Source organism: Chiloscyllium plagiosum, unplaced genomic scaffold (genome assembly GCF_037043375.1).
Source record: "Chiloscyllium plagiosum isolate Xiang-an unplaced genomic scaffold, Cpla_swu_hap1 HiC_scaffold_21, whole genome shotgun sequence".
In the NCBI taxonomy this organism is placed as follows: Eukaryota; Metazoa; Chordata; class Chondrichthyes; order Orectolobiformes; family Hemiscylliidae; genus Chiloscyllium; species Chiloscyllium plagiosum.
Genome location: NW_028270159.1, coordinates 30,995,914 through 31,284,271, shown reverse-complemented (window position 1 = coordinate 31,284,271; position 288,358 = coordinate 30,995,914). Strand labels below are relative to the sequence as shown.

Sequence of the window (288,358 nt, the reverse complement as noted above, 5' to 3'; positions counted from 1 at the left end):
ACTAATTTCTCCACCCAGAGGGTTGTTAATCTATGGAATTCCTTGCCCAGTGAAGTAGTTGGCATTACTTCAGTAATCACTTATAAAGCTAAGATAGATACTTTTTTAAAAAAATAAAGGAATTAAGATATACAGTGAGAGCGTGGGTAAGTGGAGCTGAGTCCACGAAAAGTTTAGCCATGATCTTAGTGAGTGGCGGAGCAGGCTCGAAGGGCCGGACAGCCTATCCCTGCTCCTTGGTAAAAACAATGACTGCAGATGCTGGAAACCAGATTCTGGATCAGTGGTGCTGGAAGAGCACAGCAATTCAGGCAGCATCCGAGGACAGGCAAAATCGACGTTTCGGGCAAAAGCCCTTCATCAGGAATAAAGGCAGAGAGCCTGAAGCGTGGAGTGATAAGCTAGAGGAGGGTGGGGGTGGGGAGAGAGTGGGATAGAGTACAATAGGTCAGTGGGGAAGGAGATGAAGGTGATAGGTCAGGGAGGAGAGGGTGGAGTGGATAGGTGGAAAAGGAGCTGGGCAGGTTGGACAAGTCCGGACAGGTCAGGGGATCGAGTTGCTGGAGGTTAGAAGCTAGGATGAGGTGGGGGAAGGGGAAATGAGGAAACTGTTGAAATCCACATTGATGCCCTGGGGTTGAAGTGTTCCGAGGCGGAAGATGAGGCGTTCTTCCTCCAGGCGTCTGGTGGTGAGGGAGCGGCGGTGGAGGAGGCCCAGCACCTCCATATCCTCGGCAGAGTGGGAGGGGGAGTTGAAATGTTGAGCCACTGGGCGATTTGGTTGATTGGTGCGGGTGTCTCGGAGGTGTTCCCTAAAGCGCTCTGCTAGGAGGCGCCCAGTCTCCCCAATGTAGAGGAGACCGCATCGGGAGCAACGGATACAATAGATGATATTAGTGGATGTGCAGGTAAAACTTTGATGGATGTGGAAAGCTCCTTTGGGGCCTTGGATAGAGGTGAGGGAGGAGGTGTGGGCGCAGGTTTTACAGTTCCTGCGGTGGCAGGGGAAAGTGCCAGGATGGGAGGGTGGGTCGTAGGGGGGCGTGGACCTGACCAGGTAGTCACGGAGGGAACGGTCTTTGCGGAAGGCGGAGAGGGGTGGGGAGGGAAATATATCCCTGGTGGTGGGGTCTGTTTGGAGGTGGCGGAAATGTCGGCGGATGATTTGGTTTATGCGAAGGTTGGTAGGGTGGAAGGTGAGCACCAGGGGCGTTCTGTCCTTGTTGCGGTTGGAGGGGTTGGGTCTGAGGGCGGAGGTGCGGGACCACCAGACCATACAGAACCTCATCACCTCAGGAGATCTCCCACCTACAGCTTCCAACCTCATAGTCCGGGAACCCCGCACTGCCCGGTTCTACCTCCTTCCCAAGATCCACAAGCCTGACCACCCTGGCCGACCCATTGTCTCAGCATGCTCCTGCCCCACTGAACTCATCTCTACCTACCTCGACACTGTCCTATCCCCCCTAGTCCAGGAACTCCCCACATACGTTCGAGACACCACCCACGCCCTCCACCTCCTCCAAGACTTCCATTTCCCTGGCCCTCAACGCCTCATCTTCACCATGGATATCCAATCCCTCTACACCTCCATCCGCCATGACCAGGGCCTCCAAGCCCTCCGTTTTTTCCTCTCCAGACGTTCCCAACAGTACCCCTCCACCGACACTCTCATTCGTTTGGCCGAACCGGTCCTCACCCTTAACAATTTCTCCTTTGAATCCTCCCACTTCCTCCAGACCAAAGGGGTAGCCATGGGCACACGTATGGGCCCCAGCTATGCCTGTCTCTTTGTTGGCTACGTAGAGCAGTTGATCTTCCGTAATTACACCGGCACCACTCCCCACCTCTTCCTCTGCTACATTGATGACTGCATTGGCGCCACCTCGTGCTCCCGCGAGGAGGTTGAGCAATTCATCAACTTCACCAACACATTCCACCCTGACCTTAAATTTACCTGGACCATCTCTGACACCTCCCTCCCCTTCCTGGACCTCTCCATCTCCATCAGTGACGACCGACTTGACACTGACATTTTCTACAAACCCACCGACTCCCACAGCTACCTGGATTACACCTCTTCCCACCCTACCTCTTGCAAAAATGCCATCCCGTATTCCCAATTCCTCCGCCTCCGCCGTATCTGCTCCCAGGAGGAGCGGTTCCACCATAGAACACACCAGATGGCCTCCTTCTTTAGAGACCGCAATTTCCCTTCCCATGTGGTTAAAGATGCCCTCCAACGCATCTCATCCACATCCCGCACCTCCGTCCTCAGACCCAACCCCTCCAACCGCAACAAGGACAGAACGCCCCTGGTGCTCACCTTCCACCCTACCAACCTTCGCATAAACCAAATCATCCGCCGACATTTCCGCCACCTCCAAACAGACCCCACCACCAGGGATATATTTCCCTCCCCACCCCTCTCTGCCTTCCGCAAAGACCGTTCCCTCCGTGACTACCTGTCAGGTCCACGCCCCCCTACGACCCACCCTCCCATCCTGGCACTTTCCCCTGCCACCGCAGGAACTGTAAAACCTGCGCCCACACCTCCTCCCTCGCCTCTATCCAAGGCCCCAAAGGAGCTTTCCACATCCATCAAAGTTTTACCTGCACATCCACTAATATCATCTATTGTATCCGTTGCTCCCGATGCGGTCTCCTCTACATTGGGGAGACTGGGCGCCTCCTAGCAGTGCGCTTTAGGGAACATCTCCGAGACACCCGCACCAATCAACCAAATCGCCCAGTGGCTCAACATTTCAACTCCCCCTCCCACTCTGCCGAGGATATGGAGGTGCTGGGCCTCCACCGCCGCTCCCTCACCACCAGACGCCTGGAGGAAGAACGCCTCATCTTCCGCCTCGGAACCCTTCAACCCCAGGGCATCAATGTGGATTTCAACAGTTTCCTCATTTCCCCTTCCCCCACCTCATCCTAGCTTCTAACCTCCAGCAACTCGATCCCCTGACCTGTCCGGACTTGTCCGACCTGCCCAGCTCCTTTTCCACTCCACTCTCTCCTCCCTGACCTATCACCTTCATCTCCTTCCCCACTGACCTATTGTACTCTATGCCACTCTCTCCCCACCCCCACCCTCCTCTAGCTTATCTCTCCACGCTTCAGGCTCTCTGCCTTTATTCCTGATGAAGGGCTTTTGCCCGAAACGTCGATTTTTGCCTGTCCTCGGATGCTGCCTGAATTGCTGTGCTCTTCCAGCACCACTGATCCAGAATCCACTATCCCTGCTCCTTGTTCTAATGTTCTTATGAGGTTGCATTTAGTCTGCCTCCTTTCTTGGAGCTTCCTTTTTGATTTTTAATTGCTCTCCAAACCAAATGACAGCAATGTGTAAACATTTTCTAAGGTAGAAGTTTCTGCCTCCAGATCTGAAACATGTTTGAGGTGTATAAGATTAAAGGGCATGAGTAGGGGGAATAGAGAGCAGCTGTTTCCTTTGGTTGAGAAGGGGGACATTGTTTTAGGATAAGGGCAGGAGATTCAGAGGGGATTTGAGAAAAAAAACATGTTGGGTGTTGGGAATGTTGAAAGCACTGCCTGGGAAGGTATGGAGGCCAGAAACCTTACAACATTTAAAACTATATTTGAATGAGGGCTTGAAATATGATAACACACAAGAACATGGGGTAAAGTGCAGGAAATTGGGGTTAACAGTGGTAGTTATGTCAGTGCAGACTCGATCTGCTAAAGGGCTTTTTCTGCACTATATAACTCCATTAGGATTAGTCGGAGTTGAGGTCAGGCAGTAGCAGGTCAGAGATATATCTGAATTAAATCTTTCCCTATCTGCAGCCAACTTGGTTTATAGTCCTCCAGCTAGGATCGATAAACGTAACAGAAGTCACACCTGCTGCGTGCATTCCTGGCAAGTACACATGTCAAGTCTTTCCCCTGGCAGTGGGTGCAGCCAAAGGTTGCCCTGCGCAAGAATTCATTGCCCCTGCACTCTTTCTACTCTCCCACCCAAACTCTCCAACTCATAACGGTGGCCTGGCTGCTCTCCTGTATTTTTAAATTTTTTTTAAAAGGAAATTGTTAAATTAACACTTTAATTTTGAGCACCTTCCTCATTTACTTGCCATTTCATCGCAGATGCATTATCCGTGGTTAAACAAGAAAATGAAAGTTAATATCAATCTCAATGCAATCACGTCTAATTCTTTGAAGATTAGTGATAGGTCAGGCAGTTGAACTGATTTTAAAAGCTAGCAAAGTGGGACTGGAAGAATTGATAAGGAGGATGAAATCGGAGTATGAGAAAAAAAGCTAGCTATATAAAAACACATAGCAATAGTTTTATAATTATTTCTTAAAACATAACTATAGCAAGTTCTAGCCAGTGAGTGAGTTTAGGGAATTCATAATGTAAACAAGATGCAGGATCTTATAGCGCCCTGAATGACATAGGTAATCATGAAAATGTGACGAGAAATCTGGGACAATCACAGTAGAAGTCCAGTGAGACCTTTCTCGAAGTCAGGAACATGAAATCGCTTTTTGCAATATTGTTCTGAACTTTGATATGAGATTCTCAATGTGGGTGCCTATTGTTTGTCATCAGTCTCATCAACTCAAAATATCACCTCTAATACACAGGTTCTTATTCTACTACAACCTGGATAGAACCTGGATGCTGAGAATTACTGATATGAAAGTCAGAGTGAGTACTGAGTGACTCACCACTTGCTCCTCCAGACTGCCACCCACCTGGCAGCATATCTCAGGGTAAGCTTAAGGAATGTGCATCATGCACCCCACATCCATGGATGCTTGCATCAGACACATGTCTGCCTTGGTGCATCATCATGGCACATGTCTGATCTACTTGCGGTATCCTTCTGCACTGTAGTGCTGTATTTTGTGGTGCACTGGCAACTGTTATTACAATGCTGATGCCAAGGCACTCTGCATGCAGGTGCAAGCACCAAGCTCACTGGACCAGGATGCAACTCAGGCCTGCTCACTTTCCTCCTTAGTGCTTGCTCACTTGGCATCTACCTGGATGCTCACAGCATCACTGCCATGGCCTGCTTTGCCTTGCATTGCAGTGCTGCCCCTGGCACAGCTTAAAGGCTTGCCTTGCTACTTTGCATAGACACAAAGCCAGTCTGCTGGTCATGCCTGTTAACAGTCATCAGTATTGTTCCCTGTAATTTCTAACCAGCTGAGCAGGTTTCCAAAATCAGTGTTTGGTGTGCTGATACTGATCACATGCACAGAACATTAAGTGGCACATTTGCATACAATCTCACACCTACAGCCTGTGTTACAAACACATGTATGTGCTTCAACGCATTGGCCATGTCTCAAAGTCAGAGGGGGAGTAGCCTGAAATGTAGCCGATGGGCACTGTTGGCAGTTAGGGAGTCCTGGTTTAGTCTGCTAAGGACAGCATCCATGCACAGCCTGGAGCCTTGGCCACATTCAGTCACCGTGTTTGGGGCAGTCATGCTCAGCGGCAGTAGCTCAATACAGCACAGGGAATGGACCACAGTCAGTCCTGCAGTGTACTCAATCCAGGGATTAGCAATAAATCAGTCAAGGTACTGCATAGAGATCAGTCAGGGGTATGGTCAGCCTTCAATCAGGGCCATGCTTCCAAATTGATCAATGGAGTGGTGTTGATGACTAGATCAGCCCTGACAGGGAAGCAAACAGTGAATTACTTGGACTATTTGGACTTTTTCTGTATTGTCTATTCAATGAAATTGCTACTTTGTTGTTATACACAATGTTGGGCCGAACATTACGCAAAATTAAATGAATCAGTTCTGCTTACCCTTGATCCATATCTCTGCATTTCTTGCATATTGGTATGCTTATCTAAAAGTCCCTTAGACATCTCTTTCATATTTGCCTCCATAACTATCCCAGACAGTGTGTTCTAGACGCCAAATATTTGCACAGAGCATAGTATATTCATTTGATTTCTTTGTTGATCATACAGAAAGGAACAGAAGGTTTATTTAATAATTGATTTATCATTAGGTATTGCAAAGCAAATTTCAGTTAATACTAATTATTTAAGATGCTAAGGGAGCATTTATAAATTAAAGCTTAAAAATTATAAGTGATTACTTCATAAAAGACAATTTGTGGAAATTTATAAGCAACTGTCAAAATAGGAGCACTGTCAAAATGAGCAGTAGAGTAGAATCAACAAGATGATCATAACGATGTCGAGATCATCTTGCCGCAACATCCATCCCTTTCCTCAAGCAGCATGGCAATGTTCTCACCTGGCAGCAGTCAGTTCCCAATTGACACTCTTTATTGCTTCTTAAAAAACTTGTTAGCAGCCAAACTCGACACAGGTTGTGATGTTACTGAGTGTGCCAAATAAAGTAGTGATTCAGAAAACTCACCATGGAAATCCGTATTGATACTTGGCAGGTTCAGCTTGCTACTTGCTCCAAATGACCTCAATGTTTCCCACTACCAAAGAGCAAAGCAGTGATCCACAAGCACCATCAACACGCACCCTCTTTCAGGGAGCCATTGTTGCCACCCTGGCATATATGCAATGCACAGCATTAGGCCCTTTAATATTGCATGTGTGAAGCAGGGCATATTGGCAACTAGCAGTATAAAGCTGCATCGGGTACAGTAGTTGCACAGGGAAAGGCTGTATCATGCTGCCCATCAGAGCTGCTCCCTTGATGTCTGGGCACACACACTTGCTTGGTGCCCATCAGTATCTCCAAAATGCAAACCATGTCCTGCCGTGTCTCGGGCTGGCAGTCTATGCTATTACACAACCAGGCATGTGATAATGCTGTGCAGCAGTGCAGAGTCCAGGGCATTATCTCATAAAGAAGTGAGCAATATCATGCTACTACCTGTGTCACGTGGTAGCAGTATTTTGTCAAACTCAATTTGCAAACTTGTCAAGCAGCGAGACATGCCTGAAAGTCTTCAGGGATTGGTTGCACCCCACTCTAAGGAGGCTCCTATCAGCCCATGGGATCCTGAGTGGTTAGTCAAGGGCAGCCTCCAGTACCATCCCAGGTATTGGCCAAGGGCAGGTGTCCAGTCAGGGTGACTTTATACAGTGAATCGGTGCCGATATGTCCTTTTTCTATGTAGGTGGCTGGTTGAGAGGGAGGTCTGCCACACTCAGGGTCTGAATAGGTGGCAGCTGAGGCTGGTTGGTCAAGTCACCTGAGAGGTAGGGCACACTCTTCCCTTCATCCCAGTTCACAGAAGATAAGGAGAAGTGGGTGTGGGGATTAGTGAACAAAGAATAAAGAAAATTACAGCTTAGGAACAGGCCCTCCAGCCCTCTAAGCCTGCGCTGATCCAGATCCTCTATCTAAACCTGTCGCCTAATTTCTAAGGGTCTGTATCCCTTTGCTCCCTGCCCATTTATGTATCTGTCCAGACACATCTTCAATGACGCTGCAATGCCCACTTCTACCACCTCCGCTGGCAATGCATTCATGGCACCCACCACTCTCTCCATGAAGAACTTTCCACGCATACCTCCCCTAAACTTTTCCCCTCTCACTTTGAACTCATGAACCCTCGTAATTGAGTCCCCCACTCTGGGGGGGGAAAAAGGTAAGTGAGGCAGATATAGGTTCATTTACCCAGCTTGGGTAATGACCTGTGAAGGTACGAAGCCTGGGTGTTAATGGTATGGGCACTTGGGTGGAGAGGTACTGTTCAGGGTCACACCGACATGTTAACACTGAGGCAGAAAGCTGATGACTCATTAAAGTAATGACTCATTAATCTGACTAAAGATTTGATCTTGGACTTTTGCAATCATAAAATATGCTAGAAGTTCCTACCAGGGAATTGCAGCCCATGTGATTTTCTATCTCTTTGCATGCAAGATAACAGACAAAGCTGAGTGATTTCCCGATACGTACTGATATCAGAAGCAGAAATTCGACTCCAACCTACTTTCAGACAGGAATGTAAAACCAGGAACTGCTGATGACAGGGTTTCCTGATCGTGCAAAATGTGCTAAAGATTGGGTCAGCAGAGACGGCTGGTGAATACGGGCTAGGCCGTTTTTCTTTTGATCTGGGCAGGTAAATTCTTAGGTAAGGAGTTATTAATTGCAATTAACCTTTAAAATTAAATTCAAAACCACTTCAGGAGTATGTTTTGTGATGTAATCCTTTTGTCATAAAATGCATGCCCTCCTACCTAATTCCACTGGAACTTGTTGAGTTTCTCTTTAAATTACTATAAATTAAATGCAGAATTAATTCAAGAAAAACCGTTTTCATTTTTATATCCTATCTTTTACTTAGAAACATTGGGATTTATCTTTGCAGTAGTACAAAATGGGCAAAAGTAAATGGTGACTCATTTTGCATTCTGCCTGACGTTCTTTTTCATTATGTTTTGGTAACACTAGACTTTTGCCTTAAACACCTGCTACTTTATGTTTGAGGGTACGAGCAGCAAAATAGACTTTGCTGTAAAGGGAAAAATCAATCCTTATGAATTATAGTGTATGACAGCAATATGACTTATCCTGCAGTATGTAGCCAAACTCATTTCTTATAAACAGAAGGCAATGCCACAAAACAACTGCAGAGAAGGTTAAAGAGTCAAACAGTAACTTGACAGAATTAGAATTTTCAGTTATTTTGGCCTTGTATTTATGAAGTGTGGTGCATGAAAGCAAAAATAGACCATGTTTCTCTACACCAAGAGCTGATTTTTGTCTGCACTCCCCAGTACAATAGCATTACTAAAGAGACTTGACTCAGAGGAATTTAAAAGCTGTATAAATGGCTGGTAAATGCCATCAGAAGTTGCATATAATGCAGATGAAACTAACGGTAGGTCCGGGTGTTCTATGTTGAGTCATTGGATTTAGTATATGCAGAGTATTGTTAATCCAGAAATAATTTAATATTTTAGTTCAGTATTGACTTCAATTATATGTGGAATGGAACAGTATTTTTTTTACCATAGGAAGACTACATTTGTGTTTAAAAGTTATAATTCTTGAAATTTCTTGAACTTTATCTCCTATTTGTAGATTTGACCTACGTAGTTTAATGAAAGTTATTTATTTATAATCTGTGTGATGATGGAAGTGATTAACTCTATACAATAAAAAACTTCAAATTAAGTGTGATGTCTATAAAAGAGAAACTCAATGTCCAATAGAGTATTATAATTTGTATGTTAGGAAAACAACAATTTGGTAGGCTCGTAGTGAGAAGTAAATGGTTTCAAAAAATGCTGACCTTAAATTTTCAGCCTTGCTTCTTTATTTCTGCAGATGAATTCCAGCCAATGACATCACTAGTCTTTCAGCTAGACTCCAGTATCGGTATAAAGGGTCATTTCTCTGAACAAGCAAACATATTTTCACATTATTTCACAGAAATTTTCCTAATACTGTCAGAAAAACAGCAGTACATTTTTTTCTGAAATGACAGGTTGAACCAATTAATAGAAACACTGATTTAAATATTGTTGGTAAACAAAACAGTTTTTCAGTAATACATTTCTTGAGTTTATTACATTAAATTTTACAGTACCGTCCTGTATACCTCTGCACTACATCTGAATACCCTGCATTCACTTATTCTCCTTAATATCTTAAAATTACTTCCAGATCAGTGATAAGTGGTATCATATTACGCCATAAAATTGTAGTTGTAACATTGCTAACTATAATATATGATATTCTTGATGTGTTATTATATCCTCTGGATATTACTATCTTTAGAAGTACAACATAAGAATGCTTGCAAAGATTCAGTATGTATTTTAATACAGTCAACTCTATCAAATCACCAGGTGCATTGTTATCCATACGTCTATTATAAATGATATAATAGAGCATTTGCAAGATAGTGACAAAATCGGATAGTCAGCATGGAATTATAAAGGAGAAGTTGTGCTGGAAAAATCTGCTGGAAATATTTAAGGATATAACTAGTAGAGTGGAAAAGGGAGAGTCAGCGGATGTGATTTACTTGAATTTTTAGAACACTTTTAATAAGGTCCCACAATGTCAAACTAAAGCACATGGTATTGAAGATTGCGTACTGAAATGGATTGAGAACTGATTGGCAGACAGGGAACAGATTAGAAGAAATGGGTCTTTTTCCGAGTCGCAGGCAGTGACTAGTGGCATACAGCAAGGATTAGTGCCTGCACCCCAACTATTCACAACATATGTTCATAGATTTAGATGAGAAAACCACATGTCATATTTGTAAGTTTGCAGATGACACACAGCTGGGTGGGAGTGTACACTGTAAAGAGGATGCAGAGAAAGTACAGTGTCATATGGACAAGTTAAGTAAGTAGGCAAATCTATTGCTGATGTAAAATGTTGATAAATGTGAGGTTGTCCATTTAGTAGCACAAACAGACATTAATATTTGAATTAGATAGATTGGGAAAGCAGGAGGTACACCAGTCACTGAAAGTAATCACAAAGATGCAGCGGGCAATGAAGAAGGCAAATGGTCTGTTGGCCTTCATGGTGAGAGGATTCAACAGTTTCCAGTTGCCTGCCATTTCATCAAACTACCGTGCTCCCTGGTCAAAATTTCCATCTCTGACCTGCTGCAGTGCTCCAGTGTGGCTCAGCGCAAATTGGAAGAACAACATCTCAATTTCCGATTGCAATAACAGGACAACTAATGTAACAATCTCTGAAGCTACTGTAGGAAAGAAATTGAATTTAACAAAGGCTGAAATGGTTTGATGAGATTGGAGCAAAGTGGAACTATTGTGTAGCAGTAGGTGTATTAATTCTGTGATTTTAAATTTCAAGTGGTATTAAAAATCAGTTTAAACAGCGTAAGCATAAATTGAGGACTTCTCCACAAATTATTTGCTTTGTGTTCAAACATTATAACAGAAACTAGCAAGTTAATTTTACAGTGAGCTTTTCATTAGGTCAGTAATCTTGCTAATAAATATATCCTCTGCTCTAATTTTGAGAATTCTTCAATAGAATTGAAGTATTCCGTAAACATTCAACTTTAAAATTAAAATGGGAAATGCTAGAGCATGCTCAGCAGGTGACACACCATATGTAAAGCAAGAAACAGGGCTAATATTTCAAGTTGATTTTTTTTATTGCTATGCTTTTCAATAATTTGTTTTTATTTCAAATTTCCAACTTGGTATTAGGTTTTATTTTCATTTTTTTATTTACAACAGTATGCCTTATGTGATTTTTAGTGTAAAATTTATGGTTAAGAGCTGGTTATTTAAATATTTATTTATTTCACAAAGCTTCCAAGTAATTCCTTGTTTTTCATTTTTTGGCAATCAGTTTATACTCATCTGTTTCCCTGTTTCCCAAATCAATAGCATGGTGGACTTTGTAATTTTAGTCAGAATTCAAGTACATTGTAGTCATCTAAGAAAGTGTGCGTATTAAATGAAAAGAATGGTTTACAGTGATTGGGAGTAAGGACCAGCAGATTGTGAAAGGTATTTCAGTTGTTGACCTATCTACTTGTATTTATGTAATTCCATTCATAATGGACCTTTATGTTTGCCAAATATATAATGTTTTCAAAGAAAAATAGAAAATTATCTTATCTGTCAGTATGCAGCTTCACTATGTTTGTTCATAGTAGCGTGATTCTTTTGCCTGCCAATAGACAATAATAACTGACTAAGCCCTTAATGTTTTAAATCATAAGTACATGGTGGCATACACAAAAATGTCAGCATGTTGGGGAACTAACTGAAAAATAAACTCACTGCAGTATATTTAAAGGGAAACTTTCTGAGGAGAAAGCTGACTGCATGTTGTAGTCAAATTGCATTGCACACTATGAATTTTATTTGCTTTTTCAGGATTCTGTTGCAACTGAGATTGGAGGACACATTGTTTCCTTTTCTAGCCCCACTCCTCCATTTTTATAACAATGAATAAGAAATGTTTGAAGGGATATGGGGCAAGCATAGGCAGGTGGGCTAGTTTAGTTTGGGATTATGGTCGGCATGGATTCGATAGACTGAAGAGTCTCTTTCTATGTTGTATGACTCTGATTCTGTGGTTCTTTAAGTGATGATTCAACCAGGTTAGTGGTATAACAAGTTACACAGGTCTCACGTTTTGTCAGGTTCAGTATTAATAAAAAGTCAGCCAAGTTTCTTTAGTCAACAAGTAATTAATGGCTCATTACGAAGTAACACTCGTTTGAAGTTGTATAGATTATTGACTAGCAGTTTGGATTGTGTAACTATCTATTCTTTTTACAATAAAATATGATGTTGATTTAACATTTTAGAGAAATATCCCACGAGCCTCTCAATCTTCTTGAACCAGAAATGTATCTATCTTCAGATCACATGCATCAATTGTTACCTTGAAGGACTTAGTGAAATTGTGGCAGCCAGCACTGCATTGTTGATTAAAATGGGTTGCAATCTCTCAAAAGATTCCTGGCATTCCTGTGACTAATTGCTGTGGTTTTCTATTGTAACAAGTGAACTGTAATGTAGTTTGATACAAACGTGAGGTAGAAACCCCACATCCCCCCCAAAAAATCAGGATTTCTAGTTTGGTCTTGGGGCAGGGAACTACATCAATACTTGTAATCATGCTGTTCTTGATGGCACATGTTCCTGATCCATTATATGCCTTAGGTAGGTTACCTGTGCTTTTGCAAACTCGCTTTTGGCAAGATTTACCTGTTACCAATTGATAATTGTAATTTTTAAAAAAGGGTTCCACCTGATCCATGTGTTCCCAGTACAGCTACACAGTTGGGAACACCACTACTTGGTTCTCTATTCTCTGGAAAGTGCCCAAAGTTTTTTTTTTAGCCTAAATAGCATAACTTAACATTGTCTTGTGGCTTTCCAAAATGTGTTCGATTTCTGTTTTCACATTGATTTGTTTTTCAAGACCTAGACGATAAAGATGCTTGCTGTTTTATGGAAGGGGATGTTCCTATATCCATAATATGAATGGCTAAATTGGTGCAATATAATTTGTACCTACAACATTCATTAAAAGCTTTGAGTAGCCTTGTTAGATCTGCTTACAGTTCTGCAACTAAATGAGAGAGCATGGTATCTAAACTGACTAATAATTTGGCGTTAGGTAACTTAGAAGGTTCAACTTTAGAAATATCCAGGCTTCCCTCTGCCTCATGCTTGCTATCCCAATAATTTTCCACTGTCCTCACTGTCTGGTAAGCCTGTGCTCATTTATCCTCCTCCCAGTGATTGTATTGTTTTGCTATGTTGATGTGACACAGACAGCTCTTGTATTGGCAGTCTGGTACATCAATCAAATAATTCACCTCACCAATTCTCTTGACTTTTCTGTAATCTGAGGTACATTACAAGCTCTTGCGAGCTGTTCCCAGAACATGCTCATGTAATCTAACAGAGATATGTCCTTTTTCTTCATGAAATCTTCCTCCATTAGGTTCAAAGGACTTCTTACCTTGCATAAGCTATTTTAAAGCAATCAAAACAGGTGAGTGAATCCTGGATAACAAACGAGAGAATCCCCAGCTCTTTGTCCCAGTAATTGGAACCTTCAGGCAGTATGTCCTGATTGTTGTCTAGAGAGTATGGTGGCACCATTCTAAAGCCCTTTATGACTGGAGATGATAGCTTCTTTTAAAAGCCTGTTTTGTAAATGCTTATTTTAAAAGCTCGATCTATAGTTAGATGACTCCTCTTTTAAAGAGTTGATCTTTTATTTAGATCACCTCTCCACAACAATTCTAATGAAATTATTTTAAATGTGATAGATTTTTGAAATGTATAAACTGAAAGATTACAATCAATGTTGTGAAAAATGGAACTTGCTTACTGGATTTATTTTCTTTTTTAGTAATGGGTCTTAAATTCTTTTATAGCGTTGTCCCATATGATGATGAATAATACTACAAATATTATCACCACCTGCATTTACAAGTCAGAGATTACTGTAAACAAATTACTACCAGTCAATTAGTATAATTGTTATAAATTAATAAATTATGTGAAGTGCTTTATCATGAAAGTCACTTTAACATATTGAAGGTATAGCTAACTGTCTATTAAATGTATTGCTAGTAGTCGAATGACCTTCAAAACTAATCATTTTGGAACTTGAATTACCAAACATTGGCTTTTGAAGAAAGGCTAGAGAACAAATTTCAAAAGCTTTAATGATATTAGGATGATGTTGAGTGATTTTTGTTGAGAAGGTTGCTGTTTGTGTTTGTGTGCGGAAGACTAGCATCCAAGATTGAGTAGAGGTTAATACACTTAGGTCAGAGAGATTGCATTGATGGAGAGAGAAAATGCATTACAATGTAATGTTACATCAATTTGTGAAGAAAAGAAATCTGATTGCATTTTGAAACCAGCTAATTACTTCATCTATATTGTATTGAAAATAGAAAAGGTCAAGGCTAATGGCTTCCATCAAGACACAGAAGTTCTGATGTCTAACACCTGTTAGAAAGCGTGAAAGAAAAATACAAATTGAGAGGAAGAATGATGGGCAGTTTTTTCCTTATTTTGATTTTTTTTTAAAACAAACAAAACCTCTTGAGGAAAACAAAGAAAGCAAGGATAAGCGGAGGCATACTGCTTAAAGCTGAAGTGGTTGCTTGCCTAGTTGGATGAGGAAGCTGCAGTAATATCCATTATTCAAGCATAGCATATCTTATAAATCTTAACTTTTAAATCTTTAATTAGTTGGTTTGATGGTGATGTTTCCATCATTTTTGTTAACGTTTGTCCTGAAGTCACTCTGAGGAATACAAGTGCATAAAGTGCAATTCTTCTTTCTGTAACGTTATCAAACGTGTAACCTCTTTGAAATAAATGCATTAACGCATCCGTTAAATTAACTGAGCTTTCAATGCATGTTGTAAATGTTTATACAGGGATGACCCAAGCCATAATCTCAAAGTAATTGTTATTGTTAGGAATTGAAAAATCTATTGCTATCACTTCAGGGATATTTACTATTTAGTACATAAAATGGAAAAAAATGACTTGATATTGGTCACATTTTAGTAAATGAAGATTGAACTAAACAGCACTTAATTATTTATAAATCATTATGACTTTCTCAGAAAGCAATTTCTTTTGGGACTTGCTTAACAGTCAGGGCTAATATTAGATAAATGTGGCACATAAAGAGGTGTGAAAAATGTCTTGGGGAGTGACTGTGTTTCATAGGCAGCTTCTAGCTTTACATATTGACATGTAATTTGATAAATGGCTGGCGATCTGACAGACCCGGAAGCATTGCCTTGAAGCGGTTACTGATGTGTTGGTATGTTACTGCTTATCTCCTCCCTTCAGTCATTGTTATTATTTATCCTTATGTACACATCAGAGTAGTGGGTTGTTAATTTTTCACAATGGAAAACGGTTAACTGCATTGTCACAGGGCACCTTGTGAATTTCATTATTTCTGGTCTAGTATGCTTTCATTTCAAGAACACCTCATACTGCTTTGCCTTTCCTGATGCATGTTCCTAAGGTATGTACTACTATGCTTTGATGACTTTTAAACTACTGAAGTGAACTTGTATTCTACTACTTATTTACTGTGTGTTTACCTAAGGGTGGTTGTATATTGCATATTGCCATTTCCAAACCAAATTTAAAAATGCAATGAATGTTTAGCTGATTCTTGTTTTTGCTACTCTGTTGACATTGTATGTACAAGTTTTCTGCTTGCAAGTAGACTTCTGTCTTTAGATTTCAATCAGCAGTTTAATAAGTTAAAAGCAGATTTGGTTATTAGGGATTCTATTTTGTTCAGCCCAGCCTAGTTTTTATATGCATTCAGATTTCTGCTCAAGAGGCAGAGCCAGGTCTTGCTGCATGTCAGAGACAGTGGTTTGGTTTTAAGGGCGGTTCAACTCCAGTAATGGAACATTTTGCCTTCCATCCACAACGTTTCTCAAATAGCTGCCTTTGAAGTTTTTGATGACTAGCCATCAAAACATTTGGTGATTTTTTTTGTTGCATTGTTAATTGAAAATACTGTTCTTCCATTAAACTGATAGAACTTGAATGGATTAATTTCAATGAGATTAATGTGTTGGAAGATGGAAAATTCAGATAAACTTGTAATTTTAATTCTTCTAAAGCATTTAGTTATTCCCAGAGCTAGCCATGTGATAATGAAGAACAGTTTGCTACCCTTTGCTAACCATTAAAATTTTGTTATTTTTTTTGTTTAGAAAGTTATTGAAAACAGATATAGCCTATTTATATTTGTCCAGAATTGCATGAGATATACTGCTGTGCATTCAAGTGGTTTTAGCAGTAACACTTAAATACTTATTAGTGTCAAACAACAAAAAATATTTTGAAATATTAATCAAATTACATTGGAACTTTATGACTGAAACACTAGATGCTTTTTCTGAAAATTTGTAATCTTTACATGACTCTCCCTCGAACCAAAACAGATAACAGTTGACTCGATTACACTATGAACGATTTGAATTTTGTTAAGCTGCGGTTATCTAGCAAGTCATTAAAATTGAAAACTAGACATGTGTTTCTTTGCTTAATGTTTTCAGAGCAATGATATTGTTTCAACATATGCAATGTACATTTCCTATTTGCACGTGCATCACCAATCTTCAAAACCAGCAGCCTCAAAAATATAATATCTTCAGTTGAGTTTCAGTGCAAGTAATTAATTGATAGAATGCAAAGGAAAATTAATGTTTATGTTTTGCTGCCAACTTGTGACCAGGTAATAAAAAAATGTTATTCACTGAAAAGGGAATAGCCAATTGTCACTCCCGACTTGGAGTTCTTCTCTTAACAATCAATTGATAGATTTCAATATACCTGTGTAACAGTAAAAAGGTACAAAAATAATATGATGAATTAAGTAAAGAAACATAACTTAAGTTTCAAATGTCTAAATTATCTCAATTCAACTATCATGCTTTACAACAACCAATCTCTTTACTGCTAGCCTGCAAGACTTTGTTTTAGTAATTTTGTTTATTATCCTGTGAATGTAATAACAAGTCAGTTTATTTCTAATTTCACAATGGTATGACAGCTCTGAGGAAAACGGTACTCTAGCTTTTTTTTAGAACTTTTGATGTGGACTGGTTATTTGTAAAGTTAAATTGTGTTTGCGTAATTCTGGTGAATTTTACTAGTGTTCATAAATTTATTTTTAAATAACTAGCCTACTACTTTACAAAAATTGACATTTGAAAACAATGGCAAACTCTTCCAGTTGCTTACAGGATGCCAGATCGAGGAGGGTGCAGCTTTAGCACAGAGACTGTCAGGCTAGTACACTCTAGCCTCAAGCCCCCAGAGGATATGCATCAAAGTCCTCATGTCACTCGCCTTCACCTTAGCTAGGTATGTTGTGCAGTGGTAGGTAAACAGAGAAGACATTTCTTGAAGGCACAAAGGTGACATGAGTATTCATTGTATATATTTCATCTGTACTTCTGTAAATATGCATTCACTTGCAATATTGTAACATTACACCATTGGATGTTGGCATGGTTGTGTGAAGTAAAAGAATTGACCATCAGAAGGTACTGCAAGTATTCCATCTTGAACCTTTATAGTATCTTACATCATCAGTAATGTGTGTACCTGAAATTGTTTGGATGACATAGTGAAGCTTATATCTAGCACTTGAGGATCGCAATTAATGCTTACAAAATTGATTTCAATGACAGTGACCTTATTTGCTACATATGCTGGGTTTAAGATTGTGCCATTGTGGACTTTGGACATAATTTATGTGAGTAATGGAAAAAATGTGTCCTGACTATAAAGATGTTTGGAAATAAAGACCTTTCCAGAGGTCCTGAGTGGCTTCCAGAAATGATCCATTTATATAATAGTTTAGGGCTGCTGTTAATTTCAATGCAGCAAGCATGATATTGCCTGTCAGTCCTTGCGGCCATATGTGGTTGTCTAGTAGCAGATGTAGAAAACAACATCTTGGGATATGTTGAGAAGCCTTCCACATTGCCCCTCAGCTTCCATGTTACCCATAAACACAAGGCAGTTAGAAGAGTGACAGTTGATTAGCTCCATTGTGTTGTAGGTTTCAGGAAATCTGTGAAGAGAGTATTTTGATGCACAGAAGGATGAGATAAAAAATTAAGAAAAGAAAATTAGAACATGGGAGTAAACTGATCAGAAACATAAAATGAACTATAACAGCTTCTACAGATATATAAAATGGAAAAGATTAGTTCAAACAAATGTGGTACCATTACAAGTTGAGTCAAGAGAATTTATAATGGGGGATAAGGAAATGGCAGAAAAACCAAATAAATATTTCTGGCAGAATCTTATATGGATCTGAACAAGTATGCTATGGTGAAAATGTGACAGAATTGCATAAGCCCAGTGTGGCCTATCTTGCTATCAAAAGAAACTCACTGCAACTGTTAGGCAAGTCATGGTGTCAGGAAAGATTCTCATTGGGCAGCGTGAGTTCTGTATTAATGGCGATTATTGCTTGTTAATGACCTTATTAACTTTAAATTTCACCTTATTAATATGTAGCTCTCGAGTCATAAAGCAAGGAAATAGGCCCTTCGGCCCAACCCATCCATGCCGACCAGGTTTGGAATTTTGATATAGAGGTCTTTATTTTATGTATGCAGCGCAAGCTGTACCATGCATATACAGTAGCAAATTGTTCAGGTCGTAAGTTTACTCACTGAGCTGGTAGATTTGTTCTCAGATGTTTCATCACCAAGCTAGATAACAACATTAGTGAGGCTGCAGTGAAGCGCTGGTGTTCTGTCCAGTTTTCTATTTGTGTCTTGGTGGGTGATATCATTTCGTGCTCTTTTTCTCAGAGGTTGGTAAGTGGGATCCAAATTGATGTGTTCATTGATGGAGTTTGGGTTTGAATGCCAGGCCTCTAGGAGTTCTCATGTGTGTCTCTTTTTAGCCTGTCTTGGATGGATGTGCTGTCCCAGTCAAAGTGGTGTTCTCCTCGTCTGTACGTAAGGATATTAGTGATAATGGACCATATCTTTTGGTGGCTAGTTGGTGTTTGAGTCTCCTGGTGGCTAGTTTTCTGCCTGTCCGTCCGAGGTAGTGTTTGATAATGTCCTTGTATGGTAATTTGTAAATGACATTTGTTTTGCTGTTTACTCATAGGGTTGTTTAGGTTCACCAGTAGTTGTTCATCTACCTAAAGGGCCCTATACCAACAACCAGCAAAACGAATGTCATTTACAAAATACCATGCAAGGACTGCAACAAACACTACATCAGACAGACAGGCAGAAAACTAGCCACCTGGATGCTCCAACTTCAACTAGCCACCAAAAGATGTGACCCACTACCACTAATATCCTTATGTACAGACGAGGGGGATACCACTTCGACTGGGACAACACATCCATCCTGGGACAGGCTAAACAAAGACATGCACAGGAATTCCTAGAGACCTAGCATTAAAACCAGAACTCCATCAATAAACACATCGATTTGGACCCCATTTACCAACTTCTGAGAAAAAGAAACAGAAATGATATCACCCACCTTAAGAGACTGAGACACGCACATAGAAAGTGGGACAGAACACCACACTTCACTGGAGGCTCAATGATGTTATCTAACATGGTGACAAAACGTCTGAAAACAAACCTGCCAGCTCAGTGAGCAAACTTACAACATGAACCTCAACATGAACTACAAATCTTCTCAAACATTCCAAGTAAGAAGTGTAACTATGGTAGGATTATTGAAACTTTGATTTCCCCAACCACCTGCAACTTCTTAGATTGCTCAAAAAAGGCAACATTGTGCTTAAGGGCAAATATGTACAGCACAAGGTGATAGGAAATCACCTCCACACCCATATGCAGCCTATGAGATCTTGGATTGTCAATCATGGCAAGTAGGTGAGACTATTAAGGTCCCCGTGATTGTTTCTGCTTCACAGCATTGACTGTACTCGATGTATAATGACTAGTGATATGATCAAGAGTGCTTATAACTAGGATTTGTATCCAACACAGTTGAACATTATATGTTTCATTGCAGGATACTATTTTTAAAGATTACTTTCATCTGTATCGTAAGCATACCTAATAAATGCAATTGCACATTAAAGGGCTTCACATCTTTTACAATGCTTCAGACAAAAACAAGACACTTAACTCAATCTGGGTGTCCATTTCCATTGCTTATTTATGATTTACATCCAAGGGATGCAATGCAGTTCACACTTGGCATACTTTCCACCTATTCACTCCACCCTCCTTTCCAACCTATCACCTTCACCCCACCTTCATCTACCTATCGCATTGTCAGCTACCTTCCCCACCCCCAGCACCAGCCCCCTCCCATTTATGTCTCACCCCCCCAGACCCACAAGCCTCATTTCTGATGAAGAGCATATGTCCGAAATGTCAATTCTCCTGCCCTTCGGATGCTGCCTGACCAGCTGTGCTTTTCCAGCACCACACCCTCGACTCTGATTCCAGCATCTGCAGTCCTCACTTACTGTGGAAAAAGTAACATGTTCAGTGTAGTAATCAAAGGGCCCATCCTCCATACCTCCAGATTCCTTTCTTCCTTGTAATTCATGTCCATCCTATCAGTTGTGACCTTCCATTATATTCTCAACCAATGTCTTCATTCCCAATTTTATTCCGAGCTCCTACCCTACAATTTAGCAATGCCAACTACCTCAACATTTTTAATCACATTATAACAATCCCTCCGCCCCTCCAGCCTGACCTTCATTGAGCTGACGTCCAGGGCTGACAGTGGCCCTGCTCCCTGACTGACCTACAGGCAACCCTGACTGGTAAATGACAGGGTTGTGCAGCTCCATGACTGACTTACAACCAGAACAAGGATTCAGAGTATTTGACATGAAGGATGACCATGGCCCAGTTCCCTGACTACAGTGATTGGAACCCTGACCCTGACTGCCCCAAATGTTTGGTTGACCATGTCCAAACTCCTGGGTTAAGAACAGAAACTGCCCTTGACTTGCTGTGCCGGGACCTTTGCCTGAAGGTTGGCTCCCTTGCCTTGACCGAAGACTACGCCACTTAGAATTGGAGACATTTCCATTTGGCTGAAGGATGCTCGATGAGTTTGTCATATAAGCTACTGACATTGTGGGTGTGACATTGAAGCGGCACAATGCCATATAGTAATATGTCCAGTCGTCTTGACTGATCACTGCTGGCAGCCATGACAAGCTGCCTAACTTTGTGCCTGTGATAAATAGCAAAGTGACACAAATCAGGTGGGTCTTTATATTTTAAGTGAGGTAACAAGACACAAATAGAGTCATACAGCATGAAAGCAGACCCTTTGGTCCAACTTGTCCATGCCTTCCAGACATCCCAGTCTGACCTAATGCCATTTGCTAGCATTTGGCATAGATAAATAAATAATAGGTAAACAGCAGCAAAAACAAAAGCACAGGTACAGGCGATTGTTAAGAGTTTGTGAGTCCATTCAGTATCCTAACAACAGTAGAAACTGTTTTGAAACCATCTGGTACGTAGGAATTATCACCTGCAGTAGAACTGCAGCAGTAAGATGAAGTCCTTGCAGTTTTTGCCACAATACTGTGTAGAAATATTTTTAACATTAGGCACGTGTGCAGCTTAAATAAGGCAAATCATTCCAGTTTTGCTTAGAGGTGGCACTGCAGAAAGCATAGGAGTTGAACTTCATTCCAGATGGTCACAACAGATGAAAACCAAACTTTAGGATCATTCCCTCTGTGACAACCTAGTCCAGTCTTCCTTCGCTCTCAGCAGCTTTCCCAGCCATTGCAGAAGGTGTAAATCTTGCCTATTTACTTCTTCCCTCCTCACCATCCAAGGTGCAAAACGCACCTTCCAGGTGAAACAGTGCGTTGCCTGCATTTACTCAATCTTCTCTACTGTATTCTGTATTGTATTCTCTACTCCCATGTGGTCTCGTCAACATTGAGGAAACAAAGCACAGGTTGAGTGACAACTTTCCAAAACACCTACTTTCTGTCTGTAAAAAAGACCTGATTTTCCAATTGCCTGGTGCACTGTGCAATCTGGAAGAACAGCACCTTATTTTGCAGTTGGGAAGTCTGCACCCTTCTGAACTTAATATCAATTTCAGCAATTTTAGGGCTTGAGGCATTTTCTCCCTTGTCTTTACCCCAACCTCACACATCAAACCTTGTCATCACATGGGCTGCTGTCACACATAACCTATTGTCAGTTAGTAATAGTCCCCTTTATTAGCTGTTCATTACCTCAGACTGACCTTTGCCCACTCCACCATCAATGGTTTTTCTTCTCTGTTTGGCCTCTATCTGTACCTATCGTTTACTCCTCCTCCTTCCTCCACTCCAACTTCTGCATAAATACCCACATTTTCCTATCTACCATCAGATCTGAAGTAGAGTCATTGGACCTGAAAGATTTACTCTGCTTTCTGTCCATCAATGCTGGCAGACTTGCTGAGATTTTCCAGCACTTTCTGATTTTGTTTCTGATTTCCAGCATTCACAGTTTATTCAGTTTTTTGTTTATGTTCTGAATTCTGGGTTTATGTCCAATGTGCTATTTTTGTCTGGTGAATGAAGATGCCTGTAAAACTTTCCTGGCATATGGGACTTAACCCATCAGTTGGCATAATTATGGCAACACGAGCATTCAACGTATGGAATATCACTTAACTTCTTCATACAACCATCCGAGGGAACAATATGACCTGATGGTCACAGCTAATATTGATTGCCAGTTTTTGTTTGAGTGTGTATCAGAATTTTTTGAACTCTTTGGTATTTTGCTAGATTATTATGCATGTGTAGGAGATTACATTTTCCTCTGCAGGCAGTATCTTAATCCTGGCTGTACTGGGTGCTTTTTTTTTACCCCAGATTGAATTGTTTCTGTTGCATTTTGATCTTGATTCTTCATTATCCATCTTGGTAATTGTGCAGTAGGCTTGCCTTTTATAAAATCAAATCTGTTAATGAGCCTAATTATATATTTTTTTCTCCAACATGTTAAGTAAGGGAAAAGAGACATTAGGCAAAATTATTCAACCGATGGTCAATAAGTCAAAAGCTTGATATGGAACCTGTCCTCTTTTATTGCATTTTATTAGTGAAGTGTACCAAATAGTAACACTCAAAACTGTCCCAGTAGTGGCACAGTCTAATAGTCTTTGAGGTTAAGTTAATTAATTGAGTTCTCCTGTGTTCCATGACCGAGGGAAATATGTAAATTATTTACTACTTCATTATTGTGTGTATGGAGTTGAAATTGCTGGCTTGTTTCATAACCCCACTTAAGTTAGTCAGTTTATGCTAGACGCACAAGTTTCCCAGAAGTCAGGACATTATTGAACACATGTTGTAACAAACACAATGTTGCATGTGTAAATGACCATTGAGTCTCCAAATCTGATGACCCTGTCTAAAGTCTGCATTGTCAATCTTAGAACCTCGTTAAGCTTAATCATTTATTAGCATCATAGCATTGACTTATTTGTGAGGGCATTAACAGCATAGGGTAGTATTGCACTCTACCCTGTGGCTGGATTCATAGGTGAGTGGAGCCAATAAAATTGAGAATAATGCCATGGACACCTTTTCTGGCATCTTGCCACTAATTAATGGCCACTTGACAGCCTCTTCCAGCCTTACCTGTACTTTTTCTGCAGCAAGTGGAGAAAAAGCCAGGTTTGAAGCCGAAAAGGTGTCATTGTTAAGGCTGTTGGCAGGAAAAGGGTTACCTTTTTGTTTGGGGCTTTTGGACTCATTGGAGGTCCCCGTACATTCACTCTCCATATCTTCTCTCCCATCCATTCACACCTCACACATCCCAGTCTGTCCACCTGAATCCCCACTCCATTGGATCCTCCTCACTGGGTCTAACAATGTAACTTCAACTTGGCACTCCATCTAGCTCCAGTGACCAGTTCCATTGTGTCCTTCTGCAGTCCCAACAGCAGCCACTGCTCCCAGTGGCACCAGTGGGAAGAGAGAGCTACTAGCCCTTCAGTTGACTGGCACTGCTGTGAATTGAGACTTCTACCCTGACATGATCAGAAGTCTCACCCACAGCCAAGTAATGTCCTTCTGCACATTAAAAGGCTTTATGGCAGGCCCCCACCACAGGGTGGATTTCTTGCTGGGTTGAGTTGTGGTGGAAGTCCTAGCAACACGCAAAATCTTGCCATTGAGATGTTGGCGCTACCAGATCTTCATCTGGATGACTTACAGCAAGGTAATTGGGAGCTATTATAATTCATTAACTATATGCTGGGATTTTTGCCACCATGTTAATAATACCAGCTTGAATATTCTGCAACAAAAGTAAGAAACGAATTTGTTTAGTCCATCAAATGCACTAATATGTTATTTTGGAGTGTACTGACTTGTGTCATATTGAATAGTATGAACAGAAACAGCAATGAGATTTTTTTGGTGGAGTTAATTCAAGGTGTATGGATATTGGAAATACCATACTCTTCTTTATTCCATGGGATCTTCGGATATTTAGATTAGATTACTTAGTGTGGAAACAGGCCCTTCGGCCCAACAAGCCCACACCGACCCGCCGAAGCGCAACCCACCCATTCCCCTACATTTACCCCTTTTACCTAACACTACGGGCAATTTAGCATGGCCAATTCACCTGACCTGCACATCTTTGGATTGTGGGAGGAAACCGGAGCACCCGGAGGAAACCCACGCAGACACGGGGAGAATGTGCAAACTCCACACAGTCAGTCGCCTGAGTCGGGAATTGAGCCCGGGTCTCTGGCGCTGTGAGGCAGCAGTGCTAACCACCGTGCTGCCCACATATGTACATGTGCTACAGTCCAGTGGACCAAACCAGCGTAATATCTATTTCATTACATCATTGTATTTTGCAGTCTCAGTCTAAATTTCATTGCCAATTCTTCATTGGAGATTTTTTAACCTTCCAATTTATAAATGTTCATCTACATAAATTAAAACAAGCAGATGAACGTGTTAAAGACATAATAAATTTTGAGGTACATTTTGAATCCATGGAATATTTAAATAATGAATATTAATCAATGCTAAACTATTGATTCAAACTTAACAACAGTGCCAGAATCAATCATTTCAGCTCTGAAAAAGTTAAGTTGGAAACTTCAAAGTACGATAATTAAGACAATACTGAAGGAATGCTTTTTGTTAAGTTATTCAGTGCATCTAATAAGATAAATAATAACACTTGCTAGTCCACCTGAGTATTATTCTTTAAATATGTATTTAAATATAGTATGTAAATCAACCCCTCCTGCTGTGCAATGTTGTATTAGATATTTCCTTCAAACTCATGGTCATGAAACTGCAGCAGACAAATACTTGGCAAGAACTTTAAAGGTTAGATTCAAAATCTCAAACAGGGCCATTCTGTCTGGGTGGCGAAGGCACATGTCTTTGTTTTCTGTCTTGCATTGTTTTAAATTACTTGAAATTAAATACATTTAATCACAGATTTTTTCAATGCAGCGTTGAGGGGAGAGGACAGAGATGAGCAGGCTTTAAAAATAGTGTAGCTGGCCAATGAGCTAGTTTTATGATGCCACCTTTGCCATCAGTGATTCTCCTCAGGATTGGAAAGGCAGACTTTAGGAGCCTGTTCAAATTTTGAATGAATCTGATTTATTAGATTGTCACCTTGTTAAGGGATAATTGCAATTTTGGTGGAGGCAAATGGGTCGCAAGCTGGATACAGCCTAGGGCACAAAGGTGGTAATGTAGCTACATGTTATTTATGATTGTACCAGGATATTAGGTAGGCCCATGAAAGGAGATATGGTTGAGAGGTGCTCGCAGCCATTGGGTTATAGGTATACCGGATACAAGGAGAGTGGTCAGGCAATGCAGAGAGTCTTGACTCTCCAGGCTGAGCATTAATCTAAAAGGTTGAATATTCTACCAGAGAGAAAATCTCATACATTCAAAGTCCTAAGTCCTGCTGGCCCATATGACTTGAATAGAATCTTCCATTCTCAGCCAATGATCACAGATTGTCTCTGTAAATTCTGACATGTGAATACATCTGTGATATGTCTGTAAAGTCTGTTTTCCTCTAATTCCTGAAGCTCTGCATCTATGTGCAGCTGATGATAGCTGTCTTCCATCACCCAAGGTGGACTGCTCACAGCTAGCTCTATCTCTCTTGTCTTGTCCTGCTCACTAGTGCTTTATCACTCTATTTAAGCTTGTGAAAGATCTCACTTATGTGAGTATATTTGCTCTATTGGAATGATGTCACAGTGCAGGGTCTGTTACCTTGGTTCTTTGGGATGTCCCCAATGCCATGATAGGACTGGGTATTCCCCCTCTATATTAGAACCTGAGAAGAAGGAAACCTTACAAACAGAAGCCCCTATGTGCTGTAGATTCCCAATGCAGCTGGGTCTGCAATGCACTTCACCCCTTCATCCACAGATAGCAACATCATCATCTTTGCTCCAGATCTGCTCATCTCCCCATCTCAAACTTGCTTGTGTGGATTGCTCTGTGGGATCACGTGAGCAGTTTTCATGCCTGCCTTTCCATAGCAGTGGCAATGGAAAGATAGGGTGGGCCTCCTCTAGTTAAAGCCTACTTTTGACACTATGTCCCTTTTTCATGCAAGGTCAAAAGAGAAAGATGGGGTTGAAACAATGCTGGTCTTTCTGAACAATTCCAATGACTAATACGCATGAAGGAGCATGTCTCAGTTTGGCAAGTCCACAACAACTACTAGGATTATGAGCCATATCTAATCAGAAAGTATTCTGGGCACACGTTACTTGTATGTTCAGGAACAGCATGCACCTTTCGGTACCTTTGGTGGAAGTTAATTACCCAGAAGCCTTGCACTCATTGTTCCTCAATGCAGGTCATTGAAACTTTCATGGCACTGGTGTCAATATCTTTGGACCACAGTTTTGCTGCTGACTGTTTCAGATAGCTCCAACTATGCTTAACCACTCCCTCACAGCCCCTAAAGAGGACTTTGAAGTCTATCAGCAGAGAATTGAGGGAAAGCTCTGCCCTGGTTTGGCTAAGCCTCTTCCAAATGGCAGCTACGGTAATAGCTGCATGATGCCCTTCAGCCCACACTTGCAGAGTCTCACATCCACATCTGCCAATTGACTGTTCAATCCATTCGTCCACTAACTAGCAGCTCCACCTCCAGAAAAATCACAGTTTGTGACTGCTTACCAGCTCCATCTCTTGGCAGAATTTGAATCAATCTTCGCTGTACTCGCTATTTGCGGCAAATTTTAAAACCACCAGCAGCACAGTTTTAAACTTTCCTTGATAATTGCAAACTTTAATTCCTGGTAGAGTTACAGTTATTCATCCTGGTATCCTTTCCATGATTCTCATTTCTTTAATGAGATTAGATTCCCTCCAGTGTGGAAACAGGCCCTTCGGGCCAACCGACCCTCTGAAGAGTGACCCTTCCAAACCCATTTCCCCTCTAACTAATGCACTTAACACTGTGGGCAATTAGCATGGCCCATTCACCTGACTTGCACATCTTTGGACTGTGGGTGGAAACCGGAGCACCCAGAGGAAACCCACGCAGACACAGGGAGAATGTGCAAACTCCACACAGTCACCCGAGGCTAGAATCGAACCTGGGACCCTGGTGCTGTGAGGCAGCGGTGCTGTGAGGCAGCAGTGCTAACCACTGAGCCACCATGCCGTTCATGGTGTGCCTAGGACTGCTGCCACAGTTGAAAGTGGATTAACCAAGATTCATTCAAATTGAGGATAATTTTTTTATTTTATGCTAAATTCCATATATGTATAATTTGAATTTCGCTCCATCATCAAGGTGCAACTTAAAACCAAATCTTTGACATTAGTTAAATGAAGGAAAATATGGAAAGTGCACACCTTTAATTTGAGGTTTTTAATGAAACAAAGATCAACAAAATAATCTGTCCCCACCACACTGGGCACAGTGGGTATACTTTTTTCTGCTCAGGGAGGATAAGCTTGGAGCAGTAGGGAGTTGTGTTCTGCTTACATCAATTAAATGTTAATTGGATGTTAACCATGTGTTCACTTGATAAAACACTGGTCTCTTTCTCTTAAAATTATGATGGTGTCTCCATTCTGCTAACTGATACAGGTATCTCATTGGACATCACAGTCCAGAAATCTAAATTTATACTTCCACCCACCAGGGGTGCCTGTAGTTTAACCTGACATACAAGCTTCCTATTCAGAGGCAAGAACGATAATGCAGAACCAAGGCTGTCTGTTTTCATAAGCCCATTGCTATAAACAAACAACAAATTCTAGAACTTCACAGTTTTGATTTGAGGTTATGATAGGTGTTTTTTACTTTTTAAAAGGTTACTTTTAGAGGGATGGCAGTGAAGGCAGTGCAATGTTCCTCTTGCAACATGTTTGAGGTGAGGGATGCCACGGTCGTCCCTGCTGATTACACTTGCAGGAAGTGCACCCATCTCCAGCTCCTCCAAGACCGTGTTAGGGAACTGGAGCTGGAGTTGGATAAACTTAGGATCATTCGGGAGGCAGAGGGGGTAGGGAAGTAGTAACTCCAAAGATTGCAGAGAGATGGTTGACAGTGAGGGGGACTGGGAGGAAGCAGCCAGTGCAGGGACCCCCTGCGGCCGTTCCCCTCAAGAACAAGTATACCGTTTTGGATACTTGTGGGGGGGGACGACTTACCAGGGGTAAGCAATGGGGTTCAGGCCTCTGGCACGGAGCCTATCCCCGTTGCTCAGAAGGGAAGGGTGGAGAAGAGCAGAGCGATAGTTATTGGGGACTCGATAGTTCGGGGCACAGATAGGCAGTTTTGTGGGGGCGAGAGAGACTCACATTTGGTATGTTGCCTCCCAGGTGCAAGGATACGTGATGTCTCTGATCGTGTTTTCCGGGTCCTTAAGGGGGAGGGGGAGCACCCCGAAGTCGTGGTCCACATTGGCACCAATGACATAGGTAGGAGGAGGGCTGAGGATGTTAGGCAGGCTTTCAGGGAGCTAGGTTGGAAGCTCAGAGTTAGAACAAACAGAGTTGTTGTCTCTGGTTTGTTACTGGTGCCACGTGATAGAGAGTCGAGGAATAGGGAGAGAGAACAGTTAAATGGGTGGCTACAGGGATGGTGCAGGAGGGAGGGATTCGGTATCTGGATAACTGGGGTTCTTTCTGGGGAAGGTGGGACCTCTATAAACAGGATGGTCTACACCTGAACCTGAGGGGCACCCCCAGTATCCTTGGGGGGAGGTTTGCTAGTGCTCTTGCGGGGGGGGGGGGGTTAAACTAACTCTGCAGGGGCATGGGAACCTAGACTTTAGCTTTAGGGTGCAGGACCTGGAGTGGAGGAAGGTTAGGAACATGTCATCAATCTCAAAGGAGGGTGCCTGTAAACAGGAAACTGTCTTGAAGTGTGTATACTTCAATGCAAGAAGTATACGAAATAAGGTAGGCGAACTTGCAGCGTGGGTTGGTACTGGGATTTCGATGTTGTGGCTATTATGGACACATGGGTAGAACAGTGACAGGATTAACTGTTGCAGGTACCAGGGTTTAAATGTTTTAGTAGGGTCAGAGGTGGGGGTAAAAGAGGGGGAGGTGTGGCATTGCTTGTCAAAGCTAGTACTACAGCGGTGGAAAGGACGATGGATGAAGACTCGCCATCTGAGGTAGTTTGGGCTGAGGTTAGGAATAGGAAAGGTGAGGTCACCCTGTTAGGAGTTTTCTACAGGCCTCCTAATAGTTCTAGAGACATAGAAGAAAGGATTGCGAGGATGATTCAGGAGAAGACTGAAAGTAATAGGGTGGTTGTTATGGGGGACTTTAACTTTCCAGATATTGACTGGGAAAGCTATAGCTCGAGTTCGTTAGATGGGTCGGTGTTTGTCCAATGTGTGCAGGAGGGTTTCCTGACACAATATGTAGACAGGCCAACAAGAGGTGAGGCCATACTGGATTTGGTTCTGGGTAACGAACCAGGCCAGGTGTTAGAATTGGAGGTAGGTGAGCACTTTGGGGACAGTGACCACAATTCTAGTGATAGAGAGAGATAAGTGGCACTGCAGGGCAAGAGTTATAGCTGGGGGCAGGGAAATTATGATGCGGTGAGGCACGACCTAGGATGCGTGGCTTGGAAAAGTAGGCTTCAAGGCCTACTTTTGATATGTGGAGCTTGTTCAAGGAGCAACTATTGAGTGTCCTTGATAAGTATGTACCTGTCAGACAGGGAGAAAAGGGTCATGTGAGGGAGCCGTGGTTTAATAAGGAATTGGAATCCCTTGTTAAATGGAAGAGGGCGACCTATTAAAGATGAGGCGTGAAGGTTCAATTGGGACGATTGAGAGTTATAAGGTAGCCAGGAAGGATCTGAAGAGAGAGCTAAGAGCAGCAAGGAGGGGACATGAAAAGTCCTTAGTTGGTAGGATTAGGGAAAACCCTAAGGCTTTCTATAGGTATGTCAGGAATAAAAGAATGACTAGGGTAGGAATAAGTCCAGTCAAGGATAGTAGTGGGAAGTTGCGTGTGGAGGCTGAAGAGATTGGGGAGACACTGAATGAATACTTTTCATCAGTATTCACTCAGGACAGGACATTGTTGCCGATGTGAACATTGAGTCACAATTAATTAGAACTTTGAGGTATATAGGAAAGAGGTGTTGGAAATTCTGGAAAGGGTGAAAATAGATAAGTCCCCTGGGCCTGATGGCATTTATCCTAGGATTCTCTGGGAAGCAAGGGAGGAGATTGCAGAGCCATTGGCCTTGATTTTTATGTCCTCGTTGTCTACAGGAATATTGCCAGTAGACTGGAGGATAGCAAATGTGGTTCCCTTGTTCAAGAAGGGGAGTAGGGATAACCCTAGTAACTATAGGCCGGTGAGTCTCACTTCTGTTGTGGGCAAAGTCTTAGAGAGAATTGTAAGGGATAGGATTTATGAACATCTGGATAGGAATAATGTGATCAAGGATAGTCAGCATGGTTTTGTGAAGGGCAGGTCGTGCCTCACAAACCTTATTGAATTCTTTGAGAAGGTGACTAAGGAGGTAGACGAGGGTAAAGCGATAGATGTGGTGTATATGGATTTTAGTAAGGCAGTTGATAAGGTTCCCCATGGTAGGCTACTGCAAAAAATACGGAGGTATGGCATTGAGGGTGAGTTGGAGGTTTGGATTAGGAATTGGCTGGCTGGAAGAAGACAGAGGGTAGTAGTTGATGGTAAAGGTTCATCTTGGAGTGCAGTTACTAGCGGTGTTCCGCAAGGATCTGTTTTGGGACCATTGCTGTTTGTCATTTTTATAAATGACCTGGAGGAGGGGCTAGAAGGTTGGCTGAGCAAGTTTGCGGATGATACGAAAGTCGGTGGAGTTTTTGACAGTGAGGAAGGATGTGTCCGGTTACAGCGGGATATAGATAAGTTGCAGAGCTGGGCAGAAAGGTGGCAAATGGAGTTCAATGTAGGTAAGTGTGAGGTGATTCACTTTGGTAAGAGTAACAAAAAGACGGGGTACTGGGCTAATGGTCGGATACTTGGGGGGTAATGTGGATGAGCAGAGGGATCTTGGTGTCCATGTACACAGATCTCTGCGGTGTACATAGTGCGGTGAAGAAGGCATATGGCGCACTGGCTTTTATTGGTAGAGGAATTGAGTTCCGGAGCCCTGAGATCATGTTGCAGTTGTATAAGACTCTGGTGCGGCCGCATCTGGAGTATTGTGTGCAGTTTTGGTCGCCATACTATAGGAAGGATGTGGAGGCACTGGAACGGGTGCAGAGGAGGTTTACCAGGATGTTGCCTGGTATGGTAGGAAGATCGTATGAGGAAAGGCTGAGGCACTTGGGGCTGTTTTAATTGGAGAAAAGAAGGTTTAGGGGTGACTTGATAGAGGTATACAAGATGATTAGGGGTTTCGATAGGGTTGACCATGAGAACCTTTTTCCACGTATAGAGTCAGCTATTATGAGGAGGCATAGCTTTAAATTAAGGGGTGGTAGGTATAGGACAGATGTTAGGGGTAGATTCTTTACTCAGCGAGTCGTGATTTCATGGAATGCCCTGCCAGTAGCAGTGGTGGACTCTCCCTCTTTATGGGCATTTAACGGGCATTGGATAGGCATATGGAGGATAGTGGGCTAGTGTGGGTTAGGTGGGCTTGGATCGGCGCAACATCGAGGGCCAAAGGGCCTGTACTGCGCTGTATTTTTCTATGTTCTATGTTTCTATGTTCTATGTGTGGTAGATCTACAAAATGGAGCACATACCATCCCCTCTGCCCTGCTAACCAAAACATTACCAACAGAGTTTAGCTGTAAATATGATGTTGACAGTCGTGTCAGAACATACATTGTAATTATCTCATTTTTGATAATTTTATTGCAAAATAAAAATATAGAATTCACAAGATGCTAGTTTATCAATTGTATGACTTTATGCACTGTCAGATGATACACTACAGTGATGATGTCATGAGCACATCAGTTTAAGGTGTCCTGGCGTACTGACCATAAAGACACAAATTAAGAACCGTAGCAGTTTAAGGAATTTTATTTGATAAATGGCCTGACAAAACTGCTATTTTTTGGGGGGGAAAAGAAGTTAACTGATTCGCTCGTAGAAGGTAATCATACAGATTACCTTCTATAACTCCGCTGCCTCTATTCCACAGTAAGCTGCATTTTACCAACTCTCTGGGGACAAGCTAGAAAATTAAATGGCATGCAAGACAGTTGTCAAAGAGAGGAGGTTGTTTGGAGTGTTCATCAAGTTCCCACAATGTTGCCAGAAATGAAATACATGGAGGGTTATCTATCTACCCAGAGACCAATCAATCCATTTCAGGGTATCTTTCCATCGATAGTGGTATTTTAACAGTGACACATGACCCCTCCACGACATGGGATGCCCTCCAGATGAATCCTGTCAGCCTTCCTGTGCCGTCATGGTTGGGGGTGGCTGCTATTTGGGCAATATGATTCACTGAGTGAACGACAGCTGCCTCCTTGGCTGCTTCTCTCCTTGTTTTCAACAATCTCTCCCATCATCATTGTACTCCCCTCCCCTGATAAGGCCTTCCTGACTAGTCCTCACGCTCCCAGAACCTGCTTATCCAGTTGGGAGAGGGGCATGTTTTCATAGTATCATCTCTCCTTGAGACCGTCCTAGTAGTAGCTGGTTCTCCTAATGGCACTGCTGAATTGCTGGATTTGCTGGCAACTTCTGGGGATAGGTGCCCATCCTTTAAAGGAACAGAAGGCCTGATGACAGCTGTTTAGGTGAAGGCAGATTTGCCCATGGCTGTTGAGCCTGTCATCATTGCTTCATTCACATCAATATAGTTAACTCAGTATCTCCAGAGCATCCCATGATGGATTTCAAGTTGTGTCCTACCAGTGATGTCATTCCCAAACATAACTTTAGTATAAACATTTGAATTCTGTACTGAAACAGAGTCAATGCTCAAAGGGCCAAATTTAACTTTGAGATAAAATCTGAAAGCAAGCTGCTTAGTATCTCAGAAGATCTTGATTTTTGACATAATATGCACTTCTGGGATTATGGATCCTGCCTTTGAATTTCAAGTTTTAACATTAAAAATCCCAACTGTCACAACTTTACAGGGTCCAGTTTTTCATGGGAATCTAAGTTAAGTTTTATCATATAAATGTATGAAATTTATATATTTTTTCAAAATGTGTATCTGCAGCAACCTACCGTCAACAAATTCCTGATTCACAAACTAAAACTGCCTCAATCTTGACTCTGGATCCTATAGTCAGGGGTTTATTTAGATTTGAAAGAAAAATAAGTTGAGATCATTTCGTTCAAACAAAGCTTAGTTCTGTAATCTAAACATTATTAGGTTTTGAATTTTTAGATGTTGATGAATCTGCATTTAAAGTACTTCAGTTTTTAAAAGCTGAATATGTGAGATTAGAAAGTTGGTTAGCATATTAATGGAGGAGGATTTAACACATTCCGAGGTGTTTCTCGTGCACTATTTTAGCAGAGGTGTTAACGTATTTAGAATGAACTGTTTTGTTCATATAGAAAGTGGACAAACTAGGCTTTGCAAAATGTAAGTAAGGTAAATCATTAAACATTATTGGTTGTGTGTTGCTAACCAGATCATTGCCTAATTATATATCAGTTCCCACTGAAATGACCAATACTAAAGTCATTGATACAAGATTGATGTGGAGCAAGTGTGAAGTATTAACAGACCCATTGAGTTAAAAATCGTATTTGGCACACATTAATGTAACCCTGCTTGGGAAAGTGCAGTGATTTAATCAGCTGGCTAATTATGAACCAACCATCCACGCCCCAACCAACCTTTCTTTCCACCCCCCCCCCCCCCCCCCCCCCCCCCTCAAAAATTTCCTTTGGAATTAATGGACATATACTTATCATTGGATGTGTGCATCACATTCCACCTGATGGCTAAAGTTAAAATTAGCATTCTAAAGTCTGCATTTCTGAATTTATTCACTTTTGTATAATGTGTAATATATCTGTCAATCAGGCTGACTTCCAATTGGGACACGACAAGTACAAATGCACATGTCACAGAATTAAAACTTTGACATGCAGGGGAACCCGGACTTTCAGGTTTCCCTCGGAAACTGTATTCCCTGTTTATGAAACCTGCCATTGTAAATACTTGGGTGTTTGAATTTTTGCTTATAACTTCAGTCAACATCACTAATTTTTTTTATTATTAGCACTGAGAACAGATTTATCTTCTGTAAATAAGTAAAAAAAATATGTTTTATAATTGAACATGTAATTGATATATCAATGAATTCTTCCCCATTTCAGATTAAACCACGATAATTTAAATCAATGTATTCCATTTTTCTCTTTTTTTTTTCCCCCTCTGAATAGATGCTTGACCCAAAATCAGATGAACAGTCGAAAATGCTGTCTGAGGAACAGCTTCCAATTAGTAGTGCCCAGCTAACTGGTAAAGAAAATGGTGAAAATGAGAACATCTCGGAAAAAGAACAAGTTCCTGAAGGAGAAAATGATTCTGTAGAAGGGGTGAAAGAAAATATTGAAAATCCAAGTGCCATAGAGTCACAGAATCCTCGAATGCCATTCAATATACCTGAGGTCAGACTTGACAGAAGCTTCAGCCAAAGTGCAGATGAACTACCAATCTTACAGATCGATGGTGATGATAATGATGAGGAGGAAGAGGAGGAGGAAGAAGATGATGATGATGATAGTGATGATTGTTATTTGGACAGTTGCACTTCTAAACGACGGAGTATGATTGAAACATCAGATTGTGAGAAACATAGTACACTTTCTGTTCAGAACTCACTACGACGTCGAACCCATAGTGAGGGCAGCCTTCAGCAGGAAGCTAAGGCACAATGTTTTAAATCTGACAATGCACTCAACTGTGTAGGGTGTGATGGTCAGAAGGCAAAGACCAACTGGGCTCCTCCCTCTCCAACAACTCTCAAAAAGGAGCTAGCTATTGTGAAAAATGGTGGTTCTATGCATCAATTGTGCCTCATCTTCTCTGGGCGTAAAGTGAGTACTCATTTCTTTTTATTTCTCAGTTCAATGCTGGTCTTACTTACTAGTAAAAACATTTGCATGTGTATTTGTTTATATAGAGGTACTAAAAAAGAGAAGAAATTCTAACGCTTATGCTATAATATGGTGTTCACCAGAAGTCATCATTGGCCCGCTACACAATAGGGTGGAGCCTAAAAGAAGAAATAATGGGAAGTTGTCAGAAAGGAACAGTAACAATCACGGGAGATTTTAATCTACATATAGACTAAAAAGTCAAATGGGAAAGTTTGTTTGGATGAGTTCATCAAATGTTTTTGATACAGTTTCTTAGGACAACACATTCTGGAGCTGACCAGAGAATGTGCTATGCTAGACCTGGTATTGTGTAATGAGATAGGTAATAAATGTTCTCATGGTGAAAAAAGCCTCTAGCTAGCAGCAACTATGATAAGATTGAATTTTGCATTTAGGAAGAGGAGAGTTTTTAAAAAAATTTTAAGGGGCAGCTATGAGATCAGACACTACTAAAGTGATCTTGCAAATTAGATTAAAGCATAGGTCAATAGAGATGTATTGTCAGATACTTAAAGATAAAATAAACAGACTAGATACATTCCAACGTGTAAGAAAAAATCCAGTAGACCGATCCATTATCTGTGGTTAACTAGAAGGGTTAAAGACTATCAAACGTAAAGAAAAGACAATGACACAAAGACAGGTGGTCAAATGATTGACCAGGATATAGAAAAAAGTAGAGTAAATAAATAGGAGGGAAAAATAGAGTACTGGATAAAGCTATCCAAAAAGCTAGATAGTAAGTGTTTCTATAAATAATTTTTTAAAAGCCTTATACAAAAGTGAGTGGGGAATTGAGAATGGAAAATAAAAAGATGGCTGCTGAATTAAATGGTTAGTTTGCATCAGTTTTTAGAGCTCAGAATGTGCATAATGTCTAAGAATCAGCTATAAATCAGATCAGGGAAAGAAATGAGGCACTCAGAAAAATTATCACCAGAAATGTAATACTGAGTAAATTCTTGGCGTTGTGGACTGTCAAGCTTTGAAGTCCTGAATCAAAATGGTTTTATAAAAGGGAAATCATACTTAACCAATGTTTTTGTAGTTCTTTGGGTAAGTAATATAGTGTAGATCAAGGGGAAGCATTGGATGTACTGTAGTTAGACTTCCAGAATTCAGTTGATACAGTGCTATATCAAAGGTTATTGTGGAAAATAAAATCTCAGTATAGTAAGTAACATATTGGTCTTGGTAGAACATTTGCTAGCTAACAGGAAGCAAAAATGTGGATGTAATGAGTGGTTTGCTGCAGGGATTGATGTTGGGACTTCAACTTTTAACAATTTATATAAATCATTTGGATGTAGGAACAGAAGGTATAATTGGCAAATTTGTTGATGACACAGAGAAAGAAAAGAATATCGTCTGAAAATGATACAAAGACTCCATATATAAATATAGATGGGTTAAGTAAATGAACAAAGATCTGACAAATGAAGTAAAACATGGAAAACTGTCCATTGTGGTAAGAGGAATAAAGAAAAGGAGGTGTATTACCTAAATGGTGAGAGATTGCAGAGCTCTGAAATGCAGAGACATCTTGGGTGCCTTAGTGCATGACTTGCAAAAGGCTAGTACTCAGATACAGCAAGTAAATAGGAAAAGTAATAGAATGTTATCATTTATTATGAGGGGAATTGAATACAAACGTAGGGAGTGTTATGCCTTCACTTATAAATTGCACTAGAAAGGCTGAGGTTTTGGAGGTGGTTTTCATTAAAGAGAAGGCGGTTAAGAGATGACTTAATAGAGGCATACAAGATGTTGAGAGGATTAGATAAGGTGGGCAGTGAGAGCCTTTTTCCTCGGATGGTGATGGCTAGCATGAGGGGTAATAAATATAGGACCGATGTTAGAGGTAGGTTCTTTACTCAGAGTAGTAAAAGTGTGGAATGCCCTGCCTGCAACCATAGTAGACTCGTCAGCTTTCAGGACATTTAAATGGTCATTGGATAAACAAGTGGATGATAATGTTGGATTGATGGGCTTCAGATTGGTGTCACGGGGAGGTGCAACATAGAGGGCTGAAGGGCCTGTACTGCGATCTAATGGTCTATGTTTTATTTCCATTAATATCGCAAAAAATGCATTTCTGATAGAACGAACCCCAACTTCCTACCATCTGCATATTTCTGACCGGTAGATGATACATCTACAATCATTGAAACTGCAGCTATGTGTAAGGATTTCTTTTCATACATTAGTATAATTCATACCATACGCACATTTGCACCTGAGATGGAGCACTCTGATGCTTTTCCTTTCCTCAACGTGCTGGTTGATACATCAGCTTTGCAGTGTTATCTACCTTAAGCCCACATGTGGTAGTCAATATACATGCACTCAAAAATTGGCCTTATCAATAACTTGTAACTATTTGCTCATCCTTTTAAGCTTGAAGCAAAAATATGGCTCACCAAATTTATCCTGTGGGGTAGTGGGTATTCTGAACTGATTATTGTTTGTTGTGTATTGTACTGACTCACAAATGGACCCATAGGCTGCCACTTTTGGAACTGAGAAGCATCTGGTCTATTGCACATTAATCTGGAAAGATATAGTGCCAAAAAAGAAATAAAACAACAGGTTAAGCAAGTCATTCATGCAGTTATACAGTGGTGACAAGACTGGTATTTTCAAATCTATCAGCAAGTTGCTCAGTTGGTTGGATGATTGGTTAGCATTGCAACAGCATGGATTCAACTTCTGCATCAACTAATGTTACTATACAGGACTCTTTCTCATGTGCTCCCCTTGTCTGAGGCATGGTGATGCTCAGGTTAAACTGCCACCATTGTCTAACGAGAGAGAACTGGTCTATGGTTCTGATAGGACTATAGTGACTTTCTACAATTCACAAATGTCTCTATCATAGAAGAGAACATTACAGCGCAGTACAGGCCTTTCAGCCCTCGATGTTGCGCTGACCTGTGAAACCAATCTGAGGCCCATCTAACCTACACTGTTCCGTTATCATCCATATGTTAATTCAATGACCATTCAAATGCCCTTAAAGTTGGCGAGTCTACTACTGTTGCAGGCAGGCTGTTCTATGCCCCTACTACTGTCTGAGTAACGAAACTACCTCTGACATCTGACCTATATCTATCGCCCCTCAATTTAAAGCTATATCTCCTCATTCTAGCCATCACCATCTGTGGAAAAAGGCTCTCACTGTCCACCCTATCCAATACTCTTAGCATCTTGTATGCCTGTATTAAGTCACCTCTTAACCTCTTTCTCTATCATGAAAACAGCCTCAAATCCCTCAGCCTTTCCTCATAAGACCTTACTTCCATACCAGGCAACATTCTGGTAAATCTCCTCTGCACCCTTTCCAATGCTTCCACATCCTTCCTATAATGTGGCGACCAGAACTACGCAATACTCCAAGTGCAGCCTCACCTGAGTTTTGTACACATGCAACATGACCCCATGGCTCCAAAACTCAATCCCTCTACCAATAAAACCTAACACACTGTACACTTTCTTAATAACCCTATCAACCTGAGTGGCAACTTTCAAGGATCAATGCATGTGGACACCAAGATTTCTCTGCTCATCCACACTACCAAGAATCTTACCATTCGGCCAGTACTCTGTATTCGCTACTCCTTCCAAAGTGGATCACTTCATATTTTTCCGCATTGAAATCATTTGCCACTTCTGCAGCTTATTTATGTCCCTCTGTAACCTGCAACATCCTTTTCGCACTGTCCACAACGCCACCGACTTTAGTGTCATCTGCAAATTTACTAATCCATCCTTCTATGCCCTCATCCAGGCCATTTATAGAATTGACAAACAACAGTGGCCCCAAAATGGATCCTTGCAGTACACTACTAGTTACTGAATTCCAGAATGAACATTTCCCATCAACCACCACCCTCTGTCGTCTTTCAGCTAGCTAATATCTGATCCAAATCACTAATTCATCCTCGATCCATGCGCCTGTATTTTCTGCAATAGCCTACCGTAGAGAACCTTATAAAATGCTTTACTGAAATCCATATACACCACATCAACCGCTTTACCCTCCTCCACCTGTTTGGTCACCTTCTTAGGGAACTCATTAAGGTTTGTGAGGCACGATCTATCCTTCACAAAACTGTGTTGACTATCCCTAATCAAATTATTCATTTCTAGATGATTATATCCTTTCCAAAACTCTGCCCAAAACGGAAGTAAGGCTCACTGGTCTATAATTACCAGGATTGTCACTACTTTCCTTCTGAAAGAGTTGCTAAACTATATTTTATCCCTATTTATGAGCAGTTTTTATTTTGATGGCATTTGTTAAGGGAATACTGTTTGGCAAAATACTGGGAGATGTCTTCATCTTCTTTAAGCAATACCATGAGATCTTTAACATTCACCAGGTTGGACAGAGAGGACTTTGGTTTATAATTCCTTTGAAGTAAAGTATCTCCAAGTGTGACGTGGCTTTGGTCGTTGATGGTTATATCATTCCAGTTTATGTGCTTATAAAACTAAATCTGCTACCATCACAATACATAATTACACGAAGAGATAAATTTTTCTATGGTCCTATAATCCTGCCCAACTAGCTACCTGACGAAGGAGTGGCGCTCTGAAAACTTGTTCATCCAAATAAACCTGTCAGACTATAACCAGGTGTTGTGTGATTTTTAACTTTGTCCACCCCAATCCAACGCCGGCATCTCTGCATTAAGTCACAGGAACAAGGAAATCCTTGGTTTTAGTTACTTGCACTGTTTTTTTTCTTTCAGTAGCATCTTAGAAAGTGTTCAAAAGTTTATAGTTTACCTTAAAAATTCATGGTTATTTTCAAAGGAATACATTAGACCTAAAAATGCCTTTACTATGTTGTCAGTCCTCAGTGCTGATCTATCACTGGACAGAATTTTCTCATTGTGAATGATTTTACTGTCAGTCACACAATATTTTGCTGTGTTAATGTATATTCTGCTCCAAACTGTAATATACAAATGATCAAGGAACAAGAATTGGCCACTCAGTCCTTTGTATGTATCTTAAGCTACTGATCCAAAATTCTTGTTTTGTGCTCACCAGGCAGCAGCCATTCCCAAACAGTGTCTTCGTTAAAGTGCCTATAAAATAGCACAAAACGAAATGTTTTGATCAGTAGCATACATATCAAAGATGATATTGTTTTGACTTGGGATGGGGTTTTGTGACTCATGATGAAAGGATGTGTTCATGATTTCATTTCAATGCAAACATCTCGCTTTTCACAACAAACAACAAAATACATTTGCATGCACTATTTGTAATTGCACAGATGCTTCCAGACCTGCTAAGTTTCAGCAGCAATTTCTGTCTTTGCTTCAGATCTCCAGCAAACATCATTATTTGTTTTATTTTAGCAATGGACTGGTTGTTGTATGTCAGCATAGCTTTTGCACTTGGTACTCATTACAAGCTATGGACTAGCTGATGTGGTCCTTGATTTCATTGCTTCAGGTACATCCGTTACCACCTTTAGCATCTGTCCTCTAGACTCAGTGAGAATTATTTTATTCCCTTTGAACAATGTGCCATCTTGGGCCGTTAATTCTAAGTGTGAGTTGTATCTTTCTGAGTAATTCATTTGATTTGAGCAAGGCACTTATCTGTTACATTCAATATCTACTGAGTTGATGACTTCGAGTTGCTGACATGAGCTGCTGTTTCATATTGAATCTTGAGGATGTCTTTGTCATAGCATTCTCTACTTTCTTCATCAGGACGTTGCTCTTGACAACCTCTGCATCCCTTGCTTGTATGTTGTGTCCATAAAAACAGAGCAGCATTCTTTGAAAACATTTTGGAAAACATATGGAAAATGTTTTGAAATGGTTTGTGATAAAAATGTTTACAAGCAAAGACAATAATCAGATATTCTTCCTCAATCTGAGCATAGGCTATTTCATTTGTGTTAATGCCTGGAATGCAAATACAATTAGTTATCCTTGCAACATTAGAGTTGCTCTAAGTCTGTTCACTCTGTCATCCCATTACAGGTTGACTTTATCATTTACAATGTAGATTTCAGCACTGCTGTTGACATCACTAGTTGTTTAACTTCTGTGAACGGTACATCTTTGTTCTGTGCTCCACATTACACATCTTTGGCATGAGTATACGTAATGGTTCAAATTGGGCAAAATGTTTCTGAACAGTTGACAAATCCATTAATGTTTTGTACTGTTGTTGCATTGCTGCTGCAGCTATTACATTTTTGGAATCTGGGTAAAGACTTTTTGTTATCAATGTGTTTTATTTCAGGGATATTTAAGTGTAAACTTCCCTTATTCAGCTTCAGGTTCAGGTTCTGTGCAGCGGTCTCACTGGGTTTTCTTTGTGTTCAAAAATGGCTTCTTCCATACCCTGTTTCCATATTCATAATGTAGTAGGTTGTCCACTATAGCTTCCATTCAAGGGACATCAGTATTTCTAGTTGTCTATGTTGATGTACTTCTGGAGCCTTAGATATGTCAAATAGCATATGCGTGCCTGAAGGGTGTCCAGACTGTAATTGCTGATGTTTTCGTTCAGCTTCACTTGCCTGTGAGCATCTGGAGTAGTGAGGCATTGGGCCAATTGGCCCATTGGGTCTGCCCTGCTATTCAGTCATGGCTGATAGATTTCGATCCTTTTGGTTGATGGACGCACTCAACCTTCCAGGTTGTTTCGCTGTTACCGTGCTGCCAATGGATTCTCTAGGAGTTCTCATTTCCCTGATTACTCACTTGCATTCCAGCTCTTCTGTCTTGTCTTTCAATTTGACCATGAGTACAGCTAGAACTTTCTTCACTAGATGCTGAATTAATCTTGCCTCTCAACTGCTTCAGAATGATATTCTCCTGGAAGATATTCTAACCCTGTAAAGACATCATTGCACTCCTCTGGGGTCTGTTCAGCCAATGGTATAATGTGAACCATCACAGATCACTTTTGCCATATCGAGGGTTACCATTCCAAACTTTAGAGATGCTTCACCTGAAGTGAGTGGCTGTTGCTTGCTGTCTATGATCTGGACTCAAGATGCTTATTCAGTTATTGTAGTGAGTTTGCAGAGTCAACTGCCCTTACAGCAGTAGTGTGCCAACATATCATCTCAATCTTACTTTCAGGATTTTTGGATTGGTATGTTAAACCATTTCACACAGGTCTGTGAAGGTCGTGATGTAGCCAGGTGCACATGTGTCTTTCTGACACTTTATATTAATCTCATGTTTTCCATCTGCCATCCTCATTCCAATGATCACAAACCACATTCATCTAAAACCAGCCAGTTGCATGGTGCAAACTGAAACATCAACATCTTCAGCTGATACGTCTTCAGTAGTCCTCTGTAATTACTTAATGTGCTTCCTTCTCGCCTTACACTTGTGTGTAAATTCCTATTCTTGTGGTGAGAGCACTGTTTTCCTCATGCCAGGCATGTTTTCTCCTTTGCATGATGTTCTCCAAAGTATTTGTAACTTGTTCTTTATCTGTAATTGTTCTGCTCTTTGGGCCTGGATTATCTCTGAGCATAATGCAATATCTAGGAGAAAGTGAGGACTGCAGATGCTGGAGATCAGAGGTGAAAAGTTTGGCACTGAAAAAGCACAGCAGGTCAGGCAGCATCCAAGGAGCAGGAGAATTGACGTTTTGGGCATAAATCCTTCTTCAGAAATGCAATATCTGCAGTGTTCTGCAATGGATATGTTCTCACTGTTGATTGGCAAACTCAGTGCTCTGCACATATCAGTTGCTTCTTGAGAAAACATTTCTCTTTTCTCAGGGAGAGGAACACACACCCAGCTCATGGACTGAGCCAGGCTGCATCTCCAGGTGCTTCGCTTGCTTTCATAACCCTCACAGCATCCCTGTCTTCTATTGGCTTGCCTTTCCATTTTGCACTTTGCCCTCTCAGGCAGTGGAACCAGATTGTGTTTCTGCTGTCTTGCCATGACATTTAACGTGCGCACACAGCTAGGAATTTTGCCATGATTGCCAGCAGGCCTCTGTCAAATCAAGTAGGGTAGCCTTCACTCTGGGGAATCCCAGCACTGTAAGTCAAGGGCAGCCTTCTACACTAGTACTGTCCTCCCTTTACTGAGGTGTGGTGACCCTCAGGATAAACCACCAACAGTAATCTCTCTCTGATGAGAGAGCAGTCCTTTTTAGATGGGCACTGACAGAATCAGAAAATGCTGGTGAAATTCAGGAATTGGCAGCATTGGTGAAGTGAATTAATGTTTCAAGTCCAATATAACTCTGAATGTTTCCAGGTCTGCTGTGCTTCTCCAGTACCTTGTTCTTATTTCAGCTTTTCAGCATCTGCACTTTTCAGATTTTAAATTGCACTGACAAACTTACACCACTAGATGGGGACTGGAACTTGAGTTCAGGAAGGAATGATGCCAGGAGAAAAATCGCCAGGACCTGTGAGAGAGTGGGAGGCAAGGATGTGGGGCAGAGGTTGGGGTTGGGAGGTGTGGGTGCAGGTGCTGGGCGGAGGAGATGTCAGGTAGCAAGGGTGGGAAGCAACACCACAGTTGGGTGGTAAAGCTCAAATGGCAAGGGAGAAGCAAAGCTCAGGAGCCACCATCAGAAGAAAGCCAGTAGAGAAGGTCAGGACCAGAAATCAGGACAGGAAGCAAAGCTGAGGACCACAGCTAAACAAAAGAGAGAGAGAGAGAGGGTGTGAGTAGAGCACTGGGAAAGGTCATCTGACCAAGTAAGCCACAGAACAAGAAATCGGCCAATGTTAAAGTGAAACTGACAACATGAAATGATTAAATGATACTATTTTATTAACAATGTTAAAATGAAACAACATGAAGTGAGTCAACTACCACGTAAGGAAAATCCTAGAATGTTCTGTGCAGAGAGAGAGAAGGGGGCAGAGAGAAAGAGAGTGTATCAAAATAAATACTAATGGATTTTACAATAGTTTTGCAACCAGTGATTATTGAATATACAATGAAAAATTAAATTTTAACTCCTGTTTCAAAAATTCATAGGACTTGTTTTCTGGTTCTTTCATAATCTTGCATGCTTAATGAAATGCCTTCAGCATTCAAACATATTCAACTGTGTTGCAAAAATGATAGAGAATCAATATGATGCACTCAGGATGGTAGATACCCCACAATAGTGCACATAATATCACTGTTGCAAAGTTTTATTTGTGTAAGTTGATATGGTGAGCCATATGGAAACTCTACTGTTGAAGCTTAAGCCCCAAAACCACAAGGTTGCCTGTGCCATTTCAGCAACTTCCTTTCAGCCCACATACAGAATGATACATTGGAAGGTTTGATAAAGAAGTCAACATCTGATTCACCAATGGTCAAAACACAAATGTTGAAGCAAGATGCTGTGAAGTGAATTCCATTTTGTTAATGAAAGTTGTCTTTTGCTGTTTGTTGCATCCATGAGGCTGCTGTTTTGCACAGATATCTGTCAGCACACGTTTACACCATACTGTAGGATGTATAGTTCTATTTATGCTCATTAGTTGAGGTCACAAGGATTGTCTGCCACAGCCTACACATTTTTAATCCTCCCACAGAACCAATCATATTTTCCACCCAGCATTCTACTTTTTCATTGTTACTCTTTCTGCTATGATGTTTTGCTGCTATTTCGAACTATTCTTCATTTATTGGATTGTACTTCGTATCATTTGGACTTTGTATTGCCTCTTCCCTTTTAAATTTTTCGCATTTGTTTTTACAAAATGACCTTTCACAAAATTACTGGTTATGAAAACATTAATTGATAAACAAGCAATGATATTTTGGTCAAATATAAAACCAGGATAGCATGTGGGGGCGGGGGGATTAAATTTGTAACTTTCTACATTGGCATAAAATTGCCAATGCAGGACTGTCTCTGTTCAATTTAGAAAACACTTGGGGTGGAATCTCATGGGAACTATGTGAAAAATGTGGAAGAATCACAAGAGAAGTACAGTGAGGTCTTTCTCAACATCAGGAGTGATTAGTTGCATTTTCCAACAGAGTTTCAAACATTGAGCCAAGATTCTTGTTAAGGAGGGCAAGCTGCCTGTCAGTTTTGTGAACTGCAGATCTTGCCTTTTTAATATGCCACTTCCTTTTCTTCCCTGCCATGAAGGAACTAGACGTGACTATTCCTGATATGAAAGTCAGAGCAGGGATCTGGTGACTCCAGCTCACCTTTCAATCTCCAGAATTTCATCTTGGACCAGCACCAGCATCTTGGCAGGTTCCAGAGGCAGAATTCATGCACATCCCGTGTCCATAGATTTTGGTGTTGGAGATTTGCCACCTTGGGATCATCATGGCATCTCCAATCCACGTGAACCATACTGCTGCACAGCAATGCCAGCAGCTATCATTGTAATGAATTGATCCATGCTTCCTCTCAGAGCTGCTGACTGCTTCTGTTTGCACTCACTCACTCTTGAGTCTACCTGGATACTAACAGCTTCTCTTACTCACCTTTTTGTTTTGCATTTTTCCACCTCAGCCAAAACTATCACCTTCATTATATAGCAGTCTTGCTTGCCTTTTAGCACAGGCACCATGCTGTTAAGCTTGCCTTGGTTGTCAGGAGTTTTCAGTCATTTCAAGAGAAACACCTTACAGTCAGGGAAGTAAGTCCAGGACAGCCTCTAATGCCTGTCCCAGCCATTTGGCATAATTAGTCAGATGCTTGGGGTAATATCGGGCAGAATCCTAAACTCATAAAAGATGAGGAGCTGAATGACAGTCAACCTACTCTTTGTGCCATATTGTGAGCTGCTTTCTTCTGGAGAGAGAGAAAAGGAGACAAAAGTGGGTCACATCGCTGTTAATGTTGATGCAAGTTGGAGAAAGGTGATAAGAAGATGTCTGGATAGTGAGTAGGAACTGCAAAGGCCATGCAGGATTAGCAGTATGGGGTTAGAGGATGAGACCAAGTGACAGAAGATGTTGCATATAATAGTGCAAGTGGTAGAGTATGAGCCTTAGTAAGGGGTGGATACAGCAGAGAGAGAACATAGTGGCACGTAACCGTGATGAAGTGGAGAAGGCCTTTGACATGCTTATACTATTGGGCATTCCATCAAATGGCTGAGCCTGACTAAGTGTCATTGCCTTCTCTTCTAGTCCTGGAAAGAAGGGTGGCATTCCTCTGCACCAGTGCATTCACCAAGATGTCCAGGTGTCTACGCAAAGCAGTGTGCCAATTTCCCATTATCTGGCAAGTCCACAGCTAATGTCATGAACTGAGCAGGGCTGCTCCAGACTGATAGAGTGTGTGTAGATGTGGAATAGCATCTTAAAGAGAGCCTTAGTGCCAGTGATGTCAATCCAATGATATCTGGGCAGTAGTGAGTTCTTCTGAGAATGACAAGTGTGAGAATCAAGCTTTCAGATGGGAGGAGCAGGGGAGGTAATTGATGAAGTGAGTTTGGGATGATAATGTGAGAAAGCCTAGTAGTCTTGTAAAGAAAAACACTCCATGAAACTCAAAGAATTGTAACTCAGCCAAACAATTTAATATTCAGCCCTCAATTTTTATGTTCCAGGAACTTGAAAATAGCATAACTCTGTAACGGGTGCCAAATCATCACATCAAATATCTACCTAAGTGGCAACTAGAAAAGCTACCCCCAGTGATTATAGTTTGTATCCTCATCTCACGTACTGTTTTGAATTCTCTAGAGGATGAAAATATAGATGAGTGATCTTGACATCTTTCAAGCCCCTGTTGTTTATTAGAACAATGTCGGTGGTTGAAATAGGTAATACTGACATTTGGTAAACGTCCATTTGTGAAATAGTTCTACTCCACCTTCTAGCATGTTAACAAATAAGAGCTTCTAAACATATTGATAGTAAAGGCATATTCACTCAATGAATGTGGGAAATATATCAGTCATGGGAGCACAATTGGTAGATAAAAAAAGACAGAAGACTAGCAAATTTATCTTCACTCTCCTGGTGGTTGAATGATACAACAATAATAGAACTGCCAGCTCATCATGATGGAAAGCCTTGAGAAACACAGGTTCAGAATCATCTCTTTCTCTCAATCATGCTATACTTGCCTTAAATGACTCTTATACAAAATCCCAAAGTATTTTTTTTTAAATAATCTGATATTTATGTTCACTGTCTACAAATAAATTAATGCCTTTCTAACACTGGAAACTATGATTGCATCTTGTATAATCTACTTCAGTTTAATGCACCTGGGTAAAATGTTCTAAACTCCAAGGGTTATTCTGAGGTAATATTATCTTCCCTTTTTTGTTTGGTCTGCACCAAAGGTTTCAAATGGCAGTCTGTTGGCAGGCATTACTAATATCTTGAATGCATATGTATGTCCACGCCCTGCTGCTTCCCACCCTATTTGCGACAGAATCACTGCATTCTTTACTTGCCCTGGTTCAGATCAGCATGTCACCCAAAATCAGTAACACCCTTACAAAATAATACTGAAGTCAGCAACACGATGTAATCTCTTCTGTTCATTTTTTTTTGTATATTATGCATAAAGTATTACAGAGAAATTTTATTCCGTGAAAAATGCTGCAATATCATTGAAAAGTCTCCGGTATGCTATCACAATATTTGTCTGTTTTCTTTAAACCCAATGACAAAACTTATGTGCCTTATTCATAAATTGAAACCAGGTGACTGATTTTTCTATAGCTGTCCACACAGAAAATGCTATTTATATCAGAAGCATGCTGTAAATTTTGGCAGGGTCAAAAATTCAATTTCTCCTCCCTTTGTTTGAGTACAGATTGTTGGACTTGATTGATGCAGTTAACATCTGGAGCAAACTGATTCCTGAGCTTATGCTAAATTTATTAATCATTAACCTTTTTACAAAAAAAATTGTAATTCAGGGAAATGCTGAATGCAGAAGTTTAATATGTTTTAATTATTGCATGGTAAGAAAATTAGCAAAAACATGCTTGCGATGAGGGGGAGTGGTTGCCTTCAAAGTAAGCTGAATAATTTGGCTGAGAAATCAAAAGCATTTTGAAGATTTTCATCATCTGGTACAGGCAAATTTTCAGGCCAAAATCTCTCTAATGGTTTGCATGCCTTGTTACAAGGGATCTGAAATTTCACAGGAAGAGGATACCTCCACTTCACTTCAAGCTGGCATTGCGTCCCTCTCCCTTCTCTACCTCACATCTGCCTCCATATCATGTGAGTAACTCTGGCATAGTTGGCATTAGAATCATAGAATCCCTACAGTGTGAAAACAGGCCATTTGGCCCAAGTCAACACCGACCCCCTGAAGAGTATTCCATCCAGACCCATTCTCCTACTGTATTACTCTACATTTCCCATGTCTAGTGCACCTAACCTACATATCCCTGAACACTATGGGCAATTTAGCATGGCCAATTCACCTAACCTGCACAGCTTTGGACGTGAGAGGAAACACATGCAAACTCCATACACTCGCTTGAGACTGGAATCAAATCCGGGTCTCTCGTGCTGTGAGGCAGTAGTGCTAATCCTTGAGCCACCATCCGATCATAATCCAGTTCCTGATGAAATTGAGATCTGTCAATTTTTCGAATGTCAGTTTCCCCTTGAATTGGCAATCATAAATGGAATAAGTTGTCTGGACCAGCTTTAATAAGCTTTTAGCAAGGTACAGAAACAACGTTTCTGTTTCACCTACAGGACTAGTCCCCACTTGGGCCTAAACAGCACAGGTTTCCATTTAAAATGTATAAATTTACCGTGGTAAGATTTCAGATGGAACTAGTCAGTAGGCGACAGCACTGTCCAGCTAGGCAGTGCAGTGGCCTACATAAATAGTTGATGGTTTGATCTGATATAACCCTTAGTTAATTAGTCCCCTTGGGTTAAGCTGCCATGAAGTTTGGGACTGCATGACTGCTACCTTAAATATTAGTGAGGTGTATCTCAGTCTCTGTCTTAGCTAAGAGTGGCTATTACCTGAATCTTGAGAGTTTAAACAAACTGTTTCATTTGTGCATGATTATATTTAAAACATTGTTCTCTGTAATACAACTCTCTTGTGCAAGTTATTTAATCCTCTTCTCAGAATCTTGATAACATTGTTGCTGATGTCAGTATCACATCATCTTGTGTATCATGATGTCATTAACATATCCCATGCTCATTGTGCTACTTTAGGATTCTTATGTTTTTTTTATTGCCTCAAGTGCCTAATTAAATCATGGTACAGTTTCCCAAGACAGCAATGAAGACAGGCAATTGTCTATAATACAGTTATTAAAAATAATTAATGGTGTGGATGAGTTCTGAATGGTCATCTGATCTTAATTCTAAAATGTCATTTGAATTAAGTTATTACTGAAATACATTTGTCATGTGGTATCCTGCTTACTTGAGTTTAACTTCTTTTTCACAGTTATGCAAATATAACTCAGTTGACCTATGAGCTGATGGACTTGACCATGTTGATTGCCTTGATTCTTAAATTCTAGAAAGTTTGCAAATTCTCTTATAAGTTCTGTAGCTGAACACAGCAATTGAGCCATTAGGTCTGAAGGGTTGAAACCATCTAATATAGTTTGTTGAAAGTGACACAAAATATTCATGATAATATTTTAGCTAAGGAAGATATGTAGAGGATGATTACATTGACTATTACATCTGTTTCCATCTGAAGTATTTCAGAAAAGATAAATGACAAGTTGAATTTGTTATATTTAATGAGTCCTTCCATTTCTGTAACAAAACGATTTAATAGCACACTTGTAAGGGTAAACTCTAAGTATTACGTCCAAAGTGGAAAGTGTGCAGAGCAGTATGGATTCATTTCAAGAATATTATTTAGATTGTCATGAAATTCTATATGTGTGCATATTTCAAACACATGTTCTGGTACATATTTGCATATGCAAAAGGAACAACTCCACATCCAGGTGTGACTAAAATCTGCTTTTTTGTGTTTTTATTCAGTATGGCAAGCAATGTACTTTCAAAGTATGTCTGCTGCCTGCACATCATTTTTGGCCTTGCCCAGAAGTATTGATACAAACAGAAGAAAAGGAACATATTGTTTGTCTGCATAGAGTTAATGATGGATTGGAACAGTATCAATTTGCTGTGAAAATATTGTTTGCACATATTGAAGTAATGCATGTTTTAAAAAATAAAGTACAGCAGATGTTTAGGATTAGGTAGTGCTGTTGAATAACATTGAATTTTTATTTTTGTCATTTGATTTCATGAACAGGAGGATCCTGTTCCTTTGCCTGCTGACTCTTAGGATCCTGCTCGAGCAGTTGAAAGTAAGGCCTAGGTTTTCGTAGGCTCAGGAAAAACATAATTTGTATATTTTGCCACTTTTCAAAGTGTCAAACTGACCCATTTATGACTGCCTGAGATTTTTCTCTTTTCACATAAAGTTTACATTCACAGAACATTTTTGTGACCCTTGATAGAGAGAAAAAATTGAGTGCAGAGGCAGGCTGGGTAAAAGTTGGCCTGTATTCTCTGAGACCACCAGCAACCCAGTTCCCAACTTGTCCCTCCTCGTGAACCTCATCTGTCACCCATCTCCTGTCCCCAGGTTACCCTATTCCTCTTCAGACCTCCCTCTCAATTCATGTTCCTTTCATGCCCCTCAGATCACCTGTAACCACTCACCACTCCGTACAGTCCTCCAAATCCATGAAAAGCAACAGGGATTCTCTCAGCTGCAGTTTTTGAAAAAATCCTATGGCAATCACATGAAAATCTCATTTAAACACAATGATATTGACACTGCAAAATAACTTCTCCATTGAAAAACAGGTACTTATTTAAGTAGCACCTAAGTTGCCCAAAACAAACAGCCATCTACTGTAAAAATTTAATGCAAAATATATTACAACCTGGTAGCACTGTAAATTATTCTCTTGATCAGCTGACTCAATGGATCATTCAATTTTAGAACTCAGTCAAGCATTCGTAATAAATGTTGAGTTGAATTTTACCAGAAATTGTCTAAGTGTCAATTTTGTTGAGTTTGTGGAAAATTTCTCTCTACCTATGCATCATGCCACTGGGGCACTCACTTTCTCACATCACCCATCTTGCCCCACACAGGGAAATTTTGGCACTGCCAGGACCTTCCTGGGTTCCTGGCAATGGTGCTGTCTCTGAATCCCAGTTGCGTACCAGGTTAAGTGCTGGAAGCTTGGAGCTGTTTTGAACGTCCTGTCAATTGTCCCAGTCATGTCGAACAGAGGGACATTGGAACCCTTTTTTTGCTAAAATAGACCTGGACAGGGGCTGCATGTGGCCACTCTTTGGAGCATGCTCTGAGCCATTGATGACTGACATTTAAGGGACCAGAGGGGCAAACTCATCAGATTACTGGTCTGACTTTCATGTGAGGAATTATTGCCATTTATTTTCAACCCAGGAGGTGAAAGAATGAGAAACTTTATTAATTAAATTTGCTATTTTATATAATGAGATGTTAATGTATGCAAATCGGCCTCTCACTTGGTTGGAAAAGTGGGATTATTGCTGTCAGGTATTTCTTTATTGCCCATCCCTCATAATTTTCTCAACTTTTCATCAAGGCTCATGTCATTTGCAGCTGGGAAAATTCAGCCATTATTTTCCAAATTCCAAAGGCTATAATGGAAAGAATAGATGTTATCTTCGGCCTATCAAAGTAGTATTTATGAAAGGGAGAATATGCTTGGAAATGTTCTTACTTCTCAAAAGCAGATGATTTTTTTTCCTCCCATAGTAAGAGCTATCTTTGCATTTAAATTCTAGTAACAAACATTGCAAGGAAGTTTTCTAATGCACTTTCCATATTGGTTCACTGATGTCCTTCAGGGAAGGAAATCTTTTTTTGCTTTTTGGTCTGGTCTACATGTGACTCCAAATCTGCAGTAATGTGTTAGCTCCTAAAGACCTTCTGAAGTGTTTTAGTAGCCATATAGGTCAAGGAGCAATGAAGAATGAGCAACAAATTCTAATCTTGCTGGTAATAACCATGCTGCACAATAGAATAAGTAAATGATGCCTCTTTCTCAAATGGAAAAAAAGTACTGTAATGTATGTTAACACTTACAAATTGGTTAATGTAATTGTCAACGTACCCTTGCAGGACTGTATTTAAAAATAACATGTGGAAGTGTGAAAACATTTAGCTTTCAGAGGTTTTTTTTTTAATCCTCCATTCTCCCCTAAGTGGTTACAAAGAAAGCTTACAAATCCATTTAAACACCTAGAAATAATGTATGGGAGGGAATGTAATTTTCCTGTGGTCCTTGCAATGTGGACTCTGACCTTGGAAGAGGTGTATGTCTGTTTTGCACCCAAGGTCGTTGCATCCTGTGAGAAAGGATGAAAGTGCATCACATGAAAATACTATGGTGTCTGGAATGCAGAGCAAAAGTACTTTCCAAATCAAAAACAAAATCCGTGTTTTGAGATCTAATTTACATCAGCAATGGAAGACAAAAATCTGGTCTAAGTTTCTAATTTGGGAGGAACTAGCAATTTACTTTAGCCTGCTTCTTGAATGCTTTAGATTTTTAAATGTTCTGTTTTCATTTCTATCGTTTATAATTTGGAAGGGTATTAGGATTGTTGTTATTGTGGAACTTGAAAGATGCTGCTTAGCATCCAACCTGTGGAATAAATTGTGGCCTGGCTGTTTTACTGACAGATGTTTATGTGGTGAGGTCATGATGCACTGAGAATGCTATGGAGGAAGGGAATGCCTGAATCATTAGAGATAACTTTGTAACATGTGCCTTTTCTAGAAAAATAACGAAGAATATTTTCTTTCAATTGAGTAGTAAAATATAGTTTTGTGAATCATTGGCACATGGAATCAACTGTATGTTTTAATGTACATTTCTAACCTCTGTAGTTTTGGAATTGAAAATACTTTTGAATATTTGACATGTTCAGAAATTCCTAGTCCTAAAATGTATAGTTCGTACATTTTTAGTTTGTGGTTGAGCAGTGTAACTGTACAAAGTAGGTTTTTTCTTGTGAACTTTCAAATCATGGTCTCACGTGGCATTGCTTCTGTATGTAGCAATTATTTTTAAAGACCTGTTGTTAGCCAGAATTAGCTTAGACTGAGAAGTTGGAATACCTATTCCCTAAATTCAACTATATTTCTGATTTTCCTCTGATTAGATCGTGTGTCATTTAAGAAAGCTTTTGCAAAAGTTTTGATTAACAGAAATAAACTGCCATTTCCTTGCATTTTTATATTTTAAAGAAGGAATGTTTACAGCTTTGGAATTTAAACAGTCTCCCTGTGGTATCATCAACGTTGTCATACTTCTGCCTTGCCTGACAAGACCCATTGTAGTGAGAACAGCGATATGAATCACATTGGTCTTCCAATTTCAAAACCTGCTGAATCTCACTTCCTACTCTAGACTTTTGTTCCAGCTGGTTTTGATCCTTCCTCTCCTTTGACCATGGTTATACGTGATAAATTCTAATTATTTTTTCACCGAGAAGCCAATATTTCTGCCATTATTCCTTTATCCTTCTATCGACTGATTTATTGAAATCTGACCACATAATCTCTGCTGTCTTGAATCTTCAAGCCTTGCTCAATACTTTCGCAGAAGCATTCTGAAGAATTGGTCTCAACCTTAACCTGAAGTCCTTTACCAGTCTGTACCTGGTCATGTTCTGGTCCATTTCTGCTTTAAGATCAACAGAAAAGTCCTCCCAAACATGGGATATTTCTCATACCTAGGAAGCTACCTCTTGTCTCAGGCTGATATTGATGTGGAGATTCAGCATTGCACCTAATCTGCGAACGCTGCCTTCGGACACCAAAGGATGAGAATCTCCAACAAATGTGACCTCTGTGCTGACATCAACATCCTTATGTATGAAGCAGTCATCTTTCTGACTCTTCTATATGGCTCCAAAATTTGGACTATATGTAGATGCCACCTCAAGACCCCTGAGAATTACCATTGATGCAGATAGATTCTCGGCATCACCTGGGAGGAGAGGCATACAAACATCAAAATCCTTGAAGCAGCTGATTGCACCAGCATCGAAGTCTCAGTCACCTGAAACTAACTCTACTGGGCTAGGGGAAGGGACTGGGAGGACTAGGCTGATAGGTGGAAATGGAAACCAGAGAGAGAGAGGCTTGCTCAGTCAGTTTTGCCAAAACACACTTTGCTGAGGGTTTTAAAATCTGGCACAGACTCTGTTCTCTCCATTAAAATGTAAGATGTTGTGGCGACAGGCACAGTGAACAACTGCTCACACTAGTTAAAAGTAAATGTGGCACTGCTGTTGCCTCTTAAATTAAAGATTAGTTGTCTCACTGTAGTAAAGAAGGGTGGTCAGGCTTGAGATTGAAGACCATATTTCAGGATGTAAAATGTTGATGGCTTCCAGTTAAGGCATTGGAGTCAACAGGTCCTTAGTACCTTGATGCTTTTGAGAACCTTGCTAGTGTTAGATTTCAAGTAAGGACCAGCCTGCTCTTTAACTTTTCATAGCTGAAAATGTGTTGCTGGAAAAGCGCAGCAGGTCAGGCAGCATCCAAGGAACAGGAGAATCGATGTTTCGAGCATAAGCCCTTCTTCAGGAATCTTTAACTTTTCATGCCTACTGAAGTGCCAGGCTTTGAAAACAGTCATTGTCCACTTGCACATAAATTGTTATTGGGACAAAGCTAGATGACAAACGTTTATTGCAGGTGAAGTTAGTGGAATATTCATAATATTTAAGATTCAGATCAGTGTGCTCAATTATTATACCGTTCTCAGCCAGGACCAAAAAATTCAATAGTCCTTTGCCTCTTCAAAAAATGACTGCGTCTGACATAATAGTTTTTTATGTACATAATTCTTCTTCTGTAGTCAGGTACCAGTCTCCTGAAAGGATGCCTCCTCGCAGAGCGCTTCAGGGAACATCTCTGGGGCACCTGCACCAATCAAGCCCACTGCCCCGTGGCCCAACAATTCAACTCCCCATCCCACTCTGCCGAGGACATGCAGGTCCTGGGCCTCCTCCACCACCGCTCCCTCACCATCCGACGGCTGGAGGAAGAACACCTCATCTTCTGCCTTGGAACACTTCAACCCCAGGGCATCAATGTGGACTTCACCAGTTTCCTCAATTCCCCTCCCCCTTCCCCCCCCCCCCCCCCCCCCCCCAACCCCCCATCTTACCCCAGTTCCAACCTTCCAGCTCCGCACTGTCCTCATGAGCTGTCCTACCTGCCAATCTCCCTTCCCACCTATCCACTCCACCCTCTCCTCTGACTGATCACCTCCATCCTCACCCCCATTCACCTATTGTACTCTTTTCTACCTTCTCCCCAGCTCTCTTCACCACCCCCCCCCCCTCCAATTTATCTCTCCACCCTGGAGGCTCCCTGCCTCCATTCCTGATGAAGGGCTTTTGCCCAAAACGTCAATTTTCCTGCTCCTCGGATGCTGTCTGACCTGCTGTGCTTTTCCAGCACCACTGATCTAAATCCTTATTTCAAGGGATTTGAAGTGTGAGAGTAGGGTCATCTTACTGCAACTGTACAAGATGCTGGGGAGACCACATCTGGTGATTTGGGAGAAGTTTTATAGTGTTGTAGAGTCATACAACATAGAAACAGACTCTTCAGTCCAACTTGTACATGACAACCAATTTTTCCAAGCTAAAGCAATCCTATTTGCCTGCATTTGGCGTATATCCCTCTAAACCTTTCCTATTCATGTACCTATCCAAATGTCTTTTGAACGTTGTAACTGTATCTGCAAAAAGTACTTTCTCTGGCAGTTCATTCTACATAGGAATTACCCTCTATATGAAAAGGTTGGCTTTTTAGGGTTCAGGTACATAGTTCTTTAAAATTGCATCACAGGTAGACAGAGTGTTTTGTGTTTAGCACACATGCCTTCATTGCTCAGATCTTTGAGTTTCGGAGTTGGGATGTCACGTTGAAGTTGTACAGGATGTTATGGTGAGGCCACTCTGGAGTACAGTGTACAGTTATAGACACCTTGCTATAGGAAGGATATTATTAAATTGGAAAGGATTCAGAAAAGATTTACCAGGATGTTGCTGGGACTGGAGACTTTGAAGTATAAGGATAAGCTGGATGGGTTGGGACTTTTTTCACTGAAGCATAGGAGGTTGAGGGGTGATCTTATTGAAGTTTATAAAATCATGAGGGGCATAGATAAGATGAAAAGCGAAAATCTCCTCCCTAGAATAGGGGAGTTCAAAACTAGGGGGCGTATTTTTAATGTGAGAGGAGAGTTTCAGTCGTCTTTATTTTAACAAAGATATTATTTCATTGGAGTCATTTAAGCAAAGCTTCACGAGATAACTCCACGTATTCAGAGATTATCGTATGAGCAAAGAATTAAACAGGTTAGGACTCTAGTCGTTACAGTTTAGAAGAATAAGAGGTGATCTCATTGAAACAGATAGGATCCTGAAGGGACTTGACAATGTTGAGAGGGTGTATCCCTTCATGGGAGAGTCTCTGAGCAAACAGCATAATCTCAGAATAAAGAGGTGCCCATTTAAGACCTGATAAGGAGGAATTGCTTCTCACAGAAGATTGAGAGTCTTTTAAACCTCTTGCTATAGAGCAGTGTTCGGGCAGAGTCCTTGTGTGTATTTAAGGCTGGGATAGATAGATTCTTAATCAGTTGGGAAATAAAGGGGTCCAGAGAAAGGGCAGGACAATAGATGTGAGGGTTGTCAGATCAGCCAATATCCTTTGAATGGCTTGAGGGATTGGCCTACTCCTGTTCCTATTTCTTATGGTCTTATATTCATGTAGCCCAAGGGTCGTTATGAGGAAATATTCTGGTTTGGGTACTGTTGTTTGCACTTGAGGGAACCTGACCCCCAGAAAGAGCTTTGCCTCTTATCCAGCCTCTTATCCACTGTACTTCAACCAGAAAAGTGATAAAGACAGTTGCTCTTACATGGAATCTGGCATGTTCATGATATGTCTAAGCACACACATTATCTAATATTGTAGGTTTCTTTGAAATGGCTGGAAAGGATTGCTTAATAAGAAGATTTCTTCATGCAATGGTAACCTTCACATCAGCAGAAGAATTGTCCTTTTCCACAGTCTTGCAGTTCATTAGATAAGCTGAATGACAAAAATTAATTTCCACAGCATATTGTTGTCTAAGTGTGTGTGTGTGCGCATTTATGTACACAAGGATCTGTAAACCCAGTACCTGGTTAGTAACAGGTGTGGCCAGTTGCCTCAGGAATGATTTGCTCATGGCACCTATGAACTCCTGACATAAATAGTGCAAGTTCAGAAAACCCATAAGAATATATGTGTTGTTCAGTTATGTTATGACCACATGAGTAGATGCAGGATGGCTTCCCTCTTTTCCACATTTGACCGCAAGTCTATCTTGAAAATCATATACTTGCCAATTCCATAAGTAATTTAAATGCTCTGACATGGATAGGTTTTGTTATAAGCTGCTGAAAAAGAAATTGTATTTATCATTCTTGCCACCCAATCTAATTAAAAGTAATAAAAATAAAACACTCCGGCTCTGTCATACATGTGTTCAAGTGTTTGCATATTCATACACAAAGTGGGGATAGGCAAAGTGATTTTGAAAGTCAATGGTGTATGAATCTTGATGACTTGGAACATTTCATACTGGGCCTGGAGGTCTCAGGATTCAGCATTGAGACAATTTAGACTTGTTAGTGGATGATTTTTGTAACAACTTCTGGAGACAGATGTTCCTTGTTTGGATCTTCGAACACTGATGTATAGATGGCCTAGTGACATACACAGCTTGAAGTTGCAGGATGGGTGAAGACTGGCAGTGCACATGCTCAGGGGTCCTGCTTCTTCGGCAGCTCTCCTTCATCTATCCTGTGGCCTAGGGAAAAGTAGTGTCTTAAATCAACAAAGGGTTAGTTGGCTCATCACATGATCCCCTCTCACCAACTTCTCCCTGGGAGCAAGTCAACCTTTCTTGTGTGATTACGCGGTTGTCAGCTCATTACATACGGATATGCAATATTGTGGTGTGGTGGACAGGAAGTTGACAGCTGTGCCATTATCTTACTGGGTTGGAGGTCAACTCTATATTTAAAGGGCAGCCAGACAGTCATTTATTCTGTACAAGTCCGATACATCATTCGGGCTCTTGAAGTGAACACCTCCAGCTAAATATTTTGGCTCCAGCTAAATATTTTGGCTCCACCTTCGCCTTCCCTAGTAAGCTTGCCTCCCTTCCTGACACAGATTTCCATAGGTCATATGAAGTTACATCTTTGGCCATACATTTTTCTACTGTTTGCCAGCCTCCTTGACCTAAGTCCATTTCACTTCAATGTTTCTCCCTTTGCTATCTTCTGTAGCCCTTGCAACTTGGACTACCATTACCCAATCTTAATCATGGTGTTTTGAAAGAGGATAAAGCAGTGGATATTCACCTTAAAGTCCAGGAAGATGACAACCTCACCTGCTGCATGCCAGTTCTTGCAGCTACAAATCTGATGGTGCATATTGCTCGCTCATAAGAACCAAACTGAGAAGGGATACTTGATTCTGGTGAGCTGGCCTTTTACTGAGCATATACGATATGAAGATGTATGCAAAAAGGATACCCCTGCTTATTGACCTGCAGCTCAATCTATTTTTAACATTCCAAGATTTGATTGCAAATTTTCATCCTATCTTCAGGTATCTAATTTTGGCTTCTCACCCAATTAAGATCCCCCACTCCCTTGCTTCCCATTCCCAGAAACAGTATGACATTCACCTGGAGGCATAGGATTGGTATCATATTATTATACTTTAACTGAGACCTGTGAATTCTAATTTTTCCATCTTTCCCCTATCCACTGTTTCATTATTTTAGAAATTCATGTTAGATCATGGCAGCACAGTGGTTAGCACTGCTGCCTCACAGGTGGGTTTAATTCCCACCTCAGGCAACTGTGTGTAGTTTGCACATTCTCCCCGTGTCTGCGTGGGTTTCCTCCGGGTGCTCCGGTTTCCTCCCACAATCCAAAAACGTGCAGGTTAGGTGAATTGGCCATGCTAAATTGCCCATAATGTTAGGTGAAGGGGTAAATGTAGGGGAATGGGTCTGGGTGAGTTGCTCTTCAGTGGGTTGGTGTGGACTTGTTGGGCTGAAGGGCCTGTTTCCACACTAAGTAATTAAAAAAAAAAATCATACATCATAGTGTCATGCAGCATGGAAACAGACCCTTTGGTCCAACTAAGCCATGCCAAACATAATCCCAAACTAAACTAGTCTCAACTGCCTGCTCCTGGCCCATATCCCTCCAAATCTTTCCTATTCGTGTACATATCCAATTGTCTTTTAAACGTTGTAACAACAACTACAGCTACCACTCCCTCAGGATGTTCATTCCACATGAGAACCACTCTGCATAAAAAAAACTGCCTTTCAATCTGATCTACTTCCTCAACTTACTTACCCCGTGCTAACTCCATGTTTCTTAACTTGAATCAGATGCAAGAGGGTTGAGTGATCCAATAACTAACAAATCAGATCAAAGTTTCTACCACATCTAGTTACGAATGATGTGCAATGCAATTCTGGCAAACTTAAAAACCTGCTTTTACACTTAGTATCAAGCCCATTGAAGCAGCACTTCACCAACAAAGCCTTGGAAAAGGCAGTATTCTTCTGTCCAGGATTTAAATAGAGCCATTCAAACACGTTCACTAAAATGGAAGAGGAATGTGTTAGAAATACGTTAAACATTTTTGTGCTAATCCGTCAGCAATTTCGTCCAGTCTTTGTTACATGGTACACCATAGCTTCACTTCAACTGCATTACAAATACAGAATAAAAGTATGTTGCCTTGCGACCTCAGGCCCACTCTTTCAGGCCTGATGCTTTGTCAAACATTCCAACCAGGAAAGGTAAACTAAGTTAAGTACCTTGAAAAACATATCTATTATAGGAAAGCTTACCTAATTTCAAACTTTAAATGCCTTTTTAATGAAAGCATGTAAAACTTAAGTTTAGATCTTTTATCAAAAAAAGTTCAACCTTTTTACAATTGTAATCAAAAATTTCAAATCTTTTGTATACAAGTAATTAAAGTCCCTCAGAACATCCATAAAGAGACTTTTATAACCGATTGTCCTGTACATACACACACAATCACAAAGCTGACAGTTGTCTGGAAGAAATACATTGATTTACCCTTGGAAAACAAATTACTTCAGATTCTTAGATATGCTGATTTTATTTTCTTCTACTGAGTTGATCTATTCTACATTTGACCCTGTAAAATCAGGCTGAGACCATTTGAATGCAAGCTATTCATGATACAAAAAAAGTGTCAATAATATGTGGGATATCTGGTCAGCGTGGACAGGTTGGACCGAAGGGTCTGTTTCCATGCTGTACATCTCTATGACTCTAAGTAGAGCAATATAGAGAGCAGTCATGGCAGTGAATTTGAACAAGAATCCATAAACAAAAATATAACTGAATATCATTTCTTCACTGGAGTTCAATATTGAAATAATTAATGTTTTTTAAAAAGTGTTGTTTTAAAATAAAGTTTTTTTTAACAAAATTCCTGTTCAAAAAAAAAATGGTGTGACAAACTGCTATTTTGTGGTTATGACATAAAATCCAATATTCTTGTAAAACAATAAACTTAATAACTACAGAAATCGTGAATATTTTAATTTTGTTCTTTAATTTATTTTAGTCTTATTTCCCCAAAGCCTCTATGCTTTGAACATTTACATAAATGTGTATGTGTTCCTTTACTAAGAGAAAAAGACCCAAATCTTGAATCAACCACCACCCTCCAACAGGAAATATGCAAGAGTGGCTTAATTGAGTAAGCCTACAGATTTCACACTATGCAGGACATGATATATTGCCACATTTAACCAATCTTTCTTTCTGTATTTCCAGCAATGAAACCTTACTCTAAGTGGCACAGGCAGTAGAATTTGATGTGAAAGATTTTGTTTTCGTTTGTACATTCTAGTTAGTATGATATATTTACACTTTGTTTGACTGATAGGTTTCCTTTTGAAGAAGGTTATAGTACAGCTCAGCTGATGCTTGAATTTTGAAATGGAAAAGAAAAATCAAAGCCAAAGTAGAAATTCATGGGGGTGGGGTGGTGGCTTGTGCCACACCTCCATAAGTAGAGACCGCTGGAAACCAACGTGTCTGTTGAAGCCCATATCACAGCCATAACATGTGGTGGGCTAAGTTGGATCATTTTTTGCTCTTGTGCCTCTCACTCAGACAGGCCCACGTCCAGGATCTCTAGTAGTTGCAGACCAGTTTGACTCCCAACAGGGCTAGAGCTTAGTTGATGCTGCAAGACGTTTGAGGAGGGCCAAAAATGCCACAGAAAAGCAAGTGTTGTGAGTTTTACACTGGGGAGGATCAAGTTCTGTTAGGCATGGTGGAATGGCGTCTTTGGTGGGGGGGGGGGGGTGGAGGATGGTGTTGGACAGTGTCGGACAGTGTCCTCACAAAGGACACCCCTGAATTGAGGCACAATCCTTTCGCTTCTCACCTTTTTTCACACAGATCTCAGTGGGTGGGAAGATGACAGACTGGACAACTAAACTGTTACTTGCCCATCTGGTGGTATATGTAATATCCAGCCCATAAATATAGTGAGTTCTTGTAGGTAAGGATCAAATGCAACCTCTACTTACTTACATGAGAAAGGCAGCCATATGAGAGATTATTTGAAACAAAAACTGAAATTGCTGGAAAAACTCAGCAGGTCTGGTAGCATCTGTAGAGAGAAATCAGTTCTAAGATGGATCACTGGACCTGAAATATTAATACTGATTTCTGTTCACACATGCTGCCAGACCTGCTGAAATTGCAGCAATTTCTGTTTTTGTTTCTGATTGCCAGCATCCATAGTTATAGAGTCATAGAGATGTACAGTTTGGAAACAAACCCTTCAATCCAACGTGTCCATGCCAAACCAGGTATCTGAAATCTATCTAGTCCCATTCGTGAGCACTTGGCCTATCTCCCTTTAAACCCTTCCTATTCATGTACCCGTCCAGATGCCTTTTAAATGTTGCAAGTGTAGCAGCCTCCACCACTTCCTCTGGCAGCTCATTCCATACACACACCACCCTCTGTGTGAAACAGTTGCCCCTTAAGTATCTTTTTTATCTTTACCCTCTCACCTTAAACCTATGCCCTCTAGCTTTGGACTCCCATTCTCTGCCCCCCCCCCCCCAACCCAGGGAAAAGACTTTGTCTGTATACTGTAGACGGGACCCACATGATTTTATAAACCTCTAGAAGGTCACTTCCCAGCCTCTTGACGCTCCAGGGGAAACAGCCCCAGCCTCTTCAGCCTCTCCCTATAGTTCAAACCCTCCAACCCTGACAATATCCTTAAATCTTTTCTGAACCCTTTTAAATTCCACAATATCCTTCTGATAAGGGGGAGCCCAGAATTGCATACAATATTCCAAAAATGGCCTAACCAATATTCTGTATAGCCGCAACATGACCTCCCAATTCCTAGACTCATGCTCTGACCAGTAAAGGAAAGAATACTAAATAAGTATAACCTTGCTGTTCTTTTTCTTAGTAAATCTGTAGTAGAGTGGGTTCTTCTTTGATTTTATCTTTTATTGAGATCTGTCTCAATTAATTTTTAAAAATATAAAACATAAGTACTAAGTTAGCCTGGAGCAGTGTTTTTTTAGACCAGGAAGACTGTGCTACATTCTGAATCTGTAGATAGTTAAGATGCAAAGATGGTCCTTAGTAGAGTGATGTACTGATCCTGTCAGATGTGAGGGATTAGGGAGAGTTTCCATGTTAGGGACGATTAAGTCTGCAATAAGTGTGTTTGGTTGTGAATCCTATCAGATAGAATGAGTCTGTTGGAGTAGCAATTAGAAGCAGTGAGGAAAATACAGGAGCTAGGAGTGTGATGGATGGTAGTTACAGGAAGGGAGAAAAACCGCAGATACAGTCAGGTAGATAGGTTACCTCCAGGAAAGGTAGGCGAGGAAGGCAGGTGGTGCAGGAGACTCCTGTGGCTATTCCCATCACGGACAAGGGCCATCTCAGACAAGGATGCTGTTTTGGAAAATGTAGGGGGTGATGGGTTTTCAGGGGAATGTAGCACGAATACACAAGTTTCTGGTACCGAGACTGGTTCTAATGTAACGAGGAGTTCATTCAGGTTTTTTGAAGTTGTGATTGTATGAAACACCGACACAATAAAAGCTACTCTGGCTGTTAGATTGAGGTTTGTTGCTTTAGGACCAATAGGCATTATGGTGTCGATATTGTTTCAACTTCATTTGCTCCAGAAAATATCCTCAGAAAATACAAACAGATGAGCTGCTCTGAGCCGCTGTCAGTGTCACTCAATATGATCACCAGTACTTTTAAATGTTTGTTCTTTTTTAAAAGTACATTAAATGTTTGTTTTCACTTGGTAATCCTTTGTGACACACTTCTAAGGAATATAAAAAACATCAGTTTCAGATTGCAAAGAAAGCAGTTTTCAAAATAAAAGCAAAAATTGCCATGCATCGATAGAAATAAAGGACCAAATTAGGTAGTGGGAAGTTAACCTGGCACCAACAACAAATAAAATACACTACCACAAATAAATATTCTTAAAAAGGAAAACTGATATTTGGTTGTCAAAATATGGTTATAAAATCTGACTTCAAGTTTGATAAATCTTTTATAATGAAGATTGAATAATCGGTGACAATGGGAGGTTTTTTTTAATTCAACCGAAGCATATTTCATTCAACAGACATTTACAAAGAAGAATTATAAATCATGTATTGAAGAGCTTCCTAAACTGCATACATACAAAGCCTCTTTTTATAATGCCAGGAAATTGGGTGAGACAGACTGTGTGCTTTAATGCAACTTCCAGAAATTGCACTAGCTCTCAAAATTCCCAGCCCAGAAGAAAAGTAATCTTGTTCTCAATTCAGTCATTGGAAGACAGACATATGGTCAGGTATTTTAGTCACAAATAGTCCTTCATTCACCAGGAGAAAAATTTACAAACTCTCAATCTGGCGTGAAATATTCAATTTGTTATACACACTGAAATAAACATCAGAATTTCATAATATTAATTTATGCTCATGGTTGCTATTGTTTGTCTACTTTCGGATTACTCTGAAGTACTGTCTTCATGTAGTTCATAAACATTACATTGTGAAGTATAGACCAAGAATTGATCAAATTTGTTAACAGTGGTTGATGTTAATATTAAAGTTAAATCTTGGATTTTTTAATCAGTTTTTGCACAGTTAAAGCTTGAAGCTTCTTCAACTACTTGTTGCATATATTTTTGTATTACCTGTTACAGTTATCACTTCATGTGTGCATGTGAGCTGCGCAACAACAGTATATGAGTGATTCATGTCAGGAATTCAATGTAAAACACTAAACTCTAATCTTATTCCGTTATCTGAAAATTATCATTAAGTACTTTGTATCAGTTCTGTTTTTGAAATATGGTCATTGTTAGTAGGCAAGCACAGTTCATGCATAGCAAAACTCCACAATTAAAGTCACCATAGTCGTCCTCTCTCTTTAGAAAGAGATGACTGGTGGAGGTTTAACCTGAGGGTCACCACACGTTCATGGTAACCTCAGCTGGTGTGGGAATTAAATCCATACTGTTAATGTCACTCTGCATCATGAACCATCTGTCCAGCCAACTGAGCTAATAGCAGTGAGGTGAACATCCGGCTGACCTGATTTTGATTGTATTAGTTGAAGTAGGATTACTTGTTCTTATGTTCAACAATAACTAACCTGTTTTCAGATTTTGCAAAAGGTAATCAGATTTCAGCACCTATAGTTAAGAAGTTGGTTGGAGGTTTGGTGAGACCTCACATACTCTACCTTCTTAACTACCATATCAGTTGAAAAGCAAGACTGTTGATTCAGGATCACAGTGTCTGCAGCTTGCACTTTTGATGGCGTTATCAGGATAAGGGTGAGGTGATGTGGAACATGCACATGGGAAAAGTACATTGAGTGCTGAATTGTCTTGTAATAGTGCAGTGGTCTTGGCCACTTCTGCCCCTATAAATGCAGTGGCCATCTCCTCCAGAGGGTTAGGAGATGCATGTAAGCCTGTCTCCCTCTAGTTCTCTTCTGTTTCCTCCTCTTATATGGAATCGTATTTTCTGAAAAAGGAGAGGAGCATCAATGTATATGCTATTGTTGATGCCTTGTCATATCAAACTAATTTTAATTATATTGAACGTATAAGATGTGGTTGCAGGGTTGGAGCATTGGCAAGCGCATAAGGTGAATTATATCAATGTTAGACACAAGCTGATTGGTAGGCCTTTGGCGTAATGAATGTATAAAAGAGGTCCCGTGAGTAAGAGACGTTTAAAGATTCATTCACTGACCTTGGACACTTGTATAAGGTCATTAAAAGCTTTACAGTACTACAGCAAGCCCCTGATAGGTATATTTTTGGAATTCATTTCCCTGACCACCTGCTGCTATTCCCTTTCCAGAACATACCTCTTAGACCTCCTGGCTCCCTGCATAAAATATGAAGTTTGTCCTTTTGTGCAAGTTAGCTGAAGGTGTTATTATCTATGCATATACCCTTGTAAAAGTGCAGCTCGTCAGCAGCACATCTTGCACTGGGCAGCATGCCACAATCACTGTGAGTAACACAATTGTGACTAAGCGCAGAGTGATTGTACATCATGATTCTCACACCACCAACAGACCAATTTTGAGTCTATAGTCCCTAATTTCTAAATTCTCAATTCAAATATCTGGTTGAACACGGTAGCTGGTGGGATCTATGTAAAAATGAGGTGGTACGAACCGCTGCCATTAGGACAGTACTTCCTCCATCCACCACCGCCAACAAAATCCAATATCTTCTAGTTTCAGCTTTCAACTGGCTCAACAATGGATTATACATATGGTCATTTTAATTCACCTATATAATCTGTTGTGGTTCTGTTCGCCGAGCTGGGAATTTGTGTTGCAGACATTTCGTCCCCTGTTTAGGTGACATCCTCAGTGCTAGGGAGCCTCCTGTGAAGCGCTTCTGTGATCTTTCCTCCGGCATTTGTAGTGGTTTGAATCTGCCGCTTCCAGTTGTCAGTTCCAGCTGTCCACTGCAGTGGTCGGTATATTGGGTCCAGGTCGATGTGCTTATTGATTGAATCTGTGGATGAGTGCCATGTCTCTAGGAATTCCCTGGCTGTTCTCTGTTTGGCTTATCCTATAATAGTAGTGTTGTCCAGTCGAATTCACGTTGCTTGTCATCTGCATGTGTGGCTACTAAGGATAGCTGGTCATGTCGTTTTGTGGCTAGTTGGTCTTCATGGATGCGGATCGTTAGCTGCCTTCCTGTTTGTCCTATGTAGTGTTTTGTGCAGTCCTTGCATGGGATTTTGTACACTACATTGGTTTTGCTCATACTAGGTATTGGGTCCTTTGTCCTGGTGAGTTGTTGTCTGAGAGTGTCTGTTGCTTTGTGTGCTGTTGAGTCCTAGTGGTCGCAGTAGTCTGGCTGTCAGTTCGGAAATGCTCTTGATGTATGGTAGTGTGGCTAGTCCTTTGGGTTGCGGCATGTCCTCATTCCATTGTCTTTCCCTTAGACATCTGTTGATGAAATTGCGTGGGTATCCGTTTTTGGCGAATACATGGTATAGGTGTTCTTCTTCCTCTTTTTGCAGTTCTGGTGTACTGCAGTGTGTTGTGGCCCTTTTGAATAGTGTCTTGATGCAACTTCTTTTGTGTGTGTTGGGGTAGTTGCAACAGATCCACATCCATGAACACCAACTAGCCACGAAACGACACAACCAGCTATCCTTAGTAGCCACACACGCAGATGACAAGCAACATGAATTCGACTGGGACAACACTACTATTATAGGACAAGCCAAACGGAGAACAACCAGGGAATCCTAGAGACATGGCACTCATCCACAGATTCAATCAATAAGCACATCGATCTGGACCCAATATACCAACCATTGCAGCGGACAGCTGGAACTGACAACCGGAAGTGGCAGATTCAAACCACTACAAATGCCGGAGGAAAGATCACAGAAGCGCTTCACAGGAGGCTCCCAAGCACTAAGGATGTCACCTTAACAGGGGACGAAATGTCTGCAACACAAATTCCCAGCTCGGCGAACAGAACCACAACAGCGAGCACCCGAGCGACAAATCTTCTCACAAACTTTGAACCTATATAATCTGCATGATTAATTGAGAATATCCCAAGATGGCTGACATTTTACTCTTAGTTGTAGAAGATTTGCTTAGCAGTCAGTTAACATAAATGTAATGCTAATTCAGTGTTCCATTTCTAATTTTGAGAAACACATTTTCTTTATATTTTGCCTTGTATAAATGCAAAATGATGGCAAATAATGGAATTTTTGAGGAAAGTTTTTTTCCTCTGTAGTGGTGGAAGTAAAATTGATTTCTTTTAAAAGGCTATTGAACTTTTAATTAGGTTTCTGTAACTTAATTTGACAAAAATTATGTTGATTATTTTCAATAAGATTAATTATCTGTGTTACAGAACAAAATCATTAAAATTAAAGTTTAAAATTCTTGAAGTTGCACTAATGAATGAAATTGGAGCAGCCCACTGTAAGACAGCCAATGGTGTGCAATCTAATACATTGCTGTTTGAATGTTTGGAACAAGTTAGAATGGGAGTGGTTGCTCCATTTTTAGAGGTAGAAAAACATACAACTTGATAACAAAACCAAACTGCTTGAATTTTTACAAGGATCTAAGTACTTAAAAATCCATTAACTCAATTATTCAAATCATGTTTCTAAATCTGTGAACAAAACTGATTTTTATCTAACATCCTTGAATCATAATGCTACCTTGAGTCTAAATGTGACCAAGAAAAGCTTAAAGCAATCAATAATAAACCTGGAATAAGTTTAAAAGCTGATAAGAAAATTTGGTAATAATGTAGATTGTCTTTATTCTGTTTCCTCACCAGCTGTATGGAGCAGATTCTGACTTTGATGAAACTGATGATGGCTCCAAAAAGAAAAAGACAAAGAATTTGTAAGTTTGATCATCTTATCTATGCCAATTATTCTGTAAAGATTGCTGTAATAAAATGTTCCAAAATTCTTTGTTAGTTTGGGAACAAAATTTTATTTTTGTTCTCATTTCAATTTTACAACTTTAATTTCCTGATAAGATGGGGACCAATAATCATTGGAATTTGGTTAATTAAATTAGTTTACCTTTTCCTGTGCTCGTTCTGCTCCAAAACGATGACAATACAAATCTTTAAGTTGAAGGAATATACTTTCTACTTGATGTTTCAGTTAGGTTTATAAATGCCAGATAATTGGTCTGTTAAAAGACTACAGAAGAAATGTATTTTTCACTAATACTTAGGCTTTTGTACTTCAATGTATTCTGATTGTTTAAAGAAGAACAGCCAACCCGTACAATAGTAAATATCACATTACTGCTCAAAGTAAATACATCTTTGGAAGTGATGTTTAGCTTCATTCTAAGCACTGATGGTCGGAAGGTTCAGACTGGGGGCAGGAAGAATGAAATCTGATCCCTGTCACATTAACCCCTGCCCAACTGTATTGCTTTAAAGGGTACAACTGTTTCCAGTGAGTAGGAATAAGGGACATGCACTAGTAGTTTGAAACAAATGCAAAAATAGAATTACAGCTTGAATATATTTTCATGTTAATATGTATGGCTGTAGTAATGGAAATACACACGTTTGATTTTGCATAACTTTGAATTTGGAAACTTCCCATTTCAGATATTGACCTGTTAAAAATATAAACCTACATAATACAATGCATTTTAATAATCTAGGTTAAAACAAATAATATTCCATAGTAATTATTGGATAATAAGCCAGTATTACAATGTTCCATTTTTCATTCATTTTTATTATAAAGTACTTGATATAAAATAAATATTCAAATCAAGGTGAAAACAAATTAAATCATTGCCTTACTATCTTGAGAGTAGAATGTAAATTTTGTTTTTCAAAAGATTTTATTTAAGAGTTTGAGAAACAGCAGCCCCTGTGTCTTTTTCTTAGTTTTCAATATATCATGAAATATTAATACTTACCAGAAGGTGGAACCATGACCACACAGCTAGGATCGAGCATTTGTAGTGAGTGCAAAATATCTATTGTTTACCTTTGCTCATGCTCTAAGTAGATTAGAAATAAAGTAGTTAAAGCGTAAGATAGTGTCCCGGTGTATACAGTTAATGTACAATGGGAATGGTTGTCTTATGCTTTCAGGGGAAATAATTAAAATTCTTCCCCCCCCCCCCCCCCCCCCCCACATGAAGCATTTTATTCAGTGTTGTAGCCTGATTGGTTCATGAGTTGGCGTTTATCCAGCCCACACTTACTACTTAATCTGCCTTCCTGGGAGAGCATCAATATAACGATCTGACTCAAAACACTGCAGATCTGCACCACCACATATAGAGTTATCCAAATGCTACACACAATGGTTGATTTTTCAGAAAAATATCTGGAAAGGTAGGAGATATTAGATCTTAAGAAAACTTTATTTCAATAGTAAATTAGATGTGGGAGCTTAGTTATTTTTTGATAAATTTCCAGTATTTGTTGTCTTTTATTTCTGATTTCTGAAATGTCAGGGAAGGAGCACAGTTTGTAATATTTTAGGTTTTAAATCTTTACAACTATTACGGAATTATTAAGATTAAACATCTGTTTTACAGTTTAATATTTCTTAGGAATTTTATGATTAGTTAATCCTCGCAGAGGGAAGTGCAATTAAATTCTATTGAATACAGAAACAAAAGTTTAGTTTTCTTATTTTGAGCTTTAATGCAATGGTCATGGAACAAATATATGTTTGCATATATTTTACTTAATGGTGTAATTTGAATTGCAAGGAGCTCATTCGATTTATAAATGTATTAAATTACAGCTGATCTGTTGTTGAAGGAACATGTCCCAGCAGAACTTTGAAAAGCATGCAATAGAATGTACAGTGCCAATCATTCCTGTCCCATCAAGTCTGACTTATTGGCAATTGCAGATTACAATTTTGTTATCTATTAATATTGTTTCTTATCTATTGGGTTTGCAGTCATTCATATTTATGCAATTTCTAGTTATATTTGCTTGTTTTGAATGCTCTAATGCCAATGTCCTTATTCTAGAAGCCTAAGGCAAATCATCTGTTTATCATAAAGCATTTTTGATAGAGCTCTGAAGTTTTAGCAATTATGTTTTTAAATGATTAAACTGATGGAGGTTGGTTCGACTTTTTTTAATGAGAACGATATGATCCATGCATTATGGAAATTAAATATGTCATTTATATTAAAAAAAGGATGACAATCCAATAAAAAGATTTGAGATGAGAATTCAATACATAGCTTAGATGTGTATTTCTATCATGTATGTAATGAGCTAACAAGGTTAAAATGACTGATTACTTGATCAGATGCTTTACTGGGCCATATTGAATACAAACAAAATGTTGTTAAAGAAATACTGTTCATAAAAATGGAGAAAGCAGCACATCAAGAAATGTGTGTTGGATGTCTTGTCAGTTTTTAGAAAATTTTCTGTGCAACTGGAATTATAGCACCAACGCTTTCATTTGTTGCCACACACACCACCAACTATAGTATAATAAGCATTAAAATACAGTACAATGCTGTGATCTATCAGGTAGTAATGCTACATTATCCACATAAGGAAAATTGAATCTTTCTCAACAACATAGCAAAAAAAAATATGGTTTGTTTTACCAAAAGCATTAATTGGTTAAAAAAAAGTTAAAGGATTATCAGAAGATTTTCCATATTATCAGATAACTTTATTCATAAGCTGTTTAATTCATTCATCAGTTCAGCACATTCTGTCATCTTTGCCCAAATAAGTTTTCAGAAGGTGATGCTCTTTGATTCTATTTTACCATTCTTTTAAACCTTCCCTTCAAAAATCATTTTCTTTCATTTATTTGCTCAAGAAACAGAAAAAAAATCAAAGAGTTCTGTTCTTGTACCTATAGTTCGCAATTTTGTAAATTGTCAACAGAATTTATAGTCAAAAGAATTTTGAAAATGATCTTTTTTTTGCTTGAACAATACAGGCAGGTTTTGCAATTGATTTGCTAACCTCCCGCCAAAAAAGCCATTTGATTTGTTGCTATAGTAACCAGTTAAAGGAGTAGATAAATAGGCACCATTTGTTTCCTGTTTTAACATTTCAGTTGTTAGTGTGCTTTATTCACCAGAAGTAGGCAGGCAGACACTGACACAACTCTGAGTCAACTCGATTCTCCTTTCAAAAACGTGGGCATACAGGGTAGTCACTCCCACTTCCTGAATGCAAATACCATGAACCAGACAGCAACTTCAGTGTATAACAGGAATTCATGCTGCTCACTGCACAGTCCAGATGCTAGTTCCTCTGCAGGCCGGGGGATTGTAAAGGTTAGATTTTTATGGGTCACAAGTTTGTCTGAAGATCCTGAAACTATAGGAACAAAATAGAAGTTGCTGTAATATTCAGGAGACTGTTCAGATTGCTATTATTACTTGTTAATGAAGCCATCGCAAATCAAATGCAGTTAAGGGAAGGGAAAATATTTTCAAAACTAATCTGAACAAGTCGACTCTGAAAGATGCCATTTTTCAGAGATCTGTCAAAACCACTACCACATGAGTTTCATTCAGAAATGCTTTTGAGTTTGCTTCAGCGTACAAGTCCTGGTGGGGGCTTGCATCGACGGCACACCATGAAAGAGTAAGTTGAGTATGAACTTAGTTAATTTTAGAAGATAGAGGAAAGAAGCAAATATGTATGTATTAAAATGTTTGTCTTATCATTGGTGTACAAGCTCCAGCAGATTATTGCATAAGATTTCAGGAATACAAATTTTTTTTACTATTAGTAAATGAGAATGTTTTATTTCAGCAGTCATGCATGTTTCTTTGGGCAGTGTATTCAATCTAATAAATATTTTTTGTACTTAATTACTCAGTCAAGAATATATAATTTTCAAATAAACATTTTTCAATAACTGCTTAGAACTTACCTGTGTTTTTATTCTCTTTTCCAATAGGGCCAAAGATATGAAAAACCGCTTGGGATTTCTACGTCGACGGAATGAATCTGGTGGAGGCAGCAATGCTGCAAAACTCGATAAAGTCATTAAAACTGTGAAGTAGGTCTCAAACTTTGATTATTCATTTGAACTTAACTTTGTTTTCGTCAAACTGTTGAGGCTTGTAAAATGTAATCATTTTGAATTTCAGTTTTATGCATCGTTTCAAAGACCAAATAATGAAGTGAAAGAATGTTCTTTATAGTAAATCGATAATGGTGATGCACAGTTGCTATACTTTACTAAGCTAAAGCACTTTTCAAAGTTAAACATGAAGAATAATGATTACATTTATTTCCCAGTGATCATTCTGCATCACTTCACTAGTGAAGGAAACCTATTGAGTCACTTGATTGAAAGAATTATAACTCAGCCTTACTGTTAATATTTTTGAGTTTAAGTATCCAGTGTTGGACTTTGTGAGTACTAAATGTGTGTTAAAGTAACCTTGCTGGAGAAATAGATTGAGTGTGCTGTCTGAAAGCTGAATATGTGCAGACAGCTTATACATAGAATATACAAAGGCAGCTCTGTGGCCCACCTAGGAAAATGTGGTTCTGCACATGACAACATCTTGTTAGGAGTACTGGAAACATGCCTAGGAAAATCTGCATTTGCCTGCAAACCTCCACAAGAGATTTATTTATCTATTAGCTGTCTTATAGATGCCAACAAGACAGTGTTGTAGTCATGCTCTCTGATGCACAAAATCCTACAACATTGCCACAGATTTGAAAGATAGAAGGAAAAATAAGCACGCATATTTGTGTGAACTAAGGTTTCTGTTACTGTAAATCCCTTTGGAGATGAATCGGTCCAACTAAATCTAGAGCAGTATTGGTAACTCATGAGTTCGTTTAAAGATGAGGTGATGACTGACTATGCTGAAAAGTAAGTTTGCATAATGTGTCATAATGTAGGTGTTGATCAATTAGCTAGAGGTAGGAAGACACCACCTCAGTACGAGCCAACCAGATGATGAAGACTTGCTGTAATTGAATTGTTAAAATAAGTTAAAAGGCTTTGGAAATGTGTTTATTAACAAACTGCTGTACCTTTGCCTGCAGACCCTCATCAGAGGAAGCTCTAAAATGGGGAGAATCATTGGACAAACTTCTTATCCACAAATGTAAGCACTTGCTTATATATTTTCAGTTGTATATTGTACAGATATTGACATTGACTGTTAATCATTTAAGTAATTATTTCTAAGTTCAAAAACATTTAATTAGATGTGAAGTAATATGTAAGTTTATTAATAAGGGACTTATTCACGTCTAATATGCTAAAAATAAAACTGTGATATAATCATTAGTGGTAGTATTTTGAATAAACTGAAAATTAACTATTTTTGTAGTACTTAGATTCTCTGGCCTGCCCTGTGTTTCAAAATTTACTTGTGGTTATTTTGTGTTAACATTTTATACCTCTTTCCTACTTTCATACATCATAACTACTTCAGTTTATTAAAAATATTATGAGGAAAGTTCCATTGTTTGGGGTGTAACAAATAATTTAAATAAATTGTACATAAAGCAACTTAATTCAACATATATTGATATATCCATCTTTATCATCTTTGTTACATATATATGATCATACAATAAGCCTATCAACAATAAAATGTCAAACAGATGATTGGTAATAGACAAAACCTGAAGCCCAATTTTCTTCTTTGTACTAATGAAAAGACCATGCCACATATATTATTACCTTGTTCTTGTGTTTAGTCTGATGCATAATCTATATTTCATGTGTCACCAATTTGTTTTGCAGATGGATTAGCAGCTTTTCGAGCCTTTTTACGCACTGAATTCAGTGAAGAGAATCTTGAATTCTGGTTGGCATGTGAGGATTACAAAAAAGCCAAGTCACAATCTAAAATGACTTCAAAGGCCAAAAAGATTTTTGGAGAATATATTGCCATTCAATCCTGTAAAGAGGTAAGCAATGCTCTTCAGCATTTTTAATTAAATATGCTTCAAATAATAACAAATCTGAATACATTTCAGTGAAATGTTTGGGCGTTCAATATTAAAAATAATACTTTCTGGGACTTCTTTTAAAGGTTAACTTGGACTCCTATACAAGAGAACACACCAAGGAAAATCTTCAGAAAGTGTCACGGTCCTGCTTTGATCTTGCTCAAAAAAGGATATATGGTTTAATGGAAAAGGACTCTTATCCTCGATTCCTGAGATCAGACCTATACTTGGATTTGATAAATCAGAAGAAACAAAGTGCTGCATCATAGGTGCATGCATCTAATTTCCTGACAGGGACTTGGGACAAATTAATTGCTGTGTTTACATCATTGGAAAGAGAGGATCATCATTGCTGTTTATCTCAGCAACTTTGAAACCCACTTAAGTGGACTGAATCAGAACTCTGTATCAGAAGTTAGGTGCTTGTGAGATGAACAGGTTTGGACAATTTGGAAGAAAACAATCAGGTACTGTTTTACAGCAGGGTTTTGCTAAGAATTTCAGTTCCTCTCTGAGATTGGTATGTTGTTTTTGGAGTACATCCTTTTATGTATTTGTTGTGTAACAACAGCATAAGGACCTCCAGAACCATGGCAGCGAAACAGTTACCTTTACACTTCCAGTGTGCCAAAATACCCACCTTTCATTTTCTGGAGCAATGTATCTTTCCACAGCAGCATCAAGAGCCCCTTTTTGTGGGGTGTAGTAATAATTATGATCAAAGACAATCATAAAGGACCAGATCACCATTAAAAGCTGTGCTTTCAAGAACCAGAGAGTTCCTATCCATCCTCAAAGACTGAGCTTGCAAATTCTGCCTCTTCCAAGCTTTGTGAAAATTGAGACTGTGACAAGTATATTGGAAGAAACTACTTTGAAGAGGCATTTCTGTTGATGATATCATGGCACTTTCCACTTTCTTTTATGAACCTGTGTTCTTAGGTGGTACCAAGTGTGCATGCAACAGAAATGTATGAAATAGCTTTGTTATATGCTGATGAGGATTGAGCTATTTATTAGTATACCCAGATGCTTGATGCATTTCTAATAGGTAATATTCCTTGTTTTTCTTTCATTTGTTGAAGTGCAATATTTCAAGGTATGCTCTTTACCTTACATTAATTGTCATTGTAATATTTCCTGGAGTCTGTACAAATTATGTTGAAATCTGAAAGTTAATTTCCAGTTAATGTTTAACTTTAACTGTACATACCCCGGCAGCAGGCAGCTGGGGATTTTCCAGCTGTATATATAGTTCCTTACAAATTTTGAGTTTAATAATCCTAATATGAGACAGTAGATTAATGAACATGTAAATATGAATTGTCTCTTCAGTGCTACAAATGTTACAAGGGAGATAAAGTGGGAATGGTTTCGTTTAGTCTGGATGCTTGTAAAGGAATTCAAGGACAATGTATTTTTGTCAATTTTCATTGTTTACAGTGCAGTTTCTCCATAAAACAAAAAAGGAAGAAAAAAGATCTTTTTATGGTAAATAAACAATTGTTAACGAGCATTGTTATTCATTCTCAATTTATTCCCATTTATGTCTGAGTCTTATTTCTATTGACTAAATTAATCAATTAATTAATATCACTTGGTTCACTAGTCATTATATTAGACAATGTTCTCATGATACAAAAACCTACATTTATCCCATTTATAATGTGTTGTATCTCAGCAATTTATGTTTGGAAAGATCATGGGCCTTGGGTGTCCCTGCGCGTTTATTTATCCATCCTTCATTCTTTTGAGAATGTTGGTGAGTCACCTTCTATTTGATGGAGCTAGCCATTTCATAGTGCAGTTAAGAATCAACCATGTTTTCGTAGGGCAGGATTCTACCATAGGCTTCATGAGGAAAGGCTAGTGTCCTTCTCTAAAGTACATTAGTTTATACAGAAGACACCCAGCCCTAGCTCACCAATGCTTCCTCTTGACCTATCCACTGTCTTTGATTTGATAAGCTACTTGTTTAAACATCCAGTGTTAGATATGCAGAAATTTTCCCAATTTAATTATTGAGAAGTCACTGTATTCAGTGCCCTCCATAAACTTTGTTCCATAGTCATCAACTCCATCCTTTTTCCTGCCAATGACTGAGACTGGGCACACTTTTTGCAAGAGGCTTCTTATTTAATCCTGAGTTGCACTTCTGATTTCCATCGCAAAGTTTGGGTATATTGTGCCTGCACCACTGCCTGACTTCACCCTTGCCTCAGGTCATCTGCCATTGGATGCATAGATAAGGATACTTGCCTTTATTATTCGAGACATTAAAACAAGAGCAAGGAGGTTATGATGCAGCCATTTAGAGTATTAGTTCAGTCACAGCTGGAGTATTGTGTGCAGTTCTGGTCATCACGCTATAGGAAGGTTGTGATTGTGCAGAGCAGCTTCATCAGGATGTTTCCTGGGCTGGAGCGATTCAGCTATGAAGAAGGACTAGATAGGCTGGAGTTATTTTCCTTAGAGCAGAGAAGACTGAGGGGAAACCTGATTGAGATGTGCAAAGTTAGGAATGGCGTTGATAGAAAGAAACGTTTCCTCTTAGATGTGTCAATAGCCAGGGGTCACAGTTTAAAGGAACGAAGCAGGAAGTTTATAAGGGTCTAAGGGATAGAAAATTCACCCAGAGGGTTGTGCATATTTGAAACTCACTGTTCAAAAGGGTGGTAGGACATGAACCATCAAGACATTTAAAAAATATTGAGCACTTGAAGCATCATAGAATACCAAGCTGTAGGCTAAATGCTGGAAAATTGAATTAGAATTAGTAGATGCTTGATCATCAGCACAGGCACAATGGACCAAAAGAGTATGCAGAAAAATTCTGATGGTGAAACCATAATCCAAGGCTCTGTTATGTCTAGACTTGATAATTCCTATACAATGCTGGTAGCCCTCCTAGTTTGAACAACCCCTTATCTAACTAGAAACCTGCTTAAAACACGCCCATACTCGAACCACACCTAGACCTGTTCACTCGTTGCCATTGTATTTGCTGATCTGCATCAGCTGCTTGTTCAGCAATTACTCGATTTTAGAATTCTCTTACTCAAAGTTTGGGAGAAGATTTATAGCTTGGGTGCTTGTTGTTGTGGTTCTGTTCGCCGAGCTGGGAATTTGTGTTGCAGACGTTTCGTCCCCTGTCTAGGTGACATCCTCAGTGCTTGGGAGCCTCCTGTGAAGCACTTCTGTAATGTTTCCTCCGGCATTTATAGTGGATACAAACATCACAGAAGCGCTTCACAGGAGGCTCCCAAGTACTGAGGATGTCACCTAGACAGGGGACGAAATGTCTGCAACACACATTCCCAGCTCGGCGAACAGAACCACAATAATTCTCTTGCTTTTTTTCAAATCCCTCAATGGAGTAATCCTTCCCTTTCTCGGTAACCTCTTCCAACTACGCTGGCTTCTGAAATCTCTATACTCTTCCAGTTCAGGCCTTTTGCAAATGACTGATTTTGACCACTCTTCTATTAGTTGTCTTGCTTTCAGCTCTCTGGACACTAAGCTCCAGAATTTTCTTCCTAAATTCTATTGTCTCTGTTTTAAAGGTACTCCTTAAAACCTAACTGTTTCACCAAACTTCAGCTCGCCTGTCCTAACATATCCTTGTGTAGGGTCAATTTAAAGATGTAAAGACTTCTCTGAAGCACCTTGAGATAAAAATAAAGTGCTGGAGAAATTCAGCCAATCTCAAAGAACAGTAATGTTAGATTCTAAATATAAACACTGTTTTTTCTCCCACGGATGCTGCCAGACCTGCAGATCTCCAACATCCACAATATTTTACCTTTATTCAAGCACCTTGCATGCCTTACTGCTGTCAAAGTCACTTTTCGTGTGCTCAAATCTTCTCGAGAGATATAGACAAATCATCTGTCCAGTATTTCCACTGATGTTTTACATTTAGATCGAATGAACCACTTTATGTAGAGTCGTAGACATGTGTAGCATGGAAACAGACCCTTCGATCCAACTCATCCATTCTGACCAAATATCCTAAATAAATCTAGTCCCATTTACTTGCACATGGCCCATATCCCTCCACACCCGTCCTACTCATGTACGCACCCAGACCCCTTTTTATGTTGTAATTGTACCAGCCTCCACCACTTCCTCTAGCAACTCATTCCATACACTCACCACCCTTTTAAAAAGATGCCCCTTAAGTGCTTTTAAATTTTTCCCCTCTCACTTTAAACCTATGCCCTCTAGTTCTGGACTACCCTACTTTGGGGAAAAGATCTTGACTAATCACCCTTTCCATGCCCCTCAAGATTTTCTAACCTTAAGGTCAACCTGCAGCCTCCAATGCTCCAGCCTCTCCCTCCATCATCCTTGTAGGCCTTTACTGAATCCTTTCAAGTTTCACAACATCTTTTCTATAGCAAGGAGACCAGACTTGAGTGCAGTATTCCATAAGCAGCCTAACCAATGTCCTGTATGGCCGCAACTTGACCTCCCAACTACTACACTGGATGCACTGATCAACAAAGGCAAGGGTACTAAATACCACCTTCACTACCCTGTGTACCTGCAATTCCCTTTCAAGGAACTATGAACTTGCACCCAAGGTCTCTCTGTTTGATATCACTCCTCAGGACCTTGCCATTAAGCGTATAAGTCCTGTCCTGATTTGCCTTGCCAAAACGCAGTGCCTCTCATTGATCTAAATTAAACTCCATCTGCCACTTCTCGGCCCATTGGCCCATCTGTCCAAGGTCCTGTTGTACTCTGAGGTAATCTTCTTTGCTGTCCACTACACCTCCAATTTTGGTGTCATCTGCAAACTTAATAATTCACATCCAAATCATTTATGTAAATGATGAAAAGCAGCAGACCCAGTACTGATCCTTGCAGCACGCTGCTGATCACTGACCTCCATTCTGAAAAGTACTTGAACTGTAAGAACTGCGCTGTTCTTAATTATGTCCACAAAGTCATTGAAGATGAGGGCCAAACAAAATGCTCTGACAGGCTGTCTGTAAAAGGTGAAAATCCATCTATTTTGGTAAATGCCATTGATATTTTCTGATATTTTTAAATAGGAAGCACAGGAGTACAATTTAAACCTTCCACCAAAATCTTCAAAAAGCCTATGTAAGTTAACAATAATTATTTATTCCAATTTGAATCCTTAATGTGCATTTATTATACAGCTATTATGGAATGCAGTTGGAAATGTTGGCAACCTGTACCACATGCCAGAGGAGTTACATCCCCTTGTGAAAGAAGAAACTAAGGGATTTTCTTTCATGAAAAGGGTCACGATGGCCATAACAACAGTGAAATTTAATTAACATTTTAACTACAAGACTCCTTGCAACCCATGCAGACTATTTAAATGCAGATAGCTGCACCAACAATTAGCTCAGTACCAAACTACGTATGCTGCTACCTCATCATGCCACCCTAACTACTAAATGCACAGCAATTTTCCCATCATATAAAAGGCATACTTGTTACCCATAGAAAAGCTTAAGTTCACCAGTGACTAAAGAATGTCTGCATAGCTGGCAGGATGTTGACGTATATGAAGCAAAGTACAATCATTTTTTGCCACATAGGCAAAAAACTGCCACAAGCTCACAGTCAGAAAAGACAGTAAAACAGTTTGAAGACAATGGCCTCAAAATCCAACATGGTAAAGCCAGTCACTTTGAAATGTATTGTCTACACAGAAAATTATGAATAGAAATTAAGTTCAGGTACGTAGCTCATTCATTAGCAAGTACATGTAAGTAAACAATAACAAAAAAGAAATGCACAATAATCGCAAAAATCGAGTTTTAAAGTATTTATTCAAACTGTTCCCATGTAAGTAGAATAATTAGCCAGTGAATCCATGTAGATGTTACATCCTGAGTATATAAATGTACCGACCTTAGTAGAAAATGATTCCTGCACTGCTCTTCATGTTTCTTACTTGAAGTATGCAGAATCAACTCTGTGTCCAAACCTGTCTTTTTTTTAACCTCAATGCTTTAGTTAATAACGTCTTACACATATACACCTTCCACACTGTATCTGGCTCCCACCAGCACTATTTAAAAAGATCATCACATTCTTGCATGTTTGTTGTTGATTAAATTCTGTAAGTTCTGTCTGAGTTTGGGGAAGGGGGTCCAGTGTTTTATAGATTTGGTAAAATTGACAAGGAGAGCTGCTGCTCATGGAGAAGGGTCGGGTTCTATAGTTGCCAGGCCCCTGGGGCTGGAATAACCCAGGCAGTTGGAGCAGAGGTAGCAAAGTTGTCAGCGGAGGGCAGACGGGCAGAGAGCTCTCAGCAGAGGCCTTTGCCATGTCGGATTTTCTAGGAGCGCATCTTCTGTCTCCATCTCAGCAGAACTAGTGTATTTGGTGATTGCAATTCAATCCTGCCTCTTGGAGTCACATCTACAGCTTCAGGGCAGGGCAAGGACAGGACTGTCAGTGATTGTGAAGGTGAACATGGTCATGAATTTCTTTGCATGCTGATCCTTCCAAACTGTAACAGACAAGTTCGTCAACATTCAGTTGTTTGCTTGTCCCATACTCTATCCAGGAGAAAGAATTTGCTTGTTTTCTCACTGAACAGGGAGATGATGTCCCCAGTCATGTTGGTCTTTTTCATTGTCCAAAGTCTGACTGACTATCATCACCTTAGTTCAATAAGAAAATCAGTGGTTCCTGAGAATAAAACATCAGGCTCCAACTGTTCAGCAGTTCCACACCTTAACTTCCCTCAGATCATTATTGCATCTTCTTGACCACAATCTTGAAATAAAAGTGACCAGGAAGAAACCATTCAGCTGTCTTTATCCAACAAAATTCCAATGTTCCGCACAATACTAAACTAATCACTCTGCTGCACTCGTTCAGTGTCCAGCTTGCAGGTGGTGCCTGAGCTGTTTCTCATCAGTGGTGTTATCATTGTGGCCGCAGCAGGGTAGATGAAGAGCTGTCAACTGTTAGTAAATTAAACTGCAGATGACCTTGCAGCTTGCCCTTAATCAGCTCCAGATTTTTGAGATTTGGATTTAGTGTGGGTGGTAGTTGTCATTCTAGGACAGGAGACTGAGCAAGGGTTCATCCTCCTCACTACCTTTGCTAGTGCCCTGAGATGTGTTAGGGATGTCTTCAGCTACCTCAATCGCTATGAGAGCCTGGAGACCCCTTTAAGGCATTATATCAACAGCCATGTTGGCAACAATCTGAGAAAGCTGAGATTTCACGACGACATTAAAGATTAGTAGATTAACTGGAATTTTGAAATCAAAATAGAAAATGTTGCCAATATTCTATCTCAGGCTCCACCCATGGAGAAACAGATTAAATTTTTCAGACAGATTACCTTTCACCAGAAAGTGATCAGGTGACCTCTGTCTGAACTTACACTGTAGCCTAAGATGTTGGCTGAATTATACTTCAGCAATTGCAAGTTTCCAGGGAATCCAGGCTTGATCTACTCAATCTTCTGCACAGGACAATTGCATATGATTTCATTTCAGGGACCTGCCTAATGAACCTTTGTTACATTCTCTCCTGGGTAAATGTGCCCCTCATTCGATGAGGAGACCAAAACAGCACACGACAATCTAGGTGTGGCCTTTCCAAGAATGTCCTGTATGATAGTGGCACAATGTTACATTTCAGTCACTTTGTAGCAAAGCCAACATTCCGTTTGCCTTCCCCATTTCAGTTTGCTCCTGCCACCTATTGTAGTATCTTGTCCTGCAAAAGAGAAGGGAATGTGTCAGTGACTATAATGTGTTTGGGTGGTGTTCCTGGCCAGGCTGTGAGATATGGGTGTATGGCTCCAACGATGCAGGTATGGCAAAGGCAGAAGGAAGTGAAGATTAGTGTTTTTTGGTGCTATTTGAACATTGTTGGCAAGGACATTTGTTGCCTATCACCACTTTATCTTGAACTGAATGGATTGCTAGGACTTTTCAGAGGGCAGTCAAGAGTCAAACACATTGCTGTGGATCATGGAGTGACATGTAGACCAGAGCAGATAAAGTAAATGGACCTTGTCCCTTCGAGGACATTAGTGAACAATGTGGGTTTTCAGAACAATTGATGACAGCTATCATAGTCACCATTTCTGAGACTAGCTTTTCAATTCCAGCTTTTAAATTTTTCTAATCAACATCTTTAGAGATGTTACGACACTCCTCTTGAGTAGGTAGGATTTGACCCCATGCCTCTTGGCTCAGAGTAGGACCATTAATTTCCAATTTTAGATTTTTCCATAGGAAAGGGTAATGTAAAGTCACCATAATCCCAGACAGGTGCTCTCTCATTAGAGAGAAAGGGAGAGAGAGAGAGACAACTAGTGGTGAGTTTAACCTAAGGGTCACCTTAAGTCAGATGAGGGGCAAGCTTGAGAAGACAGGACCTTCATGGTAACCTCAGCCAGTGTGAGAATTGAACCCACACTGTTAGCTTCACTCTGTATTGCAAACCAACCATCTGGCCAACTGAGCTAATCAAACCCCAAATTCCAGGTATTAATCATTTTAATTTAAATACCAAGAGTTGCCATGATGAGATTTGAACCAATATCCCCAAAGACAGACTGTTATCTTGAGCCTCTTGATTAATTGTGATATTTCCATTACTCACCTCCCTCATGAAGTGAACAGAGCGTGAGGCCAGTGGTCCATGTGGTAGGGGATGATAATATGAAGAATCCATTCACTGAAAGTGACTATTCATGAGACCATTTAACTTATTTTAAACTGTATCCAAGTCTTTGCGTGTCAGACTGCTGGCATTGATCACTTTAAGCATTTGTTCCCACTGCCATCTTGGTCTTTGTCTGTTGATTTAATTGAGGAAATGAGAGACTAATTTTTCCTATCCACCTTTTAAGTACATTAGAGATAAAAGTGTTTATAAGCCATCTGACCCTATAAGCCTGCACCACCATTCAACAAAAACATAGCCATGATTCAACTTTAACTTTTCCTTCCCACATCACCCCACAGCTCCTAACTTCCTTAATACAAAAAAATCAATTGACCTTGGTCTTAGATTTAGTAACAATTGAGCATTGATGGCACTCTGACATCAAGAATTCCAAAGAGCCACAACCTTTTGAGTAGTGTCTATTAGCCTCTTACATAGCTCAGGTATTTCTAAGTGTCAGTAAAGAAGAGAATTTCTCTGTATTTGAACATATTTAATTTTCACAGTGAAGGTTTCAAATGTGTGGGATGAACTTACAGGTAAATGTATAAATTATCAAATATTTTGAAACTTTACATTGGGCCAAAATGAATAATTGGAGTTCAGTCAAACCGTTTTAAGGTGTACTTTTAAATTGTATGACAGCACAGGCAGCAGAGTTTTGAACAAACTACAGCTTGCATAGGATGGAGAATATTGGAAGAATTGAACTTGGAGATGAGGAACTGGCGTTGGACCTGGAGGGAGTAATGTTATGGAATTGGAAACAGGTGACGTTAATAAGGGTTAGGATTTGTGGTTTGAAAGTTAACTCCCATTCAAACAAGTCATTCAAATTGTACAATTTTTGGTTTACTTTGTGCAGTCATTAAAGAAAGGATTTAGGAGATCAGTATGAAGTTTCAGTTGGGAGTCAAGAAATAATGATTTTGTTCAACTGAAGTTCAATCCATAACTTATTGCAGAAATGCCAGGAACAGGTGAGTTAAGCATTGTTACAGATCTTTATACCTTGGAGTCATTGACATTCATGTGGAGAGATAGCAGCTAGATGGAGACTACTTAGGAGCCAAAAGGTCAGGAATATGCAGGTACAGGAAAAGAAACCATTAGAGGAGTTATGAGTTCATCTTGAAATGTAAAATATCTTAAAAACTACATGAAAAAATAAGGTTGTTGGAAATAAGAATATTTTAACAACTTGAAAATGAGGAACACTCAATTTGTTTCAAAGCAATTTCACTCTTGATGATCAATTGTTGATTGTTATAAACACAACTTTTTCATTTTGTTTCTCATCATCTTTAAGATATACACATTTTTGTGATAAAATTGCTTCCTTTCTAAACGACTTAATGGAAAAAGAATGTGTCGAGCTGGTTTGTACTGAAACAAACTAAGGAAAGATGTGCTTAGCTTCACCTTTTTATGGTTATAATGAGGTAACAATGCTTTTAAGTTCCACAATCACAAGGTGTGACTAATACATGTGAACAGAGTTTCCAGGATGACACATTTCCTGAGCTTGTGCTCTCTGACCCTCCAACTGATGCAATTAAAGCTAAAAGCACAAATATGGGAAGAGTATTCGACTCATGTTATATGACTATAAAAGATCCTTTAGATCCTGTAGAGATACTAAGTAAATAATATAACATAAAATCTTCAACAAAGATACATTATAAGTGATTGACATAATGAGTCATAGAGTCAGGGAGTCCTAGTCATACAGCATGGAAACCGATCCTTTGGTCCACCTAGTCCACACCTGCTATGTTCCCAAATTAAACTAGTCCCACCTACCTGTACTTGGCCCATAATACCTCAAAATCTTTCCTATTCATAAACTTAACTAGATATATTTTAAATGTTGTAACTGTACCTGCATCTACCTCTTTCTCTGGCAGCTCATTCCAAACATGAACCACTTCCTGTGTAAAAAAAGTTGCCTCTCATGTCCTTTTTAAATCTTTACCCTCTCACCTTAAAATTTTGAACTTCCCACCCTATAGGGAAAAGACCCTTATCATTCACCTTATCTATACCCCTCATGATTTTATAAACATCAATAAGGTCACCTCTCAACTGCCTATTTTCAGGTGAAAAAAGTCCCAATCTTTCCAGTCTATTTTTATATCACAAACCCTCCATTCCCAGTAACATCCTAATAAATCTTTTCTGAACCTTCTCCAGTTTAATAATATCCCTCCTATAACAGGATGACTAGAACTGTACACAGTACTGCAAAAGAGACCTCACCAACATCCTGTATAGCCTCAAAATGACATTCCAACTCCTATACTCAAAGGTCTGAGCAATGAAGGCAAGCGTGCTATTTGCATTCCAACCTCATAGTTTGGGTGCCCCACACCGCCCGATTCTATCTCCTTCCCAAGATCCACAAGCCTGACCACCCCGGCGACCTATTGTCTCAGCCTGCTCCTGCCCCACCGAACTCATTTCCACCTACTTTGATACTGTCCTATCCCCCCTGTGTCAGGAAATCCCCACATACATTCGGGACACCACCCATGCCCCCCCCACCTCCTCCAAGACTTCCGTTTCCCTGGCCCCCAATGCTTCATCTTCACCATTGACAGCCAATCCCTCTACACCTCCATCCACCATGACCAGGGCCTCCAAGCCCCCCATTTCTTCCTCTCCCGACATTCCCACCAGTACCGTTCCACTGACACTCTCATTCTTTGGCTAAACTGGTCTTCACCCTTAACAATTTCTCCTTCAAATCCTCCCACATCCTCCAGATGAAAGGGGTAGCTATGCCTGTCTCTTTGTTGGCGACGTAGAAAAGTCCATCTTCCATAGTTATACCGGCACCACTCCCCACCTCTTCCTCTGCTACATTGATGACTGCATCGGCGCCACCTTGTTCTCCAACGAGGAGGTTGAACAGTTCATCAACTTCACCAACAAATTCCACCCCGACCTTAAATTCACCTGACCCATCTCTGATACCTCCCTCCCCTTCCTGGACCTCTCCATCTCCATCAATGACGGCCATCTCAATACTGACATTTTTTACAAACCCACCAACTCCCACAGCTACCTGGATTACACCTCTTCCCACCCTACCTCCTGCAAAAATGCCATCCCGTATTCCCAGTTCCTCCGCCTCCACGTATCTGCTTCCAGGAGGACTAGTTCCACCACAGACCGCACCACATGGCCTCCTTCTTTAAAGACTGTAATTTCCCTTCCCATGTGGTTGAAGATGCCCTCCAATGCATCTCATCCACATCCAGCACCTCCGCCCTCAAAACCCACCCCTCCAACCGCAATAAGGACAGAACGCCCCGGTCCTCACCTTCCATCCTACTGACCTTCGCATAAACCACATCATCCAATGACATTTCTGCCATCTATAAATGGACCCCAACACCAGGGATATATTTCCCTCCCCACCCCATCCACTTTCCAAAAAGACCATTCCCTCCGTGACTACCTGGTCAGGTCCACGCCCCCAACAACCCACCCTCCCGTCCTGGCACCTTCCCCTGCCACCGCAGGAATTGCAAAACCTGCGCCCACCCCTCTCCCCTCACCCCTCACCTCCATCCAAGGCCCCAAAGGAGCCTTCCACATCCATCAAAAGTTTCACCTGCACTTCCACAAATGTCATTTATTATATCCCAATGCGGTCTCCTTTACATTGGGGAGAATGGACGCCTTCTCGCAGTGCATTTTAGGGAACATCTCTGGGGCACCCACATCAATCAACCCCACCGCTCCGTGGCCAAACATTTCAACTCCCCCTCCCACTCTGCCGAAGACATGCAGGTCCTGGGCCTCCTTCACCGCCGCTCCCTCACCACCCGACGCCTGGAGGAAGAATGCCTCATTTTCCGCCTCGGAACACTTCAACCCCAGGGCATCAATGAGGACTTCACCAGTTTTCTCATTTCCAGTCCCCGCACCTTACCCCAGTTCCAACCTTCCAGCTCAGCACCATCCTCATGCCCTGTCCTACTTGGCAATCTCCCTTCCCACCTATCAGCTCCACCCTCCCCTCTGACCTATCACCTTTACCCCCACCTCCATCCACCTATTGCACTCTCAGCTACCTTCTCCCCAGCCCCACCCCACTCCCATTTATCTCTCCACCCCCGTGGCTCCTAGCCTCATTCCTGAGGAATGGCTCCTGCCCGAAACATCTATTTTCCTGCTCCTCGGATGCTGCCTGGCCTGCTGTGCTCTTCTAGCACCATTCTAATCTTGTCTGTTCTTTACCACCTTGTCTACCTGTGATGCAAAATTCAAAATACTTTGTACCTGAACCTCTAGGTCTTTCTATTCCACTACCCAGGGCTCTACCATTAATTGTATAAGTCTATTTTTGTTTGATTTACAAAATTCAATACCTCATATTTATCCAAATTAAACTCCCATCTGCTATTCCTCAGCCCTTCGACCCAATTTATCAAGATCTCCTTATAATCTTAGATAACCTTCACAGTCCACTATACCATCAATTTTGGTGTCTTTTGCAAACTTACTAACTTAACCACAAAGTATATTATAATCAATATTCACAGTAAGCTAGGTAGTTCCTATACAGCCCGCAAAACAGGTCACCTCTTTCAGTTGCAACATTTTACAGGTGCCATACATTAAAGTTAATCATCCATACACTCCAAATAAAACTAAATGAAAATTTGGTGATCATTGTAGTTGAGTATCATATAGGTAGGACATTATTCCAGAAAGATAATATAGCCATAAGCAAACTATTCTAAAGTAAGCACTGCTGTATGGACGGAATAATTTTGATACAACTGGTTTCTTTAAGCATGAAGCAATTGCCAAATGGAAAAACTATATATACACCTTCCGTAGTTTTTTATTCCATGGGGCGTTGGCATATTTGGCTAAGTCAGCATGTATGGCCTATCTATGTTTGCTCAGAGGGCAGTATTGAGTCAACCACATTGCTGTGGGTCTGGAGTCACATGTAGGCCAGACTGGATAAGGATGGCAGGTTCTCCTTCCCTAAAGGACATGAGTGAACTAGATGGAATTTTTATGACAATTGACAGGTTTCTATCGGATTATCTTTTTTTAAAATTGTGATTATCATTGATTCAATTTTCACCATCTGCCACACAGTAAAGTTCAAATCCTTGTTCCCACCACATTGGCCCAAGCTTTTTCATTGCTCACCCAGTGACATTACCATTCACCAACACCTTCTCATTGGTATAACCTTTGCTTTCATTTCATTCTCCCAGTGTCTCTAACTCTTCACTGGGAGTTGCAATTAGGATTTGCACAGCTCTGCAGTAGTTGTCACATAGCATCCAAGATGGGATAAACCTTGGAGTTGTTCCTTTCTAAGGCAGGGAAAAATTGGTTTAGAGCACTTGAATTTACTGCACAGACTTACACTGATAGAAGGGTGTCAATCAAAAAACAAGCATTGATGCAAAGCCCACCAGCCTATTACACAGGCTGAAGCCAGGTACATTCAGGATGTTCAGTCTCTTGGCCTTAAAATAGTGCAGACTTGAAGATAGAATGCTACACAATTATTAGACATCGACAGAAACCTTCAGAAAATGTTATTCAGTGGCCTGATATATGTACAGTGTACTTCAGTTTGTTGTTTAATCATATTAACATACTAACCCCAAAGGAAAACTCTTCCATTCTCAGGAGGAGATTGTTGTAACATATTCATTTTTGATTGTTTTCCCTGTGTATTGACCTTTGTAAACTGAATAAAGAAAGTTTGCAATGTACATTATCAAGCACATTCATCATCTCTATTCACTTGTAGCTGAAACAGATGTCACACTGCAACAGGCAATTTCATTTCAAATCAACTTCTACATAATTAACTGACCCTACACCTGTATTAACTATCTATATTCACAAAGGTAATCTCATCAGCTACACATGCAGAAACCACTAAAAGAGGGATGAAATGCTTCTGAAAATATTTCTATTTAAGTTAGCCAGTGCAGCTCGTTTCAAATATTCAGGTGATTTGGGTATCTGCTAACTTTTTCTTCCTTCTTTGTCTAATTCATTGTTATTAATTCACTAAGGAAAGGAACAATGGAATTATAAAGACATGGTTCAAATTTTCCACATGACTCAACTTGGTATACCCGTACACTGCTGATAGGAAAACAGCTCAATTTTCTTGAACCATTGCTTTCATATGGGGTGAAAAATAATCACAGAATTGTTACAGTGCAGAAGGAGACCATTCAGCCCATTGTGTCTATGCATTCTGAGTATTTTGACTTCGTGCCGAACTCCAGATGTTTGCCCATAACCCTGAGTTCATGACATCATGCGTTCCACTTTCCTTCACATCCACCTCAGAAACAGATAGAACACACATCTCCTGGTGTCTGTTGGAAATCTAAATACTGATAGAATATTCTCATTGTAACTTTTTATAGTGGCAAAACATTAAAGTGAATTACAGAAGAAACTCAATTATCGGAAGGATACGGGCGCAGGGTTTTTTTTGGTTAATGGAATTCCGGATAATCAAACACCGGATAATATAGTTTAGCCGAGCATCAGGACCTTGCGATCTTGCTGGAAAATCCAATATTTGGATAATCGAATGCTGGATAATTGAGGTTCCTCCGTATTGTGGTTTTAAATTGTCATGCTTTAAAAAGCTGTTTTGCTGCTTTGCCTATCTGGTCTTTGTTTAGAACAACATTACTCAAACACTCGTTTACATTCTTGCCACCTCAAAACCGGACTTCTTCAGTGTTCTTTCCAGTTTCTGGTGATCTACCCTTTCAAAAAACTGCAATATGCAGCCAAATCCGATCATGCACATGGTGTTGTTTCCTTATTGCTCCTGTCCACAGAATTTTCACTGTATCTCGGTACATGTGACAATATTAAATCAAATCAAATCCCTGTTCCAAATTATAGCTCTACTGTCATCACATTGTTTTCAAAATTCTTGACGAAGTATTTAGCTGTTGGTGATCATATGGTAAAAGAGCAATATATAATCACATTATAGACATCTCCCAATATCCCTGTCCATGGAGATGTGTAACATGCAAGTGATCTCCTTTTTTTACACTAACATTAAATTATCCTCATTGTCATTGTATACAAATTCACCTCTAGCTTCTCCCCCTCCTATCTCTGCAAACTCCTGACATCTGCTTGCCAGCAGAAATCCTTCCTTTGCCTGGTCCACTGATTCTGCTCCATTATTGGTGGTGGAACAGTTACCTTGACTCTGCTCCAGCAATCTCTCTCTCTCACTGCACCTTACAGCATTTCTCCCAATTTGTATAAACATCTGCAAAATCTATTTCTTGACGAATGCTTTCAAGCACCTGCCATAATTTGTCTGTAAATGCTTATTAGTGTCCATTATTTTTTGTATGGGGTGCCCTGTCAGAGTCATGACAATAGTGTTGCTTTTTATCTGCAAGTTGCCGATGCTGGCGTGGTATCCTGTTTTGTATTCACATGCTGTGAAATACATAAGATTAAAAAGATTTTATGATGACAGATTCCAATAATAGCACACCTTTCATTGGAATGCAGCTCCCAGATCAGCTTGCTCACAGGTAAAGGTACTCATCTCATGATGGGAACAGGGTTCACTTTGCTTGTTTTCTTAACACTCGCTTTGCGATTATTTGAATGCTCACAGCATCTCCGCCTTGCCTCGCCTTGCCTTGTCACCCTATTCAGAACTTACAGTCTCACAGTATTGTGTCTTGAGTTGTGTTTTCTCACAGGCACACACAGTGAGGCAATGTGCAATCAGTCAGACAGGTGCACATGCTGCTGCACACCACTGTGTTACATCACTGGCACACTTGCACCAAGTTCCGACAAACACACTATATTCAGCAAGTTAACAGCTATGTCTCAAAGTCGATGGGGAGTAGTCCTTAGTCAGTCCAGGGAAATGTCATCGGTTGGGGGTCCCAGCACAGTGTGTCAAGGACAGTATCTCATGTTGAACATAGAACATAGAACGTAGAACATTACAGCGCAGTACAGGCCCCTCGATCCTCGATGTCACGCTGACCTGTGGAACCAATCTGAAGCACATCATCCTACACTATTCCATTTTCATCTATGTTTATCCAATGACCATTTAAATGCCATTAAAGTTGGCGTGTCGACTACAGTTGCAGGCAAGGCATTCCACACCCTTACTACTCTCTGAATAAAAAACCTATCTCTGACATCTATCCTACATTTATCATCCCTCAATTTAAAGCTTTGTCCCCTCGTGCTAACCATCACCATCCAAGGAAAAAGGCTCTCACTGTCCATCCTATCAAACCCTCTGATTATCTTATATTAGACCTCATACATTAGATCTCATGTACACAATGCAAATGTAAAATGGCCGCCACTATACCCCAGAGAGAATTTTTCTCTGCTTGAACACGTAGCTTTATCTGTGATTGTGTGAGGCCCTTGACAGGGCAATTGCACTAATCAGGTACCTGCACTGCACAGGTTAAAGGCATCTGTAATCATAGTGCCCGACATGGGAAATGGAAGCAATGGTCAACCCTGTGGGATACACCCAGTTATCATAACCAGACCAGGTGAAGCTTAATGCAAGGTTGACCAGCAAGGTGGAAACCATCGTCACACAAGATGGAAGGCAAAAGGAACTATTTTATCCACAAATTTCACATGTCTAACCTTGCAGTCACATAGTCTTAAAAATTAGTAACAATTCTACTGCTGATTCGGGAGTGTCCGGTATTCACTTTCAATGAAATGCCAAATGTAATCGATTCATAATATTTCGATGCCCTTAACAATAAATAATTGCAACAATGCATCACTTTGCATTTTGTCTCTTTGCAGGCTCCTGAATCATGCTAATTACGAATTTTATTTTTCCCCAAAAGAGTCAGAAGGTTACAATACCAAATAGAGCCTTTGTGACAAGGAGAGATTGTTGTGACTTTTTAAGAACAGCAGAAATCGGAGTCATTGTGGAGTTAAAGCCAAGAGCATTCCTGTCTTCGCTAATTCGAGAGGAAGGTATAAATGAGTAAACAGCAGTATCATGACAGGAGAAACTGCCAACAGATAGTTCATCTATGTTCACTTCAGATCTGAGTACTTGTGTCACACCAAAAAAGGCATGTTTGATTGGGAAGGGCTTGGTCAGAAGCTTTAATTAATGGATATGAGGGTTCCTCTCAGCTTCAGACTCAAATCGAGTAGTGCTATATCTTACACCATGTTAGGTAGTGAGGACTTACTCATATGAATAAAGAGCAGAGTTACCCCAGTAGATTGAATTAGTGTGGAGCTGTAATCCTGTCTGAGACCACAAGCAATATTCTATTATTTGGGTATATTAGAAAAATGTGTCGCAGGGGTGCAGAATGAACAGGAACCACATGTGACATCAGCAGTGTGCATTATAACTAAATTAACTGTCTGGTGAGAGCAGACAAGATATTCCAAAGGACCCATAGGTCAGTCAGGAATGCTCTTGCTGTGGTATACCATTCTCTCCAGGAAGATTGTCAGAAATAGTCCACCATCTTAAGTGCAGTACAAGTGCTAGTGAAGGTCACCCTGTCTGTTAGTGGAAAGAGCAGTTGCTAGGAGTCATCTCCAAAGTCAGCAATTTTCTTACTTAATGGCAGCATCTTCTCTGCACTATAGAGAATGACACACTTGAAAATGCATTAGCCATTAAATAGATTTTATTGAGCTATGGCAGTAAACTCCATTGATTTTATTCCCCAACTATCCAGCTCAGCGAGCAAACCTACATCCATTAGCATCACCTTCCAAAACACTAAGCCCTGGAATTCAATTCAAAATCTCTTGGTCTCACATTTCTCCTTTACAATGCTGCTGACAATGTACCTTTTTGACCTCATAATCTCCTGAAGATGCATGGTGCCAATGTTAAACTTTTGTGAAGCACTTATGATGTTTTCTATAATAAAGGTGCTTTACTAATGCACTTGTAGTTTGTGATGCATATTTTATGATATTCTTCCGTTTCGCTTAAGTTTGCCCTCTCTGTGTTGTTAATTTCTTTGTCACTGCTCCCCATGTGCTCTACACTAAGTGCTCTGCAGGTTGAGAGAGCATTGGGACAAGAGTGTGCAGTCAATATATGGATTGCAGAAAGCCCACGAATTGGAGGTAACCCTAATGATTTTCTATTAGTGCTGAGGTTGTGAATGCAACTGCAATGTTTTCTGAATCATTGTGCTTCACAGGTTCTGTAGTCAATGACAAGGAATGCAACCAATGTCAAGGTTAACTGACTGCCCCTGTGCAGCTCAAGTAGTCACTTGCACAGAATATTCTTTATGTTGCCCACTGACCTGTGAGAACATGCAAAAATATTCTCTGCAATCTACAAGCTGTGCTGCTGTTTTGCATTACTATTCATACCAGCATTGATCATAAAGCCAGCTTTCACTTTGTCAGGGACATACATGAACAAATTTTACAGCCTTCTTGCTTATTTGGTCCCAAATCAACACACTGTGTGTATATGACACTCTGTTTGGAAGGTCAAAGCAGAGTTTTGTTTTAATATTAAGTTTTCTCCACAAGAATCTGCAGTTGGATTAAAAGCAGAAAATGCTTGGAAATACATAGCTAATCTGACAGCATCTGTGGAGAGAACAGGGTCTTAGACTCTTCCTCCTCTGACAAAGGGTTGTCATTAAAGTAAAACATTAACAACATTTCTGAAGCTCTTGTTGAAGGGTGACAGCATTGATATGAACAACTTGAGTAGAGTTTGCTGCAATCCAATCAAAATGGCGATACCGTGTCCACCAAGGCTGCATTACCCTTCGAATCACAATGTCTTAATGATGAGGTAGAGTGATGCAGAGAAGGAGAGCAAAAGAAGCAAACGCTACACTTTGGAATGCATGACCTCATGGGACTTTCTGTCCTCTATGCCCAAGAATCTGTGGGTTGGGAATCAGCTCATCAGTCACATGAAGAAACCCATGGCCCTAAGTAGACATCATCCTTGAATCAAGGGACACCAGGCGTTGATGCTGTCAACAACACAACATCAGCAAAACCTGGTGATGGAGAGCTTTGGAAACTTAAGGACCTAATTTGACCTTCTGGAAGTGGAAGTGTTTTCATTGACTGAAAATCTTATTTACACCAAAGTCACTTATTCCTCAGAAACTTGCCATTCTTCATATTTCTCCTAATACTCATGTTCTGACTTGCAAAAGCCTCCATTCATATTGGATTCAACCTTATTTACATGTAAATAAATCAATAATAATTACTTACACCATGTCTCCAGAAACCTTGACAGATGACTCACTGGAATTAGTTTTCTGTAGATGAATGTTAAAAATTAGCACCTTTCATGTGCAGGAATTATTTTTCATATTTATTAATTGGTTCAGAACATTTCTGCTAAAACACTAATTATTCAATTTAGAAAGCGATTGCTGATAAATGTGAAATGCTGCAGGCAGGGATTATTGAGTCATTTTAAGTTTGAGGTAAAAGGAAGACATTTAATCCTACTTAAATCTGTATGAATATAGGAACTGTTTGGATTGAGAAAGATATTCCGCACAACAGGTTTTATGAGGAACAAAGTCTTTTTGATTTTCCTTCTTAAACATTTTAATTCTATTGCTGATTCTTCCCAAGCTAATAGCAGACAAAAGGGAACCTTTTTTCAATATCACTTTACCAGTTGGATCATTCACTAAATTCCTGTGAGAATTAGAAACTGAAACAAATTTTTAAACCCATCTGTTACAGTATCATAGAGAGACCCGGGGCTAGATCGTCAATTGCTGGTGGGTTCAGAACCTTGTCCCGTGTATGGTTACTGTCTGCCTCTTTGTTTTAGGTCATTTAAATTTAAAGATTAGATTAAACTCCCTACAGTGTGGAAACAGGCCATTTGACCCAACAGGTCCACGTCAACCCTCCAAGGAATAACCCACCCAGACCCGGGGAGAACGTGTAAACTCCATACAGACAGTCGCCCGAGGCTGGAATTGAACTTGGGACCTTGGTGCTGTGAGGCAGCAGTGCTAACCACTGAACCACCACAAATTGCACACCATCTGTTTGAGCTCAGAATTTAGGTATTTTTCTGGCCCCTCAGGACACCTGTGCTGGTTCTCACTGGGTGCAGGTGCTTAAAAGAGGTGGCAGAAAACTCAGCACTTACCCCCAGCATTCCAGCTGAGGGGTGAGGTGGGGTGGGGTGGGAGACTGGCAGTTGGAGAGGTGGGAGAGTTGAGGGGTGAGGGTGGGAGAGTGATGACAGAGTGGGTAGGAGGGTGGGAGGGGGCTGATGGGGTGAAAGAGAGGAGGGGCAAGAGAGTGGGAGAGGGATGGGCGTGAGAATAGGAAGGGGGCTGACAGGGTAAGAGTGGGAGAGGAGTGAGGGTGGGAGCGGGGCAGGGGGAGGATGGAAGGGTTTTGGGGGGCAAGACTGCGAGGGGGGAATGAGGGTGGAAGAGCAGCGCAGGTGAGAGTGGGAGAGTGATATGAGGGAGTGAGGGGCGAGGTGGCAGAGGGATGGAGGGTGGAAGTTGAAGGGGAGTGAGGGGGGTGAAGGGAGAGGTGAGAGTGGAAAAGGGGCGGGGTGAGAGTGGGTGGGGTTGAGGCAGGTGAGATGGGGTGGGGGGGGCATGAAAGTGGGAGGGGGCTGACAGGTGACAATGGGAGAGAGGTGAGGGTGGGAACAGGGCAGGAGATGGGGTGGGGGGATGAGTGCGAGGAAGGTGAGGGTGAAAGAGGGGCTTTGGGTGAGCATGGGAGGGGAAGAGAGGGAGCGAGGAGTAAGTGTGGGAGAGGGATGGGAGAGGGGTGGGGGCTGGAAGAGGGGTAGGAGTGAGGGTGGGAGAGAGTTGGGGGGTGAGGGTGGAAGAGAGGTGGGTGGTGAGAGTGGGAGGGGGAGGAATGCGAGGTTGGGGGAGGCGGGAGTGGTTGAATGTGGGAGGGTGGGAGAGAGATTGGGAAAGGGGGGAGGGAGGTGAGAGTAGTATGGAGTTGAAAGTTGGGTGTAGTGGGGGGAGGGGAGGTGGGAGCTGGGAACCAAGGCGTAAGAGCCTTCCTGAACTCCAGGTGTTAGTTGCTGGAGGAAGCCAATGAGGAGCTGGCAGCTTTATGGCTGTTTTTAGAATGTTTACTTCATCTCGAAGATTTATAAAGTAACAGCAGATGGTCTAAATAGAACAGATTCACTAAGCTGCTGCTACAAACTAAAGTCTGTTAGGAGGTTGAATGTTCCCAGCTAGGAACAAACAGCCGTAATAATGTGAAGTTTGGGGCCACTGAGATTGGTAGATTATGGTAAATATTTGGTTGGCCTTTTGTGTTGTTGTTCACTTATAGTGTTTGAATGGAAAACCCACAAATTGAAATGAAGACAAAAAGATACAGGGGTCCCCCACTTTGCAAATGTCCAATATTACAAACACAGTTCCACATTGGTGTAATTTTAAAGGCTCTATATTGTCCTGCATTCTGATGTGTGTACAAATTGACTTGCAGACAGGCACAGGAATGGAACCTGTTCTCTACCCGGGGACTACCTGTATGCTAAAACAGACTGCAAACTGCAAGGCCAAATTACACATAACAACAAGATTAGGCGTTAAGAGCCCTTGAGCTCTTGGCTGGAAAGTCTAATTTGCTCCAACTGAAACTGCTTCATTATGTTAACTGATCTGGACAGGTTGTTCGGACTGGAGACTGGCCGGAATGCTTTTGTGCTGTACCTCTTATATATTAAAAAAAACTTTCACTCACTTTGTTACAGGAATTTTCAGCAGATGTTGTAATTGAGATAGACAATGATGTGATGATGACCTTTCAGTCTGAAGGACAACTTCATCCAGTGCAAGTATTACTGAGAATAAAGCAACTTGGACATTGTTCAACTTCTTCTGATGCTACTCTAAGCTGTGTAAATAGAAATATGCACATTTTCAAAGATGTTTATGATCAACTGGAGCAGTAGTAACAATTAGCATTAGCAGGAGATTTATTACATTTTTTCAAATAATAACTCTAGAAAATTCAAATGTGTGGACAAAATACTAAAGTAATTTAAAGCTTATGATAAATGACATTAATTTTTACTTTTTAAATAAATGTTACTGACTAAAAAGGCAAACATTAAAACTCAAGCCAAGAACTTTATCCCGAACATTTTGATGATGAAGAATTTAGCTTCAAATTTTGCTTGCATTGTGAATGCTTAAAAGGAATTGATGTATTGATTGCACATCAGGTTAGTTAGTGAACTTTTGAAAAGTTACTCAATAAATTACAGCTACGTAAAGTTTGCTGATCGATTATAGAAAGTACCCAAAGGAATTCTTGCTGAATCCATCATCTCCGAGAAAGAGTGTGTAGTAAACTGTGTCTATCACAATAACATCAGCTCTATTCCCTACTTCAAGCACAAAAATTCTTGGTGTAACAGTAAGCCACTGTTTACATCATATGCATATTCCGATAATTGTATTCTTGAGTGGCACTGTAGAGCTGAGACTTAATGTACTTGTTTAGCAGTGATGTAAGTGTTATGAACAAAAGTAGTTAAGTCCCAATTTCTACTTATTGAAGACTGCATTTTTTGAAATGTTTAAACCTAAATAATCTCCATGATCCCTTAAATCATGTCATAAAATAATGTTATTGTACAATTATAAAGCTTGGGCTCAAGGTCAGTCAGATTGCAGCAATTGGTTGGCAAAATCATTAAAACATTGTTATTTATTGTGATTTGAAATTATCGTGCACAGAAAATGTTAGAGTATATTGTGCAGATTTAATATTTTTCAGACATAGTTGAAATAAATTTGCACAAAGCTGCCAATTGTTCTATGTTGTTCTATTTTTGCTAAGAATTATCTTAGTACAAACGTGTCCTCCAGTTATAAATGATATTGAGAACTCATCATTTGTGTACGGATATTATGATAAAGGCAAAGAATAATTAATCTTCTAATAAGCTGCGGTGGAAAGGTATTCCTTCAGAAATAAAGGAATGTTAGCCAGTATAATGCCATAGTGTACCTCATGGTTACTGATACAAATAGGTCCATTGAGCTTCAGAATGTTTATATTCTGAGGCTCTGATTTATGTTTGTAGAAATAATTTGTTTTGGCCAGAAAGACACATAAAAGTGCAAGTTTTTCCTAGAAAATTTCTCTACTTCTGCAGAAAAGCTCAATGGAATTGGCAGGATAAGTCACATTTCTCTCTCTCCCTCTATTTTGCTCGATTACAAATGCAATCTAGTAAACATGCAATTCTAAAGTGAGGATGAGGCAATGCAGCTGTTGCACCACAGAAGTGCTTGACCCATGGAGAATTCTTCATTCTGAATTTCTCATAATTGTCTTGAAAAAGCATTAATGTAACTTCAGGGTTTTCAAACTGGAGAACATATAATATCAAACTTTCGAAGGTGCAAATACCCTGATGATATTTTGAGATTAACCAACCGATTATTGCTATGTTTCACCTGACTGGAGCAGGATTTTCCAATTGAGTTGCATGGTGAAATTGTTCTTGATTAATCCAATACGAAATGTTTGCAGAATGATTTGTTGTCAATTGAAATAAAAGTATTTTCTCACTCACTTTTGGTGATTTCCATTTTATCTACGTAAATAATTGAAGTAAATGAGCCGATTTCTTGGATTCCCATGAAATAAATCTTATTCTTTGTTGGCAGAGAGTATAACACTCCAGACAACTTCTGTGGCTGCAACCATCCTGATGCAGATCTGATTATAGACCAACAGCATGCTCATTATTTTTAAAATGTGTTACAACAAATTTCTAATTAAAGAGGTTTCCTTTCTAGAAGATTGAAGTAACGAACCAGAGCATGAGAACAAGGATGTAAGAGCAGATGAAAGTTGCATTAACCAGAAAGCAAATTTATTCCCTGTGATGGAATATATTTGTGATGAAGAAAATCAACTTTGGATGACAACTGTTCACAATGAAATGTTATTTTGGTTTTAAAGGGTAAACCAAAAGAAAGACGTATGTTGACTTGAAATAGTTTTTAAAACAACACAGAAGTGTTGACCTTTAATTACTTCAGAGCATGAGGTGCAATGTTCTTTATGTCATTTGTTGCTGTATTAGAGCAACTCAGGAGAAACATCAAAATGTCATCCCTGCAAACAGAACCTTCCCATTCTCAATGGGCCCCTCAGAGTTAACAATGCGGAGCCAGTGCAGATATATGCTCTTGCCAGAGTAAGCTTGCTTATGTTGTGAGTAATTGACTTACTTGGACATGATTCTCAAGTCTGTCATGAATTATATTTGATGCCAATTGAAATGGTGGTAGATCTGCTATTAGCCTCAGGGCTGCTGGTTTAGTGCCAGTGGTTAAACCTGGATTCCCAGTCTGGATTCCATTGGGTATTTTTAGGTACCATTTCTTCTGTCTTGGCTGATTTTGTGTGGGAGCGATGGAAAATGTTAGTGAAGCCAGTTGGATTTCAGCACGAGTGAGCAGCAAGCTGGAGTGAGAAAAGAAAAAGGGAAATCACAACAGGAGAAAGAGGAGGTGCCGAGGTACAAGACTGGAGCAATAAAGAAAGGAGGCAAATAAACAAAACTCAAGAATAAGATAAAATAAATAGCCAATGTATTTAACTGTAGATATAGAAAATATTGTGTTGTTTACAGTGCTCGCTTACGCATTGTCTTGCAATATTATGATTTAATTCAAAGTATTAGAAGTGCAATCCATTTGTACCTTAAAAATCATAGAATATGAATCAATCTTTAAAAGTTTGCAGGTTTAACTTGTGCAGCATTTCTTTCCTGAATTCCCTCTTTTCTGACAGTATGCTGTTTGATCTTTCAAATTGGTTGTGTTGTCCTTTCCTCTTGTTGTAAAATAGCTGTCCAATCTACTGAATCCTCTTCCTACAATGAATCACGCTGTGCTCTTGCTGACTTGTGCATTATCTGAAACTTGTGTTGGGCTCAGGAACATCCTTGATGACAGATTTGGAGAGAGGTGACCATTATCACGTCTTATTGATCTCTTTGCAGTGTTCGCAAAGTAATTTGGATAAGTCACCTCTTTGAGCTCCTTTTCCTGATATTCTGACCTTTACTTCCTTCATCATTGTCAAAGTTAAAGGTCACACAACATCAGGTTGTCGTCCAACATGTTTATTTGAAAGTACTAGCTTTTAGAGCAATGCTCCTTCATCAGGAAGGAACTAAGGGACTATAACCTTGTGTTGTGTAATCGTTAGCTTTGTCCACCCCAGTCCAACACCGCCACCTCCATGTCATGACCATCACTGTGAGGCCAGATAGGCTCTCTCACCAAAATATTGCTGGTATGTTAATCCTTATCGCTGAAAACATTATTGAATCTCAAATATCATAAGATCACAGCAATACATTGATTTTTTAATAGAATATATATAGATTGCTGTATGTGAGTGATGTGATGTGTTGGGTGTGAAGGGTTCCCTTTGGTTTTTACAAGTTTTGCCATTTGGATGTACAATAGTAACTTTAGTTGTGCTTATATGAACTTACTATGGTGAAGCTGCATTTATAGATATTTTCCTCAGCTTATGTCACTGTGTGATACCTGTTTAATGTGTTGTTCTCTTGGCATGTATAAAATAAATTATTTGATAACAGAGATTCTAAAAAGATCAATGGGTGGGATTGTATAGGAGCTCAAATAATGTGGAAATGATGGGTTTAGTGGCAGAATTATGGGAGAATACTGGTGCTGCCTATCTGGGAGCAACTCACTGCATTCTTTATACACCTACTTGGTGATGTGGTGAGATTCTCACTCGGGAGCAGATTTAAGGGGATCATTGCTTATTAACAATCTTACTGACTGCACTTCTCGCCTCATTAATAAGCAATTTCCAAACTCGCCTGGAATTCTCGTTGTGGAAGTCAGAGTGGGTGTGAAAAGTCTCCATGTTGGCACAATCCATAGACACCAGCCACAGGAGCACCATTCATCCAAGGCTATTGGCATCTGATAATTGCCAACTCCTCATGGCACGTCTCTGATCCACTCACAAGCCGCTTCAAAAGCAGGGCACACTGGCAATTAGCATTGAATGGCGTTCAGGGGCAGACTTCCAGCTCCTGGTCACATACTGGGGCTGCTTGCTTACTCTCTGAACACTCACTGACGTAACACATACCCACATACTCACAGCACCCAAGCACTGCCTTGGTTTTCTGTGCTGTGCCTATCTGCAGGTTGGTGCTTCAACCAGAGCCTAAAGGCAGTAAGTCCTGCCCTATTGATGTGCTCTTCAGTGGAGACACACAGCCTCCTTCTCAGTAGGGATCTGTCTGAGTGTGCAGGGATATCTTGCTGCATGGTTAGCAATCTAACATCAACCAGCTGTCTGTGTGGTAAACACACTACATTTATTCGCTCAGTTGGTTTGTTAGGAAGAGGGTGAGGGCTAGACCTTAGTTCACTTGGCCTCCACAATGCAAACCAAGCGACGACAAAGATGGTTCTCACCTATTGTGACTGGGTGTCAATCAGGTCCTACCAGCTCACAGCAGCCGGGCAGCTAAGCTCAGTCTGAGGAGTCAGTTTAGACTTGAAATGTTACTGCTGTGTTTTTCTCACTCCACAGATGCTGCTAGACCTGCTCAGTCTTTCCAGCATTTTCTCTTTTTAATTCATATTTCCAGCATTCACAATATTTTGCTTTTAGTTAATGACACAAGTTTGGTAAGATGTGGCGAGACATTACGCTAGCAAGAGGTCCATCAGAAAACTCCAAGAAACTGACATTTTCGGCAAAAGAATGCAAAATTCAGTCCAATGTTTCAATCATGGTTTCTCATCTTCAATCCTGTCAAAGCAATCCATTTGCCATAAGTTATGTGCATCAGGACAACGCACAAAAAAATAAGAGAGAATTTAATTGAGTCAACAAAATGTCAGTTCAGGAAACGGCAGTGGGGTAAATCATGCCCTTTGTCCCTGATGTCCTATATGGCAGTGAAAAGTGATTCACAGAAGTATGGCACATAATTTCAGATTTCTTGATTTCTAAGAAAAGTCTTTTGCAAGAGAGACCGTCATCATTATTGGATTCAAGTAAGTCATTTTGGCAGCAATTATCCTCGAGCCTTTCAGTGCTATTTCTACAATCCTCCCATTTCTGGGATATTTTGTGAAATGGATAATCAGGGATCTTAGCCATTTTTAAATATCTCTATAGAGTGAATTGTCTGGATTGTGATCATAAGGATGAGTAAGTGCATCAATACTTTACCTGATGTCCTGAATCTGTTTCGATAAAACCAGATGAAAATCTAAAGTGAAAACAGATTATTGTCTCTGCAGCATGCAAGTGTGATCTGGTCATGTGACATGAGAGAATTTGATTGAATTTCAAAACTCCATAGAGTAACTCTATCCAAAAAGAATTATGTCCTACAAATTCTCCTGAAGTATTGTGTGACATTTCTTCTTCAAAGTATTATAGACTGTTTTTGGCCCTGAGCCTTACCCCACAGTTAACTATGACACTGGTCTGGTTCCACTTGTGTCAATGATGTGGCTCACCAGAGATGTCAAAGCTCAGAAATAGGCTCTTTTCACACATTTTAAAGTTTTAAATATTGTGGTCACTTCACTCACAGTCCCAGTGTTAAGGATTTAAACCCATTTATCCTAAAAGGAACATAAAGATAAGACCTAGTTTGGAGGACCGAATTGTTACTTTCCGATAATACTTACTTTCTCTGTGTGACAGTTGTAGCATTGACTCGGTAAGAACCGAAGGAGAAGGAGAGGGAGTAGGATCTGGCCCATCGAGCCTGCTCCTCCATTCAATAAGATCGTGGCTGATCTTTTCATGGACTCAGCTCCACTCACCCGCTCACTCTTAATTCCTTTACTGTTCAAAAATCTCTCTATCTTTGCCATAAAAACATTCAATGGAGTAGCCTCAACTTCTTCATTGGGCAGGTAAAAGGTGTATCTCAGTTTGGGGATCCGATCTGTCATGATTCAAGAGACATATAATTTAATTTCAATATGAACATTTTGCCAACAATCACTGGTTCAGCATTGGCTTCCATTCATAATGACACATTGTCCTGCTATCCTTCCCCACCTTGCACCCCTAAACATCTATGTAATGAATATTGATTCTTCTAAATATAACATTAATGTTTTTGATTGTTGTGTCAAAAAAGTTAAACTTCCAAGTCATAGTTGAGTTAGTTCAGAATGTTTGAAATGACACTTGAAATCTGAATTTGTTCAGAAAAAGTATTATCTTAAAATTGTGCTATTTACAAATTGGAATAAAAATTTGTGTAATTCATTATTTTTAATAAAGTCTTGCTGGTATTTCTTGTTCCTTGTCAATGTGTAATGATGATCGTCTGAGTTCCTCAGAGTTTTTCCTTTGTGGAAGTCTGCCTCTACTTCTACTTGTTATAGTAGAACAACAAACATAATTGGAGTGTTAAACCTGACATGAAGGAACGCTACAAGTTAAACATTTTTGTCTGCCTTTTGTAAGATGTACTGCAACAGTTCACCAAGAAAGTACCTTCCAAACCAGGAACCTCTTCCATCTAGAAGGGCAAAGGCAGCAGAAATATGGGAACCTTGTTACCTGAAAGTTCCCCACCAAGCTGCGCACCATCCTGATTGGGAAATATATCGCCGGTCACAGGGTCAAAATTCTGGAACACCCTCTCTAACAACATTGTGGATCTATCTATAGTACATGGACTGGATTGGTTCAAGAAGCAAGCTCATCACCCCCTTCTCTAGGGCAATTAGAGATTGACATGCACACAAATCTTGTGCAAGGATTTAAAGAAAAGGTAACAGGACAGAGTTTGTGATAACCTTGTCATAATTTTGAAACAGAAAGAAACCAGTTAAAATAGATGAGTATTTGATGTTGAAATTGACTACAGCAATTGGGGAGGTATTTTATTTGCCATAATTCTTAAAAGCACAAAAAGACAACAATGCTTGAATAAATTTTGGTGCTTGAATGCCATAGTTATAAGGTCTTGGAATTGGACAGCACAGAAACAGACTCTTCAGTCCAACTTGTCCATACTGAGCAGGTGTCCTAAATTAATCTAATGCCATTTGCCAGCATTTAAACTGCAATTTGGATGCTGATGAAATTAATGCAACTTCCTAGCTTTTAGTTGTGCTGTTATTTTGAATTGATTAATAGGATGGGGCTATCATTGGCAAAGTTTGCATTTGTTGTCCCATCCTAATTGACATTAAGAAGGTGGTGATGAGACACCTTTTGAATTGCTGCTGTCCACATGATTTGCAGTGTTATTAAAAAGGGAGTTCCAGAGGTTTGACTGAACAATATTGAAGGAATAATGATATTATATCTTAAAGATAAGATAGTGTATGCCTTGAGGTCAAACCCAATGCTTCCATTGTCCTTATCCTTCTAGGCCATCAGTTTTGCATTTGGAAGAGCTGGTCAAGAAACCATGGTGAGTTGCTACAGTGTGTTGTGTAAATGACACACCACTGTTTCCATGGTACCAATAGTACAGAGAGTGATTATTTTTCAGGTAGTAAATGGGGTGCTGGTCAGGCAGGCTTTTGGCGTGGCACGTGCTAATAATTCCTGTGTGTTATTGGAATTACATTGTACTAGATAATTGGACTGTATTTAATCGTATTCCTGATTTGTCACTTGTACATGGTGAAACTTGTTGCTGAAATGGGAGCTGCAGCATTCCCATAATCTGATCTGCCATGATGTATATGGGACCAAACCAGTTTCATTTCTGGTTAATTGTAACGTCCAGCTTGGTGGTGGTGGGAGATTCGGTGAGATCAAGGCTATTGAATGTCAATTTTTGTTTTGCCACTTATTATTCCAATCCTGGATGTTATCTAAACCTTCATGTGGCCATGTACTGCTTTAATATCTAGAAAGTCATGAACGGTATTTGAACACAATGCAATCGTCAGTGAATGTCACCACTTCTTTATTTTTTCATGAGTTGCAGGCGTCAGTGTGTGATCTCGTGAGTGGGTAAATTAGAGAGGAACTTGTTTAAAAAGCAGAAACTTTCTATTTTCAAAATGACAGCACAATTGTCTTAAAATGTAAATGTTCAACATTCTCACTTAAAATTCAAATACTAGTGTCTATGTGTGGCCTGGTCTCTCAGAACATCTAAAAAAATGGAATTTTAGAGCCACAGTAGCTTAAACAGAATTCGCACAACAGGGAAGCCATCCATCCACTTTGATTTCTAATTTGGACAAGTGGTTTCAGTGAACTCGTCTGACCTCTAATTGACCAGATTGTAAATAGAATGCCTTTGGAATCAGACAAAAGCCAGATTCCAAGCTGAAGTGTTTTGGGAACAGTTCAGGAAGCTGAATTCTTGTTCAATAGCCACTTCTTCTCTCCTCCTCTGTTCTAATTATAGTTAAAAGTCTGAGCAGAGGCTTCAGATTGTTCCTTTATGTGTAGTGAGGAAGTATGGGTAAAACTAATTTCCTGAGTGATGTTATCATATAACTGTGTTAGCTAGGAATGCCTGCAATACCTTTTAAAAATAATGACTGGTCTAATGCATTTTCCATCTGATTACACTTTCTGCATTTAACTTTGGCAACAAATACAATTGGGGACCTTTGTAGGTTTCAGCTCATGATGTCAAGTTTTCTGATGTCTCCATGTGAAGTTGAAGCCTGACATGGTCCTTTGATATTGCTCTGGGCTCAGTTGATCATCTGATCTTTAACTCACTTTACGGGCAGTCTTGACTGAGTTTCCATTAGTTCGTTTAACTAATCATATTGGAAACTTTCCACCATCATAATTAAATTTCATTGGATACAAGCAGGCTCCTTGAGTACTGCTAATGTCCTTAATTGTTTATACTTCCTCCTGGATTAAATTTGTGTTGTTAACCATAGTTATGATGTCACCCTCTATTTTCTTTTATTCATTCATAGGATGAGGGCATCATTGGCTAGGCCAGCATTTATTGCCTATCCCTAACTGTTAAGAGTCAACCATGTTGTTGTGGATCTGGAGTCACGTGTAGGCCAGACCAGGTAAGGATAGCAGTTTCCTTCCCTAAATGACTTTAGTGAACCAGATGGATTTTTCCAACAATCGACAATGCATTCATGGTCACTGTTAGACTCTTAATTCCAGATATTTGTTGAGTTCTAATTCCACCATCTGCCATGGTGGGATTCGAAACCAGGTCCTCAGAATACTACCTGGGTCTCTGGATTAACAGTCCAGTGATAATATCACTCGGCCATTGCCTCCCCTTATTCTCACATAATTAAAGTGTCAGTTTAGGAATGCTAACCTTCTGCATTTTGGCAGCTCAATTCAACAGCTGCTTATAGCAAGAAGTCCCGTTTAGTCTGAAATGTAACCTTTTCAATCTCGTCATCCCTGTATGTTAATTAATATTTACAACTGGGCATTGACTGAGAACATTAGCACAAGGCTCATTCACCTTCCACTACTCCACCCTCCATAGCAAGGGACAAAGATGCTCAGAGATCTTAGGGGACAAGACTGATGCCTGCTGTAGTAGTGGCTGGTGAAGCTGTTCCATACATAGACACTGTACACAAGAAATATTTCAATACGCTGCCCAGGCAGCTGATGGGAGAAGATCATTGGGATGATTAGTGTACTTTTTATTTTGGCCTTTTTCTCAAAGAGCACCTCTTGACATTTCTCAAGTTCTATTCTTTGGTTTTTGAGGGCTATGGCTTGGTTTTCAGAGCCTTTTTTTTTAGTCTCACCTCCAAGAGATGACACAATCACTTGGAACAATACCTTTTGTACTCCTGCTGATATATGGGGGATTCAGAACAGAAGCAGAATTAAAAGAATCCAGCAATATCTCCAATAAACATCACTGCTCCATTAAACCTAAAGCCACAATACATGAGGAATGTATTTATTTCCTTGGCATGGTCATATTGAAAGAGGCATGAGACAATAGGCATACATTAGTAATGTTTTTTAAAGTATTTACACAATAGCCTAAACCCACAGATTGGTGAGGGGACAGTTTCGTGGTTGTACATTTGTCTTTTATGCAGTCATTAAAGACAAATGTCAGGTTCTTTAACACACAGTTAGGCAACATTGTAGACAAAGTAGATGATAGCTTAAAATTACAAACAGATATTAATCGATGACTGAATGGGCAAAACTGTTGCAGATGGAGTTCAATGTAAGCAAGTGCGAGCTTATCCTTTTGGACCAAGAAAGGATAAATACCATTTTCTTGATGGTATTATGTTAAGTGCAGTGGATGCCAAAAGAGACTTGGGTGTACAGATCTTTAAAATGCCACAGATAGGTCCAAAAAAAATCCAGAAAGTTAATGGTTTGCTGGCCTTTATATCTAGAGAATTGGAGTACAAGGATGCAGAAGTTATGCTGCAGTTGCACAAAACCGTGCTTAGACTCCATTTGGAGTACTGGGAGCAGATTTAGGTACCACACCTCAGGAAGGATCTATTGGCCTTAGAGCAAGTACAAGGTAGGTTTACAAGAATGGTCCCTGACTTCAAGAGTTATGAAATGAGGGAGAGATTTTACTAAATTAAGCATATTTGCTCTTGAATTTAGAAAGTTAAGGAGTGGTCTGATCAAAGTCTTCAATTTATTAAGAGGAAAAGACAGGATAGGTAAAGATAAACTATTTCCATTGGTTGGGGATTTTAGAACTAGGAAGCATGTTCTAACGATTGGGACCATACCATTCAGGAGACATATTGGGAAACACTTCTGCAAACAAAGAGTGGGAGTTGCTTAGGACTCTCTTCCAGAAATGGTAGTGGATGCTAATTATTTTTAAATCCGAGACTGAGAGTTTTTGTTCAGTAAGGGATATGGGCCAAAGGCAGGTAAGTGGAATTAGGCCACAGATCAGCTATGATGTCATTGAATGGTTGAATAGGCTGGAAGGAGTGAGTGGTCTACTTTAGACGTAAATACAAAGCTTTATGAAATAAAACTACACAATATTAAATTATACAATTGACACTGTGTTCATTACAATACCTTGCATTACATTTTCTTTCTGTACAGAAGATCCTGAACTCCCACAGCTTTAATATAGAGATTCCACATTAATGTGCAAGAGCATGTTACCTCAGTTTTCCCATTCCCACTCAGCTGGATATTTCTTTGTTGAAATCTTTAAAACTATTCTTGCCTTTTGCATCCACACTCCCCTCTCTTTCAGACCCTGTGCCTCTTTATAGTCCTTCTCCCCTCCAGATTATAGCCCCTTTCTCTCCCCCACTTTGCAGCGCTCTCCTGCCAGTTTACATCCCTTGTCTCCTTCCAGTTTCGAGCTCCCATTTTTCCTTGTTTGCATCCCCTCTCTCCCCTAGCTTGCCTCTCCTCTTGCATCCCATTTTATAAACTCACTTACCCTGCAGCGTCCCATTCACCCTCCCAGAGAGCTGGCCTCTCTCCTCAATGAGGTCATGTATTATTTCCTTCACCACCCGCCACAGACCCGGTTTAGGAGCTAGGCCCTTTAGGACCCAACCAGCTCAATCGGTAGTGCTGCTGCCGAGCCACTCTTGGTGTTGGACATTGGAATCCCTCACCCAGAGTACATTCTGTGCTGTTTTTCAACTTTGGGGTGCTAGTGCTTATATATGGTTGATTTACCTGGCTTTAATCAAATTGTATTTTTATAGTTGCGAATACAAATCAGGAAGCTGAATTTCTGAGCGTTCTTTACATGCATTGCGCCATATCAATTGAATGAAGTATTTTCTTCCACCAAAGTTGTTAGGAAGTTTTTTTAGTGGGAGATTTACTTGCTTACTTAACACAGGATGTAATTTCCACTTCTTGTCTAATACATTGACCTAGGTTGAAAATGTGTTGCTGGAAAAGCGCAGCAGGTCAGGCAGCATCCAGGGAACAGGAGAATCGATGTTTCGGGCATAAGCCCTTCTTCAGGAATGAAGAAGGGCTTATGCCCGAAACGTCGATTCTCCTGTTCCCTGGATGCTGCCTGACCCGCTGCGCTTTTCCAGCAACACATTTTCAGCTCTGATCTCCAGCATCTGCAGACCTCACTTTCTCCTCATTGACCTAGGTTCCCAAGCAATGCAATCCTATACCACATATGTTGTTAGAACAGCATTAATGAATTGATGCGATTAATCAGTTTAGAGAATGGAACTTGATTATTAATAGCTCAGCTTGGAATTGAGTCACAGCTTTTGATTGTCAAAATAAATAAGTGGGTTAAAAGGAAGAAAATAAAGTATTATCAAATAGCACTGTATTTGCTCACATTAAAAAATCCTGTTTGGGTGGAGCCCCAACAGAACAGAACTTGCTCTCCCCACCTCCACCTCTCTGAAATCATCTTAAACCCAACTCATTTCCCAGGATTGCGGGTTATTTTGAAAGCACATCGGTTCCCAGAAGAATTTCTGCCACCACTCTCTCAAATATGCTTGAGTTTTTTGAGGAAGTAAGAAAGGTAATTGATAAAGTATGGCAGTGGATGTTCATCTACATGGACTTCAGTAAAGCATCTGACAAGGTCCCTCGTGATAGGTTAGACCAGAAGATTAAGTTCACATGGGACCCTTAGTGAATTGGTAAATTGGATCAAAATTGGCTTTGTCATGGAAGACAGGGGTTAGTTGTGGAGGGACGTTTTTCTGACTGAAGGTCTGTGACCAGTGGTGTTCCACAAGGATCAATGTTGGGACCTTTGTTGTTTGATATATAAATGATTTGGATGAAAATATAGGGGGTCTGACTAGTAAGATTTGCAGACAACTGGTAGAAGGAAATGGTAGAAGGAGTTTAATTTGGGTAAGTGTAAGATGATACATTTTGGGTGGTCAAATGCAAGAGGAAAGTATACAGTAAGTGGCAAGATCCTTAGGAGCATTGATAGACAGAGGGACCTTGGCATCCATAGCTCCCTGAAAGTGGAACACAAGTGGATAAGGTGGTAAGGAAGGCATACAGGATACTTCCCTTCGACAGACAGTACATTTAGTATAAAATTTGACAAGTCATGTTACTGCTGCATAAACTTTTGTTCAGCCACTAGGGGTATTGTGTGCCGTTCTGAAGACTATATTGTAGGAAGAATGTCCAGACTTATGGAGAGGATGCGAGAGGTTTACCAGAGTGTTGCCTGCATTAAAGTGTATTAGTTATAAGGAGAAGTTGGACAAACATGGATTGTTTTCACTAGAGTATCAGAGGCTGAGGGGCGACCTGATAAAAGTACTGTATATGAAATTATGAAAGGCATGGATAGTGTGGATAGTCGGAATCTTTTCCTTGGATGAAAATGTCAAATACCATGGGGTAAGTTTAAAAGAGATGTGCGAGGCAAGTCTTTATGCAGAGAGTGGTAGGAACATGCCACTGCAGGGAGCTGGTAGAAGCAGATATGTTAGTGACATTTGAGAGGTGTTTTAGACAAACACATGAACAGGCAGGGAACAGACGGATAAGGACCATGTGCAGGCAGATGGGGTTAGTTTAGAATGGCACCATGGTTGGCACAGACATGGTGGACTGAAGGGCGTGTTCCTGTACTGTTCTACATTCTATATAGTGGAGAATTCCTTAATACCCCCACACACAGTCTCAGAAGGTTTACAGTGGAGTCTTCACTGTAGCATCAGAAAAATGGCTGAGCATTCAAAGGGGCAGAAGTGTCCCAAAAATTGGTGTAGGAACCAGAAACCTTGGCAGGCACTAAATCTTACAAAGGGATTGAAGTGGGAGTGTATAAGGAGGGAGAAGGTCCCCTAGAATCAGAAATCACCCTACTGTGTGGATACTGGCCAATTGGCCCAACATGTCCACACAGACATACGGAAAGTACCTCACGCAGACCCATTCCCCTACCAAGCTATATTTAGATTACTTGGATTACTTGCAGTGTGGAAACAGGCCCTTCGGCCCAACAAGTCCACACCGCCCCGCCGAAGCGCAACCCACCCATACCCCTACATTTACCCCTTATCTAACATTAGGAGGAATTTAGCATGGCCAATTCACCTAACCTGCACATTTTTGGACTGTGGGAGGAAACCGGAGCACCCGGAGGAAACCCACGCAGACACGGGGAGAACGTGCAAACTCCACACAGTCAGTCGCCTGAGGCGGGAATTGAACCCGGGTCTCTGGTGCTGTGAGGCAGCAGTGCTAACCACTGTGCCACCGTGCCGCCTACATAAACCTTCATCTGTCTACTGGGGAATTCATAACCACTTACTAAGTTTTATTGGACCTACCAACACTGTCCACATGGAATTGGGGAAGATACCAGGAAAAGCAACCAGGAACTATATGAATGTGGTGAAAAGGTTAAACAACTACATTAATGGCAAGGAGGGAAAGCCAAGTTGGGCAGTGAGCTGATGATTTCCTTTAATTCTGACCTGATTTTCCAACTTCCTCCTCAGAGATGGGAATTGGACACAAGATCTGGTACAGCTTCCCTGGCTTGACTTTTGAAATCAGGGTCTGGATCAGTGGTGCTGGAAGAGCACAGCAATTCAGGCAGCATCCGAGGAGCTTATCAGGGGACATGCTTAACTGGAGCCTGATAGGCCTTTTCTCACCTATTCTGAATGAGCCGATGCAAAATGAGCAGAAATACGTCCACCATGAAATAATCAATCCAATCATGTATATTTACATTGAAAGCCAAGTGGGAAGTTCGAAAATAATATGATTTCTACTCCAAAAGATGAAAATTAAATCTAAATATCAAGTTACCAAGTTCAGTTTTGTTTCTTTGTGATTGCACATTGACTGAGAGACTAAACCCAACAAAGTTTTGTTCATCTTTTCATTGCTGATTTCCTCCCTCGTGTCCAATCTGAGGAACGTATTCATGGTTTCAGAAGTTTCAAACACAGAAAATGCAATCTATCAATGATCTTGGATTTTTCTTTTGGTCAGCATGTCTCTTGTTCCTGTAGAAATCTAGTAGAATAAGATTGAGATACAGTAATCACCTTGGAGCAACAATGGCTTGTATTTATAATGCACCTTTTTTCATAATAATATATTTTTATTAAGAAAAAATAGATTTTTAAATATTACTACAAATACAAAACAATGCAATTCAAAACAGTACAAAAATAGTACAAAACCAAACCCAAATAATAAAAAAATTCCCCAACCCACCCTCCTATATGAATGTATAAACATATATAGAGAAGTATAAAATTTAAAAAAAAAACCTAAACTAGCTATTTAACTAACTAAATAAATACCTAACAACAAACAAATAAATAGTAATAATTCAGCCCAGCCAAACAAAACACTCATACATTCACAGTTCCTTCTCCCTGGATATTGGACTCATGAAACACAATTGTTACGGCTATATAAAAGCCCTTGTTAGTGTGGCAGATAAATCTGTGTCCAGGTATTTCAAAAATGGTTGCCATGTCTCGTAAAAATTCTCAGTTTTGTGGTGTACCATATTTGTGAGAAAGTCCAAGGGAATATGCTCCATAACAATCTTCCGCTAACCCAACAGGCCTACGGAGGGGGTGGGGAGGTTTCTGATATCCAACCTAGCAAGATATTCTTCCTTGCACAGAATGTAAGAATATTGAAAAGTTTTGCCTTATGCGAGTCTGCAGGAAATACAATGGATAGGCCCAAAAGGAGAGAAATAGGGTCCTTCTCCACCCTACACCTAAAATCCTCTCCAATGCACCCACTACAGCCCTCCAATATGTTTGAAGCCTGTCACAAGACCAAAGACAATGGGTAAGAGTACCCATGCAGACCTTGCACTTGGGACATGCTGAAGATACCCCTGGTTTAAATTTTGACAAACTGTCTGGAGCTAAGTGGACCCTGTGGAGAATCTTCAGCTGTAAAGCATGGTCCTATTGCAAATTGATATCTTCCTTGCATTCTCCCAAATATCCTCCCATGCCTCTGAAGAACCTTCAACACCCAGCTCTCTTTCCCACATCTTGCAGAGTTGATCAGATTCATCTGAGGTGGCACCCCCCAATTGGTGATATAAAGTACTGACAGAGAGTGTACTCTTAGCCCTTAGTACCCCTCTTTCTATATCAGATTTGTAGCATCAGTCAAAAATGTGGTCTTTTTTTGAATAAAATCCCTAACTTGAAAAAAATAAAGAGGTAACTCATACTTCCGTACTAACTGATCGAAGGACATCATTACATCTCCCTCAAATAAATCACCCATGCAAGATATACCCCTAGCTGCCCAACGTTTAAATCCTGAATCTATCATACCTGGTTGAAAATTCGGCATACCCACTAAAGGTGTTAACAAAGATGTTTTGCCAATATTACCTTCCCTCTGCCGAATTTCCCTCCATGCTTCAACAGTATTGATGACTATTGGGTTATGGCAATATTCCCTAACTGTCCTCACCTTGTCCAAAAACAGCAAACTGGTAAGGGGGCACCTTGCCTGGGAGGCTTTGATATCTAGCCATATTGAAAGAGGGTCCCCACAAACCCAATCACTTACGTAGGTCAAAAGTGAGCTGAATTGGTCATTTTTAATGTCCGGAAGGTCTACTCCCCACAAACTGTGAGGCAACTGCGGTTTGGCTAATTTAATGAGGTGCCGTGTATGGTGCCAGATAAAGGAGCTGAACCAACTGTTCAGTCTCCTGAGTGTTTGTTTATTGAAAATCAGGGGGAGCATCCGTATAGGGTATAGCAAACGAGGGAGAATATTCATCTTAATAAGCGCTATCCGACCCAACCATGAGACTGGAAGTGCCTCCCATCTTTGGAGATCTTGTTTAATTTTTTCAAATAATTGAGTAAAATTGGCTTTGAACAGCCAATCCAGAACTGGAGTAATGAATATGCCCAAATACACAAACCTCCCCCCCCGTGACCACCTAGATGGGAATCTATAGTCACTCTCAAGGGCCAATTCTTTCGTAAGACCACACATAGGCATAGCCTCTGATTTAGCAAAATTAATTTTATACCCTGAAAAAGCGCCAAATGCGTGAATGCATTGTATCAGGCAAGGCACTGAAACTGCTGGATTTGTCAAGAAAATTAGAACATCATCTGCATATAGCGAGATCTTATGTAATTTTGACCCCACTTCTGGAGCTGATATATTGAGATCCCCACGAATGGCCTCTGCCAACGGTTCAATCACCATCGTAAAAAGTAATGGTGAAAGGGGACAGCCCTGCCGGCTGCCCCTAGAAATATTAAAATTGTTTGATCGTACCCCATTGGTAATGACTGCAGTGAGAGGTACACTGTAGAGAACCTTTACCCATCTTATGAAAACTTCACCCAGACCAAACCGGTCTAGAGTATAGAAAAGGTACGGCCACTCAACTTGGTCAAATGCCTTCTCTGCATCTAAAGAAATCACCAATCCCTGTATTGACTGCTGTTGGCATGCTTGAATTACGTTAAGCAGCCTCCTAACGTTATTGGAGGATCTGCGACCCTTTATGAAGCCCGTCTGATCCTCTTTAATAATAGAGGGTAACACAGTCTCCAGCCTTAACGCAAGAGCCTTAGAGAGGATCTTAAAGTCCACATTTAAGAGCGAGATGGGCCTTTATGAAGCACAGTCTTCCGGATCCTTCCCTTTTTTAAGGATAAGTGAAATATTGGCCTCTCTCAGAGATGGTGGGAGACAAACATGACTGTATGAATCATTAAACATATTCAGCATCGGGCCTGACAGTATACTTATAAATTCCTTATAGAATTCACTGGGAAGTCCATCAGGACCGGGTGCCTTTCCATTCTGAAGCTGCCTCACAGCTTCCTGCACTTCTTGCTCTGATAATGGGGCATTGAGAACGGACTGTTGTTCGGGAGTCACACCCGGGAGCTTCAGATCTCTAAAAAAGGATTCCATTTTGGTCTGTCCTTCCTCACAATTCTCAGACTGATATAACTTAGAGTAGAATCTCTGGAACGCCACATTAATCTTTTTAGAATCACATGTTAGGTTCCCAGACCCTTCCCTAATCGCTGTAATGGTTTGTGGGGCACTTCTCTTTCTGGCAAGGTATGCTAAGTATTTGCCTGGCTTGTCACCATGCTCGTATAACCTTTGCTTTGCAAAAGCCAGCTCCTTCTTTGCAGTCTGTGTGAGCACGGAATTTAGTGCAGACCGCAGTGCCGTAATCCTCTGTAGTTTGACCAACGAGGGCCTGTCAAAGTAGGCCTTCTCGGCTGCCTTCAACCGTGCTTCAAGGAGACGTTGCTGCTCACCCTTCTGCCACTTCCTACTTGTGGGATATGAAATAACTAACCCTCTGGCATAAGCTTTGGCAGTTTCCCAGAGAACAGATGAGCTATCAACTGAGCCTATGTTGATGTCTAGGAATGCCCGAAATTCCCTAGAGAAATTTGCCAGGATTTGGTGTTGGAGAGACTGTTAGGTCTGAAGGTTGATAAGTCTCCAGGGCCTGATGGTCTACATCCCAGGGTACTGAAGGAGGTGGCTCGGGAAATTGTGGATGCGTTGGTCATTATTTTCCAGAGTTCGATAGATTCGGGGTCGGTTCCTGAGGATTGGAGGGTGGCTAATGTTATACCATTTTTTTAAGAAAGATGGGAGAGAGAAAGCAGGAAATTATAGACCAGTTAGTCTGACCTCAGTGGTGGGAAAGATGCTGGAGTCTATTATAAAGGATGAAATTACTGCATATCTGGATAGTAGTAACAGGATAGGACAGAGTCAGCATGGATTTATAAAGGGGAAATCATGCTTGACTAATCTTGAATTTTTTGAGGATGTAACTCTGAAGATGGACGAGGGAGATCCAGTAGATGTAGTGTACCTGGACTTTCAGAAAGCTTTTGGTAAAGTCCCACACAGGAGGTTAGTGAGTAAAATTAGGACGCATGGTATTGGGGGCAAAGTACTAGATTGGATTGAAAATTGGTTGGCTGATAGGAAACAAAGGGTAGTGATAAACGGCTCCATTTCGGAATGGCAGGCAGTGACCAGTGGGGTACCGCAGGGATCTGTGCTGTGACCGCAGCTTTTTACAATATATGTTAATGATGTAGAAGATGGTATCAGCAATAACATTAGCAAATTTGCTGATGATACAAAGCTGGGTGGCAGGGTGAAATGTGATGAGGATGTTAGAAGATTACAGGGTGACCTGGACAAGTTAGGTGAGTGGGCAGATGCATGGCAGATGCAGTTTAATGTGGATAAATGTATGGTTATCCACTTTGGTGGCAAGAACAGGAAGGCAGATTACTACCTCAATGAAATCAATTTAGGTAAAGGGGCAGTACAGAGAGATCTGGGTGTTTTTGTACACCAGTCAATGAAGGCAAGCATGCAGGTACAGCAGGTAGTGAAGAAAGCTAATAGCATGCTGGCCTTCATAACAAGAGGAATTGAGTATAGAAGCAAAGAGGTGCTTCTGCAGCTGTACAGGGCCCTGGTGAGACCACACCTGGAGTACTGTGTGCAGTTCTGGTCTCCAAATTTGAGAAAGACATTCTGGCTATTGAGGGAATGCAGCGTAGGTTCACGAGGTCAATTCCTGGAATGGCAGGATTACCTTACGCTGAAAGACTGAAGCGACTGGGCTTGTATACCCTTGAGTTTAGAAGACTGAGAGGGGATCTGATTGATGATGCTGCCTGACCTGCTGTGCTGTTCCAGCAATAAAGTTTCAACTTTGATCTCCAGCATCTGCAGACCTCACTTTCTCCACATATAAGATTATGAAAGGATTGGACACTCTTGCAGCAGGAAACATGATTCCGCTGATGGGTGAGTGCCGAACCAGAGGACACAGCTTAAAAATACGGGGTAGACCATTTAGGACAGAGATGAGGAGAAACTTCTTCACCCAGAGAGTGGTGGCTGTGTGGAATGCTCTGCCCCAGAGGGCAGTGGAGGCCCAGTTTCTGGATTCATTTAAGAAAGAGTTGGATAGAGCTCTCAAAGATAGTGAAATCAAGGGTTATGGAGATAAGGCAGGAAGAGGATACTGATTAGGAATGATCAGCCATGATCATATTGAATGGCGGTGCAGGCTCGAAGGGCTGAATGGCCTACTCCTGCACCTATTGTCTATTGTCTATTAAATACTCCACAAGCTTGCTGTCCATGAGAATAAAGGGGTCCATTCGCCAGTACCTTGAATCCACTGTAACATCATTAATTTTAAACATGAGGTTCACTGGAGCATGATCAGAGAGGCAATATTACCAATCATACAGGATGCCACCAGATCTAGGGTTACTGCAGGGGTCAGAAAAAAATCAATCCTCATGTGACATCTATGCGGATTGGAGAAAAACGTGAAATCTCTACCTGTAGGGTGGAGACACCTCCAGACGTCCACCAATCCTAATTCCCCACACAAACCCAATAACTGTTTAGTTTGTGCAGAGGGTATCAAGGGACCTTTAGGTAACCTGTCTACTGTGGGGTCCATGAGGCAGTTAAAATCTCCCCCTATAATGCTTTGCCGAGACTTGAGACTTATCAGTTTAGAAAAAGCATCTACCAAGAATTTAAGAGGATGAGCTGGGGGACAATAAACATTTAAAATGCCATATTCTTCCCCATTTATCAAGGCTTTCAGAATTACAAACCTCCCGTATGTGTCTTTAACACATTCCAACAATTTAAATGAGAGAGTTTTCCTAACCAATATAGCCACTCCCCTACTTCTGGTATTAAATGATGAAAAATAAACTCGGTCAAAGCCATTCTGCTGTAATTTCAAATGCTCCTTGTCATCCAAATGTGTCTCCTGTAACAAAGCAATATCCACCTTTTCCTTTCTAAGACTCAAGAGTACCTTCTTCCTCTTAATTGGTGAGTGACTTCCCTTGATATTCCAGGTACCCCATTTAATCAAATCATTAGCCATAAACTGCAATTACATTTAAATTCCAGAGAGGAGGAACCCAAACCACAAATTGCTGAGCCTTAGTGTCGCATGATCCACCAAATATAAAAACTACATAAACTAAAACCACGACATTTAACAAACATACAAAATTATTAAAAATAAAAAACAACAAAAACCAGCAAACAAACCAATATATAAAGTGCCAATAGTGCTGAGTAGGGGAACTCACCCCCTGCCCGGAGGGGGAAAGTACCCATTCCGAACTGCCCATAAATAGGCATCTAACCATCTCACTTCTCCCAGCTAGAGCCGCATTGCAAGCACAAGCTAAAAAGAATAAACACCCCATAGAATATCAATATGAATAAAAAAACATTCTTTTATAAAAAAAGGGGGAATAAATACCCCACCCACCCTTTGGTATGTCCTAACTTAGAAATTTAAAATGTACATCTTAACCACCGTCAGACATAGTTTGAACCAAATTATTATCAATAGAGGTAAAAAAAGGGGAAAAACAAAGCTCCAACTGGATTTCCACCATTTCTTTTACAGAACGATAAACGTATACCCAAGCAACGATATTTATACATACTACAATTGTTTAAATTAGGTTATTTGTCCTCAAAGTCTCTTGCCTTCTCCGATGTGTCAAAGAGATGCATGGATCCATCTAAGGTGATCCGAAGCACTGCCGGGTATCTCGGGGAGTACTGAATCCCATCTCCTTCAGTCTTCTCTTGACACCGTCATACGATTTTCGTTTCTGGATCACCGCCGCTGAAAAGTCCTGAAAAAACATGATCTTAGGCCCCTCGTAAATTAGGGCCTTTGGATCCTTCCCCTGGAGTCTGGAAGCCTCCATGACTCTCTCCTTATCCCAGTAATGATGGAACCGCACCAGGAAAGGACGAGGGCGTTGACCCAGACCCGAGCTCCATGCTGCAACCCGGTGAGGCCTCTCTATCTTCAATCCTCTCATGCCAGTCTCCAAGTCAAGGAATTTCGGAAGCCAATCTTCAACAAATTCCGCAGGCCGCTCACCTTCCTTACCATCAGTCAGATGATGATCCGAATGTTTTTTCTCCCGCCCCTGTTTTCAAGATCATCCACTTGGTCACGCAAATTACGAACCTATGTCTTCTGGGCTTGGATCTCTTCCTTGAATGAACTGGCATCAGCTTCCATCACTGTGACCCTGTGCTCTACCTCATCCTTCCTCTTCTCCAGGTCTCTCAGCTGCTGCTCATGCTTCTGCAGCATGAGAGAGATAAGCCAACTTCTCTTCAATCTGTTTCCCCAACATCTCGTGAGATTTCAAGAGCTGGTTCACCAGGTCCTGGAGAGTAATCTGCTCAGAGGCTGCTGCAGGCTGAGCTGCAGGCCCGGCCTCAGCTGCTCCTCCTCCCTTTTTAGGCATTTCTGGACAGCTGAAAATACAGGTAAGTCAATTTTTAAATGTTTCTTGGGGCTCCACAATCTTTCCAACACCCCAAGAAATCCTGATGACCTGGGTTGGGTGGGTTAAAGGACCGTCCTGCTCCTGCTGCGATGCGAAGCTCTGCAGTGTGATCTTCTCAGATCGCCGCCATCTTAGATCCCCCCCTATAATGCACCTTTAATAAAATCTCTGACGGTGCTTCAGATGTAAATCAAAGATTAGACGCTGACCTAAAAGAGTAGGGTCAAATAGGGATCATAAAAAAACAAACTGTAAATGGAGCCAGGAAACATAGGTGAGGTTTTAAAATGAGTACTTTGCATCTCTGTTCACTATGGAGGAGAAATATGTAGGTTTAGAAATCAGGGAAGAGAACTGTGATGTACTTGAACAAATTACAATTGAGAGGGAGGCGGTATTAGCAGTTCTAGCAGGCTGGAAACTCAAACTCCCATGCCTGATGAGATGTATGCCAGGCTGCTGTGGGAGGCAAGGGAGGAGATTGTAGCGGCAATGATAATAAATTTGAGATCCTCTCTGGACACAGGAAAGGTACCAGGGGACTGGAGGACAGCTCAGGTGCCATCATTATTCAAGAAGGTTGGTAGATATAAACAAAGGAGCGATAGGTCAGTGAATCTAACATCAGTGGTAGAGAAATATTTTGAAACCATTCAGAGAGATTGTATTAATCAGGTTGTAAGTTTGCTCACTGAGCTGGCAGATTTGTTCTCAGACGTTTTGTCACTATGCTAGGTAACATTATCAGTGAGCCTCCGATGAAGCGCTGGTGTTCTGTCCCACTTGCTATGTGTGTGTCTTGGTCTGTTGTGGTGGATGATGTCATTTCCGGTTCTTTTTCTGAGAGCTTGGTAAATAGGGTCCAAATCGATGTATTTGATAATGGGATTCCAGTTTGAATGCCTCTCCACTTGGAGAGGTAAGGATTAATAGAGGATTGTCAACATGGTTTTGCCTGGGGAGATCATGTCTGACAAGTTTGACTTAAATTTTCAGGGAGGTGACTAGATGTGTAGATGAAGGTAGTGCAGTTAATGTTGTCTATGTGACCTTTGCAAAGGCTTTTGACAATGTGTCACATGAGAAATTAGTCGAGATGGTGAGTCTCATGGAATCCCTGGCAATTTGACAAATTAAACCTGAGACTGGTTCAGTGGCAGGAAGCAGATGGTGATGGTCAAGGATTGTTTTTTGTGACTGAAAGCCTGTGTCCAGTGACATCACATAGGTTTTAATGCTGGGCCCCTTGCTGTTTCTTGTGTTCCTTAATGATCTAGACATGAATGTAGGAGGTTTGATTAGTAAGTTTTCAGATGACACAAAAATTGCTTATGTAGTAAAGAGTAAGGTGGAAAGCCTTAGACTCTAGGATAACATAGACGGGCTGAACAGTGGCAAATGGAATTCAATCCTGAAAGTGTGAAGTGATGCACTTGGGGAGCACTAACAAAGCAAGGGAGTATATGATTAATGGTACGACCATAGGAAGAATAAAGGATCAGAGGGTCTTGGTGTATAGATCCTTGAAGTTGACAGGTAGATAAAGTGGTTAAGAAGCTATATGGGATACTTGCCTTTATTAGTCAAGGCATTGAATACAAGAGGAAGAAGGTTATAATAAACCTATTTACATTGTTATTTATGACACAGCTGGAGAACTGTGTGCCGTTCCTGTCACTACACTATAGGAAGGATATAATTGCTCTAAAAAGGATACAGACATGATTCACCAGGACGCTGCCTGGGCTAGAGAATTTCAGCTATAACAAGAGATTAATTTGGTAGTCCTTGGAGCAGAAAAGGCAGAGGGGATGATCTGATTGAGACATATAAGTGAGGAAATGTCCAGACAGGATAGTTAAGGAGAAACCTTCCCCTTAGTAAAGGGGGTCAGTAACCAGGAGACATAAAATTAAGGTGGGGAGCAGGGATTTTGAGGGGATTTAGGAAGGCATTTTTCACCCAAAGATTGCTGGGCATCTGAAACTCTCTGCCTGAAAGGGTGGTAAAAGCAGGAACTAAAGCAACATTTAGAAATGTTTGGATGAACACTTGAAATGCCATAGCATAGAAGATTGTGAGCCAAGTGTTGGAAAATAGGACTACATTGGATGGTTGCTTGATGACGGTGTGGATATGACGGTTTGGAAAGGCATCATATAAAACTGTATGACTCTCACCAAAAGCCTGCGTCATGGTAGGTTTTAAGGAAAGAGAGAGACGTAGTTTAGGAAGAGGGGCCAGAGTTTAAGACCTTAGCAAATGAAGGCATGGTCACCAATTGTAGAAAAACTAAACCTGTGCAGAGTTGTAGTGCTAGAGGGGCAAGGCAATTGGCAAGATTTGAAACCAAAACAAGATTGAACACTTTAAAATCGGAAGAATAGCTTAACTTGGAAGAATGTAGGTCAGTGAGCACAAGGGTGAATGTAATGTGATTGATATGAGTTAAAACATCAGCAGTAGAGTTTTAGATAACATTAAGTGTACAAAAGATAGAATTTGAAGCTGACCAGAGTGTGTCAAGTTATCCTCGAGGCATAAGTAAGGCTTTTAGAAACAGACAGCTGAAGTGATGGGGAGCCTGTGATAGTATAGAGCTGGAAATACGTGGTCATTATGATAGCAAGGAGAGACTGTTGACAGGGAGATATGCAGAGTTGGGGCTTAGGGAACATAGTTTTAAGTGGGCTACAAAGGTTGTGATTTGACAATCCCAGTATTTAATTGGACGAAATTTCTGATCATCTAGTGCTAGATATTAGACAAATCTGAAAATTTAGAGTCATGGCTCAAAAGTAACGGCGCTAAGAGTGTTTTACCCCCTGGACAATGGTGGACAGGCTTTGGAGGAGGATGGGATAGTCAACTACGTCAAAGGCTGCAGACTGGTTGAATAAGGTGTGGAAAGGAATGTTACCTTTGTCACAGTTACAAAGGACATTATTTGTATCTTTGACAGCCATTTTGATACAATGGCAAGAGTGCAAGTTTGATTGGAGAGATTCAGGCAAGATGGGCATGAATATTTGAGGTGGCAACACATTCAAGTTGTGGAAAGAAAAGGGAGTTGGAGATGGGGCACTACTTTACAAAGGAGGAGGGGTCCAACAGTGCCAAACTAAGTTTTTGTAATTTGATAAGCAATGTTAAAGTGGTTGCAGTGAGAACACAGATCAGAAATCACTTTATATCACAAGAGGTGCGATTTTCTCCTCCCTCAGCATTGTTTAATAAGAAAGGAATTGACATGACAATAAGCAGTTTTAGACACAGTTTCAGTTCACAAGCTTACTTAAGCTATTTTTAGACTCAGTTAAATAATTATACTAAATGGAACTATAATGAACATAGAAATGATTGTCATTTACTCAAAGACATAGTTACTTTTTAAGATTTCCTTCCAGAACTCCAGGCCGTAAAATTAATTCCATCTGTTTTGTGAAGTCACAAGGCACCACACTATCAAATTCAGTGAAGTAATAGTCAGAAATATGTAAAATAGAGAGGCCTTCAGAAAATCTGAAGAGAAAATAATGGAGACAGCCAGCCTGCCTGCATAGCAACAGTGTTACCTCACTAGCCTGGACTTCAATCAAAACTCCTTCAATGCCTAATTTTACTATTTATAACTCTCTTTGACTTTAAACAGAGCTAAACTCGACATTACAGCCTCTCACTTCATATAGCAATGGAAATAATCAGCTAAGAATATTCACAACCATCTGGTCAACACCTGGAACATTTAATCAAAAATAACAACTGAAATACAAAAGCCATTTTTCAAACAAGCAGAAGAGAAGGTGTTTATCTTTCTAGGAGCCATTCTAAACACAGCTAGTTAATCTTTAAGGTGAAACAAAGATCGATTAAATGTGTGGACAATACATGCAATTCTTGATCAATGTTTTAGTCATAAACCATATTGTTGCTTTCCATTTTTAAAACTTTTCCCTATAGTGCCATGTGCTTGTAACCAAAATGCTGGGAGAGAAATCTTTCCTTTGGAAATGCAACTCTGAACTGACTGATGGACCACTAACCATAAATGATCATATCTAAGTTATTTTAATTACACCAATGAGATTTAAACGCATTGGAAACCTGTTGAGAAGCAATCAATCTTCCTGTCCAGCCAGTGATGCCAACTGAAAATCAGTCAATTGAGTCCCTTTAGGCTGAAACTTGAGAGAGGATCATTTTTGAATCACCTTTTTGTGATTTTGGAGAACATCACAAGGGAATGAAAAGCAAGATGGAACTGTGGAATTAGTCTTACTGTTTAATTTGTATCAAAAGAAAACCTGAGGTACTGGCTATGTTTATCCACTTCTTCAATTAAATCATTGAAAGCCCACGTAAGCAACATTCCCATCAGCAACCAATGTCATTTACTTTTGGGATTAATGTTGACCAGCGCAAAACTATTGCCACACTTTAACCTCATAAAAGCAAGTTGGCTCACAAGTTAAAAGATTCTTTGGTTCTCAATGCTTTATAAAAAAAAAAAATTCTGCTTAGATTTTTAAAACAACTGTAGAAATTCTACTATCCAACTCAAATGTTTTTAAAATGTTAAACTAAATAAACTAGAGACAAAAAAAGCTGCAGATGCTGGAATCGAAGGTTGACAGGGAGGAGGTTGGAAGAATACAGCAAGCCAGGCAGCATCAGGAGGTGGAGAAGTCAATGTTTTGGGTGTAACCCTAATGACATTAATTTAACCAGCCAAGTGTTTCACTCAAATATAAAACATGCACATATGTGTAACACCCAATTAATGTTTATCCAAATAATATTTGCACAATAGTCTTTAATTTATTGAGTTTCAGGAGCACTTCCACTTTGGTGTTTGCTGTATCATTGTCTATATTTTCTGGACCACGTGAACAGTTTTTTATGGTATCAAAATGACAGGTCTTACTCTAATCTGTTGAGTTGGAGTGTTACTGTAATTATATTTTGATCAACAAACACTATCTAGATTATGTTTTGAAAATGAAATCTTCTGCTTCAAAGACAGATGCAGCAACTAACTGGGCATACTTACAAGTGATCACAATTAAAACATCATTTGCATCTTTTTAAAGATACTTTGTTAAGATAAGCACATCAACTTTCCATTGCCAATAATTTATCTCTTGCATACAAAATAAAAACCTGCATGTGTAGAGAATTGCATGTCTGTGATCTCTATCATTCAGGTCATAAGAAAAAATATGGACACAGCATATTTGCACATTCCATTGAGATTGGTTTATTTTATTTACTTCTGTAGTAGTTGCTAATTCTGAATGGGTTTGAAAACCCTATGTCTGTACAGACTTGTGTTCAGATGTTCCATTAGGAATCAAAAAATGATGGTTATCCCTTGAATAGGAAGTTAGTGATGGTGACCATTCAAGCACCTAGTGTAAATTTTCTGTTACCTCTGATATAAACGGTGAGTATATTGAAATATTTGCCTTTAAAGATAGAGATATTTTCAAAATCCTACAGTTGAACCGCGTCACATCATATATAAGGTGCAGTTTCCAGACCTGAGTTACACAATAAAATTCAGCAAACCTGTTACAATGTTGACTATAATATCTTTGGTTGTCCAGATGCTTGTACTCTATTAATGACAACATTTTCAAAATGACAAGGGTGACAGTGATTCAAGGTAGTGGATGACCACCTCGAGGACAATGAGGGATGGGCAGCAATCTCTGGTATTGCCAGAGGTGCTCACATTCCATGTAAAAATGAAAGAAGAGGGATAAATCTTACTGTATTTGGTCAGGTGTCATTTTTTTGTAATGTTTCATGGTGGATTTATCTCTGTGAGGCCTAGAGAGTTTCTTGCCCGATTGTCCCAGACTCGCCTCATTAACCATGCATCATGCCCCTATGTCACTCCACCCATCTGATTCTTCCATTCACCATGGTGGAAGTACTCACCATGCTGGGATCTCCTAGGATTACTGGCAATGGTGCCATATTTAAAAGGGGGCCATACACCCAATCAAGTGCTGGCAGTCCAGAACCGGCCTTCATGATTCTTGTCATTTGTCCCGGGTAATGGCAGCTAAGAGGATATTGTCTCCCTTCTTTGCAGAGTCTCTGCTGAATGAGTAGTGCAGAGAAAGGTTGCTCTCTTCCCTAAAGCCAACAGAGGAGGCCTCGCCCCTGCCAGGATAAAACAGGGGTCATCCAGGTCAGTGCAGTCTTAACCACCCAGAGGAATCCAGTAGTGCAGCAAGAAAGTCAATGATGCTCATCTCTCCTCCAGGGTAATTTCTATTATCTTCTCTCTGACACCTCACACTCACTTTATATACCAAACCCAACTTCCAGCAAGGCTCCGACCCTAACTCCACCCACCCCCAAACCCATTTTGTTCGCAAGCTGGTAAAATTCCATCCAAAGTCACCAGTTCCATAACATTCACTCCTTTGTACCATTGAACTTGCCTGGACATACTCCCTGTTTTCAGTCTACTGAAACCTGTAATTGAAGAAAATAAGGTATATCTGTTTGCTTGGCTAACCCTAATTGTAACCTTAATGGTAGCAGGTATGGTAATTTATCACTTGTTTACCAGTCTTGTCTAGTATAAGATACATATTATTGATACCTGTTTTGGCTGTATGTAAGTCCAGACCCTGAGGAATGTGGTTGACTCTTAACTATTCTCTGAAATTTCCTAGCAACCTACTCAATTCAGAATAATTCGGGATTGGCAACTTTGCTGACCAGGCCAACCTGCATCCCATGAATGGAAAAAGTCCCAATAGTCCCAATGATACTTAGTGAATGAAGTTCAGCATCTTAGCACAACCAGACATAGCGTGACCTGTGATTCGGCTTAGTGTGTTACCTGGCTGTATTTGTGGTTGGAAAATCTAAAGAGGAAGTATATTATATCACGCTTTTAGCCATCAGAGAAGAATTGTTTGAGATAAATTTAAAAATTTGTGTAGTTTATCTTCTCTCAACTAGGTGCTTAGAACGTACAACTTAGAATCTCTACACTGTGGAAACAGGCCATTTGACTAAATAAGTCCACACCAACCCTCTGAAAAGTATCCCACCCAAACCCACTCCTCAACACTTTTACTCAACTTTTCCCATGACTAATGCATCTAACACAAACATCCCTGTACACTATGGGCAATTTAGCATGGCAAATTCATCTAACCTGCACATTTTTGTATTGTGGGAGGAAACCAGAGCACCCAAAGGAAACCCACACAGACCATGAAGAGAACGCGCAAACTCCACACAGACAGTTGCCTGGAAAGTCACATGATAGACCAAGAATTGAGTTGTAACTCATCACAGCATTTGGTCTTTATCAATTAGTCTGCAACATGGCCAGATACCATGAAGAAAACATTGAATGGAAACTCTAAGTCTAAAATCACATATTCCTTACAAGTATGCTTCATCTTCCATGTGTCATATACCAAATTACTCATCCCAAGATATGTTCTGAAAGCAATCTATATTATGTATCATTGGATAAACTAACACAATAATTCTATCATTTCTTTAGGAGCCAGGTGATGACTATGAAAATTCACCAAAGCTAAGTGCATTGTAGGCCTGAGCTCAAGTTTCAAACAGTCATTCAAACAATACTTCCATGATAAATTATTATGTGCTGTGCCCACAACATTTGGGTAAACTTTGTTGTAAAGTCCCCGAGAACCATAGGGCCACACTCTCACTTGACAGAGATGACTGGTAGTGTCTTTAACCTGAGAATCACCGTGCCTTTCTCGTGACCTCAGCCAAGGTTTTTTAGCTCAGTCCATTGGATGCCTGGTTTGTGATGTGAAGTGATGCCAACAGTGTGGGTTCAATTCCCACGGCAACTGAGGTTACCATAATGACCCATGTTCTTGACTATGCCCCTTGCCTGAAGTGTGGTGAACTTCAGGTTAAACTGCTACTAGTCATCTCTCCCTAATGAGAGAACATCCCCATGGTCTTCTGGGTCCATGGTGAATTGAATTGAATTTACTGTCATGTGTCCTGAGGCACAGTGAAAAGCTTTGTCTTGTGAGCAATACAGGCAGATCACAGAGTTAAGTAGCATAGATAAATAAATAATAGGTTAAAAAGCAGCAAAAACAAAAACACAGGTACAGGTGAATGTTAAGAGTTTGTGAGTCCATTCAGTATTCTAACAACAGTAGGTACCAGTAGTAACTAAGAAACTGGCTGGAGCATGTGTTCAGTCTTCTGTACCTTCTCCCCAATGGTAGAGATTGTAGAAAAACATTGCCAGGGTGGGATGGATCTTTGAGAATGCTGGCGGCCTTTCCTTGACAGCGGGCCTGGTAGATGGATTCTATAGATGGGAGGTTGGCCTTTATGATTGTCTGGGCCGAGTTCACCACTCTCTGTAACCGTCTCCGATCTTGAATGGTACAGTTGCCGTACCAGGTAGTGATACATCCAGACAGAATGCTGTCGATGGCGCCCCTATAAAAGTTGGCATCATGCCAAATTTCCTCAGCTGTCTGAGGAAGAAGAGACATTGTTGAGCCTTTGTAACCAGTGCGTCCACATGAAGAGTCCGAGGAATGTGTGTGGTGGATGTCCACTACCAGAAGCTTGACACTCTTCACTCGTTCCATTTTTGTGCTGTTAATGTGTAGGGGGGCAGGAGTAACATCCCGCTGAAAGTCAAATCTACCTAAATTTTGTTGTGACAATTGAAGCCTGTGATGAATAGGGTTATCCACCTCTTGGGTTACCTTGTTGGGATTTTAAGAGTTAGTTTTGATTTCAATTGGGGGAAAGAGGAAATTCTATCTCTGGTCATGAACTGAGACAGAGTTTGGTTCTACAATAACGCATGGTGATCAGAGACAATTCTGCAATTCTATATTTAGTTCCTGGAACCAATAAGATGTATGAGAGTCAAATTAACTTCTTGGCTTTGGCTTTAGCTTTGCTCATGTTAGAATAATACCCCAGCACCATGGGAGACTGCTACTTTGGTCCATTTTAATCTGAAACATATTGCATATTTTTAGACAAAAATTTGGGTTGCCTTGGCAGAAATTTTCACCGTGTCAGGATCTGCTCAAAATAATGCAAGGACATTTGAAATGTTACATTTTGGCTTGCTGATGGTCCAACGAAATACAGAATGATTGTGAGCAGCGTGTTCACATATATCAGATGCTGACATGGATGAGTAACTCCTTAAATCACGATGGCACAGTGGTTAGCATTGCTGTCTCACAGCCCTAGGGCCTCAGGTTTGTTTCCAGCCTCAGGTGGAGTTTGCACATTCTTCCTGCGTGGGTTTCCTCCGGGTGCTCCGGTTTCCTCCCACAGTCCAAAGATGTGCAGCTCAGGTGAACTGGCCATGCTAAATTGCCCATAGTGTTAGGTGCATTATTCAGAGGGAAATGGGTCTGGGTGGGTTGCTCTTCGGAGGGTCTGTGTGGACTGGTTGGGCCGAAGGGCCTGTTTCCACAATGTAGGGAATCTAATCTAAAAATTACAATTTGATTGAGGTTAATAGTTTGCATCTATCTGAAGGTAAAGCTTCATGTGTGTCAGGATAGCCCATGCAGGGTGTAACAGAATTGTGCTGCATTCTGCTCAGTAGGTAGCATCTTCCCATCAAACAGAAGGCATAATCTCCACTGTCTCCCAATGGGTTACCTACAGGCATACTCAGTTAAAACAGGTAGCCACTTACCCTGCTGCTAACTCCTCAAACTAGCATCAATGCAAAACAAAATATTTCATGAATTGTTTACACCTCAATATAGTAAATTAAAAGCCATGCATTTATATTTTGTCTTTGATGATCTTAGTATATCTCAATGCACTTCACAATTATCTACCTTCTTTTGAAGTGCAGTCACAGTCCTAATTTTGGAAATCAATGGAAGAGATAGATGATCAAATGAATGGCCAGGTCACAAGAGAAGCTCCCTTGCTCTTGTTTGATAGCTCAATAGTTCTACGACATATTTTAATCCATCTCAAGGCTCACTGTCTTCTCTTCAATTTCAGGTTTAATGATGTATCACATGGCGTTATCATATAATATGATTTATTGTTCAATCTGATGATATCTTCATAATGAAAGTTGTTACTGCAGTGTCTGGAACAAAGTCAGCCATGTGGATCTCATAGAATATGAATTCCCTGATTGGGGCTGTTAACCCTGTTCAATCAGGGAGTCCTGGCTGACAGATAGAAACAGGCGTGTCAGAGGTTTTGTTCACTGTAGGAGCTGGCTCTGTCTAGTTGGGCCAATGTCACACACTATGCTCATGTAAATAAAGGGTGACTGCGTACAGGATACTGGCCTTCATGGAGTTGTTTCAGTGACAACCAAATGAAGAAGGTGATTGACTTTCCTCTTTTAAACCCTTTCTCATTTGAGTGCAATAAATGTTTTTATTCTTTTCTTAGCATGTAACTGGTAAAACTTGGCAAACCAGATCAGCAATGAAGAGCCAATGCTAAAGTTTTCTTTAGCAAGAGAGAAATTTTATTACAATTAAATTGAGAAAAGTAAGAAAACATGACACAGAAACACAGCTAATAAAGTTTAAAACGGGATAGGATGGAGAAAGTGACTATCTGTTTAGGAACATATAAGCATTTGCAGTTTAAAGTTTTTTTAAAGTCCTTGATTCGTGAGACTGAAACCTGAGTCTCAGTGGTTAACTGTTGTCCTGCTTTCTTAAGAGATACAAAACTTGCAGATAATTTTGATTTCTCAGTGAGTGATTGTTTTCCATGTTGGTTTATCACTGATGCCAGTTTCTGAGATTAAGAGAAAGAATGAGAGACAGCAGGGAGATGAACCTTTTTGTATCCTCAATATGGGGCATGTTCGTGCAAATGGGAGTAAAGGAAGAGACACAAATTTCTTAATACTTCACTGAATTTCAGTGTCTGTTGATTAAAATGCTAACTCAACCACAAATATATTTGGCATATTGCATTTAAGTTGCCTGAGCTTGTCAGCTTGTCGCCATTTTAGGAAAGTCAGATGTTATAATCAAATGATGAAAGTTGAATATTGATAGTCTGTTTTCAGAATGATTAAAAACAGAACATTATTAGTTATTTAAACTTTTAAGAAATGTTGAGTATTTCCCAATATCTATTAAAGGTGAATGATATTAGGTTAGTTTAGAAAATTATCTTGCTATGCCTGAAGGAATTGTAGCAATTGAGTCATGGCTTTGTGTAACAATCCATTAGCTATTTTGCAATGAATTTTATGCAGTTTGTTTTGATTAATTGCAAATCCTGATTGAAAACCAGTTTCTTCCCCTTGATTCTGGAGCTAAGCAATAATGTGGTTCAAATCAAATGTTAATCAATTTTTTGCATGCCTTATGTTACATCTTGGTACAGACGATTCACAAATCACGTGCTAGTGAGACATGAATATTTTAAAAACAAGTTATAGGTAGTTGTTGGAACATAATTTTCAAACATACGGAGTGCAAAAGTGATTTCAATATTAAGATCATAATTCTGGAGACCATTCCTTTCCTTACCTGGTTAGCAATCCTCTCCAAAGAGCCTGAGGAGCTTTGGGGAGAAGCTGGTAATTCCACATCTTTCATTGTCCCAGATAATAATCACCCAACAAACCTGAAAACTATAATCAGACATAGTTCAATTCAAGTGTCATTAACAACTAGGGAGGTTTTGCTTATATTTGTTTTGCATTCATTCTGGTTTTTCTGGTTTTTATTATTATTACATTTACCATGCAATTGTACCCCACCAGTTGTTATTCCGCATTTGTTACTTTCAAGGTTATTTACGTACCTGCCTGTCTTCGTGGTGGTATTTTCACCTGTACAGATTGTGGCTTTGAAACCCATGACAGGTATTTAAACTCATATTCCTTTGAATGTGGCATCAAACAAGGGCTCTCCTCAGATGGGCATAAAAGTTCACATGGTGTGGGAAGAGCAGAAGAAGTAGAGCAAGGAATTTCTCCTTTCCCAACAGTAATGTAGCCACAAATCCACCAAAAGCACATTTAACTAGTCAGCTATCTTTTTGCTGTTTGCTTGATTTTAGTCATACATTTTTCTAAACAACGATGTTTACAATTCAAAAGTAATTCATTGGGTGTGAAGTATTTTGGAACAATCTGAGGATGGAAAACATGCTTTATAAGTATAATTTCCTTCTTCTTTTGTTCTTGGCATAAGTGAGAGAATAGCTTTAGGCAACTTAGTAGCGAGCTCTTTCTTCAACAGTTGCAGTCCATGTGCTGTAGGTTTACCCACAAATACCTTTAGGGAGGAAATTCCAGGATTTGAACCCAGCAACAGTGAGGAAATAGTGACATATTTCCAAGTCACGATGGTGAGTGACTTGGTGGGGAACTTGCAGGTGATGGTGTTCCTACGTTTTAAGTTAAAAATCACACAACACCAGGTTATATTCCAACAGGTTTAATTGGAAGTACTAGCTTTTGGAGCACTGCTCCTTCATCAGGTGGTAGTGGCTGGTTGTTGTGTGATTTTTAACTTTGTACACCCCAGTCCAACACCAGCATCTCTAAATCATTCCTATGTATTGGCTGTCCTTTCTCTTTCAAGATGAAAGTGGTCGTGGGTTTGGAAGGTGCTGTCTCAGATGTTTGGTGAATGTCTGCAGTACAATTTGTAGATAGTACACACTGATGCTACTGAGTGTCGGTGATGGAGGAGGTGCAAGTTTGTGGTGTCAATCAAGTGGACTGCTTTGTCCTGGATAGTGTCAAGCTTCTTGTTGGAGCTACACCCATCCAGGCAAGTGGTGAGTATTCCATCACACTCCTGACTTGTGCCTTGTAGATGAAGGACAGTGAATCAGAGGATGAGTTATTCACATTGTGATGGAATACTGCTCACTTGCCTGGATGGGTGCAGCTCCAACAACACTCAAGAAGCTTGACACTATCCAGGAATAGGTAGCCTGCTTGATTAGCACCACGTCCATAATCATCCATTCCCTCCATCACCGACAATCATTGGCAGCAGTTACTTGCCGCAATATTCCTAGTCTCTGACTTGCCCACTTAGCCACTCTGTTTATGTAAGGAGTCCAATTCAGTTTCAGATCAATAGTCACCCCAAATATATTGATGTGGGGTTTCAGTGATGGTAACACCATTGAATGTCAAGGGATGGTAGTTAGATTATCCCTTATTGGAGATAATCATTCCCAGCATTTGTATGGCACCAATGTTACAAGTAACAAATGTCCCTAATGTATCTGACTCTATTACCACTGCTGCCAGTGCATTCCATGTACCCACCTCTCTGAGTTACTTGTCAACCCAAGCCTGAATTTTGTCCAGATTTTGTTACATTTGAACATGAACTGCTTCAGTATCTGAGAAATTGTGCATGGTGCTGAACATTGTGTGATCATTGGTGACCATCCCCATTCTGACCTTAATATGGTGTGGAAGATCATTGATGAAACAGCTGAAGATGATTGGACCTTGGACACTACACTGAGGACCTCCTACAGAATCCTGGAGCTGAGATGACTGATCTCCAACATCCACAAACATCTTCCTGTGTGCCAGGTATGACTTCAGCCAGAGGAGAGTTTACCCGCAATACCCATTGATTCTAATTTGGCTAGGGCTCCTTGATGCCACACCAGGTGTAACGTGGCCTTGGTGTCAAGGGCTGGAGCTCTCACCTTCCCTCTAGAATTCAGCTTCCCTCTAGAATTCAGCTCTTCTGTAGATGTTTGAACCAAGGTTGTAATGTGGTCAGGAGATGAGTGGCCCTGACGGAACCCAAACTGGGCATCACTAAAGAAGTTATTAGAACATAGAACATAGAACAGTACAGCACAGTACAAGCCCTTCGGCTGTCTATGTTGTGCTGGCCTTTTACCCTACTCTAAGATCAGACTAACTAACCTACATACATACCCTTCATTGTACTAACTTCTATGTGCCTATCCAAGAGTCACTTAAATGTCCCTAATGTATCTGACTCTACTACCACTGCTGGCAGTGCATTCCACACACACCTCACTCTCTGAGTAAAGAACCTATCTCTGACATCACCCCTAAGCCTTCCTCCAATCACCTTAAAATTATGCCCTCTTGTGATAGCCATTTCTGCCCTGGGAAAAAGTCTCTGACTATCCACTCTATCTATGCCTCTCAACATCTTGTTTTCCTCTATCAAGTCACCTCTTATTTCTTCACTCCAGTGAGAAAAGCCCTAGCTCACTCAACCTTCATAAGAAATGCCCTCCAGTCCAGGCAACATCTTGGTAAATCTCCTCTGCACTCTCTCCAAAGCTTCCACATCTTTCTGATATTGAGGCGACCAGAACTGAATACAATACCCCAAGTATGGTCTAACCAGGACTTTATAGAGCTGCAGCAAAACCTCGTGGCTGTTAAACTCAATCTCCTTGCTAATGAAAGCCAACACACCATGCACCTTCTTAACAACCCAATCAATCTGGGTGACAAGTTTGAGAGATCTATGGACATGGACTCCAAGAGCCCTCTGTGCCTCAACATGTGAAGAATCCTGCTTTTAACCCTGTATTGTGCATTCAAATTCAATCTTCCAAAGTGAATGATTTGGGAAACACACCAGGTCTGACATCATCTGTAAAGAAAAAAATCTTCATCCAAGTTATCACGCTGACTCAGTCTTTCACTCTGACACTCCTGAAGTGACCGTACTGCCTGTCCTGACCATGGTCAATTCTTGGTTTGGATTCCTTTCACCCATTTCTCTGCAGCAGGTCGATTAGGTTATCAATGTTTTCCAATCTTCCCTCTAAATTTAATCTATTCTTGAAATGGTGATACTGGTCAGCTTTCATTGATTGTCCATCCCCGAGTGAAGAGTCTATAGAATGTTCAACAGGAGTTAGTGACTGAAGCAGAGACAAGGGCTGCCTATAAGAACAGGTCAGGAATGGGTGAGAAAGATATGGGAAGCGTGAATTTATTGATTAGGGCCATTCTGCATGCAGGTGATCTATGATCTGTCTCCTAATTGAAATTTCCATGTCAGTAAAGAGAACTTTGTGAACGAAAGAAAGACTGATGCTATGTTGAACTTCATTGTTGCTCCATGCAAAGGTTAATACATCACACTTTTAAAAGCAGTATAGAATTGCTCCAACAAATGAGAATTGGTGAACATGTGGTGCTGATTTTTTCAACAGCTATTTTAGAAGGAATTTCTATGATTGATGGCATATAACCTTAGGCATGTATAAACAAGAATTAACTTGAATAACAGTATAATATAGATTAATTGTCAACCTGCCTCTTACATCTGTTCTGGAAAGTATAACTGGTGCCTACAGTGCTGTAATGAGTTTCTTTTTGGCGTTGTCAAGGTAGCTGCTGCTTTATAGGAAAATTAATGTAGAAATGTTGATGTATTGATGTCATACTATTGATGGAAAAATTTTGTTGCAGCAAAAACCAAGTCTATTGGAAGGAGTTAAATGTCCAAGATTTTTAAATCAGTGCAAACCACATTTCTGATAATGGATTTGTCATGAGGTTAATGTACAAACAGCTTGGAACATGTCTGAGTTGAAAAATAGACCTAGTTGCTTCACAAAATCATCTCCCTAATCCTCTCCTAAACCCGTGCTCTGTGCTGTAGACATAATTGTGAGATCACTGTGTGGAAAATGAGAACATTGTCTAGGAAGTAAAGGCAAAATTGAGGTGAAAGTTGCATGAAAAGGCAAAAAAAAAGGCAATAATAAGAATGCTGTACACTTCGATTGGTGACTTCAATAGCATATTTATAAGAATTAGATTAGATTCCCTGCAGTGTGGAAACAGCCCTTCGGCCCAACCAGTCCACACTGACCCTCCAAAGAGTAAACCACCCAGTCCCATTTCCCTCTCACTAATGCACCTAACACTATGGGCAATCTAGCATGGCCAATTCACCTGACCTGCGCATCTTTGGACTGTGGGAGGAAACCGGAGCACCCGAAGGAATCCCAGGCAGACACAGGGAGAATGTGCAACCTCCACACAGACAGTCACCGGAGGCTGGAATCGAACCTGGGACTCTGGGGCTTTGAGGCAGCACTGCTAACCACTGAGCCACAGTGCCGCCCAAAATGAAGGTAAAGTGTCAGTCTAGGGAGTGAATTACTTCTTTCATTTTTTGGCTCTGACTTCTATTTTAATCCATGGTAATGGAAGAAGTCTTTTCTCACTGCATGCTTAAAAGTTCCAACGTCAACCCAATGGGAACAGCTACAAAGTAGAGAAGCCAGTCCCTACCCTCATCAAACAGATGGGAATGGCTGATGTTTTACATGTGAAAACGAAAGGTCTTACTCGTTAAGTCAATACCGTTCCAATGAATTTATGTTAATCTATAGTCAGCTCTCAATGATGCAGTTAAGTGTATTGCCAAAGAGCTAGCAGTTTCGATGTGCAAAGTTAAAGGTTGGAAGATTGTGGGCTTAAATTACCCATGTGCAATGCTGGCAGAGACGTTCATTGGTTGCGCAGTTTTCAAGCTTATCTCAATATCCTTCACTGGCAAGGAATAAGAATTGCAAAAACCTAAACAATTTATTCTGCATGAAATAAGAATTGAACAGACGTTGAATTACAGATGTGTTTCAGGAAATGTTGACTGGACATCACATTTTGGGTCACAATTGACAACAGAGCTACAATATTTGCACAAATGTTCACTTCTGTTCCACAAATCTAGATAAATGCCCACATACATATCAATGATTTTCTAACTGAATTGAACCATTAGTTTCAGGTACAGATGTAATATATTTGGATCTTCAGAATGTGTTTGTTAAGACACATACATTAAGCTATTTAATATGGTAAGTGCCTATGGTGTTGGAGGTTGTATATTAGCATGGATAGGATTTGCTAACTAATAGAAGATAGAGAGTTGGGATAGGAGTAGGTGTGGCGGGGGCATTTGCAAGATGGGACCACAGGGATCAGTGCTGGGGTCACAATGAATTATAATACATTAGATTACTTACAGTGTGGAAACAGGCCCTTCGGCCCAACAAAGTCCACTCCGACCCTCTGAAGAGCAACCCACCCAGACCTGTTCCCCTACGTTTACCCCTTCACCTAACACTATGGGCAATTTAGCATGGCCAATTTACCTAATCTGCACATTTTTGGACTGTGGGAGGAAACCGGAGCACCCGGAGGAAACCCACACAGACACGGGGAGAACGTGCAAACTCCACACAGACAGTTGCCTGAGGCGGGAACTGAACCCAGGTCTCTGGCGCTGTGAGGCAGCAGTGCTGACCACTGTGCCACCGTGGGTAAGACTTAGTTAATATTTATTAAGACTTGAGTAAGGAAAATGAATGTATTACTGGCAAGTTTATGGTTGACACAAATATATTGATTGGGCAAGAGTTGAGAATGACTTCAAATGTTTGTAGTGGGATACAGTTAGGTTAAGCAAGTGAGCATAAAACTTGACAGATGCAATGTAATGTGGGAAAATATGAGGTTATGCATTTTGCAGGAAGAATAGAGGAACAAAATATTGTTTAAATGGAGAACCACTACAGAAAGCTACAGTACAGAGGGATTTAGGAATATCTGTGAATAAATCTCAAAAACCTTGCACACAAGCTCAACAGGTAATAGGGAAGGCAAATGAAATGTGTTTTATTTCAAAGTAAATGGAGCTAAAATGATACAAGACACAAGTCAGACCACAGCTGGAATAATGAAAAGGTTTGGTCCCCTTGTCTGCAGAAAGACACACTGTCATTGGAGACAATTCAGAGAAGGTTCTCTCAGATGGTCCAAGAATTGAAGGCGTAAGAGAGGCTGAGTATTTTGGGCCTGTGCTCTTTGGAGTTTAGTAGAAGGAGAGGTCAGCTGTTTGAAATATGTAAGTTTCTTAGGGGACTTATTCGGGTAGATGTGGGAAGATAGTTTCCCCTTGCGTGGGAGTCTAGGACCAGAGGGCATAACTTCAGAGTAAGAGGTCACACATTTCAGATGGCGATGAGGAGGAATTCCCTCTCTCAGAGGTTAGTGAATCTGTGGAATTCTTTACTACAGAAGGCTATAGAGGCTGACTCATTAAATACATTCAAAATGGGACAGACAGAATTTTAATTGGTAAGGGAATGAAAGGTTTTGTAGAAAAAGCAGAAAAGTGGAATTGAGGCTTATCAGATCAGCTACGATCTCATTAAGTGGCAGAGCAGGCTCGATGGGGAGGGCGGGCTCGATGGGGAGGGCGGGCTCGATGGGGAGGGCGGGCTCGATGGGGAGGGCGGGCTCGATGGGGAGGGCGGGCTCGATGGGGAGGGCGGGCTCGATGGGGAGGGCGGGCTCGATGGGGAGGGCGGGCTCGATGGGGAGGGCGGGCTCGATGGGGAGGGCGGGCTCGATGGGGAGGGCGGGCTCGATGGGGAGGGCGGGCTCGATGGGCAAAAAAGGCTCCATGGGGAGAGTAGGCTCCATGGGGAGGGCGGGTTTGATGGGGAGAGCGGGCTCGATGGGGAGAGCGGTTTTGATGGGAAGAGCGTGCTCGAAGGGCAGGTTGGGCGCCATGGGGAGGGCTGGCTCGATGGGGAGAGCGGGCTCGATGGGGAGAGCGGGCTCGATGGGGAGAGCGGGCTCGATGGGGAGAGCGGGCTCGATGGGCAGACCAGGATCGATGGGGAGGGCGGGCCCCATGGGCTGAACAGTCTCCATGGCGAGAGCGGGCTCGATGGCGAGGGCGGGCTTCATGGGGAGAGTGGGCTCGATGGGGGGGAGCGGGCTCGATGGGGGGGAGCGGGCTCCATGGGCTGAATGACTGATTTTTGCTCCAACGTCTCATGGTCTTACAATCTGTAGTTGTTCCAGAAAATCCTCAAGTACAACTTTCTTTGTGAATCTTCAACCTTTTACATTTTGAATTCTTTTCAATCTGATCATCCAGTCACTGTATAGCAGATACAAAAATGTGCTGATGGTTACAGGAAACTCAATAACATCTTGCGTAGGCTACATGTTGGATGATTTACAGTCAGTGACATCAGAGGTTTCTCAAGGCCAATTGATGTGCAATGAGGCATTGACCACCACCTCACCCTTTTCCTGTAAGATAGTTGTGATTCTTGATCCATTCCTGTATCTCATTATGGACTTGGCTTGACACTAAATATCCAGTGGAGAAAGTGAGGACTGCAGATGCGGGAGATCAGAGCTGAAAATGTGTTGCTGGAAAATCGCAGCAGGTCAGGCAGCATCCAGGGAACAGGAGAATCGACGTTTCGGGCATGAGCCCTTCTTCAGGATTCCTGAAGAAGGGCTCATGCTCGAAACATCGATTCTCCTGCTCCTTGGATGCTGCCTGAGCTGCTGCGCTTTTCCAGCAACACATTTTCAGCACTAAATATCCAATGGGCAGCAGAAGTTGTAAGTTTCATTTTGGCATTTACCACTTTATTTTGGCAATTGCAGATTTTTTTTCTCTCTGAGCTATGAGAAATGTTGACATTTCTTGCTGTGGAATTAATCCAAAAGTATCACTTCAAGTTATAATTGTAATTTAATCTACTTTTATTTCACGAGTTAACAATACAATTCTTTCCTCCCTGCATGTACTCCCACCGTGACCCAGTAAGTTCCTAACTGTACCATTACTTGATTAGGGTTGGTAATTTAAGTATATTTGGTGGCATAATAAAGGTGTGCAGCCAGACATATGTTTTACTGTGTTGAACCTTGTGGGTTTTTTTTTTTTTTGGAGCATTTTGAAGTTGTCAGTGAAGCAAGGTGAATTGGTCTTTGGAGGGTGTGGTTTCATTTTATTGGAGCTGACTCAACCAAATAGCTATTTTCCCAGTAGACTCCATGAAATGAAGCTTAGTTAACAATACAAGCTTTGTACTAATCTTAACACTATGTCCATTTTTGCTGGAGGCTGCAACATTTACCAGGGTATGATTTCGATTGTAGCTGTGCATCCCGGAATATCTGACCCTGGCCTGAGTTTAGCTTTGACTTTTGAGCCGAAGACTAACCTCATACAAACTTCCAAACAAATTTTTTTACAAACGTTTTTAAGCTTCCAACTTGTTAATCAAAATCTGAAAGAGCAGTCTTCTAGTGCATTGTACGTTCACGTTAATAAGTTTATGTAACAATACAAGCATAGAAACATGGAAAATAGGGACAGGAGTAGGCCGTTCAAACTTGATACGCCATCCAATATTATCAAGGCTGATCATCCTACGCTGTACACTGTTCTCACTTTCTCCTCATGCCTGTTCATCCTTTTATCCTAAAGAAACAGAGCAGTGAAAATATAAAAAAAAAACCAATGCTGGACATCATAATGGGCCAGGCAGCATCCATGGAGAGAGAGCAAGCAAACATTTCAAATCCAGATAACTCTTCATCAGAGCTGAAAGTGAGGAGGGGCAGAATTGATGCTGTAGGTGGGTGGAGTACTGGGGGAGAAAGGGTGTTGATCATTCAGAAGTGTTTGGAAAGGGAGAATATGGCAGAACAATGGTGCGTCTAACGGCCAGACAAGAATAGACAGTCCCACTGGGCCGGGGGTGGAGGGGAGAGAGAACAAGGTGACAGATAATGTAACAGGTAAGGAACGGGAAGGAATGGGCTCACAATTTGATGGTGTTGAACTCCATATTGAGCCCAGAAGGTTGTAAATTGCTTAGTTTGAAAATGAGGTGCTGCTCCTGCAGTTTGTGCTGTGATTCACTGGAAAGTGACTGGCTACAGCTTTGCTGAACACCTCCAGTCTGTGCACAATCAGTACCCCTACCTTCCCATGGCTGGTCACTTTAACACAGCATCCTGCCCACGTGCCCACTTGTCTGTCCTTGACGTGCTGCAACGTTCCAGTGAATCACAGCACAAATTGCAGGAGCAGCACCTCATTTTCAAACTAAACAGCTTACAACCTTCTGGGCTCAATATGGAGTTCAACACCTTCAAATTGTGAGCCCATTCCTTCCTGTTCATTTGGCTTCACTTGTTACATTATCTGTCACTTTGTTTTCTCTCCCCTCCACCCCCAGCCCAGTGGGACTGTCTATTCTTGTCTGGCCGTTAGACACACCATTGTTCTGCCATTCTCCCATTCTAAACACTTAATCTGAACTATCTACAGCCTTTCTCCCCCAGCACTCCAACCCCACCCCTCTCACTATAGCATAAATGTTGCTCCTTCCACACTTCACTTCAGCTCTGATGAAGAGTCATCCAGATTTGAAATGTTAGCTTGCTCTTTCTCCATGGATGCTGCCTGACTCACTGACTCAGAATTTTTCATTTTCCGTTCAGATTCCAACATCTGCAAGAATTTGGAACTGTATTGCAGTGTTCGCCTCAAAAATGCTGTAATCAAAGCAGATCACTAACGGTTAGTTGTGACAGTCATTGAACATGACCATGCTGTATTGAAGCAAAGTGGACATTTATATGTCTGGTGTATAACACAGCCTGCATTGACTGTGAGGTAACTGTACAACCTTGATTGAATGTTGCAAACACCCATTCGTTTCCTACTTGTAATTGAGTGAAGCATTAGGAGATGGCAAAACAACATGGAAGCAGAAAATTATTGATATTAAGGACCCTCTCCCAATTATTAGGCCTTCAACATTAGCTGGGATCTGAGAGACCGGGACCGTGGACTGTCACCGTCGGGCAGGGGACGGGGACTGGGACCATGGACTGTCACCGTCGGGCTGGGAACTGACAGACCGGGGCCATGGACTGTCACCATCGGGCTGGGAACTGAGAGACCGGGACCATGGACTGTCACCGTCGGGCTGGGGACTGAGACCGGGACCATGGACTGTCACCGTCGGGCTGGGGACTGAGTGACCGGGACCATGGACTGTCACCGTCGGGCTGGGGACTGAGTGACCGGACCATGGACTGTCACCGTCAGGCTGGGGACTGAGTGACCGGGACCGTGGACTGTCACAGTCGGGCTGGGGACTGAGTGACCGGGACCGTGGACTGTCACAGTCGGGCTGGGGACTGAGAGACCGGGACCGTGGACTGTCACAGTCGGGCTGGGGACTGAGACTAGGACCATGGACTGTCACCGTCGGGCTGGGGACTGAGAGACCGGGACCATGGACTGTCACCGTCGGGCTGGGGACTGAGTGACCGGGACCATGGACTGTCACCGTCGGGCTGGGGACTGAGTGACCGGGACCATGGACTGTCACCGTCGGGCTGGTGACTGAGTGACCGGGACCATGGACTGTCACCGTCGGGCTGGGGACTGAGTGACCGGGACCAGGGACTGTCACCGTCGGGCTGGGGAGAGAGTGACCGGGACCGTGGACTGTCACAGTCGGGCTGGGGACTGAGTGACCGGGACCATGGACTGTCACAGTCGGGCTGGGGACTGAGTGACCGGGACCATGGACTGTCACCGTTGGGCTGGGGACTGAGCCACCGGGACCATGGACTGTCACCGTCGGGCTGGGGACTGAGAGACCGGGACCGTGGACTGTCACCGTCAGGCTGGGGACTGAGTGACCGGGACCATGGACTGTCACCGTCGGGCTGGGGACTGAGTGACCGGGACCGTGGACTGTCACAGTCGGGCTGGGGACTGAGCCACCGGGACCATGGACTGTCACTGTCGGGCTGGGGACTGAGAGACCGGGACCGTGGACTGTCACCGTCGGGCTGGGGACTGAGTGACCGGGACCATGGACTGTCACCGTCGGGCTGGGGACTGAGTGACCGGACCATGGACTGTCACCGTCAGGCTGGGGACTGAGTGACCGGGACCGTGGACTGTCACAGTCGGGCTGGGGACTGAGACTAGGACCATGGACTGTCACCGTCGGGCTGGGGACTGAGACTAGGACCATGGACTGTCACCGTCAGGCTGGGGACTGAGTGACCGGGACCGTGGACTGTCACAGTCGGGCTGGGGACTGAGACTAGGACCATGGACTGTCACAGTCGGGCTGGGGACTGAGACTAGGACCATGGACTGTCACCGTCGGGCTGGGGACAGAGTGACCGGGACCGTGGGCTGTCACCGTCGGGGCTGGGGACAGAGTGACCGGGACCGTGGGCTGTCACCGTCGGGGCTGGGGACAGAGCGACCGGGACCGTGGGCTGTCACCGCCGGGGCTGGGGACAGAGCGACCGGGACCGTGGACTGTCACCGCCGGGGCTGGGGACAGAGCGACCGGGACCGTGGACTGTCACCGCCGGGGCTGGGGACAGAGCGACCGGGACCGTGGCCTGTCACCGCCGGGGCTGGGGACAGAGCGACCGGGACCGTGGCCTGTCACCGCCGGGGCTGGGGACAGAGCGACCGGGACCGTGGCCTGTCACCGCCGGGGCTGGGGACAGAGCGACCGGGACCGTGGCCTGTCACCGCCGGGGCTGGGGACAGAGCGACCGGGACCGTGGCCTGTCACCGCCGGGGCTGGGGACAGAGCGACCGGGACCGTGGCCTGTCACCGCCGGGGCTGGGGACAGAGCGACCGGGACCGTGGCCTGTCACCGCCGGGGCTGGGGACAGAGCGACCGGGACCGTGGCCTGTCACCGCCGGGGCTGGGGACAGAGCGACCGGGACCGTGGCCTGTCACCGCCGGGGCTGGGGACAGAGCGACCGGGACCGTGGCCTGTCACCGCCGGGGCTGGGGACAGAGCGACCGGGACCGTGGCCTGTCACCGCCGGGGCTGGGGACAGAGCGACCGGGACCGTGGCCTGTCACCGCCGGGGCTGGGGACAGAGCGACCGGGACCGTGGCCTGTCACCGCCGGGGCTGGGGACAGAGCGACCGGGACCGTGGCCTGTCACCGCCGGGGCTGGGGACAGAGCGACCGGGACCGTGGCCTGTCACCGCCGGGGCTGGGGACAGAGCGACCGGGACCGTGGCCTGTCACCGCCGGGGCTGGGGACAGAGCGAGATCGGTAACACGGACCGTCACCGCCGGGGCTGGGGACAGAGCGAGATCGGTAACACGGACCGTCACCGCCGGGGCTGGGGACAGAGCGAGATCGGTAACACGGACCGTCACCGCCGGGGCTGGGGACAGAGCGAGATCGGTAACACGGACCGTCACCGCCGGGGCTGGGGACAGAGCGAGATCGGTAACACGGACCGTCACCGCCGGGGCTGGGGACAGAGCGAGATCGGTAACACGGACCGTCACCGCCGGGGCTGGGGACAGAGCGAGATCGGTAACACGGACCGTCACCGCCGGGGCTGGGGACAGAGCGAGATCGGTAACACGGACCGTCACCGCCGGGGCTGGGGACAGAGCGAGATCGGTAACACGGACCGTCACCGCCGGGGCTGGGGACAGAGCGAGATCGGTAACACGGACCGTCACCGCCGGGGCTGGGGACAGAGCGAGATCGGTAACACGGACCGTCACCGCCGGGGCTGGGGACAGAGCGAGATCGGTAACACGGACCGTCACCGCCGGGGCTGGGGACAGAGCGAGATCGGTAACACGGACCGTCACCGCCGGGGCTGGGGACAGAGCGAGATCGGTAACACGGACCGTCACCGCCGGGGCTGGGGACAGAGCGAGATCGGTAACACGGACCGTCACCGCCGGGGCTGGGGACAGAGCGAGATCGGTAACACGGACCGTCACCGCCGGGGCTGGGGACAGAGCGAGATCGGTAACACGGACCGTCACCGCCGGGGCTGGGGACAGAGCGAGATCGGTAACACGGACCGTCACCGCCGGGGCTGGGGACAGAGCGAGATCGGTAACACGGACCGTCACCGCCGGGGCTGGGGACAGAGCGAGATCGGTAACACGGACCGTCACCGCCGGGGCTGGGGACAGAGCGAGATCGGTAACACGGACCGTCACCGCCGGGGCTGGGGACAGAGCGAGATCGGTAACACGGACCGTCACCGCCGGGGCTGGGGACAGAGCGAGATCGGTAACACGGACCGTCACCGCCGGGGCTGGGGACAGAGCGAGATCGGTAACACGGACCGTCACCGCCGGGGCTGGGGACAGAGCGAGATCGGTAACACGGACCGTCACCGCCGGGGCTGGGGACAGAGCGAGATCGGTAACACGGACCGTCACCGCCGGGGCTGGGGACAGAGCGAGATCGGTAACACGGACCGTCACCGCCGGGGCTGGGGACAGAGCGAGATCGGTAACACGGACCGTCACCGCCGGGGCTGGGGACAGAGCGAGATCGGTAACACGGACCGTCACCGCCGGGGCTGGGGACAGAGCGAGATCGGTAACACGGACCGTCACCGCCGGGGCTGGGGACAGAGCGAGATCGGTAACACGGACCGTCACCGCCGGGGCTGGGGACAGAGCGAGATCGGTAACACGGACCGTCACCGCCGGGGCTGGGGACAGAGCGAGATCGGTAACACGGACCGTCACCGCCGGGGCTGGGGACAGAGCGAGATCGGTAACACGGACCGTCACCGCCGGGGCTGGGGACAGAGCGAGATCGGTAACACGGACCGTCACCGCCGGGGCTGGGGACAGAGCGAGATCGGTAACACGGACCGTCACCGCCGGGGCTGGGGACAGAGCGAGATCGGTAACACGGACCGTCACCGCCGGGGCTGGGGACAGAGCGAGATCGGTAACACGGACCGTCACCGCCGGGGCTGGGGACAGAGCGAGATCGGTAACACGGACCGTCACCGCCGGGGCTGGGGACAGAGCGAGATCGGTAACACGGACCGTCACCGCCGGGGCTGGGGACAGAGCGAGATCGGTAACACGGACCGTCACCGCCGGGGCTGGGGACAGAGCGAGATCGGTAACACGGACCGTCACCGCCGGGGCTGGGGACAGAGCGAGATCGGTAACACGGACCGTCACCGCCGGGGCTGGGGACAGAGCGAGATCGGTAACACGGACCGTCACCGCCGGGGCTGGGGACAGAGCGAGATCGGTAACACGGACCGTCACCGCCGGGGCTGGGGACAGAGCGAGATCGGTAACACGGACCGTCACCGCCGGGGCTGGGGACAGAGCGAGATCGGTAACACGGACCGTCACCGCCGGGGCTGGGGACAGAGCGAGATCGGTAACACGGACCGTCACCGCCGGGGCTGGGGACAGAGCGAGATCGGTAACACGGACCGTCACCGCCGGGGCTGGGGACAGAGCGAGATCGGTAACACGGACCGTCACCGCCGGGGCTGGGGACAGAGCGAGATCGGTAACACGGACCGTCACCGCCGGGGCTGGGGACAGAGCGAGATCGGTAACACGGACCGTCACCGCCGGGGCTGGGGACAGAGCGAGATCGGTAACACGGACCGTCACCGCCGGGGCTGGGGACAGAGCGAGATCGGTAACACGGACCGTCACCGCCGGGGCTGGGGACAGAGCGAGATCGGTAACACGGACCGTCACCGCCGGGGCTGGGGACAGAGCGAGATCGGTAACACGGACCGTCACCGCCGGGGCTGGGGACAGAGCGAGATCGGTAACACGGACCGTCACCGCCGGGGCTGGGGACAGAGCGAGATCGGTAACACGGACCGTCACCGCCGGGGCTGGGGACAGAGCGAGATCGGTAACACGGACCGTCACCGCCGGGGCTGGGGACAGAGCGAGATCGGTAACACGGACCGTCACCGCCGGGGCTGGGGACAGAGCGAGATCGGTAACACGGACCGTCACCGCCGGGGCTGGGGACAGAGCGAGATCGGTAACACGGACCGTCACCGCCGGGGCTGGGGACAGAGCGAGATCGGTAACACGGACCGTCACCGCCGGGGCTGGGGACAGAGCGAGATCGGTAACACGGACCGTCACCGCCGGGGCTGGGGACAGAGCGAGATCGGTAACACGGACCGTCACCGCCGGGGCTGGGGACAGAGCGAGATCGGTAACACGGACCGTCACCGCCGGGGCTGGGGACAGAGCGAGATCGGTAACACGGACCGTCACCGCCGGGGCTGGGGACAGAGCGAGATCGGTAACACGGACCGTCACCGCCGGGGCTGGGGACAGAGCGAGATCGGTAACACGGACCGTCACCGCCGGGGCTGGGGACAGAGCGAGATCGGTAACACGGACCGTCACCGCCGGGGCTGGGGACAGAGCGAGATCGGTAACACGGACCGTCACCGCCGGGGCTGGGGACAGAGCGAGATCGGTAACACGGACCGTCACCGCCGGGGCTGGGGACAGAGCGAGATCGGTAACACGGACCGTCACCGCCGGGGCTGGGGACAGAGCGAGATCGGTAACACGGACCGTCACCGCCGGGGCTGGGGACAGAGCGAGATCGGTAACACGGACCGTCACCGCCGGGGCTGGGGACAGAGCGAGATCGGTAACACGGACCGTCACCGCCGGGGCTGGGGACAGAGCGAGATCGGTAACACGGACCGTCACCGCCGGGGCTGGGGACAGAGCGAGATCGGTAACACGGACCGTCACCGCCGGGGCTGGGGACAGAGCGAGATCGGTAACACGGACCGTCACCGCCGGGGCTGGGGACAGAGCGAGATCGGTAACACGGACCGTCACCGCCGGGGCTGGGGACAGAGCGAGATCGGTAACACGGACCGTCACCGCCGGGGCTGGGGACAGAGCGAGATCGGTAACACGGACCGTCACCGCCGGGGCTGGGGACAGAGCGAGATCGGTAACACGGACCGTCACCGCCGGGGCTGGGGACAGAGCGAGATCGGTAACACGGACCGTCACCGCCGGGGCTGGGGACAGAGCGAGATCGGTAACACGGACCGTCACCGCCGGGGCTGGGGACAGAGCGAGATCGGTAACACGGACCGTCACCGCCGGGGCTGGGGACAGAGCGAGATCGGTAACACGGACCGTCACCGCCGGGGCTGGGGACAGAGCGAGATCGGTAACACGGACCGTCACCGCCGGGGCTGGGGACAGAGCGAGATCGGTAACACGGACCGTCACCGCCGGGGCTGGGGACAGAGCGAGATCGGTAACACGGACCGTCACCGCCGGGGCTGGGGACAGAGCGAGATCGGTAACACGGACCGTCACCGCCGGGGCTGGGGACAGAGCGAGATCGGTAACACGGACCGTCACCGCCGGGGCTGGGGACAGAGCGAGATCGGTAACACGGACCGTCACCGCCGGGGCTGGGGACAGAGCGAGATCGGTAACACGGACCGTCACCGCCGGGGCTGGGGACAGAGGGTAACACGGACCGTCACCGCCGGGGCTGGGGACAGAGCGAGATCGGTAACACGGACCGTCACCGCCGGGGCTGGGGACAGAGCGAGATCGGTAACACGGACCGTCACCGCCGGGGCTGGGGACAGAGCGAGATCGGTAACACGGACCGTCACCGCCGGGGCTGGGGACAGAGCGAGATCGGTAACACGGACCGTCACCGCCGGGGCTGGGGACAGAGCGAGATCGGTAACACGGACCGTCACCGCCGGGGCTGGGGACAGAGCGAGATCGGTAACACGGACCGTCACCGCCGGGGCTGGGGACAGAGCGAGATCGGTAACACGGACCGTCACCGCCGGGGCTGGGGACAGAGCGAGATCGGTAACACGGACCGTCACCGCCGGGGCTGGGGACAGAGCGAGATCGGTAACACGGACCGTCACCGCCGGGGCTGGGGACAGAGCGAGATCGGTAACACGGACCGTCACCGCCGGGGCTGGGGACAGAGCGAGATCGGTAACACGGACCGTCACCGCCGGGGCTGGGGACAGAGCGAGATCGGTAACACGGACCGTCACCGCCGGGGCTGGGGACAGAGCGAGATCGGTAACACGGACCGTCACCGCCGGGGCTGGGGACAGAGCGAGATCGGTAACACGGACCGTCACCGCCGGGGCTGGGGACAGAGCGAGATCGGTAACACGGACCGTCACCGCCGGGGCTGGGGACAGAGCGAGATCGGTAACACGGACCGTCACCGCCGGGGCTGGGGACAGAGCGAGATCGGTAACACGGACCGTCACCGCCGGGGCTGGGGACAGAGCGAGATCGGTAACACGGACCGTCACCGCCGGGGCTGGGGACAGAGCGAGATCGGTAACACGGACCGTCACCGCCGGGGCTGGGGACAGAGCGAGATCGGTAACACGGACCGTCACCGCCGGGGCTGGGGACAGAGCGAGATCGGTAACACGGACCGTCACCGCCGGGGCTGGGGACAGAGCGAGATCGGTAACACGGACCGTCACCGCCGGGGCTGGGGACAGAGCGAGATCGGTAACACGGACCGTCACCGCCGGGGCTGGGGACAGAGCGAGATCGGTAACACGGACCGTCACCGCCGGGGCTGGGGACAGAGCGAGATCGGTAACACGGACCGTCACCGCCGGGGCTGGGGACAGAGCGAGATCGGTAACACGGACCGTCACCGCCGGGGCTGGGGACAGAGCGAGATCGGTAACACGGACCGTCACCGCCGGGGCTGGGGACAGAGCGAGATCGGTAACACGGACCGTCACCGCCGGGGCTGGGGACAGAGCGAGATCGGTAACACGGACCGTCACCGCCGGGGCTGGGGACAGAGCGAGATCGGTAACACGGACCGTCACCGCCGGGGCTGGGGACAGAGCGAGATCGGTAACACGGACCGTCACCGCCGGGGCTGGGGACAGAGCGAGATCGGTAACACGGACCGTCACCGCCGGGGCTGGGGACAGAGCGAGATCGGTAACACGGACCGTCACCGCCGGGGCTGGGGACAGAGCGAGATCGGTAACACGGACCGTCACCGCCGGGGCTGGGGACAGAGCGAGATCGGTAACACGGACCGTCACCGCCGGGGCTGGGGACAGAGCGAGATCGGTAACACGGACCGTCACCGCCGGGGCTGGGGACAGAGCGAGATCGGTAACACGGACCGTCACCGCCGGGGCTGGGGACAGAGCGAGATCGGTAACACGGACCGTCACCGCCGGGGCTGGGGACAGAGCGAGATCGGTAACACGGACCGTCACCGCCGGGGCTGGGGACAGAGCGAGATCGGTAACACGGACCGTCACCGCCGGGGCTGGGGACAGAGCGAGATCGGTAACACGGACCGTCACCGCCGGGGCTGGGGACAGAGCGAGATCGGTAACACGGACCGTCACCGCCGGGGCTGGGGACAGAGCGAGATCGGTAACACGGACCGTCACCGCCGGGGCTGGGGACAGAGCGAGATCGGTAACACGGACCGTCACCGCCGGGGCTGGGGACAGAGCGAGATCGGTAACACGGACCGTCACCGCCGGGGCTGGGGACAGAGCGAGATCGGTAACACGGACCGTCACCGCCGGGGCTGGGGACAGAGCGAGATCGGTAACACGGACCGTCACCGCCGGGGCTGGGGACAGAGCGAGATCGGTAACACGGACCGTCACCGCCGGGGCTGGGGACAGAGCGAGATCGGTAACACGGACCGTCACCGCCGGGGCTGGGGACAGAGCGAGATCGGTAACACGGACCGTCACCGCCGGGGCTGGGGACAGAGCGAGATCGGTAACACGGACCGTCACCGCCGGGGCTGGGGACAGAGCGAGATCGGTAACACGGACCGTCACCGCCGGGGCTGGGGACAGAGCGAGATCGGTAACACGGACCGTCACCGCCGGGGCTGGGGACAGAGCGAGATCGGTAACACGGACCGTCACCGCCGGGGCTGGGGACAGAGCGAGATCGGTAACACGGACCGTCACCGCCGGGGCTGGGGACAGAGCGAGATCGGTAACACGGACCGTCACCGCCGGGGCTGGGGACAGAGCGAGATCGGTAACACGGACCGTCACCGCCGGGGCTGGGGACAGAGCGAGATCGGTAACACGGACCGTCACCGCCGGGGCTGGGGACAGAGCGAGATCGGTAACACGGACCGTCACCGCCGGGGCTGGGGACAGAGCGAGATCGGTAACACGGACCGTCACCGCCGGGGCTGGGGACAGAGCGAGATCGGTAACACGGACCGTCACCGCCGGGGCTGGGGACAGAGCGAGATCGGTAACACGGACCGTCACCGCCGGGGCTGGGGACAGAGCGAGATCGGTAACACGGACCGTCACCGCCGGGGCTGGGGACAGAGCGAGATCGGTAACACGGACCGTCACCGCCGGGGCTGGGGACAGAGCGAGATCGGTAACACGGACCGTCACCGCCGGGGCTGGGGACAGAGCGAGATCGGTAACACGGACCGTCACCGCCGGGGCTGGGGACAGAGCGAGATCGGTAACACGGACCGTCACCGCCGGGGCTGGGGACAGAGCGAGATCGGTAACACGGACCGTCACCGCCGGGGCTGGGGACAGAGCGAGATCGGTAACACGGACCGTCACCGCCGGGGCTGGGGACAGAGCGAGATCGGTAACACGGACCGTCACCGCCGGGGCTGGGGACAGAGCGAGATCGGTAACACGGACCGTCACCGCCGGGGCTGGGGACAGAGCGAGATCGGTAACACGGACCGTCACCGCCGGGGCTGGGGACAGAGCGAGATCGGTAACACGGACCGTCACCGCCGGGGCTGGGGACAGAGCGAGATCGGTAACACGGACCGTCACCGCCGGGGCTGGGGACAGAGCGAGATCGGTAACACGGACCGTCACCGCCGGGGCTGGGGACAGAGCGAGATCGGTAACACGGACCGTCACCGCCGGGGCTGGGGACAGAGCGAGATCGGTAACACGGACCGTCACCGCCGGGGCTGGGGACAGAGCGAGATCGGTAACACGGACCGTCACCGCCGGGGCTGGGGACAGAGCGAGATCGGTAACACGGACCGTCACCGCCGGGGCTGGGGACAGAGCGAGATCGGTAACACGGACCGTCACCGCCGGGGCTGGGGACAGAGCGAGATCGGTAACACGGACCGTCACCGCCGGGGCTGGGGACAGAGCGAGATCGGTAACACGGACCGTCACCGCCGGGGCTGGGGACAGAGCGAGATCGGTAACACGGACCGTCACCGCCGGGGCTGGGGACAGAGCGAGATCGGTAACACGGACCGTCACCGCCGGGGCTGGGGACAGAGCGAGATCGGTAACACGGACCGTCACCGCCGGGGCTGGGGACAGAGCGAGATCGGTAACACGGACCGTCACCGCCGGGGCTGGGGACAGAGCGAGATCGGTAACACGGACCGTCACCGCCGGGGCTGGGGACAGAGCGAGATCGGTAACACGGACCGTCACCGCCGGGGCTGGGGACAGAGCGAGATCGGTAACACGGACCGTCACCGCCGGGGCTGGGGACAGAGCGAGATCGGTAACACGGACCGTCACCGCCGGGGCTGGGGACAGAGCGAGATCGGTAACACGGACCGTCACCGCCGGGGCTGGGGACAGAGCGAGATCGGTAACACGGACCGTCACCGCCGGGGCTGGGGACAGAGCGAGATCGGTAACACGGACCGTCACCGCCGGGGCTGGGGACAGAGCGAGATCGGTAACACGGACCGTCACCGCCGGGGCTGGGGACAGAGCGAGATCGGTAACACGGACCGTCACCGCCGGGGCTGGGGACAGAGCGAGATCGGTAACACGGACCGTCACCGCCGGGGCTGGGGACAGAGCGAGATCGGTAACACGGACCGTCACCGCCGGGGCTGGGGACAGAGCGAGATCGGTAACACGGACCGTCACCGCCGGGGCTGGGGACAGAGCGAGATCGGTAACACGGACCGTCACCGCCGGGGCTGGGGACAGAGCGAGATCGGTAACACGGACCGTCACCGCCGGGGCTGGGGACAGAGCGAGATCGGTAACACGGACCGTCACCGCCGGGGCTGGGGACAGAGCGAGATCGGTAACACGGACCGTCACCGCCGGGGCTGGGGACAGAGCGAGATCGGTAACACGGACCGTCACCGCCGGGGCTGGGGACAGAGCGAGATCGGTAACACGGACCGTCACCGCCGGGGCTGGGGACAGAGCGAGATCGGTAACACGGACCGTCACCGCCGGGGCTGGGGACAGAGCGAGATCGGTAACACGGACCGTCACCGCCGGGGCTGGGGACAGAGCGAGATCGGTAACACGGACCGTCACCGCCGGGGCTGGGGACAGAGCGAGATCGGTAACACGGACCGTCACCGCCGGGGCTGGGGACAGAGCGAGATCGGTAACACGGACCGTCACCGCCGGGGCTGGGGACAGAGCGAGATCGGTAACACGGACCGTCACCGCCGGGGCTGGGGACAGAGCGAGATCGGTAACACGGACCGTCACCGCCGGGGCTGGGGACAGAGCGAGATCGGTAACACGGACCGTCACCGCCGGGGCTGGGGACAGAGCGAGATCGGTAACACGGACCGTCACCGCCGGGGCTGGGGACAGAGCGAGATCGGTAACACGGACCGTCACCGCCGGGGCTGGGGACAGAGCGAGATCGGTAACACGGACCGTCACCGCCGGGGCTGGGGACAGAGCGAGATCGGTAACACGGACCGTCACCGCCGGGGCTGGGGACAGAGCGAGATCGGTAACACGGACCGTCACCGCCGGGGCTGGGGACAGAGCGAGATCGGTAACACGGACCGTCACCGCCGGGGCTGGGGACAGAGCGAGATCGGTAACACGGACCGTCACCGCCGGGGCTGGGGACAGAGCGAGATCGGTAACACGGACCGTCACCGCCGGGGCTGGGGACAGAGCGAGATCGGTAACACGGACCGTCACCGCCGGGGCTGGGGACAGAGCGAGATCGGTAACACGGACCGTCACCGCCGGGGCTGGGGACAGAGCGAGATCGGTAACACGGACCGTCACCGCCGGGGCTGGGGACAGAGCGAGATCGGTAACACGGACCGTCACCGCCGGGGCTGGGGACAGAGCGAGATCGGTAACACGGACCGTCACCGCCGGGGCTGGGGACAGAGCGAGATCGGTAACACGGACCGTCACCGCCGGGGCTGGGGACAGAGCGAGATCGGTAACACGGACCGTCACCGCCGGGGCTGGGGACAGAGCGAGATCGGTAACACGGACCGTCACCGCCGGGGCTGGGGACAGAGCGAGATCGGTAACACGGACCGTCACCGCCGGGGCTGGGGACAGAGCGAGATCGGTAACACGGACCGTCACCGCCGGGGCTGGGGACAGAGCGAGATCGGTAACACGGACCGTCACCGCCGGGGCTGGGGACAGAGCGAGATCGGTAACACGGACCGTCACCGCCGGGGCTGGGGACAGAGCGAGATCGGTAACACGGACCGTCACCGCCGGGGCTGGGGACAGAGCGAGATCGGTAACACGGACCGTCACCGCCGGGGCTGGGGACAGAGCGAGATCGGTAACACGGACCGTCACCGCCGGGGCTGGGGACAGAGCGAGATCGGTAACACGGACCGTCACCGCCGGGGCTGGGGACAGAGCGAGATCGGTAACACGGACCGTCACCGCCGGGGCTGGGGACAGAGCGAGATCGGTAACACGGACCGTCACCGCCGGGGCTGGGGACAGAGCGAGATCGGTAACACGGACCGTCACCGCCGGGGCTGGGGACAGAGCGAGATCGGTAACACGGACCGTCACCGCCGGGGCTGGGGACAGAGCGAGACCGGTAACACGGACCGTCACCGCCGGGGCTGGGGACAGAGCGAGACCGGTAACACGGACCGTCACCGCCGGGGCTGGGGACAGAGCGAGACCGGTAACACGGACCGTCACCGCCGGGGCTGGGGACAGAGCGAGACCGGTAACACGGACCGTCACCGCCGGGGCTGGGGACAGAGCGAGACCGGTAACACGGACCGTCACCGCCGGGGCTGGGGACAGAGCGAGACCGGTAACACGGACCGTCACCGCCGGGGCTGGGGACAGAGCGAGACCGGTAACACGGACCGTCACCGCCGGGGCTGGGGACAGAGCGAGACCGGTAACACGGACCGTCACCGCCGGGGCTGGGGACAGAGCGAGACCGGTAACACGGACCGTCACCGCCGGGGCTGGGGGCAGAGCGAGACCGGTAACACGGACCGTCACCGCCGGGGCTGGGGACAGAGCGAGACCGGTAACACGGACCGTCACCGCCGGGGCTGGGGACAGAGCGAGACCGGTAACACGGACCGTCACCGCCGGGGCTGGGGACAGAGCGAGACCGGTAACACGGACCGTCACCGCCGGGGCTGGGGACAGAGCGAGACCGGTAACACGGACCGTCACCGCCGGGGCTGGGGACAGAGCGAGACCGGTAACACGGACCGTCACCGCCGGGGCTGGGGACAGAGCGAGACCGGTAACACGGACCGTCACCGCCGGGGCTGGGGACAGAGCGAGACCGGTAACACGGACCGTCACCGCCGGGGCTGGGGACAGAGCGAGACCGGTAACACGGACCGTCACCGCCGGGGCTGGGGACAGAGCGAGACCGGTAACACGGACCGTCACCGCCGGGGCTGGGGACAGAGCGAGATCGGTAACACGGACCGTCACCGCCGGGGCTGGGGACAGAGCGACCGGGACCGTGGACCGTCACCGCCGGGGCTGGGGACAGAGCGAGATCGGTAACACGGACCGTCACCGCCGGGGCTGGGGACAGAGCGACCGGGACCACAGACTGTCACCGTCGGGCTGGTGACTGAGACTGGGACCATGTACTATCACCATCGGAATGGGGACTGAGAGACCGGGACCGTGGACTGTCACCGTCTGGCAGGGGACTGAGAGACCGGGACCGTGGACTGTCACCGTCGGGCAGGGGACTGAGAGACCGGGACCATGGACTGTCACCGTCGGGATGAGGACTGAGGGACCGGGACCATGGTCTGTCACCGTCGGGATGAGGACTGAGACTGGGACAATGAACTTTCACCGTTGGGCTGCGGACTGAGAGACTGGAGCCATGGACTGTCACCGTTGAGCTGCGGACTGAGAGACTGGAGCCATGGACTGTCACCGTCGGGCTGGGGACTGAGGGACCAGGGTCATGGATTGTCACCGTCGGGTTGGGGACTGACAGACCAGGACCACAGACTGTCACCGTTGGGCTGGGGACTGAGGGACTGGAGCCATGGACTGTCACCGTTGGGCTGGGGACTGACAGACCGGGACCACAGACCGTTACCGTCGGGCTAGGGACTGAGGGACCGTGACCATGGGCTGTCACCGTCGCGCTGGGGACTGAGGGACCGTGACCATGGACTGTCACCGTCGGGCTGGGGACTGAGGGACCGGGACCATGGACTGTCACCGTCGGGCTGGGGACTGATGGACCGGGACCATGGACTGTCACCGTCGGGCTGGGGACTGATGGACCGGGACCATGGACTGTCACCGTCGGGCTGGTGACTGAGACTGGGACCATGGACTGTCACCGTCGGGCTGGGGACTGAGAGACCGGGATCATGGACCGTCACCGTCAGGCTGGGGAATTAGAGACAGGGTCCATGGACTGTCACCGTCTGGCTGGGGACTGAGGGACCGGGACCATGGACTGTCACCGTCGGGCTGGTGACTGAGACTGGGACCATGGACTGTCACCGTCGGGCTGGAGACTGAGAGACCGGGATCATCGACTGTCACAGTCGGGCTGGGGACTGAGAGACCGGGACCATGGACTGTCACAGTCGGGCTGGGGACTGAGAGACCGGGACCATGGACTGTCACCGTCGGGCTGGGGACTGAGGGACCGGGACCATGGACTGTCACAGTCGGGCTGGGGACTGAGAGATCGGGACCATGGACTGTCACAGTCGGGCTGGGGACTGAGAGATCGGGACCATGGACTGTCATCGTCGGGCTGGGGATTGAGACTGGGACCATGCACTGTCACCGTCGGGCTGGGGATTGAGACTGGGACCATGCACTGTCACCGTCGGGCTGGGGACTGAGAGACCGGAGCCATGGACTGTCATCGTCTGGCTGGGGACTGAGTGACCGGGAATATGGACTGTCACCATCGGTCTGGTGACTGAGACTGGGACCATGCACTGTCACCGTCGGGCTGGGGACTGGGACCATGGACTGTCACAGTCGGGCTGGGGATTGAGACTGGGACCATGGACTGCCACCGTTGGGCTGGGGACTGAGGGACCGGAGCCATGGACTGCCACCGTCGGACTGGAGACTGAGACCGGGATCACGGACTGTCACCATCTGGCTGGGGACTGAGAGACAGGGTCCATGGACTGTCACCGTCGGGCTGGGGACTGTGAGACCGAGACCAGGGACTGCCACCATCCGGCTGGGGACTGTGACTGGGACCATGGACTGTCACCATTGGGCAGGGGACTGAAATTGGGACCATGGATTGTCACCGTCGGGCAGGGGACTGAGACCGGGACCATGGACTGTCACCGTCGGGCTGGGGCTGAGAGACTGGGAACACGGACTGTCACCGTCGGGCTGAGGACTGAGAGACCGGGAACACAGACTGTCACCGTCGGGCTGGGGACTGAGTGACCGGGACCATGCACTGTCACCGTCGGGCTGGGGACTGCGACTGGGACAATGGACTTTCACCGTTGGGCTGCGGACTGAGAGACTGGAGCCATGGACTGTCACCGTTGGGCTGCGGACTGAGAGACTGGAGCCATGGACTGTCACCGTTGGGCTGCAGACTGAGAGACTGGAGCCATGGACTGTCACCTTTGGGCTGGGGACTGAGACTGGGACCATGGACTGTCACCGTTGGGCTGGGGACTGAGACTGGGACCATGGACTGTCACCGTCGGGCTGGGGACTGAGAGACCGAGACCAGGGACTTTCACCATCGGGCTGGGGACTGTGACTGGGACCATGGACTGTCACCGGTGGGCTGCGGACTGAGAGACTGGAGCCATGGACTGTCATTGTTGGGCTGTGGACTGAAAGACTGGAGCCATGGACTGTCACCGTCGGACTGGGGACTGACAGACTGGGACCACAGACCGTCACCATTGGGCTGGGGACTGAGGGACCGGAGCCATGGACTGTCACCGTCGGACTGGGGACTGAGGGACCAGGGTCATGGATTGTCACCGTCGGGTTGGGGACTGACAGACCAGGACCACAGACTGTCACCGTTGGGCTGGGGACTGAGGGACTGGAGCCATGGACTGTCACCGTTGGGCTGGGGACTGACAGACCGGGACCACAGACCATTACCGTTGGGCTAGGGACTGAGGGACCGTGACCATGGACTGTCACCGTCGGGCTGGGCACTGAGAGACCGTGACCATGGACTGTCACCGTCGGGCTGGGGACTGAGAGACCGTGACCATGGACTGTCACCGTCGGGCTGGGCACTGAGAGACCGTGACCATGGACTGTCACCGTCGGGCTGGGGACTGAGTGACCGGGACCATGGACTGTCACCGTCGGGCTGGTGACTGAGGGACCGGAGCCACGGATTGTCACCGTCGGGCTGGGGACTGAGGGACCGGAGCCACGGACTGTCACCGTCGGGCTGGTGACTGAGAGACCTGGACCATGGACTGTCACCGTCGGGCTGGTGACTGAGGGACCGGAGCCACGGTTTGTCACCGTCGGGCTGGGGACTGAGGGACCGGAGCCACGGACTGTCACCGTCAGGCTGGGGACTGAGAGACCGGAGCCATGGAATCCAACGTGAAGTTTTAAGAGCCAGCCGTCACCCTGGAGTCCCTGACCGGCAGTGGGCAATGTTTCTCGTTTGTTGAATGTGTCCAAAGTAGTTCAAGTTGATAGTTTCATTCATCAGTTGGCATATACCTAAAGTAGTTTAGCCTAATAAATTTGCTTTACGTCAAAGTTGATGTGTCGTCTTGTAATCGCTTTGATCACACCTTAAAGAATCTAATTAGCATTTCCAGACTAGCATTTCATGTATCTATCTCCTTCTTGAAAACATTCAATATTTTGGCCTCAATTGCTTTCTGTAGCAAAGAATTCCAAATGCTCACCACTCTCCAGGTGACGAAACTGCTCCTCATCTCAATCTTAAATGACTACCCTATATCCTTACATTGTGGCTCCTGTTCCAGACTGCCTGCTCATAGGGAACATTCTGCCAATATTTGCCTTGTCTCGTCCTGTAGAATTTTATAATGAGATCTTGTCAATCTTCTAGACTCCGTGCATATGATCGTGATTGATCATGTCGCTCCTCACATATCAGTCCAGCCCTATTGGGAATCATTCTGGCAAATCTTCATCCACTCCCTCCATAACCAGAACATAACTCCTCAGGTAAGGAGACTAAAATTGGATAAAATATTTATGGATATGGTCTCACCAAGGCCCTATACAATTGCAGCAAGACAATCCTGCTCCTCTGCTCAAATCCTCATAAGGAAGTGTTTTACATCTGATGATGTACTTCTGAGTTTGGTAATTATCGGGCAACACAGTAGACAATCTGTATACAGTGGACTTCCACAGACAACAATGACCAATCAATGCCTGTAATCTTCCCTTGCAAGATGTGCACAGCATGATGACTTCATTGAAGAATCCAGTTCTCACCATCAAGAAAAACTTATGCAATTAAGTTCTCCTTTCTTAGATGAAGAGATCAAATTCTTGACATCAGATAGTGAGAAGCCTATTAGCATATATTTGCATATCATTAATTGCAATCTCCCTCTTAACTTCCCCTTCTTGATTAACTCAACACCTCAAAAACTCAACACTGAAAATTAAATGGCTACCTGCTGAGCCTGATCTTCAGAACTGAGCCTAAGTGAGATCACAGCTCCGCTGGAAATCTTCCTTGTCCTTATTTTACATGGAACAGCTTCATCTACACCAGATGCCTCCATAATCAAAGGCAATAATCTATCCACAGACTGGGTGATGGTAATGCATCAGCCTCAGAATATCAGGTTGCAAATCACTGACCAGATTCATTGGCTTCGAGATAACTTCAGTGGACATGGGCAGCCAACCATCTTCCAGTTATCAATTGCTGCTTTAGTGCAGATAGCAATGCAGGAAGCTTACAGATACTGCTTGGATCCATGGGGAAAAGGAGGAAGTTTGTAGCTCTATGAAGCAGTGAAGAATACATGTAGAAGTCCAAATGGGAGTGGACATGCTGGTGTATGACACAGTGCTGCATCAATGTCAGTGTGCAGCAAATGCCAATGGCCGAGGTGTAAAACATACCTCATATGCTTGACAAAATATGACAATATGTGAAGGTCAGAGGGGAGGACAGTTAAGTGGAGTAAGGGTATACTCCAGTCAGTCAGGGGTACTGCCATAGTCAGTCCAGGGCTGGGCAGTTTTTCATGTGGGAAATTGGCCATGATCAGTCAGCAATGTCCTGTGAGGCAGCATGCTAACCACTGAGCCACTGTGGCACCCCCAAATCATATTAATCCAAACTTCAACAGTGCAAATCTGAAACTGGAATGAAACGTTGCAACGTTGGTGAAAATGTATTTTTCTTTTCAAACAAGGTGGAGTGTGGAGCTGAAGTGTAAAAACCTCCCGTGGGGCCATTCCACCTCGTGTTGATACTTCTAATCATCCTATTTAGAGATGTTATTATACGCTACTAAAGTATGTGGAAACATGGGCTTCGGCTCAGAGGTAGGGACACTACAACTGTGACATAAAATCCCTAACAGTTATCCTTTCTTTTGTTAAAACTCCCACCAAATCACCTGTGGCAATTTTCATCTACTACCCCCCTCAACAGTAATTTGTGTTTCTAATTGTTCACTTTCCATGCAGAGCCCACTAAGGCCAATGCAATAACATCAAAGGTACAGAGAGAAACACCCAGCATTTTAAATTTTGTTCTATATCCAGAATTGTGCTAACACATCCGAGATCATTTCCTTTTCCTCATTACTAAATCATCCATGGTTTTGTTTTCATTGATTGACCACCAACAGTAAATTACCCACGAATCCAATTTAATAATTTACATACAAAACAAGTGCAATGCAAACCATTAAAAGGTGAGGGAGGGGTACAGAAAGAAACACTCATCATTGTTATTTTTCTTTTTATAACCTCACACCTTTCTTTATATATCCAGAAGTGCTGTCATACACAACCGAATGTATTCTTGCCCATCACCAAATCACCATGATTTTTTATTGTTTTTTACTATTAACCAGCACCAATAAATCACCCTTGCAGCCAGTTAGAGATTTACGTGCTAAGCCCATTAAGGGCAAACTCTCAAAGGTGAGGGAGAACCAAGAGAGAAACACTCACCGTTTTTCTTTTTATAACACTCATTATTCAAGTCATTAAACAACGCTAATGACCTAATCTGACGTCAAATTCTTCAGATAATCCAATCAAACATTGACTCATGAGGACTCATGCAGAGTACATTGTGGCTACCAAATGTCACTTTGTGATCTATCAGCTCAAGAATGTTCAGCTTGACAACATTAGTTATAACCTCATCTTCTCAAATAGCCAAGCCACACAGTCCCAAACATTTGAAGCCTCAGTATTACATGTGCTATGTCCTGACAAATAACTGTAAGCTTGCTATTACTTCACTACTGTGGTGGAATATGATGGTGAGGCATTTGCAAGTGGGTCACCTGGTAGCTGCCTCATGCCAAAGGCAATTGCAGAAGTAGTTGGGCAAACAAACATGAGGAATGGATGTAGCATTCTAAATTCCTGATCAACACTCTGCGGTAGTTCTGTTGATTCATACAATAACTCTGGGAGGGTTCAACCTAATTGTGATGGGTGTCAGTGCTCAGATGCACCTTTACTAACACACTGTAAATTGTCTGACTTGCCTCACTGTTTTGCATCCACCTTGCACTGAAAGGCTGAGGCTAATGCAATTCTGCTTCTGGCAGTGTTGCTTCCCAATTGAGAGAGGTGTAGAGGGAGGCAAAGAAATGAGGTTATGTGGGCTCAGGAAGAACAGCAGCCGCCAACAGCTGGTGCTCAGCCGACAGAAGGAAGAGGAGCAGGATCCAACCTGCCGAGGAGGTGCTGAGATCTGAGGTGGAAGCCCATGCATTCACTTCATTGTGTCATGATGACAGATTGCCTATGGGCAGATTGGAACACTTAGTTGTTTCTTTTCTTTTGGAAAAGCAGTGGCTGTTTGGAGAGGAACTCTGGAATGTCCTGCCTGAAGGCGCCAACTTCAAATGACAACCCTTCAAAGGAGCAAGTCAAAATAAACTGGTAAAGAAATTGCGAGAAAAACTCAGTTCAGTTCTAAAGGAGGGTCACAGGACCCAAAACATTAATTTAACTCTGCCTTCCCTCTTCAGATGCTGCCAGACATACTGAGTTTTTCCAGCAATTTCTGTTTTTGTTTGATTTCCAGAATCCTCAGTTCTTTCATTTTTAGTTTAGTGTCAAAACAAACTGGACTGTGATCTCTTGTGGCTTCAGAGATAATGATTGACTAACTGCCCCTATCCCCAGAAAAAATTACCTAATTTCATCCAAAATCACAGAATATTTTCCTGTGACTTCTAGTGTTGTTCAAATAAACCTCTTTCGAGATATTTTTAATTCCAATTTGTGGTGCCAACTAGCGCCAGCACAAATATTGGTTCTAATTTTGTCATGTAAAGCTGCCGTCCACTTGCACCACCATGGCCATCTGAGCTGTGGCTTGTTCACTTCGAAAAGGTAGCAGCATCCCTCAACATGGCTGCTGCCTGTCTTTTACACTGGCACCAATAAGGCAGATCTATAATATAGTGTTAAGCTTCCCCCGATCAATTAGACAACTTATACAAGAGTGACACAAGTCTGAATCTCCTGTCTCTGCGTGGTAAACCCATCCCATTAACTTTGTTTCGTTCTGCAGCTACACTGCTAACAAACTTAGTGTTTCAGCATTTCCTGTTTTTAAGAAGCACATCCCCATGGGAGACTGATTAGCAAGGTTAGATCTGACGGAATACAGGGAGAACTAGCTATTTGGATACAGAACTGGCTCGAAGGTAGAAAGCAGAGGGTGGTGGTGGAGAGTTGTTTTTCAGACTGGAGGCCAGTGACCAGTGGAGTGCCACAGGGATCAGTGCTGCGTCCACTATTTTTCGTCATTTATATAAATGATTTGGATGTGAGCATAAGAGGTATAGTTAGTAAGTTTGCAGATGACACCAAAATTGGAGGTGTAGTGGACAATGAAGCAGGTTACTTCAGATTACAACAGCATCTTGATCAGATTGGCCAATAGGCTGAGAAGTGGCAGATAGAGTTTAATTCAGATAAATGAGAGATGCAGCATGTTGGGAAAGCAAATCTTAGCAGGACTCATACACCTAATGGTAAAAACAATGACTGCAGATGCTGGAAACCAGAGTGTAGATTAGAGTGGTGCTGGAAAAGCACAGCAGTTCAGGCAGCATCCGAGGAGCAGTAAAATCGACGATTCGGGCAAAAGCCCTTCATCAGGAATACAGGCAGAGTGCCTGAAGGGTGGAAAGATAAATGGGAGGAGGGTGGGGGTGGGGAGAAAGTAGCATAGAGTACAATAGGTGAGTGGGGGAGGGGATGAAGGTGATAGGTCAGGGAGGAGGGTGGAGTGGATAGGTGGAAAGGAAGATAGGCAGGTAGGACAAGTCATGGGGACAGTGCTGAGCTGGAAGTTTGGAGCTAGGGTGAGGTGGGGGAAGGGGAAATGAAGAAACTGGTGAAGTCCATATTGATGCCCTTGGGTTGAAGTGTTCTGAGACGGAAGATGAGGCGCTCTTCCTCCAGGCGTCAGGTGGTGAGGGAGCAGCGGTGAAGGAGGCCCAGGACCTCCATGTCCTCGGCAGAGTGGGAGGGGGAGTTGAAATGTTGGGCCACAGGGCAGTGTGGTTGATTGGTGTGGGTGTCCCGGAGATGTTCCCTAAAGCCCTTTGCTAGGAGGCGTCCAGTCTCCCCAATGTAGAGGAGACCGCATCGGGAGCAACAGATACAATAAATGACATTGGTGGATGTGCAGGTAAAACTTTAATGGATGTGGAAGGCTCCTTTAGGGTCTTGGATGGACGTGAGGGAGGAGGTGTGGGCACAGGTTTTGCAATTCATGCGGTGGCAGGGGAAGGTGCCAGGACGGGAGGGTGGGTTGTTGGGGGGTGTGGACCTGACCATGAAGGGAACGGTCTTTGCGGAAGGCGGAAAGGGGTGGGGAGGGAAATATATCCCTGGTGGTGGGGTCCGTTTGGAGGTGGCGGAAATGTCGGCGGATGATTTGGTTTATTTGAAGGTTGGTAGGGTGGAAGGTGAGCACCAGGGGGGTTCTGTCCATGTTATGGTTGGAGGGGTGGAGTCTGAGGGCGGAGGTGCGAGATGTGGACGAAATGCTTTGGAGAGCATCTTTAACCATGTGGGAAGGGAAATTGTGGTCTCTAAAGAAGGAGGCCATCTGGTGTGTTCTGTGGTGGAACTGGTCCTCCTGGGAGCAGATACGGCGGAGGCGGAGGAATTGGGAATAGGGGATGGCATTTTTGCAGGAGGTAGAGTGGGAAGACTTAATGGTAAGGTCCTAGGGAATGTTGCTGAACAAAGAGACCTTAGAGTCGCACTATAACGTTGACATAATTAATCACAGTCTGGACAAAAGCAGTTGTCTGATATGAAGAAGCCATAGTATTGGCTGCTATAAGGAATGGACATGTCAAGTTGTTGCATTAAGCGATGACTGTGTTGGTTAAGGAATGGACAGGAGACGAGAGAACATTTACCGTGTATCATTGTTACGGTTTTGATGGTCTTTGGTGTTTAATTCTGCTACTAACTGCAGAAATATTTCATTCTAAAGCAAAAACTTCTCTCATCATAATGAGGATGTAAAAAAATTCACTTAAGAGAAACAAATTCTACCTGAATATGACAAGATTCTGCAAGCAAAAGACATACTTGTGGCTTCCAAGAAAAAGACGCAAGCCTATGAACTCAGTTGTTGTAGTTTACGAAATTTTAGAAGACCTGCATTTGGAAGAGAAAATTCAAGTTCGCAGATTGAGTCTACACATCACCATTTTACGCTCCAACCTGCATCTTCTCTATTAATATATTTCTCTGGGCCGCATAATGGTAACCTTTGAAACTTCTTGAGTTTTATTTTTAATTCTCGTTTGCCAACCTTGATACAGTGTAAATGTCCTCTCATTTCCTATCTGTTGATCTTGAACTGAGTGGCTAGCTTGGTTATTTCAGAGAACAGTTAGGAATCAACACATTGCTCTGGGCCAGACCAGATGACAGATTTCTCTCCCTAAAGGGTATTAGTGAAATAAATGAGTTTTAATAACATTCAACTGTGTTTACATGGTGAACATGAGGATTTTTAATTCCAGATTTTATTGAATCTTAATATCACTATCTATCATGGAGTGATTCAAACTAATATGGAATAAGATTGGCCATGATCTTATTGAATAGCAGAAAAGGTTCCATTAACTAAGTATCCTTAGAATATGAATTACTAGTTCACTGAAATTGTCACAACACCACCACCTTTCCCCCCAAAAAATAGACAGATAAGTGTTTGAGTTTAAAAACATAACTACATTTCTCCTTTGATTTTGATTTCTTTTCTCCTAATACCAGGATTCCTTAAAGTTTGATTAAACTCCTATGAAGTGCCCTATACCATTCTACAACATTCAAGGTTCTTTAAAATTCAGGTTATTCCTGTGATACAGTTTAATCTCATATCACAATCCAATGCCTTGTTTAAGTAAGCATTATTCCTATAGGAGACTTGTGTTGAAGGGAATTTTCTCTGAGGAAATGGGGTGGCCAAGCCAAATCTTGCCTTAGTTGAGTATCCACACTCACATGCATTTCCAGCGAGGGTGGACAGCTGGTTGACGCTCTGCTGAATAAACTAGAACATGGAGACTTGTGCTTCTTGTCACTGCTCTCATTGGACCGTTTGAGCAGCTGACTTTAACTTATTTTTAAGCAAAGAGAGCTGAATAGATGAATGATAACCACAAGTTCAGCTACAAGAACCCTTTATTCCGTGATTTAATGTTTGGGAACACTGTTACAGGCTGAAACTGTTGCTTTGATAATGCAATCAGTGATGGTCACCCTTAGTATTGTGGCTTTACACCAAGTCGAGTGACCCTTTTAACTCAAAGTTGTATCTAACATTCAGCCATCTGTTTATTTTAATTTGACAAGGGATAAGGAACAGAAACTCTGAACAGTCATCTGAGGGAGGTAAGCTTCCTCTCTCAGGCGATAGGGAGTCTTTATAGATGAAGGGGAGTTTTTCCACATTGATTATTGCTGACAAATTGCACTCAAAATTGTGTTTGTTTCTGAAATGTATTTTACACTTAAGTAATCAGTCAGGAGCTTCAAATGTAGTTTCTGTTTTAAAAATATTCCTTAATCTAATTAAGAATATTAACTTGGTGTGGTTTGATTATGAAGTTAGGTCACAGTTCAGCCAAGATCTTACTGAATACCAGAACAGATTCAAATAACTAAATGTTCACTCTTGTTCCTCAATTACTTAAGTAGCTGAAAATAGATTTAGCACAAAAAAGAAGTACTTTGAATCAATGTCTACTCAATCACCTGTGCATAAGCTGTTTTTAGTTCATTGGAAACGACTTCTAAAAGAAAACTATGTTGAACCGCTGCTATTTTTATTTATATTTACTGGTTTGTTTCTTCATAAGTTAGAAAAGAAAGTTCAAAAACTTCTGAAATATGTCTATAAATACTTGTGTATAGAAGGAACTAGTTTCTCATTACAGAACTTTTAGAGGTTCTTAAAGACCTGGTGATGAGTCTAATTAGTGGAAACTCCCAATGATGAATAATATGATCTAAGGATGGGGCCAATTCTCTGGGCGAGGCTGACATCCAATACAGTGTTTCTTTAAATGAACATAAATCATTATGACAAGATAATTGCACTGAATGTAATCTGTGCTTCAAATTATGTCATTGTTTATGCTGACTTTAGGGCCAGAGACTGAAAGAAACAAAAATAGAAATTACTGGAGAAACTCAGCAGGTCTGACAACATCTCTCGAAAGAAAGCAGCATGAATGTTTCAGATCCAGTGATCCTTCTTCGGAACACTTCTTCAGATGCTGTTCCGAGTCCGTCCACATCATGAGCACAGCAGCTGTATCCCAAACCAAGCATCGCAGCCTGCTCCCCATACTGAGCACAATGGCTCAGTGGCTAGCACTGCAGCTTCACAACAGCTGGGACCCGGGTTCAATTCCAGCCTTGGGCAACTGTTCGTGTACAGTAAGCACATTCTCCCCATGTCTGTGTGGGTTTCCTCTGGGTGCTCGTTTCCTCCCACAGTGCAAAGATGTGCAGGTTAGGTGGATTGGCCATGCTAAAATGTCTGTAGTTTCCAGGGATGTGCAGGCTAGGTGGATTAGGATGGTAAATACAGGGATAGGGTATAGTGCTGGGTCTGGGTAGGATGCTTTTGGATGGTCAGTGCAGACTCATTGGGCTGAATGGCCTCTTTCGACACTGCAGGGTTTCTCTGAGACTGCTCTTGAGCAGGAACTGTCCTGCCCCTGATCTGAGCACAGTGCACTCAAGAGGCCCAGGCTTCAGTTACTAGACTTTGGTGTTTGCCATGGTCTGGGCCCTGATTAGCCTTATCATTACCTGGAAAATGGGGATAAGAATTGGGGTAAGAGAGCCTTACTTCTAAAGTTCATGCTGATCTCTCAGAGAACAGAAGTATTTTTTGCATTTCTCAACCAATTTAGAGGGGGCAAAAATGTAAAATAGATTTATATCTTGCCTGATTTTCTTTCTCTGTAAAATCCAGGTTCTGCTCTTGCCTATGAAAAGAAATCCCACCCTGTCCTCAGTTCAATGTGAGTCCAGGTGTTCTAACTCATGAATGCTTTCTGTGTACTGTGTACATGTACCAACATGCACACATTTAAATAAAATCTGTCAGCTAAACTAAACACTGCTGATTGATCTTCTGTCAGATTACTTACAGCATCAGTGTCATCCAAAAATCCTTTTAGCACTAAACATTCAAAAATAAACACAAAATGATGGAAATGTAGAGCAGATTAATTGGCAGTGCTTTGAGGCATACCTGAAATACCTCACAAAGTCCAGTATCCCATCACCAAATCACCATTGTGTTTTTCTTGTAGTCTCTCCTCAGGTGTTTTTGCACCAGGCCGGATTCCTCCTACTCAGCCTTGGATATGGGCAGCAGGTACCAGACTGTAGCGCACCTCTTGCACCCAGAATGTCTTGGAAGAAATCCATCATCTTCTTCAGGGCGTAAACACATTGCAGCTACAACATTCACTGTGTCCATCTCAGACTCCAATGTTTCTTTGACGCTAGACAGAGGTGGTGACCCCATGAGTTCTGGCTGTTTGAGGGGCTGGGTATGTTTTGCTCTTGCCCTGTTGTGGGTTTACAGCTTTCATGTGGTCCATGTGTTTGTTGAGGCCTGTCTCTGCTACCCGGACATTTTATGTCACAGGAACTGACCTCACATCGGCCATGCCTTTTACCCACGCAAGACCATTCCCTTGGTTCAGCACAAACCTTTGTCCCCTAAAATAAACAGTCTTCCTTGCTTACTGAGAGGGATCTTGTGTCTGGCATTCACGTTTCCGATGCGATTTCACCCTCCCATCCCAGGCCAGGGAAGATAGATTTAAAGTTGTTTGCAGAGTCTTTCCCCCATTAGCATCCTTCAAGAGCTGTCTCTGTAGTTGGATGAGGGCTGGTCCAATAATCAAATAAGAACCAGGACAATTTAGTATTGATTGAAGCCATAGCTGTTTCTTTAAGGCTGTTTTCAAAGTTTGGACTGCTCTTTCTACCAGGCCATTGGACGATGGATGGTATGGAGATGTCCTTACATGTCAAATGCCATTAGACTTTCGGAAATACTTGAATTCCCTGCTGGTAAATGATGGCCCGTTGTCTATGACCAACACTTCCTGGAGTTTGTACATTGCAGGAATGCAAGAGGGAGCTTCTGCTCAAATTGGCACGAAATAGATTTCTGAGAATTTCAAAGGAGGCTAGAGGAGTCACCTCACTTATGCTACAAGGAGAAGCTCCAAGAAAATCCCCCACTGAGAAAGATCATGTTTGAGTTACCAAGTTGGAAAGAAAAGGGACGCAGCTAAACCCTCAGCAACAAAGAATCACTTTGGGCTGGGTCCAAGAGAATTACATGTCTACCTTAGGGATAAAGTAACATTTTCCTTTGGGTTTATAGTTATGTTAAAAGTAAAAAGGGAAAGTTTTGTTTAATAGTTTAAAATCAAGTTGCCTACAACAATGGTCTTTAGTCAACAGTGCCTTTAGTCTTTCTGCCACAGTGCAAGTACTAACTGTGAAATGTTGTTGCATCCATCCATTAGCCAACAACTGGAAATTTGAATTTACTTTTAGAGATTATAAGGATAGAGGCAAGTATATTTGGCTAGACAGACCTGTGCTGGCAATTATGTTCCACTGCAGACTCTATCCACTCTTCTCTGTCCAACCTTACCAGCAAACCTTCCATTGGTTTCTCCCCCGTGTGTTCTCTAGTTTCCCCTCAAAAGTGTCATCTTAAATGATCCTCAGGCATCAGCAACTCCATTGTCCAGGGCTGGGAAAAGTAACCACATCTGCATAATTGTTGGCCTGCACTTTCATGGATTTCTGTCTGATTAGCACAATGATGCATTTCAGCATATCTGCAATCTATTGCTCCCAGGTTTTGAAGGGAAAATGAGCTATAACTTAAAAATTAATCCTTTCTTTCAGCTAATACACCATTACTTCTCTGGCATAAATGATTACATTGATCTGCCCCTTCAAACAAATTCCAAGATGTAATTCATTCTGATTTTGCAACTGGAAGAAAAGTAAGTGATTTGTAATTAAAGTTAAAAAAACCGCTATCTTGCAGTCTCCAGAATAACGGCTCAAAGTTGAAAATGAGTTCTGAATCCCTTCTGTTAAAGGTTGAAAAAAGATGTATTTGTTTAGATTGCCAAATTCCTGCAACCTACTAACTATGCCATAACAAATCCCTTCACACATCAAAACAGAAAATCTAAAATGGGTCCAGTTATTTTTGGAGGAATAAAAATCTGTAATTCCAAATGTTTTTTCAAATATATTTTTTGACTCATGGACAAATCTGAGTAATATTTGCAAAATAAATATTCTCTTCCTTGCTCCTGCGCTCTGTGACCACAATTGATCTCGAGTCTTTTGCTTAAATATCTGTTCCTCACTGTCATCCATACACTACCTAAAATCATGCCATAGCCTCCAAATCTAGTATTCACAAGCCATGTTAAAAAAGATGTTAAAGTACTCCTCTGTACAATGAAACATTATGAGAGGTGACAACGCCAACAGTCATTTTAAAGCACTACTTTACAAAAGCAACTTGAAAGAAAAACTTTCAATTTCTTATTTGTGAATGTTATTGTGCATAAAGCAACTTATGCCAGTTATCCTTAGTTTTGAGGGGTTCATTCTGAACATATTTTGCCTCAGTGTCAGTTTTGTTGAATTTCATGAAGGGTTTTTCTCCATGAGGCCTAATGAGTAACAAAGTAGTCACTTTTGCTAGCACAGAGATATAGGAGCAGGAGCAAGCCACTCACATGGGTCAGCTGACCACCATTCCCCAAACTGTACCAGTATTAACAGCTCTGCCCCACACTTCTATCTCACTCAATCCCCTTCTTTTCCTCATTACAAGAGAACATGTCCCATGAAAGGGATAAAAGGGCCAAGACGGGTGGGTGGGGTGTAGGATCTTCACTTCCTTATCCTCCATGAGGAGCGAATCCTGGTGCTAGATGGTGAAGGCTTGGATCTCTCCTGTGGGCCTGTGCAAATGTCCATGGCTCAGCAATCAAGTTAGAAGCATGGCTCATTGTTGTGCCACTTTCCAATTGCCCCAATCTGCATTTAATGTTAACATGCAACAACTCAAAGAGTACAACACCAGTTTTCTTGCTAAGATGGATGAGTGTTCTGTCCAACCCCTAGACATTCTGGCTAATGAATGGTGTCACCTGGTGGGATTTAGACATCTTCCATTTTTTCAGCAACTTGGACAGCAAAATGAAATTGGCTAATGGAGGGCATAAGTTGGCACCATGTTGGTATCTTGGTTTGAAAAATTGCAAAAGGTGCCATGAAGACATTTAAATTATTCTTGTGAAAAGAGCCTGATTTGTTCTGTTCTTATTCAAGCTTTTGCCATCAGCTTAGCTCCTCCCTCAATGCTGCACAGCATAGCATATTGTGCTCACTGTCATGAAGACTAAAGAATTGCTAATGTCAGTGCAATGGTTTGCTAAAATGATTGAGAGGAAGTGGCTCAGCCATGATCATGGACATTCCAGAGTGAAGGGGAGCATAGGCCGTCCTTTTTATGTTCATCTGATCTGGTCAGCAATATTTGCATCATGTTCTCACTCTCGCACAATTCACAGATCAACTGCAGTCATAATACCTCAGACCTATTTGCCAATATGTATATATATCTTCATATCTTATTGACTCAAATTTGATATTTGACTTAAAGAATAATAATTTTGGACATGTGTATTAAACAAAGCTTCACAAATAGAACCTCTATTTAAAACTACGCATGCATTCTCAGAAATATTTAAATTAATATCTGAGACAATTTTACGCGACAGGCTAGTCAATAATTCTCCCTATCCAATTTAAAACATATTGGAAAAGTCCAGTTTTACTATAGTTAATTTTTAGAAGGATCAACAGTCAACACTTATAAGCTTTAGATACTGGAAGTGAAGATCCAAAGAACTAAACCAAAAAAATCATTCTGTGGTTGCAAAAGAATAAATAAAGGATAAATATGAAGTAAAAATTTTAGACAGTTTTGTCAGAAAGTAAAAGCTGTATCCAACATACAAATCCAATCTTGCTGCTGCATTCATATTTCAGACTGTTGTAATGTTGGCTTTTCTTAACTCAATCGTCGTGGTAACCCATTAGAGGGAACTGGAATTGGCCTTAGAACCAGAGATAATTTGTCATTCTGGTCTTGCCAAAACCCTACTGTTAATCTTTTATTAATGGACATGGAGGTAAAGAATTGCAAATACATTTAATTCCATGATTTTTGATCCTTGTGAATGTATTTAACTAAACCAGCATTTCACAAGCTCCACATATTATCAAAGACATCGCCTTTTCATGCTTTGCAATATTTTTCATGACAGCAATCTAGTTTTATTTTAGTACAATATTTTAGCAAGTGTTATTCAACTACCCCCAATACACCCTGAAGTATTTTGTAATCTGTAATGTTTTGATGAATTTCAAATTATCATCCACAAGCCACTTCAGGGATCAATTGTCATGAAGTCAATTGAAATTGTCTGTAATTTTGAAAATCTCTTCTTCTTCTCCGTCCCACAAAGTTTCAGTGCAATCCCTAGTTCTTCAGCTGGCATGGAAGGTACCTGCCTGGCAGTGAAACCCATTGCCCTTTGAAGCTTTGGTCAGGAATTCCTGGGGGCACTTGTGTTTGGACAGGCCGGACGTGCCAAAGGTCTTCTTGCCAGAAGCATGTTGACCTTTCTCGGTGAGAACTTGCAAGGGTTGGAGGGAATCAGTTAGGGTACGGATTGGACAGCCTAGCCACCTCTAGAGTGTCCTGAGTGGAGTCTTCCAAGTGGTGCTGCATGTGGTTTCTTCTCTGGCTGGGTGTCTCTAGGCACTATCTTGCCTACTTGTGAGGAAGGGGCTCCTGGATGATGTGCCATGTTCCCCATCCTCTGTTGCCATGCCTTTGGTCCTGAGGACCATTAACCGGCATGATCAACTACCTCTTTAATAGGCCTCATGGCAGCTGTCAACCCATCCATGGAGGGAGCCAGATGATAACATGACTTGCTACATTGTTATGGCTAAGGCTCATTGTGCCCCATATCCATGTCTGCTGTTCCTGTTCATTCCTGTGTATGTGGGCTATGTCCGCTGACACCACCCTCCTGACTGGTGGTCCTCCAAGTGGCAGTGGCCTGGACTAGTTCTTCACCAGCCAGCTGAGAGCTGTCGCTGTCAGAGGTGTTCACCAGATTGTGCCCCCACTCTTTCTAAACTGGACACTCTCATGAAGGTTCCAGTATCTGTCCTGGTGGGCTGAGATCTGGAAAAGGCAGCCTTGCAAATGCTTTCCCTGAAACGTGTCTACCTCAAGGATGGAGGAAGTGTCCTCTGTGGGAGTTTGACTGCAAGACAAAATAAAAAAGGCATGCTGGCAGTGATTAGAATGGATGACCCTGACAGTGGGTTCATGTGACAGTTACGGTGGAATGAAGAGTTGGTGGGACAGATGTCTCAGTATCACCTTAGGAGGAAGGTCGGTCTTCGAGATTTTCAATTCTCTCCTTATATAGAGCATAATGTCCAGCACCTCTCCATCTGTATAGCCTCTCTCTGGCCTGTTGTGGGCTATCTTCTCATGTAATGAGAGGAAAGGAGGGATTGATTGAGATGGAAGTGGGCATAAGAGCTGTTAGTCCCAGTGCAAGTGGGCAATAGGTAACAACAGTTCCTGGAGTGAGGAGGCAGTGCAGATGGCTGGTGTGGGAGGATGGAGTACAGGGACAGTAGTTGGTGAGTGGTGGTTGGGAAGTGAGGGAGTGGAAGGAAACGTGGTGGTACAGTTGAGAACAAAGATGAGTCAAACAGTCAGGGCAGGCAGGGACAAAGCAGAGAACAAGGTAAGACTGAGAAATTAAACTGCATTTATTTCAATGCAAGAGGTCTCACAGGGAAGGCAGATGAATTCAGGGCATGGTTAGGAGCAAGGGACTGGTATTTCATAGCAATTACAGAAACATGGCTCAGGGATGGACAGGACTGGCAGCTTAATGTTCCAGGATACAAATGCTACAGGAAGGACATAAAGGGTGGCATTTTTGATAAGGGATAGTATTACAGCTGTACTGAGGGAGGATATTCCCGGAAATACATGCAGGGAAGTTATTTGGGTGGAACTGAGAAATAAGAAAGGGATGATCACCTTATTGGGATTGTATTATAGACCCTCTAATAGTCAGAGGGAAACTGAGAAACAAATTTGTAAGGAGATCTCAGTTATCTGTAAAAATAATAGGGTGGTTATGGTAGGGGATTTTAACTTTCCAAATATCGACTGGGGCTGCCATAACCTTAAAGGTTCAGATTTGTTAAGTGTGTACAAGACAGTTTTCTGAATCAGTATGTGGATGTACCTACCAGAGCAGGTGCAAAACTTGACCTACTCTTGGGAAATAAGGCAGGGCAGGCGACTGAGGTGTCAGTGGGGGAGCACTTTGGGGCCAGTGACCATAATTCTATTAGTTTTAAATTAGTGATGGAAAAGGATAGACCAGATCTAAAAGTTGAAGTTCTAAATTGGAGAAAGGCCAATTTTGACGGTATTAGGCAAGAACTTTCTAAAGCTGTATGGAGGCAGATGTTCGCAGGTAAAGGGACAGCTGGAAAATGGGAAGCCTTCAAAAATGAGATAACAAGAATCCAGAGAAAGTATATTCCTGTTAAGGTGAAAGGGAAGGCTGGTAGGTAGAGGGAATGCTGGATGACTAAAGGAATTGAGGGTTTGGTTAAGAAAAAGAAGGAAGCATATGTCAGGTATAGACAGGATAGATCGAGTGAATCCTTAGAAGAGTATAAAGGAAGTAGGAGTATACTTAAGAGGGAAATCAGGAGGGCAAAATGGGGATATGAGATAGCTTTGGCAAATAAGAGTTAAGGAGAATTCAAAGGGTTTTTACAAATACATTAAGGACGAAGGAGTAACTAGGGAGAGAATAGGGCCCCTCAAAGATCAGCAAGGTGGCCTTTGTGTGGAGCCACAGGAGATGTGGGACATACTAAGTGAGTATTTTGCATCAGTATTTACTGTAGAAAAGGACATGGAACATATAGAATCTTGGGAAATAGATGGTGACATCTTGAAAAATGTCCATATCACAGAGGCTTGAAACGCATAAAAGTGATAAATCCTCAGGATCTCATCAGGTGTACCCTAGAACTCTGTGGGAAGCTAGGGAAGTGATTGCTGGGCCTCTTACTGACATATTTGTATCATCAATAGTCTCAGGTGAGGTGCGGGAAGACTGAAGGTTGGCTAACGTGGTGCCACTGTTTAAGAAGGGCGGTAAAGACAAGCAGGGGAACCATGGACCAGTGAGCCTAATGCCAGTGGTGGGCAAGTTGTTGGAGGAAATCCTGAGGGATAGGATGTACATGCATTTGGAAAGGCAAGGACTGATTAGGGATAGTCAACATGGCTTTCTGCGTGGGAAATCATGTCTCACAAACTTGATTGAGTTTTTTGAAGAAGTAACAAAGAGAATTGATGAGGGCAGCGTGGTAGATGTGATCTATGTGGATTTCAATAAGGCGTTCGACAAGGTTCCCAATGGTAGACTAGTTAGCAAGGTTAGATCTCATCAAATATAGGGAGAACTAGCCATTTGGATATAGAACTGGCTCAAAGGTAGAAGACAGAAGGTGGTGGTGGAGTGTTGTTTTTCAGACTGGAGGCCTATGACAGTGGAGTGCCACAAGGATCGGTGTTGTGTCCACGACTTTTTGTCATTTATATAAATGATTTGGTTGTGAACATAAGAGGTACAGTTAGTAAGTTTGCAGATGACACCAAAATTGGAGGTGCAGTGAACAGCAAAGAAGGTTACCTCAGATTACAACAGGATCTCGATCAGATGGGCCAATGGGCTGAGAAATGGCAGATGCAGTTTAATTTAGATAAATACAAGGTGCTGCATTTTGGGAAAACAAATCTTAGCAGGACTTATACACTTAATGGTAAGGTCCTACAGAGCGTTGCTGAACAATGAGATCTTGGAGTGCAGGTTCATAGCTCCTTGAAAGTGGAGTCGCAGGTAGATAGGATAGTGAAGAAGGTGTTTGGTACGCTTTCCTTTATTGGTCAGAGTATTTAGTACAGGAGTTGGGAGGTCATGTTGCAGCTGTACAGGACATTCGTTAGGCCACTGTTGGAATATTGCATGCAATTCTGGTCTCCTTCCTATTGGAAAGATGTTGTGAAACTTAAAAGGGTTTAGAAAAGATTTACAAGGATGTTGCCAGGGTTGGAGGTTATGAGCTACAGGGAGAGGATGAACAGTCTGGGGCTGTTTTCCCTGGAGTGTCGGAGGCTGAGGAGTGACCTTATAGAGGTTTACAAAATTATGAGGGGCATGGATAAGATAAATAGATAAAGCCTTTTCCCTGGCATTGGGGAGTCCAGAACGAGAGGGCATAGGTTTAGGGTGAGAAGAGAAAGATATAAAAGAGACCTAAGGGGCAACTTTTTCATGCAGAGGGTGGTACATGTATGGAATGAGCTGCCAGAGGATGTGATGGAGGCTGGTACAATTGCAACACCTAAGAGGCATTTGGATGGGTATATGAATAGGAAGGGTTTGGAAGAATATGGGCCGGGTGCTGGCAGGTGGGACTAGATTGGGTTGGAATACCTGATTGGCATGGACGGGTTGGACTGAAGGGTCTGTTTCCATGCTGTACATCTCTATGACTCTATGACTCTATGTTGCCGGCAATAGTGAGATTGGCAGAGCATGAACTTGGGCAAGAGGTGGGTGCAGTAGCAGAGAGAGAGTGAAGGTGAGGAAGCACAAACAACATCACTGGTCACCAGGAAAAGGACTCCTCTACTTTGCACCAACCCCTCAACTGAGACTTTTGGGTGCCTGCCAGAGAATCGAGGTGCCATGATCCCTTTCTCTGACATGTTCACTTTCTGTCTATCAACCAGCAGAGCAACTTCAAAATGGCAATGGCCATCCAGCTGCACAACAACCTTGTACAGATAGTATGGCTATGAGGAACATCAGTCTTTCAGTAGACACTCACTGACTGCTGAGCTTTTCTGGAATGTAGCATGGTCAGATGAGGCTGCAATTAGACATGACAGCACCCTGGGAATGGGGTTGGTAGGTAATGGTGTTTTGATAAGGTGTGATGAGGAAACTCCAAAAGTCTGACACAAAAATGTGAGATTCAGGCCAATGGAGTGATCAGTGGAGAGTAGCTTGAGAACTCAAGAGCTCATGGAGAGAAACTGTCTGTAAAAGTCCCCAGAGTCAATGTTTTCGTAAAATTTCACTCAGCATTTCAATTTAAATGGAAATTACATCATCAGTACATCTGCTTGGAGCTGTCACTGGAGTTGATGATGTGGACAAGATTACATCAATATTAGGAGATGTACAGTCATTAACTCAGGAATTCTTTAGTGAGTATTGTGATTGTTAACCTAACTTTCTTCCACCATCAGGCTCAAATACCTCATCAAATTCCAGTAATATTATTCACTCATATTCGCAGAGCTCAGCAAAGAGGCAGTGAGAAAGGACATTAATTACATTTCTGGTAACGATTGTTTAAAACCAACAATGACGTGGTTCTCAATTTGTTTGCCGCTTCTGCTGTAATGGTTTGGATTAGATTAAGCTTTAAAATTTGAATTTTTAATTGTTGCTGTTCCAAGATTTTTGAGTTGTATACATTGTAGATTTGACAAAGCCATAAACATTTGATTTAATTGCAAATCAGTTGAGAATTTTCAACTGTTTATGCTTTGTGATAAATTGTTGAAGAAAAGGACTATTTTATCATTAAATTGTTTTTTGCTTCTTTTAGTCCCTCTCCACCAGTTTCATTTTGTGATTGAGCCGTTGACTGTGTGCTGGGCTGCTCTTGACCATGCAGTTGGCGCGCTCTTCAGTTCTTGTGTCTTTACTGTTTTATACTTTGCACAGAGTGCTCTGAGAAACTAGGAGCTTGTTGCTTGTAGAATCATCATGGCAAAGCTCCCTGACATACTCCATGACAAATGTGTCAATACAGCTGCATGCTGAGCCAGCGAGGCACCAGTGCAGAGGTCTATCTTAGACTTCTGAAATTTCCTATTGATGTTACCAGCTTGTTCTGTGCCCATGCCAAGCGTACAGCACAACTGCTGATTTCTCTTAGCAGTAGTTTGGCACCAGCCATGAGACTATTGCCAAAAAAGCTCTTGGCTTAAAACACACTCTGGCCTCTGCTGAACTGGTTTTAAGTTATAATGATAGAAAGAGCTGACTATCCTGAAAGCTTTTGCTGGCAGTCAGGGGTTAGTGAGTATAGTGAGTAGAACTCTGTACCTGCATTTAACACATTCTGGAGCTCTGTTGTCATCAGTTTGGAAGCTGCAGTGTATACTCATGGACGACTGCTCCTTCAGCTGTCGGATGCTCACTTTACGATACAATGGCCCAGATCTCCGAGCAGCGGCAGTGGTGAACAGATCGGCGAAGGCACTTGAAGTTTTTCCTGAATTGTACTGCTATTCACTTCTTCTGCTTTCAACTGTCACACAAATGTATAGCCCAGTTCCCTGTGGAGGTCCAGCGGAGCAGAGTACAGCTGGGGGAAGACAGGACATGTGACTGTCATAGTTAATTTTGGGATGCCAACTGTTGACAGCTTGCGGTTGGGTATTGTTGCTGCAACCAACTAAGTCCTGACAAGAAGAAGCTCTTATGTTGAACAAGATATGATAGCCATCAGTAGCTATTTATAAGATAATAGTAAGTAAGATTGGTCTAAGACATTAATAAGACACATTGTTAATAAAGCTATGAGGAGAGCGATCTTCACTCCACAAGTTCCTAAGATGTTCTGCCTTGTTCCCCCTCCGAATTGGTATGACATCAGCACATTGGATGGAGCTTAATTTCCAACATTAACCCTGTCAGATCCATTAGCCCCTTTTTTATAGCATTGAAAGATCTAGTCTTTTCATGTCAGTGAACGTGAGTGTGGGTTAGTGAGTAGTTAGGTGGTTGAGGTGTTCGAGTGAGTATGTGTGTGAGCCGATGGGTAAGAGGTTGATTTGGCATCGGATAGGGGTGGAGATAGCTAGTGGAATTAGTTGGTTGGTAGATTAGGTTTACATTAGCTGGATTACTATTCAGGTAATTATCAAGGAACTGACAAATGTTCCAAATCTATGTTAGGGAGAGAAACACTCAAAGTCCCAGGCAGCAGGGGAATTAGCCATCATAGGTTATAAGTTTGTGTGTTGGAACATCCACAATGTCCCAGTGGACAGCTTCAGTTGTACATCCAGTCTTTAATCAGAGACCAAAAGCCCAGTCTCATGAATGCAATTGGATCTTTTGACTGACTTTGCACAATATGTTTATAATTTCAAATGATAGAAGACTAGAAATCTTAGTGAATACAACTTTACCATGTTGCTGTTTCTCTTTGTTGCCAAACAGAGTGAGTTTGGCTCATGTACATCACCTTCTAAAGGTTCCTGCCTCTGACTAATCAATGGAAAGTGTACTTCAACAGGGTTGCACAATTTCTCCCTGTCAACTTTTCGTTACTTCAGTTCTAAATTAGCTATTCAGTCAAGACCTGTATTCTCCTCCCATTGCTGAAATGTCAGTTGAGATTGTGGGCTGCTTGTTTCCTGTTCAGGGCTTCCCCTTGTGTATTTTGGAAAGAACTTTCCTCTTCGTGTTAAACTGGTATGCTCCGAGCATGGTTAATTACATAAGAGAATATATGTACTTGATCCAAGTGTAAACGTATAATGGACAATGTCACTTGTGCCTTTTCGTTTGATGGAGTTTTAGCAGATCATAGCATGTTCAATTCAACCTGATTGTGTTACATTTGTCCTTCATGCATCTGAGATATCTATTGGTGGGTTTAGTGTCTGTACAAAAGCTGCAGCCTACAGTCAGGTTCTGATTGACTCTGGGGCAAGGGCAGTTAACCATCTCGGAATGTGCATGTTCTCTCCAGATTAACATTGCATAGAATTAAATCCCATTTAGAATCAAATATGAATTAAAGCAGTTGGGGTTGTAGGAATGGTGCAAAGTCTTCCTGAGCACATTTTCTAATCCTATCTGCCCTATATTTGAATAGCTAAAGACCTTAACTCGCTCCATTCACTGTCAAAACATCAACATTTCAGACTATGGAGAGAGGATTGGCATAGCCCAGGAAGTTCAGTGAGCTCTGTGCTAAATGAGAAACCTCAAGTTACAGCTAAGCAGGAGCTGAGTAATGTAAATAATTTTCTGTCCGGTCTGAAGCTGAACTGTACCCTGTTATTTTCAAGTCAGTAGCTAATGGGGAAATACAACCTTCAATGAAGCGAAAGAATCTACATTTCAGATATTGCCTGTATCCTTTCAATGGTTCAGCGCAGCAAATGTCATGTGTTCACAGCACGCTTGTCTCAGGATACAGCACCTTGATATGAAAGTCAATACACTTTGAGAAATGTGCTTAAGTGGCTCTCATTGATTCAGGTGTAAAACAAGAAGAGCTGGCAGCACAAAGATTTCTGAAGTAATTATTTTTATCTGCAGCTAATGGAAATGTTGATCTATCAGCATTATTTTTCCTGACAAATTAGTTATGTTCATTGTGATTCAGCAATTGAACAAAATGACAGTTGCTACTTGAGGGATTTATTTCAACCAGGTTCTGTTAGCAGTCTGACCCAAACCTTATCTGTTAAATTCCTGGTGAATTTTAGTCTGAATGTGTTTTAGCGCAATACTGATCCATCTTTCTAATTGATGAAGGTAGGAACTTTTTTAAAGCTTGGATAGAGTTAAAAATAGAATAATGTGACATATTAGAATATCAGGTTATAACATTACACTGCATCAAAGCAAGTGGAACAATAATAAGACAAGACCGAATATTCAGTTTTATGCAGTATAAATGTACAGTGATTAAAGACCATTAGATTTTGTATTGAGGGTGGGTATCTTGCCTTGACTGTAGATTAGAAGCAAATACCTTTTTGAAATTATTACAGTACTTTATCTACTTGGAAATTCTTTCCTTACATTATTTTGGTAAGTGGCTGGAATGTAATTTTGGTCAAAAGTGTGGTGCTGGAAAAGCACAGTAGGTCAGGCAGCATCCGAGGAGCAGCAGAATTGACGTTTCAGGCACAAGCCCTTTGTCATTGACTCCTGATGATGGGTTTATCCCTGAAACGTCGATTCTCCTGCTCCTCAGATGCTACCTGACCTTCTGTGCTTTTCCAGCACCATACTCTCAACTCTGATCTCTAGTATCTGCAGTCCTCACTTTCTCCTGGAATGTAATTTTCTCAATTTCCAGCTTTTATCTATTACAAGATAATATGACTACTACCTTGCTCAATGCTAATAGAGAGATCGGAGTCAGAGATGTCAGTCTTAGGTGATATACTCTAAGTCAACAGCAATGACAGGGTTACGACAGTTTAGGTGGACTTCAATTGGTTTTGCTGACTGATTGGAAAACCAATGGGAGTCCAATGTCTCCTTTCTGCTGAAGACCCAATGTTATTTAAGTACAATTGGTCTGATCATCTTTGAACTTCCACTTGATCGAGACCCCACAGGGCAAAGATCCTGTCCCCTAGCTGCTAGCCAATCAGTTGATGGCATTTCTCTATTAGGGGCAGTGTCTTCAGGAGCAGTAACCAGCCTAACAAATTCACTGAGGCCTTCACCAGGAATCATCACTGGATTCGTGGAATGGAGTAACTGAGAGAGGATTCGAAGGAGGTCGCTGATGAGGTGTGAAGGTGGCTAGGATCCAAGTGCACAGGATGTCTGTAAGCACCCACCGCTCTCCACCCTGAAAGCCCTTTGATCAGGTGCGAACTGTCTGCATAAAAGAGCCCCTTAGTATGATATTGCAGGGAGATTTTCGGGAGGAATGCGAGACCTAGTATAATACTGTAAAATCCCTCAGCTACTGTGAAATCCTGGTGAGCTCAGGGAATTAGTCTCAAAGGGCATATTAGTGTTTAATTGCCTTTCCACATCAGGCCTTTCTGTCTCTTACTCCTCTTTCTTCAAAACTAGAGAAACAGCTTTCAGCAACTGGATATCAGGCCTCCTAACTGATTCCCACACACATCACTGTCCCTGGTCCACTTCAGGCCTCTTGTCAATCCTGACCTACATCTTAGATTTTTTAATTAGATTCCCTACAGTGTGGAAGCAGGCCCTTCAGCCTAACCAGTCCACACCGACCCTCTGAAGAGTAACCCACCCAGACCCATTTCCCTCTGACTAATGCACATAACACTATGGGTAATTTAGCATGGCCAATTCACCTGACCTGCACCACAGGGAGAATGTGCAAACTCCACATAGACAGTCGCCCGAGGCTGGGATCGAACCTGGGACGCTGGTGCTGTGAGGCAGCAGTGCTTAAATTAATTATGGGTTTCCCGTCCATATTAATGAGGGTCATGGCATTGACAGGGCTCATTGGCAACTAACATGTTTTAAAATTTGCAGGTTACCCTATTTATCCTCAAGGGGCCAACTGAAGCTTGGCACAAAGGAACTAGTGCTGAAATTTGTTTTAATAAATTACAGAACATTTAAAGATTGAGTCATTTTAATAAATTCCTTTTAAGCAGTGCCTCAGTTGGCAAAACTGTGTTTGAGTTTTTAATTGGGAAATGAATCTCATAAAGAACTATATTCACATAAAGAACTTGAAGAATAGGTCAGTGAAAAAAGTATCACCCCAACAAGATTGATACATAATAAGACAGCAACAGAGGAATCGTTGAAGGATTCCAGAACGATTAAAGTAGTAGTGAGGTTCACAGACTGAGAAACCGATGTCTCCAATGTAAACAAATACAGTTTTCGAGGAATGTTTGTGACAACTTTCAGAATATATGTATTCCAATGATTAAAATCACAAATCATTTGAAACTAATGAATGTAACAATTGTTCTTGTGATAACTACAAAGATCAAAACTTTTTTTGTCATTAGTGTCCTCATATACTGTAAAGTTACAAAGATTTCATTGGGAGCTTGTGCTATGCTCGGCAGCACCATATTTGGCCTCTTTGCATGCTCCATCATGAAGGTCAATGCCCAGATTTATGGCTGAACCTTGTTTTTCCTCACCATATTTCTTCTTTGAGTATCAGCAGAATATCTGTGGAGTATTCATTTAATAAATGAACACATACCAGACACAAGGATTCATCGACTAGATGTGAAAAAGCTGGCAAACAGCATAAAAACCAAATAGGCCTTTCATATTGGACTTTATGGAGAGTTTGATCATAAATTCCAACACACAGTGAAGCTGTTCAGACCTGTGATTGCTCTAACCTTGCATAAGACAGCACAGTAACAAATTACTGCAGATGCTGGAATCTGTACTAGAAACAACAAATGCTGGAGATCACAGCGGGTCAGACAGTGTCCATGGAGATGGAGCAAGCTAACGTTTCGAGTCTAGATGACTCTTCACCAGAGCTGAAGTGAAGTGTGGAGGGTACAGTATTTACACTATAGTTGTAGGGGGATGCAGGGCTAGTGGGTGTACGGTGCAGATGGAGAAAAGATGTTGATAGTTCAGATTAACTGATTAGAATGTGAGAATGACAGAACAATGGTGCCAAGAGTGTGGTGCTGGGAAAGCGCAGCCAGTCAGGGAGCATCGTTGGAGCAGGAGAATCAATGTTTCAAGCATAAGCCCTTCCTGATGAAAGGCTTATGATTGAAACATCAATTCTCCTGCTCCTCAGATGCTCCCTGACCAGCACCACACTCTTGATTCTGATCTCCAATATCTGCAATCCTCACTTTCTCCTAGAACAGTGGTGCATCTCCTGTCAGATTTGAAAGGACATCAATTGGGAAAGCGAGGAGGGGAGGACATAATAGCAAGCTCAAAGAAAGGGAAGAAATGAGTCACAGTTTAAAGATGTTGAACTCAATATTAAGTCCAGAAGGCTATAAAGTGCTTGTTATCATTCTCTTGACTCCCCCTATCCCAGTTCCTGCCCTTTCAAGTCTGGCAGTTGATTCACCATTGTTCTGTCAGTCTCAAATTCCGATCAGTTAATTTGAACTATCAACATCTTTTCTCCATCAGCACCCTACATCCACTAGCCCTGCATCCCCGCACCCCCAAGTATAGCATAAATACTGTCCCCTCCACACTTCACTTCAGCTCTGATGAAGAGTCATCTAGACTTGAAATATTAGCTTGCTCCATCTCGATGGACACTGTCTGACCCGCTGTGATCTCCAGCATTTGTTGATTTCAGTATCGAACAGTACAGTATTGCTAGAACCTTGGACAAATTCTTGAAAGGTGAGGTCGTTTGCTGTACTCATACTAGGACGCAGTGGAAAATTTATGTTTTGAGTAGCACAGATAGCTCTTGCATGATAGATCCTAAGCAAAGCTTTCCTTTGCAATCTGTTTGAGGGGTATAGACCTTTCATTTCTGAAGCAGATATGCTGAACATGTTTACCAGATTTACTGAAGTAAATTTCAAACTTGCCATTGCGGGAGATTTAACCTCTGGGATTGTAAACCCAACTATCCCTTGTCCCTCACATTGGTTGCACATAGGCATTCTGAGAATGCTATTCCATCCTTGAGAAGCCCGAGTTAAAATCAACTCCTGGATCACTTAAAAAGTGTAATGATGGCTGAGGGGGAAAATTGTCTCAAAAGTTATATTTTTTTCCTGTATCGTCCCAAGATCTAAAGTAGAAGTAGCGTCATTTTGATTCCACCTTGACATAGGCTGTTCAGCAAATTCTGCAGAGCACGAAAACCCACTTTAATAAATTAAAAATATAACATAACAAGTAGTCCATTTTCAGTGTGTGTGTGTGTGTTTAGTTTCACACTGTGGAGCATTATGACCCAGTCAGTTGCTTACACATAGTAAACTGTGATACACTGGTGTCCATCACATCATCACCTTCCTATCTATTTCGAGTGAAGATTATTTTGAAGCAGCATGCTAAGGTGCAGTTGCACCAGATTTACAAGTGAACACCCACACATGATTGCAAGAAAGGTTTGCTCACTTGTTACTGTGGAAAATGTTCTTAACACTTGCACTTTAAATTTGTTCTGCAGATGCTTTGAAGCTGGTAGGGCCAAAGTTATTACCCATTTCAAATTGTCATGAAAAGGTGATGGGGACACCTTTGATTTTAAAGCCTTATTGTGCTTGTGGTGTTGGTGTAACATATCTGGCACACAATGCAGATTCTTTAGATAACTCAGTTACTTTCCTAAGAAATAGGAACAGGAGTAGGCCATTCCGCCTTTCAAGCCTGCCTTGCCACATAGACCTAATCTCCTTTAATTTGCAAAATTGCATCTACTTCCTTTAAAATATTTTTAATAATCTAGCCTCTGTTCTCTCCGTGATTACCTGGTCAGGTCCATGCCCCCCAACAACCCACCTCCCCTCCTGGCACCTTCCCCTGCCACTGCAAGAATTGTAAAACCTGCGCCCACATCTCCTCCCTCACCTCCATCCAAGGCCCCCAAGGAGCCTTCTACATCCATTAAAGTTTCACCTGCCCATCCACCAATGTCATTTATTGTATCCGTTGCACCCGATGTGGTCTCCTCTACACTGGGGAGACTGGACGCCTTCTCGCAGAACGCTTCAGGGAACATCTCCAGGACACCCGCACCAATCAACCACACCGCTCTGTGGCCCAACATTTCAACTCCCCCTCCCATTCTGCCGAGGACATGCAGGAACTGGGCCTCCTCTACCGCCGCTCCCTCACCACCCTGGAGGAAGAACATCTCATTTTCCTCCTCGGAACACTTCAACCCCAGGGCATCAATGTGGACTTAACCAGTTTCCTCATTTCCCCTTCCCCCACCTTACCCCAGTTCCAACCTTCCAGCTCAGCACCGTCCCCTTGACCTGTCCTACCTGTCAATCTCCCTTCCCACCTATCCGCTCCACCCTCCTCTCTGACCTATCACCTTCATCCCCTCCCCCATTCACTTATTGTACTCTTTGCTACCTTCTCCCCAGCACCATCCCTCACCCATTTATCTCTCCACCCCAGAGGCTCCCTGCCTTCATTCCTGAAGAAGAGCTTTTGCCCGAAACGTCGATTTTCCTGCTCCTCGGATGCTGTCTGACCTGCTGTGCTTTTCCAGCACCACTCTAATCTAGACTCTGATTTCCAGCATCTGCAGTTCTCACTTTTGCCTAGCCTCCACAACTCTCTGGGGTAGAGAATCCCATTCTTTCACTACCTCTGAGAGGAGAAATTCCCTCACATCTCAATTTTAAATTCATGCTCCCCATATTCTGTACCTATGATCTTTGTTTAAGATTTTCCCACTCGTGGAAACAACTTTTCAACATCTACATTGACGAGTCTTATCAAAGGCATATATGTTTAAATAAGATCATACCTCACTCATCTGAATTATGATGAATAAAGGCCTAACTTGTTTCGCCATTCTTGATAACTCAGTCCCTTCATCCCAGGAATCAGACGAGTGATTTTTCTTTGAATTGCCTCCAGTGTCAATACAGAGGAACCTGGATTATCTGGCATTCAATTATCTGAATTTTGGATTATCTGGCAAGATTGCAAGGTCCTGATGCTTGGCTAAACTATGTTATTCCGCAGTCGATTATCTGGAATTTGATTAACCGGTTTTTGAACAATGTCAGCTTTGGTAAGAAATTTGGGAAGATCAAATGAGATGTCAAGTGAGGCCTATCAGGACCAACCAGTCACATTTTCCAACTAAGTGCTGGATATCAAGATGATATCTTTGACAAGTGACCTGTACAAGAAGGATGGATTGTACTTGAATTGGAAAGGAACTAATTTCCTGGAAATTTCTGAGAGCTGCTCGGGAGGATTTAAACTAGTAAGGTGGGGGAGTTGGGGTGGGGGGGGGGGGTGGGGGAGCTGGGGGGTGTTGTGGTGGTGGGACCCAGGGAGATAGTGAGGAAGGAGCTCAATCTGAGACTGTACAGTTGGGAAAATGAACGAGTCAAGCAGTCAAGGCAGGCAGGAACAAAGCAGAGATCAAGGTAGGACCGATAAGCTAAACTGCATTTACATCAATGCAAGGGGCCTAACAGGGAAGGCAGATGAACTCAGGGCATGATTAGGAACATGGGACTGGGATATCATAGCAATTAAAGAAACATGGCTCAGGGATGGACAGGACTGGCAGCTTAATGTTCCAGGATACAAATGCTACAGGAAGGGTAGAAAAGGAGGCAAGAGAGGAGGAGGAGTGATGTTTTTGATAAGGGACAGATTACAGCTGTACTTAGGAAGGATATTCCTGGAAATACATGCAGGGAAGTTATTTGGGTGGAACTGAAAAATAAGAAAGGGATGATCATCTTATTGGGGTTATATTAAAGACCCACTAATAGTCAGAGGAAAATTGAGAAGCAAATTTGTGAGGAGATTTCAGATATCTGTAAGAATACTAGGGTGGTTATGGTAGGGGATTTTAACTTTCCAAACATAGTTTTAAGGGTTCAGGTGGAAAGGAATTTGTTAAGTGTGTACAAGAAAATTTTCTGATTCAGTATGTGGATGTACCTACTAGAGAAGGTGCAAAACTTGACCTACTCTTGGGAAATAAGGCAGGGCAAGTGACTGAGGTGTCAGTGGGGGAGCATTTTGGGACCAACGACCATAATTCTATTAGTTTTAAAATAGTGATAGAAAAGGATAGACCAGATCTAAAAGTTGAAATTCAGAATTGGAGAAAGGCTAATTTTGACCGTGTTAGGCAAGATCTTTCAAAAGCTGATTGGGGGCAGATGTTCGCAAGTAAAGGGACAATTAGAAAATGGGAAGCCTTCAAAAATGAGATAATGAGAGTCCAGAGACAATATATTCCTGTTAGGGTGAAAGGGAAGGGTGGTAGGTGTAGGGAATGCTGGATGATGAGAGAAATTGAGGTTTTGATCAAGAAAAAGAAGGAAGCATATGACAAGTATCGACAGGATAGATTGAGTGAATCCTTTGAAGAGTATAAAGGCAGTAGGAGTATACTTAAGAGGGAAATCAGGAGGGCAAAAAGGGGACAAGAAATAGCTTTGGCAAATAGGAGAACCCAAAGGGTTTTTACAAATACATTAAGGACAAACGGGTAACTATGGAGAGAATAGGGCCCCACAAAGATTAGCAAGGTGGCCTTTGTGTGGAGCCACTGGAGATGGGGGAGAAACTAAACAAGTATTTTGCATCAGTGTCTTGCATTAGAAATGTGAAGAAATAGGTGGTGACATCTTGAAAAATGTCCATATTACAGAGGAGGAGGTGCTAGATATTTTGAAACGCATAAAAGTGGATAAATCTCCAGGACCTGATCAGGTGTACCCTAGAACTCTGTGGGAAGCTAGGGAAGTGATGGCTGGGACTCTTGCTGAGATATTTGTATCAGGTGAGGTGCTGGAAGACCGGAGGTAGGCTAATGTGGTGCCACTGTTTAAGAAAGATGGTAAGGACAAGCAGGGGAATTATAGACCAGTGAGCCTTATGTCGGTGGTGGGCAAGTTGTTGGAGGGAATCCTGAGGGACAGGATGTACATGTACTTGGAAAGGCAAGGACTGATTAGGGATAGTCAGCATGGCTTTGTGCATGGGAGGTCATGTCTTATGAACTTGATTGAGTTTTTTGAAAAACTAACAAAGAGAATTGTGTGGAAAGAGCAGTAGATGTGATCTATATGGACTTCAGTCAGGCATTCGATAAGGTTCCTCATGGAAGGCTGGTTAGCAAGGTTAGATCTCATGGAATACAGGGAGAATTAGCCACTTGGATACAGAACTGGCTCGAAGGTGGAAGACAGAGGGTGGTGGTGGAGAGTTGCCTTTCAAACCGGAGGCCTGTGACCAGTGGTGTATCTCAAGGATCGGTGCTGGGTCCACTGCTTTTCATCATTTATATAAATGATTTGGATGTGAACATAGGAGGTACAGTTAGTAAGTTTGCAGATGACACCAAAATTGGAGATGTAGTGGACAGCAAATTACATTACCTCAGATTAAAGCAGGATCTTGATCAGATGGGCTGAGGAATGGCAGATGGAGTTTAATTTAGATAAATGTAAGGTGCTACATTTTGGAAAAGCAAATCAGAGCAGGACCCATACACTTAATGGTAAGATCCTACAGAGTGTTACTGAACAAAGAAACCTTGGAGTGAGGTTCATAATTCCTTGAAAGGTACATGTCACAGGTAGGTAGGATAGTGAAGAGCATTGGTCAGAGCACTGAGTGTCAGAGTTTTGGATTATTGTGTGCAGTTCTGGTCTCCTTTCTATCAGAAGGATGTTGTGAAACGTGAAAGTGTTCAGAAAAGATTTACAAGGATGTTACCAGGGTTGGCGGATTTGAGCTATAGGGAGAGATTGAATATGCTGGAGCTGTTTTCCCTGGAGCATCGGAGGCTGAGGGGTGACCTTATAGATGTTTATAAAATCATGAGGGGCATGGATAGGGTAAAGAGACAAGGTCTGGGGGATCCAGAACTGAAGGACATAAGTTCAGGGTGAGAGGGGAGAGATAGAAAAGGGACCTAAGGGACAACTTTTTCATGCAGAGGATAGTTGTGTGTGGAATGAGCTGCCAGAGGAAGTGGTGGAGGTGGAAGCATTTAAAAGGCATCAGGATGGGTATATGAATAGGAAAGGTTTAGAGGGATATGGGCCAGGTTCTGGCAAATAGGACTAGATTAGGTTAGAATATCTGGTCGGTATGGACGAGTTGGACCGAAGGGTCTATTTCCGTGCTGTATATCTCTTTGACTCTAAGTGGCAAGGGGCCAATTAACTTGCTTTCTTGATCACTGTGACCCTGATTATTATTTAATCTTGCCTCACTAATATGAAGGCGACCATTCTCCCAGTTGTCAGAAAGAGGTGGAGAAAAAGGAATGGATTGAGAAAGGAAATAATGGATGCTACATCGATTAATTTTGATGCAGGTAGGGAAATGTGTTGAAGTGTTCCAAGGGAGTGAGTCAACAATACAGACATCGTGGGAGGGTGGTGATTGGGATATGAGTGGGTGGTGAGGTGGTGAGTTGTGGAGGAGGTACGCGTGCTTGTATGCATGTATGTGTCCGTGTGAGTGTGTGTGTGTGTTAGGGTTTGCTTGCTACTAGTGAGGAAAAATGTTTCACACAGCAGTGAGGAGGGTACAGGATAAGCCTTGGGGGGAAATGGGTACCGTAATAGCGTCATGAAATAACTCTACAAAGGCCAGTATCCTGTCACCAAGTCACACTTTATTTACACGTGCATATACATGACACTGAGCCAGCTAGCCGGCTTCCAGGGTGAGCAGAACCCCTGACACACCTGTTTATATCTGTCAGCCAGAGCTCCCTGATTAGACCAGGTTAACAGCCCCAATCAGGAAATTCATATTCTTTGGGATCTGCCTGGCTGACCTCCTTACAATCAGTACAAGTTACACTGAATGTGAGAGAGCAGAGAGAAGATTTATAACTCCCCCACAGAGGAATAGCCTCTCATCACCTCCCTGTCGACCTGTCCAAAAATATTATGCATCTCAAAAACCTCTCATTCTTATAAAATCCAGAGGATATAAGCCCATTTTACTTAAACAATGCTCAAAGAACAGGCATCCAATCTTATGAATCAATTAGGTGAATCTTTGTTGCACCTAAAGGCAAATATATTCTTTCGTCTGTGATTCAGAAAAAAGTATAAGCCAGCGGTGTTCAGCAAAGAAAATTGTCAGAAGGAGCAGTAAAATTGAGTGCGATGGCTTACATCATGCAGGATCTGTTCTGAAAAGAACAGCAGTTAATGTTGAAAAATTTCCTTCAAGAAACTGATGGGCCTCATTGACTGAGCCATCTGTATTTTGACTCTGATAGAATGACCAGAACAGGCGCAAGAGAGTGTTCATGATAGAGATTAGGAAAAGGGATGGGATTTTACAGCTGATTGATCAGCTGGCTTTATCATCTGTTTCTGATGATGGGCAGAATGTGCGGAAAAGCCAAAGCTTACCTATTTCTCTGAAGAATGCTTTGAAGTGCAAATTCTACGTTATGTAAATGTAAACTCATCGTAATCCACATTCAGACCTCTCTCCTGGTGACACTTTGCCCTTACTAACTGCAATCACACTGAGAATAATTCACTTCAGTAAAGTGCGCACTGACGAAATCACCTGACACCGTTTCTGTTGATGGAGACCTGGGTGTTTCCTGCTGCAAGTATGCAGCCATGTTGTGAACAACACACACTAAGACAGGCAATATATGTGGCCATGACCTGTGTAAAAACTGAGAAAGTTCTGACAAAATCAAGCAATTTGGGTGCAATTCAAGCAAGCAACATATTGTTTGTAGATTGCGGAATTGAATGGATTGGAAGTTCAGAGACCGTGATTAACCTTTGCACTAACTTGTGCCAAAGCATGAGTACTGTGCATTCCATTTAAATTCCTTATCTTCGTATGTCTTGGTAAATAACAAGGACATTTAATCACATGTAATATTGCAGACTAGCAGCACAAACTGGATTAGTTTGTGTAGCCGTACATTCCTAACCCCCTTTTATTTTCTGAGCAACAGGAAGCCATCTCATTCAATAATATTTACTTTGCTTTCCTGATGTGGGTCTGAATTCCCGTTTCCTTTAAACTTCCCCAAAATATTTGGATATAAGGCGTCTATGACCTCAATTGGAAAGGAATTTCAGATTTTGGAAGGCTTTGGTGGAAAGTCTGAACCACCAACTTAAGGCATTTAGATTGCAAATGAGCATGTACAGCTGTGTATCACTCCCTTTGAGACTGTAGTATTAGATCTGTCCATTCAGTTACATTTTACAAAAGTGAGACAATTTCATCTGCAACTTCATACAAAAGGTGCATTGTCCCTGGTATAGACACTTAATTGAGAAAAGGCATCTGCATCATTCACAAATTGAGTAAAGTTTTTGTGAACATAAAGTGAATTTTACTCAACATCCCTTTGGTCATGTAACTTCTTATCCAATTAAGAGAACAGAAGCAATTCAAGCAGCAATTCACACCCTTAGTTTCTGCTCAATCGATCGGTAATGCCATAGTTGATGTCCACCTCAACTTCATTTTCCCACCTCACACTATCTCCCTTGATTGCCTCAGTGTCTAAAAGATCCAGTTATATTCAACTTTCCTCGTTGTCTGTGCTCCTTAAAGTGGTGCAGTGGTAGCATCTTTACCTCTAGATCTGTAGTTCTGGGCAACCGTTCCGCACTGGGAATTATTGGCTATGGATGTTCATAAAGTGATCAAGCAGGGTGTAAATCAGCCTGTAAATTCTTTTGATATGAAGGAAAATAGGTGATAAAAGTGAAAGAGATTCCTGGTCAGCCATTGTGTTGGGGCAAACACATTGCGCATTAGTGTGTACCAATCCAAAGGAAATGCATAGCTTGGCCTTAGATACGGAAAGATCCTCTGAGGTAGAGCATTTAACTCTTTGATTCGTCCCTTCCCCTTTCTTTGGTTCTGTATTTGTTATTCATAATTTGTTCAATCTATAACCAATTTGGTTTTGACGCAATGCCATCCACTCAGTTTAGATTAGATTAGATTAGATTACAGTGTGGAAACAGGCCCTTCGGCCCAACAAGTCCACACCGACCCGCCGAAGCGAAACCCACCCATACCCCTACATTTACCCCTTACCTAACACTACGGGCAATTTAGTATTGCCAATTCACCTGACCCTGCACATCTTTGGACTGTGGGAGGAAACCGGAGCACCCGGAGAAAACCCACGCAGACACGGGGAGAACGTGCAAACTCCACACAGTCAGTCGCCTGAGGCGGGAATTGAACCCGGGTCTCTGGCGCTGTGAGGCAGCAGTGCTAACCACTGTGCCACCGTGCCGCCCACCGCCCACCGTTCCTGTCTCCAAACTAAGACGGGCAATATGTTATGTAAAAACTGAGAACGTTCTGACAAAATCGGATAACATGGGTGAACTGGTGAGCATTTCCAGTATTTTCCTGCTTAAACTTCAGACTTTCAGCATTTGCAGTATTTCAATGTTATTGCCAGTTACTTTTATTAAAAACTGAGAAATGGAGCGTAGTCTTAATAGGCTATTAGTTCGCTGACCTGTCCTTCTCACATTGTCAAATATGTGAAAGATAATTAGCAGAGAAAGCCAATGTGCTTTTTGAGAACCACTGAGGCTTTCTCAAGAAGTAATCAGTAAACATTGTAATGCTTTGAGTAAAATCTTGACCTCCAAGCCAAGCCATGAATTAACACGATTCATGGAAGGCAAGATTTGTCAGTTTTAGTACAGCACTTTCCAAAGGGATTACATGGAATTTTCATCACCACTTTGTGGGATGCAGCAGAAACTTGAAGACAAGGAGGGGGCTTTGAGAGCCAAGTAAGTACATGCCTCAAATAAACAATGTCACAAAAGAAGGAAGCTGTAACTGAATTATGGTATGCACTTTACATATCTTGTAGTGATAGTCACTTCATTACTCAAAAGTCACCACTGTTTCCAATTCTTACTCAGCACTTCTAAGTATTCTTGACTCTGTCACTGTGTAGCCTACTATTCAATTAAAGATGTAACAGAAGCAATGTGCACCCATCCGAATACACCCCCGCAGCAACACCAGCAGCGGTAACCAAGACAGCAGCATTTTAGTCCAATTGTTTTTTTTTCTTAAGGTTTGGGAAGAGATTTACAAGGATGTTGCCAGGGTTGGAGGATTTGAGCTATAGGGAGAGGCTGAATAGACTGGGGCCGTTTTCCCTGGAGCGTCGTACGCTGAGGGATGGCATCATAGAGGTTTATAAAATCATGAGGGGCATGGATAGGAGAAATAGACAAAGCCTTTTCCCTGGGGTGGGTGAGTTCAGAACTAGAGGACATAGGTTTAGGGTGAGGAGGCAAGATATAAAGGGGACCTAAGGGACAACTTTTTCACGCAGAGAGTGGTGCGTGTATGGAATGAGCTGCCAGAGGAAGTGGTGAAGGCTGGTACAATTGCATTATTTAATGGGCTTCTGGATGCGTATATGAATGGAAAGGGTTTGGAGGGATATGGGCCAAGTACTGGAAAATGGGACTTGATTAGTTTAGGATATCTGATCAACATGGATGATTTGGACCAAAGGGTCTCTTTCCGTGCTGTACCTCTCTATGATTCTATGTGTAATATTACTTACTATATTCCTGTGGATATTTACACATGGATCATTTATCTGGTGATGCACCTAAAGAGAAAGCAAGGAAGATGCAACCACCAGGAAATAATACAGGCTAATTGCATTCTTTCTAGAATTTAAACATTTTGCTTTAATTCTGAAGCAATAGTTCATGATCCAGCTTCTTGATTTTTAAAAATTCATTCACAAGATGAGGACATCACTGGCAAAGCCAGCATTCATTGCCCATCCCTAATTCCCCAGAGAGTAGTTAAGAGTCATACACATTGCTGTGGGTCTGGCCTCACGTGTAGGCCAGACCAGCTAAGAATGGCAATTATCTTCCCTAAAGGGCATTAATGAACCAGATGGGTTTTACCAACAATGGATTTATGGTCATGATTAGATTCCAACTGCCAGGGTTTACTGAGTTCAAATTACACCATCTACCATGGTGGGATTTGAAGCCAGGTCCCCGGGTCATTAACTGGATTAACAGTCTAGCAATAATACCACTAGGCCATTGCCTCCCCAGTAATGAGCTTGGCTGTCCCTCAAGGTTGAAGCCAACACTGAAATAATGACACGACAACTTAAATGTCTCTCGTTCAGGTGAAAAATGAGCAAAAATACAAATATGCAAAACGTTACAGAACACACTAATAGTATGTTCAAGCAACATTTGGAATCGTGTGGGGAGGGGTCAGCAGGGCTTGTGAATTGCCCCAGTGGACATTAGTAAAATTTTAAATGTTGCACCACGTGGACAAAAAACAACCAGGAATGCAAAGGTGATTGTTCGAGTGATTGTGTGCAGCCCAACTGGATAAACACTAATGTCTGCTGCTGTGTAAACACATGCTGAATCTGCCTTGAGCTTGCTCTTCATCAAAACTACATTCTTATGGACACTTTATAATCTGGCTGTATCAACTATTTACTGAGAATGAGAGAGAAAGACATATGAGGTACCTAGTCATAATCCGATCTAAATTTAGCGAAATGCCGCAAATGCAATAAATTTATTTGAAGTGCTGTGATTAAAGTATTTATCCTCATTCCTATGTAAAATCTCTCAGAATAGAAGCTTATTTGCTGTTCTTCAAATCTGTCTGATATTTGGGTCACTTTATAAATAGATCTCATTGATATGCTACAAAACTGTGCAACAATGAAACCAATCCACAACCATCATTGTACACCCACCTTAAAACCCAAGCAGCAAAATATGTTCTGAATTTTCCAACAAAAATATTGTTTTAGTAATATGTGCTTCTGAACATTGATAGCCTGTAGTGTCCAACATTTACTGGTACACTGAAAGTGACAGGTTATTATAAAATTCATGAATACATTTTTTTTTAATTGCTTGAGACTGGAACTACAATTTTGCAGACTATAAAAAATCCATAGGAATATATGGAAAGCGAATCTTTCAAAAGGTCAATATTCAAAGTCGTAATTTATTGTGGTAGCTCAGCACATTTACAAATCCTGCTAAAATGACTGTTTGAAACTGTTCATTGCCAATGGATCTTCCCTCTTATTCAATTCTACATCCTGAGAAATAATGGGTGAGAAATGATTTCCACCCATCTAAAAGAAGTATATACTATAGCTACATTACCGGCTCAAAAGCAGGTTACAGATACCATAATGCTGAGGATCATAGAATCTCTACAGTGTGAAAAGCAGCCATTCGGCCCATTGAGTTAGCGCCGGCCCTCTGAAGAGCATTCCAGTCAGGCACAGCATTTTTTCTATCTTCTATCCCTGAAAACCCACTTTTTCCATGGCTAACCCATCTAGCCTGCACATCCCTGGACACTGCAGGACAATTTAGCATGACCAATCCATGTAACCTGCACAACTTTGGATCCAAAATAAAAGTTCTGAAACAAAAGATGGTTCTGGAGAAATTCAGCAAGTCTGACACCATCTGTGGAGAAAGTAACAGTTAATGTTTGAAGTCCAATATGATTCTTCTTCAAAAATGAAGAGAGGAGGAAAAATCATGGCCATTACGTTATTGAAAAGGGAAGAAGACGAGGTGTCACAGGAGTATGGATCAAGGATAATTTGAGGGAGGTTGGAGATCAAAGGTGTCATAGAAAAAAGACAAAGATAATAGCAATGGTTGTAAAAAAGATCTAGAGTAGGTGCTGATAATAAATGAAACATGTAACAGCCGACGGGATTGGAAGGACGAGTGGAGATAGGACGGGAGATAATATTAATTGGACTAGTTTAAAACTCAGTTTTACTATAATTATTGCTCCATCTCTCTTGCTTCTTCTTGCTTCTTTGTAACTGAATTGGCTATAGATTGTGCTTTTTTGGTTTAAGTCTTATTTTGAGACCTCTTGGGGTCATAATAAATAATAGGCTAGGCAAGATTGTTCTCCAATGAGTTGCATTATGAGGTGTTATTGGTTATGGTCTTTTTTTTAAAACAAAGTGCTCAGCTTGCCATATTTATTAGCTATTCTTACTTCTCCTGAGAAGGTTAAAGTGGGCTATCTCTGTATGAGTTGCAGTCTTTGTGGTGTTGACACCATAATGCGCAATAAGGAATCACTGACCAAGCAACAATGAGGGAACCACAACTTATGTGCAACTCAAGATATTGTTTCACCCAGAGGTGAACGTGGAGCTGGTGATTCCTTCTCTGTCCTACTGGTCGTAATGGAAGGAGGTGCCATTGAGGTAACTCTGATTTGTTGCAGTGCAAAAGTCGATCGTATGGTCATGAGTCTTCAGAGAGAGGGAGAATACCAAACTTGGTGGCTGGGGTATCAATTAAAAACTACTCTCTTCTCGATATTGTGAACCTTATGAATGTTGTTATGGCTACACCAAAGTATGTGAATGGTACATGTTCCATCACATTTTTGACTTAAATTTTGAAAAGTCTGCATGTGAACTATAGACTCAGAGATATCTACAGCCGATAAAAGCCCTTTGGCCCATCAAATCTGCACTGATTAAAATGACCACCTAATTATTCTAATCGAATTTTCCAACACTTGGCCATAGCCTTGTATGTCTTGGCATTGCAAGTGCACACCTAAATGCTTCCTCAATGTTGTGAGGATTTCTGCTTCGACCACCCTGAGTTCCAGACTCCCCCCAGCCTCTGGGTAAAAACAGAACTCTTCACATCCCCTCCATAGCCCCTGCCCCTCACCTTAAATATATGCCCTTGGTCATTGATCCCTTCATCAAGGGGACATGTTTCTTCCTGTCTACCCTGTCAATATCTGTCATAATTTTATACATCCCAATGTCAATCTGCTCTGCTCCAAGTGCAACATCTCCAGTCTATACAGTCTGTCTTCATAACAGAAACTCTCCAGCTAAGACAACATCCTGGTAAATCTCCTCTGCACCACCCACCCACTACCCTCCAGTGCAATCACATCCCTCCTGAAATATTAGATTTTTAGATTAGATTACTTCTAATCTAATCATTACTTAGATTGCGTACAGTGTGGAAACCAGCCATTCGGACCAACAAGTCCTTAGAAGAGCATAAAGAAAGTAGGAGTATACTTAAGAGGGAAATGAGGAGGGCAAAACAGGGACATGAGATAGCTTTGGCAAATAGCATTAAGGAGAATCCAAAGGGTTTTTACAAGTATATTAAGGACAAAAGGGTAACTAGGGAGAGAATAGGGCCCCTCAAAGATCAGCAAGGTGGCCTTTGTGTGGAGCCAGAGAAAATGGGGGAGATACTAAATGAATATTTTGCATCAGTATTTACTGTGGAAAAGGATATGGAAGATATAGATTGTAGGGAAATAGGTGGCAACATCTTGTAAAATGTCCAGATTACAGAGCAGGAAGTGCTGGATGTCTTGAAATAGATAAAGGTGGATAAATCCCCAGGACCTGATCAGGTGTACCCGAGAACTCTGTGGGAAGCCAGAGAAGTGATTGCTTGGCCTCTTGCTAAGATATTTGTATCATCGATAGTCACAGGTGAGGTGCCAGAAGACTGGAGGTTGGTAAAAGTGGTGCCACTGTTTAAGAAGGGCGGTAAAGACAAGCCAGGGAACTATAGACCGGTGAGTCTGATCTCTGTGGTGGGCAAGTTGTTGGAGGGAATCCTGAGGGACAGGATGTATAAGTATTTGGAAAGGCAAGGATTGATTCGGGATAGTCAACATGGTTTTGTGCATGGGAACTCGTGTCTCACAAACTTGATTGAGTTTTTTGAAGAAGTAACAAAAAAGATTGATGAGGGCAGAGCAGTAGATGTGATCTATATGGACTTCAGTAAGGCGTTCGAAAAGGTTCCCCATGGGAGACCGATTAGCAAGGTTAGATCTCATGGAATGCAGGGAGATCTAGCCATTTGGATACAGAACTGGCTCAAAGGTAGAAGACAGAGGGTGGTGGTGGAGGGTTGTTTTTCAGACTGGAGACCTGTGACCAGTGGAGTACCACAAGGATCGGTGCTGGGTCCACTACTTTTGGTCATTTACATAAATGATTTGGATGTGAGCGTAAGAGGTAAGTTTGCAGATGACACTAAAATTGGAGGCGTAGTGGACAGTGAAGAGGGTTACCTCAGATCACATCAGGATCTGGACCAGATGGGCCAATGGGCTGAGAAGTGGCAGATGGAGTTTAATTTAGATAAATGCGAGGTGCTGCATTTTGGGAAAGCAAATCTTCGCAGGACTTATACACTTAATGGTAAGGTCCTAGGGAGTGTTCCTGAACAAAGAGACCTTGGAGTGCAGGTTCATAGCTCCTTTAAAGTGGAGTCACAGGTAGATAGGATAGTGAAGAAGGCATTTCGTTTGCTTTCCTTTATTGGTCAGAGTATTGAGTACAGGAGTTGGGAGGTCATGTTGAGGTTTTACAGGACATTGGTTAGGTCACTGTTGGAATATTGCGTGCAATTCTGGTCTCCTTCCTATCGGAAAGATGTTTTGAAACTTGAAAGGTTTCAGAAAAGATTTACAAGGATGTTGCCAGGGTTGGAGGATCTGAGCTACAGAGAGAGGCTAAACAGACTGGGGCTGTTTTCCCTGGAGCGTCGGAGGCTGAAGGATGACCTTATGGAGGTTTACAAAATTATGAGGGGCATGGATAGGATAAATAAGCAAAGTCTTTTACCTGGGGTCGGGGAGTCCGGAACTAGAGGGCATAGGTTTAGGGTGAGAGGGGAAAATATATAAAAGAGACCTAAGGGGCAACTTTTCACACAGAGGGTGGTACGTGTATGCAATGAGCTGCCAGAGGATGTGGTGGAGGCTGGTACAATTGCAACATTTAAGAGGCATTTGGATGGGTATATGAACAGGAAAGGTGTGGAGGGATATGGGCCGGGTGCTGGCAGGTGGGACTAGATTGGGTTGGGATATCTGGTCAGCATGGATGGGTTGGACCGAAGGGTCTGTTTCCATGCTGTACATCTCTATGATTCTGTAAGTCCACACTGACCCGCTGAAGCACAACCCACCCAGACCCATTCCCCTACATTTACCTCTTCATCTGACACCAGGACAAGAGTTTTGTTAAAGCTTCAGTGAGTTTCTATGATTATTGTTCCAAATCTCTCCATTTTTCATTCTTCCCTCTTCATTATGACTAAAATGGCATATTATTGATTGACATATGTGCTAATAATAATGAATAATCTCTGAATTATCATTCCTGAGTTTATAGTTGTCAATTGGTGGAGCTCAAATAAATGCAGAAAATATTTGGAACTGAATAAAGCTGCCCAGTGCTGATAGCTATTCAGTGACCTACAGAAGATACCCAGTTTGAGTATCGGTTGAGAACTGGATGTGGTTTGGCTATGATCCTCTTCCACTCCTGCTCCCATGACCTGCAGACAAGCTAATGTTGGACCCTTGCCCCATCATGAGTCAGTGCTGTCAGAAATGGAGGGGTGATAATTGAAGAAGAGTTAGTTCACCTACACAAAAATGTGGCTTACTAGCTTCACCAAGATTCCTGCTTATTGAAGCAACAGATAAATTTATTCAGAAATATTTATTATATGCAGTTGGATCTTGAGAAACAGCCAAATCCCCATAAAACTGCCTTCTTTGCTTTCCACTCACATATTTGAGTGGCTTAGAATCTTGATCCTGATATATCTGCTTCAATTTGTTCATAAATCTTTGGATGCTTTTGGACCTTGCGAAGTAGGATATACTGTGCCGATTGGTTAATGCAGCAAATTGAACTTTTTCTTCAACATAATACTAGACAAATTAAACTGATCTTTTAAAAATCATTTTCTGGATGAGGCTGCCTGAATAAAACAGTGTCTTTTTCAATTCCACACTTTTGATATGCAAAGCTAGAATTTTCATCAAATTTTTTGACTGATTTTAAAACTATTGGTGAGAGATATTGTAGCTTGCTGCTTCCCCTCTTTGCCAAGTCTTTTGATCTCTTATGTGCAGCAATTTAAGGTTGGCAGAGGGGAGCTTGTGAGTTTGCCTGAGGAGAGGCCCAAATAAATTGCAATCAGCAACACTGGAAGAATCTACCATCTAAAGAAAATCATTCTTGTGCTGCTAAACTGCTGCTTTGCAGTTCTCCTTTCTATAATGGGTTATCCCAGGAGTTTAGCTCAACTGCACAAATCATCAAACATTTCTCCTGAGTCCACATTAACTGAGGGCCAGAGAGCAGTCTGGTTTTGGAGATCACTTGCTAATTGGCAGAATCCCACTCCCAGGATATGCGGTCAGTTGGAGAATTTGGGTCTTGGAGTCAGTCTTGAATTTGCATGTCAGCAGCAGCATAGCAAAGCTTCTCTATCCTTTAGCAAGACTCTACCTTACTCAAACTCAGAAATAAATTTCAAACTGCAATGTTGTGAGTTTTCTGCAAGTCTTCATTTTGGTGACTGATTGGTGGCATGATTATGTAGCTAGATCGAATCTCCAGGCCAACCACAGTTCACAGCATGTTGCATTAAGCATGTGATACCAACCATTGGAAAACTGCTAAACCCATCTGCTTTTCTGACTAGACCTACAGAGCCTATTTGATCTAAAGTGATAGATGAGTTACATTCATAAGATATGTATCTTTACAAGGAGGAGATGGGGATAACAGTTCAAACAAGATCCTAAGCTGTTCAGGTTTTGGAGGCATCATGTCCCTTCTAGAAAACACTCCCTTTGGACTCGTGACACTTTGTTTTGAGGCAACTGAACTTGATTCTGTTCTAGATCATATGGTATCAGTAAAATCTGCAAGACGCTTTATCTCTTGGCTGTTTTTTGCTGAGAGTGGTGTTCCTGCTGAACCAGACAATTGGTCCATCACGTCATCTGGAGGATTCGTAATCACCAAAAGCTTTTATGTGGAGGAACTCTTTTCTACTGAAACAGATCATTTCCCCATAACCTAATCTAGGGTACCTTGAATCTCATGAATTTCATGGAAGATGGCTGTCCTGATGAAACTGTTGTTTTCTTTTCCGTGGTATCCTGGATTTCTGTGTCAGATCATTTCTGCTTGAATCAGTCCTGAATATACAGACTTTGGTCATCCTATATCAGTAGTGGCTTCCATGGAATCTTCCATGGAGTCCACATTTAATCTGAACAGCAGATCTGTTTGGGCTTCAACTTGTGGATTTAGTTTGGACACTTGGATTGTCTCTCTGTGGTAGCTTTTCTGGTGAACCCAATATATTCACATCCCCAGCAGTAGTAGTATTAGCTTTTGTTTGTCATTTCTACAATATACAACTCATACTGTAAAAATGAGACAGCCTTTTTCCAGGACAGAGGGTGCTACACGGACAGCACAAGCTACACACTTGTACACCGCATAAAGTGCATAAGAAGTGCAAAACACGCAAGTTACACTGTAATAGAAGAATGATAAGTAATAGATGTTTTTTGAGCAGCAATTCAAAGAATTTCAGATGGGAAAGACATGCTACCTCAGAATTGCTGTTGATTTTGTTGCTGCCACTCGGATGTTTGTTCCTTGGAAAATAAAGATTTAAAATATTCTTCTTGAAGTTATGTCGTCCTATTATCTGACATCTAATTTGAACTTGCTGCAACAATTTGTTGTCAGGGTTGTGCTGCTGTTTGAATAACTTCAGTTAAAGCCTCTTCAGTAAGCTCAGATGGATCATAATGCTCATCATCTTCCTCAAAATTTGCATCTTCTTTCAAACTTTGCTAATTTCTGTCATCCAGACTCACTTCGGAGTTGATGGGAGTTTAAAATATTTCTGGAAATGCTGTGTAACCCCAGGCCTTCATCCTGTTGACAGTTTGAAACATCACATTATGCCAAAATAAATAATCTCAGTGGATTCTGTCTTCTTTTCGAATTCATCCATGAGTCTATAAAGCCCAATGTAATCTTCTATCGATTGTCACTTGAGGTTGTTAAACACTTGTTTGTTCAATAACCCACATTGCTAATGATCCCAGCAGATGTTAATGCTGAACAAGTCAGATCCCAGCAGAACTCTGGCTTGATAGATCATATTTTGTTTTGTTTTGATTTTAACAAAGTGATCTCCTGTTGAAATGTAAGCATGCAATGTTGCAGATTTTGCATTAAAAGTAAAACAGAAATTTATTAACAAAAGAAATGAGGATAAAATAGAGGTAACCAAACTATCCTATAGCACAATTCAAAGATTTTTAAACATATAATCCCATTAACCCTGCACCTCTATAAAGTGAAAAGAGAAACAACAACAATGTTCTCAAAACGCACCCCTGGTACAGAACCTAGAAATACACCTTGCATTTGTCACAAAGCTTGTCCTTTTTTTCTAAAAGTTATTCCTTTGGCTCAAGGAGACTCTGTCCTTGATATTTTTTCAGAGGGGTAACAAACCAGGCCGAGCTGCAATCAGTCTGGTTTGGTACAGAGATAAAAATGATATTGAGAAGCCTTTTGTTTATCTGTAAACAGATGAGACTTCCAGCTGAAGTGGTCATGTTTTAGAAGTGACCTGTAGAATGAAAGGGGAGTGGTCAGCTCTCTAGCTGAGCAGTTTAGCTCAATCCAGAACTGGTTAAGAGTTCAACAGTGAGCTGTGTGGAAACAAACTCTCTCTCTCTCCCTCTCCCTCTCTCTCTGTCCTTCTAATAACAACCTGTAAGCATCTGTTCCATTTATTTATACTGGTTTCTAAGGGGGTTTGCTTATTGGGACTGTTGTGTGTGTGTGTGTCTGTCTGTGTGTGTGTGTGTCTGTGTGTGTGTGTGTGTCTGTGTCTGTCTGTGTGTGTGTGTCTGCGTGTGTGTCTGTGTGTGTGTCTGTGTGTGTGTGTCTGTGTGTGTGTGTGTGTGTCTGTGTCTGTCTGTGTGTGTGTCTGCGTGTGTCTGTGTGTGTGTGTCTGTGTGTGTGTCTGTGTGTGTGTGTGTGTCTGTGTGTGTGTGTGTTCGGGACAGCATAATTAAGTCTAGTTTGGATAGACTGAGTTCTGTAGGGGTTCTTTATTCTGTTCTTTGTGTTTCATTGTATAATTTTGTGAATAAAGTTTTGTCTGTTATTAACCTGGTAGTCAACCTTACTAACTTACTCTGGGTAATTTGCACTGTACACTTACTGAAACAAATTGCAAATGGTCTGGCCTGCTTAAGAATGTTTTGAGTGGTCTGGCCTGGACCATAACACATAGTGTCCAAACCAGAGTGTCTGTCTTTAAAACATTAGTAGATTTAAGTCACTTGTGAATTTAATTTATAGATTACAACTGCAGATAACTTCTTCCTGGAGCTTGCATGCACTCAGCTTAAACATACTCAGCTTCAAGTAGCCTCTCCAGGATTGTATCCCGTACCAGATCAGCTATGATCTCATTGAATGGTGGAGCAGATTTGATGAATTGAATGGTCTACTTCTGTTCCTACATCTTATGGTCACTTCTGGTCTGACACTAAAACTAACCCTTTACTCTAAGGCTAATCTACTTTTGCTGTAATCTTCCCCTCTCAGGAGCACTGGTCTGAATAAATATCTTCATCCAAGGACTTCACAGATCTGCCCAAATTCAAATTAACACGAAAAGAAAACCTCTCTGTTGAGGCTTTGGGTGTTTTTCTTAAGTTAAAAGATACCTCTGACCTGGAGCTTGTTTATCATGTTGTCATGATGCTGCTCCTTTAACAAGGTTATTCAGTCTTTTTTTTCAGAGGGGTGATAAAGGCATAGTTTCCAATATGTCAGGAATTATCTACTTGATAACGTTTTAAAGTGTCAATGAAAGGGGAGTGGCCAGTTCTCCAGTTCAGGGTCTGGGTTGGTTTGAGCAAGCTGTTTTGCTTGCAACAGCTGGTCAAGTTTTAGCTGGGAGCCCAGAGAAACTGCTGGGGACCCAAAGAAGCAGTTCTATGCTGATCCCCTCTCTCTCTGATATCTCTCCTATAGGAACCTATGTTGATTTTACCTTTTTAGCCAAGTGGTGTTTATGGGGATGTTGCAAGTATTTGGAACAGCATTATTAAGTTGTGATAGACTCGACTGAGTTTTCAGATAGGTAAGTTATTCTGTATTCTGTACTCTTTTGTTTGTGTTTTATTCGGTAGTTGGTAAATAAATTCTGCTTTGTTTAAAACTGAGTGAGTTGACCAGCTATGTCACTCCTGGATTATCCACTATACACCTGCTTAAAACAACTAGAAAAGTTAGGGTCTAGGCTACCTTCTTGAAATGTTTTGAGGGGATCTGTTCCATAACAGTCTGGCGGCTCTTTGCAGGATATGTTCTATCATTCCAATTTCGGATTATGGTTGCTGGACTCAAAGGCTGTGAGTGTAGGTGAGCGTCTTTTGTGCCAAGTGTTGAATTTAGTTGGTTTAAACAGTGCTTGGTGGAGTAATGGCTCTTTCAGTCACTAAGAGTTTTCTGAGGGTGGAAGAAGTGACTTTGGGAGATTTACCTCAGGTGAACAAGGAAGAGTTGCTGGAATTGGCAGCCAAGCTGGAGTTGGAGTTACCTTTGTCCATTAGAAAAGGAGAGATAATTATAGCAATAGCTCAGCATTTAAATTTGATGTAAACACCATCAGAATCTTTAAGGATGGCCAATATTCAATTGAAAATGAAGCAGCTTGAGTTAGAGGCAAAAGGAAAAGAAAAGAGGAAAAGAAATGAAACTGATTGAATTACGATTAAGAGTAGAGGAAAGAGAAAAAGAATGAAAAGTTCTAGCAGAACAAAAAGGAGAGCGATGAAAGGAAGAAAGAGAAACAGTTTGAACTTCAGATGTTGGCACTTAGACAAGAAAGTCAGCTTAAACGATTGGAAATGAAGGCTGAAGGTAGACTTAGTGATAAAGAGAGTGAGGATGAGCAAACCCATGATAGCTCAAGGCCTGGTGGGGATCTGTTTAAATATATTGAAGCATTGCCTAAATTTGATGAGAACGATGTAGAAGCATTTGTTATCTCATTTGAAAAGGTGGCTAAACAAAGGTAGTGGCCAATGCCCATGCGGTTTTTGTTAATCCAAACAAAACTTGTCGGTAGGGCTAGTGAGGTATTCACATTACTGTCAGAGGAGGTCTCTGGGGTGTATGAGGAGATGAAGAAAACCATTTTAAGTGCAGATGAGCTTGTGTCAGAAGCCTACAGACAACGTTTCAGGAATCTAAGGAGGAACCCCAGTTAAAGCTACATTGAATTTGAAAGGATCAAACAAAGTAATTTTGATAGGTGGATAAGGGCATTAAAAATAAAGTAAACCTATGGCAATTTTAGATGATTACTCATAGTACTCATAGAACATTACAGCGCAGTACAGGCCCTTTCGCCCTCGATGTTGCGCCGCCCTGTCTTACTAATCTGAAGCCCATCCATCTACACTATTCCATTTACATCCATATGCCTGTCCAATGAAGACTTAAATGAACTTAAACTTGGTGACTCTACTACCATTGCAGGCAATGCATTCCTTATCCTTACTACTCTCTGAGTAAAGAAACTACCTCTGACATCTGTCTTATACCTATCTCCCCTCACTTTAAAGCTGTGTCCCCTCGTGTTTGCCGTCCCCATACTTGGAAAAAGGCTCTCCCTGTCCACCCTATCTAACCCTTTGATTATCTTGTATGTCTCTATTAAGTCACCTCTCAACCTTCTTCTCTCTAGCGAGAACAGCCTCAAGGCCCTCAGCCTTTCCTCGTAAGACATTCCCTCCATACCAGGCAACATCCTAGTAAATCTCCTCTGCACCCTTTCCAAAGCTTCCACATCCTTCTTATAATGCAGTGACCAGAACTGTACACAATACTCCAAGTGTGGCCACACCAGAGCTTTCTACAGCTGCAGCATAAGCTCCTGGTTCCGGAACTCAATCCCTCTATTAATAAAGGCCAAAACGCTGTATGCCTTCTTAACAACCCTGTCAATCGGGGTGGCAACGTTCAGGGATCTGTATACATGGACACCAAGATCCCTCTGCTCATCCGCACTCCCTAGAATCCTACCATTAGCCCAGTACTCTGCATTCCGATTACTCGGTCCAAAGTGTATCACCTCACACTTGTCCACATTAAATTCCACCTCTCAGCCCAGCTCTGCATCCTATCTATGTCTCTCTGCAACCGACGACATCCTTCATCACTATCCACAACTCCATCTACCTTAGTGTCGTACGCAAATTTGCTAACCCACTCTTCTATGCCCTCATCCAGGTCATTTATAAAAATGACCAACAGTGGTGGACCTAACACTGACCCTTGTGGTACGCCACTAGTAACCAAGATGAACATGTTCCATCAACTACAACCCTTTGTTTTCTTTCAGCAAGCCAATTACTTATCCAAACTGCTATGTCTCCCATAATCCCATTCCTCCGCTTTCTGTATAATAGCCTACTGTGGGGAATCTTATCGAACGCTTTGCTGAAATCCATATACACCACATCAACCAGTTTCCTCTCATCTACCTGTTTGGTCACTTTGTCAAAAAACTCAATAAGATTCGTTAGGCACGACCTATCCTTCACAAAACCATGCTGACTGTCCCTGATCAGATTATTCTTTTCTAGATGGTTATAAATCCTATCTCTTATAACCTTTTCCAACACTTTACCAACAACTGAAGTGAGACTCACTGGTCTGTAATTACCAGCATTGTCTAGGGAACCACATTTGCTATCCTCCAGTCCTCAGGCACTATTCCTGCAGACAATGATGATTTGAAGATCAATGCCAAAGGCTCATCAATCTCTTCCCTTGCTTCCCAGAGGATCCTAGGATAGATCCCATCTGGACCAGGGGACTTGTCTATCTTCACATTCTGTAATAATTTCAATACCTCTTCCTTATGAACCTAAATCTCTTCTAGTCTAGATGAAAGTATCTCTGTATCTTCCTCGCCAACATTGTCATTTTCTATGTTGAACACTGCTGAAAAATATTTATTTAGTGTTTCCCCTATCTCCTCTACCTCCACACACAACTTCCCACTACTATCCTTGATTGGCCATAATTTAACTCTCGTCATTCTTTTATTTCTGACATACCTATGGAAAGCCTTAGGATTAACCCTGATCCTATCAGCCAACAACTTCTCATGTCTCCTCCTGGCTCTTCTGAGCTCTCTTTTGTAGGTCTTTCTGGTAACCCTCAAGCGCCCTATCTGAGTTTTCACATTTTGCCCTATCATAAGCCGCCTTCTTCTTCTTGACCATAGATTCCACTTCCTTATTTTGGAGGCTTTCAAAAATTCACTTCCTGAAGTAGTGAGAACTCCTGTGGAAGAGCAGAGAATTATAACGGCAAGATTAACAGCTGAAATGGCTGATGATTACAAGTTGATTCATAAATCAAATTTTGGCTTCCAACATCAATTTCAATCCGTGAGGGATAGAAATTAGATTAGATTAGATTACTTACAGTGTGGAAACAGGCCCTTCGGCCCAACAAGTCCACACCGACCCGCCGAAGCGTAACCCACCCATACCCCTACATTTACCCCTTTACCTAACACTACGGGCAATTTAGCATGGCCAATTCACCTGACTTGCACATCTTTGGACTGTGGGAGGAAACCGGAGCCCCCGGAGGAAACCCACGCAGACACGGGGAGAACGTGCAAACTCCACACAGTCAGTCGCCTGAAGCAGGAATTGAACCCGGGTCTCTGGCGCTGCGAGGCAGCAGTGCTAACCACTGTGCCACCGTGCCGCCCACTAAATTGGGGATAAGAGAAATCCTCAGGTGGTAAGGGACAGGTAGATCTCAGTGAAGATGATAAGGATAATTTACCACAGGGTAAAAAGGAAATCCTTGAAGGGGAAAGAGAAGTTAAAAAGCTCCGATGTTTCACTGCAATAAAGTAGGCCATGTGAAAACACAGTGTTGGTGGGTTAGAAAAAGCACTGGGAAGTCAGATGTAAGAAAACAGGATAGATCAGTGAATTTTGTTGGAGTGGTCAGAAAGGTTTTATCTTTTGTGCTTTTGTCGGAAAGCACAATGAAGCCTAAAAAGCTGTATTAGAATGTGCAACCTGGTTGGAGGTTGGTTTAGGAGGTTGTGCCAGATCTTCTTAAACCATATACTATGAAGGTAAAGTTCACTTGCAAAGGCCAGAAGCAGCAGGTAAAGAGGTTTAAATGTTAAGGGATGCTGAAAGATGAGGAGATATGTACCTCTAAAGGTCTATTGCTGGAAAAAAGTGCTAGTAATGGGATTTCACGGTGAGACAAGAAGCTTTCAATAATGTAAAGTGAAAAGTGGACAAGTTGTGGTAGGAGTACTGGATAAACTCTCAGCTCCAGGAATACAATTTGTCCTTGTTAATGATATAGCTGGTTTACAGGTAGGAGAGCTGCCTACTGTGGAAGTCAGTGGAAACTCAGGCAACTGAACTACTACAGAAAGCACATCCTGGGATTTTTCCTGACTCTGTGGTAATGAGGTCACAAAGTCACCAGTTGAAACAAGAGAGATCAAAGAGTACAGATAAGAAAGTTGACGTGGAATTAGCAGAGACACTGCTTGATCAGATGGTTGAGACAAAACAGAAGCAGATAGATGACAAAGCAGACATGTTTAGCTCAGAGAAATTAACTGAATTACTGCAGAAAGGTGAGAAACTAAATCAATTGTATCAAAAAGCATGCATAGAAGATGAATTTAGATATATCCCGGTAAGGTACTATCTTAAAAATGATGTCTTAATGAGGAAATGGAGACCATCACATATTCAGGTAGATGAGAAATGGGCAGAAATTCATCAAGACGTATTACCAGTGGGTTCTAGAAAGGAAGTTTGCGGGTAGCACATGAACTACCACTAGGAGTTCATGTGGGCGGCACGGTGGCACAGTGGTTAGCACTGCTGCCTCGCAGCGCCAGAGACCCGGGTTCAATTCCCGACTCAGGCGACTGACTGTGTGGAGTTTGCACGTTCTCCCCGTGTCTGCGTGGGTTTCCTCCGGGTGCTCCGGTTTCGTCCCACAGTCCAAAGATGTGCAGGTTAGGTGAATTGGCCATACTAAATTGCCCGTAGTGTTAGGTAAAGGGGTAAATGTAGGGGTATGGGTGGGTTTCGCTTCGGCGGGTCGGTGTGGACTTGTTGGGCCGAAGGGCCTGTTTCCACACTGTAATCTAATCTAATCTAGGAGGTCATTTTGGGGTAAGAAAATCTCAAGCTAAACTACAAAAACATTTTTACTGGCCTGGACTGCACAAGGATGCAGTTGAATTTTGCCAGACTTGCCATACATACCAGGTAATTGGAAAACCACAGGCAGTCATAAAACCTTCACCTTTAATACCTATTCCTGCATTTGAGGAACCTTTTACAAGAGTCTTAATTGTGTGGGACCCCTACCTAAAACAGAAAGTGGGCATCAGTATTTATTAGCAATAATGGATGTGTCCTTTAGATTTCCAGAGGCCATTCCATTGCACAGTATCATAGCTAAAGGGATTGTAGAGGAGTTACTCAAATTCTTCACTAGATATGGACTACCCACAAAGATACAATCAGATCAAGGGTCAAACTTTACATCGAAATTATTCAAGGAAGTTATGGACAGCTTCTGGATAAAAATATTCAATTCTACTGCATACCACCCAGAATCGCAGGGAGGTCTAGAAAAGTGCCATCAGAAATTAAAGACCGCGTTGAGGGCTTATAGTCAAGACTATCCAGATGATTGGGATAAAGGAATTGTACTTTTTGCCATCAGAGATGTACCAAATGAATCAACCAAATTCAGTCCTTTTGGATTAGTTTTTGGGTATGAAGTGAGATGACCATTAAAATTCATTAAGGAGAAATTATATTTCAGAGACCACATATTTGGACTATGTGTCAAATTTTAGAGAATGATTAAATAGAGCGGGGGAGTTGGCTAGACAGCATATCACAGCATACAATGAAACAGAAGGCAGACAAGAAATCAAAAACTCTCAATCTTGCTATCGGAGATATGGTATTACTGTTACTTTCAGTGGTAGGTGAACCTTTAAAAGCAAGGTTTAGTGGACCCAATCAAGTCGAAAGGAGATTGAGTGAGGTGAACTATTTCATAAGGAGTCCAGGCAGAAAGAAATCACACAGAGTGTGTCATGTGAATACACTCAAAAGGTATTTTGACAGGGAAGGAAAGTAAAAGGAGACTGTGTTGTTGGTTACAACACAGAGTGAAGAACTAAGTTCAGAGGATTCTGAATTGGCATTCCTCAAATTAATTTAGTCAATGAGGAAGTTGTCAAAAATTGGGATAAATTACTGACTTACTTTCCAGAGGAAAATTGAAATGACTTGGAAGAGTTATTCCTACCACAACGGAGATATGTGGAAATAAGCTGGGAAGTATTAACCTAATTTTGCATGATGTAGATGTAGGAAATGCTATTCTGGTTAAGCAACATCCTTATAGGCATAACCCTCTAAAGATTGCATAGTTTCAACAGGGGGTTGAATGGATTTTAGTAAGGCATTTGATAAGGTTCCCCATGGTAGGCTTATGCGGAAAGTCAGGAGGCATGGGATAGAGGGAAATTTGGCCAATTGGATAGAAAACTGGCTAACCGGTTGAAGGCAGGGAGTGGTGGTAGATGGTAAATATTCAGCCTGGAGCCCAGTTACAAGTGGAGTTCCGCAGGGATCAGTTCTGGGTCCTCTGCTGTTTGTAATTTTTATTAATGACTTAGATGAGGGAGTCGAAGGGTGGGTCAGTAAATTTGCAGATGATACGAAGATAGGTGGAGTTGTGGACAGTGAGGAGGGCTGTTGTCGGCTGCAGAGGGACTTAGATATGATGCAGAGCTGGGCTGAGGAGTGGCAGATGGAGTTCAACCCTGCCAAGTGTGAGGTTGGTCCATTTTGGAAGAACAAATAAGAATGCGGAATACAGGGTTAATGGTAGGGTTCTAAGTCAGGTGGAGGAACAGAGGGATCTTGGGGTCTATGTACATAGATCTTTGAAAGTTGCCACTCAGGTGGATAGAGTTTGTAAGAAGGCCTATGGAGTATTATCGTTCATTAGCAGAGGGATTGAACTCAAGAGTCGTGAAGTGATGTTGCAGCTGTACAGGACTTTGGTTAGGCCACAGTTGGAGTACTGTGTGCAGTTCTGGTCACCTCACTTTAGGAAAGATGTGGAAGCTTTGAAGAGAGTGCAGAGAAGATTTACCAGGATGTTGCCTGGAATGGAGAGGAAGTCGTACGAGGATAGGTTGAGAGTTCTCGGCCTTTTCTCGTTGGAACGGCGAAGGATGAGGGGTGACTTGATAGAGGTTTATAAGATGATCAGAGGAATAGATAGAGTAGACAGTCAGAAACTTTTTCCCCGGGTACAACAGAGTGTTACAAGGGGACATAAATTTAAGGTGAAGGGTGGAAGGTATAGGGGAGATGTCAGGGGTGGGTTCTTTACCCAGAGAGTGGTGGGGGCATGGAATGCGCTGCCCGTGGGAGTGGTAGAGTCGGAATCATTGGCGACCTTTAAGCGGCATTTGGATAGGTACATGGATGGGTACTTAATCTAGGTTAGAAGTTTGGCACAACATCGTGGGCCGAAGGGCCTGTTCTGTGCTGTATTGTTCTATGTTCTATGTTCTATGAATGCATACTCCAAGATGACATAATCAAAGTGAGTCACAGTGACTGGAGCTCTGCCAAAACCAGATGGTACCCAATGGTTATGTGTGGACTATTGCAAAGTCAATGCAGTTACAAAGAGTGATGCATATCCAATTCCATGTTTGGAAGACTGTATTGAAAAGATGAGACAAGCAACTTATATTTCTAAATTGAACTTGCTCAGAGGATACTGGCAGGTACCTTTATCTGAAAGTGGGAAGACAATTTCAGCTTTCGTAATGCTGAATGGACTGCATCAATTTAAATTCATGCCATTTGGTATGAAACATTCACCAGCCACATTTCAAAGATTAACCAAAAAGGTAATTTCCAGATTACCCAATTGTGGGTATATATTGATAAGTTGGCGATTTTTAGTCACATATGGAAGGAACATTTGCAACATTTATCAGAATTGTTTAATCAACTTCGGGAGGCAGGCTTGTTGATAAGCCTGGCTAAAAGTGAATTTGCCAAAGCCCAAGTCATCTTTCTGGGCTGTGCTATTGGACATGAACAAATGGCCCCTTGGGATACAAAAGGAAAGGTAACTGGGGAGTTTCCCATACTATCGACAAAAACAGCAGTACTACAATTCCTGAGATTGAGTGGGTTTTCTCAGAAAGTCTTCCCAAATGTAGCAGTGTGGCTGCTCCACTCACTGAATTATTAAAGAAAGACAAGAAGTTTCGATGGACAGCGGACTGTTAGAAAGCATTTGACAGCCTGAAAGTTGTGTTAATCACTGCCCCACCTAATTACACCAGGGCATTCAATTGATGCAAATGATGTGGGTGTCAGTGCTGTACTCTTACAGGAAGATGACGAGAAAATAGAAAGACCCATTGGGTATTTCTCTAGGAAAATGAATATTCATCAGCAGAAATATTCGACAGTTGACAAGGAAACTTTGAGTTTGGCTTTACAACATTTCAACATTTATGTTACCTGTGATGTATCTGAGACAATCATATACACTGATCATAACCCATTGAAGCTTGTGGAGAAATTTAAGGACAAATGCTCCAGACTGTTTGAAGGTGGAGCTTGTTATTACAGCCATTCAATTTGAAAATTGTGCATGTGGCAGAACAAGAAAATGTGATTGCCGATGTATTGTCAAGACTTGGATGAGAAAGGGAGGCCTTTGGTGGCAGGAGTAGGCAGACTGAAATAGAATGTAGTAGTGCATGTTTCCATGTTAATAGTCAATGTAATGTATGTGTGTTGTAAGATTCTAACAGTGTGAGATTAGGAGGGTTTCAAAATGAAGCTATCTTAGGATATTGATTTTTTTTTTAAGGGGGTTATGATGGTGTTGTTCCTTTAATAAGGTTATCCTGTCTCTGTTTTTTTTCAGAGGGGGTCGTAAAAGCACAGATTCCAATATGTCTGAAAATATTTACTTGAGAAAGCTCTTAAGTGTTTTATTTTAAATCCTTGTACAATGAAAGTGGAGTCAAGCAGGAGGCTTGGAGAACACAGCAAGCCAGACAGCATCAGGAGGGGGAGAAGTCAATGTTTCAGGTGTAACCCTTCTTCAGGACTGGAGGTGGGTGTAGGGGGAGCTGCAGGTAAAGGGAGTGGTGGGGGGGGGGGGCAGGGTGGTGAGGTGGGAATAGTTGAAGACATGTAGAGGGTACGATTTGGTTGGTCAACGGGAGGAATGAATCCGGTGGGTGACTGAGAGGAACAGAAGGGGGGGGAGGGGCTGGGAAGAGAGTCAGAGGATAGGAAGGGAGTTTTGAAATTGGAGAACGCAGTGTTGAGTCCTCCAGGCTGTACACTGCACAAGCAGAAGATGGGGTGTTATTCCTCCAATTTGAGGTGTGGTTTGTTGTGGCAATGGAAGAGGCCAAGGGATAGTCATGTCGGAAAGGGAGTGGGAAGGGGAATTAAAATGGGTGGTGACTGGGAGGTCCGGTCAGCCCCTGCGGTCTCACTGAGATGCTCAGCGAGCCGTTCCCTAAGTTTATGTTTGGTCTCCCAGATGTAGAAAAGACCACATTGCAAGCACCTGATGCAGTAAACTAGGTTGGAAAAGAGATAGGTGAACCTCTGTCTCACCTGGATGGACTGTTTGGGGCCCTGGATGGAGGTGAGGGTGGTGGTGTACTGGCAGCTTTTGTATTTTTTCCAGTTGCAGGGGAAGGTACCTGGGGGTTTGGGGGGGTTCGTGAGGAGAGTGGCGCAAACTAAGGACTGTTGAAGGCTGAGAGGAGTTGGGTGGGAAGATGTTCTAGGATGTGGGGTCCATTTGGAGTTTGTGCAAGTGTTTGAGGATGATGCTTTGGATGCAGAGACTGATGGGGTGGTAGGTGAGGACAAGGGGGATCCTGTCCTTATTGCATTTGGTGGGGGAGTTCAGAGCAGTGGAATGGGAAATAGAGGTGGCGCGGTGGAGGGCTAGATAACAGAGGGAGGAAAAGTACGTGGTTTGAAATAGGTGGACATCTGGGATGCTTGGGAGTAGAATGTCTCCTTGCCCAAGCAGATGCGGTGAAGGCGGAGGAATTGGGAGAACGGGATGGAGTTCTGTGCCTAAAATGGAGGTTCACTGACTTTGAATGAGCAAAGTGACTGATATCTGGGCTTTTGAGGCCTAATAGATATTTTTTATTCCTTACTTTACTAAATAATCTAGCTGTCTGTGATCGTTTGCTTAACAGCTTTCCCAAAAATGACTTATACAGTCTGCAGCATTTTTAATAAAGCATGTTGCAATTTAAAGCATGATTATAGTTCACTTTAATGGTTTCTCTGAATGGAGCCATTTCTGTGGCCTTAACAAATTCTTCCTGCCCGAACTGTGGCTTTAATTATGGAACTCCCATTATTACTATGGCCTCAATACTTTCTTCTTCAGCTAGATTCTGTCCACTTAAAAGTCTAAATTTTCTGTCTGTTATTTTAATTCTGGTTTTGCAGTATTAACAGTGCTGCAATCTTGGTGTAAATTAATTCAATGGTTTTTGATTGGCCATACTGCAGCTGTGCCCTCACGGTGTCTGTCCACAAAGACACCAGAGCTCATTTTCATCTGTCCAGTAATTCTTCTTTAAAACCAGCCTTTTCAGCCTGAACCTTCACTGTTTTTAAGAAAAGCTTCCCACTTTCTAACCAAGGATTTCAGCCTCTGTTGTTCAATCTCTGTGGCTGAATATTTAATTGGGGCCGTTCCTATATTTCATCGTATCCAATGCAATCTGTAACTGCGAGGAGTGACTAGTCTGCCAGTTGTATGCACCTTCCAGTTCACTCATGCATTTGTGCTTCTCTTACCAGGTCTGAAACACGTTTTCCTTTGTACATTCTGCTTTTTGAGTCTGCCAATGCATCTGCTGCTGAGTGTCTGCTTGAATCACTCTTAAAGCTGTAGAGAAAGTTTCTTCAATCAGCATATCGAAATTGAACCCTAATCCACAATGCTGTCGGTGTTGGCAGACTGGATCTTTGGATGACCACAGCTGGCACCATGTTGCAAGCCATTGCCACATGTGATAGGAAGATTCCTCAAACCATCTCCTTTTCCGACTGGGTGTGTAAGGCCTATTTGGTCTCATTGGGGTAGGGGAAAACCACTAGGTAGTCGAGAGAAAAGGCTCAATATCTTAAACAAGATATATTTACTATGCGGTAGCAATCAGGTATAGTTTAGACATTATCATAAAGACCATGAGGAGATGAAAGATACCAGGCCTTTCCTCCTCGTGATCTAAAGAGTTTTCCCTTTCCCCACCCAAGTCCTTCTGACATCGTTGGATTGGGTGGAGCTTAATGCAATCTTCAGAATTAGCACTTTCAGAACCAGTACCTTATATAACAAATAGGACTGCCGACAGAGTTGAAATCAGACAAACTCATTTTGTGTTTCAACATTAGAACCAATTATCCAAAAGCAACACAGGCTGCATTTAGATCCAGGGCCTAGAAATGAAGGGTCACTATATGGACTTATGGTGTCACTCAGTTTCCTTCATGGATAATCAATTGTGAAATATGGCAGGGAGTCAGACACAATGTTTAGAGCTTCCTGGCATTTTATTTTTATAGCTCATTCAGTCAAAATGCTGGTAATACCCGTGTTATTTCTACTTGGAGCAGCAGAATAATCCAGTTACTCGTTAATAATGGTCTTATGCCTATCTTCTTTTATTATAAATATGACATATAGACAAGCAAATGGTTATGTGTCAAATATTAAATGGAGCCGAACACTTTACTGTCCTTATGCTTGGCAGAATCAAGGCATCACTTTCGGCATCTTCAAAGGCACCATTGTCACAGTCAACAACTTAAACTCCAGCTGTTTATACATAATATTCATTTTATCATTGTCCTCCCTCCACTCTTTTTCCTCCCTTTCAACTCTTCAGGCACTGATATAGTGTGATTTTGTTTTCTTCTTCAGAGATCTTTGAGAATTATAGACTCAGAAAGAAGTAAGTCATGCTCCTATTATGTAGTGTTTAATAGAATGGTTTACATGATTTTGAAAATGAAAGCTGTTAGATTGCTAAATTTCCATTTGAAGTGTGCATTTTGTTACACAGTATCAATTCTGTGTAAGTTGTCTGAGACAATTATGAAAAGGATTTAATCATTGCATTACTGTACTGAGAAAACATAGCCTGATGAGTCACACTCACCTTTTTTCTGTTCTCTGAAATGTCTGGGGAAGGGAGTAGTGTGTCAAACATGTCCTCCTTTTTAAACTGAAGTTCATGAAAACTTTTCTCACATTCTGCTAGGATGTATGTCATCTGCTTACAGTTGTTGGAAGCTTATTGCTAATTGAATATATGCTAATGGAAATTTGCTTCCAATTCTAAAAAATAATAATGAAAACTGTCTGAATTTAAAAACAAAAGTGGAGCATTTATCAGAGTTGGATTAATAATACTCAGCAGATGGAGGAAAAAGGAAAAGCAATTTTTATTTCATGTTTGCAGCTGAGTTTAATTTACTAGACAGAGGACATGAAAGTTGATGGCTTTTGATAGTTCGGTTATACCACAACTATGTGGAGTGGTGTTTCAATACCAAGGGTCCAGGTCTTAACCTCACATTGACTGGTTTGTCACTATCTCTGGCCATGGTGCTGGGATACCCATATACAATCCTTTGTAATTAATCGGGGTTAATAGAGCAGTTACATTCAGTGAATCAGTGAAGCTGGAAGGCAGGGGAAGGAACTGATTGTTCGGTAAGGTAAAAGAAAAGTTACTTCCCTGAACAATACAGATTTCAAATTAGTTGAATAGAATCAAAGTATTACTGATGCTGGAGATCTGAAATAAAAACAGAAAAAGCTATAGAAACTTAGCAGGTCTGGCAGCATCTGGAGAGAGAAACAGAGATAATGCTTCAAATCTGATATGACTACTCTTCGCTTTTATTTACTTTCATAGCATAGGGCATTGCTGGCAAGACTGGCATTTGGTGCCCATTTCTCACTACCCCTGCAAAGGTGACTTGTAAACTATGAAGGGAAAAAACAGATTTTTAAATAAATCGGACCTTTGATACCAGGGAAACAATATTAAACAATAATTAAAATGTTTCATAAATCTTTTGGAAAGGACTGTGGGCTGAATCTTACAGGTTTTTGGCCAAGTGCGAGTCATGTGGAGTGATTGGGGAGGATTCTCACTGTAATGAACCAAAGTCTCCACATTGATTGAAGTTTGAGTGTGAAAATCACATCTGATTCTTCCCCCCCATTGCACCACGCACCATGCACCATATCTGAACCAACCAGGCCTTCACCAGAGAGGCTGGAATTGACTGGCATTTAGGATAACAGTGCCACCTTTAAAAGCCCATAGGGCATACGGACTTCGGAAACTTCTCCAGCTGCACCATCAGTGATAGCTATGCTGGACACTTTCATTTTCTGTAATAACCATCCCTTTTTCATTCTGGGAGCCAAACAGCCCAGAATACAGGAAAAATAAAGGGTCAAGACGGAAGGTTGTGGCTGCCCATTATTTGGCTCCTCACTCCTTATCAGCAGAGTATCCAAAGCAAGGCCTGGACTCGTATCGGAGGCTGCTCTTGGCTTACTGTATTGGGACCCTCAGAGCGAAGCCTATCCTCCTTGGCTAGACTAAGGTGGTAATATCAACCCAGTATCTCTGGCTGAGGAATCAAAGTGCCAAAAGGCAAGGCAACACCAGGCAGTGATGCTGCGATCATCCAGGTAGGCTGAAAGAGAGTGAGCCTTTGAGCTGGTGCATGTCGCTGAGCACATAGTGTCCTTTTTGCAGCAGTACAATGAGAGTTGCCAGTGTAGCATTGATGTGTAGAAGTGTCCCCTAAGTAGTTCAGTGATGTTCCATGGTAACCGTAGAGGCTGGCCCAAGTCAGATGCCAGCACCCATGGGATGTGGGGTGCATGTAGCCTGTGCCAAGAAACTGTCCAAGATGTTGATAGCCAATATCCAACATGGAAGCCTTTTGGAGCAAGTGGTGAGCTGAACGTATTAAGAGTTCACTCTGGTTTCCAGATCATGTTTTCCTGACAGCTCATTTGTACAGTGATTGTGGTAAGATTGCAACCTGTGTTGAGTTAGGCTGTTAACAAGTAATAACGATTGCCAATCAGGAACTTGACGCTGCCTTGCGAGAAGCTTGCTTTGCCGCTTTTGAAAAGTGAACAAATTGCAGTGAGATGATCTTGACATTGAGATTAACCTTGTCAAGTATCACGCCCAGTTCTACTAGTCATGATAGTCCACGTTGCTCAGACCCTGGGAAAACTTCACCTTATTTTTTACCCTTTTTGCAATATTCTTGTGCCACCTCATGAATAGTTAAATCAGAAATACTGCAGATCCTGAAGGCTACTCAACATAAGCATCCTATTGCTAATTTTTTTTTAGGTTTTAAGTGGTCCAAGTAAATTGGAGATTTATTAAGATATTTAAAATATAAAACTAAAAACAAAGGGCCCAAAGAAAATGATTTTGTCCTCCTTGAGATTTATACTGTAATTTCTAATATGCAGTTAGTTGAAAAGAAATTTGGTGTATAACAAAATTAAACTACCTTTTCATATTACACACTGTCAATGCACCAACCAATGCTGGCTTGAATATTTAGAATATATTCATTATATAATAAGCTAAAGTTAGTAGGACAGGAAATGGTGGTGCTCTCAACAGTTTGCACACATTCTCTCATTGTGATTCTATCCAGCTGTCATGTGTAACAAAATGGAGTACATATTTAGCTTTTGACTCCATTATGAATTGAATGCATTTAAAACATGGTCACAATGTAAAGCACACTGGAAATTATATTACAAGTCAGGAACTCATCCAGACTCATTGAGAGGTACACAAATAGTAAAATATCAAAGTTTGGGGTAGAGGAGAGAATTTAGTGTTGAAGGTGGATAGAGAGGAGAGAATTCGGTAATGTGTAGTGCATCTATTCAACCAAGAGGATAAATTAATTTAGCAGAATTCTTATTATTTTTAAAATGCTCATTTATAGTAAGTACTGGGCTCCAGTTTGATCTGAGCAGGCAGTTCCTCAAATTCTTGGAGCTCCATAGGCAGGACTCTGACCTGCCAGTGTGGCCTTGAGTTAGCTCTGCCACAAGATTCTAGGACAGGGTCATTTTGATAAAAGAGGTGAATTGAGATGGCCTGAGGATTAGGGTAAACCACAAGTATGGCACAGAACTTACTGCAGGATATTAATGATTCATTTGGACTTTTTGTGGTTATTTTTCCTGATGTTAGCCCACAGATTCCTAAATTTGCTTTCATGACTTGGCCCATTGAGATTTGAACTCTTAGATTCTCAGTTAAGTGGGCCGTCCCATAGCCATGGGGTTACTGCATCCGTCTTTGTGACAATTCAAAATGTTTTCATCCTCACATAGTTTTTACAGATAAGTTCTTTCAGTCGACTGTGTAATGTACTGTATCACAGGGTAACATTTTCCAAACTGGATTTTGTAATGTTTGAAACATGAATCTCACAATGTTTCAGTGTTCACAAGGTTGGTGCTCAGACTGAGTTTGGCAGAGATTGTGCTGATTATAGAACAAGGCATAACAAATGAAGTGTGCTTTCCATGGAATCATCCTCAACCTGACTCACCATTTGAATTTAGTTGTGGTTATATTAGTCAATTGGACTTTGCCTTAACTGATCCTGAGGAATAATACAAATAAAACCACTGTGGACTGATCCCCCACTTAAAATAAAACAGATCTTACAGCACCACATTCCATGATGGTAATCTCAAAAACACAAATCACATCTTACTAAAGATTTTTCAATGCAATGAATGTTCCTATGCTTTATCCTTCTTACTGCTTACTCTTTATAAATTGTTTTGCAGTATTATAAATTATTTTCCAAATTAAAGCTGCTAACTTTTTTAACATTTATCAGTTCAGTGTGAACTGAATGGTTCATGTATTTTTAAAATATATCTGTATAGTGATAATGGGTCTGGATATTGCTGCTGGTGTCACTTAAGTCACAGAGTGTTCCTGAGTGCCATATAGTCTTACATCATAGAAATGGAGCCCTTTAGCCCACCATGTCTATGCTCACCAACAAATAACAAACTACACTAATCCCATTTACCGGCTTATTCCATAGCCAACTATACCCTGACATTTTAAGTATTCAGCCAGATGTTTCTTAAATGTTAACTCTACCACCCTCTCAGGCAGTGTATTCCATATTTCTACCACCCTCTGGGTAAAAAATAAAATCCTCAGATCCTCTCTAAACCACTTACTCATCAACTTAAACTTATGCCCTCTGGTCTTAGACAATCTGCCAATGGAAATGACTCACAATGTACCCTATCATGTCTTTCATAATTTTTTAAAGCTCAATCAGACCCCACAACATATTACAACTTCCTTTGAAACTGTTAACTTTTAAAAAGAAATTTGAATTCTCAGTGACCAGAACAAAGAATCACACAAGGTTGCATGTTTTAAGACTTTTAATGTAATAAACAAGGTAAAACCAACTTTGATTAAATCCAACATCCCTGAATGATTTAAAAAAATCACTTGGTAGGCAATACAGCACTAAACATGTAAATGTTATTAATTTCCTAGTACAATCAGTAACCACACACCGCAGTTATATACTACATTGCATTCTTAGCAAAATGAAATCTTGCTTTTAAAGCCTGGAATCCCTCCTGACAATTTTGAGTGCTCTCTTCTCCCTGTTATGCTAGTACAATAATCCTTTTAAAAGCTTCTTCACTCAATCCTCTTGAGTATAATCATATTGATTTCCACCAGTAAGGCACCCACTAATGACTGCTTAGTCATTAACTTTTCCTAAGGCATGTCTATTGTCTGACTAGCATTCTGCTTTCACAGCTGTAGATTCATTGCTTTTCGCATACACAGCATTCTTTTCTCTCTCCCCTCTGTCTCACTCCGCACACTCTTTGAATTTGACTTCAAGTTTGTAAGTCTACCTATAGCAAAGCCAGCTGCTCTGTCCTTCCTGCTGAAGTGTTAAACCTAGCGTCTGAATTTCAATAAGGCTCGACCTGGACCCTTACCTCGTGGTAATCAGCCCACCTGGGATTATTATCAGAAATGACTAATAGCACATCACATTTCTCTCTTCATTATCCCACTTTACCTTGGGTTGATGAAACAATTTAAAATATAACTATATTGCAGTATTTAGCAGTCATAACAAACTTAACAGACCAATATCAAAAATGTTGGGTTTTATAAACTGTAATGATTAATTTATTGTAAGATAGAATGAAATTGAAAGGCCAAAGCATAAATATTTTAACCAAGATATAACACTAATATGTTTCACATTACTATGGAGATTGTCATCAAGAAGAGAAGAGTCCAAAGACAGACATTGGTAGGATTGGTTTCCAGGATTTCCAAAAGAAATCCCTGAAACATACAAGTGGGTCAGTGTGCAAGGATCCAATAGAAAGAGAGAGTGAGAGCAGCTCACCACAGCCAGTCTGTTTGGTTCACTACACAGAAATGTGGGTCACAGTCCACACTCAGATTCAACAGTTCAAATTTGTAAGAATGTAAAATGAGGTTGGAAGGATCACCTCATGGGCTTTGAGGAAGAATCTCTAGTGAAAATCTTGACTGTGAAAAACAATTCTTGGGTTAAAAATTTATGAAAGAAAAGAATGGGAGTTAACCCTCAAAATCTAAGAATCACTTTGGAACTGATTCCTGGAGAATGTAATGTCTCCTTCAGGGAATGTATAACCCATAAATAGTGTGACTTCTTTTCATTAAAAGTAAAAACACAAAGTTCTATTCTGTGATTTATTGTATAAATTGTCTGCTGAAGTTTGTGTTTCGTCAAAGTCAACTTTAGTTTGTGGCAATAAGTGTCTTACAAAGTTTGGGAGAAGATTTGTAGCTCGGGTGCTCATTATTGTGGTTCTGTTCGCCGAGCTGGGAATTTGTGTTGCAGATGTTTCGTCCCCTGTCTAGGTGACATCCTCAGTGCTTGGGAGCCTCCTGTGAAGCGCTTCTGTGATGTTTCCTCTGGCATTTATAGTGATTTGTATCTGCCGCTTCCGGTTGTCAATTCCAGCTGTCCGCTGCAGTGGCCAATATATTGGGTCCAGGTCGATGTGCTTATTGATTGAATCTGTGGATGAGTGCCATGCCTCTAGGAATTCCCTGGCTGTTCTCTGTTTGGCTTGTCTTACAATGCAAAATCTTCATGTACCATTATTTGAGCTAATGATTGGAATTTGAATTCTTTTAAGTATAAATTACTGGTCTTCATGGGGATTATAACAGGATCAGCAATGTTCTGCCCTAACCAGTGAGAGTAAAGCATTGGTTTATGCTTCTTCCAGTCAGTCAGTCTCATAAATCCACTTAATCGGTAATTGTTTCAAACAATTAATCTTTTACATTCATGAAAAAGCACCTCTGAAGATCTGTTATGACAGTTGAGTTTTATCAGTACCCAACGGAGTTTTGACAAGTGTATTTTGATTAATAGCTACAGCTGCAATAGTTGCTTGATCAAAAAGAGAGAAAACTAGATGGAAAGACATCTTGAGGTTAGGCATTGTATGATTTCATTTTCCATCGGGGGCTTTTGTGGTATGCCCCTAAGATAGCAGAAGGTGAAATGCTGCTGCTGGTGTGAGGGGGTGTGGGCTAGATAGGAAGTTGAAAGAAAACAAGTGCAAAATAGAGTCACCGGTGAAAAAAAAAGTTGCCTAATTTCTACACAATGTGAGTCTGAGCAATACTCAGAATATCAGCTGGCTCATCCATAAGAACAGGAGCAGAATTTGCTTCAATGAGCCATTTGTTCAGAGAGTGTTCGAGAAAAGAATGCAACAGGCAGACAAATGTTGAGAAAAGTAATCTACAAGATAACATCTTTAACAGAATTGAGAATTGTTGGAAATTAAAAACAAATCTGTTTGCATCTCAAGGTTATGAATTTGAAGCACATACAAATGGCATGTTCAAGCCAAACATCTCAACAATGTAATAAATGCACAGACAATAACTTAAAGCTGTCACACTTCTTGTGTTCTGGTCATTGCTTTTCATGTTACATATGCAATTGACATAAACTCAATTCATTGCCTATGTCAAAATACAAAATAATAGATTTAGAACAATGTCTCATTGATAAATAATTTTGCATTTTGTAGACTCTGCAAATGAATTGGATCCTTGTTTATTTTGTGGTGGAAAGTTATTTTGTTTGCTATATAGTGTATAAGTTGGAGACAAAACGATTAAGGGTTTTGAGTTCCTGAGAAATAGAAAACTGAGTAGGTGAATGAGGTCCTCTGGAGAAGTGTCCAAGCTGAGCAGCAAGAAGGTTGTAAAGACAATGTTCTGGAATTCAAGAGGGCAAATATCAATCGAGAGAGATAACACCCCAGAATAACCAAATTAAGCAGAATAACCAAATTATAGTGATGAGTACCTCCTTTATTAGAAAGCAGAGGTCATGATCAAAGACTTCAATTTCCAGAGAACTGCTGAAGACATTAAAGAACGAAATGCTGTCTGTATGCTGCGCAGCAGAATAACCTTCTATTACCTTCCTAAGTTTATTTACATAAGCCATTGTGCATAAATAATTTTTTCCTGAGATTTTTCTTTTGGATAGGCTTTTCAAAAACTTGTTTCTTGCAATACATTATTAAGCTATTTTGTCATAGTCCTGCCATTGATTAGACGATGAATATCCTGACCTAGTGCTTAAAGTTCCTTGGAGTTTGATGAAGTGGTAATGATCACACAGTGCAGATGATCCTCCGGTTTAAGCTGTTGACCTCATCTAGCATTAACGTTTTCTCCACTCCACACATGAAATTTTTGAAAGGGGCTTCCAGTTTCACATGATCTGTGGTGTCACACACAAAACTGTAGGTTTGAGCGAGTTTGTCCTTTTGCACTGTCCATATACAGAAGGTTTTGTATGAGAAGATGGTCTTTAGACATATCCTTCGATCTCTAAAAGCAAACCTCAGAATTAAAAGTGGACCATTATTAGCTCATTAAGAAAATGATATAGTTGCCTTTTCTGACTGTCACCAGTTGTCAAACAAAAGCAAGAGCAAACAGTATTTATGTCTCTAGGTGGGCATATGATCATCAAATCGGGATGACTTTTCAAATCACCAGAGCATTACATTGAAGTTTGAAGTGTTGATCTTGTAAACTCTGTTTTACCTGTTTTTACAATTATCAAATTGGCAGTACATGCCTGTCTATGAACCAAATGTATTTGTTTGCAATGCTATGTCTCACAGTTAATATACTTTAACAGACGTGGTTGTGATCTCACCACTCTACTATTGCATAAAACCTGAAGGTATAAAGGTCTCAGTCTCAATCTAAATTTGCACCACTTGAAGCATGAAAAGTTATGAAAGCATGCAATTCTCTGTAACCATATTGCTTAATATTAGTCCAGGCACTGAAATACCATTGACTGTATATATCAGCAGCTGAAATAAAAGTCTGTTGAATCTTTCAATATCGTGTTTCATGTATATTTATTATTCATAGGAGCTAATGTATGCACTGCTGCATCAGGTACAAATGCCCTGTTGATTTCACATCACAGTGACAGTGATCTCCGAGCAAAAATTTAGATTTTATTTTCTGAACCTTGATTGTATTTTAATGATGTATTTCTTACACTACTCAATATACCATAATACAAAGTATTTGCATTGAGAAAAACATCAGTGCTGGGTTCATTTTGTTTGTCATTTTTATAAATGACTTAGATGAGAATATAGAAAGCATAGTTAGTAAGTTTGCAGATGACACTAAGATTCATGGTATAGTTGACAGTAAAAAACATAATCAAAGATTACAAACAGATCTTGATCAATTGGGTCAATGGGAAGAAGAGTGGCAGTTTGGAGTTTAATTGGAGAAGTTGAATAGGCTAGGGCTGTTTTCCCTGGAGCGTCAGAGGCTGAAGGGTGACCTTATAGAGGCTTACAAAATGATGAGGGCCATGGATAGGATAAATAGGCAAAGTCTTTTTCCTGGGGTGGGGGAGTCCAGAATTAGAGGGCATAGGTTTAGGGTGAGAGAGGAAAGTTATAAAAGAGACCTGAGGGGCAACTTTTTCACTCAGAGGGTGGTACGCGTATGGAATGAGCTGCTAGAGGAAGTGGTAGAGGCTAGTACAATTGCAACGTTTAAAAGGCATCTGAATGGGTATATGAATGGGTTTGGAGGGATATGGGCCGGGTGCTGGCAGGTGGGACTAGATTGGGTTGGGATATCTGGTCGGCATGGACAGGTTGGACCGAAGGGTCTGTTTGAATGCTGTACATCTCTATAACTCTATGACTCTAAATGCATGGTGACACATTTGGTAAAACAAACAAGGGTAGGAATTATACAGTTCAAAGCAGAATCTTGGGTTGTGCTGTAGAACACAGAGACCTAGGGGTTCAGGTACATAATTTTTTAAATATTGCAACACATATAGATAGGGTGGTTCAGAGATATTTAGCATGCCTGCCTTTGTTGTTCAGAGATTTGAGTATAGGAGTTGGGAGTATCATTTTTAGGTTGTATAGGATGTTGGTGAGGCCCCTTCTGGAATACTGGCCCCCTTTTGTAGGAAGGATAATATTAAGTTGGAGAGGGTTCAGAAGAGATTTACCTGGATAGTTTGAGTTGTAAGGAGAGGCTGGATAGACTGGGACGTTTTTCACTGGAGCGGTTGAGAGATGGCCTTATAGAAGGTTATAAAATCATGAGGGCTATAGATAGAGTTAATGGTAGTTGTCATTTCCCTAGGGCGGGGGATTTCAAGACTGGGGACAGATTCTTAAGGTGGGAGGAGAAAGATTTTAAAAAAGACATGAGAGGCAAATCTTTTACATAGAGGATGATTCACATGTGGAATGAACTTCCTGAGAAATTGTACATTTACACCATTTAAAACACACTTGGGATAAGTACATGAATAGGAAACTTTTGGAAGGATATGGGCCAGGCACAGGTGCATGGAACTAGTTTAATTTGAGATTACTTTCAGCATGGACAGGTTGGACCGAACGGCCTCTTTCTGTGTTGTATGACTCTACTGTAAGTGGATGAACTGAATATTGGAGGCCTAGAACCAATAGTAGAAGAACCAGCCAGCTGTTGTATGTGGGATGTTAAAATGCAGCTTATTGTTTGTTATCAGCACTTCCGATTCAGAATAAAGGCCCTGAGGTGTGACAGAGCACTGCAAAGTTCTGAAGAAACACAACACTTTAAAAAAAAAATTCCAAAATGATGTTAGGACGTTATGTTCTTCAAATAAATTGGCCAAGCTACTAAAAACCAAAATGTGTAAGCAATGATAGGCAAAACAAAAGAAGAAAATATTTCTTGATCTAAAAAAAGAGAGGGAATTTGAGTTTACATAGACTCGTTCATTATCCTGGGTAGCGGAAAGAGCTTTTAACTACATTCAAGTGCTTTTTAAATTGTAGCTTCTATTGTAATGTGGGAAATGTGGGACAATTTGTGCGTGGTAAACTTTCACATTATGATAATAAGATAATAACCAGATCATCTGTTTGCTGATGTGGCTTCACAGATAAATATTATTCACAATATTAATAGGAGCCTCTCATTTTCTCTTCAAACAAGTATTTTTGGACCTGTTATCTTCATCTGGAATGCAGCTGCAATTTTACATTGGATCACATCACATCATATCTGAGAGGTAGTCCTCCTGACAGTGTGGCCCTCCCTCAGTTCTATCCTGGAATGTCCATTGTGGATGTGCCCAAGTGGGTTCTCAACCTTAGTGTAATCTCAGTCATAGTCTGGCTCTGATGTGAAAATTTTACCATTGAGTTAAGATTGAAAATACTGAAGACATATGGAAATCAAATTTCTATATCTCTCTTAACAACTTTGTACAAATCCATAAAAGCTTTTACTCTTAAAAATAATTCCCCCAGTTTTATTTTGTATTAATATTTCCCAGCAACAGTTTCATTAAATTCCAGATAAGTGGTCACTGTGAAAATGCTGTATATGTGACAAGGAAGAGATTTTACATACTACAGAAAATTACAGACGGATGTGGTAAAAATGCACCAAAACTCATTTTCAGTTTATTTCTGTTCCATGTAAAAGGGAACTAGTCTGATTGGGAAAATTTGGCTCAAGTTTATTTTAAATCTGTTTTTATTTCAGCACGGGTGATTTTATTGAATATCTCGGGTTGTTTGAGAGAAACATTGACCCAGGTATTCTGATCAGGTTGGAATTTCTATTTCCGCCCCGATCAGATTAAAAGTTACCCACTAGATATTTATCCAGGAAAACCTGGCGGATTAAAACCTCACTCAACTGACTTCTGTGTTGGAGATTCCTGGATAGGGGTCTCCTGTTTTGAACGTGTCCAGGAATCTATGTATTCCAGGTCTAGTGAGATGGAATGTCTCCTGGTGCCATGGCTCATAGATGTTAGATCTGATAGCTGGAGAGGTTGTCTGGTCCAGTGGATTTGGCTGGCAGAGGGGAGATGGGAGTTGGGTCCAGGGACGGTTGGTGGGAAAGGTAAGTGTTTGGGTTAGATCAAATAGGTGCCCAGTCATGGATGATTTCAGAACTCCAGGAATGTCTGAGGTCAAGGAAGGTACATTTGTAGGGTTACTGATGGGGTGGGGGGATGTCACTTTAATCATTACCCAGGAGTTAGAGTAGTTTCTAATCCTCAAACAGTTCCTAGATAAATATTAAACTTAACTCAGTCAGAACCCTCTGAAGTTTCCAACTTTAAGGGACTTTTTCAAAGGGTTTCAGGCTTTGGGAAATTGCTAATCTGAAGATCTAATTTCCCAGGCAATTCTCACAAAATCTGCTGTGTCAAAGATTCCACTGGGCCATGATATGTAAATCCAGTCTGTGGCTCTACAACAAACTCTCTGGCCAGTGGAATATCTGAGCCAATAATTTATATAATTAGTTTCAACTTCACTAATTGCATAGGTATCATCCTAAAAGTACAGTTTCTATAATCATAAAATAGTGAGTCACTGTTATGTGAGGATGAAATTATGTATATGTTACTACATGTAGTTTGTTATAAGATCTGTATTTGTAACTGCTGGAACTATTTCAGAAACAGTGTTCTTACCATCAGAGCACTGAACTGTGATTTTACTGTAATCATGGCACCATCAAAATATAGCCAGTTTTCAGGCAATGAGTGTTTTCCATTTGTTACCTCAGAATATCAACTCAATGTCACACTATTTTCTGTTAAACACACTGCCGATTAATGCTTCATGTGTCAAAGCAGCTTGTAAAATGAGGTTGAATAAAAGAGATCTTGCCAGTAACTAAACTGGAATCTTCTCACTTCCAGTTGATTTTCCCTTTTTGGGAGTTTTAAAAGAAAATAAAAACATTCAGAATGCCGGAATTCCATCAAATGCAGCTGGTATCATGTCATAATCTAATCCTGAAGGTCACTGGAGTTTTAGTCTACAACAGTCATTGACTGAATAATGCAAAGTGATATGGCTTAATTTCCCTTTGCCATTTAAGAAAATGTTAAATGAATCTGCAGCTTTCCTGCAACTAGCAGGTTCCCATTTAAAAGAAAACATATCGATGGTGTCATTATATTGCTGAAAGCATGAAGGTGTGTGTTGCATTTTATGATTTGAACATATGAAGTTCTGTGTTTAAACAGTACTTCATTCAATGTCACTAAAATAGGCTGGTCCAATCTCTTTTCATGCTGGGTTGGGTGGGAGGAACGAGCAAAGGGAACCCTAATGAGAATCCCCTTTCAGAAATATAGAGCTCCCTAACTTCATAAAAAAGAAGGGCCAGAGTGCTAATCTGTGTGAGATTGCCCCTCCTCAGAGAATTTGGGCCCATTACTTTACATTAAACTACAGCAACCTTATCAACTGACACTCTTGATAACTGACAAAAATTGTAAAACTCAAATACTGTGATCTACCACCTTGTCTGAGTACTTATACCGTAAATAAAGAATGACAGTGGCGTGAATACCTCCTGAATTACACTTCTATCATTTAACATGTGTTTTTTACATTGAAATTAGGAGGTGTGTTGATGTTTTTACAGATCTTTTGAGGAATGTTGTTATCTCAAAGCTTCGCTTGATCAGGATTTATGATGACTATGCGTACCTCTTGATTATCCAGAATATTTGATCAACTCCTGGTCCAATAGATGGCAGTTAATAAAATGTTTGCCGTACATTAAACAGCAAATATATGTACATTGAATCATGTCTTAGTGTTAAGTGTTTCTGTTTTCTCTAAGTATAGAAATGATCTTTGAGACAGGAAGGCTATTAGTGGCTGTGATAAGGTCTATAAATTTTGTGTTGTGGTTCAACGTGTTCTGCTCAATGAGGAAGATGAATAACTCATGAAAATGTGTCCTCATACTCACTGCCTTTTAAATATCCTGGTCTGCTCACTATCAAGCATCTCATGCTCCATTTTATGTTATTAACCAACAGGCAAGTTTGATGCTGAGCAACCAAAGACTCTGCTTTGCTCTTGGTTGAGACAATGAGTTTGTGGTCAATCAAAAATGTGAAGTTGTTCATTTTGGAAGGGTGAACCAAAGAACAGAGTATTATTGAAACATAGAGAAACTTCAGAAAGCTGTGACACAAAGTGACGTGGGGGGAGTTACGCACAAAACACAGAAAGTTAACACCCAGGTGCATCGGCTGATCAGGAAGGTTAATGGAGTGTTGGCCCTTATTTCAAGGGGGTTGGAGTGTAAGAGTAGTCAACTGTATACGTGTGAGCACTGTTGGCCCCTTATTTAAGAAAATAAGTTATTTTGTTGGAGGCATGTCAGAGAAGGTTCACTCAATGATCCTTGGTATGGAGGGATTGGCTTATGAGCAAAGATGAAAAAGTTTGGGACTCTACTATCTGCAGTTTAGAAGAATGAGAGGTGATCTCACTGAAGCATACAGGATTCTTTAGGGGTTTAACAAGGTAAGCACTGAGAGGATGTTACTGCTCATGGGAAATTCTGGGACCAGACAGCATACTCTCAGAATAAAGAGGTGTCAATTTAAGACTGAATTGTGGAGAAATTTCTTCTGAGTCTTTGGAACTCCTTGTCATACAGGGCTGTGGGGGCTAGAGTCCTTGTGTATATTTAAGGCTGAGATAGATAGATAGATTGATCAATAGGGGAATCAAGGGTTACAGGGAAAGAGCAGGAAAGTGTACAAGAGAAATGTCGGATCAGCCATGATCCTATTGAATAGCAGGGCAGGCTGGAGGAGGTGAATGGTCTACTCCCATTCCTATTTCTTCTTACCTTATTTAGCTGTTTGATGTGAACTCAGTGTCCAACTTCAAACCTTTGTTTTCTTGCAATGCATTTGTTTGTTAAATTATGTTTGTGCATTACTGCTTTATTCTGTGATTTCTTCTGATTTTGCTCTCGTATTCTCATTGGTTGGCAGTGTTGCCTTATGTAGGGTTAGTGTCATGTGAACGTCATGACCCATCAAAGGTTTGAACACTTTTTTTTCAGTTGGAGATTGTGGAGTAGATTGATATTTGCAAGTAGGATATGAATAGATTGTTGAAATGATTTCCCCTTTGACATATTAACTCTCAGACTGCTGTCAAACCTGCCATCAAACCTATCTTCAACTCTCCCCAAGTTACAAGTTTCGTGTAGGTATATGAGAATATTGCTATCATGTGACCTACAATTTTGTAAGGCTCTTCACTATTGCTAACACTGTTTTAGCATGTCAGCTATTCAGTTGCAGGAACATGGAAGATCCTTAACCTTAATAAAGATGATCTGACCATCTGTAGATGCATTGACAACTGACCAGATCCTGATGTGATTAATACTGTAGTCGGTTCTTCGTGATGGATGTGGAAAGTGAACTTTCTACTGTAGAGATACATGTGTCAATATTCACAAGTTTCCAAACACAAGAGATCAATGTGGATTTCAGCAGTTTCCTCATTTCCCCTCCCTCCACCTTATCCCAGATCCAACTTTCCAACTCAGCACCGCCCTCATGACCTGTCCTACCTGTCCATCTTCCTTCCCACTTATCCACTCCACCCGTCTCTCCGACCTATCACTTTCACCCCCAACTTCCACCTATCGCATTCTCAGCTATCTTCCCCCCCAGCCCCACCCCCTCCCATTTATCTCTCAGCCCCCTTGGGCCATCCCCACATTCCTGATGAAGAGCTTATGCTCAAAACGTTGATTCTTTTGCTTCTCGGATGCTGCCTGACCTGCTGTGCTTTTCCAGCATCACAGTCCTCACTTCCTCCCAGTTCACAAACGTAGGTCAAGGCTTGTGCTTCCTGCTCTCTAGTATGGGATTTGTGTTCAATTTCCAACAATGGGTGGAACTAATTATAGGGAACTAATAGTTTTTTTCTTACACAGTACTGTGAAAGTATAACTCTCATCAGTTTCGCTGGTGCATCTATTGTGATGTTTGTTTTTTATATGTTCTGGAAAGCATGAGGACTGGTGGAGATGCTAACTTCACATTTGATGTGTCAGCCTCTGACTGTTGACCATTCCAATTTCGTATCGTTATGCACTGGCTTTCAAAGAGGCCCCATATATCAGTATAGTTAGAAATGAATGTATATACAAGTCAGTTATTGAAGATGATTGTCAAATCTTTTACCTTCATTCGGGCTAGAAGCACATGAATGTTTTTGCAGTTGTATGTTGTGTGTTTCAGACTTAACTCCATCTTCTGTCACTCTGTACCCGAGAAAGTTAAGTTTCAACGCTGTCCCTGTTGAAAATCAAATTGTGTTTAGAGTTCAATGAGAATGGCTGAAAATCAATGATTGTGTTCCATGGACAATGACATTGTCAAATAGATTGAGCATTCCCTCAATGCCTGACAGATGAAAGGAATGGTCTTCTAAAATGTGTTAGGTTCTAGGGGGATTTCTTTGCTCCTGAAAGATAACTCAATGAATAACAAAAACTTTTAGATATGAGCTTTCTGCTATTCTGCTAATAGTATCTGCAAATAGCTCTGCCACATTTCAAGTTTCATGAAGGATGTGGTGTCATGAAATGATGCTGCTAGGAAGTGGTAATTGTCTGGAATGACTGTTTTTTTTGACAGCCTTAAGGTTGATACATATTCATGTTCACCATTTTTGTGTCATACAATGACCATATAGAATGTAAAGCTGTTGAGGGTAAATTTTTGATAGTACACGGGAACTGTGAACGTTCTCAAAACCAAAATAATTCAGTCATCACAAACTTGAAGAATTGTCACAAAAATGGGAGAGAATCATGAAAAAAAACAGTTAAAGTGTTTGTTGCTCAATAAAAATATTTTCACTCCAACCTCAATGAGGTATGGCAAGTGACACACTTGCAATCCCTACTGAACATTCCTTGAAAAGATCTGAAGTTTTACTATCTATGAAGGGAATCAGTCACTGTATCTCATCCCCAGGAAGTGAGTCCCCATACGTCAAACCTATGAAGCCTTCTTCAATGAACATCTCATCTTTTGGAAATGATTCCACTTTAAGCAGGAACTGCATACCATTTTACTTTGACCTAGATATGGTACTGGGTATCACTGTGTAACTTCACAATCTGAGCACTAGTTTGACAGTTTCTGACCATAATGGATCTCTCACAGCTCCAGCAGAAAAATTTCATTTGACAATTACCTTTATCTTTGAACCAGATTATTTATTAAGCGTATTTACTGCTCAATTATTCACTGGCTATCTGTTCTGAGACAATGTACAAGTATCTCTTTTTTGCCAGGTCACTGTTACATCCAGACACTCCCAACCTGTAGAGAACAAATAGGTCTTAAACCCTGAAATTTAGCCTTCCTATGAAGTGGGCGGATCTCCTAGTAAAGAAAGGACGGGTGCTGGAACATGTAAATTTAAATTATCCTCTATTTTCTCACCAATTCAGGCCTCAGAGATATCCAGAAGTGACATAATAAAACAAAGAACTGCAGATGCTAGAAATCGGAAACAAAACCAGAAATTGCTAGAGAAAGTCAGCAGCTCGAATAACATCATCTGAAGAAGAGTCACTGGACTCAGAAAGTTAACGCTGCTTTCTCTCTCCACAGATGCTGCCAGCCCTGTGGAGTTTCTCCAGTAATTTCTGCAGAAATGTCACCTTCTCGGTATGAATGAGAGTTTCGGTCAATACTTCTAAAGTGTCTGCTGTCAAGATGACAGCTTTGTCCTGTCAGTTTCGATTCTGTTTCTCTGAAATCACACCCTGGTTTGACTATCAATACACTAAATAGAGAAGAGTCAACAGACATGCACAATAAAACACTGAGCAATTGAATATGACAGTACACTCCAGGCAAAGCATAGACTAGGCTATTCTATTAAAATAACCTATCATATTGCTGATTGAATGATGTCGTTGCTACTTAGGCCGTTCTAAACTATTTGCCTCAGGGGAATGTTTATGCTTGGGCAAATGCAACATCAGTACCAACTTTAAAAATCTAGCCATTGTAAAGTATTATGATTTCATTCTGTTTCACTGCTATTTCTGTCACAGTGAATGAATTTTCTGAAGGAAATGACAGCTGGGAGGCTAACTTAGAGCTGACGCAACATGATAACAGCAGAGTGTTTACTGTTCAATATAGTTCAAATAATGAGACCTCTATGTTAATATTTGCATCTCAATTGTAGTCAATTAAATCCTTCATCCGTGTTATAATTGACTTTTAGTGCTGTTTATCTGTGTTACCAATTTTGCAATAACATCACATAAAACAAATTGGATATTGCATTGTCTCTCTGGGCTATCTTGGACCTTGTTTTGTTGAGTTCAATGCAATAAGACTTTATAATCCCTGTGTGGTGCTGCAGTAATCCTGGTACTCATTAATGATTTAATTTTAAATTTGAGGTTCCTTACATTTTGGCATACCTTTAATGGTTTTCGTTGAAAATATGTATGCAATTCGTTTGTGTGTCAATGAGTGTGGATACTCATGACCCTGAGAGGATAGATGGGGGGAGGGGAAAGTGGTGGAGTTTGTGTGTGTGTGAGTATGTGGGTCTTTGTGTGTGAGTCTGTGGGGCCGGATCTGTCTGTGTGTTTCTGTGCAAGTGTGTGCATGTTTGTGAGTGCATGTTGTGTATGTGCAGATCTGTGTCTTTGTGAGTGTGTGGGTTATGTGTGCGTTGTGCATCTGTGTGTCTGTGTGAGTGTGCATGTTCGTGTACCTGAGTTTCTGAGTCCATGAGTATGTGAGTACTTGTGTGCATATACATATGCAACAATGTGGCCAGTCTAATTAATACCACATCCACGATTATTGTTAAGTATACTAAACATCAGACCCACTTGTTCAACGCTTTTTCTAAGCAACACATTTAATTGGTTTATCACTGCAGTAAATAACAGGAATATATACCAAGTTTCAACAATAAGAATTTGAAGTTTTTCTTTTTGTGAACAGTTTAAGCTGTTAATTCTGGCAACCAGTTACCATAGCATGAAGCTCTACATAGCAGTATTGCACAATCTCTCAATGTAACAAGATGATCATGAGTGAGAAATATGTGTAGGTTGCTGAAGGTCATGACCCTCCTTTGCTACTAGGCTGCATCACTGAAAGGTCTCACAGTGGAAATATTTAAACTTCATAGCACAGCCTTCAGTTGGCAACTTTACCTACCTTACCTCCACCGCAGTATGAGAATCAGACATAATCCCACAGGAAATGAATTCATCATTTTCAATCTGAGACACTGTTGGCTTTCCAGCTCCTTCAGTTCATTTGTTTCTTCTCTGTTTCAATCGTAAATGGATGGAGCAACTTACCTGTCATTTTTTTTTAACCTTATGGCTTCATTTTCCAGATTAAATAGAGCTAACACAAAATAATTTCCTCAAACCATATTCAACCTATTAGCTAAGTTCACATAGAATTACAGAGTCATAGAGATGTACAGCACAGAAACAGACCTTTTGGTCCAACTTTTCCATGTCGACCAGCATCCTAAGTTAATCAAGTCCCATTTATCAGCACTTGGCCCTTACCCCTCTAAACCCTTCCTAATCATGTTTTCATCCAGGTGCCTTTTAAATGCTGTATTTGTACCAGCCTCTACCACTTCCTCTGGCAGCTCATTCCATACACATACCACCCTCTGTGTGAAAAAGTTGCTTTTTAGGTCCGTTTTAAATATTTCCCCTCACACTTTAAACCTATGCCCTCTAGTTTTGGACTCGCCTACCGTGGGAAAAAGACCTTGACTATTCACCCTATCTATGCCCGTCATGATTTTATAAACTTCTAATATGTCACTCCTTAGCCTCCGACAATCCAGGGAAAATAGCCCCAGCCTATTCAGCCTCTCCCTGTAGCTCAAGCCTACCAATTCTGACAACATCCTTGTAAATCTTTTCTGAACCCTGTCAAGTTTAACAACATCCTTCTTATAGCAGGGAGACTAGAATTGAATTCAGAAATCGACAAGTGGCTTAACCAATGTCCTGTACAGCTGCAATATGACATCCCAACCACGATACTCAATGCACTGACCAATAAAGGCAAAGGTATCAAACACTTTCTTCACTACCCTGTTTACCTGTGATTCCACTTTCAAGGTACTATGAACCTGCACTCAAAGGTCTCTTTGTTTGAGAACATTCCCTAGGACCTTACCATTAAGTGTACAAGCCCTGCCCTGATTTGCTGTACATAGAGTTTCTTGATAAATCCAGGATTTTTTCTCTAATGTAATGCTTTTTCACTTCCATAGAGGCTGCTACTTGGCTATGTGACCATTCCCAAGGGGGATCCTTTCTCAATAGCAGGGGTAAAGGTGCCAAGATGGAAGGTAGGTTATGTATAAATTTGCCATTATGATTCACTAACCCAAGGAAAGTCCTAAGCTCTGGTACAGGTGGGGGAATTGGGGTTCCTTTGGTCACCCTCTCTCTCTACTGATGGGTGTAACCTGGTTTTTTCAACCTCTGTAACCCATGTAGGTCACTTGGGGCACGTGGGATACACATTTTTCCCTTCTAAGGCATAAGCCCACCTGGAGGAAACATTTAAGCATCATGTCCAAGCTCTCCAAGTGCACTTTATTGGTCTTCCCTGTTATTAGCACATCCAGATAAATGGCAACCTGGGGTAGCCCTTGTAAAATGTTCCCATGTTCCACTGGAAAAGGGTGCAGGCTGATGATACCTCAAATAGCAGCCTTGTATATTGGTACAAACCTTTATGGGTATTAACTATAGCGCACTTGTGGGACTCCTCATCCCATTGCACTAGTAGATAGGTGTGGCTCATGTCCAGCTTCATAAAGAACAGCCCGCCCACCAACTTTGTGTATAAATCCTTGTGAGGGATTGGGTATTTATCCAGCTGCAAGAAGCGGTTTACCATTTGTTTAACATCCCCACAAAGGTGAACTGAGCCATCAGGCTTCACAATCTGTACCACTGGTGCTACCCATTCCGCAAACTGTTTGATGAATCCTTCACTCTCCAGCCTCCTGATTTCCACCTCTACGTTTGCCAGAAAGGCAAATGGCACTAGGTGGGCCTTGTAAAATCTCAGAATTGCTTCCTGATCAAGGCCTCTTTGATAGTCCCAAGTTCTTCCTGAAATACCCCTCTTTTTCACTAGGTTTCCACTAGGACTTCACTGAGGCAGCCATTTTCTAATCAACTAATGTTGAGCCAGTCCAAGTGAATCTTTCTCAATGAATTCCACCCCAATAGGATTGGGCCTAAGCCTTTCACTGCTATCAGTGGTAACTGCACCAACTGCAGAACCGAGGTCATGCCCTCAAACTGCAATGGTTCCCCAGTGTATGTTCTCAATCTGGCTGAGGTCTTGCACAAGCTTGAAGGTTCGAGACCCAAGCAAATCATATTAAAGACAGATTATGGAAGCACTGATACAGCTGCACCATTATCGACCTCCATAGAAACTGGGTGGCCATTTAATCAAACATTAATTTTAATTGGTTCCAATTTGGGTTCCAGTATACAACTTAATTGTTCCAAACCACATGTAGGGGAACTGTCCAGGTTGAGCACTTTCCTGGGTACTGGCCTACAAGTTTTCCTACTCAAGTTAGGTCTTTGCAGTATCAAGACAGCAACTACAATAGCTTGTCAAAACCCCAATATGGATTCCCTGGTTCTCTAACAGCTGAATAAAACTAACAGCATCTCAGGTTTAGAGGAGGTTTGGGATCGTAATATTCCTTTACCAAATCTGTCAATTCTTGGAAGATTTTAGTGCCTGGTGCCTCAGAAAGAGTTAACCCATTATAACTGAAAATGCTATGAGTCCACACACAGTCAGAAGGAATACCTGTTGCTTTTCTGCCCCAAGTTATTTGCCCAAAAAACATATCACATTCTTTGCACATGCTGGGCTCAGTCTTTGACAGATGTGTCAAATGAATCAAGCTTCTCAAACAGAGGTATGATGACAGAAATGTTTGCCCCAATTTTAAGATAACAGTTGCAAGCGAATGATGGTCAGGCACATCCTGTTTTCTCCCATTGCCACTGAAATAACTGCACAGCGGCCTGTGTCCTGTCATCAAGTCACCTTTATTTACTAGTGCACCGTACACTGGCTGTGGCCAGCCAGCTTGGAGTCAGTCCTCCGCTGAGAAGATTCTCATCTCTTGGCTATATATTTTTCTCTCCTCTTTTTTGTTTTACTGGCTGTGGCCAACTGGCCCAAGACCCAGCTCCCCACTGAAGTAAAAACAAAATCCGCCACAATGTCACTGGCTAATGTGTTGTCACTTTGAATATTGTCAGAAGTCACACAACACGAGGCTACAGTGCAACAGGTCCACCCAAAACCAAAAGCTCCCAGAGTGCTGCACCCCCAGCAGGTGACCTTCACCTGGCGAAGGAGCAGCTCTCAGAAAGCCTGCTACCTCAAACAAACCCACTGCACCACAACCCGACATTGCGCGAGCTCTGACTTTGACCACATGGATTAACTGCATAGAGGCCGGTATCCCGTCACTGAGTCACCCTTAATTTCGTTGTGCCAGCTAGCTTGGAGTCAATTCCTGAACTAAGGAGATTCTAATCCTCTTTTTATATATTTTTTTCTCTCTGAGGAGATTCTAAATCACTTGGGGTTTTTTTGTGTGCATTTAGGTGTTGGACACAGTCAAGAATTATCGAGTGCAGAAAACTTTATTCGTATTCCACCACCAGGAAGGAAAAACACCCGAGTGGCCAGTGACAAGCAGTGCATCACTTAAGGACAATGCCTAAGTGATTGAAAAAGTGAAGGGGAGAGTAGGGGTTAAATCAAAATAGAGTTGATGGGGGAAACAAAGCACTCCATGCCCGGTGGTGCCCACCTCTTCTCCCAGTTACATTTGTCAGCCAATTTCTGACTGGCCCAGATTAACAACCCCAATCAAGAACCTCATAGTCAATGAGGTCCACCTGGTCCCAATCACTACAGGAAACATACCAAGGTGCTTCACCAACGTTACGGGGCAAGAAGTGGAGAGGAGAGGAACCATTAAAAGTCTGACCTCAAAGGATCAAAATGCTCTGTTCATTACCTGACAATCCATGCTCTGTTATGCATCATTATATTTGGCAAGAATGTTCAAGTGTTTTGAAACAAGAGAGTGATGTGTTGTGTCTGTGTTGTGGTTCCATGTTAAGGGAAGGTGTTTTTTTTAATATAATGCTAAAGAGTAACATTCCTTTGTGATGTAGTAAACAACACTCTGATTGCCATGGGTTCTTGGATCAGAGCCAGTTTAAAAACTGTTCAAATCCCAATTTCTATGATGTCCCAGTTGATATGAACAATCTGAATGTACAAAAGCGGGTGGTAAGAACCTGTGTAAGATCCACCATGTACCTCTGTCTGTGACGTTTCAGAGGAAATATTGGTTGGCATTGCTGTCTTTTGGGCAATAATTCCCAGCATTTGATTAGTGATTTTATCTGTGCCATTTAATTTGGTTCCTTCCAAGTCAATTTTACAGATAAACTAAAATTGAATGACCATTAATTCCAGACACCGAAGAATCTTAGAATTCCGACAGTGCAGAAAGAGGCCATTTGGCCCATCGCGTCTGCACAGACCCTCTGAAAGGCATCCCATCCAGACCCAGCCTCCCACCTTATCCCCCAATCCCCATAACCTTATGAATTAGCACATTGCACAAAAACCTGTTCAGCAATGGTGCATTGTTTTATTTTTCTGTGCTCAGTGACAAATGTCACATGCAAATGAAAACTGCACATGACATACTTGGTTATTTTTAGCAATTCAATGTGTGTGAGTGGCATGGCATCTGAGTGAACAAGAATGCAAAGAGAGTCACATAAAAAGAAAACACAATCTTTCTATTTACATTCTCTTTGTCAAGGATGAAGGATAACACCCTAACACTTTTTTAAAATGAAATGCATTAAAGTCTATTAAATTGGTCATTTTCTCAAAAAAGCAAGATACTAATTTTAGTGAGTTGACCTTTCTAACACACATTGACGTTTAACACTTTATTAAACATTAATGCCAAAATGTCAAGCGGTTTGGAATCTTTTCACTTTTGTAACTGAAAATCTTCTGAGGACCCAACTGTAAGTTTAATTACATTTTTACAGTGGTGTGTTAAAGATGTACTGAATGCAAAACAGGAGGGAGTTATATATTAAATAGCCATATTTTAACCTTGGAGAAAATGAAGACTGCAGATGCTAGAGATCAGACTCAAGAGTGTGGTGCTGGCAAAGCACAGCAGGTCAGGCAGCATCCAAGGAGCAATAGAATCGACGTTTTGGGCAAGAGCCCTTCATCAGGAATCTTGACCTTGAATATTTTAACCTTGACTTGACTCAATTAGTGTCATGCTGGAGAGTCAAATACACAGCTTTGTTTTCAACTGACCTGGTTCAGAGGCTGATGTTCCACCACTTATTTTGAACGTGTTAAAATATTATGCATTGGGAACTCTTGATTTATTGACAATGAACAATGGTTATTGATTGGTTTGGTTCTTAGGCAATGAAAAACATCAAGTCAGTTATTCTCTCCAACAGAGAGCAAACTATGAATCATCTTAAGTCCTGACTAATGTACCCCTGACTTATATCCCTGTTATACTGGTTCCTGGTACATTCAATGAAGGTGTAGCCTGTTTTCAGAAAATTCAGATGTTCTCTAATGATTGCACAGTGTTCACTTCCATGCATAATTCCTCAAATAATGAAATAATTTTGTCTGGCATGGAACAAGACAACATTCAGATTCAAACCTATAAATTTGCACCACACAAAAGAGATAACGACCACCTCCAACAAGCGATATTTTATCACTTTCCCATGATATTCAATGATATTAATATCCCTGAATGCCCCAATCCCCTCCACTATATTCAGAAATTAAACAGACATAAATGCTGTGGCTAGTCACGAGTGAGTAGTCACCTTCTGAGTCTTTCCACCCACCATTAGGCATAAAGTCTGAAATGTGGTGGAATATTGTTCACTTTTCTGGAGTGCTGACATCAACTTTTTTCTCAATCTTTCATCTTGAATTCAATAACTTTGAAGATTTAGAAAAAAAAACACAAGAAGGAAACAGAAAAATATGCTTCAAATAGCACAAAGCAAAAAATAAATATGTTTTGCAGAAAGAATAAAGTAGAGTTGTTAAAGCTTGGCAGTTGAAAGTTGCTATGAGTGTTTTTACTCAAGTTGCTGCAAGTTCTGAACAGATGGGGTAATTTATTGTTTTGCAGTGTTAGGAATATTAAAAGAAACTATTCAGTTTGGTTATTTTTAGTCATCTGAAAATGATGTAATTGCCTAATTTGACGTCCACCATAAAAGCTCTTTGTTCAAGGAAGAATGTTGGGACTGGAATTTCTCCAGTGATCAGGAATGGTCAGAACCTGATGGCTCATTGGTTCTGGTTAACATTTGGAGCATTGGAAGGTCATTCGATGATACGTAGAAAACCTTTATAAATATTCACCTAATTACAGATCGAAAAATGTAGCAGTGATAATTTTTCAACATTAAATGATCAAATTGATACCCAGATCTAGCCAAGATAAATCTGTCCTCCCACTATGAGCCGCAGACTGTACTGGCTCGGTGACTCTAGAAAATGATTGTTCTCTGTGGCACACACAGAGGATTTATTGCAGGATTTTGTGTTACTGGGTAAAGTTTAAATTTGACTCCACCAACAGGAGAAGTTAGATGTCCTTATTTTTGACAGCCATTGAGGAGAATGCATTGAAAGCCTATTGCCCACACAAAACTATTGACTTTTAACTTATCTCTGTCCTCACACCCACTCAGTCGTACAGCTGGCAAGCATCTGCTGGTATGCACCTGGCCCATAAGTGAATTCCACAGTATCACAACAGTTTATTAAATGTGCACATTTCATTCTGTAACAATTTTGATTTTCTGACTGGATGGTTTAAATGTACACAGTCAAACCAAATGATTGAAACCTTGAACGCAATTGGCTAACAGGATAGTTTGAATTGAAAGAGAGCTTTTCTTGTTTGACTAAGTTGTCAGGTCATTGAAAGGGAAAGTTTGTTAACAAAAATGAAACACAAAAAAAAAATCAAAAACAACCTTAGTGTTGTTCTAACCTCAGACATCTGCGCTTTGCAAAAATTTACCAAAAATGCCCAAAATAACCCTGTTTTTGTTTAAATGTCTGGGTATACCTACATCACATGGACTGCAGTGGCTCATGAAGTTGTTGGTGAAGTGACTCACCATCAGTTTCTCAAGTTCATAACCATGAAACTGTGAAACATAGGAGCAGAAGTTAAAAAAAAAGCAAATTACTGTGGATGCTGGAATCTGAAAACCAAAAGAGAAAATGCTGGAAAATCTCAGCAGGTCTGGCAGCATCTGTAAGGAGAGAAAAGAGCTGACGTTTCGAGTCTTGGACAGATCAGCCATGATTTTATTGAATAGTGGTATAGGTTTGATGGGCTGAATGGCTTCCTGCTGCTTTTATTTCTTATAGTCTTACCTCCTAAAAATTGTCGAATTCTTACTTAACAAGAACTTGATGGTCTTTACAGCTAAGGGTGGACTAACTTTTCTGTCACAGCAGAATTTGACACAAATTTTTCAGCCATTCCATTGGGTCTGTAATGACCTCACTAGTTATATGATTTTTGTCACAAAATATCCATCAAAATATGGCCTAAGCAGTGTTTGTTCATTCCTGGCATGCAACATTGTTATCATAGCAGAGAGGGATCTAAAGAGGGAGAGCAGATGATTGGACAACTGCATAAACTGAGGTGCTTCATAAAGAAAATCTTCATTCAGCCAACAGCATTGATCTGGGTTAGTTTTTGATATTTGCCTTAACAACATGCTCGTCCCCAAGTAATCTCAATGATCAAAACCATCTCCAATATGCAAGTGCCTGATTCTGGAAAATGGGCTAACGTTAAGAACAGAGATCATGAGCACGTGAAACTATCATCATGACTAGAATATATTTGCATGCTGAAAAAGCTGAATATTCTGCCTATATGACTCTGAGGAAATATTTTACTATACAGTGCAACCTCAGTTATCTGATCATGAATTTTGGATTGTCCGAGCAAGATTTCAAGGTCCAGGTGTCTGGGCAAATTGTGTCATCTGAACATTCAATTATCCGAACATTCGATTATCCGAACAAACTACCCCCTGCCCGTATCGTTCGGATAATCAACGTTGCCCTGTATTATAAAGCTTTATAGAGTTGTGACAGATATAAAGGTGCTGAACTATGCAATCTTGTAAATGATAACCAAGTAAGGTTTCTGTAATGAGAATTTCACTACAGCTTCCAATGATACTTCACCAGCAAAGGGGACTGTAGATAGAAACTCCTGGTACATAACTATGCAGTACAACTCATTGGCAGTGCACTCTGCACTATTAGTAGTTTTGACCAGGCACAGTGTGCTGATTACCACAAAAAAAGTATCCATTACTTCATATGACTCAAGTATATTCTACATTATGTTTTATGTCAGTGGAATGCCAAGGATAATGTGTGTCTGCAGAATAGGAGAATATGGTAATGATAGCTCCCTCTACGTACTCCTGAAAGGGATCCCTCATCCTTATTCTCTTTACACAAATGCTCAAATTGTTTTGCTACTATTGACCTATTGGTTTTGAAAATTTAATTTTACTTTTCATAGGTAACAGCATACTAAATCTACAATATTAAAAACAATGCTGTTTTAGCACTGCTTTTCAAATTTTACATGAACATGGATGCACACTGACAGTCATGTTCAGTGGGATGCTATTTCCACTCACTTCCACATTTAGATATTAACTGATACGCTCACATCCGGCAATTGCTTGGGCTTTGATTTTGAACTGCCGCAGACATCCGACAGTGTGACAAAGTTAAAGTGACATTGCATTCTTTTGCATTAGTTGAAGATACTTCCTGTAATTATGGTGTCTAGAGGCATGCCCAGACTACACAGAGGAAATCACAGCCTGTGACGTAACAACACTATTTATTAGACATCAATGTAATTTGAGATTTCTTTTAGCAGGTAATTAAGTGTTCTCAAAAAAAAATAACCATCAGAAATAGGGAGAATAAATATAAATCTGAAGCTTACTGATGGAACAAATTGTCAGTGAGATTTCTTTCCATGATGTTGTCTGTGTGGAATCCTCAATATAAATATCCTGTAAAGGCTAGTTGTGTCACACCTCACTCAGGCAGCAAACTCGGTAATATTATAAGCATTGAAAAGCAAACTAAAATGACCTGTGTTGTGGGAGTTGCTTGCCAGGAAGTGAGTTATTTTTTAAACCAGACGTAAGCAATGTTCTAACATAGACACTGCATGAAGGCCAAGAGATAGACCTCTCTAAAATGTCAAATTGCTCAGACTCTCATATTATTGTCTGAGTTATTCTTTCAGATGTTATCCTCTCCTTTTTTTTTTAGCCCTGAGAACTTTTGATACTAGCTCCCCTTAAAATCCATTGCTCATGCTCATTCATTTTGACTCATTTAACTGCCAGCTGAGTCATAGAATCATTGGGTTTTACAGTAGGAAAACAGACCCTTCAGCCCAACTCGTCCATGCAGACTAGTTAGTCTAATCTCATGTGCACCACCACTTCCATTAGCAGCTCATTCCATACACACACCACCTTTTGAGTGAAAATGTTATCCCTTAGGTCCCTTTTAAATACTTCCCCTCTCATATTAAATCTATGTCCTCTAGTTTTGGACTCCCCTGCCCTGGGAAAAAGACCTTAGCTATTCACACTATTCATTCCCCTCAATAATGTCACCCCTCAGCCTCAGACGCTCCAAGGAAAATAGTCCCAGCCTGTTCAGCTGCTCCCAATAGTTCAAACCCTCCAACCCTGGCAACATCCTTGGAAATCTTTTCTGAACTTTTCAAGTTTAACAATGTCTTTCCTATGGCAGGAGATCAGAATTGAACACACTATTTCACAAGTGGCCGAACCATTGTCCTTTACAGCCACAACATGACATCCCAACTCCTATACTCAATGCATTGACCAATAAAGGCAAGCGTACCAAATGTTTTCTTCACTACTCTCTCTACCTGTGACTCCACCTTCAAGGAACTGTGAACCTGCACCCCAAAGTTTCTTTGTTTGGCAACATTCCCCAGACCCCTATCATTAAGTATAAGTTCTGCCTTGATTTGCCTTACTGAAAAGTAGCACCTCACATTTATCTCAATTAAAGTCCATCTGCCACTCCTCAGCCTATTGGCTCACCTGATCAAGGTCCTATTGTACTCTGAGATAACCTTCTTCACTGTCCACTACACCACCAATTTTGGTGACGTCTGCAAACTTACTAACCATTCCTCCTATATTCACATCCAAATCATTCATATAAATTACAAAAGCCGTAGACCCAGTACCTATTCATGCAGCCCCTACTGGTCACTGGTCTGCATTCTGAAAAACAGCCCTCCACCACCACTTTCTATCTCCAACCTTCGAGCCAATTTTGTAACCAACTTGCCAGCCCCCCTTGGATTCCATGTAATCTCACCTTGCTAACCATTCTACCGTGTGCAACCTTGCCGAATGCCTTACTGAAGTTCATATAAACAATATCCACCACTCTGTCTTCATGAATCTGTCTTGTCACTTCTTCAATAAACTCAATCAAGCTAGTGATACGCAATTTCCCATGCACAAAGCCGTGTTGACTATCCCTAATCAGTCCTTGCCTTTCCAAATACATGTATATCTGTCCCTTGAAATCCCTTCCAATAACTTAGCCATCACTGACACCACAGACACTCACCGGTCTGCAGTTCCCTGGCTTTTCCTTACCGCCTTTCTTAAATAATGGCATCACATTAACCACCTTGCCTGTGGTTATCGATGATACAAATATCCCAGCAAGGGGCCCAGCAATCATTTCCTTAGTTTCCCATAGAGTTCTGGGATATACCTAACCAGGTCCTAGGAATTTATCCACCTTTATGCACTTCAAGATGTTCAGAACCTCCCCCTCTGTCATACAGACCCTTTTCAAGATATTTATTTCTTTAGCTTCCTTCTGCACAGTAAATAATGATGTGAAATACCATTTAGTATCTCACCCCTGTCCTGCAATTCCACACATAGACAGCCTTGCTGATCTTTAAGGGGCCTTATTCTCTCCCTTGTTACTCTTTTGCCTTTAATGTATTTGTAGAATCGCTTTGCATTCTCCTTAACCATATTTGCCAAAGCTATCTCATGTCCCTTTTCACCCTCCTGATTTCCTTCTTGAGTATACTCCTACTGTCCTTATGTCCCTCAAGGATTCATTCGATCCCAGCTGTTCGTACCTGCCATATGCCTCCTTCTTTTTCTTGACCAAAGCCTCAGTTTCTCTCGTCATCCAGCATTTCCCTAGACCAACCAGCCTTGCTCTTCACACTAACAGGAACATACTGCCTCTGGACTGTTGTTATCTCATTTTTGAAGGTCTCCCACTTGTCAGCCTTCCCTTTACCTGCGAATAGCCTCTCCCAGTCAACTTTTGAAAGTTGTTATCTAATACTGTCAAAATTGGCCTTACTCTAGTTTAGAACTTTAATTTTCAGATCAGTCAGCTGAACCAAAAAAGAATAAATAATAAATGACAGAAAAGTTCTAACTCAAACAGTTTTCTTTTCCTTGACACTGTCGTCACAGTACTCCCTCCGTTACCATACTGTAATAATAGTTACTTCTCCTTGCAATACGTAGTGCTTTGATGGTCTTTTATATTTTAGTATTCTTTTGCCAATATTTTCCCAGTACTATTTTCTCAAATAGTCTTGGATAGTGAGGGCTCACAAACAACTCTAATGTTCTAACATAATCCTTGAACCCACACCTACATATGCACCTTACCCAGTTTGAACAACTGGATAATGATCAGCAGCAGCAATTTCAACTGATTTTGCTTTTCTTTCCAGTCTTATGTTGGAATTGTTTGTCTGCATCTGCTTGAGTCCCACATTTGATCAATTAAATGAGCACTGATAAAGGATTTTCCAGATTCTAATTCTGTATTGCTGAGCATAGCAGTGTTGACATATTTATTTGCAAAGGCCATTTGAAGATTTTAATTCATTTGAGTTAATAATAATCCAAACACAGCATTTTCTTTTTCATTTGGTCTGTGCAGGGAGAATAAGAAATTCTTGAGGCTACTGGGAATTGTGCATTTTCATACAGAAGAACAAAATGGCTGGGAACATCGAAAAGATCCTGTTACATATCCAGGAAACAGTTGTACCTGAATATAATTTTACAAAACAGCAGTTGCAGAATGAACTGTTCTGTGGTAAGGTTTGCAATTGCTCACCATAAATATTGTAAATGTCTATAAAGCTAAAAAGGAGAAAATGCCAGTACAAAATGTATGACAGGCACTTATTGTTAGGGTTGATTCCTCAGTGATTATATTGCTGTTGTTCGGTAAACTGTGGGATTTGTAGGTATAATTTTTAATATTATTTGTTGTGAGTTTGAGTTTATGGTTTTTGAGTTAGTAACTGGCAGATTTTCTGTGTGCCTGAAGTCAGTAATTAACTTGTCAGCATTTCTGCAGTCTGAAATGAATGGTGAATTATTTTAAAAACAGTTTTTAAGATCTGGCTCAGTGAATGGGTGTGTGCAGTGCTAATGGATTTTTGTTTATTTATATTGTTTTGCAACCTCAGCCTGGTAAATAACGGTGTCTGAAGACTTGCTGGAGTGTGCTGGAGATTGGTCTTTTTAACTGTAATGAGAACATCTATAGCTAAGGGAAGAAAGCTTTTAATTTCAGTTTTGACTTTGTGTGGGGTGGTGTTGTGAAGTCCTTGGAATGAGATAGCAGTGTAGAAAAGAGTTCTTGAGAAGGGAAGGAAAGTGGTTCACTCTAGAGTTGGTCTTAAAGCACGTGTTAGGATAAAACACTGAAGAGATTACTTAAAGAAGCATGCATTTAAGCAGTTGTGATAGTTCCAGGTAGGAGCTGGAAGCTATCAGCTGTTCCAGCTTAAAAGTTACAAATGACTTAAACCTATTGAGTTGTTAGATACAGAAACGTTGGTATGAGTATTATTTGGGTAGCACTTTGGATTCAGAATGAGAGGTGTGATTTGGATATTGTACAAAAGCTATATGCTTTTTCTATTCAAAAAAGTAAGTTTGAAATTAATGAGAGCATGCTTTGCTATGTATTTTACAATCTTTAAATTTGTATCATATGTAGATAGTTTGGATTATTTGATTTTTATCTTCATTTCTTTTGGTAACAGATTTCTGTTTTATCGGTGAAGTAAGATCTGTAGCATTGTTGCTGCATTTCAGTGAAAGATCACTTCGTTAAAACCAAAGCAAAATAAAATATGTTCTGTCAAGCCAGGTTTCTATCTGGGATTGACCTTGCCTGGTAATAATATCACCTGGGATCATAACACTGTTCAGAATAGGATGGAAACATTATTCATCCTGATTCTGGCTAACAAAGTGCAACAAATCAGAAACCTACAGGGATATACATTTCTACAGGGGATATGTTACATGTTGAGAAGCTATTGCCACAATTAAGTTCAATCTTAAAATCGAGAAATCAATGTTAGGGAATTAGAATGGCATTGTGGCTCAGTGATTAGCACTGCTGCCTCACAGCATCAGGGACCTGAGTTTGATTCCACCCTCAGATTACTGTCTGTTTGGAGTTTGCACATTCTCCCCTTGTTGCGTGGGTTTCCTCTGGGTGGTTCGGTTTCCTCCCACAGTCCAGAGGTGTGCAGGATTGGCCATACTAAATTGCCCATAGTGTCCAGGGTAGCACAGGCTGCGTGGAATTGCCATGGAATATTCAGGGGCAGGGGGATGGAGTGGCAGGGTGGGTCTGAATGGGATGGTGTTTGGAGGGACAGTGTGGATCTGATGGGCCAAAGAGCCTGCTTCCACAGAAAAGTGATTCTATGATCAAAAATACTGATAGATGGAAAATACAACAACAACTGTACATCGGGAATAAGAAATGTTTAAACAAGAGCTGAGAAGGATGCAAATTAAATGTACTCAAGTTAGGGAAAAGGGAAATTCATCAAAGGCAGGAATTCCATGTATGTGTCAGGAATCTAAATCAAATTTCACTTTTTAGTTTAACTGAATGGGTCATTACAGTGGATAATGCAGGTCAGGACACAAAGTAAATTGTCAGGTCATTTTAAATTTTGCTGTTTTATCTTTAATGTCTGTCAGAACATGCAGACTTCAATAGAGTTAGGGTTGGAGTCTCAATCTAATATCTCATGAAGCGTGGTATCCCTGAGAATGAAGCATTTCTCAATATTACCCTTAAGTGTGAACCTAAATGATGTACTGGAGTCCTAGCCAAGTTTAGATCTACAGTGTCCTATTCAAAGATGCAAGAGAAACAAATGAGCACATTAGTATGTAAGGCAGAAAATTACTGCCTAGTTTAAAACCTTCAATTAAAGATTGATTAAATTACTCGCTGGGTAGAAAATTATTGATGGTTTATCCTGACTAGACTAATGGTGAAATACCAGAGACACTAACAATAATTCCTTTCATGCATATATGCTCATCAAGGCATCTCTGTTTCATTTGAGTTTAAGATGTATTTTGTTATTTTACATTTTGCTTTTGCGTACAATGCGAACATAAGGACATAGGAAAAGGAGTTGCAATAAGTCATAAGGTCTCTGGAGCCAGCTCCACCATTCAGTAAGATCATTGCTGAACTTCTGCATCCCAGCTAACACTTATCGCTTGATCCCTTAGCGACCAAAAACATGTTGCTCTCAAACTCAAATATAAGTATTGACTCCACATTCATATCTTTATGGATAGAGAATTTCAAAGATTCAAAACGTCTGAATCACAAATTCCTTTTCAATTTCAATCCTAAATGGCCAACCCCTTATCAGAGACATGGTGCCTACTTTTTGACACTTCAGCCACTTGAAACAGCTTCGTGACAACTATTCGATGAAGCCCTCTCAAACTCTCAAATGTTTCAATAACTTGTCATATTTTTAAATTCCAGTGAATAAAGCTCCATTTTATTCAATCTCTACACATGGAGAAGTGGTCTATTGAATTTATATTCTGAAGTTTCCTAAGGTAAGAAAATTCTTATTTAAGCTTAGAGACCAAGGCTGCAAACTTCACCTCCACCACCCAACTATGAAGGCAAAATGAAGCTTGGTTGATTGTTTAATTTCACAACACTGGCTAACACTTTAGTTTATTGGTATCTTCCTGCCCTGACTATTACCCTACAAGTAGCAGATACCTACTTAAGATGAACAAAAACCCAATTAAGGGCAGCTATTTTTTAATAACTCTGTAGACCACCCTTCTTGTGGACGTGGCCATTTCTTTTAATTCAGAAGTTTTTAAAGTTGCTGAGGTGGCATCTTGAGATGAAGACTCCCTCCCTCTCCCCCACTTGCAAGTTCACCCCCTGCTAGTAGACGTCCTGTTGACCCACCAGTTTTGAGGCCCTTAATAGGCTGTCAGACCATTGAGAACCAACCACTGCCAGGTGACAGCACCCCTGATGCACTGAGGTCAAGATCCAAATTTGACCCCAATGTCAGGGTGCTGACCTCACATCCTGCCCCAAGACTGTAAATGGTGTGGTCACAGCAAAGCCGTATATAAATACAGCAGGGGGAGATGTTATACAGCAAAATGAATTGTCATGCTGGCCATCTGTAGTGCAAACAGGGTGATCCAAGTATAAGTCTGTGTCTTAGCCCACAAAAACTAATATAACAGTACTGATGACAAGTTCTCTCCATATGCTGCTTTCTAACAGCAATATGTGAAAAGCTCTCAGTTATTTGTCTAATTTTTAAGATATAATAACAAAGAGCCACATATTATTGCCTCTAGATGGACCAATAATTTTCATTTTATACACGTTTTTCTATTTTCATACCTTAGCTCGGTTTATGATCATCACTGCAATGGTCTACCTCTCCCATTGTTCATGATCTCAATCTGGAAGAGATAGATGTTTTTTCACATAGCTGCCCAGTTCTGAAGGAGGGTCTAGATTAGAGTGGTGCTGGAAAAGATATATTCCAGCATAAGGAACTTGCAGCAATAATGGGAATTTTATATTCCTTACACCCGAGAGTTGCCAGGTGATTATACTGTAGGATTGAGCTGGGCAGAGGTTAATAGAATACTCCAAGTGAATGACAGGTCCATTCACTGTAACAATTCTTACATAATGTGACACACATTGTGTCCTACTTGGAAAGATAGTTTAAAAAAAATCCATCCAGAAATAGACTGGAGAAAATGAAAAGAAGCAAGTGAACGGAAATGATGCAAATCTTAAGAGAAACAAAATACGTACATTTAAAGGTGAGGCAGACTGGTTATTTAGCTTGGAAAGTGATCAGAAAATTTAAGGGTAGAATTATAAACTATGCAAGTGTCAACAAATATATGAAATTTTTGCCTGAACAATGAAAGGTTGAAAATGGAATGCAGTGTTTGAATTCGTAGATTCAAAATGGATTGATGCTTGTCAAATTCTTTCAAGTAACTTTTCAAACACCATGAAGGCCCTGCCTTCTCAACCTCTCCCCTCGCCTGAGGCGTGGTGTCCCTAAGGTTAAACTGTTACCAGTCATCTTCCTTTCATGAGAGAGCAGCCCTATGACTCTCTGTGACCAAAGCAACTTTACCTTTTCCTTTACTTTCAAGTTCAGATGCTGCCAGAGCTGTTGAGTCTTTCCATCATTTTCGGTTCCAAATTTTCAGCATCTGTTGGGACTCCAAAAATTTTAAGATTATGGATTGAATGGTTTACCAAATGATTAAATTTGTTGGATTCATTCAAGTTTTAGCAAGAGTACCTTGCAGTGGGAAGACCTGACTGATATCATCCATTTTAGACTGGGAAAGGAGTGGGCTTGTTGGATCTAATGCTTTTATCTCAGTTCCAGCATTTTGCGCATGATCACACACTTGGGTTAATTCAGCTTTATACTCCTGTTAGTACTTGGCTTCGTCTATGTGTTGCTTTGACAGTTGATGACATTATCTGAGTGAATGGTTGTTTTATAAAGTGCAGCAAACCATCTCTCCATCTATATTTAGTGCATCAAAGCAGCTTAAACAAGGCGACTAAATATTACACAAACCTACAAGGGACCTATTTGAAGATGGGTAGTTTTGAATCAAGGTGATCCCTTCCAGTGCCAATACAGTGAACATATTTATTCATTCAGGCGCCATGAGGTTGTGGAGCTGCCAATGAATATTCCTGTCAGCGCAGCCTGTAAAAACATTCCAGAGATTGACTTTGCCTGCTTTCATGATATGATTAAGTCAATCTTCAATGTCACAGCTTTCAGTTCACAGTTAACTTGCCTTTATAGTTTTAATAATAAAGACTCTGCCTCCAAAATCAAAAGTGAGGGAGGAAAAGGCAAATGTAAGATTTAAAGGTTAATTATTGATCAGGTTCAGGTTAGAAAAATAGGTGGATTATTTTGGGGGTTAAAAGTAGCAGGAATTTTTACTTAACAAAGTAAGGAGAGAAAGTGGCAGATGTACAAGAGGTTCCAAAATACATAAATATAATATATTTAGTTTTAATGTTTCAGTTCTGTTGATTTAATATGTTGATTAATCTACCTCTGTCACTGGAGTGACATATTGCTGTAATAGGGCATACTTCATTCACCATGATATACCTGAATATTAACATGGGCAGGTTTCGTAAGCAGGAGGGTGGGATGAGGTAGGCTAAGACAGAACATTCAGATTTACCCTCATATTGTGGAGTTTACCAAAGCAGTATCCATTATTCCTAAAAGGTTCCTTACCTTTAAGTCAGCTGAGCCTGAAGGTGTCCACATATGCCCCAGAAGCAGATGGATCTGGTGGAGAGGGAGGGATCTGATCACTAACTCCATAGAGACAGGGGTTTAAGGTCATCCAACTGGGAGGTGGGGGTGAGGAGCAAGGGGTGGATTGTACAAAAGCAAAAATTCAGAAGGAGCACTTCTGAAGGGACCAGATGTCCTGAGCAGTGATTGGTTCTTGATTTCTGCACAAAATAGCTCGATGTCAGGATGAGAACTCAGAAGAGGGGAAGATGGACTAGCTAGCTGCCTGCTCAGATGAGGAACAAGGGAAGTCTGGCAGAGATGCTGAGGGAGCCAACATTGATGATGAGAATACTGAAGAAACCAGGGCAGTAGTGAGAGGATGCTGATAAGGCAGAGAGAATCTGATAGTGGCTAGATTTGATAGTGAGTGACATTACATTAACATATGGGAGCAATCAGAACTGTAATACAATTATTCCTTCCCTCCAGAGGCTGCTTGATTTATACCTTTGAAATATTCAGATAGTTTGCCGTTAATTTTAAGTTAATTTGTTCTCTGGCCACCAATTACTGCCCCTCCCCCCCACCCCCGACCCCGTTCAGTTCCTGGCCAATAGATCACTATGGAGTGATGGGGGATTATATGGGATCTGTGCTAATAAAACTCAAACCTCAGTTTACAAGGGGCATTAATCTATTACTGAGATGTAGAGGGGCTAAACCTTGCTAATTTGCCTCCTAAAGGGCAGCAGCAAATGACAGCCTCAGTTCTCTTTGCATTGCTCCACATGGTGTACATGTGAGCATCTACAGTGGTCAGTGTACCTCAATGTAGTCTGAATAGAATAAAAAATAGTCAGAAACCTTAACAATCTGAAAGAGACCACAGCACTGTCACACAAAGTGCTATATCTGTGTCCAGTGTCAGGTAGTACAAATGGTTGACACCCATGCAATCAAAGTGACTTGAATGTGGTTTAATCTTTATTTCTTATTTCTACATCATGGCGCTACCTCAGTAACCACGGCTGGTTGATGGCCTTTGCCGGCTTGTCTTCAATGACTTTGTTGGGCTGAGACCTAGAGGTCTGCCCTGATGGAAACATTTGGTTGTCTGGTAGAGGTGGTGTAGCAGGCCACCTCTTTCAGTGTCCTGAGAGGGCAATCCATGGGTACCTGGCTGTAGCCCCTCTTCCCTGTTGGTGTGCACTAATACCTCCCTCATCCCTGGAGGGGAGTGGGACACCTAATGTCCTCAGCCTCTTCGCACCTAGTGAAAGTGGAAGAATACATTCCTGGCTCAAGTGATAGAGTGAAGAACCCTGTGTATAGTTGGCAAGTACTGACTGTTCTGTTGGACCAGCTAGCCCATGGAGGCACCATGATCTCATGTACCTGAGCTATAACATGGAACTTAAACAGGCCCTTCTGATCTTTGCTCTGGTCTAGTCATGCTCTCTGGGACACTTGTTAGACATTCCTCTGATGGTCTATGCATCTCCCTTAGCTATTCATCTGTACTTGGCTCAGCAGGGGCCTATTCTTTACCAGGTACTTTGAGTATCAAAGACCTCGGCTGTTGCTTCCTCCTCTAGCTACAGGCCCATGGTAGGATGTGCTCACCAGAATTGGTGCTCACCAGTTCGATCAACTCTACATGGATGACCGTCCGAGGTGAGTGTCTCTGTGCTGATGGGGATGGGGAGGAAGGCCTTGACAGGGTCTCACTGAAACTCATGATTATCTCTCAGTTTGAGAGGCTGTTTAAGATGTGTCTGATGGAATTGAGCTTTCCTCTTTTTTTATCCTGGTTTAGGAGGGTGCACATATAAGCATAGACATGAGTTGATGTTGTGAGTCTCCATCATTGAAAAATGTTGCATTAAGATGCTGGCATTTGATATGCAGCTGGGTCTGGCTGTGTAGAGACGTTGTCACCCAATGGCTGGTGATATCTAATCTACCATTCACCTTAGTCTGGTTCCCTTGTTCTCTGGCCAGCTCAGCAGCCTCCTTCTTGAAGAGAGACGGGAGCCTATGTCAGGCATCCTGCCCCATTGTGTCTGTGCATGTTCAAATGCTCCTGGATCAGGAGAGAAGCATTAAAAGACATCATCATGAGTACAAGAGCACCATGTCTGTATTGATAAATACAGATAGAAGTGTCAACCCCCAGAGATATGATTGTCTGTGTGTGATACTAGTGGTACACAGGAAGTCAGGGGTTAACATGTTCTGGTTGGAAAATGGTTCACTGTTATCAAAGAAGTGGAATTGATAAAAACCAATAAATCATTATAAGATGCGACTGAGACACATGTGAGAGATTCATCCCAAACCCATCTTTGTAATTATGCCCTTGCCCCAAGCAAACCTTTGGTGAAAAGCTGTTGAATGTGTATCTTTCAAATAGAAATTGCTGGAAAATTTAGCAGGTCTGGCAGCATCTGTGGGAAGAAAGCAGAGTTAACATTTCAAGTCTGGTGACTTTTTATCAGAACTGATAACAGCTAGGAAAAGGTCGTAATTATGTTGAAAACGAGGTGGGGGCGTGTACCGTGGTGGAGGAGGCAGTGGTTTGGGAGGAGGTGAATGGCTAGATGGAGACAGAGTCCAGAGAGAGAGATATGAAAGGGGTGGGCAGACAAGGGGATTATTGATAGTAGGCCAGGACTTGAGAGAAGTCGACTAAGTGATAACGAGAGCTGAGAGTAGGAGAGAATGTGTAGGCTGTGCTGAAAGCAACCAATCTAATGTGATGGTGGAGCTGAGAGTGGGTGAGAATGGGTTGGCTCTGCTAAAAGCAACCTACTTAATGACATGATCAGGGTATGTGAGGGGGTGGATAACAAAGGTAAAAGGACATAATCAGACTCTAAACTGATTAGACATGAGTCCTAGAGGCTGCAGGGTTCCCAAGTGAAAGACCATAAGATATAGGAGCAGAATTAAGCCATTTGGCCCATCGAATCTGCATTGCCATTCAATATGGCTGGTCTGTTTCTCAACTCCATTCTCCTAACTTCCTCCCATTTTCCTTACTCATTGAGAAACTTAAAATGCTGCTTTTTGAGCTTGCATTGAGCTTCACTGGAGCGCTGCAGCAGACCTGAGACCGAAATGCTGGCCAGGGAACACTGTGATGTGTTGAAGTAGCAAGCAACTGGAAGCCTGGGGTCATTTTTACGAACAGAACATTGGTGTTCTGCAAAGTGGTCACCCAGTCTGCAATTCATCTCCCTAGTGTGGATGAGACCAGTGAAAACAACAGACTAGATTGAATGAAGTGCAGGTAAATCGTTGCTTCCTCATGAAGGCGCGTCTTGGGCCTTGTACAGTGAGGAGGGAGGAAGTAAAGAGGCAGGATTACACCTTCTGTGATTGCAGGGGAAGGTGCTGTAGGGGTGTGGGGAGGTGTTGGGAGTGAACCCAAAGGGAATGGGTTCATCTCCAACTACTGGCTCACCTCTTCATCCACTCCTGCCTTCAGCAGGACTACCGCATTTTCCGAGCTGCTATCAGTTCTGATAAAGAGTTACAGGGATGAGGACAACACTGGATAGACCAGCATTTATTGCCCAGAGGGCGGTAAAGAGTCAACCACGTTGCTGTGGGTCTGGAGTCACATGTAGGCCAGACCAGGTAAGGATGGCAGTTTCCTTCTCTGAAGGACATTAGTGAACCAGGTGGGTTTTCCCAACAATCGGCAATGGATTCACGATCATCGTTAGATTCTTAATTCCAGATTTCTGTTGAATTCAAATTCCACCCTCTGCTATGGCGGGATTTGAACATGGGTCCCCAGAACATGCCCTGGGTCTCTGGATTAACAGTCTAACGATAGTACCACCAGGCCATTGTCTATCCATGAAGCATTAACTCTGCTTTGTCTCCACCGAAGCAGCCAGACCTGTTGTGTTTTTCTAGCAATCAGTCTTATAGCTTCAGATTTCCAGCATCCTTTGTTTTGTTTTAGGTGTGTGCTCTCTTGGTTGTGAAGAAAGGTCAGTGAGCTGATTTTACATGAGCAGTGTTGTGTTGTAGCTCCTTTTATATTTGACTTGTGAATCCTGGAAGAGGCGTGAGAGACAGTATCACTGTGGTGCCACATTGGTAGCTGCTATGAAGTGACAGATATTAATTGCTCAAAACATCTGATGGCAGTGTGTCACAGCCAAACTTGTACATGATGATCCTCTGCAGTAGACAGCAGTAGAGTACAGCACAGCTTGCATTTTCCAATGGTACTGGAGCCAGTTTTTGAGCTACTCATGGTTATTGATTTCCACACCTTCCTCATTCAGACTGGCCTCATGTTGCCATCCCTGGGGAAAGGAGCTTCCATTCCCTCCTCGATATCCGTCAGGAAGAGTCTCTCGAAAGGAGGCAACGTCGGCTTAGTCACTGACATCTCCAGAGAGGGTAGATTGATGAGCAGAGTTTAGTGATTCTTCTGGGTTGCAGTAAGTAAATTGTTGTCTCGTCACCTTGATGCCCAGAAGTTGGAGCCCATCAGGTGGCGGAACCTCCTTCCTGCCAACCCATACATTTGGCATTTTACTGGAGCATGCACATGCAATGAGGTCAGAAGATCACAATCCAATCCCAAATGGAGGTACCTCTTGCTTTTAGGTCTGTCTTCACACATAATCTTAAAAAATAAGTTCTTTCCTAAAGGGCGCCCAATCCCCCATCTCAAGGAACTTTGTATAAGGGTTGGGTCAGTACTACTGGTAGAGGTAGGGAGGGCTGAAGGAAATATTTCAGTTCTTCTTGACCCATTGGCAATTCAGTAAATACATGCAGCTTCTTCCTGAATCTCATATCCTTGCCTGATGACAGAGAAACCTAGTTGGCCTCTGTAAAACCCACAGAGTGGGTCTGTTCAGAGGCTGCCAACCTCATGACAATATTTAAACCTATCTCCCAGAACCAGATTGGCCACAAGCCCTTTGCCTCACCTCTGTTCATCTTGAAAGTGGCTGTGTTGGAGATGTTTAAAATATTATCACCTGACTTGACCCGAAAGCCACCCATTTTTGCATGTTTCAGGTCACTCCACAGCGTTGTAAACTGATAATTTGCAAAAGTCATGTGGTCCATTTTGATGAGCTCGATTGTCAATCTAAAAATTAATTGTGATCATTTTAGCAAATCCATTGTCCAGCCTTCTTGTTCAGAGGACTGATGAATTTCAAATACTCGGGTTGCATGCCAAGTACCTGACTGTTTTGAGCTCAGTTTCTCAATCAGTTCCTGTGAGAATGTTTGCACACAGTTGTGAAATCCATCCCTCACACAAATCTTGGCACAGAACCATTTCAGAAAATCAAATAGTGTGCTTTGTTTTATGCAAAGGAATAATGGCTTTTTGAATATGTCAGATGGTTTTATTTTTGTTAAACGTGCGTAAATTTTTAAAAATACAAAGCACATGTAAGTAAAACTGCCTGTCCTCTGAACCATAACTCATTCATTAGATTTAAATTACTTTAGCATTGAGTGGAGAGTTTCTAAAAGTACCAGGAATTGCCTGTTTTATGTAAATGTCCTGTGTTCTGAGTGTAGGGAAAGAGAGGTCCCATGTTAGTTTCAGTCCAAGTCTTTTCATAGAAACTTTCTATCAGAAATGTGCTTTGATGAATACAATCTGTTCTTGATTTTTTTAATAGATTAATGTTAGACTCCGGACGTTGAGTATAATAATAATAAAGGGATGTGCAAAACATCGGTTAGGCCTGCCAAACACACTGCTGTGTGTAATCTAAGGTATCTACTTTATATGTGATATTGAACCCATTGAAAGGTTACACCTTAAATTTATAGAGTCATAGAGATGTAAAGCATGGAAACAGACTCTTCAGTCCAACTTGTCCATGCCTAATTAGATATCCTAAATTAATCTAGTCCCATTTACCAGCACTTAGCCGAGAGCCCTCTAATTCCTTCATATTCATGTACCCACCCAGTTGCCTTTAAAATGTTATAATTGTACCAGCCTCATCACTTCCTTTGGCAGCTCATTCCATACACACACCACCCTCTGCATGAAAAATTGCCCCTTAGGTCCCTTTTAAATCTCTCCCCTCTCACCTTAAACCCATGCCCTCTAGTTTTGATCTCCCCTACCCTGGAAAGAGACCTTGCCTATTCACCCTATCCATGCCCCTCATGATTTTATAAACATCCATAAAGTCACCCCTCAGCCTCTGATGCTACAGGGGAAATAGCCCCAGCTTATTCAGCCTCTTCCTATAACTCAAATCCTCCAACCCTGGCAATATCCTTGTAAATCTTTTCTGAACCCTTTCAAGTTTAGCAGCGTCTTTCCTATGGCAGGGAGACCAGAATTGAATGCAGTATTCCAAGGATAATCTAACCAATTGTCCGAAACAGCTATAACATGACATTCCAACTCTTATACTCAATGCATTGACAAATAAAATGAAGTGTACCAAATGCCTTCTTCGTTATTGTGTCTACCTCTGATTCCATTTTCAAGAAACGATGAACCTGCACCCTAGGTCTCTTTGTTTGGCAACATTCTCAGGACCTGACCATTAAGTGTATAAGTCCTGCCCTGATTTACCTTACCAAAATGTATCACTTCACATTTATCTAAATTAAACTCTACCTGCTGCCCCTCGGCCTATCAGCCCATCTGAAAAAGGTTCTGTTGTTGTCTGAGTTAATCATCCTGGCTCTCCACTGCACACCAGTTTTGGTGTCATCTGCAAATTTACTAATCATTCCTCCTTTATTCACATCCAAATCATTTATATAAAGGAGAAAATGTAGTGGACCCAACACTGATCCTTCCAACACGCTGCTGGTCACAAACCTCAAATCCGAAAACCAACCCTCCACCCCAATCCTCTGCCTCCTACCTTCAAGCCAATTTTATATCCAAATGGAAAGCTCTCCCTGGATTCCATGAGATCTGATCTTGATGACCAGTATACTATGAGGAACCTTGTTGAACGCCTTGCTAAAGTCTATATAGACAATGTCCACTGCTCTGAATTTGTCAATTTTCTTTGTCAATTCTCCAAAAAACTCAATCAAGTTAGTGAGACACGATTTCCCATGCACAAAGCCATGTTGATTATCCCTAATCAGTCCTTGCCTTTCCAAATACATATAAACCCTGTCAGTCAGAATTCACTCCAACAACTTAACCACTACTAACATCAGGTCAATAGTTCCCTGGCTTTTCTTTACAGCCTTTCTGTAATAATAGCACCACATTAGCCAACCTCCAGGCTTCTGGTGTCTCACCCATGGCTGTCTCAACAAATATCTCAACAAAGGGCCCTGTAATTATGGTCCGGCTTTCCACAAAGATCTGGGATATACCTGGTCAGGTTCAAGATACTTATCCAGCTTTATGTATTTTAAGACATTCAACACCTCTTCCTCTATAGTATAGGTACATTTCAAGATATTGTTTAAATTTCTCCAAGTTCTCTAGCTTCCATATCCTTCTCCACAGTAAATACTGATACAAAATACTTGGTTAGTATCTCTCCCCCATCACCATTGTTTCCACACATAGCTGGCCTTGTTGATCTTTACTCCTATACTCCTACTGCCTTTATACTCCGCTAGGGATTCACTCAATCCCAGCTGTCTATATTTGACATATGCCTCCTTCTATTTCTTGACCAGAGCCTCAATTTCTCCAATCATCCAGCATTGGCCTACCAACCTTGCCCTTCATACTAACAGGAACATACTGTCTCTGGACTCTCATTATAGAGTCATAGAATCATAGAGATGTACAGCACGGAAACAGGCCCTTTGGTCCAACTTGTCCACGTCGACCAGATATCCCAACCCAATCTAGTCCCACCTGCCAGCACCCGGCCCATACCCCTCCAAATCCTTTCTATTCATATACCCATCCAGATGCCTTTTAAATGTTGCAATTGTACTAGCCTCCACCACTTCATCTGGCAGTTCATTCCATACACGTACCACCCTCTGAGTGAAAAAGTTGCCCCTTAGGTCTCTTTTATATCTTTCCCCTCTCACCCTAAACCTATGCCCTCTAGTTCTGCACTCCCCAACTCCAGGGAAAAAGACTTTGTCTATTTATCATATCTGTGCCCCTCATGATTTTATAAACCTCTATAAGGCCACCCTTAAGACTCCGATGCTCCAGGGAAAACAGCCCCAGCCTGTTCAACCTCTCCCTATGGATCAAATCCTCCAACCCTGGCACCATCCTTGTAAAGTTTTTATGAAACCTTTCAAGTTTCACAACATCTTTCCAATAGGAAGGAAACTAGAATTGCACGCAATATTCCAACAGTGGCCTAACCAATGTCCTGTACAGCCGCAACATGACCTCCCAACACCTGTACTCAACACTCTGACCAATAAAGGAAAGCATACCAAACGCCTTCTTCACTATCCTATCTACCTGCGACTCCACTTTCAAGAAGCTATGAACTTGCACTCCAAGGTCTCTTTGTTCATCAACACTCCCTAGGGACCTGACCATTAGGTGTAGAAGTTCAGCTAAGATTTGCTTTCCCAAAATCCAGCACCTCACATTTATCTAAATTAAACTCCGTCTGCCATGTCTCAGACTATTGGCCCATCTGAGCAAGATCCTGTTGTAATCTGAGGTAACCCTCTTTGCTGTCCACTACATCTCCAATTTTGGTGTCATCAGCAAACTTACTAACTATACCTCTTATGCTCACATCCAAATCATTTATATAAATGATGAAATGTAATGGACGCAGCGCTGATCCTTGTGGCACTCCACTGGTCAGAGGTCTTCAGTCTGAAAAACAACCCTCCACCACCACTCTCTCTTCTACCTTGGAGCCAGTTCTGTATCCAAATGGCTAGTTCTCCCTGTATTCCATGAGATCTAACCTTCCTCGCCAGTATCCCATGGGGAACCATGTCGAACACCTTACTGAAGTCCATATGGATCACATCTACTGTTCTGCCATCATCAATCCTCTTTGGTTTATAGTATGGAAACAGGCCGTTCAGCCCAACTGCCCATTTTTCACAACTAAATTAGCCCGAGATTAGAGCCATCACTGGCATTGATACAGTGGACCTAAATAGTCCTCCTGGACTGAAATATCCATTATTGTGTTAGTTCCACTCACTTGTGCCATTTTTAAAAATTGAAGCAAAAACATTCAACTTTGCCAATGGAGAAAAGGAGTTCATTCATTGTCATAACAAGGGAAGCAAATGGAAGAGATAACAGCAGTGTCAGAATGGAATATATGTAAGACTTTTAATGTCATTTTTGATTATAATAGTTTCCACATGAAATTCAAGTTCACCCATCCATGCATCCATATGGAACAAAATAGAACAATCCTAATGGGGTCAAAGTGAAATAGTTTCTCTGAGGAGAAAAAGAAAACTCTTCAGTCTCTGAAATAACATCTGAAATATTGTAAAACAGCCTGTGAAATGAGAAATATCAATTGTCATGAGCATTACAATGATAAATTGACATTGAAAATTATGTTACATAAGTAAAACCACCAGCTGCTTATAATAGAACAAATTCCCTAGGGTTTTCATTGCACAGCCTTTTACATAGAAATTACATTACCATTCAACCTTGAATTTTACAGGAAAAATATTAAACATGATCATGTTGTGCTTTAAACAGGGACAAGCTTCCTGTTCAGTTTTACTATTTTAGTCAGTTGAAAGTCGTTTTGTACTAGAAAAGAAAATCAAGTAACTTGCTGAGCGCAATGGCCCAGATATTCTGGTCTCTGGATGGTTGGAAATTGCATGTACTCTCCATGATAGTACTGAGGATCATGCAAAGTTCTTAATGCAGTAAATCTACAGAAATTGCTTGAGATATTTGAGGATCCAGGACCTTCCACAAATCTTTGACTCTGAGTTAGATTTGACAGTGTGGCACTGGAAAAGCACAGCAGGTCGGGCTGCATCTGAGGAGCAGGAGAATCAATGTTTTGGGCATAAGCTCTTCATCAGGAATGGATGCTACCTGACCTGCTGTGCTTTTTCAGCACCACACTCTCAACTCTGATCTCTAGCATCTGCAGTCCTCACTTTCTCCTCTGAGTTAGATTTGGAAACTTTAACCAATACCCACTTACTTATACAGATAGTTACACAGGAAATGTTAGATGGAGAAATCCTCATCTAATTCCTGGATAACTGGACTGCTGACCCTCACAACCCCTGACTCCACCATAATCCACGATAACCAGATTCCCTCCTGATCCCTCAACGCCTCCCAGAAAAGCCTAGTCCCCCCAAAAAAAACCTCAAACGCCTGCCCCAAACCAACTACACCCAACCAACACAAGTATGGTCCCAACCACTTCCAACTCCCCAAACCCCTGAATCTATGCTCCAATATGACCTGACCTTTCCTATCTACCTGCCATGCAACCCTTATCCACTTACCTCATGGAAACCTCTCAGAATCTATTTAAACCCATCAACACAGACAGGTTATTGATGGGAAGAAAACAATAAACCAAGAGCTGTACTCTTGTATTCAAGAGCTGTATTCTATCTTCCAGCTGCCCGTGTGAGGGATACACCTCAAGGCAGCATGGCAAAAAAATTGTTAGAGAGGAAAAATAGAGAGTAACAAGATGTCTGTTAATAATTTTTCTTGACATCTGATGTGGGTAAAATCTCGCAATTACTTATCAGGGTCGCAGATGATGGGTAAAATTACCAATTAAAATTGCTCTCACCGTTGTCTAACCCTAGTAAGATTGGGCAAGATAATTTGACAGCCCGAGAATTGCGCTCTGATGCAACATTCAATCATTTATAATATTTTAATGATATGGGTTAAATAATGTCAAGAGAGGGAATGAGGCCTGAAATATCCATTAATCTGGTAATGAGAAAGGAGAAATCTAATCTAAGACTAAGTGGCAATGAAGGAACACATATACAGCTGACCTTACAGTGAGGCAGCCAGAACAGGGATTCTCACAATGAATACATTTTCCTTTAGGCCGCCAGTCACAAGTTATTCTGATGTTGTGTTGTGGATAGATGGCCCATGTAGAAATATAAAAACTCTTTTGCAATAATTCTGACAGCAATTTTCTAAAATGTCTTGTCCTTTGATCAATCACCCTCTGGATAGTTATTATACAATATTCGAGGCCAGAATATTTTGTTTGTTTCATTCAGTAAAGTAGAAATTTTACTAAAGTTATTCAGTATTTGTATTACTAGATATTTAATGGATTTGTCACCTTTCATTATTTTTGCATTTGATAGCAATTTACTTCCTGATTTACCAACACACATGGAACATTTAAATTTTACTGACTAGAATAAGGTAGCTGTTGCTGTAAAAAGGAGGCACATTTTCCACATGAATTTCCATTACCGAATGACTCTGATGTTTCCTGTGCTGAGCGAGTTTTGTAAAATGTTCTGTCAAAACATTGGCCAGAGAAATTGAAGAAATGTGGGTGAGTAACTATATGTTTCATCAGTTTCGGAAAGGGGGGCTTCCGATTTTGCCTGGACAATTTGGCTCATTTATTTCTGGACAGACAGACGGATTGGAGAATGAAGCGCAGAGGTCAACACATGCTAGTTATCATGCTTCCGATTCTCTATCCAAACCTCAATTTCTATCATTAGCCGTCATCGCAGGTTCTTCAGTTCTTGAGTGTACTGAGTATGATTCCATGCTGGGAGAAAAGTTTCCAAAATACTTTCGCAAAACAATTTTGGAGATGTTGTGAATTTTAGTAAGTATTTTTTCTGGGAAGTCTATCTGCTTATTAAATCCAAAATGTATTGTGAGAAACCTTGAGCTGTAACAACAGCAATAAATATGTGGATTAGCTTGGCTTTATTTATCTGATTAGGGTCAGTTTTGCAATCCTGGTGAAGTGCAGTTGACAACGGCTAGTGCTGGTCCAAACATGGCAAGAAGAAAGTCAAAGTAAAAGCCTACAAATTTCAGCCCTTTCAAATATGAAGCATAAGGTTGGAGTGCAGCCTTTGTTTTGTGTTGCTAACCAGCTGAATAGAGGATGTAGAAAAATTCAAGCCAACAGTTCAAATTTTACGAATGTGTTCACTTAAGACTTAAAATGGATTTTAATTACTTATTAACCTTCATCAAAGTCAGAAGGAGGGAGAGGTGTGAAGCAGAAATGGTAAAAACAAATTCGATGTGCAAGCCTAAAACAGAATTTGTGCGCAAGTGATATCGTCCCAAGACAGCGGTGAAGTAGCAGGGCTGCTTGTGGGCTCTTGCCTGGGGCTCATCTGCTCCCATCTGTTTTAATTCTTTTTTTTGTTTCTGCTCTTTTGTATTTATACTTTTCTCTTTTTTTTGTTGTTTTCTGTGGCAGGTTGGTCAGCAGCATCAGCATGGCAGCAGGAGTGGTCCACATGCAGAGTGGCAGACATGGCTTCTCCCCGCGATGGGGCAGCAAACACAGTCCAGTGATCGGGGGGCAGTGGCGCCAGTGGCAGCTGACCCTTTAAGATGACGGCACCAGCAAGGTGGCATCTGCAGCCAAAGTGGGACTCTTGGCAGAGCAGCAGCCTGACCTAGCAGTGGAGCCAGGGACTCCTGGGTACGGTAGCAGTAGGCGTGGAGTGGGGACCTCTGGTTATCGGTGAGGCAGTAGCAGCAGTGGAGATGGTGATTCCTGGTTGTGGGGCAAGTGTGGGTTTAGCGGCAACAGCGAGGTGGACCCAGTGGTGAAGAGATGGCACCTAAAGTGTGGTGACTCTTACATTGGTGGGTCCGGTGCAGGAAGAAGTGGAGGTCTCTAACTCTCCTGCTTAATTAAAAACCAGCAACACAGAAAAAAATTATCCCATACAGTAATCTGTGAAAATTCGAGAGGCCAAGAATTATTTAACGTAAAATCAACAATATTATTTCTTAAAGTATAACAGAGAATAATTAACTAACAACTATTTTCAATTCCGTCCTCTAATGCATTTACCTTCCCCTTCCGCAATACTAGTCCGATAAAACTCCCAGTTAAGATCTACAAAACAAAACTTTTTATCTCAAAACCTGGCAGCTTTTGGTTCTTCTGTTTGGATCTTCCTGTGTCGTATTTTCTTCTTCTTGGGGATTCTGCTTCACAGGTTACTGGTCGATAAAGGTACCTTGAAGAGAGCTATTTTTCAGATAGTCTTTTTACATGCTGGTAGCTTGGCAGTTCTCATCTCAACTGTTCAGTCTTCCCTAGTCTTACGCTCCCAAAGCATCGGATTGTGTCATTGATTGTCAATATACTAAATTCAAACTGGATTGGAGTTTGGTATTTTTCCGGGTATAATTTAAACTGATTGGCCTAATTTGAATCTGTTTTGTTGTTTCCAGGCAACCAGCTACCCTAGCTACCCCAGTAGTTGAAGCACCTGTTACATTGTAGTTTATTGAGAACACTTGGTGGTGTCACTACTAGCTGTTAACTTTCTTAAAGGTACAGTACACCCATATCTTCATAATACAGGTACTAGGGCTAGGTGCTGGTGTGGACTGGGTTGGAAAGACTGTTATTCTGAAGTTTTTATGTCTTTATTTTTCTTATTTTTTCCTAAGAATTTGTTCTTAAGAATCTGTACCTAGGTACCTTTGTACCTAAGCTGGCACTATGATGTGGCAACTTATAAATTTTTTGCTGTTGAGTACATGTGACAATATAGCTAATTCGATTCAATAATTCGAGTGCTAAAGTTTTGCAACTGCTAGTCTCCTGTTTGATGTCTAGAAAAGTGAACATTTTGCTGGATAAAAGGAATGCAGGGAGACTGTCCTGTTTGTCACAGCATTGTAATGTTTCCAAAGGAGCTAGAACAATGCAGCCTGATTACTAGCAATCAATGACTAAGCAATGTTTAACACACTAGTATTATGTATAATCAACCACACGCTGCTTTGTTACGCTGCCAGCTTTTTCCTCAGTGAAGAATGTATTGCATCTTTGTCAGAGTGATGTGCTAGGTAACATGTAATGAACAGTGTTTCATTCAGATATCTCGACTTGCAATTTAACATTCATATTCATCCTATGTGTAACGAGGTGGGTAAAGTTATAAAACTATGAAAATGAACCAATACATGTGATTGCTACTCAATGTTCTTCTTGTACAAGGAGTGAAAAATCTTCATGTTTTATCTGTGAAGGCTTTATTCAACAATGAAAGAATCCACCTCGTCTACTGTGTCCATTGCTCTGGATGTGGTGTCCTCTACATCAGGGAGTCAGAACATCAACTTGCGGAACATTTCAGGGAACATCTTGGGGATACACGCACCAAACAACCCCACCGCCCTGTGGCCAACCACTTCAACTCCCCCTCCCATTCCACCAAGGACATGCAAGTCCTGAGCCTCATCCATCACCAAATCCTAGCCACCCAACACCTGGAGAAAGAATGCCTCATCTTCTGCCTTGGGAATCTTCAACCACACAGCATCAGCATCAACGTCACTAGTTTCCAAATCTCCCTTCCCTCCACCTCATCCCGGATCCAACCCTCTAACTCGAAACTGCCCTCTTGATCTTTCCTACCTGTCCATCTTCCTTCCCACCTATGCGCTCCAAACACCCCTGCACTGACCTATCACAATCGGTCCTCCCCACCTGCATCTACCTATCACCTTCCCAGCTACAATCTCCCTATCCTCACTCCCGCCCACCCCCCATTTATCTCTCAGCCTCCTTCCGCCCCCGTCACATTCCTGATCAAGGGTTTATCCCTGAAACATCGACTCTCCTGCTCCTCAGATGCTGCCTGATCTGTTGTGCTTTTCCAGTGCCACACTTTTCAACAACAAAAATCTTGCAATGTATTCATTTGAAATTCATCAATTTAAAAAAAAGATGTGATTGCTTCTATAAAAATATATGTTTACCTATTGTACTTAAAACTGTCATAATACGCTGGCACCGTTTTTCCTGGAGTGTCGAAGGGTGAGGGGTGGCCTTATACAGGTTATAAAATCATGAGGAGCATGGATTGGGTAAATAGACAAGGTCTTTTCCCTGGGGTGAGGGAGCCCAGAACTAAAGGGTATAGGTTTAGAATGAGAGGGGAAAGATTTAAAAGGGACTTAAGGGGCAAATTTTTCACATAGAGGGTGGTGTATGTATGGATCAAGCTGCATGAGGAAATGGTGGAGGTTGGCACAATTACAGCATTTATAAGGATGGGTACATGAATAGGAAGTGTTTAGAGGATGGGCCAAGTGCTGGAAAATGTGACTAGATTAATTTACGATATCTGATTGGCATGAACGAGTTGGACTGAAAGGTCTGCTTCCGCGCTGTACAGCTCTATGACTCTAAGTAGTAATGGCATTTCAAACTGCAAATCAAATCTCTGTGTTAAACTCAAATTATCTCATAGTTTACAACTCGATGTCTGTAAATTTAATCTGCAAGTTAGGTTGTTTATATCCAATTGGACTGACAAATATACAATCAAAGAATCTCATTAGAATTTGAAAGCTAAATTCTGAATTCTACGGTTAAGCTGATGAAGTTGGAACAATAAGCTTGTTTTTTTTTTGTCTTTCCCCCATATTCTTTTTTCATTATCAATTTTCACAATTTTCTATGCATTCATTTTTAACTGAATTAAATTTAGAGACTGCATCTGTGTAATCTTTCAAAAGCAAAATGGAGAAAAACCTAACTTACAAGATAGGACCAGAAATGTTGTCAAAATCTCAGATCTGAATCTATAATTTCGCTGAAGTAAGATGATTAATCATATTAGAATTGTACAAAAGTTAAATAAAGGTGATTCAGACTGAATGCAATAATTCCAATTCAAGGGTATCTGCATCTGTAGTATTTTCTTACAAGATTAAAAGAAATGCAAATATTTTATCTAAAAACCATAATCAGTAGAAAGAGGGAGATTCTGTTAATCATGAGCTAACAAATGTCTATATTTCTGGCTGAATTTTGTACCCACATGAATGATGGGGGTTTGTTAGAGCTGGTGTTAAACTGAGCATAAACTCTAGAAGTGAAGGCTTTCCTTTCATAGGAACACTCATACCTTTCATCTCCCAATTAGTGTCAGTATTTTCCAGCTGTTTCTCATTCCTCTGTTGGTAGCCAAAAATCCTCTAATAAAGTGGTTGTCAAGGAAATAAGCCTTAAACAGGAAGTGCTAGTCCTTCATTAGATTTTTTTGGTATTCTTAGCAGAAAATGTGTCATGGAAACACAGATGGCCAGGATAAATGACCATTGAGTATTCTGAGCAGAAAAGTGTGCAACAGTTTGGAAATATTTGCTGCAATTAAAATGAGTTGATATGTTTAGAAAATATAGGAACATTCTGGAAAGGCAAAAAAAATCATCTCTTAAGAAAATATGGGGAAATGACAATTTCATCCATAAGTAATAGCCCACAAATACTTATGTTCTCAAAATCATACTTTGCCAAGATTTGTTAAGAAAACTTTTGTTCCACATTTTTCAACTCAAACCGTTTCCAGTACTTGTACAATTATAGAGTAACAAAATAGAATTTGTATTACTGAGATGTTTCATTATGCCTCTGGCCATTGTGGAGTGGTTATCAAACAAATAATATCTTTTGGAGGTTAGTTCTCATGTGCCAGTATGTGCTAAGTTACAGACATACAAAGACAGCGAGTGATGTCAAAATCAGAGAAGGCTGGACAAAACATATAGGGAAAAACCATTCCCACTTGTAAATGGTTAAAAATCACACAGCACCAGGTTATAGTCCAACAGGTTTAATTGGAAGCACTAGCTTTCGGAGCGCCGCTCCTTCATCAGGTGGTAGTGGAGGACACAATTGTAAGACACAGAATTTATAGCAATAAATTCTGCTGTAGATTTTGCTATAAATTCTGTGTCTTACAATTGTGTCCTCCACAATCACCTGATGAAGGAGCGGCGCTCCGAAAGCTAGTGCTTCCAATTAAACCTGTTGGACTATAACCTGGTGTTGTGTGATTTTTAAGAGAAAGTGAGGGCTGCAGATGCTGGAGATCAGAGCTGAAAATGTGTTGCTGGAAAAGCGCAGCAGGTCAGGCAGCATCCAAAGAACAGGAGAATCGACGTTTCGGGCATACGCCCTTCTTCAGGAATGGGGACAGTGTGTCCAGCAGGGTAAGATAAAAGGTAGGGAGGAGGGACTTGGGGGAGGGGCTTTGGAAATGCGATTGGTGGAGGGAGGTCAAGGTGAGGGTGATAGGCCGGAGTGGGGTGGGGGCGGAGAGGTCAGGAAGAAGATTGCAGGTTAGGAAGGCGGTGCTGAGTTCGAAGGATTTGACTGAGATAAGGTGGGGGGAGGGGAAATGAAACTGGAGAAATCTGAGTTCATCTCTTGTGGTTGGAGGGTTCCCAGGCAGAAGATGAGGCGCTCTTCCTCCAACCGTCGTGTTGCCATGGTCTGGCGATGGAGGAGTCCAAGGACCTGCATGTCCTTGGTGGAGTGGGAGGGGGAGATAAAGTGTTGGGCTATGGGTTGGTTGGTCCGGGTGTCCCAGAGGTGTTCTCTGAAACTTTCCGCAAGTAGGCGCCTGTCTCCCCAATATAGAGGAGGCCACATCGGGTGCAGCGGATGCAATAGATGATGTGTGTGGAGGTTCAGGTGAACTTGTGGCGGATATGGAAGGATCCCTTGGGGCCTTGGAGAGAAGTAAGGGGGGAGGTGTGGGTGCAAGTTTTGCATTTCTTGCGGTTGCAGGGGAAGGTGCCGGGAGTGGAGGTTGGGTTGGTGTAGGGTGTGGACCTGACAAGGGAGTCATGGAAGGAGTGGTCTTTTCAGAACGCTGATAGGGGAGGGGAGGGAAATATATCACTGGTGGTGGGGTCCATTTGGAGGTGGTGGAAATGACGGCGGATGATACGTTGTACATGGAGGTTGGTGAGGTGGTAGGTGAGGACCAGTGGGGTTCTGTCCTGGTGGCGGTTGGAGGGGCGGGGCTCAAGGGCAGAGGTGCGGGAAGTGGAAGAGATGCGGTGGAGGGCATCGTTGACTACGTCTGGCGGGAAATTGCGGTCCTTGAAGAAGGAGGCCATCTGGGTTGTACGGTTTTGTAACTGGTCCTCCTGGGACCAAATGCGGCAGAGACGAAGGAATTGGGAATATGGGATGGCGTTTTTACAGGGGGCAGGGTGGGAGGAGATATAGTCTAGGTAGCTGTGGGAGTTGGTCGGTTTATAGTAGATGTCCGTGTCGATTCGGCCACCTGAGATAGAAATGGAAAGGTCTAGGAAGAGGAGGGAGGAGTCTGAGACGGTCCAGGTGAATTTGAGGTCAGGGTGGAAGGTGTTGGTAAAGTGGATGAACTGTTCAACCTCCTCGTGGGAGCACGAGGCAGCGCCGATACAGTCATCGATGTAGCGGAGGAAAAGGTGGGGGGTGGTGCCAGTGTAGCTGCAGAAGATGGACTGTTCCACATATCCTACAAAGAAGCAGGCAGAACTGGGGCCCATGCAGGTGCCCATGGCTACTCCTTTGGCTTGGAGGAAGTGGGAGGATTGGAAAGAGAAGTTGTTCAGGGTGAGGACCAGTTCAGTCAGTCAAAGGAGGGTGTGATTTTTAACTTTGTACACCCCAGTCCAACACCAGCATCTCCAAATCACTTGTAAAAGGGTTGAGATATACGTGTTTTGCAAAAGGAGCAAACACGAGGTGGGAAAGAAGTTTTTCACACAGTAAGTGGTTAGAGGCTGGAGCGCATTACCTGGAGGGATATTAATGGCAGGTTCAATTGAACCATTCAACTGGGAATTTAGTTTTTTTTTAAATAGAAACATTGTGCAGGTCTACAGAAAAAAGGTAGGAGATTGGCATCAAGTCACAATGTTCAGTCAGTCAGTCACAATGGGCCAAATGGCACCTTCCTTCTATAACATAACGAATTTGTGAAGTGAAATGAGTGATTGAGCAATATGTTTTGGTCAAGACAATGGGAGACCATGAAACTCTTTTATAGATCTTTATTGCTGACGTGAACAAATGGCCTATAATGTTCTAAGGGGCTAAGTTGTTAACCTTAAAGGGATGGGAAAAGTAGAATATAAAAAGCAATGAAGAAGTTTCTATTAAAAGGACCAAAAGTGGTATTAATAAACTATTGATAATGGATTTATCATTTGTTGTAAGCTGTCAAGACTCTGGCAATGTTGTTGAGTTTACTAGGTTTGGGAAGACTTTATCTTGTGGCGGTGGAAGAGAAGGTTTTAATTATTTGTTGCTACATTCAGTTTTCCTCACTAACTTGCTGATTAAAGAATTATCATAGTTGCATTCTTGCATGTTAAACATATATTCTTAAGATGTGGATATTGCTGAAAATCTGGCATTTATTGCCCATGCTTTGTTATGCTCACAAAAATTAGGGGAAGCCTTCAATTGATTATGGAAATATGTTAAAGTTATATCATCCATCCTGCAGACTTTTATTGCGCATGTTTCAACTAATATCAGAGATAATTATTTTATAAAGTAAATAATGGTGAATGTCTCTATCCTGAAAGCCCAGCACCTGAAAGACTGGATTACAAAATCCCAGAGTAACATTGAACATCTGGGATTCAAAACCTAACTATTATGTAATTTTATTATGTGGTAAATTAATGCTTGGAGATGAATCATACATTCATCAGTATGTAGACAACATTGTTAAAGCCTGGAATTTAACAGTGAGACATGTGTTCATTGATTTAATCCTACACAGGTTGGTGTAAGTTGTTGCAATGTTCAAAGTCTGATATTTCAAAGCAGCCTATCAACAAAAAATAATTAAATAGAATTTATCAATTGACAGAGCTATTTCCCAATAATTGGTTTTGGACAATGGCAATCTAGATTGACTATCACACATAGCCTTAACCTATAGATGAGGCACCTATCTGTTCTGATATCCAGTTACATATTAAAGCTCTCATGATGATATTTGAAGAAAATAGGGGTTTGTCCCCGAGTCCCATTCAACATTTCCATTAACCAGTTTAACCTGGTCATTCATTCCATAGCTATTATAAGGTACTAAGACGCTGCCAGATTTACCAATATAACAGCAACCATTACATTTCAAATCAGCAAAATGTATGTGAAGCTTTTGGAATACTTTGCTGATAATGAGTGGATTATATAAATGCAATTCTTCTTTATATTCAAGTCTCTATCTCCAATCACGCCTGCTGTCCTCCCCTTCCCACCCAACTTGACCAGAAACATCTCCTGAAATGAGACAGTCAGAAATGTGGATTTTAAAATGACTAGTTTAATCTATTTAAAACATCAGACTCTCCTCTAAGGATTTGTATTTTCCAGCTGACTGTTCTATTTATATAATCTGAGCAAAGTGCTGGTGCCAAGCCACACAACAGATGTTGAATAGCTCAGCTTCAATCTACAGCTCACTCATAACTAAATTATAATAAGAGATGCTGCTCTGTGCAAGAACATCCATTTAGATTAAATAGGTCATTTTACAAGGATTGTCAAACTAAATCTCATATACTGATAAACTAAAATTGCACTACTCTTAAATTTATAAAAATCTATTTGGAATGAGTCTGTGTTTGAATGATAGGACATTCCAATTTTTGTGTGGGAAGGAATTCAGGACAACCCTAAACCATGCTTTTGCAGTGCACATAATTTATGTGAGTAATGCTAATGCCAGGGCATTTGATCTATAAAAATACATTCTGCAAATATGCAAAGCAACAAGTTAAAAATGCACATCGAATGACAAAACAGAACAGTTCTAATTTTAAGAAGTATATGCATTTTGTAATACCAACAAATATCAAATTTTGGAAATCTATAAAGAAGTATCAATTAAGTATAAATAAAGAAAATGTCTGAAATTATAAATCTACCGGCAACCATGTTGATTGCTGTAAAACCCCATCTGGTTCACTAATGTCCTTCTGAGAAGGAAATCTGCAATACTCACCTGGTCTGGCCTACATATGACTCCAGATGCACAGTAATGTGGTTGACTCTCAACTCTCAATTGCCCTTTGGGTAATTAGGGCAATGAATGCTGGCCCAGCCAGTGACACCCACATCCTGTAAGCAAATAAAAGAGTGTACTCAGAATTCAAAGTACAATGGCTGATTAGGAGGTGAGTAGTCTGGGAAGAGGACAGGTATCAGATAGTCAGAACATTCCATGTGCAGAAAGAAGAGCAACATATCCTCTCTAAATATCAATGGTTTGCTTACATTAACGGTACATGAGAGAGAACTCCACACCAGGGAAAATGGCTCAGAACAAATAAGCATCCAGGAATTGCTGACATTTATCTTTGGTAAATAAAAAAGGAAAAAATGGTGAATAGATGAGACTTAACGATTGGATTTGAACACTGGTGTTACAACTGGAACCTTGGTGAGCTTCCCCAAGTTATTATAATTCCACTCGTCCACCTTCTGCCTCCTATACACACAAACCGAGGTTGCAGTCATTTTGTGTGTATTTTTTGGAAGGACAGAATAACAGATGTTTTACAGTGCAGTTGGAGACTGCTTGGTCCATCATGCCTGCACTGGCTTGTCAAATGATCATCACGACCTGGTGCCAATCTGCCAAGTTTTGCGTATAGTCAAAATATTTTTAAAAATCTGCAGGCCGGGGGTTCTGCTGAGAGGGGTAGAGATAGTGATCTCTCTCTTTCTTGGTTTGTCTTCTGTCTCTCTCTCTCTCTCTCTCTTTCTCTGTGTCTGTTTGAAGTTTCCCTGACTCTCCACAGGTGGAACATTGCAGTCCCACACAGGACCTTGCCAGACAGCACTGAATTTACATCCGCAGTCTGTTTTCAGCACCAGTCCTCTTTTAAACACATATTTTGGATGTGAACAGTACATCTATCATCATGATACTAGGGTCATCCTTGTAGATTGGGAAAAAGAACTTGCTAAAGCGACTTCTGTTTTTTAAACATACTCATGCTGCAATTAGTTCAATACTGTATAAAATATTGTTCTTGATTATGAGAAGGGAATATGCCGATGACCAACAAGGAAACACCAAGTGAGTGACGGGCAGTGTGGATCCGAGGGCACTGCTGCTTTCCAAGTGGGCTGTGAAAAGACCTGTACGCCAGTGAAAGGAATTCCCTGTGATTCCACCCACAAAGGTGTGGGATCACAGAACAATACGATATGTGATTCGTGAGAATTAGCATTGCCTCAACCAGAATCTTCTTCCTCATGCCTCCATCTCGATTTCTGTAGTTACTCCAGCTGTGTCCACTGCTTGAAAATCACGGCAAGATGTGGGCACTGTGAATTTGATGGTGTCAGTCAATTGCCTTCACTTTAAGCTGAATCCCTGAGGGGTTGCAATATTAATGATATGGTAGTAATCAATCTGTTGCCCCTTTGGAGGGACAGAGTCAAACAGCATCCTACTTCGAGTCAAGACCAGCACTAAACCACTGGAGGCCTTGTGTCTTGGCCAAGGCCTACGAAAGGAGTTGCTGCGACTTTCCCAACAGTTCTTTGCTTTTGAAGTCACTCATTGTCTCCTCTAGCGTTAGAGCATTATTTCTATTGCACTGCCACGGGAATTCTCCCTCTCAGTTATGACAGTGAGTCCATCCCAGACATAGGTAAATGGCAGATGCTGAGGTGATACAGTGAAACAGGCAGATGCAGAGAATTCCCTACCACTCATTGAATCTTACCTTCCAAAAGCATTTAACAATGTTTACATAGGGGCGATTGAGGAGAAAACTTGAGAAGGTGCAATTAATGAATCAAATAGCGAGTGTGTACTTATGGGTATAAGCCATGAGACTGAAACAAAACCAGACATTGCTGGAAAAGCTCAGCAGGTCTGGCAGCACCTGTGAAGAGAAATTAGAGTTAACGTTTCGGTTCCAGTGACCCTTCCTCAGAACTGATGGTAGGTAAGAAAATGTTTATTATGCAGAAGATAGGGTGGGAGGAGGGGTTAAGGGACAAATGATGGGTGGGGATAGAGTCCAAAGAGAGAGAAGAACAGTAGGATAGACAAAGGAGTGGTTAATGATCAGCCTGGGAAAATGAATACCTGCTAAAGGGGACTATAATGAGACTGAACCCTGGTATCAGAAAATTAGACGACAAGAATGAACTGGAGTAACATGCCATCTTTCTTGGGAGGTCAATGTGTTTGTTGATAGAATCTGTGGATGAGTGCCATATCTCTAGGAATTCCCTGGCTGTTCTCTGTTTGGCTTGTCCTATAATAGTAGTGTTGTCCCAGTCGAACTCATGTTGCTTGTCATCTGCGTGTGTGGCTACTAAGGATAGCTGGTCGTGTCGTTTTGTGGCTAATTGGTGTTCATGGATACGGATCGTTAGCTGTCTTCCTGTTTGTCCTATGTAGTGTTTTGTGCAATCCTTGCATGGGATTTTGTATACTATGTTGGTTTCGCTCATGCTGGGTATTGGGTCCTTTGTCCTGGTGAGTTGTTGTCTGAGAGTGGCTGTTGGTTTGTGTGCTGTTATGAGACCTAGTGGTCACAGTAGTTTGGCTGTCAGTTCAGATGACAAGCAACATGAGTTCGACTGGGACAACACTACTATTATAGGACAAGCCAAACAGAGAACAGCCAGGGAATTCCTAGAGACATGGCACTCATCCACAGATTCAATCAATAAGCACATCGACTTGGACCCAATATACTGGCCACTGCAGCGGACAGCTAGAACTGACAACCGGAAGCGGCAGAAACAAACCACTATAAATGCCGGAGGAAACATCACAGAAGCGCTTCACAGGAGGCTCCCAAGCACTGAGGATGTCACCTAGACAGGGGACGAAACGTCTGCAACACAAATTCCCATCTCGGCGAACAGAACCACAACAACGAGCACCCGAGCTACAAACCTTCTCCCAAACATTGAGAAAGCTGGTGTTAATAAAACCAAAGAATAGACAGTAGTGCTTTGGAAAGTTAAATGTAAAACACTCTTGCATGTCTCTGGAAATTTTCACAATTACCACAATATTGAGAACTATTTGAAAAATTGATAAAGTTTTCTCATATCTCACATATTGGTTTATCAAATTATTTTTTTTCTCTAAGCTACTCAAACCTTATTAAGAGTTAAAATGTGAAAGATTGCTTTGTCACATGCCAGTGAATAAAGTTAGGATTAAGCATTTGTCACTTGTTTACTTAAACTCTTCATGGGGTTTTCACATACCGACAGGAACTGACAGAAGTTCTATATTCTGTTGTCAATCATTTACATGTACAGGTTGAAAAGTGCTGTTGTTGAATATTAAAGATTGCAAAGATTATATTTGCTTATTATGATATTGTATCATTTTTGCATAGTTCTCCAGTAGTTTGTAAGAATAATATAGGGATATAAAAGGTAGGTAGTCGGTCAAATGCAACTTTGACTGGTAGGTACAAACCCGCAATAATGAAAAAAAATCCTTATTTGAGTAAATTCTGACTGTCAAATTGTATATCTTATTCTTGGATCCCAGCACATGATGGAGTCGGAGCCAATGGAGATCAGCAAGGACAGGGATGATCGACATCTGCTTATAGACAGCAGAATTTCAGATGAGCAGAAATGTGGATGGGAGGCAAGAGAGTAAAATGTGGCATTCGGGAAGTTATTTGTAAAAGGACAGTGACATGTGTTTTGATGGATCTTTCCTGAATGTAAGCATGTGCTGGGGCCACAAAAACCTTATTTTTGAGTTCTGGCTTCCACCTATTTATTATTGTTTCTTTTTGCAGCTCTCCATATATAAGTCTGTGGCCTGACTTCCTCTGTGATTGTATTTCTGCTGTGCTTCTCTCCATGACCCAGTTGTCTGTTGAGCCATGAATATGCAGGAAACAGGTTCTGACTACACCACCAGGTAAAGAATTGCTTCCCTCCCTTTCCTCACAAATCATTTTGTATGTCCTGCTGGCCTCTGACCCACTTCTGTTCATGTCCTAGTGCCAGTTCAATTGCCAACAATAAAACTGTGCGAGAGAAACACACTGAGACAGATTGCAATCCCAGTGAAAGTCATAACCTCTCCAGCATGGAGCTGATCTGAAATTGTGTTTCAATTGGATAGTGTTGGGTGATTTGCTTGCCTACATGCATGGCTCATTTGTTTTCTCACAGTTGAGCCTCATAGTAAGATTTATCAAACCAACAAGAACTTGACAGGTTTTTTATAAATCACCTTTTTGGTTCATTAAATCACTTGGTTTAATTTTTCCAGTGTCCTGGTCAAAGTGACTGTTCTGAAGAAAATGAATAATCTAAACACAGCAATGTGTAGTAAGACTGGTGATATTTATCCCATTTCTGAGCAGGTAACAGCCCCTACTTACAAGTGTGAGATGGTAATTTACTGTTTTGGAACCCAGAATTGGCACTGTGTCAAGCAAGGATATTATCATCAGATTCACAGAGTTAGTTGGCTGAATAATTTGCCTGTGGAGACATGACCGGTTTTGAAAGTTCAGGCAATGTACACGAAGGAGCCCTCGTGATCTGTTTTCACACAAACAGACAAATATCCTCTTTTCTCTCTCTGTGGCCCTGACCTGCCGTTGCACAAACACAAATAAAAGCACACTCTAGTACCTAGTCCAAGAGGCTGAGTACAGGCAGTGACATTTATCTAGTTAATTAGTCAAGGCAATGACATAGGACCCAACCCACTGTTCAACCCACATAGGGAGTCATCGAGTCATGGAACCAGACCCTTCGGTCCAACAAGTCCATACTGAGCATAATCCCAAACTAAACTTGTCCTACCAGTCTGCACTAGGCCCATATCTCTCCAAATATTTCTTATTCATGGACTCATCAAAATACATTTCTTAACCCTGTTGTGTTATACAAAGTAATGTTTCTGAAAAGGTTAATGTTGAACATTCCATGAAACTCAACCCAATCTGTTGATGTCATAAGGACTTTAGTGAGGGAAAAGCAGAACATCTTATGATCTTGTAGGATGAGCTAAAACCCACATATCTTCCAGTATTCTGAGTAACACTGTCTAACTTACCAATGGAACTTGTGCCTGATTGCTCTCCCCAGCATGACACTTTATCAACCTTGATTGCCATCAGACAATAAACTGCATCCTGTTATAAAACGAGCCTCTTGTTGTTAAGTCTCACTCGTGGTTTTCATCCACCATATAAGACCCAGTCAAGCAAAGAGAATGGTGGCAGCAAACTACACAATCTATACAATCTGTAGTATTTGGTATCATAGTGCACGTAATAAATTGTACTGCTTCAGTAATCATTCTGGTGAAAACAGCCATCCAAGCACAGACCTGGACCCTTCTTGTCTTACGGTTGACACTCATCTTGAACATATTCCTGCAGTTTTCATCACGTGACGTTATACCTTCAACCAATCCGCCCTTACCCTCCCACTGTTGGTCACCTGACACATGAAACTACCTGCCTCATGTCAATTAAAGTCTACATTAGAGTGGTGCTGGAAAAGCACAGCAGATCAGGCAGCATCAGAGGAGCAGGAAAATCGACGTTTGGCAAAAGCCCTTCATCAGGAATGAAGGTGTCAGGTCATTCTTGATGAAGTGCTTTTGCCCGGAACATCGATTTTCCTGCTCCTCGGATGCTGCCTGACCTGCTGTGCTTTTCCAGCACCACTCTAATCAAGACTCTGATCTCCCGCATCTGCAGTCCTCATGTCAATTAAAACATGGTCTTCTTTATACAAATGGATGAACTCTCATTGCAGTGAAACAATCTTCTGAAACTCCAGTTTTTTTGTAATTAGTAAACAAGAGAAAATGAAAATAAATATCCCTCTGATTTTTCTAAAGGATTGCTTGCAGTCCTGATGATTGTGTTTTCGTTCCTGAAGTCTCATCGTCATAAGCATTTTCATTGGCATTGCTGGGTCAGCATTTAACACCCACCTCTAGACAACCTTGATCTAAATGTCTTGCTGGTGCATTTCAGGGGGCAGTTAGGAATCTCCAACAGTTTTTTAGGTCTGGAGTCATGTCTAAGCCAGAATAGGTAACAATGGCAAACTCCCTTCCTGAAAGAAGAAGGTGAACAAGATAGATTTTTACAACAATTGTTGATAGCCTTACAGGCGTAACTTTCAATATCAGATTTTAAAAGAATAATTGAATTAAATTTCACCAGTTGCCATGGTATAATTGTAATCCGTGTTTCCAGAACTTGAGCCCAGGTCTGGTGACATTACCATTAGGCCACCTGGTGGCCAATCTGAAAGACTGACAAATCCTACCACACATTGATGTTTCAAAATGGGGCACCTACAGAGGCATAAAGGGAAAAGCTGTTATTGATCTTTAGCGTAACTGTTAAAAATTTAGAGTACATTCTTGATGAAAAAGGTGAAATATAAGGGAAAAGGACAGCTTTCCACATTTTTAATGCTAAATTCATCAGGATGTAAAATGAGCAGGGTTAAACATTTCTAATGCTGATAGCAAAAGTGAAATAAGTGATAAATGATCACTATTACTAAGAAAGATTGCAATGATTTAAAATATATGGGAAGAAATAATTATGTAACAGATTTTAGAACCAGCAAACCTAAAGCAGTTGTAATTTAAAATGAAACATTAGGAGCTAACTTTGCCAACATGTATGACAAATGATCTTTTCAGTATATAATTGTGCAGTGTTATGAATATGGTGCAGTTAGACAACAGTCAGATTTGGGTTTCATGCTATATAAACATTGTTGCTGCCTTTCAAATTTGACATTCTTGCGTCTGTCCTGATGAATGTAAGATGAGACGTTTTGACAATACCTCACTTAATGAGATAGGATATGTAAATTCATTGAAATATTTCTAATATCAAAAGAGTTGGAACATTTCTAAACAAAGGACAGAATATTCCCTGCCCAGTGCAGTCAGGCTGGGAGATGGGAAGCCTAATGGGAGCCTAATGTCATTTTGCTGCAATGATGCATGATCAGTGATGATAAACATGGTGGCGTGGCTGCCCAACAGATGCCAAACAGAACCACTTAAGAGACCAATTGGTCACCTTTTCCTGCTTCCTTGGGTATTTTTCCCACATCAAAGGTCTTCTGGACATGTAGAGAGAATACAGAATAAATCTTGATGGCTTCCCATTGTGTTCTGGGACAGGCATCTTTAATGGACTCCCCGATGCCTACTAAATGGGTGCCCTGGTGGTAATGGACAGATCAATGGAGACAGCATTACTGTGAACTGTGGACCATTCCCCCAGACCCTCAAACTCCAGAGTCTAACAAAGTGGCTCACGCCTCCTCAAAAAATGGCCTCAACTTCTCTTCAAAGTAACCACAATATTCAGGTAGCATCATTCGCACCACACCAATGCCAGGTAATTAACTCTCCAACAAAAGAGAATTTAACCATTTCCCTTTGTTATTTGTTAGCATTACCCTCATTGAATATCCCACTATCAACATTCTGGGTGGTTGCCATTGACCAACCTGAACCTGACCAACAAGACCAACGAAAGCAGGTCAGCATCTAGAAATCCTGCAGCAAGCACATCTCACTACCAGCTGCTCAAGTGCAATTAAAGATGGGTGATAAATGCTTGCTCTGCCAGTGATGCTCACATCCATGATTGAAAATATAAGGCAGGAGCTACAGTTTCCACACTAGTCACCCCAGGACTACTGAACTGCTGGCTCTCTGACTGAGCCAGCATCCATTTAAATTCTCGATTGTACAGTGGCCCTGGAATAGGCTGGTGGTGGAATAGTAGTACCACCACCTTCATGCTGCCTATGGTGTGGGATCTCCTCTGGCTTTAGTTCCCCTGGAAAATTCAGCACAGGATCTCACAAAAAAAAACTCACATGAAGTCACCATTTGCTACAACATTGCAAGGATTACAGATTGTCTCTAGACTGGTGCCATAATGCTGTCTGTCTCAGGTCATGACTGATCTTTACCACTTAGCTGCCTGAGAGACACAGGCAGGAATGTGGCTGTTTTACTTGAGTGTGAACTACTTGAAGGCTTTCCACGGTGGGACCTATTGAGGTTTTTTTTATTACTTTCATTTATTTGTGGGATGTGGACATCGCTGCCTGGGCCAGTATTTTTTGCCCATCCTGAGTTACCTTTGAGAAGGTGGTGGTGAGCTGTTTACTTAAACCACTGCAGTCCATCTGCTATGGGTTGACCCACAATGCCATTAGGGAGGGAATTCCAGGATTTTGACCCAGTGACAGCGAAGGAACAGCAACATATTTCCAAAAACGTTTTATACTTGGGTTTTTCTGGTGACAGATTGTAGTGCATGGTTTATTAATTAGTACATTGAGGAAAAAGACCAGTGAATCCAGGATTATCCAATTACAATAGAAAGTGTAATCAGAGAGAGCTGACACAAAAGCATATTTTTAAAGATAATGGCCACAAATGTCTTATTTATTGGTTGCCAGTCCATTAGCTGGTTGTCTGATTTTATTTGTACAAAAAATGTTAAAATACTTATAAACATGGTCTAGTTATGAACCAGTTCAGTATGCTAATATCACTGCTCACAGGTCATTGCTTTTATGCTTGACTCCATTACTAGTAGGTGAAGATCAAAGGTCATGCCTACATGAATGAATTTTCCTGCAATTAACCTTGGCTAAAAAAATCGGACTGTTTCTTAACAATAACTGAAAGATGCACGTCAACAGCAATATTTTGGTCTGCCTATATTATAAAGACAACATCTACCTTTTGATTTTCTAATTGCAATGTTAGATTGGTGGTAGCCATGATGTGGACGTGCCAGTGTTGGACTGGGGTGGACAAAGTTAAAAATCACACAACACCAGGATCCTGTTCCAGAACCACCTGATGAAGGAGCAGTGCTCTGAAAGCTAGTGCTTCCAAATAAACCTGTTGAAATACAACCTGGTGTTGTGTGATTCTTAAGATTGGTTGTACAGGAAGCAACTTCAGTGTCTTCACCTTCAGAAAACTTAACTTGCCTTCCAACCTGATCATGAATTATCTCCATGTTTTCAACATTGTTTTTTGCAAACAGAAAATTATCGCACAACAGGTAAGGGTACACTTTGTCCTTCCACATTGCTTGAAATCTGAACTGGAATAGAATCCTGAACAATGTGGAAGCAGGCCATTCAGCCCATCAAGTCCACACTGACTCTCTGAAGGGCATCCCACCCAGACTCATACGCCTACCCTACCTCTGTAACCCCACATTTCCCAAGGCTAATCCACCAAGCCTGCACTTCCCTGGAAACTATGGGAAATTTACTATGACCATCCACCTAACCGACTCTGTGGGAGGAAACCAGAGCACCGGACAAAAACTCACGCAGACATGGGGAGAATGTGCAAACTCCATACAGTCACCCAAGGGCAAAATCAAACCTGGGGCTCTGGCACTGTGAGGTAGCAGTGCTGCCCTGGTATAGGTTGACTAAAGGGAACAAACTCGGCCAAATTTGTTTTCCAAAAGCAGTTTCAATCTGCAAAATTGAATGGATTATATTTTGGATTCTGTGCATATTCTTGCTATTTTTTACATAGAATCAGCCTTTTCTTGGTAATGTTCATATACAGAAGTTTTTTGTTGTTTTTAATGCACCAGGTCATTTTATGAGTTGAGTGCTTTGAGTCAGAACTCAAGGGCTCCGTGCAATTGGCACTACTCACATCTCTCTTTTTCCAGTCCAGGTCAAATCTGCCAGCTCTACAGTTTAATACTGTCCACAACATGAGCTGCTACTGGACATGGACAAAATAAATTGGAAAAATGATCAGAACATATTGGGGTAAAAGTGCTGCTACCACACAGAAATCCTGCTTATGTGCACAAATAGATTTTTTTTTGTTGAAGTGAAGCAAGAGAAGACTGAAGAAAATTCCACCTCACTCTCTTTCATTTATTCCATCCTAACAAATGTAATCTGAAAGCTTGAATATGTCTTTGATCAAACACGGGTTGATCTAAGCTGAATAATCAAGCTTGTTACTTTTGGCAGAAGAATTGAGAGCCAGAGAACAATTAGCAAAGGAAGAAATGGTGTCGTGGGGAAAGATTTCATGTAGCAGTGAGGGTTCAGGATCTGGAGTACACTGCCTGACAGTGTGATGGAGGCAGGTGCATTGAGGCATTCAAGTGGGAATTGGATTATTATCTGGAAAGGAAGAAAATCCAGGTCAATTCAAGTGACTGGCACAAGGTGAACTGCTCTGTCAGAAAGCCAGAATAGACATAATGGGCCAAATAGCCTCCTTTCATTCAGTAACCATTCAATGATTTTATAACCATACTTTAAGACAAGCGTGCATGTTTTAACTCGATCGTGGTCCCATCAGAATGTGGTGATTGCCCTCTAGAAATAGCCAACTCAATCACTCAATGCAGTTAGGGATGGGCAACAATTGCTTGCCTTGCCAGCGATACCCAAATCCCAAGAAGGAATAAACAAAAGTGATGGGAATTTGTACAAGGTATTGGTCAACACACTGTTAGAGGTTTGCTTGCAACTCAGGCACAGCCACTGTAGGAAGAATATTTGAAAAATGGAAGTGATCCAATTCACCACATTAAGGAACAGAATAGCCACAATGACTTTTGGGAACTGACGTGTACATTTTCTGCTGAGATCATGGCAAACAAGCAGAAAAATCCACTGAAATTTTTGGTCATTATATTGCATTTTATTAAGAAAATAGGATCTTCTTATACTGGAATAGAGAAAGTTAAAGAAGATAGTCCAACTCTAGTTGGAAAGAAAGACCCTAAGAGAGTTCATGTAGTTAGAAACTAATCAGTGTAATTAAAATGATAGCTGTCAGGAACCGATTAAGTGACCTTAAGTCAGTAAGTTGTCGCAGGCTAACTTTAACCTCAACCATGATCATCTTTGCTAGGGAGTGTTAAATTGAGATTTGTAATTTTTATGCATAGAGGTTTTGTGCAATTTTAAACTCTGGTGTGCCTATCTGAGGTATTATACACCATCATAATGAGTGGCCCATTATTGCCATTTTTGGTTGCTTTTTTCTAAAGTATTCACTGAACATAAACTGCCCCCAGTTGCTGCAGACATATATGGGTCTGGCATTTTTCCAAGCACATATGTCATACTGGGGAGCAGTCAGCAGTTTATTCAGCAATTTAGAATTCATGTGATGCGCACCAAATCACCATGTGTGCTTTTAAGAGCCGCAGGGAAATCCAATAATTCTGTTCTCACCAACACGCTAATGTAGAATGACAGCCAAGGCATATGATTGTGGTCAGCCCACATTTTACTCAGCACAATTCCTGATCACAATTTTATGTTTTAGATCCGTCTCACAAGGAAGCATTTAGAAAATTTCCCAGCTCTACACATAACACAATAATTAGGAACTACTTGATTTCGTTTGGAAACTACTGCAAATGTTATATGACGCTTTGCTCTCTGTGTGATGCCTATGGCCTTGAGGTCATGATTTTAGTCAGTGTGATGGGGTAGTTCTAAGCCTTGTTCTTTTATGTCTAACCTGCTGCAACATAAGCAGAAGCGTATGCACTATTAATGATACTGAACATGGTATTGAATAAAGGTAGAACACTGAAAAATCATAACATTCAGAAAAGTCATCGTACTTTCTCTTCTATCGGGATATCGCAGTCTGTGACATCCGTTCAGTTGTCACATAATTGGATTAATTTATTCTTTCATTTCATGTCATTCTTCATTTTACTCATATTAGTAGACTTTCACTGTAATCTCAACAATTTATTATAAAAGTGGACTTTTTTGGCTGGAGGAAACTTGCAAATTAGAAAATCATGTTCTGATAATACCTCCACCACACCACTGTAGCAGATCGACTCACATAGAGTCATGGAATCATGGAATTACACAGCACGGAAACCGACCTTTCAATCCAACCAGTCCATGCCGACTATAATCTCAAATGAAACCAGTCCAACCTGCCTGCACGTGGCCCAAATCCCTCCATACATTTCTTATTCATGTACTTATCTAAATGCTCAACTTCTCGAGGATGACCAGGGATTAGAAATAATTCTAATCTTGCCTGCATTCCAAATAATGTTCATTAAGAGGTGATCATATATCAAATGCCTGAGCTTTACATTATGATGTATTTATACAAACATTGACATTCTCCTCTGAGGGCACTGACGTCTGAATTCATGGGCACTTTCCACTATCTTACCCAACCGTCTATTATCCACATGTGAAAATTTCAGCTGGGAGCACAATACTGCTCCTATTTGACCTTCATCCACATACACATCTAATAAGTGCCTATTGGACGGCAATCAGGAATGTGCCATGTTTTCCAATCCCTAATGTACAGGCATCAAGTTAAAACCAAGAGCAAGGAATGGACTCAAGCCGAAGGCTTCTCTGGACACTTGCTAGCTCAGCCAGTTGAGCTATAGGGGTGGACCTTGTGTGCTTCCCTATCTGCATTTGCTTTTAGCATTCCTCAGCTTGGACATATTTGCAGGTATGTAAATATTTAGAATGGTTGCTTTCCTTATCTGAATGTGTTGTCAATGCTGGCATTTGTCTGATTAAGCAGCCATGTGACTGCCACAAATGAGCCTTTGCCAGCACAGAATGTGATAAATTAAAATTAGAACGTGCACCTTACCACAGATATGTATAGAAACTCAACTCTATTATCTACTTCAAGATTATCATGTGGATAATTAGAACTATGGAACTTGTTAAAGAGGAGAAAATAGAATTCTGCGCAGCAGACTCTAGCACTGTGCCGAAAATAGCAAGGAATGTAAACATTTTCCACACTTCAGAAAATAGCAACAGAAAAACTTCCACGTGTCCATGTATCTTGGGACATATACGCACATCAGTCACTCGTAGCTGTCACATTGCTTTTGTAACTTTAATAGTGCAATTGTTTTCACAGACACATTCAATTCAGTTGCTCATCTCTTACAACTGGATGAAATTGCAGAATTTAAAACAGCTTAGTAACATTGAGAGGCATCATCTTAACAAGCAAAAATAACAAACTTTAGGGTTAGGTGATATTAAAGATTTTTTACATCATACTTTATCACCACTTCTAATCACTTCTTCAGTACAAAGTATTTAGCTTGATTCCCTCCTCAATGGAGAGATAGCTGCATCCTTAACCATTTTCTCTGTTCATTATTTAACATTGCATTTTATGTCAGGAGCTGAGAGCTAGTTGTAAGTATGAGAATAAAATCTGGTACAGGCATTTCTTAAAGGGACAGTATTGCCACAATAAACTTTTAAAAGCAGCATTATTGAGATCATTCATATGCAGTCTCAGTTCCACTCCCATTTTAATTGCTCTGTCTTCAGTTTCCTATACTGTTCATTGAGGTTTGGAAATGTGATTGGTATCTTGGAGCCTTCTGGGCTCAGCACTGTGGTCAACAGTTTCAGATCATGGTCACATTTTTTGGAAATGCACTCCTTATAGGGGTTCCACTGTTCCCATTTCAAGCTCTTCTCAATCAATATTTTGTTTCTTTACTGGTTCCATTACTACCTCCACTTGCCTTGCACCCCGTACCAGAAAATGTTTACATTGTTTTTGCTTTTAATCCTCTTACAAATAGTGCAGCTAACATTTGGCATCAAATGTTCGTGTTTGGAATGAATGAAGTGCTTGCAGATATAAAGCACTGAAAGGCATCTTATAGCATCAAAATAAGGTCTCCAATTAACATCAAACTTTCATATCGACAGGTGTTTGCCAAGGTATCAAAAGGAAGCTCTCAAAAGTATCGAAAGGAAGCTCTTGAAAGTATGAAATTACCAACATCAGCATCCCACACATTATAAAATCACAAGGAAATTTATAACAAATAAAACCATCTGTCACTTTGACTAACCTTTTTGGGAAAATTTGGTGATGAATTGAGGAAAATTTGGGTGGAAAGACTCCTGAAGAAAGAAAGATGGGGGAAAGAGAGATCGGGGACAACTGGGAGTTGTAGTGAAGCAAGGAGGAGGGCCATATGATCACGAAGAACTCTATTCATGGGAGATCAATCCTGGCAAAGGAGATTAGGAGAAACATTTCATTTTAGGACCATGTTTGTAGCCAGTAAGCTGAACTGTAAAATAGGCTTATAGTTCCTAGAACACTTTATTAATTTTCTATATTGATATTAATAGAACACAGCATAGGAATAGGCCCTTCGGCCCTCCAAGCCTCCACTGCCACATTTTGCCCTTCCTTACTAAAACTGTCTTCACTAACATGATCCATATCCCTCTATTCTCTTCCTATCGATGTATTCATCCAGGTGTTTCCTGAATGCTGCTGTTGTGTCTGCTTCCACTATCTCCTGTGGCAACGCATTCCAGGCACTCACCCACTTTTGTGTGAAAGATTTGCCTTTCACATTTCTTTTAAACATCCCCCCAACCCCCCAACCCTCACATCTAAACCTGTGTCATCTAGTAATTGACCCCTCTACCCTGGGAAAAGCCTCATATTTTCCACTCTATCCATGCCATTTACAACCTTATAAACTTCTATTAGGTCATCCCTCAACCTCCTACATTCCAGTGAAAACAAACCCAGTCTATCCAACCTTTCTTCATAGTTAAATTCCCCCATACCAGGCAACATTCTCGTAAATCTTTTTTGTATCCTCTCCAAAGCATCCACATCCTTCAGGTAGTGTGGTGACCAGAACTGTA

The 288,358-nt window shown here is 42.3% G+C and overlaps 1 protein-coding gene and 2 long non-coding RNA genes across 12 annotated transcripts in view; 2 read left to right on the top strand and 1 right to left on the bottom strand.

Moving 5' to 3' along the window:
* Positions 1-76,201, top strand: part of LOC122564798 (regulator of G protein signaling 3) — a 289,256-nt gene extending 213,055 nt beyond the window's left edge. For 5 of the 8 annotated variants that reach the window (XM_043720037.2, XM_043720031.2, XM_043720035.2 and 2 more), the window contains 6 exons: positions 34,854-35,510; positions 68,550-68,617; positions 72,661-72,762; positions 73,770-73,831; positions 74,479-74,645; positions 74,771-76,201. In XM_043720037.2, the coding sequence (XP_043575972.2) occupies positions 34,854-35,510; positions 68,550-68,617; positions 72,661-72,762; positions 73,770-73,831; positions 74,479-74,645; positions 74,771-74,956 (1,242 nt within the window). In that variant the 3' untranslated portion in view covers positions 74,957-76,201. Of the gene's footprint in view, positions 1-34,853; positions 35,511-48,654; positions 48,752-50,509; positions 51,523-68,549; positions 68,618-72,660; positions 72,763-73,769; positions 73,832-74,478; positions 74,646-74,770 lie in introns of those variants that run through there. The other 3 variants (XM_043720040.2, XM_043720039.2, XM_043720038.2) reach the window with 3 other exon arrangements.
* Positions 76,202-112,373: 36,172 nt separating this feature from the next.
* Positions 112,374-232,002, bottom strand: LOC148146121 (uncharacterized). The gene is made up of 3 exons (XR_015760727.1): positions 231,929-232,002; positions 131,293-131,396; positions 112,374-112,394 (listed from the first exon to the last, which is right to left on the bottom strand). It is a non-coding gene; the product is annotated as an uncharacterized LOC148146121 (long non-coding RNA).
* LOC122564799 (uncharacterized) lies at positions 203,978-277,512 on the top strand. 3 transcript variants are annotated; one of them, XR_015760730.1, is made up of 5 exons: positions 203,978-204,159; positions 236,043-236,120; positions 246,971-247,129; positions 265,037-266,131; positions 277,414-277,512. It is a non-coding gene; the product is annotated as an uncharacterized LOC122564799 (long non-coding RNA). The 3 variants fall into 3 exon arrangements; XR_015760728.1 differs by lacking the exon at positions 277,414-277,512 and having other exon boundaries at positions 265,037-269,381; XR_015760729.1 differs by lacking the exons at positions 246,971-247,129; positions 277,414-277,512 and having other exon boundaries at positions 265,037-269,381.
* The last annotated feature ends 10,846 nt before the right edge of the window (positions 277,513-288,358 follow it).